At 41.3% G+C, this 246,326-nt stretch overlaps 20 protein-coding genes and 1 long non-coding RNA gene across 37 annotated transcripts; 15 read left to right on the top strand and 6 right to left on the bottom strand.

Moving 5' to 3' along the window:
* The first annotated feature begins 13,572 nt into the window (after nt 1-13,572).
* Nucleotides 13,573-23,725, top strand: LOC311249184 (axin-1-like). The gene is given in 14 exon segments (XM_084340024.1): nt 13,573-13,749; nt 14,684-14,797; nt 14,799-15,371; nt 17,557-17,750; nt 17,938-18,096; nt 19,114-19,248; nt 19,378-19,474; nt 19,932-20,069; nt 21,361-21,751; nt 21,912-22,089; nt 22,203-22,379; nt 22,511-22,810; nt 22,930-23,079; nt 23,205-23,725. Coding segments are annotated over 14 exon segments (2,769 nt in total). The 5' UTR covers nt 13,573-13,713; the 3' UTR covers nt 23,332-23,725.
* A 4,495-nt stretch (nt 23,726-28,220) lies between these two features.
* On the top strand, nt 28,221-44,550 carry gtf3c1 (general transcription factor IIIC subunit 1). Of its 2 annotated transcripts, none has more exons than XM_084345618.1 (40): nt 28,221-28,707; nt 29,619-29,828; nt 30,053-30,229; nt 30,319-30,462; nt 30,560-30,656; nt 30,753-30,876; nt 31,172-31,351; nt 31,520-31,635; nt 32,563-32,615; nt 32,713-33,086; nt 33,211-33,270; nt 34,263-34,396; nt 34,505-34,620; nt 34,714-34,867; nt 35,028-35,131; nt 35,379-35,476; nt 35,589-35,885; nt 35,974-36,119; nt 36,285-36,382; nt 36,467-36,563; nt 37,076-37,259; nt 37,355-37,451; nt 37,976-38,108; nt 38,220-38,307; nt 38,586-38,644; nt 39,058-39,166; nt 39,266-39,408; nt 39,612-39,754; nt 39,833-39,917; nt 40,007-40,119; nt 40,234-40,293; nt 40,386-40,479; nt 40,609-40,781; nt 40,944-41,510; nt 41,672-41,811; nt 42,108-42,212; nt 42,293-42,582; nt 43,173-43,690; nt 43,797-43,983; nt 44,108-44,550. In XM_084345618.1, the coding sequence occupies exons 1-40, from the start codon at nt 28,487-28,489 to the stop codon at nt 44,312-44,314; spliced, it is 6,495 nt and encodes a 2,164-aa protein (XP_084201744.1). In that variant the 5' UTR covers nt 28,221-28,486; the 3' UTR covers nt 44,315-44,550. The 2 variants fall into 2 exon arrangements, with proteins under 2 accessions (XP_084201744.1, XP_084201743.1); XM_084345617.1 differs by having other exon boundaries at nt 42,290-42,582.
* A 2,055-nt stretch (nt 44,551-46,605) lies between these two features.
* Nucleotides 46,606-51,485, top strand: LOC311269447 (cell adhesion molecule 3-like). The gene is made up of 5 exons (XM_084373588.1): nt 46,606-47,069; nt 47,736-47,996; nt 48,107-48,442; nt 49,701-49,958; nt 50,713-51,485. Exons 1-5 carry the CDS (start codon nt 46,994-46,996, stop codon nt 50,913-50,915), a joined length of 1,134 nt encoding a protein of 377 aa, XP_084229714.1. The 5' UTR covers nt 46,606-46,993; the 3' UTR covers nt 50,916-51,485.
* Nucleotides 51,486-56,102: 4,617 nt separating this feature from the next.
* LOC311264335 (cell adhesion molecule 3-like) lies at nt 56,103-60,677 on the top strand. Its single transcript, XM_084365128.1, has 6 exons — nt 56,103-56,121; nt 56,337-56,496; nt 57,039-57,305; nt 57,438-57,773; nt 58,706-58,963; nt 59,189-60,677. The coding sequence occupies exons 2-6, from the start codon at nt 56,418-56,420 to the stop codon at nt 59,359-59,361; spliced, it is 1,113 nt and encodes a 370-aa protein (XP_084221254.1). The 5' UTR covers nt 56,103-56,121; nt 56,337-56,417; the 3' UTR covers nt 59,362-60,677.
* Nucleotides 60,678-62,437: 1,760 nt separating this feature from the next.
* Nucleotides 62,438-73,324, top strand: LOC311264191 (hsp90 co-chaperone Cdc37-like). 4 transcript variants are annotated; one of them, XM_084364854.1, is made up of 10 exons: nt 62,438-62,741; nt 63,768-63,947; nt 64,088-64,203; nt 64,297-64,419; nt 64,536-64,679; nt 65,126-67,267; nt 68,300-68,569; nt 68,701-69,030; nt 71,063-71,317; nt 71,544-73,324. In XM_084364854.1, the coding sequence occupies exons 6-10, from the start codon at nt 67,189-67,191 to the stop codon at nt 71,642-71,644; spliced, it is 1,035 nt and encodes a 344-aa protein (XP_084220980.1). In that variant the 5' UTR covers nt 62,438-62,741; nt 63,768-63,947; nt 64,088-64,203; nt 64,297-64,419; nt 64,536-64,679; nt 65,126-67,188; the 3' UTR covers nt 71,645-73,324. The 4 variants fall into 4 exon arrangements, with proteins under 4 accessions (XP_084220980.1, XP_084220978.1, XP_084220979.1 ...); XM_084364852.1 differs by having other exon boundaries at nt 62,438-62,790; XM_084364853.1 differs by having other exon boundaries at nt 62,438-63,049.
* A 407-nt stretch (nt 73,325-73,731) lies between these two features.
* LOC311268947 (hsp90 co-chaperone Cdc37-like) lies at nt 73,732-78,973 on the top strand. Of its 4 annotated transcripts, none has more exons than XM_084372925.1 (9): nt 73,732-74,035; nt 75,454-75,750; nt 75,836-75,941; nt 76,185-76,300; nt 76,394-76,516; nt 76,628-76,810; nt 77,735-77,797; nt 78,075-78,146; nt 78,370-78,973. In XM_084372925.1, exons 1-9 carry the CDS (start codon nt 73,919-73,921, stop codon nt 78,502-78,504), a joined length of 1,212 nt encoding a protein of 403 aa, XP_084229051.1. In that variant the 5' UTR covers nt 73,732-73,918; the 3' UTR covers nt 78,505-78,973. The 4 variants fall into 4 exon arrangements, with proteins under 4 accessions (XP_084229051.1, XP_084229052.1, XP_084229054.1 ...); XM_084372927.1 differs by having other exon boundaries at nt 73,994-74,084; XM_084372926.1 differs by lacking the exon at nt 77,735-77,797.
* A 4,646-nt stretch (nt 78,974-83,619) lies between these two features.
* Nucleotides 83,620-98,281, top strand: LOC311273191 (3',5'-cyclic-AMP phosphodiesterase 4C-like). The gene is made up of 17 exons (XM_084380123.1): nt 83,620-83,796; nt 84,799-85,609; nt 86,609-86,743; nt 88,192-88,319; nt 88,437-88,619; nt 88,738-88,777; nt 88,905-88,975; nt 89,764-89,926; nt 90,297-90,390; nt 90,497-90,654; nt 92,373-92,471; nt 92,612-92,776; nt 92,981-93,080; nt 93,168-93,322; nt 94,024-94,146; nt 94,241-94,423; nt 96,244-98,281. Exons 2-17 carry the CDS (start codon nt 85,568-85,570, stop codon nt 97,141-97,143), a joined length of 2,739 nt encoding a protein of 912 aa, XP_084236249.1. The 5' UTR covers nt 83,620-83,796; nt 84,799-85,567; the 3' UTR covers nt 97,144-98,281.
* Nucleotides 98,282-99,831: 1,550 nt separating this feature from the next.
* On the bottom strand, nt 99,832-107,585 carry LOC311273230 (ADP-ribosylation factor-binding protein GGA1-like). The gene is made up of 16 exons (XM_084380183.1): nt 107,440-107,585; nt 106,027-106,111; nt 105,482-105,557; nt 104,706-104,804; nt 103,533-103,656; nt 103,329-103,429; nt 103,168-103,248; nt 102,925-103,062; nt 102,347-102,560; nt 102,062-102,238; nt 101,909-101,976; nt 101,712-101,824; nt 101,445-101,605; nt 101,147-101,316; nt 100,781-100,891; nt 99,832-100,441 (listed from the first exon to the last, which is right to left on the bottom strand). The coding sequence occupies exons 1-16, from the start codon at nt 107,489-107,491 to the stop codon at nt 100,322-100,324; spliced, it is 1,890 nt and encodes a 629-aa protein (XP_084236309.1). The 5' UTR covers nt 107,492-107,585; the 3' UTR covers nt 99,832-100,321.
* Nucleotides 107,586-108,751: 1,166 nt separating this feature from the next.
* On the bottom strand, nt 108,752-114,378 carry ears2 (glutamyl-tRNA synthetase 2, mitochondrial). Its single transcript, XM_084380334.1, has 10 exons — nt 114,018-114,378; nt 113,503-113,658; nt 113,142-113,331; nt 112,853-113,003; nt 112,401-112,722; nt 112,123-112,231; nt 111,074-111,227; nt 110,830-110,960; nt 110,601-110,736; nt 108,752-109,029 (listed from the first exon to the last, which is right to left on the bottom strand). The coding sequence occupies exons 1-10, from the start codon at nt 114,160-114,162 to the stop codon at nt 108,934-108,936; spliced, it is 1,590 nt and encodes a 529-aa protein (XP_084236460.1). The 5' UTR covers nt 114,163-114,378; the 3' UTR covers nt 108,752-108,933.
* Nucleotides 114,379-116,398: 2,020 nt separating this feature from the next.
* On the top strand, nt 116,399-147,481 carry LOC311273016 (uncharacterized protein). Its single transcript, XM_084379855.1, has 76 exons — nt 116,399-116,500; nt 119,605-119,702; nt 120,934-120,961; nt 121,121-121,157; nt 122,389-122,511; nt 122,738-122,937; nt 123,009-123,112; nt 123,431-123,543; nt 123,831-124,061; nt 124,215-124,289; nt 124,393-124,634; nt 125,210-125,291; nt 125,401-125,544; nt 125,657-125,859; nt 125,943-126,052; nt 126,400-126,518; nt 126,607-126,783; nt 126,878-126,909; nt 127,132-127,229; nt 127,355-127,377; nt 127,482-127,503; nt 127,602-127,629; nt 127,717-127,795; nt 127,886-128,032; nt 128,138-128,343; nt 128,660-128,754; nt 128,869-128,981; nt 129,069-129,245; nt 129,329-129,360; nt 129,457-129,554; nt 129,767-129,789; nt 129,884-129,905; nt 130,003-130,030; nt 130,121-130,205; nt 130,317-130,463; nt 130,540-130,751; nt 130,862-130,965; nt 131,160-131,272; nt 131,360-131,536; nt 131,621-131,652; nt 131,749-131,846; nt 132,057-132,079; nt 132,166-132,187; nt 132,285-132,312; nt 132,403-132,487; nt 132,606-132,752; nt 132,829-133,040; nt 133,151-133,254; nt 133,717-133,835; nt 133,927-134,082; nt 134,238-134,455; nt 134,553-134,638; nt 134,817-134,953; nt 135,045-135,170; nt 135,257-135,447; nt 135,536-135,624; nt 136,509-136,636; nt 136,747-136,874; nt 137,051-137,168; nt 137,301-137,519; nt 137,625-137,795; nt 138,234-138,383; nt 138,480-138,544; nt 138,687-138,816; nt 138,979-139,064; nt 139,148-139,277; nt 139,476-139,666; nt 139,837-139,927; nt 140,058-140,187; nt 140,275-140,465; nt 140,634-140,795; nt 140,877-141,013; nt 144,504-144,646; nt 144,743-144,837; nt 145,633-146,173; nt 147,072-147,481. Exons 2-76 carry the CDS (start codon nt 119,651-119,653, stop codon nt 147,161-147,163), a joined length of 9,072 nt encoding a protein of 3,023 aa, XP_084235981.1. The 5' UTR covers nt 116,399-116,500; nt 119,605-119,650; the 3' UTR covers nt 147,164-147,481.
* Nucleotides 147,482-148,633: 1,152 nt separating this feature from the next.
* LOC311273341 lies at nt 148,634-149,380 on the bottom strand. Its single transcript, XR_014624661.1, has 3 exons — nt 149,204-149,380; nt 148,878-148,907; nt 148,634-148,766 (listed from the first exon to the last, which is right to left on the bottom strand). It is a non-coding gene; the product is annotated as an uncharacterized lncRNA (long non-coding RNA).
* Nucleotides 149,381-151,576: 2,196 nt separating this feature from the next.
* txndc11 (thioredoxin domain containing 11) lies at nt 151,577-161,003 on the bottom strand. The gene is made up of 13 exons (XM_084380136.1): nt 160,479-161,003; nt 159,216-159,312; nt 158,988-159,107; nt 158,589-158,686; nt 158,096-158,225; nt 157,803-157,896; nt 157,420-157,532; nt 157,100-157,303; nt 156,213-156,921; nt 155,329-155,516; nt 155,012-155,124; nt 154,754-154,834; nt 151,577-153,871 (listed from the first exon to the last, which is right to left on the bottom strand). Exons 1-13 carry the CDS (start codon nt 160,601-160,603, stop codon nt 153,343-153,345), a joined length of 2,601 nt encoding a protein of 866 aa, XP_084236262.1. The 5' UTR covers nt 160,604-161,003; the 3' UTR covers nt 151,577-153,342.
* A 1,240-nt stretch (nt 161,004-162,243) lies between these two features.
* LOC311273253 (bifunctional apoptosis regulator-like) lies at nt 162,244-172,195 on the bottom strand. 2 transcript variants are annotated; one of them, XM_084380206.1, is made up of 9 exons: nt 171,926-172,195; nt 170,244-170,544; nt 169,139-169,237; nt 168,681-168,774; nt 166,473-166,645; nt 166,124-166,268; nt 165,807-165,986; nt 165,302-165,498; nt 162,244-164,686 (listed from the first exon to the last, which is right to left on the bottom strand). In XM_084380206.1, exons 2-9 carry the CDS (start codon nt 170,540-170,542, stop codon nt 164,494-164,496), a joined length of 1,380 nt encoding a protein of 459 aa, XP_084236332.1. In that variant the 5' UTR covers nt 170,543-170,544; nt 171,926-172,195; the 3' UTR covers nt 162,244-164,493. The 2 variants fall into 2 exon arrangements, with proteins under 2 accessions (XP_084236332.1, XP_084236333.1); XM_084380207.1 differs by having other exon boundaries at nt 171,930-172,195.
* A 1,077-nt stretch (nt 172,196-173,272) lies between these two features.
* Nucleotides 173,273-181,992, top strand: LOC311273204 (uncharacterized protein). The gene is made up of 12 exons (XM_084380148.1): nt 173,273-173,413; nt 175,479-175,653; nt 175,762-176,216; nt 177,052-177,250; nt 177,712-177,764; nt 178,199-178,337; nt 178,436-178,528; nt 178,673-178,747; nt 178,843-178,938; nt 179,332-179,409; nt 180,045-180,287; nt 180,842-181,992. The coding sequence occupies exons 1-12, from the start codon at nt 173,405-173,407 to the stop codon at nt 181,624-181,626; spliced, it is 2,400 nt and encodes a 799-aa protein (XP_084236274.1). The 5' UTR covers nt 173,273-173,404; the 3' UTR covers nt 181,627-181,992.
* A 1,405-nt stretch (nt 181,993-183,397) lies between these two features.
* Nucleotides 183,398-186,904, top strand: LOC311273275 (uncharacterized protein). Of its 4 annotated transcripts, none has more exons than XM_084380249.1 (5): nt 183,398-183,444; nt 183,897-184,009; nt 184,719-184,852; nt 185,537-185,809; nt 186,073-186,904. In XM_084380249.1, exons 3-5 carry the CDS (start codon nt 184,735-184,737, stop codon nt 186,687-186,689), a joined length of 1,008 nt encoding a protein of 335 aa, XP_084236375.1. In that variant the 5' UTR covers nt 183,398-183,444; nt 183,897-184,009; nt 184,719-184,734; the 3' UTR covers nt 186,690-186,904. The 4 variants fall into 4 exon arrangements, with proteins under 4 accessions (XP_084236375.1, XP_084236376.1, XP_084236373.1 ...); XM_084380247.1 differs by lacking the exon at nt 183,398-183,444 and adding an exon at nt 183,451-183,627; XM_084380250.1 differs by lacking the exon at nt 183,897-184,009.
* A 1,054-nt stretch (nt 186,905-187,958) lies between these two features.
* LOC311273302 (uncharacterized protein) lies at nt 187,959-191,735 on the top strand. 3 transcript variants are annotated; one of them, XM_084380283.1, is made up of 4 exons: nt 187,959-188,026; nt 189,746-189,879; nt 190,006-190,275; nt 190,908-191,735. In XM_084380283.1, the coding sequence occupies exons 2-4, from the start codon at nt 189,762-189,764 to the stop codon at nt 191,525-191,527; spliced, it is 1,008 nt and encodes a 335-aa protein (XP_084236409.1). In that variant the 5' UTR covers nt 187,959-188,026; nt 189,746-189,761; the 3' UTR covers nt 191,528-191,735. The 3 variants fall into 3 exon arrangements, with proteins under 3 accessions (XP_084236409.1, XP_084236408.1, XP_084236410.1); XM_084380282.1 differs by having other exon boundaries at nt 187,979-188,031; XM_084380284.1 differs by lacking the exon at nt 187,959-188,026 and adding an exon at nt 189,096-189,214.
* Nucleotides 191,736-192,548: 813 nt separating this feature from the next.
* LOC311273318 (uncharacterized protein) lies at nt 192,549-196,634 on the top strand. 2 transcript variants are annotated; one of them, XM_084380315.1, is made up of 4 exons: nt 192,549-192,611; nt 193,822-193,952; nt 194,486-194,749; nt 195,792-196,634. In XM_084380315.1, the coding sequence occupies exons 2-4, from the start codon at nt 193,838-193,840 to the stop codon at nt 196,391-196,393; spliced, it is 981 nt and encodes a 326-aa protein (XP_084236441.1). In that variant the 5' UTR covers nt 192,549-192,611; nt 193,822-193,837; the 3' UTR covers nt 196,394-196,634. The 2 variants fall into 2 exon arrangements, with proteins under 2 accessions (XP_084236441.1, XP_084236440.1); XM_084380314.1 differs by having other exon boundaries at nt 194,483-194,749.
* Nucleotides 196,635-197,300: 666 nt separating this feature from the next.
* On the top strand, nt 197,301-203,356 carry LOC311273223 (uncharacterized protein). The gene is made up of 6 exons (XM_084380171.1): nt 197,301-197,525; nt 198,716-198,845; nt 199,146-200,098; nt 200,218-200,401; nt 200,516-200,644; nt 201,729-203,356. Exons 2-6 carry the CDS (start codon nt 198,728-198,730, stop codon nt 202,424-202,426), a joined length of 2,082 nt encoding a protein of 693 aa, XP_084236297.1. The 5' UTR covers nt 197,301-197,525; nt 198,716-198,727; the 3' UTR covers nt 202,427-203,356.
* Nucleotides 203,357-204,313: 957 nt separating this feature from the next.
* Nucleotides 204,314-216,018, top strand: gaa2 (alpha glucosidase 2). Of its 2 annotated transcripts, XM_084380101.1 has the most exons (21): nt 204,314-204,462; nt 205,268-205,391; nt 205,722-206,297; nt 207,251-207,396; nt 207,520-207,685; nt 208,349-208,445; nt 208,951-209,070; nt 209,438-209,556; nt 209,653-209,784; nt 209,875-209,985; nt 210,087-210,200; nt 210,522-210,606; nt 210,694-210,811; nt 210,919-211,052; nt 211,834-211,985; nt 212,093-212,241; nt 212,328-212,469; nt 212,572-212,670; nt 213,226-213,390; nt 213,587-213,733; nt 214,546-216,018. In XM_084380101.1, the coding sequence occupies exons 2-21, from the start codon at nt 205,299-205,301 to the stop codon at nt 214,606-214,608; spliced, it is 2,928 nt and encodes a 975-aa protein (XP_084236227.1). In that variant the 5' UTR covers nt 204,314-204,462; nt 205,268-205,298; the 3' UTR covers nt 214,609-216,018. The 2 variants fall into 2 exon arrangements, with proteins under 2 accessions (XP_084236227.1, XP_084236226.1); XM_084380100.1 differs by having other exon boundaries at nt 212,328-212,670.
* Nucleotides 216,019-221,819: 5,801 nt separating this feature from the next.
* Nucleotides 221,820-238,671, top strand: LOC311273213 (MICAL-like protein 2). Its single transcript, XM_084380159.1, has 16 exons — nt 221,820-222,177; nt 225,203-225,251; nt 227,261-227,402; nt 227,490-227,677; nt 227,892-228,019; nt 228,241-228,951; nt 230,019-230,224; nt 230,763-230,829; nt 231,626-231,753; nt 231,968-232,032; nt 232,704-232,827; nt 232,942-233,044; nt 234,310-234,383; nt 234,460-234,574; nt 234,961-235,007; nt 236,993-238,671. The coding sequence occupies exons 1-16, from the start codon at nt 222,035-222,037 to the stop codon at nt 237,067-237,069; spliced, it is 2,367 nt and encodes a 788-aa protein (XP_084236285.1). The 5' UTR covers nt 221,820-222,034; the 3' UTR covers nt 237,070-238,671.
* A 2,959-nt stretch (nt 238,672-241,630) lies between these two features.
* Nucleotides 241,631-245,470, bottom strand: LOC311273263 (uncharacterized protein). 2 transcript variants are annotated; one of them, XM_084380226.1, is made up of 2 exons: nt 245,207-245,470; nt 241,631-243,664 (listed from the first exon to the last, which is right to left on the bottom strand). In XM_084380226.1, the coding sequence occupies exons 1-2, from the start codon at nt 245,378-245,380 to the stop codon at nt 242,825-242,827; spliced, it is 1,014 nt and encodes a 337-aa protein (XP_084236352.1). In that variant the 5' UTR covers nt 245,381-245,470; the 3' UTR covers nt 241,631-242,824. The 2 variants fall into 2 exon arrangements, with proteins under 2 accessions (XP_084236352.1, XP_084236353.1); XM_084380227.1 differs by having other exon boundaries at nt 241,631-243,658.
* Between the last annotated feature and the right edge of the window lie 856 nt (nt 245,471-246,326).

Here is a 246,326-nt window from a genome sequence, read left to right as displayed (position 1 = left end):
TGCCTGCAGGTGAAGTCCTTATGTCTTAAAAAAAAAAGTACATAATAAAAGCATAATTACCTCCTAATGCAAAGGTAATTATTTATTATGGTGGAATGTGGAAAGATATTTGTTTTCAGTTTATAAAGAAGCATTCTGTAGAAGCTGAAAGTTTTGAATGTTTAACGAGGAACAGCATAATTAAAATCAAGAGGATATTTACAGCGCTAACCACTTGGTGCTGTCTACAGGAGAAAATAGCCTCTGATGTTTTAATTGCCCCCGAGGCCGTGTCCAACGCTCACTGCTGTCCAGCCGAATAGGCACACAAACACGTACACACTCTCTGCCACACAGGACTGTGCGCTTATTCAGGTTTAAATGTCACAGGCCTGTGAAACAATTGCATCCACGGGCGCATGTGCACACGGTCCCTGGGGTCAGGATTAGCATCAATTGGTGTGGCTCCATATCTGACCTTTATGAGTGGCTAAGTAGTGCTCTCCAGGGTCTCATTTGTCTCACTTTACCCCGAACAATGGCCTCAACCCCCTCACGACTGTAGCCCTCTCGCTCACAGAGCAGAATGAACACGTCTAGGCTCAAATTGTCGAGTTTTTCGAGGACTCCAGGTCTACTTTCACTCACTTAAATCACGATAAAAGTCCCTCAAAACAGGGTCGCAAAACTTAAGCATTGCATTGTAACTGTACATATTTATGACTTAATAAGCAACAATCAGAGTTAAAGTTTGAAAAAAGCTACTTTTGTTATTAATTATTAAGAGTTTATCACTCAGCTAGTCTTCATGAGAAGTGTGGGCGTGGTTTTATTAAATTTGATTGGCAGTGGCCGGACAACATACTGAATAACCCAACATCACACTTTGATTCAAATGTTTATAACTGTGATTGGTGCATGGAGGTACAGTATTACCCCCTTTTCTAACAGAGACCCACCCAGTGCCACCTACAAATTCAGTAATCAGTCATGTAAATTAACCCTAACCCTCCTACTTTGGCAGAAAATAGTCCCCATCGATCATAGTAAGGAGTTGATTATGAAAATCCATGTCCCTTTAAAGGAGTTTTCACAGCAAATTTCCCAAAAATGCTGAAGATTGTGTCATACAATCAAACTGTCCACATTAAGTACTATGTAGCCATCATGAAACTCACTTTTATAAACCATCAAGCGCCTTTCTGGCTGATGAATCCTTTAAAATGAAGCAGCGTCTTCTTGCTCGACCTCACGACAGTGTGAGTTCAAACAAATAGCGATTTTCTCCTCTAAACCCGTCAGATTGTTTTATTTCAACTGTCAGAGTCCAGAAGACATAAAACCTAAAACAAAGATTGGAGATAAAGTCAGAAAATATATTTTTTAAGTCGAAGCAACACTACATTTTTTTTCTCTCTTGTCCCATTAATCATTTTGCAGATTTATCTTGTGGCACCTTACAGCCTTTCCTTACCTTACAAGGAAAATCCCAATCACTTCAGCCCCTTTTTCAGGCTTTCCAGGCTTTTTTTCAAGGAAGACGTTGTGGGAAAAACACAAAGTGTAAAGAATGAAATCAATGATGGCTGAAATCCATTTGGCTGCTTCAGTTTAAGGGTCGTGCTATTGTTCATGCTGCACGCTGTCATGGCTTACTGGATAGTGGATTTCTTTGTGCAGGACTCCCGTCATGTTTTCCACGACGGTCCAAAAGATACAGAAGTTCAACAGAGCCCTTTTAAGGCTGAGGTGCTTGTACATCTGCAGTTGTGTTTTACATTATGCTACATGATTTCTGGTCAGTCACAAGCACTGCAAATGTATGCAGTTTGGTGAAGGGTGAAGTCTCAAAAATCATGAAAACGTGCACCAAACACATGCTACGGTCACTTGCGAAGCTGTCATGAAAAGTCCAGCATCGACCGCTTACTGGATGTGGGTATTTATTTGAATACAAATCACGGCCTCTAAAATGGCCGCTGAGTTGATCCCAAACGTCTGACAGCGACGACAATTTGTATTTACTGCAGAGCTATTGTATAATGAGGCTTTTCTGTTGTTTTGTCCATCCCTAGGTGTCAGTTTGTAGCTTTCCAGATGCTTTTTCTCTTCTGTCACACACATGCATAGTCAATAGATGCACACGCCAATGATTTCTTTATTTATTTATATCTATTGTTACCGTGATGGGAATAGGGTTTGGAGGACATCTATTTCTCTGGGTGATTCTGTGTGTGTGTGTGTGTGTGTGTGTGTGTGTGTGTGTGGCAGCCAGTTATGTGAATGGGGTTCAGTAATGAGAAATGCTTATCAACCCTCTACAGCCTGTCAGCTTGGTGCTATTAGCTGTTACCCCAACAATCCTACAGGTAGACCAAGAGTGCTCGTATTGATTCCTAACATTCCTATTTGTCCGGGCCCAGAGGGAGCAATCAGCAGACGGGTTTAGTTGATTAGGATTATGGGAAAGTAATTTTGCACAGGAAATAATTTTAAGGGGCTCTATTAATGTGGTAAAATTAGTTTTTTCTTAATACCTGGGATGAAGTTGCTGTTTGAATGTTAATCACTGTTTATGTGACGAGAGGAAGAAGAGCCGAGAAACATTTGGTGGAGCTGAAGAGAGGAGAAAAGCATGAGCCACACACACACTCGCTCATTCTCTCGTGAGTGGTATAATCCTTTGCCGAGGGTGTTTTCCATATCACTGGGTGGCTTTTGCTGCAGAGAGACGCATTTTAGCATAATGCTAACAAGAACCTTGACAATTAGTTAGACAGGAGAGGGGACGAGGGGGCAGAGAGGCAGCAGGGCGGCGTGCAGAGTAAAGACGTGAATAAAAAAAGCTGCAGAAAATAGAAGAGCGGGAGGCTGTGGAGAGGAGGTGGGACTGGGACATCAGCTGCGTGACTCTAAAAAGGCTTTAATTACTTTTCTTTCTCTGTGTCACTAATGAGACTTTTATGAATTTGCCCTTAGTCTACCAACAGATGTATGAATGCACGGAAAAGACTTGGCGTACAACTGAACAAGACTCTTAACGTGTAATTGGATTCAATATAGTTGGCTAGAAATTTCCAGAGGCAACGTGCACTCAGTGGCCACTGTGTCAGGCAGACATGTGCAATCTAATGCAGTCCAATACAAAAGCCCTGACATACACTCTACATTTACAAAGTTTATGACTAAACACTATCAACATATTCAATGTAAGCTACCAGATAAAGTGGCCGTCAAGTGTTGTCGCACAAACTCTCTGGTAAACACTGTAGGCTACTTTGCTAGCCATCACATCGTCATCTTCTCATACGTATTTTAGAAACCTGAATTTGAAGTTTTCATAACATCTCTAGCATTACAGGTAATATTTGAGTTTAGTTAAACAGCACGACACTGCTTTAATTCATCTACAGTACTGCATTACTGGTTTGTGTTGAGTTTAGCTGGCTAGCTTCAGTTATATTAGCTTACTGGCTGTTAGGAGAATACAGTATGACAGCCTGTGAAACCTGTGATACAACAATGCAGTTAGAGAGATAGTGTTAATAAAAAAGTAGAGTGTTTGACTGTATACACATTTAATTATAGTTGTTTAGTCCTAAATGTAGGCTGCTATACTGCACCACAAAGACAAAACATCAAGGTAAACTGCATCTTTCTTTAATTGTTTATATCTGTTTTAAAAAACTAGCCTAGCCTGCCGTTAGCCTTAGCTAAACTAAATTACATTTTCCCCATGCTCTCTTTGCAACTGAAAAATATCAAATTTGGTTAACTGACCACTTGGTAATTCAGTTTTTTATCTCACATAACTAAATGTAGCTAGTTTAGCACTAGCTAAATCTAGCCATGATAAAGACAAAAAAATGTGAAGTAGATGGTGGACCCCATGGGACCTTATTTAGGGGGAAAAAATGTAATGTCACGAACAAAGAAAGACAAATCATTTTTTGATCCCGTTTGAATTGTGCCATGAATCACACGAATGGTGATTGCCAATTTAAAAGATATTTTCCCAAGTCAAGAAAGTCGCAGTTTGTCGAAATTAAAGTAAAACACCATCTAGTTTTGTGTTAAAACCCTCAGTGAACACCAACATGGCAGAAAAGGTTAAAAAAAGATGAAAATCACAATAAATCTGTTCATATTTACAACTGCAGTTATGTAAAAGGGAAGTTCGTTCCCTTCACCAACTGTTGACTTTGTAGTCTTTATAATTACGTCTTGTATTTCATTAGTTTTATGACAATCTGTGACTTTATTGACTTGGAAAACTGTCTTTTAAACTCACAGACATCATATGAGTGATTAATGGCACAACTCAGACAGGATCAAAAAAATATTTGTCTTCCCTCATTCACTACCAGACAAAGTTTTTCCGAAACAAGGTCCCATGAGGAAAAACCAAAAGGGCTTTGGCTCTCTATATTCACTATAATTTATTATTATCTGTGTTTTATTTGATAGGGGCAGATACAACATACATACTTAGATAAACTGAAACAACCACCCGATGCAAGTACCTTTGTGTTCATAGCAAGATGCTAATTTGGAACAACCGTCCTTAAAGAAACTACAAGAATGAGATTTTTTTTTTTAAAGACAGCAAATAAAGCACATTTAAAAACATTACACAACTACACATGTGTAAACAATAATGTAATACATCTTTTCTGTGAAAACCTTAAACCCCTTTTCTTCCTCACAGCAGTTATAACTCTGCATTAGTCAGATACAGGAATATTGTTTGTTACTGTTATTTAAATTAAACGTATGCTATATTCTGATAGTGATTAAGAGTTGATTCCCTTTATTCTGTTTGCTGGTACATGAATGTTGGTCAAACGCGACTCATTCTGTTGCTAATTATGTGTGTTTTTCGGGGGGAAAGATCTCATTGGATCGGATAACAGCTGCCGCGGAGGATTGAGAGTGTGACAGTGAAACATGTATATGTGATTTTCAGGCAGATGACAGACAGACAGAAGGGCTCCTCCACAGGACATACAACTTTAACAGGATTGGAAATGGTACCCAGCAGCTGTAAGAGGTAAGAGAGAAAGAGCAGGGGATGAGAGTCAAAGTGGGAGGAAGGAGGGGTGGCGATCGACGCAAAGGAGGAGTGTTGCCGGATCAGTTTGAGAAGGAATTAACTGTCATTCGGCTTCAAAGTTGACTAAAGGACACGTTTGTGGTTTGCTTGCAACAGCTCGGAGAGAGATGGATAAGGAGGATGAAAAAATGGTGGAGAAAAAGGAACAAGCTTTGGTGATGAATGAATCCGTTAAACACATCATCAAACGCTGCCGGCACAGCAGGGGGCCTCGGGATACACCCGTCTGAGAGTTGGGTGGTGTGGGTGTGTGCATGTGTGTGTGTGTGTGCAGCCTATGGTTTTGTATCGGCCTAATAAACCATCCATCTGCAGGGAGAGGAGAACAGTGGATGCGGGGAGCAGGGGGGGGTTACAGCACTCTTTACGCTCCATATTTACACTCCTTTCAAATGCACAGACCGACAGATACACAGTCCTGCCCGGTGGTTTCTTTGATGCTTGTCGATACCGCTGCGTGATGATGTCATACGGCAGAGAGCAAGGGAGGGAGGCATGATCAAAGGAAAGAGGGAGGGATGAAGACGCAGGAGAGGATATCCAAGACAACAACGGGACAAAGATGGCGACTGCTTCTGCTATGGGACGTCCACTGGCGTCCAGACCTCCGAATCACCAGGAGGAACCCTGGATGTGCAGCAAGCGTATTCACTTCCCTTATTCTAACAGGATGACCACCGGCATGACATACTGGAACCACCAAGCCAACCTCAGCCACCACTACCGCCGGGCTAGCACGGTAAGCTCTCCGTCTACCTTAGCCTTTTCCTCCGCTGCCGTTAAACCATCAAACCCTCAACGCCCCGATGTCTGGTTACCATCACTCCATCTCAAGTATTTATCATGAGTTGCCATTCTTTCTAATAACACATTTTCTACCCATTTTCTTTCTTTTTCTCGGCCCTTTCATCATGGTCTTTTGGCTGTTAATATAGGCCTCTCTTTGCCATCAAAGGCAGCACATCAATTGCCTTGACTCCCAAGTGTATGTGAGGGTGAAAGAGAGAAAGGGAGAGAGGAGAAAAAAGAAGAACACCATGTATCAAAGATCAAGGCACGCTTTCATGCCTGATTTTGGCCCTGGTTGGGTTTTTGCTTTCCATCATCTTTCCATCCTCCTTTTTCTCCCCGTTCTAGGGCTTCAGACGCTCTCCGAAACCCATCGATGTTTCCCCCCCCCCCCCCTCCGACCCTCTGCAGTCCAAATTTGCTGAAAAATGAAATGGGATGCTTTTTTGTAGGGGAAATGGAAGCAAAGACATTTTTTTCCGTCTTTTTCTTTGAGAATATTCTGTAGCTTGCAGGCTACTGGGCCCGAGCTCTGCCCCAATGATGACAATACGTGAAACAATATTTGAATAAGCAGCAGGAGGGCAGCCAGCTAATCCACTGTGGCTAATCCAGTATTGGTGCAGGCCATATTGGTAGCTGGAGTATTCAACCCCATCACAATACACATCAGCAGGACGCCATGGCAGATATACTGACACTCTTACTACAGGCATGGCTGGGAAAGGCCAGCAGATGGATGGATGGATGGATGGATGGATAGGTGGGTGGACGGATGGACGGACGGATGATATAGAGATACACAAATAGACAGTTGCGTGGATGGATGGAAACCCCTCTATGTTGATACTGTGGTTTCTTTATTTCAGGTATTGTGTAGTCCTCTTGTGTAACTTAATTAGTGTATTTTAAGAAAAAAAAAAAACTGATTGAGACAAAAATAGAGCCGATGGATCTGAGCTCCATGACAGTGTCTCACTTAATCTTAACAAACAGACCTGAAACATCGATATCCCCGCGCTCGCTCTGTGTCGGACATAATAAAAAGGGTTTCACTGTACAAGATCCTCCTTTTTCCTTTGTTTTGGAGCTTTCAGTGCGGCCAAACAAAATACTTGTCTCCAATTAATTTTCTTTAAGAGCAGAGGTCCGCTTCTCTTTCAAGAGGTATATAATGAAGATTTCACTCTCTGTGAGCATCTAAATGGGCCTTTGTGCTGGGAGGCCCCCAAGAGATAAGCCTGTTTCTGACAGGCCTCCGTACAGACGCCCAAATCTGCTGTGGCAGCTGGAACAAAGGGACCCCTGAGCTGGACCAGCGCGCTGACAAAAAGCTCCGTTTCACCAGTCTACGGAGGCTGCCTCAATTTAGGAATTAATAATCCACTTTTACCTTCGCTGGTTGTTGAGAGAGTAACTCGCAGGGCTCTTTGTCTTTTTACTGAGACTGTGCAAACAGTTCAAACAAGCTAGCGAGGATCATTAGGTGGATGTATAGAGATCGTTCATGCGTCACTGACATTGTAATTAATTACCAGTTGGATTGTCGCTAATGCTGCATAACATTTTCATAATTATCTGTTACACCTTCGTATTAGTCACAGCAGTCTGCTCCTACAAAAAAAAGTAGGTGTACTGATTATCTGGCTGATCATCGGGGCCGATATTCAGCATTTTTCGAGATTATTTGTACCTGTGTATTTGTTTTATGTCTGATTAATAATCAAATAAATTAATTAATTAACAATGTGCTACTTTGGCTGTGAGACAGCATCCTTCCTCTGTCTGTACAGTCACCCATCTGTGATCTCACTCAATATCCCGCCCACAACACTCTCTGATCTGAAGTGTATTTTTCGCCCACAATTGCAGGTTTAAAATAAATACAGCCTCATGTTCTGTCAATCATGCATCCATCAAATCCTTCAGATGGTTGTTTGACTATTCAGAGCCACCACAGTGCGATAAAACAGACTGATCGCAGGTCAACTATCACTATGATCTTAACTGAATGGATCCAGGTGAAGCTAGTGCACATTTTGGATTAATGATGTGACGAGGTGTGTGTGTGTGTGTGTGTGTGTGTGTGTGTGTGTGTGTGTGTGTGTGTGTGTGTGTGTGTGTGTATGTGTGTGTGTGTGTGTCCCTACCTCAGACATAATGCCAGCCGTAGTTCAGGATCAATAGTTGTTCTTCTTTTCATGTGTTGTTCCAGTAAAGCTAGCAGCCATAGGGGTCATTAACACTGGGGACACTGGGGACTTGGTCCTACCACTTTCTTAAAAATGACCAGTGTTGTCCTCGTCACATTTTAAAAGCATAATTAGTTGAAATATGCTTAAAAAATAGCTTGCACTAAGAGATTTTACCTAACAAATGAGACAAAATTAATTTGATGCGCTGTTATGCATTATTTTCCCGCCATAATTATCTACTCTGAACAAAAAAACCCTTGTGTCCCCACCACCTTTCAACACAAAGGGACGCCCTTGCTAGCAGCGTAACAAACTGGACCACTGACATCCTGAAATACACCTGGATAGTTCTGCAGCTCCTTTATCAGCACAGATATAAAAACACAAATGATGGCGTGCAAAGCCCTTAAGACTTTCATTTTTACTGCAAATGTATATCTGCTACCAAACATCAGTTATCAGTATCCTTGATTACTTGGTAGCGTGCCTGAAAAAATCATATTGGTCGATCCCGAACAGAAAGTGAAAAGAAATACTGAGCACAGGTTAAATGATTTTATACGGCAAAATCAATACATTTGTTGTGATATTATACATTCAATGGAAATTAAGGTAAGAAAGTGTTTATAGAATATATATAAAAATGACCGGAAAGATGTTTTTGTTTAATCCAGTAAATTAAATACTTATTACAGAACTGTTAAATTAAAGGAAATCAATGTCATACATAATACAGCACAACATGTGATAATAATAAAATTAATAATGGCTGTATTCCATTTAGCTGCTTCACTTTCAGGCTCCTGGTATTGTTCATCCTGCCTCACCGTCACACTGTCGTGGCTGACTGGGACTCTTGAACAGAACCGAGCCATTGGTTCTGTTATCAGTAACTACTTCTGACTATGACAAGACAAAATGTCTGCTGTGAAAAAGGTTATTAAAGGGCCTCTCACCCATTAAATAAAACAAATACTGTATAATATCACTGGCTTTTAAATTCTTATTAATGCTGAATTCATTTAAAGGTCCAGTACGTAGGATTTAGGGGGATCTATTGGTAGAAAAGTGGAATATAATATTTGTAGTTATGTTTTCATAAGTGATTCGAGGGGTAATCAGATGTTTGTAGTCTGCAACCTCACTGCCAGGTGCAACAAAGTCCGACACACTGGACCTTTAAATCCAACTGATACCAAACATGTGTCTTTTGAATGTGACTGCTGTTCGTGGCAAGAAATATTCAGGCGTGTCTTTCAGCTTCCCTCTTATCAAGTCTTTATGCTAAGCTTAAATAGATGTATGGATGGATGTATGGAAGGAAAGAGGGATATGGAGGGAGGGAGCATGCGGCCAGGTGTATCAGTGCCCCCCTGTGTGATGACCTTTCTTCAACTAACAGCACAGACCTCCACAACACACACACACACACACACACATAGTCGAGATTCATTACAGATTCATAAGTACCAACATGCCCCCAACCCCTCCTCACCAAGACATCATAAAGGTCAAGTTCATCTTCCTCAGTATTCTCTCTTTGTCTCCCCTCACTCTCTCCTCATTGTCTCAGCGGGCACTGCAGCAACCTTAACAACACCAGCCTGTTGCAGCAGGAACCTGTGTCTGCATGTGTGTGTGTGTGTGTGTGTGTGTGTGTGTGTGTGTGTGTGTGTGTGTGTGCTGACTGTTGAGGATATAAGCCAAAGTGATATGAATACATTTCCATAATGAAGCGTGTTTAGCTTGGCTCTAAGGGTCTGCCAGTCAGATGCACTGCGAAACATTTCATCAACAAACAGCCGGGCCTGTCTTCTTCACTGCCCACTGAGCAGTGTCACACAGGGTTAGTCTGTTTTGGGATTAAATTACATATAAAGGATGGGAAATACTGGCCAAATCAAACATTTCTAAATGCTATAAATCACTGATATAACTACTATTTATACGCAGCGTCCTGACTTGATGATCTTTTCAGTCAAGTTTGGTCAAATTTGTCCGGTAACATGCATATCTTGAGCCTGAATTAGCCTGCAAGACCTTGGGAACACAGATTTTAAAGGATAAGTTCACCTGAAAATGAATGTTCAGTCATTTAATACTCAGCCGCATGCTGATGGAAAGTCAAGCTGAAGTTTTGTAGCCCATAAAACGTTGCTGGAGCTTCACAGCAAAACAGTGTTGCAGCATTTTCGACGAGCAGTCAAAGCGTTTAGCTTTTATCTTAGCAGCTACAGTTAGAGTTTTGTTTTGTTGTTCTATGAAACTTTACCAGACTTTCCATCAGCTTTTATTAACTTATCTTTTAAGTTATATAATATTATCCAAAACCAAAATCCCATTTTATCTACTCTTATTTCACCTTATTAATATCACGTTTGTGTTGTTCTTCTATAATTGTACAGTCTTTGAATAATTTTTAATGTTACAGAAACAGGTAACACTTTCTAATAACTATCATTTATAAATGGTAAATTTGTTGTGAAATAAACTTAAGTTAATAGTCACTGTTAGCAAACAATTAAATGCTTTATAAACCATTTATTAAGCAGCTGTAAAGGTTTGTAACCATCAGTTGCAATCTTAAAATGTCCATATTTGTAAATGAACTACACAGTATTTATTAAACGTTTACAAAGTATCATAAAAATCATTAATAAAACATTTTCCCCTGATATGTTATAAAAATGTGATTTGCATCAGAGCTGCCTCAGGGATGAAAAGATGTTCAATGCTCAGTGTTTTTATTTCTTCTATTTCCCAGGTTCAGATTACAATGGAAGAAATGTCCATCCAGGAGTGGACAGACTTGAGGACAGGTGTCTGGACCTCACCTGAGCCACCTGACCCAGCCGCCCCCGCACGGCACAGTTAGCCCCAACGGCCTGCAGGAGGCATGGTACACTGCTTTCTTAACCCCCGAGACTCATGGTTTGATTGGAGATCGTCTTCATTTACATTAGAAAAGAAAGTTAGCTCTAAAATCTTCTTGTAGTTTTAATATTCTGCAGCTCAGCGAGAAGTGAAGTGAAACTGAAGAAGTTAATTATTAGAGCGAACAGCAGAGAGACAATAATGATGTCATTAAGAGACAAATCCTGAAGCTGCTAGATCAAGAGAGTGGTGTTTGTAGTCCCAAAACCCGGAAATCAGTTAGCATTTTTCCCTCGTCTCAAAATCTGTGAGGTTTTTGAATTGGTTTTCCATAATTTAATCAAAACGAGCTTACGTGTCTTAAAACAAATGTCTAAATGAGACTAAAGAAGTTTTCACGGACATTAAACGTCATCACAGCGAACACGGAGACTCGTCTACTCACGAGTCCGTCTTTACAGGCCGACTTTATTTACACACTATTCTGACTCTAACTTAACAACTCGTACATTAATCAGTTTATAGAAAACGTGTACAGTAATTGTGTAGTGAGACTTGTGTTTGCCACAGATTTTCAGCGATATTTCAAATTTCAGTTCAATAATCCTACAGGCTTTATGTCGAGGGGACCAGGGTGATGCTAACTTCCGGGTTAGCCTACAAAAACACGTCATCGCTGCACCGCTCTGTAGATTAAAGTCATAAATTAAACTGTGGTGCTCAGTTTCTCCTGAGTGTTGTCTGCATTTGTTAAGTGAGTTACCGCTCCAAAGTCACTGGAATATAATGTACATTAGCCTGTATTTGACCTTTAACCAAGCTTTTTTATTTATAATTGATTTTTCTATAAAAAGCAGAGTTAAATCAGTTTATTATTAAAACAGAAAATTTGTTTTTTGTGGGTGTGAGATATATTTAGTCTAAAGGTAATATTTAGAGAAATGGCTGTTAACTGTAATCTCTCTCTCTCTCTCTCTCTCTCTCTTTCACACCCTCCCTCTCTCTCTCACACACACACACACGCACGCACACACACGCACGCAGCGGTGGCAGCTCGGTGCTCCTGACTGACTGACTGACTGACTGACAGCCCGGCGGAGGATGCTCAGGTGTCGGCGGCGGTGTGCTCTCTGTGTCCCGTCAGTCAGCCTCCTCAGTGGAGGTGGGCTCCGTTAGCTGAACACCTGGTCCGGAGGTAAGACGATGATCCTTTCTGTATCTTCTCCGTGTTTCTCGCTGACATGTGGGGTTTGTCTCAGATTTGTCTCGCCTGGAGCAAAGTGAGCTCCACCTGGTCTTTGCTGTCTTTCCTTATTGTTTTTGCTGTTTCAATGCATTCTGGAGTTTAACTCGTATTCATGCCAGTGTGTAAATATATACTTATATCATGCAATAAGTAGTAACGAGTGTCTTTTGAGAGGCTAGCGGTTGTATTGCAGTTCACTTTACAGTCTGTAAACGGTGTAATGACCTGTTGGTGCCGGCGGGGGCGCTGTTGTGCGTAGTGTTTGTACCCTGACGTAGAACTGCGACAGATAGAAGCGGAATGATCTATAAACTGGCAGCAGTTTAATTAATGCAGTGACAGTAGTGGAAAGTAATAAAGTACCCTTCTTTATATTATATATGTATTTTCAGTATTTTAATTTGATGTTATCTTATACGTCTACTCTACTATAAACTGTCATTATTGCTCCACTACATTTATCTGACGTCTTCAGGTACTAAATGTACAAATACATCTTATAAAATTATATTTTATTATAAATATGATGGTTTATTTTCATTAATACACAGATTTTAACACACAAAATTATACTGTATGAAGTAGTTTGCTTCTGGACTACAAACAAAAGTTCTACATGCATGTTAATGCATCGGTAATAATCATTATATATAATTTGTATTACACACTATATAATCAAACACTGACAGGGTCCTGGCTCATGGATACTTAAATTTAATGTAGGCTTACATTTCGGGTTTCACTGATATATTATTTCCAAAGTATACTGTGGTATTAAAATGCCGTATACTTTTACTTATCTGTATCTACTGTATACTAGCCTATTGGTGAAATTATAATAAAGTGTTTGTTCAACCAAAAAACACTTTGGTTTTCATCCTATTAAAGGTCATTATGATTGATAATAATACTATTAGTAATTGTGTAATACCATACACTGTGATATTGTTATTTTTTTTATGATTATCACAACATAAAAAATTCATACCTTTACAACCCTACTTACATTTTTCTGTTACAAAAATTGAAATGCTGACCTTGGACTTTTAATGGAGCATTATTAACCTGTTGTATTGCTACTTTTACTTAAGTAGAGGAAATAATGTCCATTTTACTACACTGCATATACTTGACTGTAACTGTAGTTACTTTGCAGATAAAGATTCTTAAAACCTACAACGAGCATTTGAAGTATAATGCTTTGTTACACATTAAACTAGTTTAGATTAAAACATTAAAGTGCTTCTTGCATATAAATCATCAGTATAATGATGATCCTGGGAACTTGGTGATGCTCTATGTTTGCCGCTTCTATTGGTTGCAGCTCTATAAACGTACTACACACCACACGGCGTCGGCGTGCACGCACGTATTCTCTCGCTCTGTATTATTGCTCTGAAACCAGCCACCATGGGGAGTTGAGGGGGTAGTCGACGGGTTATTTTCGTTAATATTTAATATCAGAAAGCTTTCCATATGCTGCGTTTTGGAGCACACAGTTCGCGCCAGTATCCCCAATGCAGCGGATTACGGGGATCGGGCTTTCAGAGACGGTAGGACGGACACTTTTGTGGAAAACACGGGACGTTAACGTACCTAGCTAAGCTAGCCAGCTAACAAGCTAACCAAAACTAGCTAACACACCAAGCTAGCTGGCGTTGCAGCCAGTAGAGTGGAAAACGTGCCCTCGCTTTCTTGTTTTGTTTGATGTTAGATCGGCTGATTTGTTGATGTTAACCGGTAGTAAAGTTGGCGTTACTTCTGTACGAGTTTGCTTGGCACGAATAAATGTACGAAGTGCGCTTGAGTTGAAGTGTTTTTGCATGCAGGCCCGTCTTGTGTGGTTGTAGAGTTTGTTTCTGTACCCATCCCCCACCGTCTTTGCAGGCCAAGATGAATGAGATTCTCACTTCAAAGCACTGGCATTGGTGGTGGCATTGCTACAAGGCTAGCTAGCTGTCTTAGCTCGTTAACATTAGTCGATTATTTAGAAAGGGAGGTCTAGCTGCACGAAGTGTGTGCTTTGTTTTGACAACTGTTAGCGCTAGCTTTTAAGCTAGCTGTTAAACTAACGACAAAAAACTTAATGGTGAACTTCAGATTTAAGATCATAGCATTCATTTGTTTTTGAGCAGACTGGACTCTCAGTTTGTAGCTGCAAGCAACTGCCAGTATTAACAACACATCATATGAACATTTATTTAAACTTACATGCTAAGTTAGCACTCTAGCAATGTGTATTTTTGTGATAAGATCGATACCACAATTGTCTACATCCTGCTCTGTTCTAGTTTATGTATCCGTTCTGCTCATCATCCCATTTAGGTGTTTCTGTAAAGTGCTGTTTACCATATAAAAATAGTCGTATGACACAGCGAGGGAGGTGTGAGATGAGTCAGTCATCTGTATTGTCATAGTGACAATGTTTATTACCTTTGTATTAACTCGTACTCTAACAACTGACTTCCTTTCTTCTCTCTTTCGTAGGGTGAATTGTTTGCCAGCAAAATCATTGCTAGAGGGCAAGATCTGATCTCTGCCTTGTGCAATCAGAGACATGAGTGTTGTCAGAGAATTACATGGGATTGGGTACAGGGGCGGTGGTGGGGTTGTGGCCTCCCTGAGCGGCCCTACCCACTTTACCGAGGATGCTCCGCGACCCCCAGTTCCTGGTGAGGAGGGATCTGATGTGGACCCCCCAGGCCAATCAGCCAGCACCCGTCCAAACACCCTTTTCCAGACCCTCAGCTATCTCCCGTCATCCTCATCTAAAATGGGGGATCCATCAAGCTACACGCCCTCCTCGTCGTCTGCGACCCCGCGTCGCCCTGATCTGGACTTGGGATATGAACCCGAGGGCTCTGCTTCACCAACGCCACCTTACCTGAAGTGGGCAGAGTCGCTTCACTCCCTCCTAGACGACCAGGAAGGCATCCAGCTGTTCCGAAACTTCCTGCTCCAGGAAGGGTGTGCAGACCTCCTCGACTTCTGGCTTGCTTGCTCGGGGTTCAGGAAGACTAGCCAGGAGAAGAGGGCTAAGCTGGCCAAGGCCATCTACAGGAAGTACATTGTGGACGGAAGTGGGATTGTCTCCAGGCAGATCAAAGCAGCCACCAAGAGCTTCATCAGAGACTGTGTGGGAAAGCCGCATCCAGACCCTGCCATGTTTGAACAGGTAATTAAAAAGCAGATTTAATGTTTCCAATAAGAGCAGTGGTTGTTGGATTACACGGGCCAGTGAAAGGTGTTATGGATTTCTCCCTGGCTGTGTTTTGTCCATCTTTGAATGTGTTAGGTCAGCCAAGCTATGAGACAGAAATGTAAGGCTGTTAAGGTGTCAGGTAATGCGAAACAGCATTCCTGTGCAAGCTGGCCGCAACTGAAATAGAGTTTTGCCTATTTAAAAGACAATGTCTGACACCCAGAAGGTACCACGGTTTGCGTCAATGATAGGGCTGTCCGCAGACTGGTGCTGAGGTCTGTTTGTGTCACGACTTTAATCACCTGTCCCCAGTAATGCAGCCGAGGGGTTGGAGGGCAAGTGTTTCTGGCCTGTACTTATAAAGCCATCATATTTCGGTTGTATGTTAATGTTTACCTCTAGATTTGAGGAACGTGGCAGCCATGTCTGCTTCCATCACGACGCAGGTAGTTGGCCTTTGAACAGGACAGAAGTAGCCGGGCGTGATTATAAGTATTGTATTTAAGAACATGCCAAATTTGATTTGTAGCATAGATAGGATGTTTGTGTACGTGTTCATTTTCTGTGGATGATTAATCACATTGATTGGAAGATTAATAAATACCGCACAGCAGTTGTTGTAGCCTTAAAGCTTGTGATGGACCCGTATGTAGCTTTCAGTGGTGCTTCAACTAAGATTGTTTTTTGGGGCCAAGAACTAAAACAAGTCCTGCAGTCGAAATCCATTTATGATACCGAAGTTGCTGAAAATATTCTTGTGGTCATATAGGGCTGTTACACCCCTGTAGTAAAATGTAAATGAAATTTTAAAATACGTGACAAAGAAAGGATGCAACTACAGCTCCAAACAAGTCACATATGAAACGAGGTGGAGAAAAGTCAATCAGGATTTTGAAGATGATCGCCTATAAAAGACGACACTGTTCACGGAAACATAATGGATGTAAGTGTGTGATGTGATAGAATATGTGTCGTGTTCACATTATTGGGCCTAGTCCGCAGGTACACAGGTATTTTGAAAAAACAAAAACAATCTCCAGCCGCACTTACACACCTGAAAACGTATATCACATGACCGCTGGGCATGTGTGTGCTGTTGTAAACAGAATTGTCAGCAGTATTTTCACTGTGATTTATGTCTTTCTAAATAAAGACAATATAAGATCCATTCTGTCAGTGTCCAAACTCAAGTAATTCAATAAAATATGACATAACTCCTTTAAGAAAGACCAAAAAGCATAGATAAAGATTCATTTTTAAGTTACGCCTGTGCAGTGTGGACAGGGCCTGAGCTAGGCTACTTCTTGAGTTTTGGTGAGGACGGCAGAGTTTGAGCAAAGATAATGGAAGCAGATCAATTTGCTTTTTTTGATTATGAATCATTACAAATACGCTGTTTTTTTTGAAAGAATAAACTGTGTCGAAACCCAAAGTTTTGATGAATCCCGATGTATTTATAATCATTTTATAGTCGCATCATAGTCCCCTGAATCAAATCATGAAGTGCTAAGAGATTTCCACCTCTACCGTCAAAGCACTGATTCATGTTTTCTTGTGTTGCAAGTAAACCACAACAAAGAACCAAATCAGGTCAAGTTTCAGTTTAGTTTTCACTGTGTCCTTTTCTGCCCTTGAACTCGTTCACTCTTCCTGTCTTGATTGCTCTTTTTGTGGGTCTGCTGACTGTTTGTTCAGACCGCATACATGTGAAACTGCCATCGCAGGGCTCGTTAACAGAGACAGAATGAGTTGGCATAATAATCACAAATGAAGCTCGTTTCAGTTTTGGATTTCTTTGCAGCCCTCATTTTCTGTTGCTGTCGTCTGCCATAAACGCACCTTTCTGTGTCGGTCTCATTCAAGTATTTGAGCAGCGAGGCGGTCGGTTACATAAATGAAACTTGGACTTTGCAGTAAAACCCCGTAGTCATCGCAGAAATCTGCGTTCACATTTATATTCAAAAGCTAAGCGGTGTTGAAAATGCATTAAGCCTCAATCAAGGGACGAGTTGAGAGCCAAGAGCCAGGTCAAGACCTTTCAGACCGGTAGTGTTGAAATGTATCAGCGCTGAGTGGGTGGACTTAATTAGTGATTAGGAAACATCTTCAGGCGTCATTAAGTTTTGTACCCACTCACTGTTTCGTTTGTCTGTTCCAGGCCCAGATAGAGATCCAGAGCATGATGGAGGAGAACACCTACCCTCTGTTTCTGAAGTCGGATCTGTACCTGGAGTACACGCGGACTGGAGGGGAGAGCCCCAAGCCTAACCCCAGTGATCAGAGCCCTTCATCGGGTCCAGCTAAGCCTGTGCCTGGGTACTTACCCACACTCGCTGAGGATGAGGAGTGGAGGTAAGATGATGCACCAATAATGTTATTGATAGCGCAGGATTCATTGTCTCCGTCTGGAATAATTAAACAAGAGATTACACTAACTTCCCGGAGTAGAAACTAACACAACTTGAAAACATTCCCACAACTTGTGCCGTAATTAATGTTTCATATGTTTGACAAAATATATATTTAAATCTCATTGTAGGTGTGGAGGAGGGGGAGGTGTGAGGCCAGTGGAGGAAGAGAAAGATGAGGAGGAGTGTGGAGACACACCAGCTGGTAGGCTGACTCATAGCCTGCTGATGCAGACGGCACCGCAGAGAGCCTCGTCCAACAGGAGGAGGCAGGACAGCAGGGAGTACAGGTGTGTGTGTGTGTGTGTCTGTCAGCGTTTTTGAATGCCTAAGAGGACTGTGATGTCTTTGAGTTTACATTATTACCTAAAAATATTTTTAAAAATCATGATAATCACCCTGTGTGATTGTTGAAATATGTTTTAATGTCAGTATTGGATCATTTCTCTGGTCACATAGACAACATTGATAATGATGCCAATATTTTTCCTTTCATTATTAAGACTGGCACGTCTAGTGTACACCAGTTGAGTCTAATCATTGTATTTAACATTTTGTTTTACTCAGTAAAAACACTGCCTCATTTGCAAATCTACTATCCATCATGGAGCACGACCAAAACAGGATTTATGGCCAACATACACGCGTTTTTGGAAATTTCTACAAAGATGACAAGATATATATCAGAGGCAGGATATTTGACAGTTTAACAATAAACATTATTGTCCAAAATAACATCAGTGCACTGAAACGTTAAACTTCACTGGGGATGTAATAATGATAAATAACCTCAGGCATCATTTTTTCATCATGATCTCTAAGAAGTTTTCTTATCGGCTCATGGCCGACAACATACAGTATATACCAGTACATTGGTCAAGCTCTAACCCATGGCTTTTTTATTTGTTGAAATAATAATAATGAATTCCATTTCATCATAGGAAACTGTTTATTTAACCCCTAAGCTTAAGCTTTCTGTATAAAATTGAATTGTTCTTGTTGCTTTTTTATTTTAAAATAGTGTGAAAATGCTAAATATTATCTGAATATATATATATATATATATGTGTGTGTATTAACAGTCTTATTAGTTAGTTTAAACAAGCAAGAAACCAAACCTGCTGAGCTGCCAACAACTAAACATGAGATGTCCTGAGACCGAAGTCCTGGTCATAGAAATGTGTGTTTAATGTGATGTGAAAATTCATGGATTACTCCGAGCTTCGTGCCGAGTGTGCATAAACGTGCACGTGTATCATTGTTTCACGTGAGCTCAGTACATAAAATCTCTCCCACTATCTTTTCAGGCCATGGCGAGAGCCGGTAAATCCGTACTACGCTAACATGGGCTATGCTCGCGCTCCAGCAACCAGTGCCAACGACAGTGAGCAGCAGAGCATGTCGAGCGATGCTGACACACTGTCACTGACCGACAGCAGCGTGTAAGTACGCACGGATGAACCCAGAGTTGCTGCATGTGGTTATTAATTCAGCCGTCTGGATTTGAACATGATTAATGACAACAGTGAGTGTTTTAGATCTCTGTTTGATTGTTGTTTTTCTGTGTGCAGAGATGGTATTCCTCCATACAGATATCGGAAGCAGCATCGAAAAGAGATGCATGAAAGTGCCAAAGCCAATGGACGTGTGCCCCTACCTCATATACCTGTGAGTCACACACACACACAACTCATTTAGCCTCCTATCAGCATTCACAGCTGCATGTAGCATTAACGGTAACGTGATCCCTGGTGACCTAATTCAAATATCAGCGGGGATTTGTTTATCAACATGCTGTTGCAGCTTGAATTATTAATGCAGCAGAAAACAATGAGTAGCTCAGGGCGGGTCACACAATTTTGTATTATGTTAATGTTAGCACTCTGAGACAAACGATTATGAGCTTTCACAGTTAGTTCCTTAATTGCGATTAGAGAATCTGTCTCATGTCTTCCTCTTCACAGTGCCCCTCTCCTTTTTGTGTAATTTAAGGGTTATTAATGTTTTGTCCTACCCACATTTGTTAATAATTGTTATGTTAATTGACTAAAATGCATTTAAATTTCAGCGCAGATGTGTATAGGAATTTTTGGCATGTAATTTTTGCCCTTGTGTCTGTATCCAGCGCACGTACCGCATGCCAAAGGACATCCACGTAGAGCCTGAGAGGTTTGCAGCGGAGCTCATCAGCAGGCTGGAGACGGTTCTCAGAGAGAGAGAGGCTCAGGAAAGACTCGAAGAGAGGCTGAAGAGAGTACGACTGGTGAGTCCAGCGATGTTTGTATGCAGTGTGATTCTTACACTGCGGGTCGAGCTGTAATTCATTCCGGTTATTCGCACACTGTTGACGTTGCCTCAGAAATACTTGATCCTTTCAGTAATGAGCAACTGTTTGGTCGTCAAATCGGCTCCGAGCGAGTTCAGCGGCCACACAGGAGAAACACAGATAGTGTGGTTGGAGTTTATACCAGAACTACGGCTGGACGACACATTTATTTGATAGTGTGGAAATCTGAAAGTTTCACATCAGAGATGATGATGAACGACTGGTTTATTGAAAAGGTTCATAGTGTAAATGTGTTTAAATTATGTTTTGCTTTATTCATGTTCGGCTGCCAAAGTGATTTTTGTCAGTACACAAACACAGAGATGACAAAAAGCAAACACAACAGCACAGCATCATCGTTTACAGCATTCTCCCTTGCTCGACCACACACTCCCCTCACGCTCTACTGCTTTCTTTCTCCTACTGACCACACATTTCCTACAGACAGCACACACGTGTGGTTGTTTATTTAAACATGGAAGCAAGCTTTGCTTGACAAAAGGCTACAGGCAGCGAGACAGAAGATGGCTGATTAAAAACGAATCCTCTTCAGAGCACAGGATCAGCCAGATGAACTCTGGTTGTTCCATCTGACCAATCAATGGTCTGCATCTTCCCGTTTCCAAAATGCAGTGTCCACCTTTTAGTATTGGCTCAGTGTGCTAGGAACCTCAACAGAAGGGTAACACAAAACAGGAGGGCACAACTTGACAATAATAATTTCTAATGTGTAGCTGAACTGAGCTTAACCGGTCTGCTCGGTGGAAATGAAGCTTAAGACTCTGTATTACATATCGCTATCTGATGATTCCCACCAATAATAAATGTGAGAAGCTAACCCACATTTCACTTAATTTCGTCACAGAATCTTTCAGTTTGGCCGGCATTAACTCATAAGAGGCTCTGGACGTCATGTGTTCAGTCCAGACCTTTTATAACAATGTGTGCTTGTATTTGTATGTGTAGTATAAGAGCTAACCCAAACTGTGGCCTTTGTGTTCATAATTTCTGCGTAAACAAACTCGGACTACAGTTTCATCTTGATTAGCTTTCATTTGCATCCTGTGTCACCTTACAATCAGCAGGATACACTGGGAACAAAAGCTAAAAGTTAAGCACTTACATGGATGGTTCTGTTTGTCTTAAATTATCCAACACATGCGATTTGTGAACATCCTAATTTTTTTACACTGTGCATAATATATTTGTCGTCTCCTCCTCCCAACAGGAAGAAGAGGGTGATGATGCTGACATCTCGGTGACAACCTCCATGTCTTCTCATAGCATACCACTCCCCCTCCCCTCATCGTTTCCACCTCTCTACGGCGCCCGCTACTCAGAGACCACTGCTAACACGGCAACCGTCGCCACTTACGGCGGCCTGGTTGCCATGGAGGATTCCCAGGACGACGACCCGGAATCTATTTTGGATGAGCATGTGCAACGCGTGATGAAGACGCCGGGCTGCCAGTCGCCAGGGGCAACCAACAGCACCTTAGGAGGAGGGGGTCGGCACACTCCTCCCAAATCATCGCGTTCACCTGACGGGGGGACGGGCCCGCCTCACTACCCTCCACACCGAGGGGGAGGTCACAGTCTGCCTGCTGCTGGGGTCAAAGGTAAGACACTCAGGCAGGGGTGAAAGGGTGAGAGACTAGAGACACTGACAATATAAGATGAGCATCAGAAGACCCTGACAATTCACAGTCGTGGCTTTATAAAGATTATATTAAAAACCTTTCTTGGTGCCACTAACACTCACTGCGCTGTCTGTCTCAGGTGTGCATCACCACAAGCAGCTGTACCACCACCGAGGAAGAGAAGGACAGGAGGAGGCGGGCTCTAGGTCTCAGGCTAACATCATGTGGAACGGAGACCCGGCCAACCAGTACGCAGGGAGAAGTCGTAACTACGCCGACGGTGCAGGAGCCAGCACGATTGAGGGCATGGGTTACAGGTAGGCCAGTGTGGTCGTATGCGCTCACATTTGATTGGTCCACAACAAACTCAATGTGGTGTGTTTCATTCAGATGACCTCAACTGGTTTGTGTGTGTGTGTTCGTTCTGCAGTAGTAAAGGCAGCACGCTGACAAGGCGAGGTTGTAAGAAGGCAGCAGAGACATCAGGCAAAGGTGAAGAGAGTGGGCGGGGCATGGAGGCCCAGGTACCAATGGAGGATCTGGAGAGAAACCAGAAGATCCTGCAATGGATGATGGAAGGAGACCGACAAAGGAAGACCTCACACGGGTGAGTCATTTTGTGTGGAGTTTGATTTTTATCAGGATTTGATTTAATACATTTGCATCAGTGTCTGTAGGGGCAAAACTTAAAAATGCAAAAATCGTTGGTCATTCATCCCTCGCTCCTTGTTTTTTCAGCGGAAGCACCAGTAGCTCCAGGCGGACGGGAGCCAGCAGTGAGTCACCACGTCCAACTTCAGTGGAGCGACCTGGAGCTGTGCACCCCTGGGTCTCCGCCCAGCTGCGTAACAACCCCTCCTCAGTGTCCACCGCCATCCCCGGCTCATCGTCCACCCAGGTCCAGCCCTCGCACCCTTTCATCCAGGACCCAGCTATGCCCCCCAACCCGGCTCCCAACCCCCTCACCCAGCTGGAGGAGGCTAGGAGGAGGCTGGAGGAGGAGAGGAGGAGGAACGCACTACAGCAGGCCAAGCAGAGGTAGGTGTCAAGTATTTGTATCGCCCAAAAATCACTTGTATTTGCCTCAGAGGACTTTAACTTGTGTCCGTGTTTGCATTTCTTCTTCTTTGTTTGAAATGGATCTTGCACTCTTTCAGGCATAAGTCTGGTAAGCGCCAAGTGTGTGAGAACATGACCGTCGCATACTACTTCTGTGGAGAGCCAATCCCATACCGAACATCAGTCAAAGGCCGGGTGGTGACTTTGGGCCAGTTCAAGGAGCTTCTTACCAAAAAGGGCCATTACAGGTGAGAACATCTGATGCTTGTGTTTGAAAATGTATAGCATGGGCGGGAATGTTGCATTTTAAAAGAGTAATTTGTCACATTGTTTGGCTGTGAAGTAATCAAATACCCCTGTGTGTCGCGTACAGGTTCTACTTCAAGAAAGTGAGCGACGAGTTTGACTGCGGGGTCGTGTTCGAGGAGGTGCGTGACGATGACGCCATCTTGCCAATCTTCGAGGAGAAGATCATTGGGAAGGTGGAGAAGGTCGACTGAAATTTTGGAAACGGGAAGCTGACACAGAATTGCAAAAAGATGATTTGGAAAAATAAGGAGATGGGAAGATGAACATTGGGTTCGAAGAGAATTTCACCTGCGAGAAAACGAAAGAAAGTAGAAAGATGGACGGAGCGACGTGTGACCGAAGGAAGATTGCGCTGCATGGTAGAAGCTTGAGTTTTAAGGAGGTGGTTAGTTTTATGGAATATCTGGATATCTGCGTCATGCCTGGATCAAACCCACAATACAGCGAAGAAGCTTGGCCAGATGAAACCTGAGCGGAGAAAAGGAACATAAATTATTTCACCTGTCTTGTCTCCACTGTGGATATCCGAGGAGCGCTGTTAAAATCTGATGTCTGACCAGTCTTCCACTGCTATGGATGGGGAAAGGGGTGTATGTGTGTGTGAGGGGGGGTGGGCGGGGGGTAACTGCTGGAAGGAGGAGAGGATAAAGTAGTCTTCCACTTCTGCTCTGGAGGAGTCTGTCCTCCGCAGACCATTACGATGCTGCTACATTACCACAGAAACTCTTCAATCGGTGCTCGGGACAGTAAACGAAGCAGTTTTGTTCCATTCGGGAGTCTCGCTGCCTTTTGCTGTCTCTGTTCCTCATCAGCTGGTGACAGGGGGGAGAGGACAGAGGATTTGGGGGAGTGGAATTTTTGGCCTGCTTCTCCTCTCGTTGACTTCATAGCCTCAAAACAGAAACTTTCTCACCCTCGATTCCTAGATGTCATGTAGTGATCTCTCACATCAACATGTTCAGACAACAGTTCTCCACACAACTTGTTTACCAAAGCTACATATTTTTGATAAGACAAGTATCCTAGCTACTTGTTTCATTTTATTGAATTGTGTATGTACAAGGCAGGTACTATTACTTATTAATGCAGCCTAATTTCGTTATATCTCAACTTAATGTCGTATTATTGTGTATGTTTTGAAGCTAGATCATTAGTCATTTCAGGGCAGCCATTTTGTTTGTTTTTTCCCCTCTATAACACATCTCTGCACCTCAGTTCTGTTTACCTTTTTGAGTGTGCAGTTATGCTCTCCTGCGCGATGGATTTTAATCATAGGATTGCTTTTCTTTTTTTGTTCCACCTCTCAAAGGTTATCATGAAACACAAGAGCGCACACTACAAATGTGCCATCTATGACCACAGTATCTTTTTTTTTGTTTGTAACAAATCACACTGTCACCTCATTTACGTCATTCTTCTGCTATACTGAGAGCCTGTGTACGTAACTCCGAACTCAGTCTAGGTGCCTGCCTGCCTGGCCAGTGCCATTACTATCTAGAATGCTTATTCTGATGCGTGTCGAGTGTGAAAGCCTGTGTCATGTATGCCTGAACTCAGCCAAAGAGCATATCGTGCGTCCCATATGCCTACATGCGTGTGTCTGACCAGTCCAAGTCCAAGAGTATCTGTCGTATTTTTTCCATAATCAGCAGAAGGGATCAGCAGAATCTTCTTCCTCATGCAGATTCCTAAACTTCACACATCGTAGCGTAACACTGAGTTTTAAATCTGCGGAATTGTTTGATATTTGGGGAAATTATCTTATTTGCTTTCTTGCCGAGAGCTACATGAGAAAGTTGATATCACACTTCAGTTCTGTATGGTGAATATAAAGCTACAGCCAGCAGTTAGCCTTGCAATAAAGACTGAAAAAGGACGAGCACCAGGCCTCCACGTCAGTTTGACACGGTGGCCAAATCGTGCATTTATAACGTAACGTAAAAAAAAAAAAACGGGGGCTGCAACTACTGAATTTTGTTTAGTTGAGACTTTTATAGTTTCTGTCACATAAGACAAAAAAAGCAGCACAGTGAAGAAACTAACCTGAGAATTTCTGCTTCAAAAATGATTTTAATTGTTAACCAAAACAACCACTTTTTTTAGTCAAATAAATTATTTAAGTTTTAGGTCTAAAACGTTCTAGATAGACAGGTTAGCTTTTTCCTTGTTTTGAGTCTTTATGCTAAGCTAAGCTAACTGGCTGCTGGTGTAGCTTATATTTTATGCACAGATGTAAGAAATTGTATCACTTGAACTACTAGCATGAAAGCAAATGAGCATATTTTCCCCAAAAAACTGTCAGACTATTCCTTCACACCTCTCTCATCAGTACAGTACTGCAGTAAGGCCTTGAGGCCAGAATATCGTATAAAGCACCGTGCAGACAATGCACTGATCACACACCAGCTGTGTAAGCTGAATGTAATTTGACTTTTTAAAAACTTGTTCTCAAAGGAAATCCCTTCAGTGGTCACGTCATCATGTCTGTCCTCAGTATTGATGTCAAACTGTTGGCCTGATTAAGTGTTTCGTGTTATCTATGCTGGTAGTTAATTGAATGTGTCCATCAAACAAAGAGGTCCTACTGTTCGTCTAGCAGGAATGTCAAATACAATTTGTCCTGGGTCTCTGCCCAGTAAGGGAAAACGTAGGATTGGAAAACATATTTGTCCTAACTTCAACCCATTATGCCTTCAATATGAAATTTAAAATTTAGATATGTATTTGTTTATAAAAAAAAATGTAATTTTAATAATCACCAAGCATGTTCTTTATAAGGAATGTTTTCCTGATGAGTTGAATTATCTATTTTGTTTTAATGTTTATGTGCGAACTGCTATGGCCCTCTGATATATTTTATCTGTTTTGTTAGAAAGAACGCCCAGGGACAGTTGAATGATACCATTTGTTAAGAGTTGATTCTTGTGATAATGATTCGATGGACAAAACAAACAACTGCGTCTTTTGTGTTGTCAATTTGTGTGAAACACAGTGCCTTTATCATGTTTATCTTTCAAAATATCTTTATTGAACCAATCCTTGCTTTTAATGTAAGTTTTTATCTTCAGTCAGTCCCGTTGTATTTTTAGCTGCAGTCATGCTTGCTCACTTCTGTTCTGATAGATCCTCTGCTGTAAATATGTACATTATCATTTCATATGTGTCTTCAGACCTGCACCACATGTCCATGGTGTTTCTGTTTTTCAAAGGTAAACGCCAAGATGTCACTGTGCTGGTTCCACTTGTACATTTCTTTTAAAAAGGTACTTCATAATAAAGATGTTGAATAAACACTTTTATTGTTCAGGCATCATTCTGTGTTCACCTAATTTTCCTTATTCACATACTTCACTTTAACCCTCTCTTTCTGCCATTAATTAAGACGATGCTTCAGGCAGTTCTAACACCATAGATCTTCTCCGCAGCAGACATTTTGACTTAATGTTAGAAAAGCACACATGTTCACGATTACATTAGCAGTGGCTCTGTTCTACTCAAGTGTGCCATGAAGCTATGACAGTGAGTCAGCATGCACAAACCGAAACTGAATCCTCTCAATGGAGAATTACCATCACTATTACATTTTTCCTGCTGTGACACGACAACATGCTTTCAATGAAATAAGCAAAAGGTAAAAAGTACTTCCCACCAAATTATAAATGCTTGTTTACATGATCGCTGGAGTACATTCACTCAGGTACTGTATTAAAGCTTTATTATTTCTGCATTAAAATGTCTAAAACATTTATATATTTTAAGTAGTGTTCTTTAGTTTATCCCAAATGGAAAAAGGATTACAACAATACAATCAACAGACACATAGTTGCATTGTTGTTAATGAAACCACAGAGTCATAGTGTAGTTCAAATTGGTTAAACACAATTAAATGCCGTGTTAGTATATTTTGCGGTTAACACAAAAGTACTCTTACTTTTCTACAAATTTGAAGGGAGGACTTTTACGTGTCACTTCTTTCACCTTCATATCGTGTTACTGCTGCTTCTACCACAGTAAAGGATCTGAAAACCTTCCACCCTGCTCATAATGCACGCTTATGGATGTGAATTTGAATGTCATTAAACAATAATATAGAAATGTTTACCTATAATGCATTAAAATCAATTTACCTATAAGTGTACTTGGAGAGGGCCTCAAATAGACTTTTCTTCTCCAAGTGACGCAACGTGCACACAGAAAACTAGTGAGCAAATGAAAAGTGTTACTTTGTCTTTTAATGTAAGAATGATAGATGCTGAAGTTTAAAGGGCTGATGGTTTTAACAAAACAATTGAAACTCAGCCCACAAGCCTTTTCTGTAGCTTTTAGCCAAATAACATCTTTATCAGTGAATGGACCACATCAATAATCAGAATCAGAAATACTTTATTGATCCCTGAGGGGAAATTCCTTGCGTTACAGCTGCTCCCATTCAAAAGTCTTAGAAAATATGCAGAAAAATGAAAACTATATAAAAGCTAGAATAATAAAATATAAGACATGTACATTCTACTTGCACATCAATAGGTTTATCTCTGCTGACGTAGACCATATGATACAGTTGAAAGCTTTGGAAAAAGCTATAAAATGGATCTTGAGTTGAGATTTTTATTTATTTATTGGTCCCAATATGACTCTAGAGGGTATTGAAGTGACTCTCAGGCATGACTGATACATGTTTTTATTCCTGAATAATCAAGCTTTAGATAAAGATACAACCTTTTAATTTTAAAGGCTGTTATAATTTATATCCAGTAGTAATTATAAAAAGCATTTAAGAAAAATTAAACCAGAAAAACCCTGTATTTGATTTATTGTAAGATGGTTATTTAGCCTCAAGTGTAGAGTAAGGAAGAAAAGCAGTAGTACTAAGGAGGAATTGTACAGCAAAGCCAATGTTTTTTTTAAAATTATTATCATAATATGTAGGACAATCCGTGTGACAAACATCCAGCTTCTGTGCCTGTTCAAAATAATAAAATAATGTATGTAAATGCATCCATGAAGATAAATCAGAAAAACTGCGCTTGGACGCCATCTTGTGGATTTTGTTAGTTTTGAAAAAGACGTACGACGTGAGGTCAAAGTTGAAACGTGACGTCAGCACGTAAATAGAGTTGTAAAGCGTATTTGGCGAAAGCATTTTGTAAACAAGTATTTCTTTTTAATCCAACGCTATTATCTGACCCTGAAAGAAACTCAGTACGCAGAAAAACTTGTCTTTGACAGCCGGTGAGTTTATGAGAGCGGAAGCACCACACGAGCTGCTAGCCAGCTGGTTGTTGTTGTTGAGCTAGCAGGACTAGCATGTTAGCTCGCCGACAGCGTTAGCCTCGTCGGTGGCATGCCATGGATCCGTTGAGTATAGTTGCGGATGAAGTGGCTCTGGAAGGACTGGACGGAATAACTATCCCCTCTCTGTGGATACGACTCGAAGGTAGACAGCCCGCGTTTCCACTCAAGCTCGACGACTGCACCAAGGAGCTTATCTGGAGGTCACTTATCAACAACACCGACCTGAAGTTGTATCAGCTCCCACAGGAGAGAGAGGATGTTGAGCTGTTTGACAGGTGAGTTCAGACCCGTGTCATGACAGATTGATGACAAAATAAAACAAATAAAATGATTTTCCCACACTTAACCCCGGAATATTTCCTGGTTATTTAAGATAATCCACAGAAACACACCCAGTTGCCAGTTCATGAGGTCCACTTAAAGGACAGTTGCACCAGTTTTACACATTAAAGTTTGTTTACAGGTCTTGCAGAGCACCACTGCATATGTGAAACAAGTAGTGTAAAGCCTTTTGTGGCTCCAAAGGAAGCTGCACAATCTGATAATGTGCCTCCAGTGATGTCACACTTTGTGGCCAAGACTCATTGTGGGTAATGTAGCATTGCACTCCTATAACAATGTTGGACTCATTATGGATGGTTAAAAAAAACAAATAATCAAAGCACAATACAGCAAAACCAAAGATATCACCTCATTTTATTCCGCCTATTCTTCCTCCATTACCCACAATGCAACCTAGAAAACCCACAAAAGGCTTTATTCTACACATTTTCACATATACAGTAGTACTCCCTAAGACCTGTAAACAAACTGTAATGTGTCACTTTAGTCGAGTCAAGTACAAAGTTAAAGGTGCCTTTTATTTTACTTAAAGTAGCTGTTAGCATTGTCATCATTTTACCTAACTTCCTGTCTGTTAGCGATCCCCTCCGTCAGGACCGTCCCTTTATGGAGGTCTCTGTCCTGATTGGATAAAGTGGGCATTGATACAAGAAAATGTCTTCTTTTCTTCTCTTTTACCGCCTGGGTGTGGGGAGGAGAGACATGGGTTACTGACCAACTCAGTGATTACTGTTGGAATAGTTTCCCTTCCATATATAAACATATCACTTTATATATTTTGTGTCTTCTAAGTGCCTCTTTGTACTAGAGTCTAGCCCTGACTTTGATTTGTGTTTGTTTTCAGGTTTAAACACATCGACCCAGAAACAGGCATTGAAACAACACAGAAGTTTTCCGACACAAGGAAAGATGTCTACCCGATCTCAATGGTTCAAGAAAACAAGGAGGGGATACAGGGCTCATGTGCACTCTTCAAACAGAGGACAGACGTCACAAAAACTGTCCGCTCCGAGTCCCTCACCCCATTAGTCAACTTGCAGGAGGCTTTTGAAAGGTGTGTAGACTTTGATTGATTACAAATGCATTCAACTGACTGTTTTACATGCCACCATAAACTTTATTTGGTTAATATAATACAAGCTACACCAGCAAAAATAATAATTTTAGAAGAACCAAAGAAAGCTCTGAAATGTTTTAGTTTTTTTTAAGTCAAGTGCACCTGTACATTTGTCTTGTGTTTCACATTTTCCCCCTCCTTTCTGACACGTTCCTCCTTAGATATGGCCGAAAGCTTGTTGTCGTGGCATCTCAGGCGCTACGATTCAGGACGTTGATTGGTAGCGAGAGCGATCCTGATTTGAAACTCAACGACGACTCCTACTGTGTGTTGGAAAGAGTGGGCCGAGCTCGATGGCAAGGAGAGCTACAGAGAGATCTGCACGGATGCTCCTTCAAGTAGGAGACTCGTACAGTCGTTTAGCACGGTGTTGTTGCTGCTCCGTGTCGATGTTCACTGTGTAACTGCCAGTATTGTGTTTCAACAGGATCGATGCTCGAAAGTTGCACTACATGAGGAAGTCTCTTGTCAAACATGGACTCATCAGCATGCAGTCTCACTGCACACGAGTGAATTCAGGACAGCAGCAGCACTCCATTCTCCTGATGCTCAAACGCTTCCATGTAAACAGGTCTGTTCATGGTCTGGTACTCTCTGTCGGTCCCACTCCCTCCCTTTTTGTCTCTGCTGGAGAAATGTTTCTCAACGTCTTTCTTCTGCTCTTTCAGGAGGAGCAAGTATGACATTCTGATGGAGAAAGTGTCCAACTATCTCCAGCAGTCCCCTGTCCAGATGACCACTTTGATGGTCCTCAGAGAATATCTTGTGAGTATCTCTCTGTCATTGTGTTTCTCTAAGTGTGTCTGTCTTTCCATACGTGGTAATAAGTGTGAGGATGTCGTGTTTTTTTTTGTTTTGCAGAACGTGAATGAGCGTTCTTTCAAACGTGTTCTTCAATACATGCGAGCTGCCAAGTTGGTTGAATATATCCAGTACCCGCTGGAGGAATTGGATCCCAGTGCCGGGCCTTGCACCAACAAAAAAGGTAATATACCACTGAAGCACCAGTACACATAAGCACAGAATAATATAGTATGTGCTAACCTCACCAATCTAAATGATATGCTCAAATAACAATACTTTATTATTGTAGTATACATACAAAAATAAATGTATATGTTCATTTTATTATTACGTTTTAGTGATAGTAAAGACAGATTTAAAAGATGCTAACGTCACCATTACTACTTAAACCGATGTGTTGTACAACTTTGTGGTGATTATATTCTTCTTTGTATTTGCCTGACAAATGCACTGCATTATTTCACTTTGTTTTCCAGGCGATAAAGTGCTCATCCGTTGTGTAAAATTGCTAAAGCCTTACACGGGGAAGAGTGTGGCCGATGATGACGATGATGATGATGATGAGGAAGATTACGACAATGAGGCGAGAAGAAGAGCTGTCCCTTCAGAGGGCAGAATCATGGAGACTGATGTCCTGTCACAGGCCTATCACATTGGTAGGTCTGATCACTTTCACTGTGTGTCAGGCAAATAAGATGATACATTTTTTATGTTTTTGTATGTATGTTAGTTTTTTGGGCTCCATGCTGTATATTTGAACACATTGGCTCTGCTCTAGTTCCTCTAGTTTAAGTCTAATTTGTGTCTGTTTTGTTGTACCGCAGTATTATCCTGTGGTACTAGGGGAATCCCTAAGAGTGCTATCGGGTTGAGGATGAACATCGGTAAGCTGGAGTCTCGTATGCTCTGCCGGCGGCTGGAGAGGGATGGTATAATTAAGGTAAGACCCAGGCTTTAAATAAAAAGTTTCCAATGTACAGATGTTATTTTCTTGCCAAAATAAATTTGCTCCCTTCCTTCCTGTTATAGTTTTGTATGTGCAGTCAGAGCGAATGCAAAAATGTCTTACATAAAGGGATGTTAGTACGTGAATGCAGTCATGTGTGCAGCACACTCTCAATTGGCGGATATGATTATGTGTCCCACCCACATGACCTCTAGCAGAGGTCAGACACCACAAAGAAAACCCTTCCTCTTTAAAATGCTAAGATGTTTGCGAGATCTGATGATGATCTAATATAAATTGTCAAAGGTTGGCTTCAGATAGGCAGCTTATGCATCTGTTTGTTTGAGTTGACAATGGTGTCTGCATTTGTAACTTCTGCCCTTTAATGAATGCTGCTGTCAGTCAGCCGGTCCAGACTCAAATATCTGACCATCCATTAGATGGATTTGATTGAAATTGTTGACATTTTGATGTTCATCGTCTACAGAAGATGAATCCCAATGACTTTGATGACTTGTATACCACTTTACCTCCAAAATTAGCATGTATATGCAGGTTTTTAAAAGCAGGTAGACTCACTAAGAATAGGCAGTTGAGTCACTTGTCTTTATCCTTGTGTGACACATTCATCATCACCAGCGTGCCAGAAAAGTAGTAGGAGAACAGTTGGAAGCAGCAGATCATATACCTCATCAGACTACATTCAGAAGACATTACATGTGTTTATAAGGCTGAGGCACCGGCAAGGTTCAGTTAGTGAAATGAAAGACACTAACAATGGTTACTTTTTTAATATCTTTTACTTCAGTCTCTCTTTTAAACTCTAAACTTTTCGAAATGAACATCAGAATATGTCTATTGAAACATGGCTGCTGTAAACATCTACTCATTTTTATGTGTGTGTTGTCTTTCCTCCTGCAGGGATTCATGGAGGATGTTGGTCGGCAGAGGACCACAAAATATATCAGCCATAAGTGTGTATCTAATGTAGATTTCCAGATTCTTACTTTAACACCATGTCATGTCAAATCCTTGTATACCAACTACTCTTCCGCTCACTGCTGCTTACAGGTGTGTGGGTGTGAGCGATCAACTCCAACTGTTTGCTAAGGAGCAGGAACGGAAGAAGCTTCTGTACTCCTCTGCACCGCAGACTTCAGACGCTGCGCCTGCCGCCCCTAAAACTCCATCAACCTCAAAGAAAACGGCAAAGAAAACTCCTGCAGCGAAGAAGACTCAGAAAGCAGGTGGAGGAGGAAACAAAGATGCGGAGGAGGCTGGCCAGACGTGCGGTGATGGAGATGTGGATCCGGCAGATGAAGGCTTGGATGGAGACGTAGGTAAAGGAAGAAGGTCAGGAGCAAAAAGAAACACAGCAGGGAGGAAAAGTAGATCTAAACAGACCCAACCTGAGACTTCCATTGTACAGCCTACACCAGATGAATGTGAGTACTCATTAAACCTTTGCAGTGATTACTTAAAAAGGACTCGTAAGAGCCAAATTCACACCCAGGCTTGGTATAATAACCTTAATGTGGTCCCACTCTTCTATTTTCTGCCATCACTCAGGTGAAACCACAGCCTGCAGCAAAGCCACGACACCCGATTCAGAGTCAGAATCCAAAGCAGGTAATTTTTTTCATTGAATCATATATTTGACCTTAATTAAATTGTGCTCTCGCCGGACTTTGAGCATTAACAGTCCCTCGAGTGGGTCACATAATGACAATGGGATCAGTTTGATAAGGAAGTTATGTAAAATGTCATGTTGACATGAAGGGCCTTTATAAATAAAAAGAAACCAACACCTGCAGTATCACATCTTTCTGTTGCCCACTCAGTCGTTTCATACAAGATGCAATGATGAGTAGAATAACTGTCAGCAGTGCTGAATCCTCTGGAGGCAGAGGCGTTAACAACTGCGCTATAGCTAACTTTCACCAGCAGTCTGACTTTGAAGAAAACTTTTTATTTTGTTGTCTGTTTTGCAAACACTGCTGCTGAAAATTAACACATCTTAAACCTGTAATTCCTGAGTTTTGGGGCAGCGAGATACGGAGTAACATAATCATTGAGTTGAAGTTGTGTTTTTTTCCATTAGATGACCAACTCCTGTGGAAAATATCTGGCTCCTGAGCTGCTAAAAGCTCCATTATATTGGTCAATGTGGTGCTGCACAGTTATTGTACCTTGTTTGTTTTGTTTAAGCTTTTCTGCTAAATATAGAAACAATACTGAGCAATGCGGTGATACTGTAGCAAACACACTAACGATCCACAGAAGTTAGAGGAACTGCAGAGTCGGCTGACAATTACGCATAAGCATTGAAGCCATTACTTAATGGAGGTACATGTTGATATTAAAATAATGCAGATTTTTTTATTTTTTTTATTAGTCCTTATCTTCTCTCCTACTTATGTCTGAAAAAAAGGCCATATTAGACCTTGTTTATAGAAGACAAAAACTGGCATTTGCTAGGCGTTATTTCACTTAAAACTTCATAGCAGTATTATTAGCAGTAGCAGTATAGATGACGGATACAATATATATTTATACATATTATGTCTGTGTTTTCTTTGTTCTGTGCAATCATATTTGATTCAAAATGTCTCCTCTATCAGAACAAGCTCTCGATGAGGAGAAGAGAGAAGTCACCTCAACTCCTGCCAGCCCTTTGCCTCAGAGAGAGGCACTGAATGCAGATGATAACCCGGCCGAAAACAACGTGGTGGAAGTTAGGGACGACGGTCAGCTGGTCAGTCTGATGAGATGATTTCAGTGTTTTGTTATTGACTGTTTTGTTCCAGCTGTTTGAGACGAGCAGATGAGTGTTGAAAGTAACGGTTCAATCCACCTCCTTCAGACCCCCAGATGTAAAAAGTCTTTGGAGCGGTCTCATGAGACGTACCGCCTGCTGAGGAGGAAGAACCTGATCGTTGAGGCTGTCCGCAACTTCAAAATCATCGAGGGACTATTCCCGTCAGTTTGTCTTAAAGTTATCAGCTAGTTTCAAAGCAGTCTACCATACAGTAAGAGAGCAAACACATATATCAACATGCCATCTTTCTGCAGGCTGCAGAAGATGATCAATGACGAAGAGAAGCAGGATGGATTCAGCTCAAAGTGTTGCAAGAAGACTATTTTACGTCTCGTCCACAGTCTGTCTAGAGAAGGCTTGCTTAAGCTTTACAATACCACTATCATACAAGATGGGATCACCAAGAAGGTAAATACACACATCACACCATGGTTGGTTACATTTTCATCCACTGCCTGTGGTTGAACTTCCCTTGGGGATTAAAAAAGTTCTTCCTCTCCATCTTCTTCTTCTTCTTCTCCTGCTGCTTCTCCTCCATCGTCTTCTGCTCCTCCTCCTTCTTCCCCAGGTCGAGATGGTCGTACATCCGTCCATTCAGCCCAACGATGACATAGTGAATCGAGTCATTGAACAGGTCCGCTTCAAAATCTCCAGCTCGTACACAGCCGTACGGTGAGCACAAAACAAATACTTGAAAATAAGCCTGTGAGAAATGTCGTACTTGTTTGCTTAGTGGTCATCCCAATACTGTGGTAAGCTTTATAGTCAGATTCTCTGTCTGGCTTCTTTAATTTTACTTAATTTAGTCAGTTTCTCGGTGTAAATGTTCTGCCTACATAGTCCTGATTTACTGTAGTATAGATCGAGGACTTGTCTTGTATCTTCGGCTGTTTTTTAATCGTCCCCTTGTTTCCCTCAGTCTGCAGCACGCTGAGGAGAAAGCCAGAGAGCAAGATGACAAGATGACAAAGAACAACAGAAAGAAATCAAAGGACGACGAGTTCAAGCCTGAAACAGGTTCTCTTTGACTGTACAGTAGAGTCTTTCAGGTCCTGCAAGTTAGAGTCCATCTTTGTCCCCTATTAACTGTTTTGATATTTTTCTCCTTTCTCTCTGCCTTTTTTCATAGTTCGCGGACTGGGGAAGACACTTGGCTTCCAGCCTAAGATGCCTCGTCTGCGTGTTATTCATAACTTCCTCTGGTACCTGCTATACGGGCACCCACACAGACAAAACTCTGATGACTCCAACTCGACCAGTCAAACAGCAGCAACTAACCCCAGCAGCTCTGATCCTGGTGACGGCCCCGTGGACCCACAAACAGCAGATTCTACTTTGCCTAACTTGGATGTGACATCATCTGGTGATGAAGAGGAGGAGCTGAAGGATGAATCGATACCTCGTCGCACTGAGTCTAATATGAAAGGTTAGAGAGCAGCATGAGTTAATCAGTGCCAGTGGATCAGTTCTACACGCTGTTATATCAAACTGATTCTTCTAACTGTCTCTGATAGTGTTTGCTGATGAAGACTCGTGGAAGAGATTCATGCCTCCTGTCCGTGTACAGAAGGAGTTTGGCAGCGGCTGGGCGATGATTGGCGACCTGCTCCTCTGCCTGCCTCTCTCCGTCTTCGTTCAGATCACACAGATCAATTATAAGGTGAGCACACGTTGTGTTATGCAGGACGTTATGCAGTCCCTCCCATGATCCTCAGGTACCGTCTCTGACAGCAGCCTGTGTCTGATAGGAGATACTGAGATATACTGTAAATGGTCCACTTCATGTTCAGTTTGTAAAAGCACGTTTGCTGACTTGTGTGCACAGGTGGATGGGATGGAGGAATTTCTCAACGACCCTGTGAAGCAACACTATCTTGTCCGAGCGCTGCCTGCCAAGATGAAGAGACAGCTGCTTTACAGACGGTGACTCACTTTCTCTCTCGCTTTTCTCAATAACTCATCATAACTGTGATTCTAAATTCAGTATTTATGTGTTCTTTAAATCAGGAAATACATCTTCACATTTCATGAGAACCTGCAGAAGTTGGTCTACATGGGTCTGCTGCAGTTTGGTCCTGTGGAGAAGTTCAAGGAGAAAGACCAGGTACGCAGTCACAACATCAAGTCTGCCACAGAAACGCCACACAGAAAGAATAGATCTTCGTCATCTGACTGCTGCTCTGATCCCATCATTTTCTTTGTCTATTATTAATTAATTTTCGTTTAAATACACAAATCTTTGCATGATGTTTGAAAGAGGGACAAACATGCCTGAAGACAAATGTTAGCGGTGTTTTTTCTCTTGATGTTTGGTGTTAAAGTAGCTACAAAACATGCTAAATGTAATATTTGTAAGTATTTACAGTCGAGCTGAACAATAATCGAAATGTTATCAAAATCAGTATTGCGATTTCCATATTGCAGGAAGTGCAATATTTGTTAAAGGCGTATTATGTGTCAAAATCCAATTTTAAATCAAATATCATGGTGCTGTAGATGTCCTGGCCTAAGCCTCATATATTACACATCCCAGCAAAAATCATAACATAACACTTGTGTTTTTTTTAATGAAAATGAGAATAACGATCTTTTTTCTCCATATCTACATTGATCCAGGTGTTTTTGTACCTGAAGCGCAATGCCACCATTGTTGACACCACCCAGGCTGAGCCGCACTACTGGCTGGTCACAGAGTCGCCTGACAAACCGTTTGAGAAGCGCCAGTACACATTCAACACTGCTGAAGATGTGGAAAACTACTGGTTTGACCTGATGTGTGTCTGCCTCAATACACCACTGGGTACATGCGTGCACACAAACATACACACATAAAAGCAGAGTCACTGGCAGCTGGCAAACTGGAAAATTTCCTCTCTTTGTTTCTATTTTTTCCAGGGGTCATCCGCAGCAAGAGAAATGTCACAGAGGAGGAAGCTGATCCTTCCTTCGTTCACGAACGCAACGTGTTCATAGGATTGGCGTACCTGCTCAAGTAGGTGGAGTGAGATTTCTCTGTAAGGCAAAGCATTAAAATATTAAGAAGAAACACAGGGAAATATAAACATAGAAAGACGCACCTAAGTAGAGTTTTAAAAAGAGAAAATTCAAAGAGAATTAAAGAATAAAAAAAGCTGAAAAGACCACGCTCGGTTGATGATCAAGTTGCAGAGAGTTGGAGCAGATTTGATGTTTTCTGGGAGTTTGTTCCAGATATGTGGTGCATAGAAACTGAACACTGCCTCTCCATGTTCAGTTTTGACTCTTGGGACAGAAACAGACCTGATCTCAATCATCTGAGAGGTCGGGACAGTCCGGAAAATAAACCATTCAGGGCTTCTATAAACCAACTGTGTTATTTTAACTCAACTCTTAGACAAACAGGAAGCCAGTGTAAAGATCTGAGTGCTGGACTTTATGTGGCGTCTCCTCAGTCCAGAGTTTAAATTCATGCAAAAGAATAACCAGGTCAAAAATACAGTAGCACTGATGTATATGTGCATCTGTACACACCCTCAGGGGCAGCCGTGAAGTGTCTGACGACGGGTCGATACCCGGAGACAGTAAAGGAGCAGGAGGTCTGGACTCTGAATTCTTTGGTCATCTTAAACGCAACTGGTTTTGGACCAATCACCTCCTGTCTTGCAAAAGAGTATGTACACAAAACACAGGTTGAACATGTGTATATGGTGCATAGACAACATATAATGTGGCCTAATGTCTGTGCTTGTTTTCTTGTTTGTATTTATTTTATTTTTTTTAGATCCCAACCGGTTTAGAGTCGAAGGAGAATAAAATCAGACTGAAGAGCCTGCTGAGTAAAAACGCTCTGAGGATGGCGCTGACAGCTGGTGAGATGCTGCTGAACATATTGAATTTCTCTTCTTAAACACTTTATTCAGCCTCAACGTCAAGATGAAAGGATACAAGTTTAATATATGATTCTCAGTCCTGTTAATGCCGTCATTGTGCTGCTTTTACTGTTTGGGTTTTTTTTCTTTCTAACGAGTTGAGGCAAACTCTTATGTTAGTGCTTTTAGGCTTTTAGGACCATAGTTCTTCTTCAGCGTTAACTGTCACTGTGTTCCTGCTGCTCAGTTACATACTTTTTTATGTCTGTGTGTAACAGGAGGATCCACTACACGTCGTTATCTGACTACCAAGCGACCATTTAAAGAAAATGTGGAGGTATGACTTCCATCAATTTTATTTTACTATGTTTAGTTATCAGTTTATTAGAAAAACGTAGCAAAAGCTTCTGCAATAAATCCCTTTTCATGAGGGTCATAATGTTCAACTGTTTTACACAGGTCTTGATTTAACTGTTTGACCATTACAGAATGTAGTTTGTGTTGAACTGTGTTGCATTATGTTTTGCATTGGTCAAAAACTGTTGTTTTGTTTAAGGAGCATGTACTTAATGAATTGGCGATGAGAGATTCTTACATTGTCATATCTGTTTCTTTAAAGGTCCCATATTATTCTTATTTTCAGTTTCATATTTTTATCTTAGGTGTTTCCTAGAAGATGTTTACATGCTTTAATCTTCAAAAAAAAAAAATCTCAAACAACATGTCCTGTTCTTGTGTGTTGGTAACCAGATGGATGTAGAGCCTGCGACCAGAAACCAGCAGGTGGTCGGAGGAAAGGGACAGAAGAGGAAGAGAAGCAAAAAGGAGGTTGTCAAGGCCCCTCGCAAGAAGAGAAAAGGTAAATTGTGAGCATTTAAATTCATGCATGTGAGTCATGGACTGAAGCTGACAGATTGTGTGCATTTTTTTATTTGTGTGCTTGTTATTTGTCTTCAAGAGCCGAAGAAACGCACCCCTGCCCACGACGAGGCGGACCACAAAGCTCTGAAGATGATGACCAGGCAGAGAGTCTACTGGTCAATTCAGGAGGACTCACTGATGATGCTCTGCAGCGTGGCCTCACACCTGCTCAACAGCAAGGTGCGCACACAAATACATGCAGTAATGTCGTCTAAACTGAGCTTCTCGCCCTTTCCTTCATGCAACCACCATCTCACTCATCACATCGGCCTGTGTCTACTGGTTATGGGCAATTAAACAGAAGAATGTTTTTTAAAATAATAATAATGATAATAATGACTTTTGTATGTTCAGAATTGTTTGTATTGTTTATTGTGTTGCAGTTAAAAAGGCCCTTCATACCTTACTGTGGGGTAAGAGACCTGCTCCACGCAGAGTTTGAGATGTCGGTGGATAAAACATCTGTCGCTGTCGGACGTCGCACCAGATACATCCTCAAAAACCCTCAGACGCTCCTGAACTACAGGTAGGAACAGTCCACATAATAAAAACACACACTTTTACACACAAACCTGCAGTTTTATTCATCACCTATGTGCTTCAGGATCTGTCTGGCTGAGGTGCACCAGGACAAACCTCTGATGAGGGTGTTGGAGGAGAAGAAACCTGCTGATCCAGACAATCCAGAGGTGTGTTGTAGGTTTTGTTGATGTTACTGTTGCTCTTTTTGTTTGTTTCTGAAAGGTTGAAGTTGACAGTTTCATATTTTGTTTTTAAGGATTGTGCGAAGGTGTTCTCTGAGTACGTCCGGCTGCTCAGACAGAAGTTCAGCACCGCTCTGAACCCTGGTGATTTGAAGGTGCCTGACACAAAACAGCAGCTCTTCTCACGGTAAGATGACGAGGTTTGATGTGCTGACTTTAGACGAGCACCGATGGCTGGGACAAGAAGCTACATGCAATTGTAAGTGTAATGCATTGCTGTATGTATGTGTGTGTGTTACAGGTTCAGAGTTGCAGCAATAGACTGTAACAGTCGGATGTCATACAGAGACACCCTCAACTGGTGAGGATTGATTTCTTAATTTGTTTTCCTTCTGATTGAATGTCAGTTTTTATGGAAGCAGTTAATTGTTTGGTTGTGTGTCTCAATTGCAGCACAGAAGACATTCACGCCATAGTGTTAGAAAACTTGATCCAGAGCACGCTGGTCATGACCAACAGCCAGATGAAGTCCTCCAGATCCTTTCAGGTACAGTCACAGACACAAACATCTAGACTAAATGCTAAGGTAAATAAAAATGTGTCCACAGTGTCCACATTGACATTTGCAGCTACAAAACACACACAAACCTCTGATTATTCATTTGTATTCTCTCAGACCTTCCAGTTGTACAGTAAGTACAACCAGGAGCTGCTGTGCCAAGTGTTCATACAGTGCAGGAAGAGAGGTCTGGTCAACCGCCGTCGAGTCCATCAGCCGTTTGGGCCGAAGAAGAACCGAGCGCTCCCCATCCTGCCAATGTCCTACCAGCTATCCCAGTCCTACTACAGGTACACCTGAGGGAATACTGTGAATACTCAGATTACTTGTGTTCAATGTATGTTATCTCCTTGTTCCTGAGTCAAGCGCCTGGAAATATTTGGTTAAAAAGCCATAAGTCTTCTGTTTGTTAGCAGTAGTATTTGAGTCCTTACTTTCCACCTTCCTCGCAGGTGTTTTTCGACACGTTTTCCTCACCTACTGTGCACCGACTCCTTCCGCTTCTTGAGGAGTCTCATCAACAACAGGACCAGAGACGACAAACCTGTCACTGCGTTCCACCAAGAAACGGAGTACAGGTCGGAGAAAGGGGAGGAAGTGACGGAGAGAAGAACGGGGGCAGAAAGAAAAAGAAAACAAAGTGAAGTGAAGGAAGGTGGCAGATCAGTGAGTCAACCAGAGGTACAACCAGAGGAGGGAAATGATGACTCCACAAAGGAAGAAGAGAAGAAAACCCCCCCAGAGGATTGCTCTACAGCCGAGTCTGTTGAAGCTCCATCAAACAGAGAGCAGACAGACGATCAACTGTCCAAAACTGCGACCTCAAACGCAGCACCGCGAGCTTCAGCAGAGCCTCCAGATGTGTCGGACATGCTCGGATTCTCTCTGGACTCTCCAGGTGGAGCCTGTGTGGTGTCTCTCAGCCTGATGACGCTTGGCCTGCTGAGTGTGTACATATCCATTCCCAAACAGATTGTTGTAGTGGACAGCAGCATGGTGAACAATGATGTCGTCAAGAAGTGAGTTATAATCCACGAACCAACATCACGTCATGTTGTTGTTGTGTGACTGTAAATAACTCACTAAATTATTCAATCGTTTCTGCATATTGTGCACCCTTGACAGTAATTTGCAGCAAGTTTATTCTAAAATGTTAACTAGCTAAACTGTGGCTTTTCAGTATGGCAGCACTGGAAGAAGAGGATGACGACGATGATGATGGTGAGGAGTTCGAGGGGAGAAAAGGACTGGAGGTGAAGGCACATCAAGCGTCACACACCAACTACCTGATGATGCGGGGATACTGCTCTCCTGGCATAGGTAGAGTTAACTTACTTTTTGGATAGATGAATGTTTTCTACTCTTGATTTACACAAGTGTGCTCTTTTATGCGTTTTGATTTAGAGCTCAAACAAATAGTCAATGAAGTTATTCGACAATTGATCATTTCTGTCATTTATCAAGCAAAAAGGCCAAACAATGTCTGGTTTAATTTCTTAAGTGTGAAAATTAATGTGATAGATAAAGATAAAAAAAATAAATGGATCAATCTGTAATGAAAATAATTGTTAGTTGCCGCCATATTTAGATTTGTGAAACTTTTGTTTTGCTTCTAGTCAAACGACGTAACCTCAACACCCTCGATAACATCGTGGTGGAGTCGTGTATCATGAGGCTGCAACTGCGCAACAAACCTGCTCACCACCTGTTCAGAATGGAGGGTAAGTATCAACGCATGTAAGACATGAACAGACAGTTTCACCTGCAAAATATAATCCTTCCCTTTTTTCTTCCTTAGTAGACTCTCCACCGTTGGACTTGACTAAGTGTGGTCCATCCCTGCTGCCCTCCAGCCTCACCAACACCACCCCCCCACCCTGCCCTTCTCCATCCAGTGTGAAGCAGTGTGACTGGCGTTTGATCCAGCAAAGAGGATACACTCCTCAGGACATTAAAGCATGTGTGCAGTTCAGGAGGAGCTTAACTGCAGCTGGTGAGAATGGCTTGGATATTCATGACCTCTACGAGACTCATGCACACCTGAAGGAGCCTCAGTCTGGATGCACCAGGAGCCTGCAGGAGTATATGAAGGTATCCTGTTTTACCATATAAATCATCATTATACAACAGAAATATATATTAAAGCTAGCTAGAGAGATAGCCACCGTTAGCCTTAGCTTAAGCCAAACTGAATTTTTCCAAAAGTCAGTTTTGTCATACTACAAATAAAGCAGTAGTTAAATCCAGTCACAATGAATAACTAAGTAAACTTATTTGGCTAAAAGAGCTAGCTTAGCCGTGTAGTAGTCACTGTCATCTTAGCTGTTGGCTCCAGTGGAATAATACTCTGTCATAGTCATGTGTGAATTACAGCTCTGTGCACAGAGCGCCACTGACAGGAAGTTGATATTGATAGTGACTCATGTGTGGAGCTTTCTCAGTTCTCAGAACAACAACGCTGTTTGTGATGTGTGTGAGGACTGTGAGGTACTATGGCAACACCACAAAACGTGTAGGCATCTGAGATTTCACTTGGATTTTATTTGGTATTTGATCAGAAAGGACATCACTGCTAATGATTGTACAGTTGCTCTTTGGGGAGGTCTAGTGAACTATCACTCTTCCAGTTTCCTCTTCCTTTATGTTTCTGCCTGATCTGACTTTCTCCCTTTTTGCCGCAGGAGTTAAAAGAAGAAGGCCAGGTGTTACAAGTCGGGAGTTTGGGAGCCCGTTGGGTGCTCGTGCAGCACGCTGATCCGTGGCTGCTGACCGTCAAGTCCAAACCATGGTCACAGTCTTGTGTCGCATCTGACAAACTCAAGAGTCCGCATAACATCTTCTCCATGCGCAAGAGAAGCAGGCGAGAAGTCCCACAAGAGTCAGAGGAACCGGCAGCAAAGAAATCAGCTGCGGACAAACAAGAAGGAGAGGAGAAAGAGAGGGTGTCGAGAAAGAAACTGGATAAAGAACAGCGGAAAAAGCAACAAGAGAAGACGGATGAGGGAAGTAGAGACAAGCTGGTGAATGTAGAAGAGGAGAGAGGAAAGCAGATGCAACCTGAAGAGGGAGGAGAGAAGAAGGGAGGTCAGGAGAAGGTGGAAGCTGAGAAAGAGAAGGAGCTTAGAGCCCGAGAGGACAGTTTAGATGAAGAAAGAGATGAAGCATCCTCTCCTCCAGCAGGACCAGCTGGTGACGATGAGTAAGTGCAAACTGTGACTCATTATCTTATTGTGGTTAATTGCACCTTTCCTGTGTCTCATCTCTTTATTCTCTCCGTCTCCATCACTTACTTCTTATCCACGCAGCGAAAGTGTGACTTTCATCGGCCGGCCGTGGCGCATGGTTGACGGGAGTGTGAACCGGCCGGTGTGTAAGGGCATGCTGGAGGCCGTCCTTTACTACATCATGTCCCGACCCGGACTCACGGAGCAGACACTGGTGGAAAATTACAAAGATGTGTTGCAGCCGATGGCCATGCTGGACCTGGTGCAGGTAAACAGAAATACTCTCAACTACATTAAGCTCACACGCTTACTCTCATTCTGATTCATAGAAAGGAATAACGCCTTTCTGCAGTGAAAAAGCTTGTATTTTACGCTGCTGGTCTCTTCCACAGGCACTCATAGACATGGGCTGCGTGACGAAGAAAACTGTGGTCAAAGCACCTAAACCCTCGCTGTTCAGCCGCTCCGCTCCCCAGACGAGAAGTGAGACGAAGGTGAAGCTCGAGGAGCCAGTGTACTACGAGCCCACCATCAGCTGCTGCCTGCGGCTCAGTCAGGTGTTGCCCAACGAACGCCACTGGAACTATAATCTACCTTAAGAGTAGTCGTGGATTATTATTATTATTGTTAGCACATTATAAGGCGCTTGAAGTTTAAGCCTCAAATTGAGTTGAGTAAACACAAATCATGTTATTTTACAATGTGTCAGGTTCTTTGACAGATTCACTTCTGGTTTTACAGAACAGGGTTTATTTGTATATTTGTTTCTTTTTGTCTTAAAGTTCAATTCTGTCTGTTTTTGTATTATATGATTAAAATAATTAATTACATTCTACATTCTTGACTTTTCCCTGCAGATTACTTTTTCTAATGCATTAATATTAATGGAAAACTACTAATGATAACATGACTTGCATCCATGTTTGCTAGTGGTCAAAAACTTTCAGACCGTAGGATTTCCTTTTTATTTGTCACCCCTCTGAAGATGGACTTGAGTTCCAAGTACTTTTTTAAGGGTATTTGTACTCGAGTATTTACATTTTCTCTACTATTCATACGGTTAACTTTCACTTTTACCACTTTATCTTTACTTTTACTCAAGAATGACTTTTGGGTACGGTTCTGCAAACATGATAACATTCACCTCCATCGTGTTATTGGGCTCCAGGCTGATATTTCAAAATTAAAACAAAGTCTGCAAAGTAAAAAGGAGTAGGGTCGGCCTGACCGGAAACGGGTCTGAAATTGTGAAACATCCACTTTTAGATAGTTTTCTGGCAGTTAGTTGGCAACTGAGGATGTTTGGTTTCTCGTGTCTGTAGAGCTTGTTTTTGTAGCCGGGTATTTAGTGGTTCAGATTACTTTTTGATCACTAACACACAGTATCCTTCTATCCCCTGAAGTCATAAAATTAGGTGCAGTCAGACACTTTGCCCTGCCGTTCTTTCACCTTTCACTACTAAAATATGTCCAAGATTACTCCCGTTAGTTCTGCCATCCTTTGCCTACAAACACAAGAGTAAGGTTAGAAAAACATGGCGCAGTTAGTACTTTACAAGTATTGGTGTAGAGACCATAAGTTAGAGATTTGTTGAGTTATACTGGAATGTGCCCAGTAATGGAGGGAGGACTCAGGAAACTGAGCGATAAGATCCCCGGGAAGTAACGGAACAATTGCTTTTTACGCTTTACTCTGATCTGTTCCAACACGAATAATGAGCACAAAACTCCCTCTACAAAACTTTTCAGTTTTGTTTCTCGTGTGCAGACCTCCTATAGACCAACAGCTGTTACGTGTGCGTGTTGATACCTCTGAATGTGTGTTGTCACTTGTTTAGTGGGTGAGATAGTGATTGTCCAGAGCTTATTACCAGGCATGGCAAGTGAGGAAAGGTGGGGCAAATTCCTCTTGAGTACACTTCCCAAGTCTTTCATCTTTTATCGGCGTGCATTTCCTTAGATTAAACACTTCCTTAGTCCACAAAACATTTCTGGAGCTTCACAGCAAAACAGTATTGCAGCGTTCTCCTGAACAACTGAAGAAGAGGGGACTTGTCTTAAAACGTAAACTAGAATGAAACTCGGTAGAGCGTATACCTCCGCCAAGGCCCTTCATGTCCCAATTCAACACAATCAAGCCCAAACCGATATCAAATAAAACACATTATCAAGATTTGCATGAAGTTGTTCTCACTTATCTTTAAGAGCCACCAAAATACGCCTGATTTTTTCCTGAGAAGTTTATGCAAAAGTCAGAAATGCCATATCTTGCTATGTTAAAGGAAAGTGAGAAAAAAAAAATCCTGGATCTGTCGCTTTATCTGGATCCACACCAAAAGTTAATGGGGTCTATTCTGGGCCGAGACCCATCCTCCATCTGAGTTTGGAGAAAATCTGTGCAGTCGATTTTGTGTAATCCTGCTGACAAACCAACCAACCAACAGATTTGGGTGAAAACATAACCTCCTCCGCAGATGTGAAAAAATAAATAAACAATTTTACACTCTTTCTTTAAGACTAAATCTTCAGTGTAGCTGTAGCGACCACGTGTTGAGGTTATAAATAATATCTTTTTTAAAAAGCATTTTGGGATCTCTGGGCTTGTAGAGACTTGGATTACACTGGACAAGCTGTATGGAGCCAGTTTGGTGTGTGTGTTTTTTTTTATGCAGTTGTTTTTTGCAAACAAGTCCCCATCTACTTCAGTTGTTTAAGAAAATGCTGCAACGCTGTTTTGCTGTGAAGCTCCAGAAATGTTTTGTTGACTACAAAACTTCACCTGACTTTCTATCAGCATGAGGGTGAGGAGTTAATGGCTGAATTTACATTTTTGGGTGAACTTTTCCTTTAATGGAATTGGTATTTGTATTACACTATCCAGATAGTAACCCAGAGTGTGACTTTAGATGTAATGAGAGCAGAAAAACCTTGGGCTTCAAGGGTCTGTTACCCCAATGAAAAGGTATTTAGAATGAATTTATCTCGCTTTATTTGACCTCAGGTGGTACGTGAGGGAGTATAAACAAGGTGTGCCTGTGGAGATGGGGCTGACCAGCACTGTGGTTCAACAACGCCACACTTTCACTTTCACAACGTTTATGAATTTGAAGACCCGACTGAACAAACACAGAGAGGATGTGGCGTGGGAACAGGCTGCACTGCCAACATTCTTCCACTACAATAGAAAATCATAACAGAGTGTGAGCTCACTCAGTTTCTGACCACCTCTGGGTTTGACGATTTGTGTTTTCTGTCTCACGAGAAGATAACTTGGAATAATGTCCGTCCGCTTCATCCTCCTGGTTGTTTGTTCAGTGAGTTTCCTGCGCAGCTTCCATGTGTCCAGTTGTGGTGGTAAGTGTCCCAAGTTTTCCATCGGTACTTTGTCATGACGGGATTTTCTAGTGTTTTATTATGTTTTTCAACTTTCCATCCTGTGCCTTTATTTTTACGCCACATTTGAGTTTACTGTTGTGAATCTTTTGGGCCTTCATCCGTCTGTAATTAAGTTTTTCATTCATTAAAGTATTGAGAACGTTTGTTCTTGTAAAGTGCTCGACAAATACATTCAAATCGATAACAAGTAGACAAGTAAATATCTTGAATCAATGAAATGAAATCAACTTACAACATCACTGCATTGTCTAAAATGTATTTTAGTTCATTTGTGTGGATATTGTTCATTTACAGTGCCCAGCACACAATTGTGTTACTGCTGTGCATGCAAAAATAATAAGGAAGCATAACATGTACATACACTAAAGCAGGGCAATTGCTTATTTTTGTCAGTATGTCAATTTGTGGTTATATTTCCCCATTGTCTAAAGAATACATAAGATTAATAACGTCTGCCTTCTTCTTCTTCTTCTTCTTATTCTTCTTCGTCTTATTCTTCTTCTGAAGCAAAGCTACAGGCAGCAATCGATCTGATTGTCATTGTGTGGAATGATTTATTTTTTTATCTGATTGCTAACTTTACACAGAGCTGTTTAAAAATCAACATTAATATCTCTGTTACAGATACAGATACCTGTGCAGATAAACCTGTGTTCACTCCATCCAGACTGGTGGTGAGGTATGGTGGCTCGGCCTCTGCCAGCTGCTCTGTATGTGAGCATTGCCAGGGCAGGAAATTTGATTTGGAAAAAGCTGTGGGACACAAAGAAAAAAATGGAAGCATGATTTCATGGATGGTTGATAACCTGACCGAATGGGACACATCTCCCATGTGCTTTTATAGAAGTGACCAGTGTTGTAGCAGCCTGCACATAACTGTCTACCGTAAGTAAATGTGCTGTTGAACAAAATACTGCTGCTGGTGAAGATTTGATAATTTGTGACTTAAAGTTAAGCTGTTTAACAGTGTGTCTCTCCATGTCCTGTCTCCCCAGAACCTCCAGATAATGTGTCCATCCGCCTTGTTAATCACACTGACCCGTTGTTGGAGGGCAGTCAGTACACTCTGCAGTGTTCAGTCCAGAACGTTGCTCCTGTTGGAAACCTCTATGTGACCTTCTACAGAGGACAGACACAACTGGGTCAACCACAGTCCAACAGCAGCAACACAGAGAAGAAACCAAAGTCTGAGATCTTCACTTTTAACTTCATCCCCAGTTATGAAGATGATGAAGGCCAGCTCAGGTGTGAAGCCAAGCTGGAACTGGGACCTGAAGGACCACAGCCCCCTCCAGTGGTGGAGTCACAGAGCATCACTGCCACTGTCCACTGTGAGTCTGACAGCAAAGACACCTCTAAGATGCATTCAGCCAACTACTGAAACCTTGTAGTTGTACAAAAGTAACCAAACAAACGTCTGTAGTGCTGCAGAAATGAGTCCAAAAACCTGGAAATCAGTTAGCGTTTTTGCACATCTGGTTCCCTCATCTCAAAGTCAATGGGTTTTTTTAATGGGTTTTCAGTTAAATGCCTGAAATCAGGTCTGTGGTCACCGCAGGCTTTAGATATTTGGCATGTTTTGTTTTACGACATAAAATATAACCAGTAAATGTCCCAAAATTGAATTATAAAACACCTACATGTCCAAAAAACGGCGGTTGCTAACAAGTGGCTAAATGAGATTACAGAGGTACACGGAGACTCATCTACTCACGAGTCCGTCTTTACAGGCCGACTTTAGTTACAAACTACTCTGACTCTGACTTTACAACTTGAACTTTGATCAGTTTATAGAAAACTTAGTATAGTATATAGTAATAGTATAGTAATTGCGTAGTAAGACCCTTAGTTGTGGTGATGTTTAAAAAAAAAAGTGATCATCTGTGACGATTATTTGCTGAACAAAACGTATGTTATTGTCAAACTACAGTGGCAGAAAGACTTTGCGCTGCATCAGCTAGCATTAACTGCTGTGATAACAGTTAATCAACCACATTATAGCCGGCTTTTTAAATAGAGTTAATGTAAAATATATCATGCTAGTTTTAACATTATATTCTTGTTGTTCGGCAGGATTTAATGGAGGAAAATATATCACTTCTAAAACTATGCAACAGAACATAAAAATACAAACTTGTATATTTGAAAGCTCTAAATAATATCTCAGGTACGTAAGTAGAGAGAAGAATAGTGACATAAATCAGCAGTAAATATGATTTTCATTAATGCGTCCATATTTAGTTGACAATAAACTAACCATATTCATCAAAATACTGTGCTATAACCCAAGAAACATAACATAAATATGTTAATATGACTGTGAATAGTAGATGAATGGAGTTGTGTTTGTGGACTTTAATGCTAAAATTAAAATGCAGCTTTTTGCATTCACCACTAGATGGTACAAAAGAACAAGTACATCAGTTTCACTTGATTAATATTTACTGTGCAGACATAAAAGTGGTATTAATCTCATCAAGTTCTGGGGAAGAAAGAAAATAAGTGTATTTTTTAACAACCCTCTGTTTACTAAGTGTATAGATGTTTACATTTTGCTCTCTTCACTTTTCCTCCTCAATCACGACACAGATAAGCCTCAGCTGGAAGGATCATCACATCCTGATCCAATCACCATCTCAGAAGGAGACTCTCTACAACTGAACTGCTCAGCTGTGGCGAACCCCGGACCCTCATACACCTGGAAAACCCCGTCATCTATTACTCCCTCCTCTGGGGACAGTGCCTTCACTATCAAGTCTGTAACCTCTGCTAATGAAGGGCAGTACACCTGTTCTGTCAGCAACAGTGTGGGGACTACCACTGTGGAGTTTAATGTCACTGTTAAAGGTGAGTTCAAACTTTAACCCTAACCCTATGTCATAGTTCGTGCTTCATTTTTGTTTCATTTATCTTCTTGTGAGCATCATGGAGCGAGGACGGAGGCCCAAAGCTGACAAAAGGCAGCAAAATATGTATGACGAGAGACAAATATCCCACAAAGATCCCGCTTTTATTGTACCATGAATGATGAAAAGATGTTTTTCCATTTTAAGAGATACATTTTCACTAATTCAGTTCAGCTTTCAGTTTGTCATTAAATTAAAAGACTACACAACCAACAGTTGTCTGAGTGACGTCGTCTTGTTGAACAAATGTATTTAAAATTCACAACCATCATATGTGTGATTCGTGGCACAATTCAAACAGGATCTAAACATTTTTTTTGTCTCTCCCCGCTGACTGCTGTACAAATGTTTTATGAAATAAGGTCCCGTGAGGTGACTTCAGCACTCCATGACTAGTTATCTTATTTTTTTGTTTGTCCGGGGCAAGATGTGTAGGATACATCGATGATTAACTGTATGCAAAGACAAAGAAAGGAACATTTAATAGTTGAAACTTTTGGCGTTCATCCCAACTGATTTCAAAAGTCGGATTTATATATTTATTTTCAACTTTCTTTTTGTTAATGTATGCATTTTTGGGGCTTCATATAATGTCACCAACAACATAGACATATATATGATGTTGTACAGAGGCGTCATCATTGTCCTTCATTTGAATTTTAACAAGTCAACTGTGTTTTTGTGCCCAACCACAGTGATGAGCCCAACCACAGTGACGAGCCCGACCACGGTGACGAGCCCGACCACAGTGGCGAACCCGACCACAGTGGCGAACCCGACCACAGTGACGAACACGACCCCAGTGACGAACACGACAGAGCGGAACAGAAGTTCCAGCAGCGTACTGATTCACAGGTTCATCCTGTGTTTTACGCTTTTGTTTTCTGTTCTGGTTTGAGTGAATTCACAGAGAGTGTAAGAGGAGGTTTGTTGCTCAAACAACAACATGTAATGTTTTTGCCGCTAAAGAGAATTAAAAGGTATTTTATCGTATACAATCAGCTCTCTGAATGTATCGAGAAGCAGCCCGTTGTGTGATCGTGCTCACTTTATACGATGAACTGAGATTTAAAGACAATCGACTTGTACGTGAGTAGCTTATACATTACTTTTGTTTTCTGCATATACATTTGCTACAAACTGCTGTAATAACTGTTAAGTTAGAGTGGCTTTACTTTATGGTTAGTTAAAATAAAGTGGATCTGTAGTGCTTTGAGCTAAATGCTAACACCAGCATGCTAATATGTTCACAATGACAATGCTGACACTATTAGATATCATTTTTAGCATGTGTACTTCCCTGGAACGATGTTCAAACCCAGAGAAAACGGTAATTTTTTTTACAGAAGGTGCGTTTCATTCGGTCACCTGTCACAATCACTTCCGGGAGAAAGTCTGTGAATAAAACCGAATGTGAATAAAACTTCGTCTGTGAATATTTCTGGCTGAGTCATGTCTAAATTTAACTTACATTTTTACTCTGGGGAATATAAACGTGTTTGACCTTTTGACCTGAATGCTTTAAAAAAAAGTAAACATGCTTAGAAACTTGTCGAAGCATTCAACACCAACTCACGTATTTCCATTGGCACTTAGGATGCATTGAAGTTTGACACCCTATATTTTGTTATAAGTTAAAGAAACAATCTTTCTCTGTTAGATCATTGCCGTGTTTGTTTTTTCTACCATTTAAAATAAATTGGGGGTCTTATTAAAGTTGAATACCACATTTTCATTCTCCAGGTTTGTGTGTAACAAACATTAATAATAAATAAATGTTGAGCGAATCTCTTCGCAAGATTACAATCAAAGCATTACCAGACTATATAAATCTCCAAGCCCATTTCCTGTCATTGAAAAGCTGAACTACTCCCACAACTCCCAGATGATAAACAGGATTTTGCTTTTGTGCCACAGTTTTTAGGCGTTACCTTACAAAATGTATTATTCACAGCCTCTAGGGCTTCCTCTTTCGTATCAAGAAGTTATTCTCATCAGGCCAAAGATTGTGGCATTTTTAACTGGAAACACAATGTTTTCAATCGGAGAACCACTGGGAGGCGCCATAGTAAATATATCCTGAAGTAAATGATCTGATAATGACATTTTCCTGATTTTGTTGACTGCTATGTTTTCTCAATTTAATTCTAAATTGTATTAAATGTAATTAAACAACAACAACAATCACACCTAAAGTTATCAACAGGGATGTTTCTTCTGATGTCTTTTGTAATGAAGGAAGGAAGGAAGGAAGTGTGTTATCTTGTGACAAGCTATTGAGAAGTCAAATAAACTCATATAAAAGCATTGAGAAATGTGTGACTTGTATTTGAATATCACGGCATTGATGAATACAGTGGAAATCACATTATGGGCATGTTGTGACTCGTAGGAACCTCGCCCCTCCAACCTGTCTGCTTCTAAAGAAAAGTGTGAGTCTGCCGGTGACGCACGGAAAATGTAAACCCACAGTGATTAATGAGATTTGTGTTGATGCCAGATTTTATTTGTTGCAAACACAAGCAGTACATGAAGTTAGATGCAGTGTCTGAGAGGGCACAATCTAAAAACAGAAGCCATGAAGGCAGAACATTTGATGTCCTGGAGGCAGTAATGAGTCACTCATTGTATATTTCTTCATGAAAGCCACATTGATTTACGTTTTCTGGCTGTGGGGCATTAAACAAGTTTAAGATTCAGAACTCAATGTGTGGATCAGAACGTACGAGGATGTGAGAGGAGGCTGACAGTTAAATGGAGTGGTAAAGGTCACGTCGTTTCATCAGAATGAGGGGGTTTAAAGGGAAAATGTGGATGTTTTTTAGTGTCTCAAATGAGCAACTCTCAAACATCAACAAGGAGAATTTCCTGTACAAGACACAAATAAAACCATTAACGGCAGCACCTGGAGACGCAGGCGGAAACATCCACATATTCCCTCCCATAATTAGTGCCCTCATTCTGCTTCTGTGGCAGACTTTTAGGCAACACTTACAACAGACCTACACGGCCCCAGTGTGACAGTCTGGTCACATTGCTGTCATCTCTGACGTCCATGTCTATGAATTTGGCTCATCTGAAGATCTTGCCATTTTCCTGTTTAAGCAAAAATGGGAAATTTAGTAACCTTTCTTATGAATTACGCCCCGAAGGACAAAGCGTCAAGGTCAACTTCCTCTAAATATTAACCTTAGCTCTACGTTTCACTTCTGTTTTTTCGCAGAGCTGGAAAACTTATTCCAAAGACGTCAGAGTGCGTTCCCCATTACGGGGTGTGTGTCATGGTGTGGAAACAGCGAATGATGTCATTTCTTTTAAGTGTAATTTGTACCTTGAGACAGTTATTTTGCCTGGAGGCCTCCATTGATATCAAGCGTATTACTTTCAGTTCAAAAATGGTAAAACAGAAAGGCATCTCGTTTCTGCCACTGCATAAAATATGTGAGGATATAACCTGGCACTCCGAGCTCATACTTCGCTTATCAAGCTGTTGATGTTCCCATGAATCCGGGGGAGATAACGGAGGTGAGTGTCTGCAGCCACCTTGTCTCTGCTTATGTTATCTGTTATGTAACTGCTGTAGCTCAGCCTCCCCTGCTCACTCTGTATCACAGCTGTTAACTGGATCTGACCGCCCAACCTCTTTCAAAGGACAAGATTTTCAAGATCATGCAGAGGCAAGCTTGATGTGGTCAATGAGCAATTCAGTAACTGGCATAGAGATTAACTGCTCACTATTACAAGTCTGTTGAGTCACGCAGCTGATTGTTGGGTTGTTTTCTGTTCTTGGCTATTTACTGTATATTAAAATGGGTATTTCCCAGTTTAATTTGCACTCATGTTGTTTTGTTTTTATGCACGTGTTCAGTTCATGTCTGACTTTAAGCATTAAGTCATAAATAAATGCTTTCACAAGGAACAGTTGGACAGTTAGCTTAGCACACATGCTATAGGGGGAAACATCCAGCCTGGCTCTGGCTAAACCCCCGCCTTTAAACATCAATAAGGTGTTTGTTTAATGCAAACACACTAAAAATGAAGGTACAGCCAACAACCAGTTAGCTTAGCTTAGCATACATGCTTGAATCAGGGAACAGCTAGCCAATGCTGGAAATGAAGCTAAAACCAGCAGCTGCTTAGCTTAGCTTAGCTTAGCTTAGCATGAAGACTGGAATCAGGAGGAAATAGGGGGGGCAACCGCCATTCCGACATGTCGCCATTCCGACATGAGGCCCTAATTGTCAGAATGGCAACACTTATACCTTTAATTAAACGTCCCACCATTCCGACAAATATTTCCTCCTAAGGTCGGAATGGCGGTATTTTTTCATTTTTTAAACGTGTTGCCATTCCCACACATCTTTCAAAAGGGGTTAAGGTTAGGGTTAGGGTTATGGGTTGGGTTAGTATTAGTCTTGTCGTAATGCCGGGACGAAACTTTGTCGGAATGGCGGAACGTTCGTATGTTGGAATAGCGGTATGTCGGAATGGTGACATGTCGGAATGGCGGTATGTCGGAATGGCGGTATGTCAGAATTTTGGGATGTCGGAAATTTGGGATGTCGGAATGCCAGCATGTAACCGAAACATCCAGCCTGGCTCTGGCTAAACTCCCGCCTTTAAACATCAATAAGGTGTTTGTTTAATGCATACACATTTTTACAAACACACTAAAAATGAAGGTACAGCCAAGAACCAGTTAGCTTAGCTTAGCATACATGCTTGAATCAGGGAACAGCTAGCCTTCCTCTGTCCAAATCAGCAAGGTCACTTATTAACACACTGTTTGTTTTATAAAAATAAATACCAAAGTGTAAAAACAATGCTAGAAATGAAGCTAAAACCAGCAGCCGCTTAGCTTAGCTTAGCATGAAGACTGGAATCAGGAGGAAATAGCTAGTTTTGCTCAGTCCAAACCAGCAAGGTCACTAATAAGGCTAACACACCCTGGTTGTTTAAAAAATACAAATACCTCAGTGTAAAAACAAATGCAAAAGATGAAGCTAAAACCAGCAGCTGCTTTGCTTAGCTTAGCATGAAGACTGGAATCAGGGGAACTGGCCGGCCTCTCTCTGTCACAAACATCTTGTTTGTTTACTACATTTAAATACCAAAATGTAGTCTAAATGAAGCCTCAGCCATAAACCAGCTAGCTTATCTCAGCACGAGGACTGGAATCAGGGGGAAACCGCTCGCCTCTCCATTTAACACCTTTGTTTAACATGCAAATACTGAGGTGTAAAAACTGAACTAGAAGTGAAGCTATAGCCTGCACGAGTCTACGCAGAGAGGGGGGAAATGACACACTACAGTTTAACACTTTTTTTTTAAAGGGCTAAACAAGTGAGATATAACATGTTAATTGATGAGCTGTGAATGTGCTTCTTTTTCTTTGTTAGCCTTTGTTTGGATAAAGCCAGATTAGCTGTTTCCCCCCCTGAGCTGTTTCTCCTCTTTACTCAGCATTAAAGCGAATAAGGCATATTTCCCAAAATGTAAAACTATTCTTTTAAAATGTTAATCCTTGCATTGTTGTGTCATTTTACTCACCACTTCTTTCAGCCATCATTAATGGCTGACCTAAGCATTAGTTAAATGTGTTAACTTTTAGTCACTGTATAGTTAACCTTTATTCCACTTATGTGGCTCTGCTGCTCTTTTCCAAACACCACATGCCATTAAAATAACTTGGCTCCTGATATGGAGTCCTGACAGCATGCTGGAGTGGGGGGAGGGAGCAGAGTAGAGGTAAAAAAAAAAAAAGAAACAAGATTTAAAATATGCACCAGAGAAGAGGGAAGAGGGAACATCTGGAGTATGAAGGGAGGGATGGATAGCTTTACTACTGAGGTGAAGGTGACCTATAGATCTTCAGCCTCAGGACTTGAAAGCTGATTCATGTGCATTGCTTTTTCCCTACTAAAGGGAGGAAGTGCACTCAGGAAGGAGATAAGGGAAGTGTGCATCCGGAGAACCGAGATTCCTCCACCAAATTCCTCCACCCAAAAAATAGGCCTACCTTAGATTTAAGGCTGTGCTGAGGCTGGTACGAGCCTTTACTACCTGCATGTGAGATACCCTAAAGTTCACCGGGTGATGAAGAGGTGAGTCAGGGTCATGAGATCAGTCATCCTCCGCGGAATGTACCAGAATTTCCCCCAAACACTTCCTCTAACAGTTTCGATTTCACTTAGTGATGACATCATGACAAGCCCTCATAGTGTGGTGGCTCTGTTCACTGTTCACACAGCCTGCCTGCCTCTCCTTCACCGAAAAAACAAAGAGGGGTTTTCAGACAGATTTTTGCTTTCTATTTCAGTCATCGTCGCCGTCTAACCTCGGGCTCACACGTTTTTCATCCCCAGGCTGCTCGTTTGCTTTTCAAGACCAACTGGCAATAATGTGGATCTCTTACATATTTCTGGGTGTTTCTTTGCTGAACTCTCTTCACGACTTCCATGTGTCGACTGAGGAATGTGGTAAGATTTCCTCTTTTTCTGCTGTGGTCTGAAAGAGCGTTTTAAGGTCCGCCACTGATAGCAGTGTGTGTGGTCACTCATCTCATCGGTAGTCGTGTGCTTCATACAGAGATAACCATCTAACAGCTTTGTGGGGTTTTGTATTTGTTTAATGTTTTAAGCATTGGTATTTAATCAGATACAGTGAAAAGTGACACTTATTGCTCGATTTACATGGTTCAGATTCAAAAACTAAAGGTGCAATATGAAGTTTTAGGGAAGAGATTTTAATCAGAAGAGAAAGATCTTCCTTGACTGATTTGTTTCAGGCCTAAACAAACTAAATAAACAAACTCTTTGTTGTCATGGCTGAATAAACCGACACACTATACATTCTTTGCTTTTTAATTATTTGTTGGCCATATTTAGATTTTCTCCATTATTGTATATATATATATGGTGCTAATATAACTTTTGGTTTCTTGAATGTTACAGTTTAAGATGCTTTTGCTAATTTTACATCCAGCTGCTTAAAATCACAACCTTTAACTTCTGTGTTACAGATGAATGTGGAGATCCACCTGTGTTCACTCCATCCAGACTGGTAGTGAAGCATGGTGACCCAACCAACGCAACTTGCACTGTATGTCAGAATTGCAAGAGCAAGACCTTTAGCTTGGAAAAGAATTTGGGAGAATTTGAAAAAAATGGATATAATATTTCCTGGACGGTGGACAATATGACGGAATGGAGCTCTAATCCTATGTGCTATTATTCTGAGCCGGGTACAGGTCGCCAGTGTTGTAGCATATTAAATATAACTGTCTACAGTAAGTGAACTTGTTGCTCTTGGAGGTTTTATCATTATTTTCAGAATGACTGCTAAGGGAGTGAGAGAGATTTATATTTTTTGTGTGTCTATCTCTGTACACTTCTCTATGTCCTCTTCCCTGTCTCCACAGAGCTTCCAGACAATGTGGTCTTCAACATAAGTAACTCTAGTGGTATGGTGGAGTGGTATGAGGGTCAGAACATCACTCTGGAGTGTTTGGTCCAAAATGTTGCTCCTGTTAAAAACCTCCGTGTGACCTTCTACAGTGGACGTGGGAAGCTAGGTCAAAAAGAGTCCAGCAGCACAGGGTACACGCCAGTGTCTGAGAAGTTTGAACTGGACTACAACACCACTAAAGAAGATGATGGAGGACAGTTCTGGTGTGAAGCCGAGCTACTTCTGGGACCTGAAGGACCACAGCCCCCTCCAGTGGTGAAGTCACGAAACGTCTCTGCAACTGTCTTCTGTGAGTCTGACAGCCAAATCAACACCCCACAACACCTTTTGTTATCATTTTGACCTCTTTTGCGGAGATGGAAGAAGTGTTGTGATCTGTTACTTGAAGCCGCTCCCATCAATATTTGTGTATTAGCAAAGGATCACATGACTACTTGCCAGTGGTTTTACAGCTCACACTTTACTGCTTTGGTTCACTCTCTCAGCTCTCGTTGGCATGTTTCCAGTGATAAAGCTCTAAAAACTCATCATATACTACTTTCTTCTGTACCAAATGGCAGACAGGCAAAGCTAGCTCCTAGTTGGTAAACGTAGTGGAGCATTTAGCAGCTGACGCTTTAGATATTTACCTCAGGAATCTGTTCAGAACATAATCAGAGCAACAAGATGATGACTGGTTGATTGATTTTTATATTCGTGTCATGCACATAGAGTGCCCAACCCCCATGGGTTTACAAGACACCAAAAATACAGTTGCAACAGTTAATTACACTTCATTACAAAAGTTTTTCACATTCATCCAGCCAGAAGAAAACAGAATAAATGGAGGACATTTTAGTCCTCCATTTATTCAAATGGATATGTTAGCATACTAACACTGTCACTGTGAGCATATTTTATATATTGACATTAGCATTAGGCTCAAGCCCCACTGTGGCTAAATGAAGCCTCAGTGACTCATAAATAACATACAAGTAACTCTTAACATGTCACTTCCAGTTTGTGATCTGAAGTTTTTGAGAGGAATGTTTAGAAATACACAGTAGCAGAAGTACATCAGCCTGTTGGGGACAGTGCTGTGGCTTTAGGTACTTTCCATCCGCTGCTGTTTTACAATGTTTTGTTTATCTGCATCAATCTATAATCTGATCAGATTTCAAAATTTTTCCCATTTTGCTGTAATAACGTGCTGTATCTCTTCCTGACTCAATCAACACACAGATAAGCCTCGTTCCACGGGGGCGTCACATCCAAATCCAATTGTTGTCACAGAGGGAAACCCTGTACGACTGGATTGCTCAGCTGTGGGAAACCCCAGCCCCAGATACACTTGGACGGTCCCATCAGGTGTGCCTTCTTCCTTCAGTGGCAGCGTTCTCATTATCAACTCTACAACTACCGAGGATAAAGGGTGGTACACCTGCGTCGTCAGCAACAGCAAGGGGACTGTCACTGCGAGTTTTGACGTGGACGTTAAACGTGAGTCTTAAGTTTTGTCATGCCCAGTCTTTTACTGTTACTGGAAAGAGAGTCACGTAACCACAATATTGCTTTCAGTAGTGCTTTCTCACTTCAGTTAATAATTTATTCTAACACACAGGAAGGAAGTTCATCATGACTGTTTCAGTGTTTGATATCGGTCACATCTAAATTATTCTCTGTTCCTTTTTTCTTTACCCATACCCCTCACCCAACCTTCTGCAGGCGACTACACCATATACTACATAGTTGGGGGAGTAATAGGTGCTCTTCTGTTTCTCTCACTGGTGGGATATATAATCTACAAATGCTACAAAAAAAACCGAAAGGGACAGTACAAGCTGAAGGACGTTTTCCATTTTCGCAAACAACACTCTCTTGTGCCCACTGCATCGTGAGTCTGCTGGAAGGTGTGAAATGTGTATGAACACTTTTGAGCTGTTGCTTTGTCACAAGCTGCAGCTAAGGGTCGGCCCTGTGGTTCAGGGGTTAAGACGTCAACCATGAACCACAACATCCTTGGTTTGAGTCTGTTTTGTGCATCTCTCTCCCTCATCGCTCTACTGATGCTTTCTATTTACATGAAACAGCCAAAATACAATATGTAATAAAATAGTTAGTCACATTTCAATAAGTACAGAATGGACCAAGATTTACTTTCTTACACCTGAATACTGTTGTAAAAAATGTTTAGTTTAGCACAGCTGTATTAAGACAAACTCCGGCTGCTGTAGAAATCACTAGAAGACATTCCTGCATATCATACGGTTAAACTAAGGTTTGAGGCCATAAATTACTTTTTTTTTTTTCATTTACAAGTTTAACTGCTGGACACAAGCATGATCTGCTCTTGCCATGTTGGTGTGGTGCTGACACCTGGGGTCTTCAGGCTCTCTGAGGGTCTGGGGACCTGCCAGCTTTGCCTGGTTGGTAATCTAACGTTAAGTAGGATCAGCTCGTTGTCCGATTTTATCTCTCATTTGAGCTGAAAAAGAGAAAGAAGAACATGTGAATATGAAATAATAAACATTTCCATCCTTAGCCTCAAACTGATGCACGCCCTTGGGTTTGGTACATACATACAGGGTCTCTGTTTTTTGGTTTTCTGTTTTGTGTCGCTATTATTGTCATATCAGCATCTATCTCACTTCTTTGCATTTCTTAAACTGTCACCTCACTGGTTTCAGAACATCTTGTCGGGGGACTGAAGTTGAAAAATAGCTTGCTGGCTAACTTTGTCACAAAGCATATTTGAAACAGTGCATATCGTTTGATAATAGATATTCATGTGTATTACACTAGCACAGGGTATAAATGTTAATATATGTGAGACTGAAATGTGAAGGTAGTTTATAAATGAAGACGTCTGTATATTTAACTACTTTCTGACTTTATATTTAGAGAGGTGTTTTGTATATATTTATGTATGTGTATATAAAGCTGAGTGAACATTCTCCCACTGAACAGCTGTATGTCAAACCACTGAAAGCTTGAGCCTGAACTCATTCTAACCTACAGCTACTGATAGAGTGACGGTTATTGTGTGTATGTTTATGTGTGAACTGTAACGATGCGTAGCTGAGTTACAATGAAAAAGAGGAATTCATACAAGCAGAAACTGTATGATAATGAACTTCACACTGGGACTACAATAACAAGATATAAGCTTGACTGTCCTTTTTTATATTTTTTATTTGAATAAATATTCACTTTGAACATACATTCTGTTGTATTGTTGTAAGTATTTCCAAGTAAAGGGAACAAGGTACTTTACATTATCAGCTTGTTATTTCTGAATGATCTCAACTAAGATGCCAGTTTTCCAGTGTAAGAGTCTGACCTTGACTCACAGTATATGTGAAAGATGTGTTTGACAGTGTGACAACATGGCAAGAACAATAATCCCCAAAAGTACCATTGGATCCAGATGATGTAACTGTAGATTTCCTGTTTATGAGATTCTTTATTGCTTGATGGGAAAGTCCATCATCCATGGGTGGAGTGAGTAATTCCATCCCAGAAATGTGTAACTCCTTCTTTCTTCCCTCCCTCACCTCTCGTCTCGTACCAGGAAGAAACTAATTTTCTCATTTTCCCTCAAGGATTGCAGTGGGCACAAGATTAACTGTTATCCAGCTAATGTTCATGTAGGCTACATAGTATGTCTATCTATTTGTGGGTGGTTTTCTCATTGTAAGGAATGAATTTGCCCGACAGGTCTAAAACAATTTGATTGTTGTGAGACTGGAATTAAAGCAGCTTTCTCTCCTACCACTGTGCCGATAACAACACGTGGTTCAATGGAAAAGGAAGTGTGATCAGCAACACAAAAAGTGAGAACAATTTTTGTGCTGTCACCGCTCACTTCCAGAGGAAACACCTGTGCTTCCTCAACTTCTTACCCAGTGCCTTAATGTTAATGGTGGCACAAGTTCATGTTAACAGTCTGCAGATTTTATGACAGAAACTGGGGGGTTACTGGGAATTCAAAAGTCTTATTGCAGTGGGGCAGAAGCTTTTGCAGAACCTGGATGCCACTTTGAGAGATTTGCATTACAGCAGATGGCAAACTTGAGCACCAACATACTGTAGCTCAAAGAAGCCACAGCAGCTACAGTCAACAACAGCAAGGAAAGAGAGAGGGAGAGAAATTCCCCAGACTTCCTCACGAAACAGCTCAATTTTGAGCGTTGTTGAGATAGATAGAAACGTCATAACTTTGTGAAACGCCACAAATTCTTAATTTTGGGCCTTCTTGTAAATTTGGCATGTGTTGTACATTAATTTATTTCTTTTTTTGGGTAAAAATGTATGTGTTCATTTGCATGTAGAGTGGGAAAGTAAGATCCAATGACACATACATTTTATAGGGAGTGCCACAGCCCCCTCAGCACCCCCTACTTCCTGATAAAATGACTACAAACAAAAGAAAAGGGACAGGTTACATTTTAAACTATCTTACATTATTTTGTGCTGTTTTAAGTACTGTACATTGGCTGCGTGCATGGGTGTAGATGCTTGCTTGTGTTGTAGCCTACTGTGTGATATTATATGTTAAAAAAGGACAATAAATCAGGTTTAAATAAATTAGTGAGTTACTTGAGTAAATGTACTTAGTTACATTCATCCACTGGTTAGCCCCAAATTAAAGCATGCAGTTTAAAAAGCAGCGTTTGGGTCCTCAATTGATAAGTAATACTGAAATACTAGCAAGTCAGCTCATAAAATTGTATTTTTATTATTACTGTTGTTGTTGTTGTTGTTTTGTTTGGGCTATTTCCAAACATAAACCAACAAATAAATACACGATCATTCGCTGTTCATATTGTACTGGTACTGGTAAGTCACCCCATCTTATTTAGTAAAAAATTGCCTTGTGCAAAATAAAAATAAACACAACACGACGCGACCCGCGCTTCTTGATGACGTATATTGATTGGATTCCAGTGGTGCGCGGCGCGGCGCGGCGCAGCCGTTAGTACAGTAAGTGGATTTGTGTAAACGGCTTGTGGCAGCATCCCTCTCTTCTCTAAGAGGATTGGGAAACTATCAGTTTCTGGCTTGTTTGCTGTCGCTTTGTTGGTGTTGCAGTGTCCCAGCAGTTTGCATTTCCTGTTAGTGGCTGAAAACAAGAGGAGAGAGGGCAGAAAAGAGCAGGAAGATGAGCACCGGAGCGGGCATCGACTACAGCGGCTGGGATCACATCTATGTGTCAGACGATGAAGATGTGACCAGTCCGTACGTCGACACACCGAGCCTGTTCAGAATGAGACACCGGGTCAGCAGTGAGACTTGTAGTAGCCGTGAAGTGTGGAGTCTTAAACCTGGTTAGTTTTACTAGTAGAAGTGATTTAGAGGCAGACTGACATCCATAGGGGGGGTCGTTACAGACAGAGCGGGCCAACAGGTGTTACACAGAAATCTGTGACCCGGCAGATTCTCTGCCGCTGAAGGATCTAGTAGCTTAGACAGCTAACTTTATTTGTGTAGCGCTGTAAGTTATACAAGAAGAAGGAAATGGAAGAGACAGAGAGCACATTTTATGAAACCAGGCAGAGTTATGTGTGCAACTGACAACCTGTAAAGGCAAGTATAAGAACAAGTTGTAAGATCAGAAAATTACACCACTTTGCTGTTATGCAGCCTTTAAAACCCAGTAAAAATACCATTATGCCAAATCTAAGACATTATATAGTCCCATACCTTGACAGCGATATAATATCTTTATATTTCCCAGCCCTGACATTAGGTTAAGGACCATTCACTAGCTCCCTCCAGAACTTAAAGCCACATGTCACAATATACTTGCTTGACTTTCCTCCTGTATCTTAAGGGCAGCATTGATTGTGTGACCGTGAGATGCAGTTGAAAGTTCTGAAAAAAGCAGATAATTCGACCTTAAGTTAGGATTAATTAATCAGAATGTTTGCGGACATTTAGAAGCAATGTTCCCATTGTAGTTTGTCCATCAGACTGTACTGACAAGTTTATTTTGCCCAGTAAAATCTTCCACACAGTGATTTCCAACTTTTATGACCGTTTAAAGTTTATATCTGTCTGAACTATTGTCAACAGTCGTGTCTGTGGGTTCTGACCAAGTCAAAGTAATAATCTAATATTTGGAGGCCTGAAGAGATTTAATTCTCCAATCATTTATAAAAACCACTGGAACCAGTTTTTCTTTACATCACGCCCACATTTGTTTCCAATGTGTGTGTTCTATCCTATTCATCCTCTCCTCAATCCCAACCGTCTCTTGTCTTATATTTCTTTTTAATACATCTACTCTGGCCTGCCCTAACAGGCGCGTCTGGAGAGTATGGCCGAGTTTCAGCAGAGAGGGGAAGACATGGAGAATAACTCTGCAGAATGCAAGAGGCTATTAGAAGAAGCTCAGGGACAGCTGAAGGAGCTGGAAGAAGGGAGGAACGAGGGAGAGGAGGATGAGGAGAGAGAAGCTGAGCTGAAGAAAGTCCAGGCCGAGGTGAGAAAACTGAAGAGGGATGAAAAGTCGTTTGAGAAAATGATCGAAGAACACCGTTTTCTCTTTTTTTTGAATATATAATGGTAGTTGGCTCTCAGTTGACTGTATCATGATGCTGGATGTGCTTGTGTGTGCACCAGGTATGTTGCGGCGCTGGGACGACAGTCAGAAGTATCTGTCAGACAACCAACATCTGGTGTGCGAAGAGACGGCTAATTGCCTTGTTGTCATCTGTATTGACTTTGAGATCGATGAGGTGAGTGCTGTGAGAAGTGGATATGCATGTTCTGGGTAAAAAAACAAAACCCTGATTCTACCAAAGCTTTGTAAATCCTCTTTGTACTCATAGAAACATGCACTGATGGAGCAGGTGGCCCATCAGGCCATCGTCGTTCAGTTCATCTTGGACTTCGCCCGGACACTTGAGGTCGACCCAAGAGGCTGCTTCAGACAGTTCTTCTGAAAGATCAAGGTGTGTAGTTGGCAAAACATGCTCCTGTACCTTTATCTGTGTAGTCACCTCCCATGGGGAAAGTTACTTTTGTTGGTGTGTTTTGGGAATTTTAACTTTATTCATGGCCATGTCAGACTGCAGACAAGCCGTACCTCGACAACTGCTGTGCTCAGATCCGTATGGAGAGCGCTATGGAGGAGCTCGAGGAAGAAGAGAGGCAGAACAGACTGGGCTCCGGTGGTTTGGACCCTGTAGAGGTCTATGAATCTCTGCCGAAGGTAAATCATTCACACACACACATGCAAGCGTATTGCAGTGGGAGGTTTGCCACAATGGTCAGCAGATGGTGTAAGTAGGTAACGGGGACAAACTGATGAATGATACTTTTGTTTAATGCTGAATTTACAAGAAGACACAAACAATAACGATAATGAACAACCAGTTTGGTGACTTCTTACTCTTTGAGACCATGTTCAAGAAAAGATACGTTGACGCAGAGGGAAGGCAATTTAATGAGAGATTGGAACAAGAATACATGTTTGTGCTTAATGGAGACAAGCCAGTATGATTATACTGCGACTGTGTGATTGTCTCAGTTTACATCCCTAGAGCATTGTTTATTTTGAATATCCATGCAACTGCAGTTTTCAATCTCCTCCAATCAGAGTGATACAGATGAGCTGACTGGTTGCACTACTGTGCTGTACACTTATTGCATTTGCAGAGATCTCCTTCTCGACCTCTGGATCACTGTCATCAATAGTGGACTCTACCTCACAGTGTATCCATGTTTCTTTTGCTATCCGCAAGAAATCTGGACCCGTTACTAATGTCTTGTTGTTCAGAAACTTGTGGACTGTCAGTGCTGTCAGCAGACTCCTTTTTCCTTTAAGAAGTCATTTTTTTCCCGATGTTTGTTTTTGGCAAATTGTTGACATTCATCCAAAGAGTGACTTTGTGGACAGAATAAACAATTGATGTTGCTCCTTGTGTTACTCAGTTTGGTTTCCTAGTCTCCTTGTGTTGTAGTTTGTTGGTAGCACATTTTCAGCCTTAACAGCAGGCCAGTTGAGAACTTTATCCATGTAAGCTGCCGTGATCTTTGTTTCATTGCCAAACTGCTCTCTCTCTCAGGACTCATATGGAAACAACTTGTACAATGTCTCGTGGACGCCCTCTGGTGTATCTTTCCAGAAAATACATGCAGTCCCCTTTAGTTGCTCTTTTCTCCTCCACACAGTGTTTAAAGGCTTGCATGAAAACTCTGAATTTTAAAGGGTCACCTTCAAAAACAGGTCTATCTCTTGGTGGAAGTTGGCTTGCTCTTTGTTGTTGTATCAGCAATTCAGCCTTTTCTTTTTGCCTTTGGAGAGTTTGTAGTGTAGAATTATCACAAATTGCAGGTGTAGCATTTTCAGTCCTTTCCACTTTTGTGACAGGTACGTTTTTATTTTCCCTCGATGTTATGGACTCTCTGAGCTTTGCATCAGGAATGACAACAGTTATTTCTTTTGGCCTTTGCTTCTCAAAATAGGAATCCGTTCCATCTTGATCTGAAAAAGCTTGCAATTATGTTAGTTCTCCACCTGCAGCTTCAATCTCAGCATCAATTTCCATTTGTTTCCGTAATGATTGCTCCTTTTTTTCCACTGCGTGTTTCTTTTTCAGCGATGCTGCACGTGACAGGAGCGCGGCTCTCTTGGCTTCAGCTTGTGCACATGCAATTTCCAAAGAGGATTTGTTTGATCGACTTGATCTTGCATTGCTACAGCTTACTGTAGAGTCCAATCTCCGTCCACACCGCGTCCAGCCGACCACACTGGGTCTCTGGTTCTGTATTCTGGTCCCTAGCTTAGCTTAGCATAATCCCTCAATTCAGGGGAAACAACTAGCCAGGCTTTGTCCAACCCATAAGGTCCCCAGTTAATACACCTTGTTTAATTTACAAATACCAAAGTGTAAAAACTGAACTACAAATAACGCTGCACCCAGAAACTGGTTAGTTTAGCTTAGCATCAAGACTGCAATCGGGGGAAATTGCTAGCCTCTCTGTCCAAACCAGATCACTAATTAAACATCTTTTTTGCTTAATATATTTAGATACCATCATGTAGTCTAAAAACAAAATAGAAATGAAGCTTCAGCCATAAACCGGCCAGTCTAGCGTAGCAAATGGACTAGAATCAGGGGAAAACAGCTAGCCTCACCATTTAACACCTTTGTTTAAAATGCAAATACTGAAGTGTAAAAACTGAACTAGAAACGAAGCTGTAGCCTGCAGCCAGTTATCTTAGCCACACTAATCTACGCAGAAACATGGAAAAATGACACACTACACTTTTTTGGTTATGCTAAGCTAGCTGCTGTCTGCTAGTGGAAGCTTCATTTTTAGCAGGCATACAGATGAAAGGGAATCCTCTTTACTCAGCATTAAAGCAAATAAGGCATATTTCCCAAAATACACAAAACTATTATTTTAAAATGTCAATTCATTTATTGTTGTGTTTCCTAGATCTTAAATAGGCTAAATAAGTAAAAAAGTCTATGTAATTTTACTCACAATTTCTTTTTATTATTAATGGCTGACCTTCCCCTGAATTTCTCTGAACTCTTGAGCGCTTCCTCTAACTTGTTGCTCTGCTCACACAGCTCTGTCTTCCTCTCCTTTCTTAGAAAAACAGAGGATGTGGACTTTTACTTCCTATTTCAGTCGTCGTTGCCATCTAACCTCACTCACACGTTTTTATCCCCGGGTTGCCTGTTTGCTTTCAAGAACAACTGGCAATAATGTTGATCTCTTACATATTTCTGGGTGTTTCTTTGCTGAACTCTCTTCACAACTCCCATGTGTCGACTCAGGAATGTGGTAAGATTTCCTCTTTTTCTGCTGTGGTCTGAAAGAGCATTTAAGGTCCGCCATTAATAGCAGCGCGTGCGGTCACTCATCGGTAGTTGTGTGCTTCGTACAGAGATAACCATCTAACACAGCTTTGTGGGGTTTTGTATTTGTTTAATGTTTTTAGCATTGGTATTTAATCAGATGCAGTGAAAAGTGGCGCTTATTGCTCGATTTACATGGTTCAGGTTCAATAATTAAAGGTGCAATATGAAGTTTTAGGGAAGGGATTTTAATCAGAAGAGAAAGATCTTCATTGACTGATTTGTTTTAGGCCTAAACAAACGAGATAAACAAACTCTTTCTGTTTTAAATGGCTGAATAAACTGAATAAACAAACTGAAACGGACAACACAGATTAACTGTTTTACTTTGTTTATATGTGGCGGACCCTGCCACCTCTAGCTTCAAACCGTTCTGGGGACCTTATTTTCCTCTGCGAACAGCTTGTTTATTCAGTTATGGAAACAATACATGTTTCTGAGTTTGTATTATTTCCTCATTAATATTGTAAATATTGTTTCTTCAAAACTACACAGAGCCCCTTTCAAATATATCTCCTATTTCCAAACGCTATACATTCTTTGCTTTTTAATGATTTGTTGGCCATATATAGTTTTTCTCCGTTATTGTTTACCATGTACTGTAATTTAATAACATTGATATGTGTCATATCCTCTGTTAAAGTGTTATTAGTGTAGAAATAAACACAGTAGTTGTTATTTTCTCACGTTTTGGATGATACTTAACATTTTAAACTCTGTAAAAAATAAGTCCAGTAATTAAGGAAGAGCTATAAAGCTATTTGTTTTGCCCTTTCTTAGTGTCTGAAAAGTTTCTATGTAGGAAAAAAACATTGCATAAACAAACAAAAACACTGTTATGATAACAATGTATGGTGCTAATATAACTTTTGGTTTCTTGAATGTTACAGTTTAAGATGCTTCTGCTAATTTTACATCCAGCTGCTTAAAATCACAACCTTTAACTTCTGTGTTACAGGTGAACGCTGTGAAGATCCACCTGTGTTCACTCCATCCAAACTGGTAGTGAAGCATGGTGACCCAACCAATGCAACTTGCACTGTATGTCAGAATTGCAAGAGCAAGACCTTTAGCTTGGAAAAGAATTTGGGACGCGTCGAAAAAAATGGATTTAATATTTCCTGGACGGTGGACAATATGACGGAATGGAGCTCTGATCCTATGTGCTTTTATTCTGAGCCGGGTACAGGTCGCCAGTGTTGTAGCATACTACCTGTAACTGTCTACAGTAAGTAAACTTGTTGCTCATGGAGGTTTTATCATTATTTTCAGAATGACTGCTAAGGCAGTGAGAGAGATTTATATTCTTTGTGTGTCTATCTCTTTACACTTCTCTATGTCCCCTCCCTGTCTCCACAGAGCTTCCAGACAAATTGGGCTTAAACATTACAGGTCACTCTCGGGAGTGGTATGAGGGTCAGAACATCACTCTGAAGTGTTTGGTCCAAGATGTTGCTCCTGTTGAAAACCTCCGTGTGACCTTCTACAGTGGACGTGGGAAGCTAGGTCAAAAAGAGTCCAGCAGCACAAAGTACGAGCCAGTGTCTGAGAAGTTTGAACTGGACTTCAGCCCCACTAAAGAAGATGATGGAGTACAGTTCTGGTGTGAAGCCGAGCTACTTCTGGGACCTGAAGGACCACAGCCCCCTCCAGTGGTGAAGTCACGAAACGTCTTTGCAACTGTCTTCTGTGAGTCTGACAGCCAAATCAACACCCCACAACACCTTTTGTTATCGTTTTGACCTATTTTGCAGAGATGGAAGAAGTGTTTTGATCTGTTACTTAAAGCTGCTCTAATCAATATTTGTGTATTAGCAAAGGATCACATGACGACCTGCTAGTGAAAGTAGTGATGAACCCACAGATCATCATCCCCTGACTCCTGCAGACCTTTATATTGTTTTCATGTCATTGTGGTTTTACAGCTTACACTTTACTGCTTTGGTTCACTCGCTCAGCTCTCGTTGGCATGTTTCCAGTGATAAAGCTCTAAAAACTCATCATATACTACTTTCTTCTGTACCAAATGGCAGACAGGCAAAGCTAGCTCCTAGTTGGTAAACGTAGTGGAGCATTTAGCAGCTGAAGCTTTAGATATTTACCTCAGGAATCTGTTCAGAACAAAGAGCAAAAAGATGATGACTTGTTGATTGATTTTTATATTCGTGTCCTGCACATAGAGTGCCCAACCCCCAAGACACCAAAAATACAGTTGCAAATATTCTCAGTTCCTTTTTTCTTTACCCATACCCCTCACCCAACCTTCTGCAGGCGACTACACAAAGTTCATTACACAATTACAAATTAATTGCAGCCCGGTCTTAAACAGAACATTTTGACAAAGACAATCTGCTACAAAAAAGGTCCCTTCCTGAAGCACAGCTCAAGATTTTCATGATCATCCAGCCAGAAGAAATCAGCACAAATGAAGGGCATTTTAGTAAAAAGTCAAAAGAAGAGTTAAATGGATTTATTAGGTTTTTTTTTTTAAATCTGAGTGAATGTTAATGTTTCTCCACGTCTGTTGGATGTGTAGATAGGCAATTTTACGTTAACACATTTGCCATATCTACTTGCAGGGTGATAATGTGTCAGTTTTTTGTTTATACCTTGTTCCTGCTGCTCCCAAGTAGCCAACAAGTATTGCAGGTTTAAATGTAGCAATATTAAACTGTAAAATATACTCCATTACAAGTCAAAGTTTTTCTTTAAGAGTGTTAAATTACCCTTGTAATGTATAAGGATAACAATGATTATAACTACTTCGATTTATATTTTCATTGCTATGTTTGCTGTCAGTTGCTGCTACTGTTAGCTGCTGATAGTTAAGTAGATAATAATGCATTATTTTGGGGAGCCTCTCAAGAACCTCACAACGAGACATGACATGGCCTTGCTGATTTATTTGTGAATAGTACATTGTAATAACTTTGGTGAGCGTTAACAAAGTTTCTCATAGCGCCGTCATGAGATCAAAATTTAAAGATCCCCTCCAGACATGTTCTAATATGTATATAAAACACTGCACTTTAACTAATAATGTTTTTGGGGTAATTTTTCCACAGAAAATGTTCTATTACCTTGTTAAAAGGCTCAAAATTCCACCTAATCCTAATTAATTAAAAAAACAAAACGATTATGATTCTGCAAATGTGTCAGTACAAAAGTTTAACTACTTCACAGGGGTGCCTCAGTGAAAAATGCATTTATAGTGTATTTTCACGGGAGGCTTCAAGTTTCCATATCACATTTGTGTAATCTGAATATTGAACCAGAGTTGGCTTACAAACCATTTGTGATGTCACAAATCACGCCAGTAAGATCAAATTTTAAGTGAAAACAGAAAAAGAAATGAGAAAACAGCTGTTCAGTGCTAATTAGCAAATGTTAGCATACTAGTATATTGACATTAGCATTAGCCTCAAGCCCCACTGTGGCTAAATGAAGCCTCAGTGACTCATAAATAACATACTAGTAACTCTTAACATGTCACTACCAGTTTGTGATCTGAAGTTTTTGAGAGGAATGTTTAGAAATATACAGTAGCAGAAGTACATCAGCCTGTTGGGGACAGTGCTGTGGCTTTAGGTACTTTCCATCCACTGCTGTTTTACAATGTTTTGTTTATCTGCATCAATCTATAATCTGATCAGATTTCAACATTTTTCCCATTTTGCTGTAACAACGTGCTGTATCTCTTCCTCACTCAATCAACACACAGATAAGCCTCGTTCCACGGGGGCGTCACATCCAAATCCAATTGTTGTCACAGAGGGAAACCCTGTACGACTGAATTGCTCAGCTGTGGGAAACCCCAGCCCCAGATACACTTGGACGGTCCCATCAGGTGTGTCCTCCACCAATAGCAGCGTTCTCATTATCAACTCTACAACTACCAAGGATAAAGGGCAGTACACCTGCGTTGTCAGCAACAGTGAGGGGAATGTCACTGCGAGTTTTGACGTGGACGTTAAATGTGAGTCTTAAGTTTTGTCATGCCCAAGTCTTTTACTGTTACTTGAAAGAGAGTCACGTAACCACAATATTGCTTTCACTAGTGCTTTCTCACTTCAGTTAATAATTTATTCTAACACACAGGAAGGAAGTTCATCATGACTGTTTCAGTGTTTGATATCGGTCACATCTAAAATATTCTCTGTTCCTTTTTTCTTTACCCATACCCCTCACCCAACCTTCTGCAGGTGACTACACCAAGTACTACATAGTTGGGGGAGTAATAGTTTCTTTTCTGTTACTCCCACCGGTGGGATATATAATCTTCACATACTACAAAAAAAAATGAATGGGACAATACAACCTGAAGGACGTTCTCCATTTTCACAAACAACACTCTCCTGTGCCCACTGCATCGTGAGTCTGCTGGAAGGTGTGAAATGTGTATGAACACTTTTGAGCTGTTGCTTTGTCACAAGCTGCAGCTAAGGGTCGGCCCTGTGGTTCAGGGGTTAAGACGTCAACCATGAACCACAACATCCTTGGTTTGAGTCTGTTTTGTGCATCTCTCTCCCTCATCGCTCAACTGATGCTTTCTATTTACATGAAACAGCCAAAATACAATATGTAATAAAATAGTTAGTCACATTCCAATAATTACTGAATGGACCAAGATTTACTCTCTAACACCTAAATACTGTTGTAAAAAATGTTTAGTTTAGCACAGCTGTATTAAGACAAACTCCGGCTGCTGTAGAAATCACCAGAAGTCTCTGTATCAAAAGTTTAAGCAATTTTATCTCATTTGAGCTGAAAGAGAAACAAGACTTTGTGAATATAAAATAATCAACATTTCCATCCTTATTCTCAAACTGATGCATGACCTTGGGTGTGGTACATACAAACAGGGTCTCTGTTTTTTGGTGATATTATTGTCATATCATCTAGCATCTATCTCACTTCCCCTCCTTGCATTTCTTAAACTGTCTTCTCACTGGTTTCAGAACATGCAGACTGCAGTTGAAACAGCTTGCTGGCTAACTGTCATTTTAAAGCTGCAGAATATTTTTTTCTTTAAATAAATGAGAAATACACACAAATATAAATATAACATTCATATCTCTCTATTTCAAATATGCTGTATACCGGTTCCAGCTTCAGGATGATGATGACCGACAACATTTTAAGTTCTATTAGTATATTTGATGAGACCAGGCTTCTGTGTATATGCTTATGTGTGAAATGTAATGATGCGTAGCTGAGTTATAATGAAAAAGAGGAATTCATACAAGCAAAACCTGTATAATGAACTTCACACTGGGACTACAATAACAAGATAAAAGCTTTGTGTTTTTTATTTTTATTTGAATAAATATTAACTTTAAACATACAGTAAAGTGCATCCCAGTCTCCTCCATTCATATTCTGTTGTATTTAAAAGTATTTACAAGTAAAGGGAACAAGGTACTTTACATTATCAGCTTGTTATTTCTCAATGATCCCAACTAAAATGCCAGTTTTCTAATTTTTTTTTTTACATTAATTCATTTGTCTTTTTTTGTATGAATTGTGTTTATCTGCATATAGAGTGGGAAAGTTTTTTTTATCAATTGATGGTGTTAATAATGCCAATTTTTAGGGGGTGCCTTGTACAGGAAGCTGCCGGCCCCCCCCCCCCACACACACACACTTCCTGTAAAAAACACCTATTTCCCTCCAAAGAGAGAAGTATGAAATAGCAGAAAATGTAATACTAAAGTATTTTGTAACTTCACATTGCATATGCCTTACATGCTCTCGGCATATGAAAAATGATGGACAACTGCAAACAAACAGTTACCGAGAAGGGGCAGTGGAAATTGAAAACAATGAAATACTATTGTTTGTTTTTTTTAATACTATCTTACATTACTTTGTGCTCTTTTAAGTACTGTACATATGTGTGTGCATGTATGGGTGTGGGTGCTTGCTTGTGTTGTGCTGTGTGATTTTGTTTGTTTAAAAAAGACAATAAATGAGGTTTAAATAACTTGTAAGTAAGTTACTTGAGTAAATGCACTTAGTTACATTCATCCACTGGTAAGCCACAAATTTAAGCATGCAGTTTAAGCATGCAGTTTAAATAAGTTTTTCAAGCAGCCTATCCATCTGGGTCCTCAAATGATAAGTAATACTGAAATACTAACAAGTCAGTTCATAAAATTGTATTTTTATTATTACTGTTGTTGTTGTTGTTGTTGTGTTGTTTGGGCTATTTCCAAACATAAACCAACAAATAAATACACGATCATTCGCTGTTCATATTGTACTGGTACTGGTAAGTCACCCCATTTTGTTTAGTAAAAATTGCCTTGTGCAAAATAAAAATAAACACAAACATAACGCGACCCGCGCTTCTTGATGACGTATATTGATTGGATTCCAGCGGCGCGCGGCGCAGCCGTTAGTAAGTGGATTTGTGTAAACGGCTTGTGGCAGCATCCCTCTCTTCTCTAAGAGGATTGGGAAACTATCAGTTTCTGGCTTGTTTGCTGTCGCTTTGTTGGTGTTGCAGTGGCCCAGCAGTTTGCATTTCCTGTTACTGGCTGAAAACAAGAGGAGAGAGGGCAGAAAGAGCAGGAAGATGAGCACCGGAGCGGGCATCGACTACAGCGGCTGGGATCACATCTATGTGTCAGACGATGAAGATGTGACCAGTCCGTACGTCGACACACCGAGCCTGTTCAGAATGAGACACCGGGTCAGCAGTGAGACTTGTAGTAGCCGTGAAGTGTGGAGTCTTAAACCTGGTTAGTTTTACTAGTAGAAGTGATTTAGAGGCAGACTGACATCCATAGGGGGGGTCGTTACAGACAGAGCGGGCCAACAGGTGTTACACAGAAATCTGTGACCCGGCAGATTCTCTGCCGCTGAAGTGATGTACTTTTCTGAGCTTACAACTTTACCCACTTAGCCATTATATCCAAATTTTTTAAAATATTTATCAACGATCTCACTGTGTAAATGTTACACAGAGAGTTACATATCATGTTATTTTGTCCAATTTCATTTCCCAGGTCAAGAGTGGACCTTTACCCTCGACCTCACATTACTTCTTGCACTGCTTTTCCTTGTTGCTTGTCATATATCTGTCCCCATCTAGCTACAACCAACTGACAAACTTTCAGTCTTCTTCTAGTGTTTTATTTGGACTTCATCTGATTTTAAACCTTTACAGGTTGTCAGTTGCACACATAACTGCGTGGTTTCATAAAATGTGCTCTCTGTCTCTTCCATTTCCTTCTTCTTGTATAACTTACAGCGCTACACAAATAAAGTTAGCTTGCTAGTCTAAGCTACTAGATCCTTTACTGTAATGCAGCCTTTAAAACCAGGAAAAACACCATTTATGCCTTATCACTATATAATGAAATACCAATCCCAATTCTAAGATATATATAGGCCCATACTTGACAACAATATAATATCTTTATATTACCCAGCCCTGATAATAAAGGTTTTTTTTATCCACGTTAAAATTCACACAGCCCTTTAAATGTTACCACAGATCAGTGATTCCCAACCTTTATGACCGTTTAAAGTTTATATCCGTCTGAACTATTGTCAACAGTCGTGTCTGTGGGTTCTGACCAAGTCAATGTAATAATCTAATATTTGGAGGCCTGAAGAGATTTAATTCTCCAGTCATTTACAAGATACAAACCACTGACTTCATCAGCTAAACATCAAATCATGAGGCGTAAAATCACTTGAAACTGGAATGATTGCTAGCTGAATTGGTCAAACTCAGTCTGTATGGCTCTGGTTCTGTGTGAGTAATGAGCTTAGCTCGTGCCTAGCTGTCACATGACTAGTTAAGTGAAAGGTCTAGAGTGACTTGTAGTCTCCAGCAGTCCCTGTCTACCCTTGTTTTCATTTCAGTCTTTCTTAAATCTGATATCTGTAGAGAATCAAAGCTTGTTGAGATGTGGGAAAGTTGAAAGAATGTCACTTGTTGGTGTCTTTGAAATGTCGTGCACTATATCATGAGGTTCAGTACCATTGCTCATTTTAGCTGGTGAATGTATAAATGTATGTGTTCTTCCTTTAAGATAACCATTCATGCCCTTAATGTATTCATATTTTTTTTAATCCGTCCTCTCTGGCCTGCCCTAACAGGCGCGTCTGGAGTGTATGGCCGAGTTTCAGCAGAGAGGGGAAGACATGGAGAATAACTCTGCAGAATGCAAGAGGCTGTTAGAAGAAGCTCAGGGACGGCTGAAGGAGCTGGAAGAAGGGAGGAACGAGGAAGAGGAGGATGAGGAGAGAGAAGCTGAGCTGAAGAAAGTCCAGGCCGAGGTGAGAAAACTGAAGAGGGATGAAAAGTCGTTTGAGAAAATGCTGGAAGAACACCGGCGAGAAGAAAAGAAGCTGCCCTGGAATGTTGACACCATCAGCCAAGAAGGTTTCAACAAGGTAAGGCATGGCATCAAACATACAAGATGTAAAAGATGGAGAGTGACTTGTCAGCATCCTGCTTTATCTTAAAATTGTTTTCTAGAGTGTACTCAACCTCAAGCCTGTCCCAAAGGAGGAAACGGTGCAGGAAAAGGTGGAGAAGCATAAGACCTTTGCGGAGAAGTACATAAAGGAAATCAAACACTTTGGTATGCTTTAGTCTGGCTGTGACTGATGTTTCTTGTCTTGCTGTCCAGCTCCCTCATATTGTCCCTTTCTTTCAAATGTACTTGTACTGTATATCTGACAATGCTCAACCTTACAGACACTCAATATTCAGAGTAAACTTCTTTATTTTAAGTGTAGTCAATGTCCAAAGATTCAAAAGGACACCAAATATTGGCTCTCAATTGAATGTATCATGATGCTGGATGTGCTTGCGTGTGCACCAGGTATGTTGCGGCGCTGGGACGACAGTCAGAAGTACCTTTCAGACAACCCACATCTGGTGTGCGAAGAGACGGCTAATTGCCTTGTTGTCATCTGTATTGACTTTGAGATAGATGAGGTGAGTGCTGTGAGAAGTGGATATGGATGTTCTGGGTAAAAAAACAAAACCCTGATTCTACCAAAGCTTTGTAAATCCTCTTTGTACTCATAGAAACATGCACTGATGGAGCAGGTGGCCCATCAGGCCATCGTCGTTCAGTTCATCTTGGATTTTGCCCGGGCACTTGAGGTCGACCCAAGAGGCTGCTTCAGACAGTTCTTCTCAAAGATCAAGGTGTGTAGTTGGCAAAACATGCTCTCCTGTACCTTTATCTGTGTAGTCACCTGCTGTGGGGAATGTTACTTTTGTTGGTGGGAATTTTAACTTTATTCATGGCCATGTCAGACTGCAGACAAGCCGTACCTCGACGCGTTCGACCATGAGCTGGATTTGCTGAAAGAGCGGGTCCGCAGCTGTGCTCAGATCCGTATGGAGAGCGCTATGGAGGAGCTCGAGGAAGAAGAGAGGCAGAACAGACTGGGCCCCGGTGGTTTGGACCCTGTAGAGGTCTATGAATCTCTGCCAAAGGTAAATCATTCACACACAAATGCAAGCCTATTGCAGCGGGAGGTTTGCCACAATGGTCAGCAGATGTTGTTTGTTGAAATTGAATTATTGAAAAGTAGGTAACCGGGACAAACTGATGTTCAACAAACTGGAGGTGAACAAGAGTAATTGTCAAACAGTAGTTCTGAAAGTGGAAAAAAACAACATGCTTTTGTTTAATGCTGAATTTAGAAGAAGATACAAACAATAACGATAATGAACGACCAGTTTGGTGACTTCTTACTCTTTGAGACCATGTTCAAGAAAAGATACGTTGACGCAGAGGAAAGGAAATAGAAAAGAATACATGTTTGTGCTTAATGGAGACAAGCCAGTATGATTACACTGCAACTAAAAAGTGTGATTGTCTCAGTTTACATACCTCGAGGCTGTGAGAGCAAACAGCCGGCCTGTACAGTGAATCCCATTTCATCCAGTTTGCACGCCACATCAATGGCTACCTGGTTTTGCTGTACTGGCTGAAGCTGCAAGCCAGAGCCATCAATACAGCAGATCAACCTATACAAGCTAGCATTATCCATCTGATTACAAGTTATTGTGTTGTCCATGTCTTGTTTAATCGCTTGTGTACTGTAAAAGTATGTTTTTTTATAATAAGCAGGAGAATGAAGGAATTGAGATTCTTGCCAATCTTTGTACTTACCCACTATTGTTTTCCTGATTTGCTTTCGTTTTCTTTCTGTTCCTGTTTGAAAAAATGTTTGTCTCCATCTGGAGTTCACATCCTGTTAGTGGCTCCTGACATGAGCCATTTAAAAAGATCTTCTACAGTCATGTCTCGTACATGACATTTTTTCACAGGTTTCAAAATCGTTGTTCGTAGATTTTGATGTCAGTGTTTGCGCAGTCTATTGATATGAACCGTGTTGCCATTTGGATAATCAGAGAAGTCAGTACACAGCTCAGCAGAATGGACTCCACCAGTCAGGCATGAGCTTTCTGTGCAAGGTAAATGGCATTATCTACTTTCCTTGAGCTTTCACATAAGCTTGAATACAGTTGTTGGGAAATTCAATTGAATAAAAAAGTTAAAAATGTGTAATGAAAATTGTTAAATTATCGACCCAGGTGTCCACGGCGCATGTTAAAGTATTTGTATGTTGACATTTTAGACATGACCACGAAAGCTTTTTTCCCTCCACTCAGATTCAGTGCTGACAAACCAGAAGCAGTACTCCGTTCACTAGTTTCACTGCATCTCAATTTGACAATTTTTGTTTCACAGGAAATGCAGAGGAGCTTTGATGAGAAGAATATTCAGATGCTGCATGAAGCTATCGACAAACTGGACCTTGAGGTTTGTAACTGAGCCTAAAATAGTCATTTCTAGTCATTAAAAGTAACCTAACAAGGACCAGGTGTTGTACTGGCTCAAAGTGAGTCGAAGGCAACATGCACACCACTTGTTTTTCAGATGAAAAAAATGTGTAAGAGTAATAATTGATTCATTGGTATTGTCACAAAATACCACCCAATTGTATTTGTTTGTCCATTCAGCCATTCTGTTTTTCTTTCCACAGGAGGGAAAGTACCACCTAAGGAGGTGTATTGACTCTGGACTGTGGGTCCCTGAATCAGGAGAGGCTGATGATGAAAAGGAAGAAGAGGACGAAGAGGAAGAAGAGGACGAAGAAGAAGATAAAGGAAAAAATTAATAACAGAAGGAAGTATCTAAATTAATGGCAAAAATCACTGGGATCTGATAAGAAGTCTAAAAGAATGGGTTCAGATACCTAGGGATAATTATAACTTCTGAAACTTCACAATTGTTTAAGGCTAATTATGGAAAACTGATGGGCGAGATAAGAAATTAACTTAGTAGGTAGGAAGTCCCCCCCTCTTCCCTAATAGGGCGAGTGGAAACAATAGGAATGAACATATTGCCAAGGCTGCTTTTCCTGTTCCAATCAACCCACCTCTACATGTAAAACAGCTTGAGTTGTTTGTTTTTTTTCTTTACTGTGTATTTTCCCCTGAGAAGGAACTAAAAACGAAAAAGACATTGAAAAATGCTAAAATCTGTAGACTTACAGGACATACAGGTGTGAACTGTCTGTGAACATTGTGACTGCATTGTATGATTACATTTAACTTGATGATAGAAAATAAAAAAGTTAAAAACTGGGATAATGTTTGGTGGCATCAGTTGAACAGATACATCTGTTGTGTTCTTTGCCTCCATTTTGACCCTAAGTTTTAGTTACATGAGAGTGAATAGTGAAGTCCAACAGTGTGCAAACAATGGGCCTCATGCAAGAAGCGACATACTAACACATTTTCTCTTATTTTTCTTAGTACTCATTGATTTCTGGGATTCACCAATGTTTTCTTTTTTTTGCTCTTTGGTAAAAGAAAATTGTAAGAGTGGTTGAGAGCACTCTTACCAAGAAAGGACTGTTTACACAGTCCACAATTTGTTTGTCCACGGAAACATGTTTTGAATTATACCTACTAATTACCTACTGCTACTAGATGCTTTGGCAAACCAGGCCCTTACTCAGAGAACGCCTTTTTAGAGATCGCACAGATCTGTTTGATGAGACGGATGAATGGCTGCTGAGTCGTTTCAGATTGCCACGAGCACCGCTTATGAATTTGTGAATTTAAGAATACCTCGAGTTCAGTGCTGCTGATGTTCTCCTTCTTCTTAATAAACTTTTTTGGCTGGCATCTCCAATCGCTGTGCCAGTGTCGGCTATTTGCACATGGCACAACACCTGCCCTTATATGATGTTTAGTGGGCATTACCTATGCTAATTACAATCAACCACACGCCTCCAATTTACGATCATTCAACACTGAGCACACCTTGGTTAGAGCAGATACGGATAGGAAGGACGTTTGGTGCATCTGGAGTTGACTTCGTATTTTTTCTCTTGACAAAAAAGTAATAGAAAATACAAGAGAAATGAGGCCCAATGACTCATACATGAGACATAATATACATATTTAATGTACTAAACCATCATGTGATGTTAAAAAATCACATGATGACATGATTTTTTTATTATGTCTTTCACACACCATCACATGTGCCACTGACATCACCAGATGATCTGATTCTCATCAACACGGGACGAGAATGATTCTGAGATATTAGCCTAAAGCTCAGACACATCTAAAAGAAAATCATCCAATTGTCATATGTTTTTATTTAAAAGAAAAGATTTGCATGCCATCACACGAATGTACCCTGTCAATATCGTCAGTCAACAGCGCCACCTCAAGTCTGTTTGATGACACAGCACATAAAATACATCAGAAGCCTGTATAGTGAACACTAAACCATCTAGTTCCCTCGCTTGTCATTTTTTTTTTTTTGATTGTGAGAATGTTTCTCGTTGCTGTTTTGAGGGTTTAACAGTAGCATGGTAGGAACTACAGTGAGTCTGACGAACCGGCGGGGCAAATATATCAGCCGATATTTGCTCACCGCAGGTATGTACAGACGGGTGACAAATTAAATCAAAAACCTGACTAAATGAGGGCAGGGTCACTGCAAATCACTACAAAATGTCTTCCTTTATCCTATGCTGAAACATTTCTACCCCGAGTGGTCTCTTCCCTGATGACAATGCCACCATCCACAGGGCACGAGGGGCCACTGGGTTTGATGAGTATGAAAATTATCTGAATCATGTGCTATGGCCTTCACAGTCACCAGATCTTCACCTAATTAAATACATGTGGGAGATTTTGGGGCCAACATGTCAGACAGTGCACTCCATCAGCATCATTAACACACTAAGTGAGGGAAAATCCTCTGGAAGACCAGTGTTCATCCCTCCAGTAGAGTCTCGAGGGCTTGTAGAATCAATGCCAAGGTGCACTGAGGCTGTTCTGGCAGCATGTGATGGCCCAATACCTTACTGAGAGAGTTTTGGATGGATTTTCCTTTAAATGTTTCAGCCGTCTGTACCTCTCAACGTGTACATCAGCCAATAGGTACAATATCAAAAAACTTTATTAAATACAATATAGTAACAAGAAATTGCAGTACAGAAATGCCAAAGACAAGTTCGAGATCATTTAGAAACTTAAAAATCTTTAAGCTGATGCATCTTTTCAGGTTTTTGTACTTCTTAAATAGCAAAATTGATAATTACCTAAAAAAAAAAAATCCAGGATTTGGACTCCAGGCATCTCAGAGTTAAACCCGTCAAGAGTTAAACTGGATGTATCTGTGGGGACAAAGCTCAGCCTAGCTTGTGTATAATGTGATCAGGGTTTGCAGCGAATGAATGTTTTCATCGTAAATTAATCTGCTGATTATTTTCATGATTCATTATTTAAGTTGGAAGGTCAGTAATATAGAAAAGCAGCAAGTTTTCTGAAAAGCGTAAACTGGAGAACTTTTTGACATTTTCGCATGAAAAATGACAAAAATAATTAACCGTATATCTTGTGTTGAATCACTAATCAATTATGATTAATTTCATCTCCGGGGCTCCACTGTCCACACTCTTAAGATGGACTCATGCTCTGTTGAAAATAGCCAAGCTTGGAAAAAAGTAGTGTCGTCGTATTGAATATTTTTAGTGTGAACTTTAAGTAGCAATACGTTTTATTTTGCATTCACCTTTAAAGCAGTGAGACTCTGTTTCTAAGTTGTGTTGTAGCACACTGACAGTAAATCAGGTTTGATTTGTTTATGTTTCGTTTGTTAACTTTTTCACCAGTTGCTGTTGAAAAAGTTGCTGTCCCATTGTGCTGATATGAATCCTGACTCATTTTTGCCATTCTTCTCCCTCTCCACATCTCTCTCTCACTTGCATAATTAATTGCTGGGTCATTCTCTCCCCCCTCCTCTCTCTCTCTCTCTCTCTCTCTCTCTCTCTCCCTCTCTCTCCTTCATAATTAATTGGTGGGTTTGATTTAGTGGTCTGTGCAGGATTTTTGAGGCAAAGCTTCTTTGTGCAGTCACTTTTGTAAATAGAAAACAATCAGCGTAGGCTGGGGGCATAAATCAAATCTAGATAATGCCTATAAAAGCTGATGGGAGAGTAACAGAATAGCGTCACAGCTTCATGCAGAACTGCTGTGTTTATTCGTCTGTCCGTATCGATGCAGTCGTGTCCTCTCTCGACGTGTGAATGTTTAACTGTAGAGCGGCAATGTTTAATCGATTAGTTGTCAACCAATTTGATGATTGATTGATTAATCAATCCAAAATCCTCTGATTGCATTCTTAAATGTGATTATTTTCTAAATAGCTGTGGGTTGAGGCTAAAACAAGACATCTGAGGACGTCATCTTGATCATTGAGAAACATCGATTGACCCTTTATATATAGCAACTAATCGATTAATCGAGAAAACAGTCGATAGGTTAATGGACAATGACAATAGTAGTGCATTGCAGCTCTATAATACTGATTTTTAAAAAGGAAAAAAGCTAGCACAAGTTTCTAAATGTCAACTGTGATCATCAGAGATTGTTCTTACAGACTATCGATATGAGTGTCTGTCGTGTAGAGCTGAATTTTTCAAGCAAAAATATTCTCCAGGTCTCAGATGTGAGGATTGGCTGTCTTCCCTTGTCTTATATTGTAGTCAGCTGAATATCTTTGGGTTTAGGACTGCTGGTCAGACCGAACAAGCAATTTGAGGATGTCATCTTGGGCTGTGTGAGCATTTTTCACACCAAACGAGGAATCAGTTTACGGAGGAAAAAGAAGTCGAAATCTCTGTTTCCAGCTTTGAAAATGTGAAAATGATCTGGTTCCTTTACTCCTCTGTGACAGTAAGCTGAATATCTTTGGGTTGTTGATTAAAAAAAGACATTTGGGGACGACACCTTGGGCTTTGATCAAATTCTTTCACCTTTTTCTCATGTTTTATAGACCGTACAACTAAACGATGAATCGAGAAAAAGCAAAAGGTTGGCACAGGTTCAGTTTCTGACAGTTTGATCTATTTACATTTTGTGCGCTATCGGTGTTTACAGTATCTTGTAGAGCTGAAACGTTTCTTTTTTTCAAATATTCTCCGGTTCTGGCTTCAACAAATATGAGGATTTGCTGCTTTAACTTGTGTCGCATTATAGTAAACTGAATATCTTCGGGTTTGGGACTGTTGGTCAGACAAAACAAGAAATTTGGAGACGTCATCTTGGGCTCTGGGAACATTTCTCACCATGTTTTGACACCAAAGGAGGAACCACTCAATAGATAAAATGATCATTGACTGTCTCGTTGGTTATCAGTAGAGTAAATTGATAAAGTGTAGCTTAAATACAACATGTTCCTCACTGCTCCTCATTTTTGGGAGGCTTCGTGTCCGCATGTGTTGTTAAAGGCGCCAGATCAAAACAATAAGGGTACCATGATTCCTGTTTTAGGGCTTAAAATGGACTGCATGTCCTTGAATGACTGTAAAAGGACATGAGATGGAAAAAGGAGAGTGAGTAATAGGAAACATGAATCCTTATTGTGATGTTTTTAATATGAGCGGTGTGTGGGTGAGTATAATGAAGAGAAATGACAGCTGACTACTGAGGCAGGGAATCGGCGTGTGGCTGCTAATAAGAGGAGAAAAAAGGCAGGGGTACCGATGGAGAGAGGAGGAGCGGAGGCTGTTGTATGGGATTAATGGACACAGTGTGTGTCTGTGCGGGAGGAGGGAGGGGAGGGGAGGGGAGATGGGCTTCTCCACGGAGGATGTGGTGGTGGTGGAGGAGGTGGTGGTGGTGGTGGTGGTGGTGGGGGGTAGGCTGGGGGAGACCACTGTGGCAGGGGAGAGGGAGAGGGAGAGACAGGGAGGGAGGGAGCACTGGTGAAGCCGCGGATATTCATGAAGACGCCAAGTGTTTTTTCTCCTGCCGTGGTGACACACTGCTAGTCTGCAGAGAGACGGAGGGAGAGCGGGGAAGAGACAAGAAGGGGACGGAGACGGGTGAAAGCAAGACGAGGCCCAGCCCATCTTTCCATTGATCTTGAGGCGATCAAGGTGAGTGTGTTTTTATTCTTACATGCTGCAGCCTGACTGTGTGTGTGTGTGTGTGTGTGTGTGTGTACATGTGTGTCTGTCTGACACATATCTCTTGCTGTGCGTGTGCAGACAGGCATGATGGCAGGGCTGTCCTCATGTATGCATGCTCTCTGTGTCTGTTTTTTCTATATATTTGGGTGTTTTGTAACAGAAGAGCGGGCTGGTAGTTGAGCTGCATATTGATGCATTGCTGCTTGGTTTTATAAGCTGCTTTATCTGTAGTGGAGGTGGTACTGGTGGCAGCCATGGTGTGTGTGTGTGTGTGTGTGTGTGTGTGTGTATGTGCCCAAATTTCTCATTGTCTGTGTATATATATGTCACTGTGTCACCATGCATTTGTTGATTTCTCCACACAGAGCATGTTTTTTTTTTTAAAAGCTGTGCAGACTCCGATGTGAGTGCTCTCATTGAGTGGGTGTGTTCCTGATGACCCCTGGTAAAAGTCGTCTCCAGCACTATCTTGTCTGTTTAGCAGCTCAATCAAAAACACTCTGATATGCTGAATCTGTCCTATCCAATGGAATTAGGTCATCTCGGACTGCTCAGAGTAATTATATAACATCACAGAGCTTTGGTGTTGCAGTATCTGCTCAGAATTAGCCACACTGTAGGTACAGCTCCTGCAATGCCACGACAGCCAAAATATTTTGTCAGGGCTGCCCCCTTTATTAGTTGACCAACCATTTGTTTGGATATTAGTCATCAAATTTTGATTTTTATTCATATTTCATTAAATTTTTGTTTGTATTTTTCATGCACAAGCTTCGTATTTGTGGAAAAACAATAGGAATTTGTTTTCAAATGTACCTCCAAGCTGGCTAACGTTACTAAAAGATTTAAGATGAATCAAAAGGATTCATCACACGGAGGCAGGACAGAGAGTTCTCAAAGAGGGAAGGACATATGACTCAAGAAGAGAAAATTAGCTCGTATTAACTCATCATTTCTGTTTTCTCTCAGGGAATCTACGCCGAGGAGGACCCGCTGAGACAGATTCAAGGATGAATCCTGGCAGATCAAACCTGGAATTTTGACTTCACGCCTCTCCCGATGCAGAATTTGGATCCGACTGACCGACCAGACTATGGAAATCTGATCTGACACAGGAAACACTTGATGCAACTTCTCCCACAAGCTGGATCTGGATTATTAATCGATGGAAAACTGCATTCATGTGGGATCAGGTTTACAACTGGGAACTGTCATGCGAACAATACTCCAAGTTGGATAAACATATTAAAAAACTTGAGAAAAGGTTTTCTTCAGCGGTGGCATCATGAACTCTCAACGGGATACCCCACCGGCTCGTCTGGCCGAAGCAAGACGACATGCAGACGGATTTATTTTTGCCCAGCAGCTCGTAGCGTACACTAAAATGGAGTGAGAATTTGCTTTTTAATTTTTCAATTTGTGAACAAACAACAGATCCAAACAAAGGTCACCCATCAGCGACTGCACCTGGAGCCTCCGAGGGCCACATAAATGCACCTTTAGCGCTTAACGGCAGGTTGGACGCCCAGTTTCAGCCACCTGAACACTGAGGTGTGGACAGAGCGCGAGCGAGGCGGTTGGCTGGCTGAGTCAGCTCCAATGGGGGCCGGTTGTGACCCGGTCTGACCCCGGTTTGACCTTGCAGTGACCTTTGACCTCTCCGGTCCTGGCTCTCCACCTGCTCTGCTGCCTGGGTTCCGGAACGCTCCGCCCTGGGGCCCAGAACGAGCCAATCAGGATGAAGAAGAGCCGCAGCGTGCTGTCTGTGACTGGAGAAGAGGTGAGAAGGAGAATATAAACAACCAGAGACGTGCGGCAGACAATCAGCTAACTTTCCCTCCTGTTTGCATGAGTTTCCATGTATTTCCACGTATATACCAGGCAGAGCAGACTGTGCGTGTGTGGGTTTTCTTGAATGCTTACGATGGCATACAAACCTTTTGTCTGATGACTTTCACGCAAACCGAGGCTCCCTTTGTTCTTGTCGTCGAAGGTATTTGGACGCACTCAGAAGTCAGAGTGGACAGTCTGTCTCCTCCGTCCTCCACTCACACACTGTGAACAGTTCAGTCAGTCACAGTCCTCTATGTAAATGAGCCCCAGCTAAATGAGTGCTCGATGTAAATGAGCTATTTTCTTTTAGCGGTAACATGCTGGCTGAAGGACATAATAGCCTTCATTATTCAAACGCTCTTTTATCGATTATGCTGAGCAGGTGCCTGATACATATGTGTATGTCTGTGTGTACTGTATGTGTGTGTGTTTGTGTGTGTGTGTGTGTGTGGATGTGAGCATCTTTCCACATCTGGGTCTGGACGACATCAAACGCAGCATGGAAGCAACACGGCACTGTTGCCTAGCAACTGCTACCATTCCCCTAGTGTTTTGTTGCTACGGTACTGCAGTGCAGATCAGCCTCTAAGAGCTCGGTCTGTGGAGGCCTCATCCCAGACACACACTCTCTCACACACACACACACGCGCGCATGTAGCCGAACACACGCACGGTCGCACATGCATGCAAACACACACACATTGATAATTTATTGTGTGTGTTTCTGTGGAAGTTTCTTCACTCGTCAGAATTTGAATATGGCAAATCAATATGGTTTAGTAAATGTGCCAAAATGACAATCATATGCGGCGATTTCCTTCATTTTAATTACTGACTCTGAGTTTTTATTTTTATACACACACATACAGCAAGAAAAAAAAAAGTGTTTTATATCTCTCTCGCTCTCGCTCCTTGTCTCTCACCTGCACTCCTCCCTGTCTCCCAGGGCAATGACACAGATATAACAGGTGCTGGGGAGAAGGCGGAGTCATCTCGCTACAGCCGATCTTATACATCTGGGGCCACTCTGGGGGCTGAGCTACGCAGAGGGAGGAGCAGAAGACTCTCGTCTAGTCTCCAGGTAATGAAAGAAAGCATGGGTGCATTAACCTGCTTGTGGTTCTGGGGTAGAAATGAGCTGTTGTCCCCATAAACCCCCCTTCCTCAGGTAAACAAAATATTAAATGTTCGCAATGTATGCAGAATTGATGTTCATTCTGATAGATTAAAGCTCAATAATCAGTATTTTTTATTAACAAGAGATCGAATGACTGTGTGTAATGTAGAAGGAGTCTCGTAGTGACCAACCTGCAGAGAATGATCTCCCCACTCCTCAGCTCATTGTTTTGGTTTGATGGCCTGCAGCTTTACTGTTGAGTTTAAGCAGCTGTTTTAAGGGAAATAATCTGCCTGCCTGTAAACAGACAACGTTTGCCACAAGCTGGGGAAGAAAGTGGTGGATTCATTTATTTTTCTCAGGAGTTGGGGAGCAGAGCTAAAAGATAAAATATTGGACATACATTCATCATTCACCAAATAAATGACACTCTAGTTGCGACAGACAACTTTCCCCCCCTAGCGTTTCTAAGTGGTATTATTGTTGGCACTTCTGTTGCAAAGATAACTGGATCATTTCCATTTTCCTCAGAGTCACAAATAACAACAACACAAGACAAAACGTGAGTTTATTCAATCATTTAGTCTCTAATAGAAGTAGATCGCCAGTAAACCTTCCTTTTCCAGGGTGCCCGGTGGCAGACAAGTGATACTGAGGTTTATAGGTAACCGATGTAAACGCTGATGTTTGCATTATTCTATATCTGTTACATTGTGCAATCAACATTTACTTCATAATGATACACTGGAGCAGAAAACTTACACAGAAGTATTATCAGGAAAATGTACGTGAGGTATCAAAAGTAATAGTACTTATTATGCAGAATGGCTCCTGTCACAGTGTTACATTATTAAAGCACAATGTTATAACAAATAAATGAGCATTTTAATATTGTAGTTTTAGGTACTACTTTTAGGTACATTTGTAATATATTACTGCATTATATCATATAAGCATATCATGTATTTTAATGTAAAGAATAGCCTAAAATGTATACAGTATACTCCGGTAAAGAAATTGGAAAAATGCTGAATATCAGCCCGATAATCAGTCCAGCCCTCGTGTTTACATCATGAAGGTCTGCTGCTGCCAAATGACAAAAAAAATCACTTATCTCAGAAATCTGCTAATTGAAGGAAATATTGGGATCATTTCCTAATTTCAACTCCATATTGCACCTGACAGGAAAAAAGCACACAAATACAAAATAAAACCGTACCGCATACACTTAAAAATGGTCAACGCAATTTGAAAGTATGTGATCAAGTAATCAAGAAATGATTTACGACCACAAAGCTAAATGTTAAACACACTACATGCACAAATATGCATTCAGACCAGTCGAAAGTGAATTGTGCTGCAAAGCAACTGGTCATTTGTATCATCTACAAATCCTTCTTCTGACTCTGCAGGTTCCCTGCTGGCTCCGCCCTCGGGACCGCACTCGATCACCAGAGGTCCTCAACAATGTGTCACGTCCAACAACTCTTCCCCTCCGCATCCCACCACGCATCTCCATCACACAGGCAGACACTGAGAGGTTCACGCAGCTTTATTTGAAACCACTGGTTATTTCACCTCGCAGGGAGCTTTGCTGGATGTTTCATTTCTTTCCTCTCTAACCATCATACTTTTTCCGTCCCTCCTCGTGCTCTAGTTATGAAGCAGAAAATGGCGTGTCACCAGGTCACACCCCGCTTGGCTCGCAGAGTCCAGGCCTCACCCTGCACACCTCCTTTCCCCAGGGCCAGAGAAGAGAGTCCTTCCTCTACCGTTCTGACTCGGACTACGACATGTCGCCCAAGACGGTTTCACGTAACTCCTCCCTCGCCAGTGAAGGGTGAGACTCGGGAAGAAAGTCAAAACGAATGAGTGAGAGGGGGAGAGTGCATTTATGTTTTCAAGAGAAATATCACCCTCATTTCTTAATTTCAACTCTCTGTCCTTGTCTCTCTCAGGCACACAGGAGAGGACTTCATTGTCACACCTTTTGCTCAAGTGAGTTTTGCATCATAGATACATTATGGATCTACTGTTATTCATTGTTATACTATGTATTCTCTAAAATGTTTCATAATGTTCCCCATTTTCTCTATATATCATGTTATGCGGTGTGATTGTTTAGGTACTGGCCAGTCTACGATCAGTACGGAGCAACTTCACCATTCTTGCCAACGTCTCAACCCCAACAGTCAAGTCAGTATAACTTCATTGTCCTGATGTAGATAGTATGTTGTCATTTGTGTAACCAGTCACAGAGGTATTTAGACGACAGTTTACTTTACTACAGCATATGAGACCTTAAAAAATGCCTCTACTTACCATTATTAGCATGCATGTCATATCACACTCTGGTCATTCTTTACAGTCCAATTTGATTTAGTAATTTAAAGAGAGCTAACAAAAGCTAAAAGCTAAATCACTGTCAGAGAACAGCTGATCAAGCTGGTCAATGCAATCCACCTCTTTTGGTCTTTATACAGGTAATATTGTTTTTCCCTGATATTCTTAGCCTAACCCAAATCAATCATCACTCTTCATGCCTAACCTAACCAACCCAATGAACAAAGGCAAAAAGTTCTTGCCGGTCAGAGGCAGAGAAGGGCTGATCATTCCTTTGCCATCCTAGGAAGAGAAAATTGGCTCGACGCAAAGTGTTTACCTGCATGCAAACGAAGCCTACGCAAACATGAGTGGAAACCAGAACGCTTCCAACTCCATCAATCTGTCTCTTGCCCACAGATTCTGCATTTGTATCCAGATATCTGTTTATAGAGATTACGCTCTCACAGCACATTTACAGTGTTGTATCTTTTATGCTCCCAATGTTGAATTCAATACACTTTAATACAGCTTTATTTATCCCTTTAAAGGCAATTGTATGCAACAGCTCAATCTAAAAAGATACACCGCTGCTAACTTGTTGTTGCTACATAGGTCAGTCTGCAGTTTGTGCTTGGTCTAACTAATATCTCTGTCTTCAGGAGGTCTCCTCTGGGTGGAGTGTGCGTCAGTCCCAGGGCCACACTATCAGACCAGCAGTACCAGCAGCTCGCACTGGACACACTGGAGGAGCTGGACTGGTGCTTGGACCAGCTGGAGACCATCCAGACACACCGCTCTGTCAGCGAAATGGCCTCGAACAAGGTAGGCAACCATCACTGAACCAACCAGTTCAAACAATATATCAGCAGGCTCATATTAGTGCACAGTTGAGGTTAAGAATATAAATAACAGTCCATTTTAATTGATTTTAACAGATTTTTTCTTGATGTAATTTCAAAATATTCTGTTACTCCAACCTGTTAATCGATTATCAAAACAGTTGGCAGTTAATTTAATAGTTGGCAGCTAATCGATAAATCGTTGCAGCTCTAATATCTACTGTCTTTGGTGTCTGTGCTGAGCGTTGAACAGAGAAGGAAAAAGAGCACTTTCCAACTTAGATAGGGAGTCACGTCTAAAACTTAGAGAAACGGCACATCTCTGACTCTGCTTTGCTCTCATTCTGCCACAGTTTAAGAGGATGCTGAACAGAGAGCTGTCCCACCTGTCAGAGATGAGTCGCTCTGGTAACCAGGTGTCTGAATACATCTCCAGCACCTTCATGGGTGAGTGGGACCACAATCAGATTTCTGTCCACATCACATTTCTGACCTTTACCAAACAAAAACAATGAACCTGTCTGTGTGTGTGTGTTTGTCCTCCAACCTGTAGACAAGCAGAACGAGGTGGAAATCCCGTCTCCTACTCTGAAAGACAAACCTATGAGTCACATCAGCGGAGTGAGGAAACTGTCTCACAGCTCCAGCCTCTCCAGCACTTCAATGCCTCGCTTCGGTGTCAACACAGACCACGAGGATGAGCTCGCCAAGGTCTCGCTGTCTCTCTGTTTTTCTCTGACTCACATAAAATAAGTCGCACGGATCAATCGCTGCTCAGACTCTGACTGTGCTCTCTGAACACTGAAAATATGCTTTTTATCTTGATCACACAAGATAGGAAATATCATCTTTCAGGTTTACGGGGGTACGTAAAGTTGAGTCATTTCTTGTGCACAGTTTTATTTAAATGTTTCCTTCAAGCGGTGTTGAGGAAGTGTGTTTGTGCCCTGTGCTTTCCTTGTTTTAGTGATTAACTGCTGAGGCTCTTTCAGTGTCACAATTAGACTGAAGTGGGATGTTTCCTGTGGGACATGCATTTGATAAAACATTATAAAGTTAATGATATGCTCAATTATTAAATTTTTTATCGAAAAAGAAATCAAACAAGAGTTTTAGACTTACTACTAATATCAAGCCACTCCAGGTTGTTGAGCACATAGCATTAAAACAATGTCCACAAGACATAAAGATGGAAACTTTGGTGATTCCTTCGTCTGCTTTTTTGTGCTCGGCGCCTCAGTGTTTAATTCCATCCAGTCTGTAGCACCAAACGTTTGGAAAGCCCACAGTAGGATGGAAACGGTCCCTGGTTCTGCATCTTCATTTCGCAGATCATAAATCAGATGCAACTATGCTACTTATAAATAACAAGACGGAGAGCCTACAGCCATGCTGCCAGTTCTGCAAGGCTGTAGGCACAGCAATGCTTTGAGCTAAATGCTAATATCAACAGGCTACTTAAGATTAGTTAATAGTATGTGGCTAAAGAGAAATTAAGCGATCACCGAAGTGATTATTCATCCTGACCTGAGCATGAATGTTCCATGGCAATCCAGCAATATTGTGATCCATACAACCACGCCTTTAAAAAATGTCTTTATTATTAAGAACTGGACTTTGTTAAAGACGTCCCTGACACTTATATCGAAGGTTATTTTGACTGTCATTTGAGTGACGTCTGCTGTGTGATACATTTTCAGTAGGAGCCAGACTTCAACTGACAGAAGCCTGAAACATGCACTTGCAACAATGAGACATGTGTCTAATACATTTCTCAGATTTTGCCTTGAAAAACAAACAGTGTTTTAATATTTCTTTTTTTGTGTGTTGGACAATCTCTGATGTTGTTCCTAAGTAATTTAGGGCCGTATTTTCACTTTTGAATTCTCTCACAATTGTTTTCTTGATAAATTGATACATTTTTTTTGGTCTACAAAATGTCGGAAAATGCTGAAAAGAGCACAAAACCGTTTTCTAAATCCCAAGGTCAGATATACTCAGATTACCAACACGCAAGACCAAGACATCGAGTGAATATTCATATTTAGAAGGCTGGAACCAGTGATTTGTTTTTCTCTGTCTGTCAAGCAATTGTTTGAGCATCATGGTCAGTATTGATTGATTGGTTCAGTTTGTGGATTGATGTCACTGGTTGGCATTGATTTTCTCCTTTGAATAATTTCTACTAAAAGTAAATTAAGTTTGATAAGTGAAGCGTGATAATTTGGTTCATTGCCTAGCCCATGTTAAATTCTGCGATTTTGTTTAAAATGTTGACTGACTGACTCATATTATGTTTGTGTGTGTGTGTGTGTGTGTGTGTGTGTGTGTGTGTGTGTGTGTATGTGTGTGTGTGTGTGTGTGTGTGTGTGTGTGTGTGTGTGTGTGTGTGCGTGTGCGTGTGTGTGTGTGTGTGTGTGTTGGAGCAGGAGTTGGAGGACCTGGACAAGTGGAGTTTCAACATATTCAGAGTCGCAGAATTCTCCAACAACAGACCTCTCAGCTGCATCATGTATGCCATCTTCCAGGTAAACAAAGCAAGTGCGACTGTGTGGGAGTGTGTGTTTTCTGTTCTCACCTGAAGTGTTTGTGTGTTAGCTGAGCTACATGACGCTCTCCCGTCGGAGTGTGTGTGTGTGAAGTTGTGTCTCCTCTCCTCCCTCCTCAGGAGCGAGAGCTGTTGAAGACGTTTCGTATCCCAGTCGACACCTTTGTCACTTATGTGATGACCCTGGAGGACCATTACCATGGAAACGTAGCGTACCACAACAGCCTCCATGCTGCAGATGTCACCCAGTCCACACATGTCCTCCTCTCCACACCTGCTCTTGACGTATGTGGATGTACACACTCAAACACACACACACACACACACACACACACACACACTCGTACTTTTTGCTTGGAGGTGTACAGATGGCACACGATTCACCTACGCAGTGATTGTGTTGTAAATTATATTTTTAACAACAGTGTGACTGAGTTCTGTTTCCTGCCTCTTCTTCTCTGATCTCGTCTTTCTTCTCGTCTCTTTCAGGCCGTCTTCACCGACCTGGAGGTCCTCGCCGCTCTGTTCGCTGCAGCTATCCACGATGTAGACCACCCCGGAGTTTCCAATCAGTTCCTCATCAACACCAGTGAGTGCACACACACTCGCAACAAACGGTATAATATGTTTATATGTTTGCACAAGCCATGTTTACACCCTCCTCCTCTGTGCTCAGACTCGGAGCTGGCCCTCATGTATAACGATGAGTCAGTGTTGGAGAACCACCACCTCGCCGTCGGCTTCAAGCTGCTGCACCAAGAAAACTGTGACATCTTTCAGAATCTCACCAAGCGACAGCGCCAGAGCCTTCGCAAGCTCGTCATCGATATGGTGAGGACAATGTCTACCACATCTCACACCACAGCAGATCGATCATAAACAAATACGCAAAATGTTGTTCAACTTCTTCAGCTTGTTTATTTGTTGTGGTTACTCACCTCCTTCTCTTCTGGCTGCTGATGCTGAGGATTCAGATTTTTTTTATTGTGATGGTTTTAGATTTGACCCCTCTCTCACATTGTCTTTAAGGTTGTTGTCATTTTATATGATCCTTGTTTTTGATGCTTTTTTGGCAAATGTATTTAATCAAAACATTACAAGTTCATTTTGTTTATTTCTGATTTTTCTTTGCTTTTATCCGGTAACTTTTTGCTGCCTGTCTTGACTTGGACCTTCTTAAAAATAAGGTTTTTGATCTCATTGAGATTTAAAAATCAAGCCGATCTAATCTGTTTTTTCAAATCTAGTTTTTTCAAATAGTTGCAGCATCACAATGCCCCTCTACATGCTTGATCTGGCTTCCTCAGGACTTCCAGTTAAACACCTGGATTTCTTCCAAAACATACCGTCTATTGTTTGTTATACCTGCTTCACTTAACAGTTACTGTTTTAAACTAAAAGTTAACCTAAAGCCTGTTTTGTCTATACTTCTACTCAATTTATACATCTTTAGTTTTATATTTGACGGATGAGGACAAAAACTAGTCTGGATCTTCTTTTCTAGTTTTGTCTTGCTGTCTTCATGTCTCCAGGTGTTGGCCACAGACATGTCCAAACACATGACCCTACTGGCTGATTTGAAGACCATGGTGGAGACCAAGAAGGTGACCAGCTCCGGCGTGCTGCTCTTGGATCACTATACAGAACGGATACAGGTAACTTGTCCTCCGCTCAAACAGACCATGAAATCTGTCTACTGCACTGTATGAATGTATCGTTTCATACACTGTTCAATGTGTGCCTGTTTAGGTGCTGAGGAACATGGTGCACTGTGCAGACCTGAGCAACCCCACCAAGACGTTGCCGTTGTACCAACAGTGGACGGAGAGGATCATGGAGGAGTTCTTCCGACAGGGCGACAAAGAGCGAGAGAGGGGGATGGAGATCAGCGCCATGTGTGACAAACACACTGCGTCAGTGGAGAAGAGTCAGGTAACGCTCGATCTCTGTCACACACACACGTTACATCATACCCACATGTATACAGATATATATATTTCTAAATGGATATTTTTGTCTTGTCTTAAAATATCTCAGTACACACCAAAGTACAGTCAGATTATGTGTGTATTGAGCTTATTCTATTTAAATAAAGTTATCTGAAACCTTTGAGTTGTAAACCTAACAGTGTCAACAAAACAATGACATTGGTGCAAAGGTTGTTATTTCATGTGCATTTTAAAAAATCCCTGTTTTAGTGATCTAAAATGCTTATTGCTTGTGAATGAGCGGCCTTAACACAGGATTGTTATGCAAAATATCTGTATATGTGTGGATGAGGTCTTAACGTGTCATTGTTAATACACCGAATCCAAATTGATGAATTGGAAACTGTAAGATGTTACTTGGGTTCTCTTACAGTACACAAAATAGGTCATCAACAAGCAACTTTGGAAGACAAAATAACACCAGAGTATTATGGAGCTCTGCTGAAACTGTACCAGCACCAAGACACATTTTAGCAATGACAAAATTGTTGAAAGCATAGCGTGCACTTAAGCGGAAATATATATTTTATGTAGGACTTATTTTAGGTTTATGGTGAGACTGTCAGAGGTGCAAACAGACATTTTTGAAGCCATTGTTGGTGTCATTCACAAACACTACAAAGTTTTGTTACGTGGCACTGTGCTGACATGAAACCACACAGGAAGACTGCATTGGCAAAGAGAAACAGTGGGGACACAAAGATCCTCTCCAACACCAAGTCAAAGAACCAACATAATTATGAAACCTCACTCTGAGAAGGACTAAATGTCTGTACTCTATGCAATAGTTGTGTTGACAATTCACACAAAACCACAATTGTGAACCTGCTGCTGGTGCAAGAGGAAAAGTCAGGAGATCACCAAAGGCTGTCTGTCCAAAATTTCATGACAATCCATCCTATAGTTGTTGAGATATTTTAGTCAGGACCAAAGAGGTGGGCCACCCAATGGTTTTGAATTGTGTGTGACTTCCGCTCACTGTCTCCCAACATGAAAAATTATTCTTTTCATAAATCCTCCAATATGTAATGAAGCCTGGAATAACTTCAGATAAACTCTGGCAGTCATTAAATCTTTTGTCATAGTATTTTGGATGCATGTATGAAGAACACACTCTGTTTCAATGTCCAACTGGCAGCGGCTCCAGTCTTATGCCTCTTTTAATATCCATTATGTTAAAGAGTGACATTTTTCCATGTCAGTTTTACGATCACACTCACGGTCAGTACTTTCTTTTCATTTAGATATTCTGCCAGTTGGATTTATCTTTACTATAAGGGAGTTGTTCAGTTGGGAAAGTTGTTTCAGATGCTTTCTTGCCAAGAGTTGGAGAAGAGGATAAATACCACTCTCAGTGCCATAGATTTAAAGCCAGCAGCCAGTTAGCTTAGCATAAAGAGTTGAAACAAGTGGAAACAGCTTAGCCTGGTTCTGTCCAATTGTGAAAACAACAATTTGGGATTAGGGTAATAGGTGCAAGATTATCTCATGGTTGATAGCAGTGACTTCCTTGATATCATAATTTTTTACACTTGGATTAAATAAACAAGATAAATTAGTGCGCTTTAGGGGTTCCCTTTAGCCAGAGCCAGGCTAGCTGTTTCCCTCAGTTTCCTGTCTTTATGCTAAGCTAAGCTAACTGACTGTAGCTTCACATTTACTGCACGTACATGAGTATGGTATCAATCTTCCTGTCCATCTCAACCATTTCCTAAAAAGTCAAATCATTTCTTTCACACCACCTATCATCTTTTTCTTTTGTAGGTGGGTTTCATCGACTACATCGTCCATCCGCTGTGGGAGACGTGGGCCGACCTCGTTCATCCAGACGCTCAGGAGCTGCTGGACACGCTGGAGGAGAACAGGGAGTGGTATCTGAACACCATGCCCCAGTCTCCCTCACCTCCCCCGGACAGACACCTACAACACGACCGCTTCCAGTTCGAACTCACCCTGGAGGACCTGGAGCACAACAATCACAACCACATCAACCTGAGGAACAGCGACCAGGAAGCCATCTGCGATAACGGCGCCGACGACCAGGACGACCAGGAGGACCAGGGTGACCAGGCGGAGCTGAAAGGTGACGAACAGAACCACGTGGAAACCGAGAATGAAGACGAGGAGAATCACAATAGCGAACACAACGGAGTCCAAGAGGAAGAGGAGGAGGAGAATGGAGAAGAAGAGGAAGAGGTGAAGGAGAACGCAGAGGAGGGGGAGGAACATGAAGAGGACCAAGTAGAAGAAGAGGGAGGGCAGACAGATGAAATAGAAGAGGAAGCGAACGATGCAGCAGAGGATGAAGATGCCAAAGAAGATGAGGAAGGAGATCAAGAGCAGGTAGAGGGTGACGAGGATGGGGAAGGTGAGGAAACTGTGGTGGGGGAAATGGAAAATGAGGAGGCAGACGCGGAGGAAAATGTGGAAAAAGAGGAGGAAGAGACAGAAGAGAAAGAAGACGAGGAGGCAGCAGAGATGGAGGAAAATGTAGAACAAGAAGAGGATGGCGAGACAGAGGAGAAAGAGGAGGAGGAGGAGGAGGAGGTAGGAGAAACAGAAATAGCTGGAGAGGAAGAGGAAGCAGAAGAAGAGGAGGAGGCGCCTGTTGAGGATGTAGAGGAGGAAGAAGAAGAAGAAGTGAACGAGGAAGAAGAGAGTTAGTTGGTGTAAAAACGTGAATTAAAGGGTCGGTGAGGAAAGGTAAGGGCTTTCGACAGTTTGCAGGATGACTGTCACGGAAGAGAATAAAGAGCCGAGGACGCCTTCCTTGATCATGTGACCCTCTCAGCTGGAGGCCAGTGAACGCTCAACTACAGACGTCTTAAACAAACTTTACAGCTCACAGAGAAACACTGAAGACGGACAGTACAGAATCGGACACAAGCCTGGCCCGAACGCCTTCCCGAACAGCCAGATTGTTGCAACGTGTCGATCAACTGGTAGTGATAGAAAGACCAGAGTCTTCATCACCGAGTATCTGTACATCCATCACTGCCGTAGGGAATAAACTGGGGAATAATAAAAAGGGGGGGTAACCTGTTTTATCGACCTTTTGTAGCTCCCGAGAATCTTAAAAAAAAAACCTGTACATGCAAATAAGTGCTACCCATCATCTCTCTGTCACTGTCTCGTTTATGAGGAAGGTACCACCACTCACACCGACCAATAACTGTTAAAAGAATGTCAACTTCCTCTGTCAGAAAAGAGAAAAAAAAAGTCTGGAAAGTGTAGTCTGTCGTCTTATATTTACTGCAAAAACTTTCCACTTGTGAACAAGGACGCTGAGAACAACCTTTGGGCTCTGGTCTAGAACAGTTTAACCTCCTCACATACTAACCTTAAAGCAACGATGCTGGATTTCTGAGTAATATCTGGTGGTGCAGTCCAGCTCGAAAAAAGGCTGACCTGTCGTACGTGTCGATGTCGGTTCATGTTTGAAAAAAAATAAATACAAATAAATATAAACACCCAGTATTCATCCCATCACGACAGTTTCACATCTCTCCCAGACTGTGAGTTTGATTCCCGGGTGAATCGTGCCAAACTGTCCCACGACCAGCACTGAGCAATTCAGCCTTCCTCCAGACATGTTGGGCTACTCGTCCGTGAAGCAATGAACTGTGGGACCAGGGTAACGGGTGTGATGGTCTTCCACTAATCCCATTTTTTTGTTTTTGTTTTTGTAAAAATGGTATTTGGCACTTTATCTAACACCCCTGTTACATATATGTACATAATAAACATGTATTTTAATCTGCTGATGTCATATAATAAATATGATCAATGAAGTTGAAGTTGATTGGTGTTTTCAAGTTGCAGATCATTTTTCTACCCTGGAGAATGCTATAAAGGATTTATCCACCATCATACATGTACAGTAAGTAGAGCTGATTGTAACGCTTTATTTTACTATTTATTCTTTTAAAGTAGAGCTGAAATATTTCGTTTAATCAAATGACAGAAAATTAATTATAATCTGTTAGTCTTTTAGTCGATTATCGAACAAAATGACAGAATTTGATGCTCAAAAATAAGAACTTTCAGTTTTGCTCTCATGTCTGTTATTTTGTCGTATCAGTTTCCTTTAAATATATTTCAATTGAATTAAGCAATTTAAAGACTGTCTGGTAAATTGTGACAAGTCTATTTCACTTTTTTCTAATGTTTTATAGACTTGACTATGGATGGACCATGGATTTCTTTTTTAAAAATTAATAGGTTAAGCGATAATTAAAGATAATCACTAATTGCAATGCTACTGTAAAGGACTGCAATTTCATACTATAGATAGTGCAAACAGACGGTGTTCAATAGATACACTTGGAATTATTTGTTGCTGTTATCTAGTGTCACTTTTTGCACATTACATGCAAACGTGCAATTTGTCTACAGGCAAGATAATATTTGACATGCATGAAAAGATAAAATTACAAGTAATCAATCTGTACTCTTCTGGAGCATTTGTTCCAGGAAATGTATATTTTCTATTTGGGTAGTGCAAAGTAATATCCAAGAAAACTTCCAAGAAATTAAAAGGAAATTTCAAACCCATAGAAGTAGACGAACAATAATCGGCACTTATTTGGACGATCATATAGATAGATGTAGATTTAATGATTAATCAAGAAAATAATCTGCATATTAAAAGTTGTATTGAACTGTTTGCTTCTTTGACTCCCTCTGTAGTGCTTCACTCTTTAGTCTCTAGTCAGAGACGTATCACTGACCGTCATCGTCTCTTTAAACAGAAAGTTGTGAGCTGACTAGAACGATAGCTGAAGCTTGTTTTACTCCCCGCTGCAGGATGATCACTGGGGGGGGATTTAATCGTTCCTAAATGTGCATCTTCATTTAATGGTTTGAGAAAAGTCTATTAATAATAAATGATAGTTGCAGCCCTTCTTGTCTTAATCATCATAATCTCTTCTAATAATAAGGGTCATTATATTACCATAAAACCTTTAGTTGTTTTTGAGGTGAGACAGAGAATTTGAGCTTTGTTGTGATACAGATTGCATTTGTATTTATTGATGACACATGGCAGATCAACACACTGTTGGACTGACAGACGATAGGCAGACAAGCATTCAAAGAAAAACACTAAAATTGGCTTGAAGACGTCCTGTTTTGACCTTTGTGTAAATCTGAAGATGAGTTGAGATGAAAGATGATTAAGCAGGTTAAGTTGCACTGGATTTGTTTCTCTGGGCTCAAATTATAAAGCTTCAAAGTAAAAAAACTGCTAATCAGTAAACGCTGATCTGGAAAATAAAGTTTCTCACATGCACACATAAATTACTTAAGGCAGCCTCATTCTCAAAATAAATACGTATTAAAACATCTTCCATATTAAGGCACTTTGGGAATTTTTAATGTCACAAGAGTAAATAAATACCACATTTCATATGCAGACATGTAACCAGCTACATGTCAGCATACACATGGGTACAGTGCACAGTTTTATCAAACGACAGACAGGAAGCAGCAATTACAAAAACAGCACATTGAGACAACAGCAGAATACTGAATACCTGAATCAGGTACATTCATGGAGGTACCAAACCCACCTGAACTGTTATAGAAATAGAGTTTATCCTTTTAAGAGTAATATCAATCTTTCTGAGATCATTTCTTGGTTTGCATCAAACCTGCTACTGCGTTCTAATATTCAGAAAAGGATCTTTCAGATATGAAGACTCGATATGTTTGTCGTGGTGTTTGTTTACCTCATGAGGATCGACTGCAAGTTTTTCTTTCTCACTGGGTTCACTCTATTCTCAGGTCATGAGCAGACCAGGTCCAGAGTTTTCGTTATTTTTAAAATAACACAAAAATGTCTTTAAATTCTTTGGTGGCCAATCAAAGAGTTCCAGTCAGGAAAGTTGTCGATCTCTCCGGTTTCGTCCAGCTGTTGGTCTCCATGCGTCAGTGTCAACTTGAAGCGTAGACGCACCTTCCGCTAAAAGAAAGAGGGAAATATGTCAGATTCTTCAGGGAAGATGGGGAAAGTGAATAAATAATAAAATGCAAATTAATATTCGCCACATGCTGCTCCGGGTACCAGCAGCAAAAATACAGCTAAAACACATTATTCATAACTTATACATAACTAACGAAGGTCTCTACATTGAGGTATTGCTACTTTAACTTAAGTAAAATATCCGAGTATTTCTTCCACCAAGTCAAAAGTAAATTAAGACGAAACTGTACCACAATAAATTAAGATAAAATACAACAAACACGCTGAAATGTAATGAGTAACATGATAATGTAAATTAACCACACTACCCCAACTCACCTGCTGAGGATTAGCCAATATGAGGACCTGGGAGACGGCAGGTGGAGGCAGGAGAGGGTTGTAAGGAGGTAGGTTTGTCCCTGAGGCTGGCTGAAGTTTCACTAACATGGTCTGTAGGAGAGGAAATAAACTCAATGTTCAACTCATTAACGGAAAACACAGAAATGTGAAGTGGACGCCTGGTTCCAGGAGGGGGGCGCCAGTAACATGATGCTCTTAAAAAATATAACTGATGTGAAAGAGCGCAACAAACTAAATTTACAAGACCACAAACAGACAAACTATTTGCATGATTGATATCTGTTAATTATTCAATCTAGGAGACGTCGAAGTCGTGATCCTGAAGATGTGTTTGGAATAACTCACCTTTGGAACAGCAGCTTGAAACGTTAAGTCTTTCACACAAAGGGCAGACGTGTTCACAGTTGAGATGACGACTACAGCAACACCTGGATGACCCGGCGGAGAGTCTTTTGCAAAATGAAGAGAGACGTGGATCCCGCCCTGATCGAACACAGTGATCGGCTCAAGGTTACCTACGAACAAACAAGAAAATAACAGACCTTCAGACAGGATATCCAGGAGGCAGCGAACACATAACAGAGGAAAGCAGAAAAGTACCAACTAAAAGTAACAACTTTATTTCCAGCCTTTGGACACATACTGGGTTTGATGGTCTCCATTGGAACGAAGATGTTTTTCAGGACTTGAGGGGAGAATGAGCTCTCCTCTAATTTCACTGGAGAGCCCGACACTTCACTTAGCTGTTTCTGTGCTTTGAACGTTGATTCAGACCCGGTAAACTGTTGATCGTGAGGGAGTGACCTGACGGGGGAAAAGTCATTCAGTCAAAGTCATCTTCAAAGCAGTGTATACAACAGGATCTGATGTACTGAATGTCATTAAGGATTTTAAGAGTCTCCATCCTTACCAAATGTTTGTCCCATTTGATGTAGTACTGCTCCCACCACATCCACGAGCTCTCAACACCAGGCCATTCCCTCCGTTCTGCTCAGGAGTCTTCATCTGAATGTCTCCATTAAGCTGAAAAGGAATGGATAAACTCTTTTAAACACTCTTCAAAATAAAAATCTCGTTTAAACCTTTAACTTCCTGTCTGAGCCTCACCTGCAGCAGTTCCTCATAATACGACCTCGACGTCTCTTGAGTCTGTTTTGAGATCCCATTATCCAACTCTGTAATTACATGACACCATCATTACATAATGAAAACATCATTATCAGAGAGAACAAACTGGAAAAAGGTACAATGCAGGCACACCTAATTCAATGAAGTCCTGGTCAGCTACGGGGCCAAAACTTTCCAAAAGAGAGGAAAACATGGGCGAAGAGGATTCGAAGGACGGTGGTGAATCAGTTTTTCTGTGCGTCTGTGGAGGGTCCAGTGCTGACAGGTCGATGAGGTGGTAGCTTTTAATCTCTCTGGGGCTCCTCGGAGCTGGAGGAACAAGAAGAAACGGGATCAAATACAAGCAGAACAGAGCAGAGCCAAACACGAGGTTAAGGTGTTCTCCACAGGGACTGCTAGCAGAGAAAAAAGGCCAACCTTTGTTTTTGCCCTCCATTTCTTCCTCACTTCTGCTTCTTTCTCTTCCACCGTTACACTCTTTGCTCCCCACTTTTTCTTTGTAGGCATTCACTACGAGGGTTAGCTCGTCGTTAGCGGCCAGGATCTGTTGCAGAGCTGCGTCGTCGTCCATCGTGTCACTTGCCAGGCGGAACAAGGTGGGCCTCAGTCGGTCACAGCGCTCGTACACGGTCTGCAGCGAAAGAGGGAAACTTCAGTTATCAGCGCTGGAAAAAAACTATGTTTCTAATCCAGGATATTATTGATAAAGACTTTTTAAAACAAGTTTAACTTCTTCTGGTGACATTTATGATCTGCTGCTTTTTACTGTTCCCAGTTTTTCCACCACACATGGGGAGAAAACACAGAAAGGCAAACTCGTCCACTGGCAATGCGAAAGGATTGCAAATTATAAGCAGGTTTACTGAGAGGATGGACAGTGAATGAAGCCTCAACACGTTTGCGGTAGGCCAGCAGAGGGCGACAGAAGGAAAACAATGACAGGACTTCCACACAAGCCTCTAAAACCATGAATGACTGTATAGTGTCCAACATACCTTCACATCACCATTCGGCTGTAACGAGGTCCCAGTGATTGTGTGCTGCTCCAGTAGATGTCTGAGCTGTTTGGTGCTGCTCTCCACCTCCTGCAGAGTTGATTCACGCTTTGACACTTTCTCTGCCTTCTCCTGCTCCTGAAACATAAAAAAAACACACACACACGAAAATGAATACAAAATTCAAAGAATTACAAATGCAAGCATTGCAAAGATGACCTTTCCCTCCACAGCCCTCCTCACCTCTTTGATTGTGCTTTTAATGAGTCTGTTGGCAGTTTCCAGGTCTTCAGGTCGGGCACTTTTCAATAATCTGGCTAACAGCTGATGACACAGAGACACGTTTTAGCAGGATGAAACTTGACGTTATTTTAAAAGATGTCCTGTTAAACACAAATACACACCGTGGCCTTGTCCTCCTGGTCAAAAACAGAGTCTGCTGTTCTTTGTGGTGGTGGCGCCATTATTACCGTTTCTGGTAGTTTGGGATCTTTCTTCACGATACCTACAACAACAAAAAGAAGAAGATGGTTTTATTCTTCTGACAATATAATCATCTGAGCACAGAATGAAGAAGGTTTGCTGTCGTGTGCGTGTTGCACCCAGACCTTGTTTCTTCAGCATGCGGTAGGCTTCCTGAATCTTTGGTTCTTCTTTTAGCCAAAGAGTCCAGCCGTAGAGGACCTCCGTCACTCTGTCTTTAACTTTCTGTGGAGTCCAGGCGCCAAAATACTGCTCAGAAAAAGATCAATCAGATCAGTGTCACTACTCACAGAGAAACTTTTAGATTTTTTAAAGTTGCTGATATTATAAAAGGTTTTGTTTTGTCTTTATTCATCAAATTCAAACACTTGAAGTAATGCTGGCAGTATGTACAGTAAAATTAGATTATTCTACTTTTCAAAATAAGATTCTTAGACGGCATTAGCCTAACTTCACTGTTTTTAACCTATAATTTTATTAACTATTTTCACATTATAAATCTTTTTGCAATTTGCTATTGTAGGACATGTAAACATCCTTTGACATATGTGTTCCTATTGTGTGATGCAAACACATTTAATTGTTTGATCTGTATTTTTCTGATATACTTGGCTCAATTTTATTTAGCTATGTATATGTATTGGTATGATACATATCCACGTACATTATCTTTGATCATTTGCTAATGTATTTTTGAGGTTTGGAGCTTTAGCTTTGTGGTTATCGTTGCCATTTTGTTCCTTTTCTCAACACTTAACATTTTTCCAGAGATTAAATTTTTCACTTGCAATTTCACTTGAATTGTCTTCTTTTATCTAATTCTGTCTGATATTATTGGGAGAAATTTGCTCTATTTTATTACACAATCTAATATATTTGATTAGATTTTATAATTGACTTCACAATCTGCTGATTTTAGTAGCTGCCTGGTGTGAAGCACTTTGTTATTTGGGTCTCTATCATACAAAAACTACGCACGCACACACACACACACACAAATATAAAAACACACAAAGTGAGATCATTTAGACAAGTAGGACCTAATGAAACCTAATCAGTCAAAGCGTTGCTGGTGAAGTCAAGTGTAAGGAGAAAAGATTTCTATTTTGTAAGACATGCGCTATCACTTACTTTAAGTGTAAGTACTCAGGCTCACACAATTCATTACTTTGATTTTATATTTTATACTAAGTGCAATAAAATGGGATTGGTATATGCACAAATGCAAACTTTAAAATAAATAAATAAAGATAAAAAAGGGAGTTTAAAAGGACACCTCTGTCTATGATTGGTCGTACCTTTGGTGTTAAGACCTTGATGAGCTCATTGAGAAAACGAAACTTGGCAGCCTCGCTGTGAAACCTTTTTCCACAGTTGTTCATACATGCCTCAAGGACCTGGAAAGCACCAAATTATAAAAAATCATAACCAACAGAAACTTTTTCAACTGAAAATGAAAGAAAGGAGGTCTTGTCTTCTCAAGCAACACAAAGCAGAGAGAGAACAGATTTGTCACTACGTGGTCGTGGTTAACCTCTTTTAAATGTCACATGATATGAGGCACATGAACCTCCAGAAGCTTCTTTGAGTTTCATTTAATTGTGAAACACTGCAGCTCTTTTATGTAAGGATGACAAACACTGTGTCTTCACAGCAGATTTGAATGCAGATTAACTTGGGCCATGTGATAAAAGTTAGTCACAGATATTCACAGAACCACCCACACCCAGGGTGAAAACAAAGACATTTGTTTTTTAAAGAATGGTCTGTACCTTTAAAGATAAACTGATAAATACCGAGTATAACACATGATAACTGCCTTTAAATTAAAACAAATGAGTACTACTACATGTCCACATAGACACCAAATGAGAGAGACTTGGCTTCTTCTTTAACAACTAACTTGTTAAAGAATGAACAAAACACCATTTTAAATATGAAAATAGGGTATAATTAGTAACTTCTTACTTCTGGGAACTTCACAAATGAATGTACTGTATATTCAACAACAAATAGAAATAAACTGTGTATAATCTGTGTATTATGTGTAGAGATGAAGAAGCTGATGTCTTACAGTCAGAGCCTGCAGAGCCTCTTTCTCCTGTGGCGACTGGATTTTATGGGAAAGAAGACGAATGGCTACCTGTGGGCTGAAAGCAGAAAATTAAGTTTTAAATCACATTAAAATGCCTGAGGAGACTAAACTTGAAGAGAAGTAAAAGAAGTATTATTCACAAAGCTTCCACACATTGCCATGCTTGAGTAAAACTAAGAGAAATTGATGCCAATGCCAACCCAAGCTGGCTTTGAATTTACATTAAATTACATTTAGAAACTGCTATTATATTAATATTGATAAAGCTCAAAAGGGGGAAAGGTGTAGCAGAGTCTCTCCTCCGTCTTACACCATGGTGTAACTGTGAGGCTGTGACTGCAACATGGATGTGAAGCAACTCTTTCTCAAATGCCACATCTGCGCTGAAGAAACTTCTGAAGAAAATTGAAAACTTCAGCTCAGGTTCAGACCCAGAAGATGATCTGAGAATCCATGCAGGGTTGTGTGCGAGCTCTTAATGTAGATAAAAATAAAGGAGGTGCAAAGATTGTGTTCAGCTTTACCCATCGGTCTCTTGGTTGACAAGCTCGTAAAAGCCCTGGATGCAGTCCCATCTGTCCTCCTGGTTATTTGGGTCTGTGGCCTGGCCTGAAAGAAACACACCAGAGAAACATCCAGAAACTATTTTAATAATGTGCCACAATTAGATCAAATATATGCAAGACATTTCACAACTTAATAAGAAAGTGAAAATAAAGGACAGATATGCACAAAACAGAGAAACACTGCCGATGTTGTACTAAGTATTATTTTAAGGTGTGGAGAGTAACTACTGTATATTCAAGTACTACATACATTATGTCTGTATGGGTTTTTATTATAGAGCCAGACTGATATACAGTTTCTTGGGCCGATGCCGAAACCCATATTCTCGATTACGACAACATATACACTGCTATTCTGAGATAATAGGCCTGTTTTGGCTGACTGTTGAATCGTGGAGTTACTATTGACTTTGAAGATACAGATGATGCATTGAACATGATAAACTCACTACAGATTGCAGTTTTGGGAGATAAAAACGCATTTCTAATGGTGAGCCATCTTGAAAACAAGCACTTCGACATTATCTTTAGAGTTTTTAAAAAGTAAAGAGGATGTGAGACTATGAAACTTGAACTCATATGAAGGAAACAAGCCAACATTTTGAGGTTTTCACAGCAGTTACGTTACTCATAGACTAGTTTTAATTCCTTTAAGGAGAAAGATCTTCACTGACTGATTTTAAAACCAAGTAAGTGGACTCCTTGTTGTCATGACTGAACAAACTGAGTAAACAAACTGACATTAAAAGACAGCACAATTCATATTGTTTACTTTGTTTATATTTGGTGGACCCTGCCACTTCTTCTCTCCAAATAGTCTTGTCCAAAAACTACACAGTGCCCCTTTAACTGAACAGAAAAGTATTTATAACACACCTAGCTGTCATATTTAACTATAGAAGTACATTTTACTGCTTACTTGTTTAGTTTCCAGTGTATTTTCCAATCCATCCTTCGTGTTTTTTCTATTTTTACTCAGATAAACTCCCAAAAACAACCGACAACTGTTGATTTTAAGCTAGCCGTTAAAAAACCGTTGGTATCATTTTATGCCTCGGTGCGCGCGCACCCTAGGAGCGCGCACATAACACGGCGCTCGTGGGGCACGCGCTCGGTCCCACTAACTTCCTGTTCAACTTTCTGCACAATGACAAAACTCAGGTATTAAAAGTTAATGAATAAATACACACATGCAGGATTAAACTCGCAAATATGACGTCTGAAAAGTCCGACTGACGCTACGAGCCGACGGCTGATGTGACGCTAGCAAACAAAGCAGCGACGGTAAGTTCAGATGTGGAGTGATGAGACGTTAGCTAGCGGGGTCTGAACACAACAACAATAACAACAACAACACTATAATATACATACTGAGCAACGACTCCAAAGTTGGCTGGCTGTCCCCGGTCGCCATTGCTGCCATTCGCCTGCAGTTTCCAGATGTGCAGTCGCTGGTCTGAGTGCGTGTTTCTGAAGGGAAGCGTAGGTGTCAAACTGTCGCTGCCAGAGCCGACATGTGACACTCACGCCCCGTCAGTCACACTGCTGACACACCAGCCCACCGCTGACCGACACACCCCCTCCGCATCAGCACAAAGAGCAGAGAGACACTGAGCTTATCATTAAAGGGGCACTGTGGAGTTTTTACATTTCAATGAATTCAAATTTACAATATTAATGAGGTAATAATACAAACTCATCCATGACTGAATATACAAGCTGTCCTTAGAGGAAAATAAGGTCCCCAGAATACTGTTTGAAACTAGAAAGGTGGCAGGGTCCGCCAAATGTAAACAAAGTAAAACAGTATGTAATTGTGTTTTTTTCCGTTTATTCAGTCATAAAAATTAAGTTTAGTTTGTTAAGTCAATGAAGATCTTTGTCTTCTGATTAAAATGTCTACATAGTGCACCTTTAATTTTTAAATTGCTAAAAATACTTGTATTCTTTCAGTTTTACGTACTTCTTAAGGAGTATTTCTACAGTTTGGTGTTGCTATTTTTAAGCAAAGGACTTGAGTACTTTTCTTTGTCACTGCAAAGTACAATTTAAGCAAAATCACTGGTTGCGTTACCATTGCGTTTGCATTTTATGCCTTTATAAGCCAAGAGTGGTAAATTATACTTTACTTAAGTAAAAACTATATTTTGGAGTAGTTTCACACACTAAAAATACTCTCAACACTACAGTAAAAGTACCACTGTAATGCTCCAAGAGTACTCCATTACATGTAAAAGAAAAGCATATGATCCTATGAGTGTTGCATTATATGTTATTGAATTCTTAGTATTGATGCATTCATGTGAAAGAAGCATTTTACTATTGTAGCTGGTCGAACATTAAAGCTTCCCATCCTCATGAAAATGACTGAATTAAAAAGAGCTAGTCATCAATCAAAATAATTGATTAGCAACACTTATCTCAAATGTATTGAACGCTACTTAGTGTAATGCTTTTGTATCTCTTTCAGCATGACTGACGTTGAAGGAAAAGTGTTTGTCACACATGACTACTTCATGTTTTTCTTGTGAATGAAAAAAACATCTGTCTGTTGATGTTCGTTAAGAGCAATTTTCTTAAGAACATTTGCATAAAAATACCGAGGTACTTCCCATCCTCACCCTGTTTGAGTCAGCTGCTCCTGTGAAGTCTATCAGTGATAGACTTGTGAAGAAAACAAACATGAGGTTTCATCTCTTTTATAAAACATTCATAATAATTCAAGTATTGTTTAACTGGTATCACTGGGGTGCAGTTCATTTTAAATGTGTCCCAGGTAGCTTTGACTCCAGCATCGCCAGGGGGTTGCTCGGATCTCCCAACATACAGCAGCTCCTGTCCCCATCCGTCTGGTCTGTCCGGTCGTTAACTAGTCTCTGAGAGCTGAACAAGTTTCTGGAATCGATGGTTGATCTCTGCAGGCCCCAAACACACCATCATCTCAGCAACACTGGGCCCTTGCTGCAGGTCAGAGGAGAAGAGAGGGTCAGTGCGGTAATGCAATCAAACTAGACAGCAAGAAAATAGACCTCTGGGAAAAGCAATCAGACTCTACTTCCTCTTTTCATATTTGCAGGGTAACTGTGGTGAATGACACACTGTAGGTTTTAGTCATTACTATCATTTTAAATGTGCTATTTAAGAGTTTTAGCCTAATCATGCTGCGATAGGGAACACGTGCAATCATATCAGCCCAGCACGGGTCTTTTTTGATGACTACTGACAAAAGTGATGGCATTTGCTGAGGTGGCGTTTTAAAAGATACAATTTCAATAATAAAATTGCAGAAATGAAAATTACAAGTAAAAATAGTACGAGTACTAGTTCCTCTGAAAGTCAAAATGGTCTTAAAATATTATAGTGCAGGTGGTGTTCTTGAGGTCAGAAAAACATATTAATATTAGTCTGATTTCCTTCTATCTTATGCTGGGAAAGTATGATGAGCGACTAAATTCACAAGCGTTCTTTTATCTTTGATCATGATAAGAGGATGTTGTGGGTCAGTGGACAAAACTGCAATCTCTTGTGATCAATATAGCTGAATTTAAAAGAAAATATCATAAAAATACAGTTAAGGAAGGGTTTCCTGCAGCGGTTTTATGCAAAAGCAATGAACACTAAACTAAAGACCACCTCTGCAAAAACCCAGTGCAGACTACATGACCTTTACTATGACTAGCATCTACCAAAGAAGATTTTTTTTAGTCACAACAAGCAGGGAGCTCTGGGTGCAGGCAACACAGCTGGAAATTGCCATTCGTCATTTACTACCCACATTGTTTGTTTGTTACAATTCTGGTTGAAAATCGGCAAAAGTGTGCCTACATTACCCACAATGCAATTTTAACACAGACACTTCTGTTGCATATTTAGCTGAGTAATGCTAGTAGCATCTAACTGTGCCTTCATGTGCTGAAAAATGCTAGAAAAATCTGAAGTCCGAACAACTCAGAAAGTCGAAGATTTTTTGGTACACAAATTTATGTCATATGTCGCTGAAACATGGCGGACGAAAGTCATGTATTGTTTCCTTTGCTCTTCCTTGTTCCTTCCTTGTATACTCGTATAATCAATACTGGAAACAGCTGTCAACATGTTGTTTAGGCACTCTGAGTGATGCCATCCGAAGAGCACGTGAACAAAGCATAATCTAGACTTGAGCTGCCAGCCTCAAGCGAAGATGAGGAGCAGGCTACAGAAGTCTGGTTCACTCACTTCTTTTTGACTCAACACACCAGATAGTTTTTCATTTTGAAACCTGTGGTCTTCAGCCCCAACGTGACATCACTTCACACAGCTCCCTCTTTTAAACCACAAAAAGCTGTATACTATAACTTTTTTTTTAACCTATGCAGCACTACTCCGAACATCCTTTGTGATCAGTCACCTCAGCTGATGTGTGAGGAACGACTTAACACACAAACAGCTGCTGGTGAAGCTCTGGGTTAAAGTTAGTTTGAAGTTACCACATCTCTTAGACCAATATCAGGCAGGAAACTGTGAAGTGTTTGCAACACGATGTCTTTAGGTACCTGCAGACCACTGAGAGCCAGCCGTAACAGCTTCATCACTTCTCTGTATTTCGTGGCTTTAGTCTGCTTGGCCAGAGCCTTCAGATCTTTATTGAGGTGATCCACTGCCAGCTCCTCACCTCGCTCAGCTACTAATCTATAATAAAACAGACACAGAAACGTTCGTAATGCCGCTAAAACAGTGTAGCTGAAATGTACAGCGAAACATGCAGTTGTTAATACTACATACTTCAGCACTAATGAAGCTATGTGCTGGGCGTCTGCAGTGAGCGCTGCCACCTGCTGGTTAGAGAGGGAAGGTCGCACCCACAAGTAAGAGTAAGCAGGACTTACAAGCTCCTTAAGGGAAGATATGTGACCCTGTAGAGAAGAGGAGAGTTTCAGTATTACTCAAGAGGGCTTGTTGAAAATAGGGTATGACTACGTGGTAACATGATCTGAATGCATATTAGAAAGTGTGCCGTTATGGTTACCTTACGAAACTGAAGCACCCGCCTGATATAATCCTCATGCAGTACTTCTGTATCCTGGATCTCTGCTGCGAAGGCCTGCTTGATCTGTTCCTGCAGATCTTTGATGAGCAAACGACACTGCTCTTCATCTTCAATACGGTGCATCAGGTGGATTCTGAAACAATAATAGACATTACAGATATATGAACCATGATCTTGTAACAAAGAGTTGTGATACTAGCACTCCTATGAGGTTGCTGAGATAGCAGAATAAAAAAACATGTCGTCTGTCTGGTGAATATGAAGCTACAAGAGCCAGCTACCAGACACAGCTAATGCGAGTCTCACAAACCAAACTGTAAAAATTATATTTTGTGGTTTGGGGGGGGGTATGTTTTAGCTGCCACAGTGACTTCCTGTAGTCTCTGCTGGTAGCCTGGCAACCTCATGAAGCTGGTAAGACAAGAAGAAGTCGCTGGCAAAAATACGTCAAGCACATAACCTCCTGTAAATCCACAACATGATGTTTTTACACTTTGGTTTTTGCATGGATTAAACAACTGGCATGTAACATGTAAAACAGTCATCTTCTAAAAAGGTGCAGATGACAGATTTTGTTGCTTTTGAAGAGAGTAAGGCTAGCTTTTTCCTCCTGTTTCCATTCTTTGTGCTAAGCTAAGCTAACTGTCTGCTGAATGTAGCTTCATATTTAATGTATACATATAAGACTGGTATTGATCTCCTCATCCAACTCTCTGCAAGTACATAACACAATTTCCTTAAATATCAAACTCTTTCTTTAAGTTCAATGTAGAGCTGGGATTTGTTTTTACCTCCATGGGATATTTCACTCTAAAACAAAGTATTGGACCAACACACTGAAAAACCAAAAATCATCAGACATCATCATTTCCACTGAGCAACACTGTAAGTGTGGCTAACAATTCAACATATCCATTAAATACCACTGATGTGTTCAGAAAAAGGGAGCAGATGGAAGCTTCCATGTCCTGTTATTAAGAGAAAACATGACAATACAGTACAAAAGAGAGAGAGAAACAGAGACTTACCTGTTGACCTCTGGTAGTTTTTCCAGGTCTAACAGAGCAGAATGTGTCGTGATCTTTGACGGATTAAACTCAGAGATCAGTTCATCTATCCTCCTCCCAACTCGAGTGGCTGTAAAGAAACATAAATGATTTATTAAAGAATGCGGTCGTTCCCCCCGTCAATCCTTCAGACATCCTTTTCTTCAATTTGGAAATCACTGTTTCAAGATGTAAATTACTGTGCAATTACATGCAGTTTCTTCCCATCACATGGTTTTATTCCCTCCCCGATCACTCACTGTTGAATCCAGATCCACAGTGGGTTGTGATATCCAGCAGAGCCTCTGGCAGGACTCCGTCTGTCTGGAAGCTCTGGATGAATATGTCCCCCTGCCTTTTGGACAGTTTGCTGCCGTCCTTGTTCATCAGAAGCGGCAAATGCCCGAAGGTCGGCGGCTGCCATCCAAGAGCACGGTACATGAGTAGATGTTTAGAGGTTGAGATGAGCCACTCGGACCCCCGCAGTACATGACTGATCCTCATGTAATGATCATCCACTACGTTAGCGAGGTGATAGGTGGGAAAACCGTCTGCTTTCATGATTACAGGGTCCCCCTCTACCTAAACAAAGAGGGCAGAGGCAATGAAAGGAAGATGTTACTCTGTTAATCCTCTCAGACATCGTGCTCTAACCTACATCATTAAGCGTGAACCTCAGTGAAACGGATTGTGAAATCACTACAAATCTGACCTGGGCCACCTCATGATGATTCAATCCAAAGATGAGATCCTGAAAAGGCTCGGCACCTTCTTCCAGACGAAACCTGATCACATGTGGCACTCCCTTAGCTAGTTTCTCCTGGGCCTGCTCGGCCCGAAGGTGACTACACCTGTTATCATACCTGGAGAGAGAGATACACCGCTGAATGCTTTAAATCTGACAAAAACATCCTGAAGCCTGGTTGTAAATCATCTTAAAGTCTTTGAGTATATGATAAGGTGAAACTGTAAGCCCTATGTACATGATGTTATCTAGCTACCTAGGAGTCTGTCCGGTCCTTAAGGCCTCTTTTTTGAGCAGTTCAAGTCTCTGAGAGCTGCAGAAACAGTAGTAGGCGTGATTACTCTCCACAAGCTGCTGGGCTATCCGACTGTAGAGGTCGAGTCTCTGGGACTGCATGTAGGGACCCACCGAGCCACCTCGACGAGGACTCTCATCTGGAGGAATACCTGGAGGTGAAAATGAGCTGCGATTCTCAGAAAGTGGAAACTTAATAAACCATTACAACTTAACATTTTATTAATTTTCATTCCTATCAAAACTCAATACTTTCATTCATATCAAACTCAATAGCCCAATAACTGTGACAAACCACATGACTTTAGTCCAGTGTTTCTTACCGGCCCACTCCAGCATGTCCTCTATGGACTCTGCAGCTCCTGGTACCACCCGGCTCTGATCAGTGTCCTCCAGTCTCAGGATGAACGAGCCTCCGTACTTCTTGGCAAAGATGTAATTGTAGAGAGCAGTTCGGAGGCCTCCGAGGTGTAGGAAGCCTGTAGCACAGAACAATATAATGTCCTAACATCAGACTACAGAATAAGCCAAAACATTTCATACATAGGACACACATTTATTTTTATTGGATTTTTTACACATAGTAAGATGTTATCAAATGAGGTGTGTCTTATTTGTCCCATAATACAATTCGTCATTGGTTTGGAGTCAATATTTTCATCAGGCATTTTAATGATTATTGATCAAAACATGACTCCAAAATGTAAATGAGGTGTTTTTGATTTGTTGATCCCTCGTGGTGTGGTAAAGAGAGGAGACTCTGTAAACAGTTCCTTGTTATGCCTCTGTATAACCTTACAGGACATTTTAACACTATGTATTTTAGTGAGGACCTTACCTGTCGGACTGGGTCCAAACCTGACCCTCACTTCGCCCTGAACCGTGGAGCAGCATCTCATGAGGTGGATGTTCAGGTTGATGTTAACCCGTCTGTATCTGACCGCTGTCAGACACTGGAAACATCTCTGGGTTAACAGCTTCATATCAAGTTTTACAGCCGCCTAGCTAGCAAGCTAGCTAGCTCGGCACCACTCAGGCTTCGTAACGGTTACGGCGGTTAATTAAACTGCATTTTAACAGACGACAGCATGACAGTAACACGAAAAGATATAATAAAAGTCATCCCTGACATGTGAGTGTGGCGCTTGTTTGGGTCACCGTTCAGAAGCGCTCTTCTTCGTCGAAACACAGCCGGAAGTCCAACTTAGCATTCTCAAAGCGCACACTGCCCCCAAGCGGCGGAGCTCATAACTTCTTCTTCCTCCACTGTGAGGTCTGAGAGGGAACTGAAGCGACTTTACTCGTAAAAATCCGGTGTTTTTTTTTAAGCTACACACATACGTGAGGCTGAAAGTCAGGATATATTGCCTTGTCAAGTTAAATTAAAAATTTTAATTAAATAAATAAAAAACACGCATAATTTATGTCCATTTTAATCCTTTGAGAGCGCCAACGTCATGGAAATACACTGGAGGTAAATTACTGGAGAACCACTTGAAGCCTAAATGTATTTAACTTCAGAGTGTGGATCAGAGAAAGTCGTGTTTTGGTTTTGAAATGAAAAAACTCACATCATCATCATAACCACTGTGTATGTAGTTTTTTATTGCTCTAATGATGTAATACTGTGTTGTAGTCAGTTTTCTATAAAAACAATTGAAATAAAATGTGTGGAAGTAATAGTAAGACAATAAGACAAATCAAGGTATTTCATCACATTGATGCAAAAAATGCATCTTGCCATTAAACAGTCTTGCTTATTGCTGCAATGTCCATAATAGTCTAATACGGCCAGACATATTAAAGGGACTAATGACAAATTTATCTCACCGCACTGTATATGTTGTCCTACTGCCCTCTCGCAATATTAAAGCAAAATCCTTAATTCCAGCATTTTGAAATTTAATTTGCTTTACTGACAATAGGTGGCAGCAAGAGACACCACCTTGACTAGACCCACTGTGTTATGGAAAAATAATTTCCTTTTGCAAACAAACTAAACAAACTCTGTTTGTTTTCATGATTGAATAAAACTGAATAAACAAACCGACCTTAAAGGACAACACAGTTTCATGCTGTTTCACTTTGTTTATATGTGGCGGACCCTGCCACCTTTCTAGCTACCTGCCACCTACAGTACAGCTTGTTTATTCAGTTGTGGAAAAGATACACATTTCTGAGTTTGTATTATTACCTCATTGATATCATGAATAGTAAAATTCTGAGCCTTTTTAAAGAGTCATAATAAATCAGATCGTCTCTGACTGAAATACTGAATATCATGACGGTGCCAAAACCTGAGTTATGACAGTATGACATGTCTGTGGTGGTTGTGAACATAGTAGGATTTATACTTCCCCTTCATCAAATTATGAATAAACCTGAATATCTTGTTACCAATTTCCTTTTTTAAAGTCTATTTCTGCAGCTGTGCTTGTACTGTTACCCTTTATACAGAATGAATCACTTCCTATAACACTGATAACTTGAAGTCTCATGAGATTTTCAAACCAGATTAACCGGTTCATCTGTGTGTGCATGTCATGCTCTGTGAATGTGTGTGCCCGTGTGTGTGTGTGTTATGTCCATGTGTGTACACAGTTCACAGAGTAGCTTGTGTTCACTTTTTACAGTCCACATTTGGATTTTACAGAAACGTCCCGCTCATTTGCTTCTCTTCTCTTATTTTAGTCATTTTAAGCAAACAAACAGGCGATCCTGAAATAAATTGTGTGATTTTTTATGAAAATTTAAAACATTTAAAGCCTTGACAAAGATCTCTTGTTGGGGTTTACACATGACTAGTTTGGGTGTGGTATAACTTGTTTTCTGTTTTGTTTCCTTGCTCCTATTGATGCAACTTCTATGTTAATAATGTATCTGCACATTCTTGGACCTGCATGTCTTCTCTCCAGGTTGAACTCTATGTAACCGGTACAGAGTCTAAATTACTTTATTGTAGACAAAGCTAGAAGCTTATTTATACAAACACAAATACAAGGGAGGGGTAACCTGCTGAACATGATTTAGACGTAACTTTATACTTCTGTCTCTTCTATTTTCTGTCCTTTTTTTACACACACACACACACACACACACGCACAGATGTTCACATACATGAACAGGACACCCTTGAAGCAGAAGAGCCATTCTTGTCCTGCCCCTTTGGGTGTCAGCCATCGTCACCTGCGTTGTCGTCACGAGACAGTAGGTGACTTCAGCAGTTTGCTGGTGCACCTGTCTCTGCTGTCAGGAGAGAGTGAGAGTCAAACATTGGCACGTTACTGCACCTGAAGGACTCCAGCCACAAAACAATATCTGGTAAGAGATTCAGCTTTGATTTCAGGTCATGTCATTTCTATTATGCTGACACTCTCGCAGCTAACAGATCTCAGTTCGTCCTGATTGATTCTTATGTAAGAGAAAGAAAAAAGAGCGGTAGGACCTTGATAAATGTATTGTGTTTACTGGCATGTCAAGCAGTGATAGATGTATTCAGATAAGGTTGAGAATAAGTGAAGTTACATATCTGGATACCATAATCTGGTCTGTTTTGTTGTGTGAGTGTGTACCTCTGGCAACAACATGCTGTTTGGGGATTTGAGCTGTGGGAATAATGAACTGTGCCTCGTTAAACTGGTGCGTTCAAGCACGTATCGGTTAAGAAGAGGCATTCTCCATACAGAGTAACATCATCATCTCATAACTAGAGGGAATCCTGCGATGGGATGTCAGTTGTTATACCAAATCGTTGTGTATCGAGCACGTGTCATGAGAGAAGAGTTTGGTGAAACAGGTGAACTGTTGAAATATTCCCGTGTTTGACTTTAAACGTGGTCGAGTTCACCTGTTTCACCAAACTCACATCTGTCGTGTCAGATGTTCATGTGCACCGTACACACTGATGTGGTGTCACAAGTGACATGAGCTGATCACGAGATGGTCTCTGGTTTTACCTGAGGTCTGCTGTACAGTTTTGTGACAGTGTAGTCACAGCTGTAGTTCATCATTGTGAAGTTGATGTTCATTGTGTCATCGTTTATAAGATGACGATATGTTTTTCATAATTGCAAATTACGATTTTGACATCCATACGGGAAAAAACTGTTTTATTCACAATCATATCACTCATAAGTAAATTAACAATTACGATAAAATGAAACAACACTTTTCTTTTTTATATTTTTCATTTTATTTGTCAAAACTCTTTCAGTAAATGTTCTGCTTCTTCATTTAAAACTAAAAGGTAAATGAGCAGAGGGAATGTGTTTATTTTGTGTGTGTGGATATGTGACCTCATTCGACCAACCTTGTTGGACAAACAGTTTCAAGTGTTTTCACAGCATCTCTGTTGAGCTCAACCTTTGAAAATGGCAAATTAATCACAAAGAATATAAATAGTGTTTGTATTTCACCTGGCAGAGCGACCGGTGTGTGAGAGGAGGAGGACCGAGCCTGAACAAACACTTCCCCTTCAACAAATGACTTGTTGTAAACCATGAATGCATGTTGGAATATATGGCTGTGTGTGTCTGTGTGTGTGTGTGTGTGTGTGTGTGTGTTAAACAATTCACAGCTTTGCTAGCTATCAACCTATCAGGCATATCTATCCTCAGCCACCTACACTGCCTGATTTATGTCAGATCATAGATGTTTTATAGGAGTAGATCTTGGACCCAAAGACGGTGCCTTTTCAGTCCTGACGATTGCTCGCCTAAATAGTTTGTAGCTTCCAGGTTTACTTCCTGATTATGCCGCCCACCGAACATATGCAGAAGTGTTTGGTCCCACGAGTTCCTGCTTTGTTCATAGACGTCACATTTTCATGAATTTCTCTGCTTGAGGGTGTTTTTCAAATATGAAACCTCAATGGATCAAAATATCACAAATAACCTTGTTTGCAATGCATATTCTTTAAAAACTTTTAAAAGGTGGTCTGTAGGCTGCTGCATTACCTCGAGTATTATAAAAATAAGTTTATATATAAAAATGGAAGCTAGGCTAGCTTCGTATCCAGGTCATAGGTTACTTTCATGGTACAAACACTGTTACACTGATGTTGCTGGATGTCTGCAGGCTGTCTGAATAGGTAACTGCATACTGGAATTTTCCATTATGTTTACAAGTCGTTGCCAAGAAAAAAACATTAAGTGCCAAAGTCGCACCCCTTCCTGTTTCCCTCATGGGACCTCATTTAGGAAAACTTTGCATCGTCGTGAATGGAGAAAAACAAAACATTTCCTCTGATCCTGCTTGATTTGTGCCATGAACTACAAATATGATGTTTGTGAATTCAAAAGATATTTTTTCAAGTCAATAAAGTCGCAGTGTGTCGTGATTAAAGTGAAATATCATCTAGTTTTGTGTTAAAGCGCTCAGTGAACTACTGTACATCGTCTCACTCAACACCAACATGGCCGTCAAGTCGGCACAGAAAAGGTGCTACAAAAGATGAAAATCACAGTTAATCTGCTCATATTGACGACTGCAGTCATGTGAAAGGAGAGTTCATCAGTTCTGTGAGCTGCTAATATACGAGACGATGTCACTAACAAGACTGTTGGCTGTGTAGTCTTTATAATAATAATAAACCAGAAGGATTAATGCAGCTTTACATGTAAGGTTTGAGTCTTGGATAAGGTTAGGGCGATCCTAACGTTAACCAAGACCAAGAGGGTGATGAAACTTTGCAGTGTCATCTTACAGTAAGAGACACAAACAAGTGTGGGTGTGTGTGTCATCACATTACCACCACAGAAGATGAGAGATATGACAAATATCTAACCACACATCTTGAATTCCTGGGTTTGACTGATTTGCCTGCACAACAACTGGTGTACAATGAGATGCGTTCTTGACTTTTAAAACCAGAAACTTTACACACAATTTGTCAAAAGTCACGTACAGCGAAGAAATCAGCCACATATGAAGGCATTACCATAACTGTAAAACGTGGTACACTCTTTGCTACGGTGGCATTTTACAGAATATATGTTGAAACCAGGTTCGTGTGCTCGTTTTTCTTTGTTGTCATTGTCCGGAGTTGAATGGTGTAGAGTTTCAGCATTCTTTCCACAGAAGCCTCCATTGTTTCATCTTTGTACCATTAAGTTAAAGGTCTCTTTAGTCACAGACTGTACAATATCTAACCGCCACTCCCTGATTCCTATCTTCCACCAAACCCACGGGGATCAACCCTGCATTAGCTTTAGCAGCGGACAACAATGCTCGGACACAAACATTGGCCTGGTTCATTGACATTGATTAAGTAGTCATCACTTATCATGCTGTACTTGTAGTTGTACTCGTTCTCAAACCGAGATGATTGTTGATATAATGTCTGTGTTTTTTTTTAATGTGTCATTGAGTCCTTGTGATTTTTCCAAGTCACACTCATCACCTGCTTTCTCTGATTCCCTCCCCAGAGATTTTCATCACTGAGCCTCCTCCTCCCATGAGATCAATCACATCATGAGGTCACGCAACCTGTTCCTGCTGGTTTACCTACTGGGGAGCTGCTATGGTACGAGCAGAAACTGTCTTTTCTCTCTTTTTTAGGAAGCGCTTTAATCCTTCATTCTGTCTAATGGCAAGAAGGCGGGTGACTTCAGTGGTTGCAAAGAGAAGTTAGATAAGCTCATGAGTCTAGGTGCTGTATCGTAGTCAACTGGACTTGTTTCAGTTTCTTGAAGACGTCTCACCTCTCATCCAAGAGGCTTCTTCAGTTCTAACTAACTGGAGGGGAGTTGTGAGGCTTTCAAACTCTGTGTGGGAGTGTCCTTACAGAGGCGTTAGGGCCAGGGTTGCTGAGCCCAGGTGTGAATGGTGGTTAAGCTGTCTGGGGAGATAACTCAGTACAGTATTGTAGGTGGGTGATAAGTAACGTCTTAGGCCGCCTCCTCTGTTCAAAGACTGTTGTAACAGTTTGACATAGATGGATTCCTTTACTCCTCTTTCCTCATCTGGCTCCAAAAAACCAAGATGGTAAAGGCCATGGTGTCAAACTCGAGGCTTCAAAACACTTGTGGGTGTATTCGTCTGTGTCGTAGAGCTCCGTCATTGTCGAAAAACTATACACTGAAACACCAAATGCATAATAATCCACTGCCGAAAACAGTTCTCATATTAACTCCTGTTTGAGCAGCATTTGCAAAAAAATATATATATATTTGCTAACTTTATATTTTTGGTCCTAAAATGTAGATCTTCAGTAGGATAACGTTAGAAAGTATATAGAGAAAAAATATCGGGTGTTTGGTTCTTCTCACTAGTGAAGTACAAAAGACAGCAGCCTTATTTTTTAAAGGATAAAGATGGTATTATTCTAATGTATCTGTCTTCCCTACCCTGTCTGTAGTACTAGAAATAGTAATAGACTGTTTTTGAGGTACTTTTTTCTGCTGTGGATTCTGTGCAATGGTGGGATTGACTCAAAATAAATTATAGTGAAGGAACACATCACCCAGTCCAACATGGCGACATTCATGTGCCTCAATGTTTTCATTTGTTTTTTGGACAGGGGATATATTCATTGCAGATACAATTGAACTTTAAAGCTAAGAAGTCTCAATGACACCACAATCTTTCTCAAATTTAACGATTTGAACACCCAACAATCTTACAAAGTGTAATCCGTTGTAAAGGAGAGAAAAGATATCTCAAAATAAAATGTCTCGTGATAAAAAATGACCTTAATGTGTCCATATCTTCTGAACCCGTCAGCTCTGACTGTCGTCCTCTTCTTTTCCTCACAGGGGCATCAAATGAAACAACGAAAGATCCGTAAGTTGAAGTAACTCAGTGATAAAGGGCGCAAACATGCTTTTATTACAAATCCAGTGGAGCATATTTGTCATTTTCCACTTCACCCATTGTCATCGTAATGAACCGTGTTGTCTTTTGTCTCTCAAAACTTGTTTTGTTGCGTCACTGATGGAACAGAAATGTGCTCTGCACTACAAAAGAAAACTGTAATCAGGTGAGTGAAGCTGCCACACACATACTGTACCTGTGCACGTTTGAAAAAGACAACAACAAAAAAACTCTTTTTAAATTCAAGTTTTTTATGATAATGTTGATGAATTTGGATTCATAATCGTAATCAAATCCCTCAAATGCCATTGGAACAAACATTAAATCCTGATTTTATCTGGTCTGAAGACAATTTCTCAATTATTCAAGAAGACCAGGGGTGATATTTGTCGTTGTGAGTCGGCAGCATAACTACTGACTCGCCTTGACACCTTTGAAGTCACCGTCTCCTCGTGACTTCACCGTCTCAGGACTCTCGAATGACTCAAATGTACGATAGCAAAACTGCCAACATCACATACCAGCGGGATCAAGATTTCACATTGTTATCAGTTATATGAAACTGATAAAACCCTGAAAAACACGTCAGAGTTTATCACAACGTCTGGTAGTCCACAGCCACGGACTGCAAAATAAAAACACTGAATAATACATTTGCCTGCGGTGATTACAGATGTGGTGAAGCCCCTCACGGGTTACACTTTAATAGGTAGTGAGGCTCTTATAGGTTCTTATAAGATGCTTATTAACATTATTATGCATTTATAAAACTACTTAAGTGCTAATAATCGCACTTATAAGAGCCTAAGTACCTATTAACCAATGCTAATTACAAGGACATTAATATAATTACCTATTCATGTAAGGGATAATGCCCGACGAGGTGTCCATTATCAGGAAACGATGGACAACTTATTAATCAATAAGACGTGTGTCAGCTTTAAAAAGCATGGACTTCAAGACAACATCATGTACTTCTGTGTGAGCTTACAGAGGAACGAAGACACTGAACACTTGCTGAAATAGTAGACAGGTCTTCGTGATAGCTGACGTGTTTACCTGTCAAAGCAGGGAAAGCACAGGTGTGTTAAGTAACACTGAGATGACTCTGTGTCTGCCAAAAACAAACAAAAATATCTAGATGGCATTTGTTGTGTATCGGCCAGAGAAAATCCACGTTACATGCTGGGACACAGCCGAGTCAGACAGTCAGACAGTCAGCCACAGTTAGCCTTGGCTTCGTGAGAATTAACTATACATTACATTCCTGATGTCATGAACTCATCGCATCAAACCAGTTTGATCTGATAAAGAAAATTCAGCATGTCTTTGAAGTGAATCTTGCTGGTTGTCTCAAAACCATTTCACCAACTTTTCCATGTGTCGTTCGTTCCAAGGTGCCAGATTCAACCTCAGGCTTCCTCCGGTGTGTGGGATTGCCATCGACGGACACAGGGAAAGATCACATGCGGAGGCTGAAAGGCATGCTTGAAGCGACGATGGATGTGTACACCTTCATGGTACGGATGAGAGCTTAACAGCACATCGGGAATGTCCTCCAGCAGACAAGAAGGAATGTTGTCACAGATTCCAACCTGACCAGTTGGTGTTGTAATGTCTGTCGTGGAGTGACGCTCAGACGTTGACAAATCAGTGTTGTGGTGACTGTGTGAAGCTTTCTATCAAGCCTCTCTCATCCACCCCCTTTGTTTTTCCTTTTACACCCCTCCATCACTACAACCACAGAGGTCCAGCATGACAGGCGTGCCGCTTCTCAGCCTGCAGGGAGCGCTGGAATTAAACCCGGGAGCAGACCCTCTCCAGAACGAAGCTCTGGTCCACATGTGGATGGAGGTCAAGATGAAACCGCTGCTGAAATCTATCACCAAGCGCTTCCTGTCCTGCCTCAGCACCAAGAACTTCAGCTGCTCCACCTACCAGACTGTGTACGTCTCCGTCTGCCTGTCTCTGTTTCCTCTGTTGCGACAACTTCTCACCATCTGACCTCTTCCTGCAGGGTGAAGGAGCTCAGTCACCATTTCTCTGAGATGGATCCAGTCAGACAGAAGTGGATCTACACTTTCTTCATGTACCCCTTTCTGTCTGGAGTCAGAGTAGAAGGTAAAGCTTCCATGTGTTTAATTTGACTTTTTTAATTTACTGCTCCAGTGAAAAGAGTTGGGTCAGACGACGTCCACACATACTGACTTAGATCTTTAACTGGCGCAATAAAGTTTATTTTTGAGTCTCATTCCCAACCTGACGCTTTGGGGTTGTAGGAATTGGCGGCCACCATCCCAAACCGCCGGTATTTGACGAGTTGGGAATGAAAAATCTGTTTTTCTTACAAAAACGACCTTTAAGATTTTCAGATTTGTTAACATACAAGATTATTTCTCTACAGACTGAGTGTTTATGTGTTGTATTATCTCTGTACAGGCTGTGTGGAAAGGAACAAGACCAGTGAGGAGTGGCTGATGAAAAATTTTGGTGCCTTCAGAGCCATGGCCCGAATGAAGGACTTTTCAACGCTCAACATGGTCTTCAGTGGAGTGAGTTAACTTGAGCTTTTATTCAAAATGTATGAAGATTTAAAGGAATGGTTCACACAAAAAGTGTTTTTTTCCCTCTTACCTGTTGGGCTGTTGAAGGGTTTTAGAGATATCACCAGTAGAGATGTTTGCCGGGGTGCAGAAAGTGCCTCTGCAACAAAATATTTATTTTTGATTTTGGGGTGAACTGTCTCTTTACAACACAGTCCACCTCAGCGTGGGGATATTTTGTATTTAGTTTGAGTGACTCGGTGGTCGGCTGAGCTCCTCCTGCTCTTGGTCCACAGCTGGAGGTTCTCCACCTGCTGTCTCCGGCGCAGAAGGCCGAGCTGCTGATGAGGCCCGAGGTCGCAGGTTTAGACAACGGCACCCTGAACCTGGTCTTCCACAGTTTGTTGACGGGAGGCACTGGCCCTCCGCCTACAACAGGAGGCCCTGGATGGGGCCACAACTGGACGACCACCGAAAACCCTCTTAGCGTTCGCCCACCACAGCCCCCACACAACAGCTTCAAAGAGGTACTGTGATGTAGCATGGATGCAAAGTGTCTACTGTATATACGCCTTTAAGTTTGTCTTTGTCTTCATGGTTTCACAAACATATCCATTTTTTTTAGCAACATACTTGTGAGCGCTTGTTTGCAAACCTCATCTCCTTTGTCGCACTTACAGATTGCAAATGGTTTCATGATGGCTTTCAAACCTGTTGGGAGCTTCGTCCACGACTTTGTGTCGTTCACACGTGAGGTACAACATCATCTCAATCTCAGATACATAAACCGTCGTGCCGATGTGCGCACACAGTCCACCTGCCAGGAGAAATGACTCCTGACCCGCTCTGTTTCCCCAGAGGGACATTTCACAAATACGAAGCACCACTCTGACCCAGTTCCTGCTCAACTGGACTCTGGCTGAGCTGGCAGACATGTACCGACCGAACAACACGTCTGTGGTTCCAGAGGAGCAGGAGTTCGATGTGACGGATGTGGAGGATTGGTACAAGCAGGTGGTGATGCCGCTGTTACGGAGGTTCCTGCCGAATGAAGGGGCCATGCTGGATGAAAACATCAAACTCGCCTTCCACGAAGTGTTGTATGTAACGATAACGGTTTTTGAATTCAGATGAGTCAAGGACAAAGATCTATATGTTAAACTTCAAACTTAACGATGACTCAGTTCCAGCAAATACTTTGTCACCCAACTGCAGCTTAGTGTTGTTTTTTCAGCCTCTTCAAAGTCTCTGATAAAGTTACTGAGGCTACCAGTCCAGCACCAAACTACTAGCTAGTGAAGAAAGTAGACCATCTAACAGCTGAAGACCCTGATATTTCTCCAAAGAGCTGGTGGAGACCAAATGTAATGCAAATATATGAATATGTTTGCCTTCTAGTCTTTTTCAAAGTAGTCTAACAATATTTCTAGCCTTATAATTACATATTACACTGATATGAAGAGTTGTCAGGATACAAGATGCTGTATGAAATACTCTATAAAGCAGAAATGTGTTGCGTTGGGCGTCTGTCAGCTAGTTGTGCATCTATTTCCATTAGTGTTTAAAAATAAATGAATGCAGCTTTGGACAGTCTCACTCACTCTAACCCAAATCAGTGTGTTTGTTTCTATTCTAAAATAAGGTATTATAATGTCTTTGTCTTGTTTGTGTGCAGCTACCTGGACCACCGTATGGACAACGACACCTCTGAAGACATGGACGTCTGCAGCATCACTCTTGACAAGCGTCCTTGTGGGGTGAGGCTTCATTTAATGTTTGCAACTGAACTTCTCTCAACTTCTCCGTGTTGCCAAAAGTCTGGTTTCAACTCCTGCACACATCTTTTTTTTTTTTACCCCCTTCCAGCTCACAGACGCAGTGGAAAATGTGGCTAACGTCTTGCACTGCGCTGCTCGTACCAACCTGACAGTGTCTGAGGAGACGATCATGAGATTGATTGTAGAGCTGACGGGACGTCTGAACTCGCTGATGAAAGAGTTGTCCACAGCGGTGAGGATGTTAACGACTCCATCCATCCATCTTTCTATTTATCTATTCATCTTAAAACACTGAGACTTAGACACTTTTATTGAGTAAAACATTTTTCCTTTTCCTCCTGTAGAACTTCACCGAGGTGGCGTCTGACTTTAAGCAGATCTTCAGCGAGGCGGACTCTTCGCCTATGACCAAGGAGCACCTGAACGACCCGGACTTCATCAAACTCTGGTTTAAGGTCAAACTGATGCCCCTCCTGCCCGACGTACCCACAGGCCTCCTGTCCTGCCTCAGCACCAAGAACTTCACCTGCCCAGTTTACCAAACCATGTGAGTCCATGAGCAGATGTTATTTTCATCACACACACACTTCAAGGTGCATTTAATGTATTGTCTTTCTTTTCCTCGTGCAGCGTGGCAGACCTCAGTAGACACATGAGTTTCATGGATGTTGACCCGATGTACAGTCACAACATCTATGAGCACTTTATCTTTTCCTTCCTGCTGCATCACAACACATCTGGTACGTAAACTGTCAGCAGAAGTCGCAGCTTTTAAACAGAAATCAAAAGGACTGTGTCTTTTTCAGTTAAAGTGGCAATAGACAAGTTTCTTTATCTTATCATTATGAAGTAAACGTTGATTGCACAGTGTAACGGCCAAAGAATAATGACATCATTGGAGTTTAGATTGAATCATGAGTTGTGTATATAAAATTTAAATGTACTCGGGTGAGGTACAAGTACCTTAAATCTGCAGCTGAGTACATTTCCTTTGCTGCTTTACATCTTCAGATTCCTTTTACCACAATGTCAAGACAAAGGTTTAATACTTAATTTATTAAATCTACATTAAATGTTCATGTTTCAGATCCCGGCTGCGTGTCCTCAGCCAATCACAGCACAGAATGGCTGAAAGACAACTTTGGTTTCTTCTCAAGCTTTGCCTCCATCACCGACTTCTACATGCTCAACTCAAACTTCTCTGGAGTAAGTCCAGACAACCTGAAAAACTTCTGTCTGCACTGAAGCCTTGACTTGTTGTTAATCATCTCTTCTCTGTTGTTTTCCTGTGCAGCTGGAGGCTCTTCACCTCCTGACTCCCGACCAGACAGCAGAGATGCTGCTGCTGCCTCTTCCAGCTCCTCCTGAGAAAGACGTCGTCATCGACCGAGTGTTTGACTTCCTGCTGGAGGCACCTGAGGAGAGGAAGTTTGTGGCGGTCCTGCACTCTCTGGTCAAACTCGCGGAAAAGGTCATAGATTTTATTTAAGATTCAGTAACTTTAATGCTTTTGGAAAACTTTTAACTGTTCTGGGTGATTAATTGTTAATTATTCACATTTTCAGGTTGATCCACCGTGTGGTGACTACAAACAAATGTGAGTACTTTAGGGAGGTTTTATAACCACTGCATTGCTCATTAGTCCCATTGATTTATTTTGCTATTTTCTTTATATTAGGGCAGTTGACCTTTTTCACGGGAGACGTTTAAGCCCTTAAACGAAAGATGCTTTCATGTGGAGCAAGCGAACGAATCACTCTGCTGATGATATATTTGAATGTCTTACACTGCTAGGGTTCTCATATGTGTCTCTTTCCAGATTTGAGAGACTGTACGGAGCCGTGCCGTCTCTGCCACCAGACCTGGAACCGGTCATCTGGGCCGGCATAGACAACCTCAGTAACATCGCACCAGAGGGTCAGTCTCTGTCTCACACACACATGCAAACATACGGGATCACTACCTCCCTCATACCTAGTTTTTTATTATATGCACGCAGTAGTTAACTGAATATTTTTTATGTTTCTGTTCTATTTGTACAGAGTGTGTGCCAGAGAGCATCACGGTGAGATTTCTTTCTTCCAATTATTCTATTTTACCTGCATTTTGTAGCTTTCGTTTCAATTTTACTGACAAATTATTTTAATCTTCCCCTTAAAATGTTTACAGTGCCCAGTCACCTTGTACAATGGTAAGATCTCTTTGAAACATCGACGTGAAGTCTCATGTTATTTCTCATTACATTACTGTAAAAATCATCTGAGATTTTCTTCCTCTGCTGTTTGACAGGCACCAAAGTCTGCGGAGGAGTTAACAGGTATCTCATTTGTTATGATTTGTATCCAGATTTCCCAATAAATGTGTCAATACTCTCTGTACTGACATGCTTCATGTGTATTCACAGCTCTGCCCTGCACTACGACCTGAACACATCTACAGACGTTTCCTGCAACTTTACCTTGGAGACATATGCTTGTGCACAGGTTAATATCTAATTCAAAAGAGCCAAAGTCCAGTTGGAAATACAAAGATTTATTTTTCTACATGAACCACTTGCTGTCTCTCACATACAGCTGGAGAACTTCACAGCCAATCAGCTGGTGTCTCTCCTGAAGTGTAATCTGCCTGGAAACAGCAGCCAGTCCAAAATGCTGTGGAAGATGCTGCTGACCAAGTTATCCTTTGTCCTGGATCCAGCTCTGGACATCTTGGCTAACATGGTCACTAATTCCTCAACTTCTTTTCAGGATTATTAAAAGGAATAAATCAGAAAATCTCCTATTATTATAATCTCTAATGACTCAATCAACTGATCTGTCCTACAGTCCGTGGTTGTTCCTTCAGCCATGGAGGTTCTGGATGTGATCGGAGAGATCAGAGTGTCGCTGCTGACTGACGAGCAGTTCATGAACAGCAGTGTCATCATGAAGTGGTTCTCCGGACGTCTGAGCGGCTTGCTGCCGTCGGCTTCAGGAAGGTTTCTGCACTGTCTGATCCGCAGGAACCTCAGCTGTCACTCGTACCAGCAGATGTAAGTGATTGTCCACAGGTGCCCAACCTGACACGAGAGATCCTCTTTTCACAGCAACATGCATAGTTACGGCATGTCACAGTTTATATCCAGTCCATTGAACCCTGCTGTTGGTGGGACTGGAGGCATTTCTTCATCAGAAGTCATACGACGTAGATATGTTGGGGTTTAGTGTGTTCATCCATGCATCTCCCATAGACTTCAATACAGCTGTCGCCACAGTCTGGCACCAAAGCTACATGTAGATACAGTGTCATTTATCTTTCCTCTCATTACATACGAATATGTCTCATGCTTTCCTTCACTTTATTGTCAGACTGAAGGTTTTCAGCCACCGGTTTGACAGCATGACCTTAAAACAACAGCACGTGGTCCTCAAGGATTTTGTCCTCCGCTTCCTGTCGCACTCAGGTACTCGCTGCACCGTCCGATCGTCTTTTTCTCATATCTGTTTCATATTTTTGAACAAGGATGGACGTGAATAAGCATTTACATATATCTCTTTATCTTCATGACTTGGTCCAGGTCCAGACTGTGTGTCCAACAACAGTGCAGAGTGGCTGATGAAGAATCTGGGTCCGTTCTCGCAGTTCTTCTCCCTCAAAGAGCTGCTTCACCTCAACCCACAGTTTAACCCTGTAAGGTTTCAGTCCTGCTAACATCAAGGCTTTAGAAAAACAGTACCTTTAATTTTCACTTGTTTTTGTTCCTGTTCTTCCATTTAGCTGGAGGTCCTACGACTCCTGACTCCAAATCAGACTGCAGAGCTGCTGGTGTCGACTCTTCCTACTCTCCCAGACAAAGACATCCTCATAGATAAGATCTTTGATCACCTGACTGAGTCTCCTGACCAGAGGAAATTCCCAGAGTTCCTGTCCAGCCTCACCATGTTGCCCCAGCTGGTAAAAAGAGAAACACGATTCCTCTTAATAAAAATTCACACTTTGCACTGTTTGTTGATCATCTGTGTTTTCTGTATTTGAAGGGAAACCTCTCCTGTGCAACATTCAGAACACTGTAAGTTCATGTTTACTTTACATTATATATAAATATGTTTTTATAAGTATACGAAAGACAAATTTGTGATATTAATCCCACATGTTGCTGTTCTAGGTTTAACAGACTGGACTTGGCCATGACGAATGTTTCTCTTGATGTAGTGTCATCCATCACATACAGCAAGATGGCTTTATCCAGGCACATACCACCGGGTGAGGAGAACAGGCTATAAGATACTAATGACATTTATAATATTAAAATAATATATTTACTCTTTTTGTGTAAGACTTTTATCTTAAGGAGCTTCAAGGTTGAAAAAAAAAACCCCAAGATGTTGTTGATGTTGCAGCTGCACCTTCAACGTTTTAATGTGTATTTTCCACAATATAACAAAAACTAACCATATCTTTTACTTTTGTTATAGGTTGCATCATTTACAGCGGAGAGGTAATTAAATGTGATTTTTACATTTGTTCTTCTGATTAGTTTCATAATTAGTTTAATGACAGATGACTCATAACTCTCTTTATCTCCCCCTCAGTGCACTGTTACCATGACAAACGGTAAGTTGTCTCACTGCTCCAACAGGTTCATTTTGAAATAATTCAATATTTGAACGCCAATAATCACCACAAATTCATTCATTCCTATTTTACACAGAAACAGACATTTGTATTGGAGTGAACAGGTAAGATTTATAAACCACGCTCTGTTAAAAATGTTTGTGATTAACTGTGGATAAATGTTTGATGTTTCCTGTTTTATTTTGAAACGACAGCACGATGCTGCAGCTCCACCTGGACAGCAGACGGATGAGCGGAAGTTTCTGTAACTTTTCTGTTGAGGAATTCGCTTGTGCCTCGGTGAGACACCAAAACATCTACAGCTGTCCTAAAACTGCTGACTTGTGAGACTGTTTCTCAGGAACATTTTCTGATCTCACCCTGTTGTCTGTCTGCTCTGTCATCACTCAGCTGTCCGGGCTGAAAGCAGAGGATCTGGCTGTGTTGTTGACATGTAATCGCACCTCCAACTCCAACAGCTCCAGACCCGTTTGGAAGCTTCTCCTCTCCAAAGCCTCACGTGTGCTGGATGAAGCTCTGGATCTTCTTACCAACAAGGTGTGAATCAGCAGCACTCCTCACTTTTCTCATTCCTGATCAGATCTAGACACTGTGGGTGTTTTTTTCCTTGCAGACTCTGGACCCCAGAAATCCTGCAGCGATGATGATTTTGGACGCTATACGAGAAATCCGATTGGATACATTCGGCACGGCCAGCCTCAATAATCCCGCCCTCATCCAGCTGTGGTTCAACCGACGGCTTCTTCCATTCCTGCCCGCTGTTTCTCCTGACTTCCTGTCATGTCTCACCACGAAGGGTTTGAACTGCAGGACCTACCAGCAGATGTACGCTCAGTTATTCACTGTCACCTCAGTGCATATTTAAGTCTGTCTCTGGTTGTTGTCGTATTGTATTGTGCATATAACACAACCCTTTGTTTTGTTTCTGAGCTCAGTGTGCAGGTTTTGAGCCGTGTCCAGCCGCACATGACGCTCTCCAGGCAGATGTTTGTCTACACACACTTCATAAAGGCTTTCCTGACCAGGCAAAACACCACAGGTACGAATGTCGACATCAGTGAGTACAATTATTTTTTGGCAGAAGGGAGAAAAGGCTGAAAACAAAACCAGAGACCTACAAAGAAATAAAGTACAACCAAAAGCAAAGTACTCAAATCTGTTTCATATTTTTGAACATGGATGGACGTGAATAAGCGTTTACATCTATCTCTTTATCTTCATGACTTGGTGCAGGTCCAGACTGTGTGTCCAACAACAGTGCAGAGTGGCTGATGAAGAATCTGGGTCCGTTCTCGCAGTTCTTCTCCCTCAAAGAGCTGCTTCACCTCAACCCACAATTTAACCCTGTAAGGTTTCAGTCCTGCTAACATCAAGGCTTTAGAAAACCAGTACCTTTAATTTTCACTTGTTTTTGTTCCTGCTCTTCCATTTAGCTGGAGGTCCTACGACTCCTGACTCCAAATCAGACAGCAGAGCTGCTGGTGTCGACTCTTCCTACTCTCCCAGACAAAGACATCCTCATAGATAAGATCTTTGATCACCTGACTGAGTCTCCTGACCAGAGGAAATTCACAGAGTTCCTGTCCAGCCTCACCATGTTGCCCCAGCTGGTAAAAAGAGAAACACGATTCCTCTTTATTAAAAATTCACACTTTGCACTGTTTGTTGATCATCTGTGTTTTCTGTATTTGAAGGGAAACCTCTCCTGTGCAACATTCAGAACACTGTAAGTTCATGTTTACTTTAGATTATCTATAAATATGTTTTAATAAGTATACGACAGACAAATTTGTGATATTAATCCCACATGTTGCTGTTCCAGGTTTAACAGACTGGACTTGGCCATGACGAATGTTTCTCTTGATGTAGTGTCATCCATCACATACAGCAAGATGGCTTTATCCAGGCACATACCACCGGGTGAGGAGAACAGGCTATAAGATACTAATGACATTTATAATATTAAAATAATATATTTACTCTTTTTGTGTAAGACTTTTATCTTAAGGAGCTTCAAGGTTGAAAAAAAAAAACAAGATGTTGTCGATGTTGCAGCTGCACCTTCAACGTTTTAATGTGCATTTTCCAAAATGTAACAAAAACTAATCATATCTTTTACTTTTATTATAGGTTGCATCATTTACAGCGGAGAGGTAATTAAATGTGATTTGTTCTTCTGATTAGTTTCATAATTAGTTTTATGACAGACGACTCATAACTCTCTTTATCTCCCCCTCAGTGCACTGTTACCATGACAAACGGTAAGTTGTCTCACTGCTCCAACAGGTTCATTTTGAAATAATTCAATATTTGAACGCCAATAATCACCACAAATTCATTCATTCCTATTTTACACAGAAACAGACATTTGTATTGGAGTGAACAGGTAAGATTTATAAACCACGCTCTGCTAAATTTATTTGTGATTAACTGTGGATAAATGTTTGATGTTTCCTGTTTTATTTTGAAACTACAGCACGATGCTGCAGCTCCACCTGGACAGCAGACGGATGAGCGGAAGTTTCTGTAACTTTTCTGTTGAGGAATTTGCTTGTGCCTCGGTGAGACACCAAAACATCTCTGATCTACAGCTGTCCTAAAACTGCTGACTTGTGAAGCTGTTTCTCAGGATCATTTTCTGACCTCACCCTGTTGTCGTTCTGCTCTGTCATCACTCAGCTGTCCGGGCTGAAAGCAGAGGATCTGGCTGTGTTGTTGACATGTAATCGCACCTCCAACTCCAACAGCTCCAGACCCGTCTGGAAGCTTCTCCTCTCCAAAGCCTCACGTGTGCTGGATGAAGCTCTGGATCTTCTTACCAACAAGGTGTGAATCAGCAACACTCCTCTCTTTACTCATTCCTGATCAGATCTAGACACGGTGGTTGTTTTTTTCCTTGCAGACTCTGGACCCCAGAAATCCTGCAACGATGATGATTTTGGATGCTATACGAGAAATCCGATTGGATACATTCGGCACGGCCAGCCTCAATAATCCCGCCCTCATCCAGCTGTGGTTCAACCGACGGCTTCTTCCATTCCTGCCTGCTGTTTCTCCTGACTTCCTGTCATGTCTCACCACGAAGGGTTTGAACTGCAGGACCTACCAGCAGATGTACGCTCAGTTATTCACTGTCACCTCAGTGCATATTTAAGTCTGTCTCTGGTTGTTGTCGTATTGTATTGTGCATATAACACAACCCTTTATTTTATTTCTGAGCTCAGTGTGCAGGTTTTGAGCCGTGTCCAGCCGCACATGACGCTCTCCAGGCAGATGTTTGTCTACACACACTTCATAAAGGCTTTCCTGACCAGGCAGAACACCACAGGTACGAATGTCGACAGCAGTGAGTACATTTATTTTTTGGCAGAAGGGAGAAAAGGCTGAAAACAAAACCAGAGACCTACAAAGAAATAAAGTACAACCAAAAGCAAAGTACAAATAAAAAGCTAAGTTCAAACCAGGATTGACATGGGTAATAAAAACCAGAGAGACACGACGCAGGAGCAGGACGGGACGGGAAACCGAACAAACAAACTGACAAAGACAGCAGGGGAACACAGGGAATCACACAAAGGGAGGACATGGAAAGCAAAATATGAAACATGAGGGAAAAACTTCAAAATAAAACAGGAAATAGCAAAACCACAAATCCAAACTATAACGACCTCCCACCTCTGCATCCTTACAGATATGTAGTCTTTGCAGTAATGAAGGGTGAATGCATTGAGCAGGATGGAAATTCACATTTCTTTATGGTTACCAAGCTATTGTGTTTGTTGTGGTTCAGACATCAGCTGCAGCTCGAACACAACCAACAGTGGAGACTGGCTGCAGAAGAACTTGGGAGGTTTCTCCGCCCTCGTGTCCTTCCGGGACCTGCGGATGCTCTACTCCAACTTCTCCGGGGTACTTCCTGTTACATCCTCTCCTCGTTTATTATGTTTGTTTGTTTGCTTGTTTCTGTTGTTTTGTCTCATCTGTGTTGTCGTACTCGCAGATCGAAGCCTTACCACAGCTGACAGTCAGACAGCTGGCAGAGATGTCCGCCACGCCTGGACAGCTCAAATCTCCTGCCCAGGTTGACATGGTGATGAAACACGTCCCCAACGAACACCTCTCAGCCTTCTTCGATGACTTCTCACCTGCTATAATCGTGAGCGGTCATTAAACACCTGTTTTTTAAATCATATCTTGTGAAACAGTATTTTATTCAGCGCAGATATCATTTATCTACTTTTATGGGGTAGAAGGTATCAAAATTCAGAGGTTCACCGTGAATCTATCCTTATCCTTTCTCTTTTTCCGCAGGATCATCAAAACACGTTCCCCTCTGTGGTGAGGTCGGCCATGTTGCAAGTCGTGTTTAATCGCGCAAACCTCTCAGACACCTCGACAGTAGGTGATTCAGACGCGTTGCTGTGGCTCCACAACCGGCTGCGCCCCCTGCTGGTCGACCTGTCACCAGACCACGTTACGCCGTTCTTCGGCATTCTGGCAGGAAGAAACTGCAGCATCGGGCTGCAGGGGTAAGGGAGTCCTGGAAAATGTAGTAACTTTTTGTTAATCTTTGCCGCGTACGGCATTCCTCACAAATGTCACACGTCGATTTATTTTCTGTTTCAGAGTCGATGACCTGAATTCAACAATCTCCTCGCTCAGTGAAGTCACACAGAAAGAAATCCACAGTCACATCGTTCAGTCTCTCAGAGGTAAAGAAAAGCGTGTGACAAAATAAAACTACTGTAATCACATCACTTTTTCTTGTAATCATTTAAAAATAAGTCACCAGGATGCAGAAATCTTTGAAATCTCAACTGTGGCCTTCACTTTAACTCAGCAGATCAAAGTTTGATTGACAGGTGATCTCTTACTCTCCTTTTTTTCCAGGACCGGTCCCTCTCAAGTGCTACGGTGACAACGACAACCGCAGTTTCTACGCCTTCATGGAGAGCTCATTCCTGGGATTCCAGTTCCCCAACCTGACCACCTTCATCTCCCTCATGCCTCACAACAGGACGCATCAGGTAAAAGAGAGGGTTGAAAGAAAGTTAGCGAGGGTTCGTTTGGATGAGAGGAGGTAGAGGATGACTTACTGAATGTTTGCTGTTCCTCTAGCTGGTGAACTCCATGCCCCTGTCACATCTCGGGGATTTTCTTCGGCGTCCCGACGTTGTCGACAACGATGCAGAGCTCTGCGTGATCTTCAACGACTACATCCAGACACCTGTGTTCCTCGAGACTGTATGTACTACCACTCGCAAAAACACACACTAAAAAATGCGAGCACGTCGATGATGTAAAAACATTTCTGTGTATATTCACTACAGGAGTCTCTCCCGGCGGTGGTGCGGCGGCCCACACTGCCTTGCGTCTGGCCCATGGCTCTCAGCAGCTCCAGCAGGTCAGAGGTCAACGCCTGGTTTGACCGACGCCTTCAGGGCTACTTGGTGTTCCTCAGTAAGACGCTGATCGGCTCCAATGTGACACAAAACGCCTCCTGCCTGGCCTTCCAGAAGCTGTATGTATGGTTTACACGACATGATATGCTCATTTTGTGAGAAATAATAATTATATTATAATAATTCTGGTTTAATTTTGTTTTTCAGCGTTTCAGTTCTTGGTGAATACAACTACACCGCTGCAGACTTTACGAGGCAAGACTTCTTCAACACCATCAGGGCCTACCTTACCTCAGGTCAGTCCTCTGAGTAACACACACCCAGTCGCGGATTTAAGAAATTTGGGGCCCAAGGCAAAGGCAGGCATGGGGCCCTCTGAAATGAGAAGACAACACACAAAACAACAGGTCAATTATACAGATACAGTACATACATTTTAACAGAATACACATGTATTATTTGTTTTACCTTATTCTGAAAACAAACACACACAAAACACAGTATAAGGCTCTGACCCAGTGGTGAAGTGTAAGTATATTTACTCAAGTGCTGAGTAGACATATTAAGATTTCATGCAACTTCAATTTTGTCTGCTCCGCTGTATCTCAGAGGCAAATACTGCACTTTCTACTCCACTACTGTACATCATTTACGTTGCTGGTTACATATTTCAAACCCTTCCTGCCCAGTGAAAACCACGTACCCTCAAAATGATGATTTAATGCTAATATTTGTGATAAACTGAAAGAGTCTTCCTTTGTGGGGTGACTTCTTAAGCCAAAACGCTTTAAAACATCGTCTTGGGCCAGCTGGAAAATACATCATGACAAGACTTCAGTGAAGTTAGTTTTAAGTTGGATATTCGACATTCGCAAGCCACTCCAACATTTCAAGTGCACCCGTATTGCAGACTTTACGGTAAACACATGGAGAAGACGGCGTATCTCATGCAGCCAGTGTAGTTACATGATCCCCCACTGATTTTGAGTCAATTGATCACATGACCTGGAAGCTATTGAGCTAGAATGCTAGTATTTACATACAAAAGTTAATAAAAAGGGATGATATCAAGTGAGGCTCAAAGGGCTAGTATAGGGCTCTCTGTTGATTTGTTCCCCTTTCTTTCTTTATCTTCTCTTCCTCAATCCTCTATGTAAATATGTGTAATTTGTCGTTGTAGCGACCGTGCCGAGGTGTTACAGCCAGTCCGACCCAGACCTGAACTCCACAGCCTGGTTTGCTGAGTACATCGGCCTTTTCGTGCCTTTCCTCACTCTGGAGGACCTTCAGACATTTGGCTCTGCACAGGTACTGAACATTATTTGGGGAATCACGAGATACAGGTTTCGCTCACTAAGATTTAAACAGTTAAAGATATATAAGGATTGATAATGTAACACCCACCGTTTCTTCTGCAGGATATCCAGGTGTTCACAGTGAACCCTCTCAACATCGCCCTCCTCAACCACTCCTTCTTACCTGCCAACCTCACCAACTACTACACTGAGCTCATTTATCAGCAGGACAGCAACTTCAATCCCTTACTGTGAGTCTAAACCTTTAAAATGTCTTCTACCTTTCAGTGAGTACTATAACTTTTCATACATTTTGCAGATAACTTTTTCTTAAGGATCTGAATACTTCTCCCACCACCACGTACGTGAACGATACTGCACTATTTGTGTGTAACCGATTCTTCTCTCTCTCTCTTTTTCTCTGCAGTATTCCTCTGTTGTGGCGGTGTGTCGTTCCCGGTCCAGCTTACCTCCAGCTGAATGCAGAACAAAGTGAAATAGTTCTGTACAACCTGACCACTCTGTGTACAGACCTGGACCCACAGGTAATCAAAACACACACTTATACACACTTTCGGTTGATGTCTACATTTTTTCACAAGCAGACAGATCTGTCAATCAGAAAAAAAAAATGTAATTACAACTGACAAAGTTTATTTGACCTTTTTCCTCTGTAGGTTTCTGCAGCTCTGGCGAGTAACTTTGGTAACAGCATTGACGCCACGGTCATTTCTGCCCTCGGCAGCCAAAGCACCGGCATATCCACCGGCCAGATCGGGATGATAAGGCCTCAGGACCTGCTCGCTGCCATCGGCACTCTCAGCAGTGTGAGTGGCTGGAGCGAAGGTCAGGCCAGGGCCATCGTCCAGTCTCTGATGTCTTCAGGGCTAATGCAGGTAGCTGCTGTCTGTCGGTTGAGCCATAAGATTTGATTTGAGATGCCGTGGTTGTGTCTGTGAGTCCAAAGCGGTCTCACAGTTGCTCTGCTTCCGTTCCACCAGATCAACAACGCGTCAGCGTTGCTCATGCTGGGCTCTCTGGTCACGGGAGTTTCTGCAACGACGTTCAGCAGCATCAGCGGCTCCCAGCTGATTACTGCATCCCGAAATCCTTCATTTGTGACGCACATGATATCCGCTCCTCAGATCGTCCAGCAGACCTTCGTTACTCAGGTAAAACAGCTTTATTTGTCTATTTATTAAGATTTTATTGTAACACTATTATTTTATTTGGACATTATAAAGTTGCAGTTCATAATCTCTCTACTCACATCAGACAACCGCTTTTTAATCACAGCTGAAAACTTTCCAGTAACCAGTAATGGCTAAAAATGAAATCCTCTTAGCTTGGCTGTGAAATTGCCTTTATTAATTTTTTTATGTTTTAAGTTATTTAATATATAATAAATGATTTAAATGTTATTTATCTGTGCACCAAAATATTGGAGTATGTAGGACATCTCACCTGTGCTTCTGAATTGTAAACCCTTTCTGTTTTGCTGTATTTTTACCCTCTAAAGCAAATTGAATTGCATTAATGTTTGCTTGCCACCGTACGTCAGTGATACTCAGTGTGACTCATTTAACATACTTTTCCACATCCTCACTCAGATCACATCAGTGAACAGCAACAGTGAGACGATCATCGAGAACGTTCCAGATGAACTGGCCACTGCGATCCCTCGCGCTCTGCTGCTGGGCTTCTCAAGTAGCAGCACTGTCATCACCAGACTCAACAAGAAGAGATGGAGACGGCAGCAGGTGAGAGGATGCAGCACTGAAACACACACTCTTTGTCCTGAACACAGCCTCTGGACTGTACGTCGTTACACTCGATGTATTCATTTTTTTTTTTAGGTTGAGTTGTTCTTCGATGTGGTGGCAGTGGAAACTGCAACTGCAGCACTGGGAAGTCCAAACAAGTGAGTTCTGGAGGATGTTTCAATAAAGCAAAGAGTTTAAACGTAACCAGTCAGGTGGGTCTCAATATGTACAGAAGATAAAGTGTGTTTCTGTGTGTGTGTGTGTGTGTGTGTGTGTGTGTGTGTGTGTGTGTGTGTGTAGTTTGTCATCATCAGTGCTGCAAGGGTTCACATGCACCAGAGTGAGGACCATTAAAAGGGTTCAGATCAAGAGGCTGATCAGAGCCTGTCGGAGGAGAGGCAGCAACAGGGTCAAACTGGTGGAGACACAGGTGAGGAAGCATTTTACTGAGTGTGGCCTAGACAAAAAAAATGCTTACTTTTTTGACATTTGTCCAACTCAACATCTTCTCACCTGAACATCACTGCTGAGTGGAGCAATAACAGAAGTGTACGCAGAACTGACAACGGTTTTATGCTCGTCTCACCGACAGCTGACCTGCATGTACAACTACATCAGAGTAGAAGCAGATGCCACCAGCTTCGGACTTTATCCTCCTGACATGCTGCTGTACTACGAGTGAGTTTTGAGTTATTTGCGTTGGACTGAAGTTAGAAACTATCAGAGCAGTTTTTCTAAGTCAAGTCTCTCCGTCCCTCCAGTTACTCCCTGGTGCCACAGGCCAGCTGCAGGTCCTATTTTGAACAGCTGGCGGATGCGGACTTCTCCGTCTTCTCCTCCGCCCTCAGCTACAGACGGGACGATCTGTTTACTAATTGCAGGAGCTGCCTGGTGAGTCAAACAACCATACATGCATCTCAAACTGACATTTATACAACTGTTCTATCCTGGGGAGGTCATTGATATATGATGCAATAAGACTGAACTTGATTTAACTATTAAAAGTAAATGTCAGATGCTTACGTCTTCTGTTCTCGTGATATTCTGATCTGTAATTAATTTCTGCTCGTACTTGTTTTATTCACTAAGGGTATAACAAACACAAGTTTGACTGAGGATAACGTATCAGTGATGGGAAACATGTGCTGCACTCTGGACGGGTCGTACATCGAGGACTCCCACCCCTCCATCTTGGAAAAACTCATGAACTGCCCAGACCTCACCAACGCTCAAGCAGCTGCTGTTGAAGTTCTACTGCAGAGCGGGAAAACACAATACGGGTACTGTATGTCGTCGTAGTATCGGCAGAATAATTTCTTTCCTTTAAGGTATTCCCCTATTCTTCTGTTTTTTCCCCAAGAAATAAAATTGTAGTGACCAGTCAAACTTTGGATTTTTTGTTTCCATTTCAGTTTCACTTCTTTTACACTCATTGTTTTTCAATAACCAGAGCTCCATCGACGTGGAATGAACAGACTCTGGAGGACCTCGGCATGTTACCGCTGTATCTGACTTCAACCTTCTATGATAACTTTGACAAAGTGAGTAACAAATGAATGCGTTAATTATTTCCATTCATCTGTGCCACTACCTCACCTGTCTGCTGTTGTATCGAGGTTGGTTGATTTTTGTTTGTTTAATCATCTGTGTCTGCTTTATTCCTGCGAGCAGAGAACGAAGAGACGTTTCCTGAGGAACTTCCTGAGGTACTTACGGGGGAACAGAGTGCCCAGAGGGAAGAAGAGGACGCTGAAGAGGGAAATAAGAAGGTCTATTAAAAAGAAGTCAAAGCGATCTCTAGGTGAGTCTCCCTCCGTCGTCTGCTCTGCTCATTTATCCTCCTGAATTTATAACTTCAACCTTGTGTGTGTTTGTGTGTGTGTTTCAGCAAGCGAGTGCACTGTAGGAAACATCACCATGGTGACCATCAGCGATGAGACGTTCCCCTTCGACTATGACGACATCAACCAGTTTGACTGCTGCCTCAGCGCCACCACTGTGAGGGACAACTTGGATGCAATCACTCAGAAGGTGGACCAGGAGGAATACCTCGCCATTGTTCTCAGGAAGCTGGGAGAGGTAGGACCCGGTGAAACAGAGTGATTTGAGACAACTGTTACAGTCGCTAAAGTCACAGTGAAGATCAATAAAGCCAACAGAGTGTGAGCTGTCACGTCTTCATGATGACCATAGGGGTTAAAACACCACAGATAACGTTTGTGTCTTCTGGTTCTCACATATTTCTAGGCTTACGCTGCCAACACCTCCATCCCAGAAAGTCAGGTTCAGCTCCTAGGCCCAGCGTCCCGTGTGGCCAGTAATGATGACATCAACAAGTGGAGCATCACTCAGATCGACACGCTCTCTGCTTTGATGGACTCGACGAACGGCCCGTGGGACCCGAGCCTGGTGGGCAAGCCAGTAAACAAGTAAAGCATATTGTGTATGTGTGCATTACAGCACATGAATGACTTGTGTCTTCTCATCTAGGCGAAGGCCATCATCTCTAAGTATCTGAGTAAGGAAGGGAACCAACTGGGCAGCGCTGAGCTCAACGCCATCGGAGGAGCCAACCTGTGCTCTCTGGACGCTGACGTTTTGAGGAACATTTCCCAACAAAGCCTCAAGTAAGAAGTCAGGGCAGTGTGTGTGTGTGTGTGGAGTGTGTGGAGTTTAGCAGAGTTTACCATTGTTGCTTGTGAAACCATGAGTGCAAAGTCAAATGTGATAGTTGGAGGTTAAAATAAAGTCAGGGATCTCAAAAGCTGGAGACACACGTCGGTAAGATGGGACAGGGAGACACAGAACAGACGAACTGACCAAGAGAGGCTGCATCCAAATATCCGGACCTTCACCTGCACTTGCAGACTCGTGGACTTTGCAGGTGCGTTCGCGGGAAGTCTGCGAGTCTTGAAGGCTGTCCAAACTCACATTTCATCCAGTCCTTAAGGGCCCTCAGGAGGACTTTCTGCAGACTTCCAGAGAGTCCGCTTGGGCTGCAGACTTCACCGGACTTCACTGATTGAATTACCCACAATTCACTGCAATACGATCGTGACATTGTAGAACTTTTTATGAACGAGTAAAACAATTACTTTATTATAACGTTACTCGAATCACGTAGGCTAGAAATAATACTCAACCGCACTCCAAACGTAACGTGATGACAGTGAACATGTCACGGTACATATTTATTTATTTATTTATTTATTTATTTATTTATTTATTTATTTCGGCATGTTATTAGACAGTCATCATCACACATCATCTTAGTTAAAAATCAGGTAGTACACATGGCCGAAAGGGAAAGCGGGAGAAGCAGATGCTTATCTAGTCCCGCCCCCGTTGCCCACAGAATACATTATTTCCACAAGTTATATTTCTTTTGTATTTTGACGTACATGTTACAGCAGCATGCAGTGAACAGAGCTGCAGTCCAGCTCTAGACAGTCAACAGACTACGTGTGTGTCTGCACAGTGTCTATATTGGTCCATCATGAGTGAACAACAGTCTCTACTTGTTGCCTGGAGTGTAACACAGTCATAAGGTGATCCAATCGATATAGGTTAGTTTCAGTTATTTGGTTGTTAACTGGGATGGTGTGAGAGCCAGTATTGCCGTCTTTATTCATCCATCTCTTCTGTAGCTTTCGCCGCGCTTAGCTTCACCAAGACCTCTTGGTTAGAAGCCACGTCTGCTCGCATCTTTCCCATGTACTCGCACATTGTGGAGATGCCAGATCGCATCTCCACCACAGCACTCCGAGTTTTGGCGTTGTCAGCCCTGACACTGGTCTGCTCGGCAGCGATCTTTCTCAGCTTCCGAAGTAGCATGAACATTCCATATCCCAGGGAGAGCATTCCGATTGTCATGAACGTGAATATGTACACGTCCTCAACGTCCTCTATATCCATTACGGCAAGGCACAAGACTCTCCATTTTCCCCATCCATCCATTGTGTAGCCGGCCATGAAGGTCCCGTCCGGGCATGTAGGCTCACCAGAACCAGTACGCCTTGTTGAGAACACTCTGTCGATTGCATTCAGTGACCAGTTTAGCAACTCCATCATGGACCAATTGATTCTCCTTTGTGTCTCGATTAACAGAGTCAGTTGAATTCTTCACAAAAGTGGATATTTGTACTTTTCAGTGTCAGCTATTGTTTGGGTACAGTTGGTACTTGTTTAGTCTTCCCTGTAGTCTCAACATAGCGTTTGCTGATTCCTGCCTCTGACCTTTACCAGACTCTCTTGTTGGTTCAGTTTATAACGATCAATAATCATATTTACATACTTTTTTTTGAAAACACTCAGATTTGCAGATTTTTTGAGTTCCTCATCAAGATTATTCCATTGTCTGACACCCATGACCGACATGGTAAAAGACTTTAATGTAGTTCGTACCTTTCTCTTTCTGAAAACAAAGTTCCCTCTCAGATTGTGTCCCTCCTGTCTATGTAGGAATAGTGTTTGTAAGTTGTGAGGGAGGCTTTTGTTGGCAGCCTTGTACATCATTTGTACTGTGCGGTAGTTTATTAAATCAGGTAATTTGAGTAATTTTGATTTGATATATAATTGATTGGTGTGTTCCCTGTAGTTGGCAAAATGTAGAATTCTCAAAGCCTTTTTTTGAAGCATTAGCAGGGGATGTGTGTTACCTTTATACGTGTGTCCCCAGACCTCTGCACAGTATTGTAGGTGTGGAGAGACTAGTGCACAGTACAACAGATATAGTGCTTTTTGATTAAGTAGTTTTTGCGCTTTCCAAAGTATGGACACACTCCTGGCAAGTTTGCTTTTTAAGTGTTTAATGTGGGTTTTCCAATTTAACCTGTCATCGATAGTCACCCCCAACACTTTGTATTCATTGACCCTTTCGATATTCACTCCATTGACTTGAATGTTAATACTCTTGTTGTGGCCCTTCTTCCCATATAGCATGTATTTAGTTTTCTCTAGATTTAGTGATAGTTTATTTATATTGAACCACAAGTGGAGCTTGGCCATTTCATTATTGACTGTTTCCACTAATTGGTTCAAATCGTTCCCCGAACAAAAAATATTTGTATCATCTGCGAATAATATTAATTTCAAAATATTGGTTACTTTGTATATATCATTTATATATAGTATAAACAGCTTTGGACCCAGTACCGACCCCTGCGGGACCCCACAGACTATCTCCAAACAAGTTGATGAGTTCTCTCCCATTTTAACATATTGGGATCTCTTGTGTAGGTAGCTCTTGACCCACGTCAACACTATGCCTCTAACACCATATCTTTCCAGTTTAGCTACCAAAATATCATGGTTAATTGTGTCAAATGCCTTTTTTAGATCTATAAAGATTCCTATTGAGTGTAATTTTTGGTCAATAGCATCAGTGATGAATTCCACAGATTCCGTTAGAGCTAGAGCAGTTGAGTGTTTCGTTCTGAATCCATATTGGCTATCGTATAATAGATTATGTTTGTTGATAAAGCTATCTAGTCTATTGTTAAATAATTTCTCTAGGATTTTAGACAGTTGCGGCAGTATTGAGACTGGTCTGTAATTTGTAAATTCATGTATATCACCTTTCTTGTACAGTGGGACCACTTTTGCAACTTTCATTTTGGTAGGAAATACTCCAGTTTGGAATGACAGGTTGCAGATATATGTGAGAGGTGAAATGATTCCATCTAAAACTGTCTTTATTAGCTTCATGTCGAGGTCATTGACATCAGTGGATGTTTTGGATACGCATTTGTTTACAGCTGAAGTCCAGGAGGGCTCGGTCCGCAAGTCCAGAGGCTGGAGCTTTGGATTCATTCTTAAATGCACAAGGGCTGATTAACTACTAGAACACAGGTGAGAAGTCAAAGGGAGGAAATGTAAAACAAAACATGACACATGAGGGCAGAACTTCAAAATAAAACAGGAAATAACAAAACCAAAACTCAACCTGTGACATATATCCACCTAACAAACAACAAATTAAGATGAATTGATTTTTGTGCTTTCATAATAATGGCTCTATGATTCCAGTGTGTGTAGGAACTATATTTTGGTATTACCTCCTGTACCCAATGTTTACTATTCCTCCTCTCATACCCACTGTGTTTGTGTTTCCTGCAGGGACGCCGACGCCCTGGACGTGTCCAACTGCACCACAGAGAAAAAGACCGTATTGTTCGACATCGCCAGTCGAGCGTTTGCCACGAGCACACGCTCTGAAACTGTCTCGCTTTCCACCTATCAGCTCACAAGAGCTTACCTCGGTAGGCAAACAGACCCAAAACACACGTCACACTGCATCAAGAAAAACTTGCTTTGAACAAAGTTAACTCACTGTTTGTTTATTTCCTGACCTGCAGGGGGCGCAAATGTAAGCTACGTCCGAAGTTTGTCGGCCTCCAACATCAGCATGGACATGGATACCTTCACCGGTCTGGATGAGAACGTTGTACTGGTCAGTTGTGTGTTTGTGTTCGTGTGTTTGTTTAGCTGTCTCTAACTGTAATTTATTAGATTTTAGCAGCGTTCTTGAGCAGCAGGAGTCTTAAAGTACATTGATTGTTTATGGGAGGTTTTAAGATGGCAACAATGCCAAAGACAGAAGACTGAAGTACTTCTGTTCTGTGTTTGTCAATGGACCTGCACGTGTAGTTGTTTAACATACCTGGTGTTAATTATATTTAATGTAATCGTTCCCTCCGTTCTTACTGCTCACTAAGAGATTCCTTCCCAACATGCTGCCGATGTAAGTGATGGTGGCGAAAACCCACAGACCTCACTCAATATGAGGATTCATATGGCATCAGCAGTGCGACACGTCAAGCTGCTGTCTTTCGATCCTCAAACTTACAAGCCCCGACTCAAGGACAGTTCAGGATTTTTCTTAAAATCAGAGTTTACTTGCAGATCGGGGTCGGTACGCAGGAAATCCAAACAGATCGGGCAAACAATTCACAAGGATGAGTGGTCCAAAAACACGTAAACGTGGAAGAGGATGTGTGTCGTGAACTGCGGTAAAAACCCCAACTGAGAGGCGTATTACTAACTCCCTGTAGACATCTCCAAAGAAGGCTCCGAAAACCTGACATATCCCACATGTCCTAATTGAGCTGTGACCATTCCCCTATCACTGACATTCAAAGCATATTAGAAAGAGATCTATTGGCTGTTATGGACAGGCGAAGACAGACTTGAAAATTGTGAATCATTTGCACCCACATATAACATTTCTCTGCTCTGCTCTCCCTAGGAGCTGTCTGTTGGTGAAGTTCAAGGTCTTCTAGGACCAAATGTGCCAGAATTGAAGTCCTATGAAAACGAAACACTGGTACTTAGTTGGATCAGGACGCAGCCTCAGTCACAGCTTGACACACTCGAAGTGGGGCTTACGGGAGGCAGGGCTGAGACAACCGCTGCTCCAACCACCTCCAACCCTGCAGGCTCTACTAGCACTGCCACCACAGGCTCTCCAACCACCGCCAACCCTGCAGGCTCTACTAGCACTGCGACCACCGGCTCTCCAACCACCGCCAACCCTGCAGGCTCTACTAGCACTGCGACCACCGGCTCTCCAACCACCGCCAACCCTGCAGGCTCTACTAGCACTGCCACCACCGGCTCTCCAACCACCGCCAACCCTGCAGGCTCTACTAGCACTGCCACCACCGGCTCTCCAACCACCTCCAACCCATCTGCAACCGCCGCCACAGGCAGCGCATCATCCACTTGGTCGACAACTACTGCTGGGTCTGGATCCACCAGCACCACAGCAGGATCGACTGCCACAACCGGTGAGTCCTGAAAATTGTGGTTGCAAGATTTAAATAAGAGTAGAGATGTGAGGTAGATTGGAAGCTTTGACAGTCGATCTTTATAGATGAATATCACGAGATGATTATAACTTCTCTTTGGTTGAGGAAGTCCATCCAACTTTTTGATACAAAGAGCAGTGATGAGTCCGAAATGTTTCTTTTAGTGCGTAAAGCGTGATGCACTATGCGGCGTTCCCTATATGTTTGCTTGGGCCTCTGTTCCCAGGGTATGTCGTACCCATTGCAAGAGTTTGCTATCTGTACAGTTAAGATTGCAAAATAAAGACAGGAGAGGTGTTAATACAATATATATGATGTAATGTACAGCACCGAAAGGCATCCATGTTTTCACCGTTGTAATAGGTCAACCGGATAAAGGTCCAGTAGCAACTAGCTGAAACGGTGCATGTCGCCACCTACCGTGGTGGAGTCGGACATACTTCCGTCAATAAGTCGATTCTTCCCTGGTGCTTGTATACTGGGACAATGGCAGGCAGTCTTCTAATTAAATGGCCTAAACAAGCTCTGACCGGACTGTAACTATGGGAGGTGGGACTCTTCTCCCTCATGCGACCTTATTTCAGAAAAATATGGACAGTGGTTAATGGAGACAAATCATGTTTTGAACCCATTGTACAAATATCACCAATTCATGGCACAATTCAATTTAAAAGATCATTTTTCAACTTGAAAGGTGCAACAGGTGCAACTTTGCCTCTCCAGCAGCAGCAGGCATTAACTGAGGCAGTTTTATAAAGTTTTATAATGCAGCTTCAGAAAAACCTCTTTCATATAGTCAGGGTATCTTAACGTGGTGAAGAGTTGGCTGTGCAGTGTTACTGATCTCTGATGTGAGTCTGTGTTTGTGTGTTTTCAGGGAGCAGTGGTGTCCGCATCCGTGCCGACGCCGGCTTCTCCGTCCTCGTTCTCCTCGTGCTCCTCATCACTTCTCAGCACATTTTTGTATGAGGACACACATGGCTGATTAATGTAATAAATAACTGTACTGTATATTCACTAGTAGGAGGAAATGCTGTCAGAGAGATGGTGCAGACAGCCAGCGTTACCTCAAAACATAAGTGACATAAAATGGCATTTACTACATGCTATAATACAGGTGACTAATGTATTCTTGATTAATGAATCCTTCAGTATGCGCTGACACATTTAACTTTTTGTCCTGGTGGTTCAGTTGTTTTATTCGGTAAAATGAAGGCTTTATAGACAAATGAAGGTGATTGTTTCTGCTGTATTTGTGTTGTTGTGATCCTGCGTTTCCCTTTTTTTGAGAACAACATTGAAAATGAACAACATGCCTGGAGCTGTAGGGAATTATTAATAAATTCAGATTGTATGTGATTGCAAAATCATCGGAGCTCATCAAGTGCATGGTCAGAGTTTATTAATATTCAGGGGTTTGACATCGTTTCATCTGCGAATCAAACACCAACAACAAATTTAGTGACAAAATTAATATATGAATATATAAAATAAGTCTGAGCTGTAAGTAAGAAAATATCGCCCGTTTCTCCAGTCTAATTTTGTAAAACCTTTAAGGTAGCAACAACCGAGTTAGAGGCACGAGAAGACATGTCACAGTGTCAGAGGCATCTTTCATTACAGTCAGATCCACTGTAATTACATCTCAACAGTGGTTCATTCATGAAGACAACTGCTGCCTGTAGTGTGGTGGACTGATTCACATGTTGGATGTTTAACCCTTGAGGACACCATATCAGTTAGTGCCGCAGTTAACGCTCATTTACATTATCGATTAACCTGCACATTATTCTCTCGAGTCATCATTTTGTCAGTAAAATATCAGAAAATAGTGGAAAAACTGTGCTAGGTCGAGATGAAGCGACAGGATGACGAGTCCCAAAATCCAAAACCTTTTAGTTCAGTCGTGTGTGGCAAACATACATGAAGCAGAAACAAACAGACGTTTGGCCTAAAGCCTTTTAAAAAGACAAAATATAATTTATAAGCGTTTATACACGCCAAGTTCAGTCTTGCAGGTCGGGCAGGTGTGCCTTGCGTTTCTCAGCCGGTCCACGCAGAACGGGATGAGACAGCAACCTAGAACAAAGCTGGAGAGGACGGCAGCAGACGTCAGGATCCTTCAGCCCATTCATGCAATATATTGTATATATGCAGAGTTTTAAACATTGTTTGGTCATTTATCTTATTATTTTTAAAATAAAATAAAAGATGGGTGGTGGTTTAATTCATTTTACAAGTCAGTTTCTTATTGTCACATCTACCTCTGCCACTACACTGTGTAATTAATCACATAGCTTAAGTTGTGTTCTCGCTTTTGGGGAAATAACCCCGAGTTAGACGAGAAGATTGAGATCACTGGGGTCATGCCCACCCACCCCCAGACTTTTAGACTTCATATATATTATAATGGAGCAGCTGATGCTCACTCCCTCTTACCCACAGAGGAAGAGTCCTCCACAGAAAAGGTAGGTGAGCAAACCAGCGGAGTAGTCCACCTTGGAGAGAACTGTCTGATGGCACTTAGGACAGGCAACCTGAACTGGACTGTCTCCCAACGGGCCGACCGGCACTAGATGAAATGAGGATGGAGAGGACCGTAAAAAGTGAGGACATCACTGGTCTACAAGTAATCTGCTGTAACTGGGCTTCTTCGTATCACAAACACACGGTGCAGACTCACCAACAGGCATTTGTGCGTTTGCCATTGTTCCTGTAAACAATTCAAACCAAAGATTTTGGTAAATACAGGCGACAACATGAGCATATTAAAAGACAAAATACAGGAAACACAAATTAAACTAGATTTAAAACAAGAAAATAAAGAATTGTTCTTCCTTTACCTACAGTATTGAGACTTACAGTTATACACTATATCACTGCGCAGTAGTGCGGACAAGTTCACAACCTAACAAGGATAATTTCCTGCTCAAATACCTCAATGTTAAATAAATTCCTGTAGTTTAGCACATCAACCATGACTTTTTAAAATAAAGGCAGAGTACTCACAGTTTGTGTAGAGGAGTGTTGGACTGCAGCGAGCACAGTCCTCTCAGTGTGAGCTACACCTTCCCTGCCAGCCTTATTTTCGTCCAGGAGTCATAAGATTGATGGAATTGCCTGTGTGAATGTCTCTGACCCAGCCCTGTTACCGACCGGACGAGCCAGGAAATATACAACCCAAGATTTCCAATTTCCCAGATCAGTGCATGAGAGCAGCTCTCAGCTGGGTTGTCTCCTCGATGCAATCTAACTTTACCACAGTTTGTTTTTTATCATCATTTGTGCACAGATATAGATTTAAATAGATGTGATGACAGTAAACTTAAAACTTTAATATGCTTTTTGTAAGCAGCTCTGGAGAGAGACAGCTGATAATTGACAATCAACTGTCTTTCTTCAGGATGTTGACGCCGAGAAACAAACAAAAATAAGAAGGAAGTAAGAAAATAAAGACAGAGGGCAGCGTCTCTGCAGATACAGACACCACAACACACCTAAACAGGGTCATAACTGATGATTGAGGGGGATTATTTTTGTCCTTACATTGATTTTAAGGAATATCTTTAATAGACCCCCCCAAAAAAATGCCATAAAGGATGACAAACAGGCTACTGCAGCAAAAATGTAATGGAAATACTGGAAAACATATAAACGTGGTTGACAGAGCTGCAGTGCATGAAACTAACAGAAGACAAAAAACCTTCCATTCAGACTGAAATGAACAGCACATGCTCCTGCTGCTGCAAATTAGATCTGGTATTTAACTCTTTTACAGATCAGCAGTAAGGTTCATGGGTTCGACTGTGTCCCATCAGTATGAACATCCTTGAAGGAGAAGGTTTGCATTTGTCTGTTTTACTCAAAGATTACATGAAAGGACAACAAGTAGCAGGTCGATTTTCCTTTTGAGAGTGAAATAAACAACGCTTATTATTATTATTATTATTATTATTATTAGGTCAATGTTACTGTCTTCTGCAATTTTCTTTAACCACCCTAACTGTCATATGGCTTCAAGTATTAAAAAAAACATTTATTGAGGTGTCATGGTCGTCCAAGTCAAGTCAAATTTATTTATTCAGCCAAAACTCACACCTCACAATGTCTCAGGGGTCTTACAATATTGTGTCAGATTACTGGCTACATACGCAAAAAACATATATTTACAGGGAATCCCAGATACTTAGATAGTAATCAAAAAACACCTCTTCAGAGAGCAGAATGAGTTTCTCCTGCCACGTCCCCCACGTGACGTCTCTTAAGCCTTCACAGACAGGTGTCGTCACACCCTGACTGGCTGCTTTCACTCATTAATCAGGAGCCAGTCTCCCCACAGGTGATCTGAATCCTGCTGCAGTCAGTCCAAATTCAGCCCAAACACAAATGATAGCAAGTGCCACACAATGAGACTGCTACAATATGTTCAGTGACACAGAGGGGGAACCACAAAACCACAAAGTCCCTGGTCTTAATATAGAGATATTACAAAATCTCAAAAAATACTCTAAATAATTGCAGCTTTATGTGTTTAATTTATGAATAAATACATCGATCTTGTTCCCTTTCGCACAGAATAGTGACCACAGATGTGAAGAATCATTGACAAAAGCAAAAAATAAGGACTTTCTCTTCACTGCTTGTTTGCTGATTTGTAATCAGAATCACCTGAAGTTTAATAACAACTGAGGATGAACTGCGTCTAACAGGTGCTGCCATCTTCTGGTGAATTAAACAGGGTGTGTTGTGTGCTGGATGAAGTGCAGCCGCTCATACTGTATAAATGTATTTATATAAAACAACACATTTTACATTGTTTTCTACCAGAAGAGAATCAGATTAATCAGCCACATACTGTTAGTTAGTTACCTGTATTATTGCCACTTCATATTTCTACTCCACTACATATTAGAAGCCACTATTGTCACTACTTTATTCTCCACTACATTTATTTATCTACAGTTAGATGATGTTATTACCCCTACATAAAGTAATATAAAAATAGTTTCACTGTACCTTTACTAGAAATGAAGAACACATGAATGCATCACTAGTTATAATCTGGTAATTTCATTTATTTGACTCCAAAATAAAAAAAACAAATAGAAGGAATGAATTTGATGGAGATGACTGATAAGTTGTGTTGAAAACTTTTGCTTTTCCCCCCTGAATTCATTTCCCTTTCCAAAACTCAGATATTACAATGATCTTTACACGCTTAGAAAGTTTTAATACTACGTGTGGGGTCAGTAAAAAAAGGAGCAATTGTCAGAAAGAAAAAATATAAGGTTGATTCTGTATTTCTGACACAGAACTAATGTTTTTAATCCACAACCAATTCCAACAATCAGACAGCGACCCCAATAAAACGCAGGACGACAATAAGATGAAAGATTTTTAATCAGTAAAAACAGGTGCAATATTTCACATGTAAACAATTGCAGCATCTCATTCTTAATACCTGAATAGTAACAAAGAAATAATATTTTAGAGACTCAATGATTCCTGTAAAAATAGATCCGTTTAACAAAAGCATTATATCCCCTTCAGAAAAACAAAAACAAAAAAGAAACAGAAAAATCTTGCTAATTATTTCAAGTGCTCTGAGGCTCGCCTGCCGATCAGCGAGCAGGTGACACGTCTTCAGTATTAAATAAGTCTCAGCTTCATTAGTAGCCCTCTCCCCCCCTGCAGCCAGATTCCTCCTCACTCACCTGAAGTCATGCATTTACCTGCAGCTCAACATCAGTGTAAAAGAAAGTGTTATCATGGTCTCTCAGCTTGTAGGGCAGCGTGAGTGCATACTGTAAAATCTCAAATAGTGGCCGAGAACCAGGCTTTTATTTCTTATCTTTCCTAAAAAAAAGTCCTTCGTGAATTTAGTTTAACGTTTACTTTCCACAGTAAGTGCGTCAAGAGTCATGTCAAGTGCTCCGCTGTGATTTTTTTCCTCACAAATAAGCGGCCGTGAATGAAACTCAACACCTCCTTCAGCATCCTTCCCGTTATAGCTGGGTTTGTGTTGAGTTTTGTTGCCGTAGCTTCACATTGTTCAGAAGTACAGCAAAGAGGGAACAACTGGAATTAACTAGAGTATGAAAACATTGTTTCTGCTACTGATGGAAGCTGTCGATTATCGTTTTAGTCAACAAGGTGTCAAAAAAAAAAAAGTATGAAAAATGCTCCTCAAAATCTCCCAGAGCCCAAAATGACATCTTCAAATAGCTTTTATTGTCCAACCATCAGTCCAAAACCCAAAGACTCTTCATTTACTGTCATGAATGACAAGGAAAAGCAGCAAAAATCCTGACATTTCAGCAAATGTTTGACATTTCTGCTCAAAAAAATATCTAAAACAATTAATCTAGCATCCAAAATGGTGGCGATTCATTTTCTTTCTATTGACTAATACATGAACCAACTAATCATTGCAGCTGATTTAATTTGTCTTGTGTTAAAGAAGGCTTAAAATTTCCAGGTTTTAAACTGTTGATCTGACGAAACAAACAATTTGAGGACATCACTTTGGGTTTCAGGAAAAAGTGGCCTTATCGGGCCTTTATTTGTTCATGCTGGCCGCGTTTGCTGGCTATCATCTGAGACTTGGCCATTATTTGAATACCAGCTTTTGCATAAGCACTGACGGTGACTCGGGGAGGGTCGGGAATTTGGCTGCAGGGCTCTGTGTAGCACGATTAACTCCGGTTACGTCTTCACACTTCAACAGACATTACATTTCTGCAAGCACAGCGTCAGGACTGAGTAGTTTTTGAATTGGACAGTTGGCACTTAGTTCCCATACTAGTGTGTTCCTAAGAGTGGATAATCCCACAATCATCACAGCACTTTGATGTGGTATTCTGTCTCTGACCAACACTGATCTTTTCCTCACTACTTTTCCACCTTCTTTTAAGTGTTTCCTCACATCTATCCTGACTTAGCAGCAGTCTTAGATGTTCTCCTGACAGATCAAAACTGTCACTTCATCCTCATTTTCTCTTTCAGGTCTTTTGCCCTGCGGGTTTCCAATGACCTCCTCATCTCAGCTTCATTTAGCTCAGAAATCCCTCCTGTTTCACCTCTTTTGTCTTCATCTCCTGGCCCTCTTTTCTCTTCTCTCGCTCTCAAGATCCCCTGCGGACTTGTAGTCATGAGGCCATATGGCTTCTTTTCTGTTCTGCCTCTTTTCTCTCCACCTCCACCTGCTCTTTAGCCTCCGTCCTGTCTTTCAGCGCCCTCAGCAGGACCCTGAGCAGTGTGTTCTCGTTCAGCAGGTTTTCAGAGGCGTCTGCCAGCTCCTGCAGCCGTCTCACCGCCTCCCCGAGCTGCCTGCTTTTCTCCCGGTGCTGCTCCTCTAAGTTCAGTCTTTCCTGCTGCAGCTCTGAGTTCTCGGCCTCTAAGGTGCGAGTGTCAAATGTCAGCCGCCTGTTGTCGCGCCACAGCTGCGCCAGCTGTTGGGAGAGACGTTCGCGGGCGTGACGCAGCGTTTCAACCTCGTGCTGGAGTGCCAGAAACTCGGCACGGAAGATGGCCCCTGGCCCCTCACCCTCCGCCTGGCTAGAAGACGTCGCTGGTTTGTCTGCATATTGTACGGAGCCGGAGTGCTGCAGGATGAAGCGGAGGAGGTTGGGTAGTGTGATGGGCAGGTCGTCAGGAAACTTCACACTAAAGTGTTTTCTTGTAGAAAAAACAAGAACAGAGAAAACAAGAGTGAAAACAACTCTGATAATATTGTGGTGAAATCCCTCCATCCTAAGTGATCTGATCACAGGCGGACAGCTTCAGGCCCGTCACTTCACAGCTGGCATTAATGTGCATCTTGACGTGTGTCTCGAGTGACCACTTGTGACTGGATCTCACAAAGAAAGAAATATCTTTACGTATAATGTTTGCTGAATTAATTAGCACTCAAGAAGGACGATGACAGCAGGTCTGAACAGGGCCTGTGTTGTGTTGGGTTGATCTAAAGTTGCAACTAATGATTCACTTATCATAAGTTAATCAAGAAAATAATTTTCTGATTAACTGTTTGGTCCATAACATGTTAAAGAAAAGAGGGAAAATGCCCAACACAAAATCCAGAAGTCCAAAATCCACCTTCAAATTGTTTGCGTTGTCTAATCAACAGTGTAAAACTGTACTTTCACATAAGTCAAAATAAATAAATAAATCAGCAAATCCTCACGTGTCAATCGAAGGAAAATTCCTCACCAACTATTTGCATAAACATTTGTTGGTTCCAGCTCCTGAAATTTAAGGATTTGCTGCTTTTCTTCCTCATTTATGATGTAAAGGCAGAGACTTTGGGTTTTGAACTGTTGGTTGGACACAAGAAGTAGTTTGAAGACGTCACTTTGGGCTCTGGGAGATTGTGATTGTGACATTTTCCATCTTTTTTGACATCGTCAAATCGTGAAAATAATCGTTATTAATATCATCAGTTATCAAACAGTTTCCAGATTCAGCTCTGACCAGCACTCTGATCATTGCCAGTCCACTATCCAGGGATTATTGGGAAATGCAAATGTCAGTCAGTGCATTTGCTTGTGTCTCTCTTACCTGTATTTAGGAAAGAGAAGAATAGAGGGAACGTGATCCACCATGAACTCCCATGGAAGGTCGTTACGTGCAACATTCACCCTACACAAACAAAATTAGGATGTATTATTTACACATTTCTCTTATAAATGTTAATGTCAACATTAAATCCTTAAATTAAATTAAATTTCCTTAACTTACATTTTTACTTTCTTAATTAAAACACACTGTACTGACACAAAAACCTGTACTAACAGTCAAAGATAAAACATACTGTACCTGGCGACAGTGATGGTGCTGTTTCCCTGTAGTAATCGGGCCAGCTGGATGAGGACGTGGTTGAGAACAGAACAAAATCCACACCACTGAGTGTAGTAGAACAGCAGAACGTCCTACAGGAGAACACACGCGCACATATTTTTAATGTTTTAGTCCATGAACTCATCAGGGTTCACCTTCAGACACTATACAAGCATGCACAGCATAAACACTGTTAGATGGGTACATAGAAGTAAACTGGCTTTTGGCTCCCATTCAACGTCAGCTGGTTTGTGCCTGAAATGCTGATGGGTGACAGTATTTGAGTCTTGTCTCACCTTCTGGACGTCCATGACAGAAGGCAGGAAGGAGGAAGTGGTCAGTTCTGTGATGAGGGGACGAGGCGACGAGTGCTGGTGTTTGTCTGGATGCCTGGTTTCCCCCTCACCTTCTTTCCTGTCTTCCTCTCCCACCAAGTGTCTCTGGAGGAGGCTGTATGGAGCACTGAAGTTCCTGATGAAGGCCTCTTTAATTAGACGATGAAAGCAGAGAATTACTTCTACAATCATATTCAACCGTGACACAGTTTTTATCAGCTGGGGTCAGCTTGTAATAAGGCACCTCCCCACCCCCACCCCTTAGTTATTTTTTTTTAGTTTTGCTTAATTATTGGATGCTAATGTGATCATGGTTATGTTATTTGATCCCATAGACACTCAACAATCGTACAGAGGTAGCCCTTGACATAGCGATCATATAAAAGGTTTGTCCTACAGCACTTTTTCTGACACTGCCTGGTGTTTGCAGATAACAGTGGATCAAGAAGCACATGCACTCTGTTACAATGCCAAGTTTATCATTTCTGTTCATTATACAAACTCTAGGAGCCAAAAAGACTTTGTAAAAAGTTTAAAGATAAAAAACGTTGGTCTCATATAGGACTTCAAAGGCCGCAACATCAGTTCTTTGTGGTCTATGCAAACAACTGTGAAACTGAGACATCTCAAATAATTTGCATAATATGCAAACCTGTTGTACCACCAAACCTTGTCCACAGAATCAGGGGATTAAAACAGACACGGTAACCACACACTGAATAGACTCTGTAACTTTCCATTCACATATAGACTGTAACTGTGCTAACCGAGGTACACCCAAACCCACCCAACAGAACCAGAATATGAATGATTGACCATGCGATATGAATGAAATACTGTCTTACCCAGAGACTCTGTCAGTGTAGTTTCTGGATTGCGGTGAAGAACATAATGAACCTCATCCTTCAGGTTCACGATAGCTGCAAACGACCCGTCACCGCTCCCGCCACCAGCCTCCTGGTGTGGAGAAGCACTTTTGTTGCCTGTTGCTCCGAGCCTCACCGCCAGAGGCCAGTTCAGAGCAACGTCCAGCACATAAAACCTGAGCGTCCTGTTGGTCTGACACCAGAGCCCTGTGATCCCGTCTCCTTCCTGCTGAGGGCCAGAGGGCGGAGGTATGGACGAAGATGGGGGCGTGAGGGGAACTCTTTGCATGTCTGGCTCCTCTTTGGCTTGTGAATCATTGAGTTGAGGTTTAACTTTCCGACAGCAGGCACTGTATTGACTGAAGGGGCTGTAGCCGTTCAGAAAGTTGCTACAGCCCAATGAGGTTGTGGGTTTTATGGACGCGGGGTCCGATTCTTGGTGCAGGCAGCAGTGTCTGAGATAAGACTGCAACACGTCTCCTCCCTGAGCCGTGGAGGAGAAGGCGCAGCATACAGAGGAGCTGGCCAGGAGCGATCGTGACAAGCTGAGGCACACCTCACACACACTTGTACTGGACTCTGGGAGAAGAACTGACTGGCAGCACTGCGAGTGGGAGGTGAAACCTTTGTCCAAGCTGGAGTGGTTTTTGTTGTCACAGGAATGATAACGCACAGCAATGTCTGCAACCTGAAAGACAAAAGACCCTTTAGTAATAATATTTGGAGGAAGGAGGACATGAGCATCAAAACTGATGTCACTGTCGAACAAGACGTGACTTGTGTATTTGAACGATGTCGATCTGTCCCGACAAATCTATCTCCAGAGATCAAGGACAGGAAGTAACTGTTGTTCCATCCCTGCTCACCTGCTGTAGTAGGGAATTGGGGCTGGACCCGAGTGGATTGTGTGGCAGGAACAGCAGCAGCGCCGGACCTTTGGTCAGCTCACGCTCCAGGAGGCGGGACTTTGTTCCTGGAGGCTGCAGCCAGTGGAGGACGGTCTCGTGGTGTTCAAACACCCAGCTACAGATGGCCTCGGATGTGAAGTTGCGCTCGCTTCGAGGGAAAATCTGACAGAAGAAAACAATCCCAATCCCTAAGCTACAGTAAACGTATTCAGAATTTGCTCACATTTTCTAAAACATCTTTTCATGTACACCATCATGACCTGCTGACTTTTACTTACCAAAGAGGAGTTTAATCTTCTGTAAAGGTAAACTGTTTCATCTTCCTGTAGTGCGATGGCCTCTGCCACCTGTTTGTTGGTCACAACCCCGAAACGTACAGCACCACGGAAATCTGCACCAGGAAAACAAGAGGCACTCAGAAGACTGAAAACTTCAGTGCTTTAGATACTCACTTCCAGCACATTTGATGAAGCAAATGCAGACACAAGACTGCATCTTACCCACATCGAACATTTCCTATTTAAAGCCCGCTCACTCTTATCTTCAATGTTAAAATGACCACGTTTCACAAACAAGGCCATTTCTAATCCAATACTTGACTTGATATCATAAAAGCCTTTCACAAATGAACCGGCTTCAGTGCCATATGATGTCTTCTTACCCCTTTTTAGAGCCTGCAGAGCAGAGGACAGATATGTGATGTACCCCGGGGGCTGAGGAGAGGAGTTGAACTGGAAGAAACCCACCACTCGAGGCTAGAAATACACAAGAGACAGCCAGTTACATTCTGAAGTAGAGTCTTATTCAAAGAAGACGCCTGTAATAAACACAGGTTATGTAATACAACTCAACAACAGTAAAACCTTCAGGTCTTTCCGTAAAGAGAGTTAAAATTAGCGACTTGACATGTTTTTCTGCCAACTCTCAATCAAACGATCTGAAGACAACCAATACCTCGTGATAGGAGAGGAACTCTTTCAGTGTTGCTCTGGATGGGAGGTAAGTGAGGGGTGTGATGACTCTGAGGATAAAACTTTCCACATATGGAGCAGAAAATGGACCCTTGTACTCAATAGGCCCAAACCTGCAGCACAGAAACGTAAAGATTAAATAAGTAGATAAGATGACACACAGGAATGAAACATTAAAGTTCAAGTGAAAGGAGCGGCGGCACTATCTCATACAGGAAATGCTCGAGACAAGACCAGATGGATTTTAATGTGTTAAAACCTCCACTAAACAACGTCCTGAGGGAAAACTGTTACAAACCAAAGCCACTAATGCAATGATCATTGAGTAAAGACTTCCAGCAGCCAGAATCAGGGCTCGTTAAACCGCAGCAATCTTATTAATTGAGGCAGGAATGTTAAAGTCACGGTCGTGCTCTTCTGTTACATTTTTCATGTGTCCAAAATAACTTTGAGAGGGTGAGCGTTCTCCGTCTTACCTTCTGTAAAACAAATGGATGATCGGGTACTGATAGAAACGGTTTTGCTTCCTGCACTTCCCCTGACTCCACCAGCAGTTAACGGCCACAAACTGCACCTGTGTTTGTGTGAGAAACAAGAGTTGAAGCAAGTATTTCCAGACTACAGACATGGTACGATGTGTTTTCATTGTCAGGGTCAGAGCTTGATGAATTACATCCCAACAGTCAGACAAGTACAAGTTAATAACTTCATGAGCTGTATTTACTCTTCTAGTTGTCCTTGTAAGTTGACATGCATGTTACCATAACATCAAGCCCTTGTTTGTTGCTACCTTATCAGTGGTCATCAGTTAAGGTTGTTATTTGATATCGAAACAATCCCACAGACTGTTTGTTGTGTCGTCAGGTGTTCTGTACCTGTTTGGCCAGCTTCTTAGCGACCTGCTGCACTTCCTGCCGCCCAGCCATCGAGTGAGCACACCACGGTGCATAGAAGAAGATGAGCGATACCTCCGCCATGCTCCTGAGACGCTCCACCTGGAGAGAAAATGTTATAGACATGTCACAGACTCTACGACTGTGTAAGATTTTTAATTCAGTGTGATCATTGATTTACCATCAGGTGTCTGTATCTTTGAAACTCACCTGGTCTAGCTGACCCATGTAGAGGTCCACTACCGGGGCCTCGGCAGAGAAGAACCGCACCGGAGGCCGAGCCGCTGCCACCACATTCTTGGCACGGCTACAGAAAGAGAATTTAAAAAAAAGACTTCAGTGAATCAAAATCAGCTGCATTAACATCATGGTTTACAGCTGGAACTATTGATCACTCTGCCATTATTATTTTTGGTTTATCATTAATTTGTAGAAAGTCCAAAAATAGCCCATTACAGTTTCCAAAACTCCAAGGTGATGTCTTCAAAACACATATTAACCATGAACTAGTTTCTTATTAGCTTATTCTTATTAAGTGGTTTACAACAACTCCTTGACTCACTACCAATAAGCAGTGATTAGGAAGTAATTGAGGGAAAACTCTCACAGTAGTTAATGGCCTAGTAGTCGCAGGATAAGGCATTAGTAAGTGATTTATAATGGCTTAAAAACAGCCAATATGCTACTAATGTGCATGCTAATAAGAAACTAGTTCATGGTTAATATGTGTTCCCTAATGATTAACCGATAATCGATTGATAAGGGAGCCGACTATCAACTTTGAAAACTGCTTAAAATTTGGATTCCCTAATAAAACACTCAAATTATTGATTGTTAAATCAAAGGTACTGTATACTGCCTGTAACTGACTACTAAATCAATTGTGATCAGGTCTACAGATTTTTGCTGGTTGTACCTTTGTACTTCTACTTGTAATGGAGTACTTTTCTTACAACAATATTACTACTTTTACTCAATTAAACACTTTGAACACTTGCTCCAGCACTGATGCACATGAAACAGGATGTGTCTGAGATCATTTGTCTACAGTTTGCTTCAAGTTTCAGTCCTCACAGCTGTGACCCTCCACAGCTGGGCTCACTGGAGGATCAACGTGTTGTTGCCTACAACAGACTGCTGTCTTCTGGGTGACTTTCAAACACACCTTCAGGATATCCTGGAGGAATGACAGACAGTCATACACACTGTCTGTTTAATAAGATTTAAAGCAGAGTTAATCCTCTTGTCCTACAGCACGCGTCAGGCTGCACAACATATGAAGACCCCCACCTGGTTTTAAGTAACTAGCTCATTATAAAGGTTAGCTAATTAACTGTTTGCTAATGCTACAACAACATTTATCTCCACGTATGTCCAGTCATGATGTCCAGGAGGTCGGTTAGCCTGGAAACTAGCTCACACTTGACGGGATAAGGAGAGAAAGCTGCTCTGATTGACGCTGCTGACAGTTACCTGCATGTGAATTTGACGGCCAGGACGAGCAGGACGCCGAGCACGATAGCCCCGCAGAGTAGACCCGGTCTCCGGGCCATCAGAAACAGCACCTGCCGGAGAGACTGCCGCACCCGGCGCAGCATTACAGGCTGTCGTCGGCTCTCCGTCCCATTTATACGCCCCGGGTGCTGCTCAACGAGTCCATTAGCCCAACGGGGGCGGGGAGGAAGACTGGTTAGACGGGGGACACAGCTATCCTGGATTGGACATCGGTGCTGTTGGTGTGTACGGTATTCAAACGCGGTCAGACCAACCTTTCTTCCCCACGTAGACTTTTCACTTCCGCAACAATGACGTAAGGGAGAGACGGTAAAGTGCTGTCGGCGGGTAAACGCGAGATTTGTGTCGGTGACATAAAGGGGAAAACATATTTAAATTCAGATAGGCTTACGTTCAGGTGAATGTAACTGCTCTGTGCAACTATCATGTTTGAATTCGACCGCAATGAGTGTCTTTGTGATTGTTTTTGCGTTTTGAGTCCTACGTGCTCTTTTGAGATAGTCCCTACGTTGTTATGGCGACAGCCGTTGCTGCAATGGCGGCTGGCGAACGCTAGAGGGCGGGGTTTCCAAAGATTTCTATCAACTAAACTTTATTTAAATAGCCTACTTTACAGGCGACACACAAGCTATTGATTACATTTATTTTTCTTTTTTTTCCCTCTGAAAAACATAAATGGCAAATGTACATTGTGTAAATCATTCTATGCATATTCTATGTACATATAATTCAACCTGAACAGTAAATTACTGAACTCACTGTACATGAGTACACATTAGATCTAATATTATGGCCTTACCTGGTCTCTAATCAAAGTTTTTTTTGGTTTTTTTTATCTGACTTGTTGTTTAGTCTGTTTTTGTCTTTTCTTGTACAATTTGGCTATTTAATTGCATTTGTAAATAAAATAAAATAATGGTTATAAAACATATTAATCAAAAGAAAGGCTAAAAATGTAGTTCTTTTAAGTTTTAGTCAGGCCTTTGCCCAAATTCTAGTTATGAGTTTATTGATGTGTATGGGACGACATATCCATACAGTGAAGTTCTTCTCTCAACTTCAAAACAAAAAACAAAACAAAATCTTACATTAAAAATACACACTGGGGGATATATAAACATAAAGCTGTACTATATATATAAAAATATACTTATTAAAAGATAACTTAAAAGATATTATTGGCATATGGCTGACGGTGTACATAACACTGAGCCTGTGGAACCCAGTCAGTATATTTATAGATTCATTCAACCAGATCTTATGTAGGATTATTTGTAAAGGTCAAGAGATGTAGTGAGTTAAATATAGTTAGGAAAACATATCTTTGTCAAGTTAAGTGTTGCTTTGCAGATACAACTAGTAGATGGAGGAAAAATACAGGAGTGTTATTTCAGATATGTTCAGATACTGTTTATAATGTACACACTGTCATTTCTTAGTTTATTTCATCTGAATTATTTTAAATGGCTCTTTTTGTGACCACTCTTGCACGTTACTTGTCCTGACGTGACCTGAATCCCCCCCATAAAAATCAATTCAATCTCATCATACATGATCGTGAAGTAGAGTGGTCCTGCACACGTGTGCGAGCAGACGGGCATTTGTTCAAAAAGTGGCGTTTCTATTTCTGAAGCTCAGGCCATCACATCCCCGGAGTGTGGATTCAAACTGTTCTTATAAACATAATAATCCTCATTACATTTAGAAACAAATCGGCACAACATTATGTAAAAATCTTTATTTTTTCATTAGAGAACATTGAAGAACAAAATCACAGTGTAAAACTTTTAAGTGCAAATAAACTATGTAAAAAATAAAGTCTTTGATTAGCTCTACCCTCCCATCACATGAAAACGTATGATGCAAACAATGTTTTTGAACGATAAAAAAAAAAAAAGTGCAAAGCAATATTTGTCAGCAGAGCCAGCAAATAAAATCTGCTATGAACAGTTTCTGTTAAAAATCATAAAAATTGGACCTCGGGTTGAGCAGCCATGAGGTAGGCAGCACAATAACAGAGCTCCCCCATCATCAAGAATATTTTTTCAAAAGATTGTTCCACATTAACAGAAGAAGTTAAAGAGGCGTTTATAATATGCCCAAACCAAAAAAGAAAAACATTTCACAGACGAAGGAAAGGGCGCAAACAGCCGAGGAAGAGTCCGTCGAGGACGATACAGCTGGCAACCCTGTCACGGGGGAGCTACAGGTGGATGCGGACATGGCTAACCTGCAAATTATATTGCAAGAGCTGAGAGAGTTTCGACGTGAAAATGCAGAGACTCTCCGAGAAATACGAGAGGACATTAAGGCAACTAACAGCAGAGTTGACGAAGCCGAAACGCGAATTTCAGGGACTGAGGAAAGAGTGCAGGGGCTGGAGGAGGGGTCTGAAAACAAATATATGTATAATATCCTATTACTAGCGAGTAAGGAAGCGATCACAAGGAAATGGTTGGTAAAAGATTCTCCTACAGTCAGGACTGGATCAAAGTGGTTCAGGATGTTTTCATAATGGAGAAGCTAACATTCATTCTCAGGCTTGAACAAGATAAGTTACTGGAAAATCTGGATAAACTTTATAACAACTTTTAGGCAAGATACTGGGTAATGTGATAAAACCCCCTATTTTTTTACTCCACTCATCTGGTTGCAGCAAACTATCTTTATTTAATCTATAATTATTATTATTTGTGTTGTTGATTTTGCCATCGCAGTTGTTATGACCCCACTATAAGATCTTGTTTGCAGGAGAAGTTATGAATAAAGAAAGGTGCATATGGGGCAGACACATTTATTAATTTTACAGCTGTTAGTCTATTTTTATTTACTGCTTTATATTTATTTATTTTATTTATTCTATTTTTTATTACTTATTTTTTGGATTCTTAAGTTCCCTACCAGTTCAGAACCTGTGTAGGAGTACTGTGGGTGCTTTTGTAATGATGTGAATTTTTTTTTTTATTAATGAATTTTTTTTTTAAAATTATGCATCTATTTTTCTTTCATTATCTACTTGGATGATAAGACTTGTGGCATGTATACAGACTTAAGAGCAACATGTTTAACTTATTTTTCTTCAAATAAAAAGTTTAATAACAAAATAAAAAATCATAAAAATTAGAAAAAGATGTTTCAGAATCTCAGAAAAATGAAGAACACATATTCGAAGTGCCACATGTATTGTGAGATGTTTTCCCTTGAATCAACTGTAAAGCCTGACGTTCCCATCAGGCTGCAGAACGACAAACTTCAACATTTGACACATTTCACGATCATGTTGCCAAACCTCGCCGCACTCTACAGTTCAGACAGCTCTGTAGTACCAAGATCACAGTCAAACCGCCCTGAAGACCCGAAGAACATCGTCGAAATTATGAAGAATACGAATTTGTTACTTACTATAAATCGGTTTCATTCACAGATACTTTTAAAGCTGCAGTTGTTCATTTAACTGGCTGTGGCTTACATTATTAAGTTATTTTGAACGATTCATGTTTTGTTCTACCTGTCGCCGGGTCACAGACATCTCAGTGCTACGAAGCTATCAGGAAACTCCTTTACGAGGCCGTCCTTACTACCACCGGTGCTGGAACATGACTAATCATTTGCATAACTGCCCTCTGGACCTTTTTAGGCAATGTGGTTTGTGAATGCACTGTGCACGCAGAGAGAGCGATCACTGCAGTAATCTCTCCTTATCAGTCACACCACAGATATCTCAGCCTTTCTCATCTTGTTGGCTTTGTTTCTCCTACAATAGCTCAATGCCTCTTTTGTTCCACGTGGCAACCATCCAGCAGAGAGACGAGACAGGAAGCGAGAAAACTTCCCTTCCAACAGCAAATAAGCCAGTCTCATGTGAGTTTACTGCCAAAAATAAGCACTCGTCCTCTTCAGCAACTGGATTTCTGGCTCTTTTGTTTGCTGTGATGTGTACGGCGTTAACTGGGCACTGACTGCATGCAGTTTGTTACAGCGCCTGTGTCTCTGGGTGCATCAGTTGCTGCACCACCAGGTCTATGTTAATAATGGGACTGAAGTAGAGAGCCCAGTAGAAGAGGCAGTTGCACACAAACTGCGGGACAAAAGGCCACAGGAGGGCGAATGCAAACCCCTGAGATAACATCTTCCACAAGTGGCTCCACATCTTGTCCGGCAGAGACCTGAGGAAAGATGAAACATCTAAGTTAGTGTATGTAGCCAACCTGTAACTGAACAATTACACAGGCCTGCAATGTTCATGTAGTGAAAAACACATCCAACAAAAATAAATGCTTGAGAAATGAAAAGATGTTTCATTAATGTTCTCCACCAGATTATTGAAAAATGTTGGTCGGTGTTTCCAAAAGTTCAAGATCACGTCTTAAAAGGTCTTGTTTTGTTCCACGATACTCAGTTTACTGTCAACGAGGAATAAAGAACCAGAAAATACTCACATTTAAAGGGGCTATTTGTAAGAACTGAGTATGAATTGCACCTTTAAGAAGCTGGAATCTGAGACTTTATCCTTAAAAAAATTAGTCAAACCGATTAATTGATTACCAAAATAGTTGGCGATTCATTTTATAGTTGACAACTAATCAATTACTCAATCGTTGCAGCTCTAGTCCTGTACTGTCTGCCTCTGGGAACTTTGTAAAGACAACAATGGAAAATTAAATGAAGTTTAAAGTGTTTACTGCATTCGTTTTAGATAGTCTATGTTTGACTGTGTATCAAAAAGAAAGAAACAGAAACAGAAACAGAAACAGAAAGCTCAGTCTTCCCTCTGCATCTACCTGATCGTGGCTCTTGTCCAGAGTCTCCACAGTGCGCAGCCTTCCAGCACAGACAGCAACATGGTGTTGACAATAATGAAGCGAGATGTCCAGTAGTGGACGGCCAGCCAGTCCCAAGCAAACTCTGCTATCAGCTGGTACGGAAGCAGGAGGTACTTTACAAGAAACTCTGCCCACTGTCGCCAACTGGGCTCCAACTAACACACAGAAAACAAAAAAAGTAAAAGAAGAAGTCATTTAAGTTATTTTTTACTGTAAGAGATCAAGAGAATCTGCATCCTCAATAAGTACATTATAATTTCACTGACAGGGAAGAGAAGTTGGAAAATACTGAGAAACAAACTAAATATTTGTCTGTTTTAGTTTTTTAATTGGTCTTGTTGACTAAAAGGTGGTGGTGAATCGATGTAATCGTCCCCCATAAAAGTATAAATATGTACCGACCTATTCTACCTGTTACAGTATATGAGTGATAGTGTCTATCTGGCAGATCGCAAACTGTCACCTGTGTGTTGAGGAAGCTGCCCTCCACCGAGTGGTCGATGTTTGCGATGGCCGGACAGCAGGTGTGCAGGAAGGGCAGGAAGGTTTCCGAGTAGTCGAATAAATACAAATAGAAGAGTGTGAGACGAGGGGAGCGCTTCAGTGCGTACAGCAGGAACAGAGACTTCCCTGCATTAGCAGCCTGGAGGAAGGTGGTGGAAGTACGTGAGTACAGAGAAGGTGGACAGGTCATTAGGTTGTACATGGAAGAAATTAAACAAACACTAACAGGAGACTGATGGTCGGCAGTGTATTCTGGGGCAGCCCAGACCTCGTTACCTTGTATTCCCAGAGGTTCTGCGGAGGTTTGACCCCCAGGGTTTTAACTCTGTCCAGTTCAGCCAGAACCGCCCGTCGGTGAGCCTGATTTTCGATGCTGTAAGGAGGTTTTAACAACTCTTCATCCCCCAGCATCAACAGCAGCCTAACGCGAAGAAATAAACACCACATGGCATGAACATAATGATCTACAGCATGAGCTGCAACACTCGTTACACACTTGGATAAATGTTGAATAAATATGGCTAAACTTTCTGTTTGGGGGGAGATAATGTGTCTGCATGTTGAAATCTGGTCAAGAAAGTAAACAAAGACTGTAGTGAAATAATATTCGGTGTAATTTATCTACCTCCCATTGACGTTCTCCTGCTGGAAGGGTTCCCTGTAAAGCTGGGCCCAGGGACCCAGGTGATCGAGCCAGGACACGACTTCCTCCGGCGTCCAGCGAGACACAGGTTTACTGATCAGCGGGTCATGCTGGTCGACCGCACCACTGCTCCAGTGATACACCAGCACCATCACCTGGAAACACACACAGATATTAACAAACACAGTACAGTCTCCAGTAAATGATGGTTACTGTGTCGTGCATGAATCAGCCACTGCCAGCAGAGGCCACTGTATGTGTCTGACAAAAATATAAACCTGCTCTTAACTATAAGAGTAATAGTAAATAAATATGATTTAATTTATTTAATTTCACTTCTGTTTTAAGCCAAACTCCACAAGTGTCCATTTGGCTATATGTGTTTGTTGTGTAACACCACCATCAAATATCAGTACTGTGCAAAATAAATGGATCATAATAATGATGGATAAAGGGAACGAAATCACCAATAAAGTGAGCACATGGAAAACCAAGAGGTTGTTTGTGGTGAAAAAACAAAACAAAACTGTGAAAAAGGATCCTAAACATCTTTAGTTTTGGAAATAAAATGACAAGAGGACGTCTTAATTTGAGTTATATACTGATTAAGTTGAAGTTTTATGTCCACTTGACACGATTTTTGGCCAAGCATGACAGATTTTGATAAATTATCTGTCATCAGTTACTTATAAATAAAACTAAACATGTCTCAGGCTGCTGAGGATAAATGCATGTGAAAGAAACTGATGATTGTGGCTCAGGCCACTTGATTCAATCATGATATTCCTTTATGAACTGTGGTCAAAATCAAGACCATGCTGTCCTGTTTTTACGCTCTTACCCAACAGCACACACACACACACACACAGATGTACTGCCACGCGGCAAAACACACAGTGATGTTGCTCCCGGGTGCCACATGGACAAAATAAACATGGTCTGTCTACATGATATGAACCGACCTCTTCATTCACTGCTGTGGTGACCTCAACAGGTGCATTTTACAACACCATGGAGTAAAAAAGTGGGCACATGCAAAGACAACTCTTTAGATATTATGTATTACGAAATATCATTGATTTTGCTGAATATTTGGTTTGTTTAACTTCGTAGGTATTTACAACTATTTCCTCCACAACAGCTTACAACCAGTCACAGAAAAACAGGGTAACACTTTATAATAACGATCATTAGTAAGTCCTTTATAAGACATTAGTTAATGATGAACAAAACATTAATAAACCTTTGTAAATGATTAGTTAATACTAAATTAACATATCACAACTATGTTGTAAGTCATCTGCAAATGACTTGTTAAGCATCGAATATTCATGAACAAATCATTAGTAAATGATTACTTAATGATTTGTTGATATATTATGAATGACTTGCGAGTGATTATAAGAAATTATTATTAATGAATGCTGTTAACAGATCACAAATATGTTGCAAGTCATCTACAACTGATTAGTTAATTATGAAATATTCATGAAATAATCATTAGTAAATGTTTACCTAATGATTTGTTATGTAATGAAAGAGGCCTGTTCTTCTAAGAGTTATCGTAGTTTAGATTTTTTTTAATTTAATATTAGCGGATATATGTTATATAGTATACTCACGCTGGCGTAAGTATGATACGATAGTCGAGTGGTTAACTTTAACTTTTAACTTTATTTTTATTTGTATGGCACTTTTCATACATACAGCAACACAAAGTGCCTCACAGAGGATAAAAACATAAAAGAAAAACTGAGAACCACAAAGAATAACCTTAAATACCCAACCCTCCCACCCCCACAAATAAGTACGCCGCCAGCCATTGCATTTTAAACCACGGGACGCTGGTTTGCATCCTGGCCGCCGCACTAGCCCTTTTCAAACCGCCGTTTGCATGTGGGGATCCTGCACCAATTCTCTGCATCCGCCTGTGTGTGTGAAAGTTCAGATGTGGCGAGGGGTGTTTACACTTTAGATTAGGGGGATGCAAAAGCACTTGTAAATGACTTATGGATGATTCAGTAATACATTTACACATGAGTTATAAAAGATGAAGAACAGGCCTCTTTCATTACATAACAAATCATTAGGTAAACATTTACACTACTAATGATCGTTATTATAAGGTGTTACCAAACAGATTTACATACAAAACTTCGAGGGGAGTTTTAACTGCTGTCGAATACTTACAGCCACACACGAGAGTGCAGTGAGGACGCCAGAGAAGAAGAAGCCCGCTCCTTTGTGCTGGTTTGTCCTGGATCTACCCAAGTTGTCACCATACCTTAAAAACATGTAGATGTTTAATGGATCTCAGCTCTTTTGCTTCAGACTACCAAAGGTATCAAATACAGGTGAACAGATCAGACACAGGGCAAGTTCACGGGGATGTCACTATCATTGTCAGACTATACATCGAAGTCTGTCTCTGTTGCCGACCTGATGTAGGCACCAGATTCAAAAGAAAGAAAGAAGACATCTCTGGTTCTGCTGCCTCAATTTTGATCCTTTATGGCTTAAACTGTTCATCGTGAGTCTGACAATGTTTTAAGAGTGCAATGCTAAATCAGTAGAGTACTTTTTCGGTGTGCACTATGCCCACACTCTTTACACAAAATCGGCTCGTATCACAGATTATATTGTGCTACCTCTGGAAGGCCAGCAAGCTGCGGGAGATTTTGGGGTTTGCCTGGATCTCTGCTCTCCTCCGCTGAACGACATCACTGAACAGCTTGTCGGTTGCATCCCTGGAGAGAAGAGCATTAAGTGAAATTAGTAGATTAAATGCAAATGATCTCGAGAAAACAAACAAAAGAGGTGGTGAAAGTCTGATTTTGGTTGAAACGAGTCCTTCAACAGACAGGTTGAGGAAGGTTTGTGGTAATTCGACTGTCAATCACACTTTGCTTCCTCTATCCTATTCCTCTAGTAAACAGTCAGCAGGTGTCTTTATGTGTGATACATCACCATGTCAGGTTTAACTGCAGACAACGTAATGATTTATGTGTTGAATTTGACCCGACTGTGTCCATTCAAATTTCACCACCTTGGTACAACATGTGAAATCACCTTTAATCATTTCCTTTTCACACTACACCTCTGTGCACTGACTGTGAGACACTCTGCACCACTTCCTGATTCATTTGGTGTTACAGTAAATGTGTCTGATGGCCACAGCTCGCTTCCTCTCAATACTCACAGCAAAAAAGGAAATCAATATGAAGACATTCGAAAGTTATTGTTTCCTGCTTCGTTAACAGACTTAGTGGTGGCTCGTTGTTTTTAACACCAACTCCATAACTCTTAGCTCATATGTCCACAGGTTTCTCATCGTCCTTTTACCCACTACATTCTTGACTAATGATTAAAAGACATTAGTAAGTATGTGACTTCACAAAGTTGTTTTGGAGTAGCGTGAAAATCTGGAGCTGATATAGCACATGGGGCTGAATAACCAGGTTTCTCTGTGTTTAGTGTAAACATCATACTCTGAATGTGACGAGACTAGTGTGCATGTAAACATGATCAAAATGTCACTGTCCCAGGAGAAAGTATTGAAAGACAGAGACAGACAGTCAGATATTTTATAAGCACTACTACCACAAAATTCGAATGATATCCACTCGCATACTTTGTGTCTTTCGAGGTCGACAGTAGGTCTCTGTTCTCTACTGTACATGAGAGAAATGTGAATTCTGTGGTCAGAAAATCAAACATTCGTTCCCTGATATGGTCTAGTTGTGAAGAGCATACCTCAGCAGTATGTTGATTTTAGGAAAGCCTTCCCACTTCTCCCGGCACTCCGGGCACTCATTTTTGTGAGAGGACTCCCACCACAGAGCCAGACAGTGGCGGCAAAAGTTATGGCCGCAGGTCAGGGTGGTGGGGTTCACCAAGATGTCGTAGCAACAGTGACATGACAATTCATGCTCGGAGATGTTGGTGGTAGAGGGCTCTGACTGGTTCGGTCCAGGTGCGTGAGGGGGGTCGTCCATTAATGCTCCCAGGCTGTCCTCTGATGAATCCCACTCCATCTGGTGCAACATATCCATGTCTGGATAAGAGGAGAAACAAGGTTACAAAAGAAAAACTCAATGGAGAAAGTGATATTAGGTTTAAGATTACAATACGGGGACAATCTCAGAGACAAGTGGCAATTTCAACGACCATATTAGAGCTTTTCTCTGTCCCGTTCACGACTTTATCACTCAATTTAGGCAGTAAACAGGAATCACAAATCTTTTATTTCTGACAGACATTGCGATTGTGATACGATTCACAATAAGAGTGAATGCTTGTTTTTGTATCACAAAATATCACAATTAATCTCAAGAGGATCTGACTGTCATTTGATTGACGTGTGTTAATGTCTGTACCATGTTTTCTTCCATCAGCGTGTTTGCTGTTCGTCTCTGTTTGTTGGCTGCACTTGTTAAGTCAACAAAAGCAATTTGGCTTTGTATTATCGGCTACATTTATCAGCTATAATCTATTTATCAGCGATAGCCAATAATGTAAATTTTCCATTATTGGGCCGATGATTTATCTGTCCGATATATCGTGCATCCCGAATACAAACCCAGGTTACGGTGTTATAAAACACAGAAAATCTTTACAGTCCACATAGATAATGTGACTTTGATGATAATTAATGAGTTGATTTTCCAAAAATGTGAAATATGACTACAGAAATACATAGAAAACACATCTAATGATATAACACTACCCAGAAGGTATTTAAAAGTGGTCAGCAGCATAAATGTAAAGTATGGGTACATCAGTTGTGGATAAGGAGGTATGCTAGCTAAAAATAAAAAAAAAATTAAAAAAAACAGACTTGCTCCTTTAACAGGCGTAATGTTGTCTGGTACTGGATGTCATTGAGTACATATACACATGAATAAACATATTTATGGGTGAGGAAAGGGCATAAGAATCATTTTAGCACTTAGCTAGCTAATGACGTTACTGTCAGCTACATTTGGTTCAGGTATTTTGTTTACAATGAGCTGGTGTCGTGTTAGCACTGGGTCAAACACGTAGCTAATGTACAGATAACGTTACTAAACAACAAACAACGAGCCTGTCAGCACCCCGAAGCAGAAAACGTAACAGTAATTCAGACGCTGACAGCTTGTTAAGTCTAATTAGCTAGCCACTTTGCTAGCAGGTAACGTTAACTTATCACATCCTGCTTCGGACGTTAGCCGTTACTACTGTAACAGTCTAGCTCGATAGCTACCAACGTTAGCTAGCTTAGCTTTGTGAGGCAGAGCGATAGTTTACTAATAATACACATACCGAGATGTCCGGTCGATAGCTTGTAGGACTGATATGTTAGCTGGAGAGGACGCGAAAGCTAACTAGCAGTAGTGTTACCTGTGCTAAGTTAGTAACTGCTAATAGTCAACGTCATCCATTAAACCTCAGTTTACCTGCCTCAGGAGTGGCCTCTGACCGCTGACCCGCTGGAGGATGACACAACCATCTGGTTTAATAACTTCTCGTAGCTTCTCGTAAGTCAACCCTGAATTAAACGATCTATGGAGCAAAGGAGGATTTCTGCTTCAGTGGTTGTCACCATGGCTCCCCGCACTGCTGCCACCGCCGCCGCTGCTGCTACTGTGGAAAGCCCCACGCACACACCCACGCGCACGTCAGCGTGTCATGCGGGTGCCTGATTGCGGTTGAACGACACCGTCACTGGTCTCACTCACCTGTGAGCCCGCAGCTGCAGCTGCAGCAGAGGAGGAGGAGGAGGAGGACACAGGAGCTCTTCCTCGGTGATGTTGTAATGCCTGTGAGGCACAGCTGATTTCTGACATGTGGCTTTTAAACGCTGCTGCAGCTCAAAGTTCAGACCTGATTCTGACAGTAACCTATTAACTTACACGTCAGGGGGTGAACACGTTGTGTTAATGGTGAGTTATGTCTCAGTGTTTCTTAAAAATAGTCCTGAGTCACCATCAGAGCACACAACTGGTAAAGAAATTGTACTCAGGCCATACAAATACTATATATTAATATTATTTTCAACTCTCACTGAACTGCATTTTTCAACCAACATCAGCCCTGACTCCCAAATATTCATTTATTCTCAGGATTTAAACCCTTTAAATACCAGTTTGTTTACATGATGCCATTCTGTCTTTAAATTAAATAAACACGACACATTGTTATTTTCCATATACTTACAAAATATCAAACACCTTTACCAACACGTATGCAATGTGCATTAATACAGCCAAAATGATCCAAAAATGTTATTTAAAAAAACAGTTGCATGAGGATTAATTATAGTTTTCTTAAATCAAATCCAGCAGTTCTCAAATGAAGGTGTTGCAACATGATTCGAGATACACAAAACATTATTTAAGTGATTAAATAATTTCTTATTTGAAGTTTATCTGATGTAGTTTTGAAAACAAAAATGTTAATATAGTGGGTACAGGTGATTGCTTGTGTTTTGGGATTCTCACAATGAAGTGCTTTTATTGTGAAACAGGCCAAATGGGTCTCTAAAAATCCTTCATTCATATGAAACTAAGAGGGAAAAATCTATTTTTTGGTTGAACACCTCGGTCACAAACCTGTGAAGTAGACCCTGCTTCAATATAAGAGGTCACAAGGTTCAGAAGACGCCCATTAATCCCAAACTGGTGGCTTCATCTCTCATCTCCACCAGCATTTACATGACGTACTCCGTTTTGTCCAGCAGGGGGCGGTGTGCGCCCTCCAGCCTGCGAGCTGCCATTACAGACAGACACCGCTGCAAAAAAAACACACGAAGAAGAAGTGGTGGCGCAACACAGTTTTTAGCTAGACAGCAGCCCTCATCCAGAATAACGACACAACTTAGCTTCATTTACTGTCCACCCTGGTTTTCTTATGACATCCTTCAAACCCGGCGCACTATGTTTGAGGTAACGTAGATAATTTAGCTGCTATTCGGGCTGCTGTTGCACTGCGAGCTGTCGTTTGCTGGTTTTTTTTTTTTTGGATGTAGCTTAACTGTTTTAGTTAACTAGCTAGCAGACACAGTTCGGTAACCTGGTATGCAGATTTAAAAAAAAAAAGAGAAGTACCTTGCTTAGGTGTGGGTCGACTGGGGTGACGTTTGTTTGCAAACAATAACCATCTTTCATTCCGACATTTAACAACTGCTCTGGTTGATATCAGCAGGATAGCTGGGCTAGCTCGTTAGCTAGTGACGTTTTTGTGTTAAAACTACCAGCGATGCATTCAGTGACATTAAGTTATCCGGGGAAATGATTGATTGACTCCAGACTGTAAGGAAGTAATAGGGCCTCTGTCGTGTGCTAGTGATAGTAAAGAAAATATCAAGACATATAGACACACATAGTGTCAATGATAATGATAGCCAGCGTAACAAAACACAAGTTTATTTAAGCCAGCACCCTCCTGTAACTTTATTGGTTTCATGCATTTAAGATTGCTGTTCCTAGTATGTCAGAATCTCTGTCACTTCCGCCATCTATCACTGGCTGCACAAAAACCGACTGTTTCTTTTAAATATGTTTTGTTTTTGTTAGTTTTTTTTGTTGTTGCATTGATTAATTGTACTGTAAATCCATGCACAATTAATTGAACTGTAATCAACATCGCAGTATGGCAAAGTGCAACATCCAGGTCGCAAGAAGCTGCAAGTTTCTGATAAAGGTCAAATATGCAGCATCATAATAAAGTAGTGTGTTGCTGCAGAGATGTCCTGGCTCACAAACCTTGTTCTCCAGATGTAGGAGAACATGTTTGTGTGGTGCGGACCCCGACAAATGTCACATCATCTTGATTTTAATTGGTTTTTAAGAGAAAATGAAAATTATGATGCAAAAATGATCATTGTCATTAAGTGTGAATGGTATCACAATCAAAATAAATGCATTGTGATTTTATTTACCATCATAATCCATAGCAGCGATGATAAATACTGATATTTGTGGCCTATTGTGCACTTGTCTTGGCCATCATTTCCTTGAAAAGCTGATATGTAATCTAAGAGAAGAGATACACTTGATTGAGTTAATTAAAATCGAGTTAGCTTCGAAGCCACTGCAGTCTTTGTTAGGGTTGTTTATTTCTGCTTGAAATATGCAACACAAATAACTTTTACATTTGTTTTGTGTACAAGGCGAGAGTGAACCCTTGCACATTGTACACATTGCACTAAGTTTATTGAAAAGACAAGACCTTTGGAAGGGAGTCAAATCACCAAAAACTCAGACAATTACACAATCAATAATTGATCAGATATGTCAATAAAATGAGACAAGCAATAGATGTCAACATCAGTGGAATACAATAGAAACCTGGAAATAGAAAATACAAGATGGGCACAAACAAGTCATTTTTCTGCCCATGAGTTTGAATAGGTGCTGAATTTTCAGCTCTTTCACTTGATTTGTTTCGACTGCTTTATTGATTTATTATCACAGCAGCCTGCGGCTTGAGTTTAAAGATGTTGTTGCTTCATATTTTGAGTTGAATTCCTCGTGAAGGTCTATGAAAACATTGCCTAATAATAAATACAGTGTCGACAACGTGTCGGAACGAGTTTGCAACCTTTTCTCATTATTTCAGTGTCCTACGCACCTGGCTGTAAGGTGTGAAGTAGGCTATGTTAAATTTAATGTGAGGCTACAGGAGAGGAATTGCAGGACACATTCTTGGAACAATATATAATGGGACATTTGTAATAATCTGCTATGATGAATGTAGCAATACTTGTCTATCCTCACCATTTTTATTTTATCCTTAGGTACGTATGAAGCCATATTTTTTGCATATACAGAATTTTGAAAGTGTTTTCTCAGGATTATTTCTGGCAGATTAAGCTTGTGTTATTATGTATAATGTCTTTTGTTTTATTGCAGCTACCATGAACTTGTTGTGGTTTCTGAGGATTGTTACTGAAAGCCTTAAAGATGGTGGTTACTGAGTATGAGTGTCTCTGTCTTTATTTCTCATCAGGATCCTGAACTCCAAGATCCATTGTCACTGAGCTTAAATGAAAACTATGATGACCAGAATTTGCCACATCATGATTCAAAAAAAGCACCAGCGAGCCCTGACTATAATTGTGAGACACCAGAGATTCAAGTGATCATCAAAGAGGAAGAGGAAGGCTGGACTGTGAGTGAAAATCGTGAGTGGAAAATCTTACATATCAACAAACTCTTACCAGATGTCATGCGCACTGTTACTCGATCGTGACTTTCCATGTTTTTGTTTTGTCTTGTCTTGTTAAACACAGATGAGAGCTTTAGCTCAGAGGAAGAGAAAGAGGATACCTCCACACCTACTTGCTATCCCCACCTCAAAGCGTACGGGAAGGACAGCTCCATTTCACACGGAGTAAAGAGACATGACAGAGTATGCTTAGAGGAGTCTGGTGGTCCGACTCTCTATGGGCAGAGCTCCTCTGCCAGAGAGGGGCGGCAGAGACACATGATCATGGACTCCGATGAGAAACCTAAGATTTCCTTTATATGTGGAAAAACACCGGGAAATGTGACTGTGTATCAGTGCAATAACACAGTACGTGAGATGACCACCCCCAGTCACACCAAGAACACGAAGTCCCATCAGAGTACACATGCAGCGGATGAGTGTTATGCTCAAGACCAGAGCATTGACGTCAAACAAAGCACATCTTTGCCAACAGAAGCAGAACTACACGAGACCAAAAGACCAGCACCTTGCCAAACAGTATGTAGAAATACTTGTTGTTGAAACTCTCTCTTTCTTTCCTCCTAATTTGTTTTCTAGTCATTTAGTAGTTGTTTCATGTGGTCAAACAACAATGTGGTCTTCTAAAGCCACCACTGATGTGTGTGTCGTTGCGTTTGCTGGACAGCACTTGAAGCTCTGTCCGAAACTTGTACACAAACGGAGCGAAGCATGGCATTTTTAAGGGTGTAGATTATGTTAATCATCTCATATTGCAAGCGTCCACCTCCTCATGAAGAGTTGACATTAGTCTGACTGAAAGGAGCGATTTAGGACAAGTTTCGACTCGGAACACTCGCATGAACAAGGGATTAGGGATGGAAAGATTATACATTTTCACAGTACAATTAGAGTCTAAGGAAATGTCCTGGGTTTGCAGTTTCACAGTTATAATGTATCACTTTATTACTCAACCACGGATGTATAAGATCACATGAGCATTTTTATTTAGATGTTTTATTGTATTCTTCTCTCCGCAACTTTTCTTTTTGTGGCTGTTTGTTGCTGTTGATGCCTTTTTTAAAATAGAAATCAACAGTAGACTACTATAAAAATAATAATAACAATAATAAAATAGTGAAATTGTTGCTGCATCTGTATTTGGGATCAGAATATGAAAATGTTTCTGCATGAGGCCCAATGATTTTTTAAAAAAACAATAAATCGTTATCGTGTCATACACACTTTTTGGGACGATGCAAAATATCCAAATCTGGTCTTATAACTTCCAATAAGATTTGCTGTGTGAGCAAATAAATAAAAAAAAAAACAGTGCATAAAATGAATGCTTTTTCACACTGCGTTCTGTATTTAGGATTCTCCTGAACGTAAGCCCCTGATGCCACATGGACTAAAGATGGCATCTGCAAACTTAGAGGATCAAACGCTCCATTTGACTGTCAGATTGCAGGCAGGGGAGGAGGAGGAACAGGAGGAGGAGCCGGAGGAGGAACAAGATGAAGAAATTGGTGGTTTAATCAACTCTGATGGAGAAGTGGTTGAGTGGGATGCCAGTAAGTGATTCATAACAGCACATTTACGGCAGAGACACGACTTGTGCAAACGGTTCAGTTTATTTACTCAGGACCAATTTTGATTCAGTTTCCCAAATTTGTTTATTTGGTGAGAATATTTTAAGTAGCGGTAAAAAATATAAGACATTTTCTCTGATTTGGTAACCAAATATATGTAAGTATTTCAAAACAAGACTTTTTGAATGCATGAAAACTATTACAGTTACATTCTTTTAGTTTTTGCTTTGTTTTGTCCATATTCACAGTTCAATTGGTGGTCATAGCACACAGCATTAATAAAATACAGTATGCATTGAGTTTATCCTTACATTAGCTTTATTTTTCATCTAAAATGCAGCCATTTATTTAAACTTCAGTTTTAAAATACTGTTGTAAATGTTGAATATCAGTTGTCATGTCAGGTATCTCTGAAACTGAGTCAACTATCCTGATTTTTATAGGAGACAGTCCCGACCGAGGCTCTGGTTGCACAGAAAGCCCTCAGCCTAGCAAGGTAACTTGTCTTTTCGACACAGCTCAACAATTTTGATAGAAGCACATCGAAATGGGCTGTCGCCTTCACGTCTCTTGACACCTCTAATTGCATAGCATAAAATGGCAATGCATAGAATACTATTCAACAACAGCGCATGCTTTATACAACCTGCAGAATGAAAGAAGAGATGAGACAATGCTTTTATTGTTCACCATTAATTTATCATAGGTCTCCCTCAGGACCCTTCCAAAATTTGATTTTTGACTGGTTTCCCCACAGCGAGTGTCTGCGAAAGTTACTGCTTTGTGTAGGGTTGAAGGAGAGTTGAAATTACACATAGCATCTGTCTAAGTCTTGAGATACTTGCTTACTTTACTGTCCTTAACTTTTAAGTACTGTTACCCAGGTTTGGGGGGTATGTTTCTGATGGTTTTTAATGATTATGTTCACAGGTTGTCATCCTGTCCGACTCTCAGCTGCAAGGCCAAAACCAGAGAGGAAGCAGCAGTCCAACACTCATCATGGAAGTTGAAGATGAAGAAAGGGACGAAGGCGAGGAAAAAGAGAGAGTAGCAAAGATGTCATATCGTGGTAAACAAAAAGTCAAAAGAATTATTAAAACTGTTTATGTTGTACGTAATAGTTTTGTCTCAGTTCTGAGAAAATCTTTCTGCACACAATGTAATCAGGAAAGAGACACAGGCGAAAGAAAAAGGCTCCAGATATTAAGGTGGTGTCGGTGGACGTCTCGGACACAGAGAAAGAAGTCCCTGCACGTCCTGGTGAGTGAAGAGATGGAAAGATTGAAAAGAAGATTTTCATTGTAATACATGTTTACTATGTTGTGCCTCATCATAGCATCAATATAAGAACTGTGTTTCTTTTCATTTGTTAACTTTTTTCTGTTGTTTGTCTTTGTCACAAAGTAAAACGAAGGGGCAGAAGAAGGAAATCAGAAGTTCCACTGTTGTCCAGTGAAGAATTAGAGGCAGAGCCAGGAAGTGAGTGTTCCTCTCGATTTTTATGGTAATAATAATAATAATAATAATAGTAATGCACTAAATGTGTGGATTTGTCTAACCTTTTCATCTTATAGTATCAAGGCGTACCCGAAGAAAGACAAATTTCCCTACCATAGTGGAATCAGAAGAAGTCAACTTAAAAACTGCCCGCCGTGTTGCTCCTAAGGCTGGTAAGAAGTCTAATTCTGCCTATTGATGCTGGTTCATTTCACATTATATGAGCTACAAACAATGTACACAGAGATGTGGACTTGGGATTTAAGTTTTAAATATTGCACAATGTAGTGGTAAATGAACTCATTCAGAAAATTCATCAACAAATTTCCATATGTTTTCTGTTGTATGGAAAACCACTTGTGTCGTGAAGTTTCAGACACTGTTTTAAAAGTCCAAACTGCACTTTCAGGGAGTGATGAGCAGAACTAAAAAGACTTTTCCTAACAAATCACTGGTTCGCAAACATTTTAAATCTAATTTTGAATCATACCCAACCCTGATACATATTACGGTTTAATTATCAGTTTTCTGACTAAAGCAGCACTTTTTTTTTTTTCTTTCACCAGCAAAGCGACCTTACAGAAGGAGGAAAGATATCAAACCATCTGCTGAAGGAGATGGAGAAAACACAGGTGTTTCTGCTGGTAAGTGCAGATAAAATGGTCCACAAGAGTGTATCAACAGCTTGGTAGTGCAGATGCAGCTAATACCATGTTATCCAGTGGTAAGTGCAGTGTGTATTGACTGCTAATGTGCGGGTTAGTAAAAAGCACTGCTTCTTTAGTATGTCTGCCTGCAGTTAAATACACATAGATTGCTAGAATCATTCACAACAGTGAATACATTGTTGACAGGAACTCTGTTTTTATTGTAAACCTGTGTTGGACCTTTTCTTGTGTTATCTAAAGCGCTCATTAAAACGGAGAAGACACATTACAGAAACATCATCATCTTTCATAGTCATCCAAATGCAGAGCAGCACCAGACAAAACCTGTTGACTGGCAGCAGTTTAGAGGTCAACATGCTGATGTGTACCACCTACGGGCAAAAAAGTGATTAATAGTGGCCATAGATGTTTCAAAAAATAGTAAATATGTTTTGTTTTTTAAAAAGGGAAGAGCTTCTATGTTCTTATAAGTTGACAAAAACAAAAAAAAACGAACACTATCCACAGACAATCTAATTGGCATCTGACTGGATTTTAATCTGCAAGCTCATTTTGTAAGCATTACGCTAACAGCCTAACCTTGTGGTTTCACGTTCTCCCTCCCCACATAGGGAAGAAGCGCCCTGGCAGAAAAATGGTTCGTGTTCCTATAGAAATCCCTCCGGAGCTCCTGAAGACGCCCAAAGAGAAGATCGAGTACCACTGCGCAGTGTGTGGCAAAGAATTCCCTCACGCCTACAAATTGGAGAGGCACCAGCTGATCCACACGGGAGAGAAACCGTACTGCTGCTCCATCTGTGGTCGCGGTTTCAACCAGAAGGGAAATCTCAAAACACATTACAAAGTCCATTTTGGTGAGACTGGGTTATACTTTACTTATAATATATTTACATTTACAGTTACATCCTGGAATATTTGTTGTTTCTTGTAATCTACATATAAATACATATGCCTAGAATTTGTTCCAAAAAACCCAGACCTGTTTCCTGCTGCATTGTGCTACAAATGCCCCTTTTCCACCAACATGGAACCAGTGCTTTTCTGGTTTGCGCACCTAATATCGAACCATTCTGAGCATTTCAAGCAAAAATCTCAGAGCAGGTACAACGCACTCTGTTGATGACTCGTCCTAGATTACAATGGTTCTTTTGAAAAATGGTGGAAATTCAAAAATCTTGAACAGAACTGGTTCAAGAACCAAAGCTTATTTGGTTGAAATGGGGTAATGGAGCAAAACAGGAAAACCAGCATGGTGGTCTGCAAAGGTTTTCAAACCAAACCTTGTAACTGTAATGTGGATGACAGAGAACAAAACATTTAATGTACAGTAATATATTTGAAGAATAAGTCAAAAACTGGGAACTTAGAGCCACATGACTGACACATGATTTGTCTCTCCTTTGTGAAGGTCGTAAAAGCACTGTGGAGTTTGAGGATGAGGTTGATCCCATCGCGTCAGAACTCTGCGAATACTTGAAGTCTCTGCCGGGGGAGTCCAGGATCAGATCATCCCTCCATTGCCTGGAATGTGGAAAAAAATGTGACAGTCAGTCAGCTTTACAAGCACACCACATTACTACACACTCGGAAGCAGCTGGTGAATCAGACGCAGTCGAGCAGAGCTCATCACAGCTTCTGTTCTGCCGCCGCTGCGGCATTCAGTTCAACGAAAAAGAAAAGCTGGAAGAGCACATGAAAACCCACGTTAAGGAGAAGCCCTACTCATGTCCCGACTGTGGCAAGAAGTTCATCAATGAGAGCTACATACAAGTTCACCAGCGCATCCATACTGGGGAGAAACCGTTCCTCTGCTCCCAGTGCGGCAGAGGTTTCCACACGGCTTCCTCTCTCAAGCTGCATGAGATGCAACACTCCGGGGAGAGACCGTTCGCATGCTCTATCTGCGGGAAGACGTTTCGGATAAACTCGTACCTGACAGCACATTACCAGACCCACATTAAAGACAGACCTTTCATCTGTAGCGTCTGTGGGAAAGGCTACTCTAGAGCAGAGGAGCTGAAGGTACACCACAGGCTTCACACCGGAGAGAGACCCTACGAGTGCGGAGTGTGTGGGAAGAGCTTCATTTACCGCCAGGGTCTGCGGCAGCATCAGCGCACACATGCTGGAAGACGCATTGGGCCAACCAGACAACTCGGTAGACCGAAGCAGGAGGGCAGGCTGGACATGTAACAGTTAATCTATTGATGCATTTTTTTGGTTGTTAACTGTGTCTGAAGATATTACAGTAAAAAGCGCTTCTTTCCTGATCTTCTTCCTTCCATTCCTACACCAGAGACGATTACTGTGTCTGAAAATATGCGCTACAGAGTCGGTGTGGATTTCCAAGAAAAATTTGGAAGCTTACTGTGTTGTCCTTCTTGTATTCATGTTTTGTACCCATGTTTTTATGTTTACTCTTCTCTAGTAGCCCATCTGTACAATTGGAGTGCCTTTGTATCCTGCATGCCAAATACTAATATTTAATGTTAAAAAATATGCACAATATCCTTGTTATTTTAAAATCCATGACGATGGAATACAGACATTTTTCAGAAACATGTCTTGTTTCTTTTCTACATTTGAAATAATGAATCTGAACATTATGAAATTTGTAGCGAGATCTGATCTGCCAGGTCGACTGTGACCCTCCTTTGAAAGCTGGTATTTTGGTAGCATTCTAGTATAGCACCAGTCAATCATCATCCTCAATCCTCAAGACTCAGGTAGCTGTGTGTGCAGTACATATTTGCCATTTTGCAATTTAAATAATTTATGGTATTAATTATATGCAAATTTAAAATGACCCATAGTTTTTACACTTTACCCAGAAGAATAACCATTTAAGATGAAAGTCTGTGTGATTAAGATTTCCTGACCTCAAAGGGACTCGAGATCACACAGGGGAGAAACCTTTCCCATGTATTATATGTGGAAAAAGGTTCAAGCAGGAATCTACTGTGAGAGCGCACCATGTGACCCACTCTGGAGAGAGGCCTCATTTCTGCTCCATCAGTGGTAAACGGTAAAAGTTCACCTCAGAGTTCATACAGGAGAGAAGCTGTGACGAGTGTGGGAAGAGTTTGTACTACAGAGAGGGCTTCAACAATCATAAGAGGACTCACAGTGCCAAACCCATAGGGCCCACCAGGCAGCTGGGGGGGAACCAGACAGTAGGAGAGTACCAGGAACTTTGAGCAGGCCAGGGAGAGCTCTGCCAGATTCAGATGGTGTGGACCTGAACTGGGATCCTTCTGACCTCGGTAGGTGTTTTGATCACTCTCAAGGATATGGTGCACATCTGAAGATTCATGAAGCCAAAACCAATGTGGAGATCAAAGTAGTGGTAAATATGTCCTATAATGTTCTACTTTGTTTATATGTGGCGGACCCTGCCACCTTTCTAGCGTCAAACAGTGTTCTGCGGACCTCATTTTCCTCTGAGAACAGCTTGAGGTTTTTACAGTTATGTAAAAAATATTTTTTTATGAGTTTGTATTATTGCCTCGTTAATATTTTAAATGAATTTCTTCTCCAAAACTACATAGAGCCCCTTTAATACATGAATATAAGCTGCTTTATGCATTGGATTATCAAGAACATGCAGCAGTCTAAACATTCCTTCTATAAGTGTTGGGAATTTAAGATTGAATTAAAATTACGTTGCCCTTATTTGGATGTATGTCTGTTTGCAAAACGCTGTCAAAAACCAGACTACAATGTAAAAGTGGGGCTTTTATTGTGATAAGGGACAACCGGAAGTCCCGACACCACTGAAGAACGGGTGCTTGTTGAGTATTTTAATTAATTAATGCAAGCATTATGTCATGTGATGTATGCGTGTGTGTGTGCTTTTGTGTGTCTGTCTGTTTGTGTTTGTGTTTACAAAAAACCATGCAGAACACGAGGATACAATATAATGTTATATCAGTTGTGCTTTTATTGTGATGTTTTACATGCTAACCGGAAGTCCTGACACTACTGTACGTCGCAGCGGCTGCAGCTCGACAGGTAACCATCAGATCCAAAAGCTTATTGAACTTAACTCATTAGTTAGTTGGCATCAATATGACACGTTGTTTGAATACGGCGAGCGTGAAAATGAGAGAGAGCTGAAAACTATATATCAAGGTCGTTTTAATAAACTTCTCCCGAGCGACTACTTCTTACATGAGGTGGAAAATCTATGCTGAGGTTGGTCAAAAATGTCTATTGTCTTGTTTAAACGTTAGCTAGCTAAGTCGGCGAGGGTCGTACGAGCGGGGGTGACATTTACAGCAGAGATGACGCATTTTTCTCACGCTTGGATTAAGTGGATGTATCGTAGCCGTTATTTGTTATTGTTTGTTAGCATCTGTAGATTTGGAGGGAGGGGGGGGCTACTCGCTCGCGTTAGCTAATTGCCAAGATCAGCAGTGAACGCTATGTCAGTGGCTAGCCGGCTAATAACAGTTTGTCTGAAGGCAGAGGTGGTCGTGGTCACCGCTGAGACATCTCAATCAGAGGTCAAACCCTGGTGTCTGGGCTGCAGGGTGCGTCTGCTCCTGGTGACACAGATGTTATGAGACACCAACAGGTTAGTCAGTCAGGTTGCTGCTCTACTCACATTACAGTTAATGTTAGATTTAGGTGAATGGAGCAAAAATGTGTCCCATCAAACTAATGCTGGAATGATAAAAACATCCCCTGAATGAACCCTGGACTACTGTCATAACTGATCACAACAATATGAGGTGAATCACTTACCTCTATATTGAATTCTTGCAATTATCTTATCTTTGTAGTGATTTACCATTAGATTTAGTCTTTTTCCAACTCCTAAGAAACTAAAGTTGATTTAAATCACTGTCTATCTACAAGCTGGAATATGTTTTTGAGACCACAGCCCTTTTAGCAAAATATTGCAGCATTAAATACATCAAACTGTTGCCACAGACGCTCAATAAATATGGGACCAGAACAGTTAAATTGATTTGATGGTCCCTTATAGTCTTATTCAATAACATTGTTTGTAATGTATTTCATTAATAGATAGAAAGTAAAGCTGGATGACCTCTTTTGAATTAATTATCATATTATTTTAAGCACATCCAATGTTCATTATCGTTAGCCCCCCTCTAATGTACCATTGGTCCACAGAGCAACAGTGGTTGTTGCTGCTTAGTTGTCTGCCACAGCTGTGAAGCTTTTGGCCATGTTTTACTTCATATACTGTATGTTCAGTCACTAAGCTGTAACTTGTAAGTTGTCTGTATACTGACTCTTTGATTGTCTGCCTATCCAAGGCTGTACATTTGAGGGATGGACTCCGAAAACTCAGACGACTATGGACCAGATGTGATCCTCATTGAGGATGATGAGCAAGAAATTGGATGCCTGATCAACTCTGATGGAGAAGAAGTGGATTACCCAGATCTCAGTAAGCATATAGATTGTAATGACAAAGTCTAGTGAGTGACTGGAAATATAGAGCCCCATTTATGTCATTCAATCCAATATAACAGTCGTGTAATAAATGCTCTATGCATTCCCAGCAAAGCTTGACAGGTCAGTCTTATATGTGAGTTTGAATACATGAAGGTACCTGAATTCATCATGTCTGACTTGCAAACAGAGCAGAGATTTCTACCACTTAGTTATTGACACAACACAGAATTTGTTCTTTAAGTTTTTAACTAAAATCTTGATTTTTTTAAAACCTGCACCAATCAGTTATTTGGAATAACTGTAGATGGATGTTGCTTGTTGTGATGAAAACGCAGAGAAGCAGCCGTCAGCTCGTTGTTTTTGTTTTACTGTCTGCAGCTTTAATGTTATGGTGCCCCCATCGGCGTTTTTTTAACACGCAACAGCAGACTGTTTCAACGAAAAATCTCTGTAGCAACCAATTTAATTGAGATTTCTAGAAACACAACACAAAATGAATGCTGGATGTGTAAATTGGCAACCATGTGCTACCAGATGTGTTCGGCATATTGACTTTATTAATGTATAATATGTCAATATTGTGTTCACAGCTTGTTTCTGCAGACCCATAATGACAAATCAGACCCACTACTATTGGAGTTGCTTAATAAAATGTTACCGTATGCTTTCCTTTTAGAGGAAACTGGAAGAGAGCCAGAACCTGAACACAGCAGCTCTTATGAAGAGCCTCATTCAGAGCCTGAGCCTGAGGAGCCGAAACAAGAGCAGGCCCCTCACAGACCCAAGAAGAAATATGAATGTCTGGCCTGTGGAAAGGTGTTCTCTCACAACACCCATCTGCGACGGCACCTTGTGATTCATTCTGGGAAAAAACCTTACAAATGCTTCATATGTGGAAGAGGATTCACCCAGAGTGGAAACCTCAAAACACACATGAAAGTTCACAGAGGTCAGCGGCAACAAGAAGCTCCTTTGTCTTCACTTAGATGCTTATCAAAAGAGTTTAAAGAGACATGTTCTCAACTGGTTATATCACCTTAATACCTTGTTGCTTAATAGTTTTTTATCTGATTAAATGACAGATGAGTTATGTAGATCTTATCTTGTACTTTCACTACAGTTTCATTATGCCAATAACTGTTTTTCTTTTTAGATATACAGTAGGATCAAAGAGTCAAAAACTGAAAACGAATGTCTTTGTTTTTCTCACAGGAGAGCTACCAAAGTGGACATTAGTTAAAGAGAAGAGTCCTCCTGAAGAAACTCCTGTAGTTCATCTGTGTGGAGAGTGTGGGATGGACTTCCCTCAGAAACAACAGCTGGAGGAACACCGCAAGAGTCACAAAAAGCCTTTCGAGTGTCCTGACTGTGACAAGACATTTAAAAACGAATATTATTTTAAACTGCATAAACGTGTTCACACGGGAGAGTCATCTTTCATCTGTTCACAGTGTGGAAAGAGTTGTGTCACAGCAGATTCCCTTAAAAAACACGAGTTGAGACACACTGGACAAAAGAACTTTCACTGTGATCAGTGCGGGAGGTCGTTTTCACAATCCTACAACCTGAATGTGCATCTCAAGACTCACACTGGAGAGCGGCCTCACCTCTGCTCGATCTGCGGTAAAAGTTACTCCCAAGCTCGTGTTCTGAAAGTTCATCTGCGAGTTCACACTGGAGAGAAACCGTATACTTGTGAGAAATGTGGAAAGTGCTTCTATTACTCGCAAGGGTATCGAGCGCATCTGAAGATTCACGACAAGAAGCCAAAACCTCCAACAAAACAGCTGGGGAGACCAAAACAACAGCTGTTATTGGTAAATGATTAATAATGTCACCTGGGAATTGACAGTATTCTAGTATTATATAAAGGGGAAAGTAAATATATCACAGATTGCTTCTCTATTAACATATGAAATAAACATCTTTCAGGTGAAAAGCTAAGTGACTGGCTAAGCAATATTATAAGGTGTACAGTCAGCTCCATTATTGCATACATGTAGTGGACTACAGTATTTAAGAAAATAAATCATAATATTGTGAATTGTGGTTAATTGTACTTTTTTGTTTATGTGTTTCTATTTGTGATTGAATATAAGTTTGGTACAAAGGAAAAAGCTTTTGCTGCGTTCTTGATGAAGGAACTAAACAAAAGGTTGTAACACAATAAGTTATAACTACGTACATTCTTGTTATTTTAGTCAGAAGTTTTATTATATATATAAGATTTATTTTTGTGCTTGATATTTAAAATATAAGCTGCTGTATGCATTGGGTTATAATAAGCGTACAGCTGTGTAATAGAGTTTACATTACTTATACCTTTGTTGGGACTATCCAAAATATGGTTGTCGAACTTTTTCTGTCACGCCCCTATTTGAAAGCTAAAAATGCAGATGTGGGGAAAAAAATGAATTTTAAAGAATAGTAACAACAAAAGTTTGAATATTATTGATAATAACATTATCTAGAACATGCACATGTTTTCTTCACACCATCTTGTTAGCCAGCCTTGTTAATATCAAAGCATTATTGTTTGTCTTTACATTGTTGTATTGTCATAGCAAAAAGAGTACAAATAGATGTAATGAAATTCATTTTGGCTCTGGTCCAACAATTCCTCTAACAAAATGCAACAGATAATGCAATTTTGTTCCACCAGTATTTCAAAAACTCAAAATGTCTGCTGTGTAAAAGGTCAGATTTTCAGTTTGGTAACCAGTGAGTCTTTCAACATAATCCACCAGTCCATCAATGCTCAGTACTTTATTTGGTCTCAGTAAGCAGAACAGCCCAGATGTTGTTTATTCTTCAGCCATATTTCAGGATGAAGCTGAAGCCAGCGCTGGCTGAAAGGCTGTACCATTCCTGAAGGTAAATCCAATGCCTTACAGGTAAAACAGGTAAGTGATACGGTTAGCCTCTCACTAATAACCGAGTAGAAACCCTATCACACATCTTACAATATAACATACATTTACAATCCTACCACAACAGATGACACTGCTCTCAAGAACTTACTTAATCTTACTTAGTCCCCCCCCCCCCCCCCGCCCCCCATACTTGGTCTAGCCCAGTGATTTCACTGGTGATGTCACCCAGTGTATAACTGCCGGAAGTAGTCGGGTACCTCAGGTCGGATACGCCACAAACGAACGTATAGCGGGTATGGTAAGGAGCAAAGACAGAAACTTACAGATGTAGAAACTGAACCTATGAACAATAAGTAAAGTTAATGTGGCAGCGTGGACATTAAAAGCGGCGTGAATGAACTGTGATGTGCAGACCATCACTTTTTCAAGTGGCAGTGGGCAAATCCATCGCAAATCTTTCCGTCTCTGTGATTGGATGTAGGCAACGCCAACATTCCATTGCTAATCCTTCCGCCTCTGCGATTGGCTGTAGGCAGCGCGAGCGTTCCATTGCGTATCCGTCCTCCTCTGTCATTGGCTAGTTAGATGCTAGCTACGTTCACACAATAAGGCAAGTTTATTTGTATAGCACAGTTCAGACACAAGGCAACTACAAAGTGCTTTACAAAGGGCATCAAATTACAATAAAGGACATTAAAAATGGCATTTTACAAACAAAAAATGGCACACACACTTTTCAAAATTAAAATTAAATATTGTCTGTGACATACACTGCTCAATTTTCTTTTATTTCAACCATAATAATCACCCAACCAGGTGACCCGTTAACGTTCAAACCCATGACTGCCCAGCAGCCATTACTACATTACGAACTACTTGAGTACTTGAGACCACACCCATCTTCGAACTCTGTCTTCATTATGACTAATAACCTGTAAAGTAGCCGCTGGTGATTAATATTGCCTACTGCAGGAAGAATTGTCCATGTTTTACCCAGAAATGTTGATATGCGAACTGTAAGGGTAATGCAAAACTAGAGACTATTTTGTGATGGGATCACATCAGCCACGACGTCCGTCAGCATGTTGACATTCCAACCCAGACTACTCCATAGTCATTTCTCCATCACTCCATTATTGGATTAGTACTCAGGGGTGGGACCAAACCCATCTTCGAAATCAGCCTTAATTTTGATCTGATCTCCACACCTGTAAAGTTTGACTCCATCAAAACAAACTTGACCCAGGGCCAGGGCTGTAATATAGGGGGGCCCACACCCCTACTTTCCAGCCCCCTTGCTCAGACCGTGCCCATCTTCGACCTTGACTACACACCTTTTAAGTTTCGTTACTGTTACTTGCACAGTTGTGATGCTCTTGTGATGACATAAATCTATCCGCGGACAGAGACATATGAAAACCTACCAAAGCACTCAAAACGGCTTCTTTTGCCTTGATGAAACACCCATACAGGCTCAAAAGGTGAAAACAATACCAGCCGACGCTGTCGTGGCTGGAAATAACTGTCTGCAATTTACAGATCATTGATGCAACTAAAGCTAAAACAAACAATTAACAGGCATGGTTAAATATACAGTATGAGTAATACTGCACTGATGGTAAAAATGGCTTGTTTTCAACACACATGTTGATAACCTCTCATGGTCACATAACCGGACATGCCAGATGGTTTGTTTTCACATGATCACGTGATATATATAGCCAAGTGGGCAAGTAATGTAAAAACAGCGTTGTAATGAACTACTGTAGTACTGCAGAGGTGTCCTGGCCTACAAATCTTGTTATCCTGATGTAAGATAACATGATTGTTCTTCGTACAGACCCCAACAAATCTCACATTATAATGATTTTAATATTTTTTTAGTGAAAATGAAAATTGTATTGCAATATTTTTCTCTTCCTCACCTGCCATGTTTTGCTTTATGTATTCCGTCATTAGCAATAACTTGTAAGTTTGTTGTTTACTGACTCTTGATTGTTTACCTCTACAAGGTTTTATATTTGAGATATGGACCCTGAAAACTCAGAGGACTTTGGACCAGATGTGATCCTCATCGAGGATGATGAACAAGAAATTGGAGGCCTGATCAACTCTGATGGAGAAGAAGTGGATTTCCCAGATTTCAGTAAGTAAATGTCAGTGTTGTACTTACAGTTTGTTTCTGCTGAAGGGACACATCCGAACTGCTACTGTTTGAGTTGCATACTACACGTTCCTTAAAAAAACATTACCATGTGTGTTTTCTTTGTAGAAGAACCTGTCAGTGAGCCAGAACCTGAACAGAGCAGCTCCCATGAAGAGCCTCAGCAAAAGCCGCCTGAGGAGCCAAAACAAGACAGGGGGCCTCGCAGACCCAAAAAGAAATACGAATGTCCGACCTGTGGAAGATTTTTCCCTCACAACACCGCTCTGCAGCGACACCTCGTGGTTCACTCGGGAAAAAGACCTTTCAAGTGTTTCATATGTGGGAGAGGGTTCACCCAGAGTGGAAACCTCAAAACACACATGAAAGTTCACAGAGGTCAGTTTTTTTTCTGAAATTGTTTGCTTTTCTATAATTGAATACCAGCTAGGTTATGTAGATCCAACTTGTATTTTTACTGCAGTCTTGTTATGCTAAAAACTACTTTTGTTTAATGCCTCTGCAACGGTGATAGCCACTTCTATCTGCCTGTGCCATTCTTGTGAACTTGATATCGCAAGAACACCTGGAGAGATTGCATTATATCTGGCATAAACGTCCACCTGGACTCAAGGCTGAAGTGATCCGATTTTTGTTTTCAAAGGTCAGGGTCACTGTGACCTCAAAAAACACAGTTTTGGCCTCAAATGAAGAGTTCCATTGCTAATTATAACAACATTTTATAAAAATCGATGAAGTGATGACATTTTTTTTCCAAAATGTCAAAGGTCAGTTTCCCTGTGGCATAATCTTAAAAACACTTTTCTGGCCCATATTTAACACCGTAACTTTGGTCAGATACTGATTTATGACACTTGTCTTGGCTGCCTTCCTTAAAATTGTGGTGATGGGTTAGATTTTCTGTGCTGCTGGGTTGGAGATGTGTTCTATGTAAACCATAGACAGCTTAAATACTGGACGAATACTTTTTGTGACTCTGCTTTGACAACTGTGTTTGTTTACTCTCACAGGAGAGCTACCGAAGTGGACATTAGTTCAAGAGAAGCGCCCTCCTGAAGAAACTCCTGTAGTTCACGTGTGTGGAGATTGTGGGATGGACTTCCCTCAGAAACAACAGCTGGAGGAACATCGCAAGAGTCACAAGAAGCCTTTTGCATGCCCTGACTGCGACAAAAGATTCAAAAATGAATATTATTTTCAACTGCATAAGCGAGTTCACTCAGGAGAGTCGCTGTTCATCTGTTCGGAGTGCGGAAAGAGTTTTGTCACAGTAGGTTCACTTAAAACACACGAGTTGACGCACACTGGAGAGAAGAATTTCCACTGTGATCAGTGTGGGAAGTCGTTTTCACAGTCCGCCCACCTCCGCTTGCACCTTGAGACTCACACCAGAGCACGGCCTCACCTCTGCTCGATCTGCGGTAAAAGTTACTCCAGAGCATTTGTTCTAAAAGTTCACCTGCGAGTTCACACTGGAGAGAAACCGTATACTTGTGAGAAATGTGGAAAGTGCTTCTATTACTGTCAGGGGTATCGAGCGCATCTGAAGATTCACGACAAGAAGCCAAAACCTCCAACAAAACCGCGAGGTAGACCAAAACAACTGATGTTAGTGGTAAATGATCAGTAATGGTGAAGTGTGAGAATATATAAAGGGTAAAAGTACATTGAGAACAGTTTGCTTCTCTATTACTATGTGAATTAAACATCTTCCATATGACTGAAGTGATTGGCAGAGCAATATATATATGTATAACATGGTGTATAGTTAGCGCCATTATTACAAAGTTGTATTGGACGTCAGTATTTAAGGAAATAAATCAGTATATTGTGAATCATTTTTAGTTGTATTGGTGTCTGTATTTGTGATCACTGTATAAATTGATGTTTTACAAAGGAAGAAGCTTTTACTGCATTGATGGTGAAAGAACTGAACCCAAAAAATCCAATAACTTAATATATTCATTAGGAAGCTAAAGAGTTTTATTTTTTTTTTAAATAACAATGTCAAGAACAAAACTTCATATTTGTGTCTTTTGTCTTTATAGAAGGCAGTTTGTTATGTAAAAACAGGAAAAGCACAGGTAGCTGTAATAACAGATATTATGGTTGCATCCATTCATGAATGCTCAGTATCATGGTTGTGTCTAAGCAGAGTAGCCCAGATGTTTTATACATCATCCATCTCCTTCAGATCCTCCAGAATGATCCTGAGGCATCTCCTAGTCTGCTCTGCCCCTGAGCGTCTCACCAGTCCAACATGCCTGGAAAACTTTCAGATGGAGGGAGCTATGATCACTAATAAAATAAAAAGTTTAGAATAAACCTGTTTCTCTTACTGTTTTACTTACTGTTTAAGTTGTCAGTTCAGATTTTCCCCATCAGGGGAGTGGCTCTTACTCCCAACACTCCCATCAGCAGGAGTCCCTTCAGGCTGTACCACTCCTGCAGGTGAGTCCAATACCTTTTCTGAAAACAGTTAAGTGATACATTCAGTCATTCTTACCAGCATCCAAGTATAAACCACTTTAATATAGGCTATCATATGACATACATTTGCAATAATACATAAACAGATAACAACGCACATCAATTAATTGCCAAATAAATTTTATCTCCCCCCCCATACTTGGTCTAACCCAGTGAGTTCGCTGATGATGCCGGAAGTAGTCGGATACCTCCCTGCCGGACTCGGACGGCGTATAACGGGTATGGTAAGTATCAAATAAAGAAACCTGGGGAACTGAACCGATAAACATTAAGTTGACTTAAAGTGGCAGAAAGCAACATGAACATTACAAACTGTGTGTATGAAGTGTGACGTATGGGCAACGTAAACACATCGCAAATCCTCGCATCTCTGATGGCTAGTTAGACGCTAGCTAACTAGCTATTGGATTGTTTTGATTCAGATAGTTTAAAAAAAGCAATAATACAAAAGGTGCAGGCGCTCACAGATAGCAAACAGGCACATATGTGACCACACATTTATTTATTTATTTTTAAATATTGTCTGGCAGTGGTAATTTTTAATTTCCACCCAAATTATAATGAATAGATCATATTGCGAGCCCTTCACGTTCCGACCCATGACTTATCAGTAGTCCTTACTATGTTATTATATGAGTGCTTAGTCTCTACTACGTTATTACATGATCACGTTGATAAAAATCTGTCCACAGACAGATGTACAGCCTCTTCTGTAGTACTTCGATACAATAGGCATCTCCAGGACTATGAATGTTGGCCAGGGGTGTAAAGAAGAGGAGGTCACCATGTCCCCACTTCAGGCCCCTTTCCTCAGACTTAACTAATCACCTGTAAAGTCATAGCTGGTGACTAATATTGCCTACTGCAAGAATACTTTAACCAGTTGAAGTCATGTTAACTGTAAGCAAACATGATGCAAAACTAGAGACCATCATGAAATGGGATCACACCAGCTGCAATGTCAACATGTTGACGTTCTCACACATGACAGCTGTAGTCATTGCTACATTATTACGTGAGCACTCAGTACTTGGGGGTCAAACCACACCCATCTTCGAAATCAGCCTTCATTTTGATCTCAACTTCACTTGTTAAGTTTTGCAACAAACAAACGTGGACCAGGCTGGGGGAGCCATACCCCTACTTAATGTCCTCCTTGCTCGGACTGTGGCCTTCTTCGAACTCAGCTTTCATTTTGATCTCAACTACACACCTGTACTATACAAACGCATATTTGTCTGCAAGTTACAGATTAATGATGCATCTATAGCTAAAACAAACAATTAACAAGCATGGATAAAGTAATATTGTGCTGATGGTAAAAATGGGGACACATGGCATGTTCTCACACACATCGTCACATAGCCACATAATAATCTCTTATGGTCACATAAGATTTCCGGTTACTGACTCTTGATTGTTTACCTCCACAAGGTTGTTTATTTGAGAGATGGACCCTGAAAACTCAGAGGACTCTGGATCAGATGTGATCCCTGAGGAGGAAGAAACGCATGAGATTGGAGGCTTGATCAACTCTGATGGAGAAGTGGATTTCCCAGATCTCAGTAAGCAAATAAATTGGAACAGAGTAAACAAAAAAAGCAAGACACACAGAAAAGATACAGCCCTGTTTATGTTGTCATGTAATCTAATCTTGTAATAAATTCTAATGTTGTGGAACTGAATATAGAAAAACAAGACATCTAGTCTGAGCTACTTCTGTAGTTTTTTTATTAAATAGAATTATTATACAAAGTCAGCATAAACATCCAGCTTTATGCATTACCAGCATAGCTCAACAGGTCTTATATGAGGATGAGGGCAGAGTTAAAGTCAGAGTGCCAGAAACATGATTCAGAACAAACACTGCTGTTTCTCTCGTCACTGCTGCATGTGTAAATAAGCAACTTTATGTCCACAACTTGTCTGCCATATTTACTTTATGAGGTCATAATATGCCAATGTTGTGCTTACAGCTTGTTTCTGCCCCCCAGAAGTGACAAAGCGGCCCTGCTAATATTTGAGTTGCTTACTAAATTTTCCTTAGAAAACATCACCATGTGTACACTACCCAATGTTTTTCATTTCTTTCTAGAAGAAACTGTAAGTAAGCCAGTACCTGAACACTGCATCCCTTATGAAGAGCCCCAGGAAGAGTCTGCGGAGCGAAAACAAGACCAGGGACCTCGCAGACCCAAAAAGAAATACGAATGTGCGACCTGTGGAAGATTTTTCCCTAACAACGCCTCTCTGCAGCGACACCTTGTGATTCACTCAGGGAAAAAACCTTTCAAGTGCTTCATATGTGGAAGAGGATTCACCCAGAGTGGAAACCTCAAAACACACATGAAAGTTCACAGAGGTCAGAGGCAACAAGAAGCTCCTTTGTCTTTAATTCTGTGTTGTTGTTGTTTTTTTAGTCAGATGCTTGTGGAAAGTGTTTGGTGAAACTAATCTTGGCTGCCCGCCTTAAAACTGTGGTGATTATATAGATCTTCTGTGCTTGAAGCTGTCTATCAGTCCTCTGTACTCCCCCTGTATAAAATAGTCTAAGTAAAGACAGCATGTTACCCACCAGAAATGATTCACTGGAATCAAACTTCTATTTCACCAAAAAGGACCCTCACATACATTTTTTATTAATTTCACTACATATGAGTCTGGACAGACATGGATATAAACCATAGATAGTATAAATAGTTAATGGAGCCTCCAGGTCTTGGCCAGCAGAGGGCGACTCTACTGGTTTCAGAAAAGAAGTCCATTGTATGTAAGCCTATGAGATAATGACCATACTTCTCACTTGATTTCCTCATGAGTTTCTTGTCTATTTAAATACAATATGATGTCGCTACAACAGCGTGTCCTTGGATTCTCTGTCAGGTCCCCAGCTCCACCAACTCATCCTTAGATGGTCACTTTTTTCTCAAAAAAAAAAAAAAGCAATCTACTATTTACTGTTAAATATTTCTCTGTCCTATTAAGTAAAGGCACGAAAAGTCCTTTCAAATTAAAAATGTGGTTGTCAAAGCTTGGTGACGTAGTGACTACTGTCAGGGCTACTTGATAAACTACCGCATCAGGGGAGCGAGCTGTTAATGTGCTAGTTAGACAATAATTGGTCACAGCAAAAGAGACATTTGTACTATCAACTCCTTTCTCTTAATAATGTGTCAATCATGTCACTTTTGTGGAGCAGTTTACATGAGGACAGTAGTGGTTTAACACAGCCTAGAAGCAAAGTTTGTGGTAATGTATTTTGCCCTCGCAAGCCAATCCACTAATTGCAGTGATTCCATTCATCTGTTCGATTTTGCTGTGAAATTCAATGCTTCAGATGCTTGTGTGACTGTGCTTTAAAATGCAAAACTGTCTGAGAGCAACTGTCTTTGTTTTTCTCACAGGAGAGCTAACAAATTGGACACTGGTTCAAGAGAAGAGTCCTCCTAAAGAAACTCCTGTAGTTCATGTGTGTGGAGAGTGCGGGATGGACTTCCCACAGAAACAACAGCTGGAGGAACACCGGCAGACTCACATAAAGCCTTTTGCATGCCCTGACTGTGACAAAAGATTCAAAAACGAATACTCTTTCAAACAACATAAGCGAGTTCACTCAGGAGAGTCGCTGTTCATCTGTTCGGAGTGCGGAAAGAGTTTTGGTTCAGTAGGTTCATTTAAAAAACACCAGTTGACGCACACCGGAGAGAGGAATTTCCACTGTGATCAGTGTGGGAAGACGTTTGCACATTCCTACAACCTGAACCTACACCTCGAGACTCACACCGGAGCACGGCCTCACCTCTGCTCAATCTGTGGAAAAAGTTACTCCAGAGCATTTGTTCTGAAAGCTCACCTGCGAGTTCACACTGGAGAGAAACCGTATACTTGTGAGAAATGTGGAAAGGGCTTCTCTTACTGTCAAGGGTATCAAGCGCATCTGAAGATTCACGACAAGAAGCCAAAACCTCCAACAAAACCACTGGGGAGACCAAAACAACAGCTGTAGTGGTGAATAATCAATAATGTCACCTGGGAACTCACAGTAGTCTGAGAATATATGAAGGTTGAAAGTAAATATACTACAGCTGCGCCTCCATTTCCATGTGAAATAAAACATCTTTCATATGAGTGAATTGATTGACCAAGCAATATGATAGTAGTCACATAATATGATGTACAGTCAGCACTGTTATTACATACCTGTTTTAGATGCCAGTATTTAAGAAATTAAATCAGGATATTGTGAATCATTGTTTGCATTTTTTCTGTTCGTGTTTGTGATCACTGGATAAATGACCGTGTTACAAAGGAAGTGCATTTAGCGAAATAACTAAACGTAAACAAATGGCTGCAACATGACTTCAGAAGATACACATGTGACTTTAGTCAGAAATTGTATTTGTATATCTTCATACATATATATAAGCTGCTTCATGCATTGGATTATCTTGAGAACGCAGCATAATAAACAATGCAACAGATAATAATGCCATGAGTTACACCTGTATTTGATTACTCTGCCATGTTTTCTTGTACCTCTTTCCCCTCAGTTTGGTAACTAATGATTTATTGTTATCAATCCATCACTGCTCAGGACTTGTTCAGTCTCAGTAAGGCTGCCTTTTACTATGACGACAACAGAGTATAATCCCGGACACTCAGTCATAAAAATAATAATGTAAACGCACACCAGTTAATCTTTTTATTGACAAGCAGTATTGGTATAATATAGCTGGATTATTATATATTTTTGTATGTTTTAAGGGATGAGTGTTTGCTGAGTAGTTTTAATTAATGTGAGCATTATTTTATGTGATCTGTATGTGTTTACAAGAAGATGTAGAAAACGGAAGTGCAGTGCGAGAGGTTAAATACGTGGGGCTTTTATTTTGAATATAAAAGCAGACCGGAAGTCCCGACGCTGGTGTGTGTTGCTAGCAGCTAAAGCTAGAAAGGTTACCATCAGATCCAAACGCTTATTTAACTTAACTCACTAGTTAGTCGGCATTAATTCAACACATTGTTTGAACATATTGAGCATGAAAATGAGAGAGAAGTAGAAATATTGCCAAGTCGTTTCAATAAACTTCTCCCGAGCGACTACTTTTTACCTGAGGGGGAAATCTATGCCGAGGTTGGTCAAAATGTCTATTGTCTTGTTAAACGTTAGCTAGCTAAGTTAGCGGGGGTCTGTGCGAGCGGAGGTGACATTTGCAGCAGAGATAACGTGTTGTTTTTTCACGTGGGGGGGGCTCGGTGGTGAAATCTTTCGCAACTGTTATTTGTTATTGTTGACCAGCGGCGGTAGCTTCGGGGGGCTAATGTCAGCTAATTTCTAGCGTGTAAACGCCATGTCAGTGGCTAGCTGGCTAATAACAGTTTGTCTGAAGGCAGAGGTGGTCGCTGACCGAGGAGCTGGTCACCGCCGCCGCCGCGTCACGACTGAGAGACATCTCAATCAGAGGTCAAACACTGTGTGTCTGTGCTGCAGGGTGCGTTTGCTCCTGGTGAAAGTGATTTCGTGACACTATAGATACCAACAGGTTAGTCAGTTAGGTTGCTGCTCAACTCAAATTGCAAATATGGTTAAGACTGAAGTGGTTGGAGCAAAAAAAAAAAGGAGTCTCATCAAGCTAATGCTACTGAGCTAACCGGGCTCCTCAGTGCAGATGCACAGCTGCAGGTTTCCCCTGAGTGCTTCCCTTGACATTCAGATCACTCGAAAGAGCAGTCATTCATATGACAGCAAACACTATAACCAGTTAAAAGCAGCTTATTTGTCCTTATAAGAAAATAGTATGGACAAGGTAGATGGTACATCAGGCCCAGCCAGGTTCAAGTCCCCCCCATCACAACAAAGCATCACCCTGCTGAAGTGTCCTTGAGCAGGACAATGGATGTCTTCCAGGGTTGAGGCAACGTTATGTTGCTCATCCTCCCTGTAGAGGGGGACATGTGACAAGAAATACTTTCCCACAGAGAGCTGGTGCCGGTGGTTGAAAATACAAAGATGGAACAGGATGAAATTAAAAGACTGAATTAGTAAGTTGGGTGTCGTTGGGACTTTTATATTGAAATCTCGTGATTTATTCACCTTTGTGGTGATTTGCCATTTTCTCAGGTCCCCTCAGGAGCTAAGAAACCAAATCTAGAGCAATGAAGTGAAGAAGTTCAATTGGTTTGATTGAAATCATTGTCTGTCTACAAGCTGGTATATATTTTTTGAGACCACAGCCCTATATTTTATATATACTGTATATAAATTCAGTATTTTGCTATAAATTAATATTTTTTTCTTGACTCTTGATCGTTCACCTCTACAGGGTTGCATATCTGAGAGATGGGCTCTGAAAACCCAGAGGACTTTGGACCAGCAGTGATCCTCGCTGAGGAAGATCAGCAAGAAATCGGAGGCTTGATCAACTCTGATGGAGAAGAAGTGGATTTCTCAGATCTCAGTGAGTGAATAAATTGTAAAAACAAATTCTACACTGAGAGACAGGAAAGATAAAGCCCCATGTATGCTGTAATGAAATCCAAAATAGCAGTTGTGTAATAAATACTAACGTGAAACTTAATCTTTTGAGTTGTTGACACCGAGAAATTTAAGTATGTGTTGGTGCTCTGTTTATGTAAATGTCATTTCCAGTATTCTAGGATTACCTTCCAGTATAGTGTTACCTTCTGTTGTTTTTGCTCAGGGATGAACTGTTTTGTTTTCCTAAATAAAATCCTTTCTCTTCTCTCTGTTCACACAGGAGAGAGTGCTATCCCTGGCATCGTACCTGCAGTCGTTCCCTCCAAGACATTTCATCAAGCCGAGAATGAAAAGCCACCGTCTCTACACAGCTGCTCGGTGTGTGGGAAAGACTTCCCCTACGCCTCTAAACTTCAGCGCCACTTACGTACTCACTCAGGAGAGAGGCCTTTCCCCTGCTCGATGTGTGAGAAGAGATTTCCAGAAAAGGGGCTGCTCATGATCCACGAAAGGGTCCATACTGGGGAGAAGCCATTCCCATGCACTTTCTGTGAAAAGAGATTTGCTAGTCAGGGGGAGCTCAGGCTGCACAGGCGGACACACACTGGCGAGAGGCCGTATCACTGCTCCATCTGTCTGAAGAGCTTTTCCCGACACTGGCATCTGAAAACTCACTTGGAGGCTATGCACTCTGAGGTTGTTGCGGGCTTTACGAGGAAGAAGTTTCCGTGTTCGGACTGTGAAAAGAGCTGTAACTCAGCAGCTGAGCTCAGAGATCATCAGAGGACTCACACCGGAGAGAGGCCGTACCAGTGCTCTTTCTGTGACAAGCGATTTGCCTTGTCGGGTACACTTGTGAGACACGAGCGTCTCCATACTGGCATTACACCCTATCACTGCTCCGACTGCGGGAAGACATTTGCACAGCAGTGGACGCTGACGACACACATGCGGACTCACACGGGAGAAAAACCGTACAGCTGCACACAGTGTGATAAGTCTTTCGTGGCTCCAGGAGAGCTGCGGAGGCACACCAGGATCCACACAGGAGAAAAGCCGTACACATGCGCAGACTGTGGGAGGCACTTCTCACTGGCAGGAACTCTGAGAAACCACAAAAGGTCATGTACACAGAACAAGAATGGATCAGTTACAGGTGTCGTCTCAGACCCGGTTCAAGCTGCAGTCGGTGAATCATCTCAGCAAGACGTGGTCAACAATGTCAGCTCTGAGGTAGTGACAATATACAGCAATTTCACAATAGAATCCTTGGGTTGATTTTTTTCTTCTGTTCGTTACAGCCGACTAACAGTATTGTTGCCTCCACTTGTTTTGTATTGACTGTTTTATAGGTGTCTGACAGTCGGAGTTTGCAGAGTGCGGTTGAGCCTCGTTCCTCAGAAGGTCTCAACTGTGACAAAGCAGCTCAGTGTGAAAATAAAGAGAAAGAAGCAGATGACCAACCAGAGGTCGTCGCTTCCAGTCCGCAAATGAATGTAATAGTGAAAGAGGAGGAAGAGGAGGAACCTTTGTGTGGTACGTAAACATGAGATTCCAGATTGTTTTTGTTATACTGTTTATTAAAATGAGCATAAATACCTTTGATGATGATTTTTGCATTTTTTGTAACACTTGTGTTTCTCCCACTAGAGGAAGCGCCTGACCAGCTGTCTGGTAGTGAGGATTGTACCACACCAGAGGAAACTGAAAAGCAGCAGCAGGAAAGCAACACAGAAATTAGGATTACAGTAAAGGAAGAAGAAGATGATCTTGTCAATAGTAAGCAGAATGCTGTTATAAAACATTACTGGATTACTAGAGTAAATTTCAAGGTTTCCTGAACTAATAGGATTGTTTTTCCTCATGACTCATCTATCTTTGTTCACTCTTTCATTGTTTTACTCTCCGCTGTTTCTCTTGTGTGCAGTTTTATTTCTGACTGCAGCTATCATTAGTTATGGCCGGGCAGACACTGTATGGACAAAGCTAGATTTTAGTCACAAGTTGGTGACCCTCAACTAACTTTAGGATGAATTTCTGCTAGATAGGGCGCCATTCGACGTGCAGTTTGTGTTTGGTTGGCAGTCTTGCACTTTGAGCAGTTCCATTTTTAATGTGCTCATTTTTCTACTGTGTTTTGTCTGACAATCAAAGGTGGTTTATTATTATTTTGATATTTGAAATGATAGAAGGTGGACTGTCTTTTTCAGTTCACTCTGACTGACTCTTGGTGTCTCTGACTGACTGGTTTGAAAATGAGAACCCTGCACCTGTGGTCAGTGTTGATTTTGTGTTTCTTCTAAAGGCTCCTCAGAATTTTAAATGAATCATAGATTCCTTTAGAAACTCAGAAGTAAACTGTTTAACATTGCTTCTGTCAAGGACCTGTGATGTATTTATTTCGATTCGGTCTGAACAGTCCTACGAATAAAAGGCAACATTTTACTTAATCACTTTCTTCTAGTGTCAGGCCCATGCTTTAAAGAGAACAATACATTATTACATATAGAGATCGCTCATCAAGATGTGACTGAAATGATTATTACTACCGTAGATATTTCTTCAGTTGTGGCAGCTGCCTGTCCTTAATGAGTTGAGATATTTAATGCAGCTTTTATTGTACGAGGTTAACCCAAATTCACATGTGCTTCACTGCTGGACTGCACAACGCTTTTTACAGCACACAAATGAATTGATGGTTGATAATTGGATTGTTTTTTTTCTGTCTTTCTCCTTTTATCACCTTTCAATCTTATATCATGTTGGATCCCACAATGAGCTGTCTTTAAAAAATCAGATGGTTGATTGATATAATTGTATTGTCTAAAGAGAGTGTTTGAACTTGTCGTGTATTTTTCCACAGTGTCTGAAGAGGATCACGATCATGTGTCCGACAGTGAAAAAGACAGCCCTCTGGATTCACCGGTGCAGGACCAGCTTAATGACAATCTGACAAAGAGCTCTTACTGCTGTGGGCTCTGTGGAAGAGACTGTCACAAGATGTCTGCGCTTCAGATTCACATGCGAATTCACTCGGGAGAGAAACCTTACCAATGCACTCTGTGTGGGAAGCAGTTCACCCAGAAAGGTCAACTCAAAGGTCACTTGAAAGTCCACACGGGGGAGAAACCGTTCTCCTGCCCGGACTGCGGGAAGAGCTTCGCCCACTCGGGGGCCATGAACAGACACCGGCTCACGCACACAGGAGAGCGGCCCTACCACTGCTCTCTGTGCAACAGGAGCTTCAACCAGTCCGGACGCTTGAGGGAACACGAAAAAATCCATTTTGGAGAGAAGTATGACTGTCCAGAGTGCGACAAGAGTTTCACACGAGCTTCAAGCCTCAAGAACCATTTCAGGCTTCACACAGGAGAGAGGCCGTACGGCTGCGACATCTGCGGGAGAGGCTTCAGCCGCTCACAAAGCCTGAGGCTCCACAGACGGAAACATGAGCAGATTCAGACCGAGGACGAGTCTGCTTTCAGTGTGAGGAACGATGATTTATCTCATAGTGACGACAACTCTCCAATTAATATGTGTATAACAGACAAAAATGACTGATAATGTATTTATATAAATGATAGAGATATGTACCAGTAGTAGTATTACAATTCAAGATGTAAGGCAGTAAAACATGAATTGTAAGAGGGAAAAGTAAGAGACTACCTCTGTGAATAAACCGTCATTAAACCTTTACGTGGTGGTTCACAAAAATGTATAAAAGCTACAATATTTAACACCCAGAGCGGTGCTGACAAATTAATAAACAGACGCGTCAGGTGATGTTCAGCAACTAACAACACATTCTCAGACAAAATGACCCAACAAATATTTACAACAAACACAACTTTTGTAAAATCTTGGAAAAATGCTTAGATGATAAATTTTAGTGGTCATATTTATTCGCGTTTATCACTCTTACCTGTGTTAGTTGCATCGAAAGTATCGCGCTCACGTTAGTATTTATGGTAGTACAAATGAATCATTAAAGGTCTGTGATTTCACTTTTTCCATGCAGTATTTATCATTGAAACTAATTGTGTATGTGGAAATTGGACTGAAGAAATTAATGTTTTTGTATCAGACGTTATGAGGGCCAATGAGCAGTCTGGGAATCAGGTGAAACTAATTCATTCGTTGGGTATGAACTACTGAAATGTCAAACGTTTAGCTGGTAATGAAGCAGTGGGATCATCATGATATTTATCAGGTTCTTGCCAAAACCATTTTGCCTTCGTGGGGATTTTTTTTCTTTTTTAAATCTCTTATTTTGAACAGCAGTTATTCAACAACCAAATAATGAATCAGACTCACCTGGTTGAGAAAACTCTTTAAGGCCAAGTAACCATTTTGAGTAAAGGTGTTATTCTCTAAGGCTGTGATAGAAAAGGTGATAACTTGAAACCGTGTAGATGGTAATATTTGCCCAGTGCTGCCTCTGTCTTATTGTATGGGACATGTTATACTGAACAATAAAAGTACTAAAGACTATTTTGCTTGGGTATTTGTGACTGCAGGACGAGAAATGGACGAGATATATGAATATATGTTTGAAAAGTCAAATATTTAAGATATACATTGTATATACAATATCTTTTACACTTAATAATACCAGAAATAACTCTGACCAAATGAGTTCTGACATTAAAAATCAAGAGTGCATTAACAGAGAGCCAAACACAGTATATTTAAAGAAGGCTTCTAGATAAAGTGATGCATCAAAAGTATATTTTCAAATTTTCTCCATCAGTATAAACCAATTCTTCCTCAGTTACCCAGGCATGCATGACAAAATGTTTTTGAAGAAGACAGTCATCTATCTTCAGGTAGCCTATACTTTTGACTACCATCACACTTGCAGTATGATTGCCCAAACTTGTTCAAAGGTGGGTGGAAAATGATACTAAAACATAATGTGGCAGAGGTAGATTATTGTTGTCAAAACACATACACTGTACACTTGTGTTTGAGCATTAATGATTTACCTCCTGGAGCCAGTGAGCTATTGGAGCTGCACACTTAAATGTTAACATGTGGGAAATATCTATGAAAATAGACTATTGAATATTCCCAGGAAATAAAATGTGACTTGTTTATATTTTATACAGTTATACTACGTTATACTAATGGTTATGTGTTCAACCATTGTACCATTTAAAGCACGTTTTACAGGTGTTGAGTGTTCGTGTGCAGGTTTTACATAACCCAAAGCTGCACCTGAAGGCAGCACAGCAGCAAGAAAACAAACTCTGCCCCCTAAAATTAAAAGAAATGAAGAAATTAAAGAAATTAAAAGGAATTAGCGTAATCTTTAATTAAATATCACTGTATCTTTAGTCTGATGTTTCATCGCATAACGCTGTTTACATTTGGAGTTTAGTTTTCGGACCTAGGATTCGTGGATGTGCTCTGAACCGGAAGTTTTCGGAATTACGAGGTGAACGTGAATGTGTCATGAGGATAAACAAACGCGCAACATGCACACGGTTGAGGTCATCGGCGTCACGGATAACTTAGCCGACACAACATTCACTTGAAGGAAAACTTGTTCCTTATGCTGTATTTTATTCAGTCTCGGGAGAACTCGGGATATTTCGGTGAGTACTGGTGACGCTAGCGCTGTTGTCAGCTAACGTTAGCTCACGTTAGCTAAAGTTACTGCACTCTGCTGGTAAAGTTTACGCTAGCTAATGCTAATAAACGTATTTCTACAATATACTCAGTCAGTCTCGGGCGAATAGTTACGTTTCTATAATTACCCGGGTGCAATCAAAACTGCAGTTCATCGAGTGGTCAAACGGCTCCCTGGTGAACTTTGACATTCACATGATTCTCTATGCATGGCTAGCTAAAGTTAGCAACAACATAGTGTCCTTTGGACAAAATGTGCAGCACTTCACGTCAGTGTGGGTGTCCACAGTACCTCAGGTTCAGTGAATTATAACGTGAGATGTCACTGGAGTGTTGTGTTTGAGACATTCACCAAGTCAAGATTAGCTTATATTTAAAAGTATAATGACTAAGATGCATGTGACCTCGAGTTGAAGGCTAGACGTGCCACAGTTAAAGACACAGCATGATACTTATAATCTGATTATGAGCATTAAACTTGCACCTCCATGATAAGTTAATGTGTCCTGAAATGTGTGTGGTCTTCTTTACTGTCCAGCTGTTAAAATGACAATTCATCATCATCACAGTTCCCATAATCTATACACAAAATCTGCTTCCTCTTATGATGAAACCCTTCAACTCAGCTGTCAAATCAAAGAAACCGTCATTTTCACTTCATCAGATCTAATACACGCTTCTCTAAACAACTCCACACGGCAGGAAATTAGATTTTCCATTGCGCTGAACTTTGCTCTGCTGTCTCTGTCTCTCTTTCCCTCTTGTGTTCAGTCACACACTTTGACAAACACACACTATCAGGATGGTGTCGTACAAGCGGTTGAACCCTGAAGATGTTCAGTTTTCCAGTGCAGTTTTGTCAGAAGAGCCTCGTCCTGTCCGCGAAGAAGTCCCAGTGAGTTCATGATGTATATTCATATATCATTTATATATACTGCTTCCTCTGACTCAACCCGTATACTGTCAGATTTAGAAGTGTAAAGGATTGGCTTCTTAAACAATAACTGCAGAAATGTGGTTGTTTTAAGGTGTCTTTTTTCTATGTTTTTAGTCTTGAGCCCTCAATAAGGCATCCCTGGTGAAATAAAAATAAAACCTCTCATTGTTTTCTTTGTTGGTTACCCATACTGGAAAGCATCAGCAGTTTTTTTTAACAGTGTAGAGTGAAAGTCTGATTCCTCCTGATTGAATGCTTGCTGATGGGATTTCCTTGTTGTGTTTTAAGGTGCCAGAGCCGGAGGAAGCCTCTTTGCTTCCACGGAGGCCGTCATGCTCTGTCACCACAGGCGTTTTGGTGGTCGGCTGCCTGCTGCTGCTCCTCTGTGGAGGCTGGCTGCTTGGCACCATGTTCTGGCTGCACAGGCCGTCCAAAGAACAGCCACATAGACCTCCGCCGCCGGCACCCGCACAAATGCCAGACTCTGGTGCAAAAACAGGACTAAACGAAACTGCAGCCGCTGCCCGCCGGGAGGCTTGCAGTTTAATCCCTGAGGCGTGGAGGTTTGATTGCTACCCTGAAAGAGGGGTGGTTGTGACCAAAGAGCTGTGTGAGGCGAGGAACTGTTGCTTTATGCGTGCATCCTCTCCGTCCTCCTCTGCCACCCGCCCATCAGGGAGGAATGGTATCCCTTGGTGTTTCTATCCTCCGGATTTTCCTTCCTACTCGCTCGTGTCTATAAACGACACATCCCTGGGGCAGAAAGCTAAGCTCGTGAGGGAGGTGAAGACCTACTACCCAGCAGACATCCTCACTCTAGAGGCAGAGATACGTCATGAGACAGATGCGCGGCTACGTGTCAGGGTAAGTAACCATTATATCCTTATATTGAATAGGTCACACAGATAATGTTTTTGTGTTGGAAGTTTAGACTTTATACAGATGCAGATGACTTGTAGCATCTATATATTTAATAATGTAGTCATCTGACGTTATTGTGAACAAAAAGCTTTTGTTGCAGCTGCTTGTCAACGTCATAACAAAGGGCTTCCTGGGCAAAACTATTAAAGTTAAAGCTGCACTAAGTCAGTATTTTTATATTAAAATGAATCAAATGTCGATGTGTAATGCAAACAGGATCAGTCTTAGGAAGGAGAAGCCTACAAGTCATTATCACCTGGCAGTTCCCCTCAGCTCTGTGGAGTGTTTTAGCACCTTTCAACACAATGATTTGGTCTTTCAGCCCTCAGCTTTACTGTTTTGGTTCAGTGTCACCGCTCTTATCTACAACACATAGGCACTGATAAACTACTTACCCTGCTCCAGAGTGCAGACAGACTTCTCGACTAGCGGGGGAAGGAAGCAGAGCAATCTAGCTAAGACCCACTTATATTGTACAAGAAGTGGTAGAAACCAAAATACAGGTGTTAATCCAAACCCAATTTTAAAAAAAAAGTCTAAACTTTGTGTAAATATAACAAAAAGTAATGATTAGCATATACCTGTTGACCTATCTTCAATTTAGTACAGTGCAAAGACAAGATATTTAATGTTCAAACTGATAAACGTAAATGTTTTTTGTAGATAAACATGCATGTTCATGAAAAAGGGTTAAGAGAAATCTCATCAAACCAGTTCACATTCACAGCTCTATCCCTGTGGACTGATGTGTCGCTGAGATATGTGCCAATCTTTATTTAAATTAGGTCGGTCCAAAGGTTTCCATCATAATCTTTATAGGTCAGTTGATATAGTTTTTATTACATTTTCTCTGGTCTGTAACTTGATAATTGTGTTTCTCTTGTTTCTCGATCTAGATCACTGACCCGTCTAACTCACGCTTTGAAGTCCCAATATCTGTTCCCACCGCCACCAAGAAGGCAGAAAGTCCAGACTACATCATAGAGATTTCCAAGCAGCCGTTTGGTCTCGTAGTGAAGAGGAAGTCAACAGGAGCAGTGCTGTAAGTTTAACAGGCTACATTAGGTGGTTTCTCAAGGAACATTAACTTATATAACCCACCGTGTGTTGTAATAAACTAATTCACAATACAAAACTGTGTCCCCTTTCAACGGTTTCCTGTTAGTCTGAACACCACAGTGGCTCCTCTCTTCTACGCGGATCAGTTTCTCCAGATCTCCACGTCCCTGCCGAGTCAGTTCATTTACGGCCTGGGCGAGCATCGCTCCACCTTTCTGCACGATGTCCACTGGAACACACTCACCATGTGGGCCAGAGATGTGCCTCCCACGGTATGGAAATCCCTCTTATTGTCATTGCTCTGTTTCTAGTTAAACCCAGTGGCCGATTTGAGCGGGGGGGGGGGGTGACATCCCTGTTGTTAGACTGCAGTTCTCCTCTTCGTCCTGTAGTAGTAGAGAGGGTGCAGAGGCAGAGGGGTTGTTTTGTTGAATGTTAATCTAGTCTGCCCGACTCATTGGTCCTTTATCTGGTTTGTGCAGGTTAGAACCTCTGGTCCCGATCACGGCTCTGAAATATCAGTAGTGTGTCTTTGCTGTGTATCGACAAATCCATGGTGCTGTCCGTGGTGCTGAAGCAGCAGACAGCTTTGTAGTCACAGTCTTGCCCTCCTCTGTTAAAAACTAAGAAATAACTAACTAGTTATTACATTTTAGCAACAGAAACAAAATGTAACTTTAAAGTGAACAGCAGCAGACTTTTGACTTTTAGTACCACTGTTTTAACTAATAACATTAAAGGATAAGTTCACCTATAAATGAAACTTCAGTCATTATCTACTCGTCCTCATCTAACGTCAATCAATCAGGGCTGTATTCTTCTTCGGACAAGTCAGGACTTTTCTGCTCTTGATTATTGCTCGATTGAATGTGCAGTTCATTTGTATAAATGAGGTGAAAGTTTTTAAAATATCCTTGTTTCTCTCCATATTATAGGAACAGACAAACCTATACGGAGCCCATCCGTTTTACCTGGCTATGGAGGACGGAGGGAACGCACATGGCTTCTTCCTGCTGAACAGCAACGCAATGGGTCAGTCTGCAAGTCGCCCTGATACTTTCACTTCAGGTTTCACTGTGTGCAATAATACACATTAGTACCAGATTTTGTGGATTGAAGAGGTGGGAAAGAATTTCTACAGTGTCCCATGACAACATTAAGCAATTTCCTCAAAACAGAGGTCCCACATGACCGTTTATCATCATGACTGTCTGCAGTGTCAGAGCGGTGTGACTGCAGAGTCAGTAATTATCAAGTGCTTTATAAAGGGGTCGCTCGGAGGTTATGTTGTAGTTCGACAGAGCATTGCAAACTGAAAGACTGGATTGGATCATAAACTAAAGTTCATCTTTGCCATCATCATAAAGAATGTTGTAAATGCTTTTAATGTTATGATGCAGATCTTTTAATCAGCTGATACTGTACAGTCATTGCACCCTAAGTACTTTCTTCACTTCTTTGCTGTCTAGCTTCATAGTTGTGCATATCTCAGTGGTCCTAATTGTATCTTACAACAGAAGTCTTTCTGTTTCATCAGATGTGATCCTGCAGCCCGCCCCTGCCCTCACCTGGCGTACTATCGGTGGAATCCTTGACTTTTACGTTTTCCTCGGCCCTGATCCGGCTTCAGTGATTGAACAGTATGTGGAAGTCATAGGTCAGTAAGTGTTGTCTTTGATGTGGCCATGCAGGAATGTTGAGATAATAGATATGAACAAACTTATCTTCTTCCTCCTCCTCTTCTCTTATCCTAAACAGAGATTATTCATCATGACACACAACCACAACACCGAGATAAATGCTGAACAAGAAATTAATTTGCTGACATGAACAGAAAAGATTCAACACATCTTTCAGAAGATTTGTGGTGTCAAGAGTGAAAAATATGTGTACAGCCTGTTTCTGTGATCAAACACTGTACTGGATGTGATTCTGTTAGCCCGAGAGTTTGTTGAAAGTATTAGCGGTAATGTCCTCCTGTCTTATTTACTCTCCTCTCTCTTCATCCCTCCTTGTGTTCACAGGCTACCCAGCGATGCCCATCTACTGGGCTTTAGGTTACCATCTCTGTCGCTGGGGCTACAACACTAGTGATTCTACCTGGGAGACCGTGAAGAGCATGAGAAACTATGGGATACCCCAGGTGAAGTTGCCCCAGCAGACCGTTTATTTGTTCGACTGTCGGTGTGGCTCGTTGAGCTCTTTATAAAACGTATAATGTGTGTTGATTTGCTCGCAGGACGTCCAGTGGAATGATATCGACTACATGGAGCATTTTCTGGACTTCACTTTCGACTCAACAAAGTTCGCCACGCTGCCTGATCTGGTCAAGGACCTTCACGCACATGATCAGCGCTACGTCATGATCCTGGTACATGGGAGATTATATTTGCTTTCATATGTGTGTGTGTGTTGTGTCTGATACGGCGTGTTTGTGTGACAGCTGTTTCTCAACCCGCAGGATCCAGGTATCAGCAGCTCACAGCCTGAGGGCTCATACTGGCCGTTCGATGAAGGGCTGAGGAGAGACATTTTTATTAAAGACGCTGAAGGAAAAACACTTATTGGGACAGTGAGACAATTGATCCTGCACTACTCTCCCCTCTGTCCTCTGCTGTCAAAAGGAAACGTTCAGGGTGTTTTAGTATTGAAATTCTCCATCTCTCCCTTCAGGTGTGGCCTGGTCTGACAGCATATCCTGATTTCTCCAATGATGTGACGCATGAATGGTGGTACGACAACCTGAAGAGGTTCCACGACAAGGTGCCATTTGATGGAGTCTGGATTGTAAGTATGGGAATGGGAGATGCTTTTCAAACTTTTCACCAACTATTTTGATAATCAATTAATCGGTTTGAGCAATTTTTTTTGAGGAAAAAAGTCTGATTCCAGCTGTTTAAATGTGAATATTTTCTGGTTTCTTTATTCCGTTGTGACGGTAAACTGAAAATCTTTTGGTTGTGGACAAAACAAGACATTTGAGGACGTCGTCTCGTGCTTTAAGAAGGACTTCTTGCTTAATTGAGAAAATAATTAACAGATTAATTGACGATCAAAGCTCTCTCCATTCCATATCTACGACTTAAACTTTGCCTTCTTCGTTTTTAGGACATGAACGAGCCGTCAAATTTCCTGGATGGGTCGACCAAAGGCTGTCCATCGAACAGTCTTGAAAATCCTCCTTACACACCCGGTGGGAGATCTCACACTACAAACAATAACATGAACACAATTACAGAGCGGATACGATGATTGAAATGTTTTGTCTTTTACCTCTCAGGTATACTCGGAGGTTTGCTGAGAGCCAAAACTGTGTGCGCCACCGCACAGCAAAAGCTGTCCATACACTATAACATGCACAGCCTCTACGGACTCATGGAAGCAAAGGCATCTGCAAGGTCAACACCTATAACACTCACACACACACACACAGATGCAAAACAAAGATGAAATGCTGAACACATGAACAATCTTCTGTCTCTCCACTGTGTCCACTCCTGTGCAGCGCTCTGAAGCGGATCGTGGCAAAGAAACCGTTTGTCATCTCTCGTTCCACCTTCCCCAGTCAGGGGATGTACTCTGGTCACTGGCTGGGAGACAACAGGAGCCAGTGGAAAGACCTGTACACGTCTATAGCAGGTTAGATCATTCAGTAGTATTCAAATTCTGTTGTTAACATGTTATTTTTCTGACCTGTAATCAGGCATTTAAAATTTGTTTTACCTAAATCAACAAAAGAGCTACTTCATCCCCTTCATCGCAACTTTGAAAGCTCAATTTGTCATGTTTGTATGTCAACAATGAAGTCGTTTGTAATGTGAAAGCGGTCGCTTGTGGCGATAAACCCACAACGTATTTTCACCAACTCTTTCAGCCTCTTTAGAAATGTTTCGTCTCCTCATTTCACCGCAGGCAGATAATGTTGTTAGATAACTTTATTAGCTGATAATGTGTCCGCTTTGTGTCCGTAAGCTCGTTGTGTCTTCTGCTCCCCAAGTAGCCAAAATAAATTAATACAGCTTTTAGTGACAGTTACTTTATTGCCACGTTGCCTGCGTATTTACAGGATTAATGACACACTTATGTTGTTGTACGACTGCTAATTTGAGGGTTGTGCTATTCTAAAGATCTTCATTATAGTTTCAAGTGGCAGCTACACATGTTTTATTGCACACTGCTCTGTAATCAGTCTGTCAGCTACAGTAGAGTAAGGAGGAGCAGTAACACCCAGGCTGATGGGTTGTTATTAGACTTCCTAGAATTGTGTCTGAAACTGTCTGTTACTAGTTTAATAATGTTTCTCTGTCTCAGATTCTCAACTTGTTGTCACTTTAGTCTCTCTTAATTTCTTAACCTTGATCATGTTTTTCTCATCAACATTTCATCCTGGTGTTGCCCACCTCTCTTTTGTCTCCTTCAGGTATCTTGACCTTTAACCTTCTGGGCATCCCGTTGGTGGGAGCAGACATCTGTGGCTTCAGCGAGGAGCCGCAGGAGGAACTCTGTGTCCGCTGGACGCAGCTGGGAGCTTTTTATCCCTTCACACGCAACCACAACACCATCGACATGAGGGTGAGAGCTCGATATCACTGCTCCAGCGTCACCAATGAGTAAAAAATACTCTCAGCATCGTAGTACCAACTGAAGTTATACCATATTTATTATGTTTAAATTTACAGCCTCAAGACCCGACGGCTTTCAGCCCTCTGGCTCGTACAGCCATGAAACAGGCTCTGCTGCTGCGCTACTCTCTCTTCCCTCTCCTCTACACTCTCTTCCATCACGCACACGTACACGGACACACTGTTGCACGGCCGATTATGTTTGAGTGAGTAATCCTGCTCGTTTTATCTCGATCTCATTTGTTGTTTTGGCTGCACTGGGGAGGATCTTTGACACGTATCCTGTATGTAGGTTCCCAAAAGATATCAAAACCTATGGGATCGACAAACAGTTCCTGTGGGGGAAGAGTTTACTGGTGACACCAGTATTGGATCCTGGAGTGGACTATGTGGAAGGTTACTTCCCAGAGGGTCTGTGGTACGACTACTACACGGTGAGACTTACTACCAACATTCAGCCCAGGACACACAGAGATGACAGAGTTTTAAACAGTTTAATAACAGTCTGTGGTCACATGTGTTCATCTGCCTCTCAGGGCGACTCTGTGCGCAGTAAGGGTGAAGAACTTCGACTCGATGCACCTCTGGATAAGATCAACCTGCATTTGCGTGAGGGCTCTGTTACACCAACACAGGTAAACTTTGTGTCCTCACCTACAGGCCCATTTACACTGAACAACTTTGGGCCAGTGTCATGGCCAAAGCTTCTGTATCATCTTGTGACACTTTCAAAGCCTGAGACGGTGAAACAAGATGATGATGTGTTTCCTTATATTTTATAGTTTTTCTTAAAATCTTAAAAATTTTACTATGATCCACCTGGCATTCATCAAAACATCTGACAAGCCTCAAAAACAGCAGTAACTTGACCAGAGAGAGGAGCGTTGGATGTATTTAAGGTCTTCAGTTAAAGTGTCAGTTCCCCTAAATTACAAACATTTTCTTTCATTCCCTTCTAAGTATTTAGCAATGCATCGACTGTAGTTTTGGTCCCATGAGCTGAAGTTTTGAGGTGCATCTTAAACTCCAATTTCCTCAAAAAAAAAAACCAGTGAAGGACAATGTCTGTACCATGGGAAATTGATGATGATGTTTCTTGGGATAGCTCAATCTTTGTTGCACCTGACATTTAATTGACACGTTACAGTCAGCAGTCAAGAATTGTTCACTCTTTATGTCTGTCTGTACAGGCGCCCAACCTGACGCTGTGGGTAAGCAGCGGCCAGCCGCTTCATCTGGTTTCGGCTCTCTCCGATGATGGTTCAGCCAGTGGAGATCTGTTCTGGGACGACGGAGAGAGCATCGACACCTACGAGAACAACCAGTACGCCTACATCGTCTTCAATGTCTCACAGGTGCTGATTTTCAACTAGTTTTGCCTCGAAAGAAACCCTCAGTATCTGCCTCAATCTGATTCTGATTCAGTTTGTGATTACCCACATTTCAAACAAACCTCTTACTCGACCACAACAGCAGTGCATCCTGTCGCATGTCTTGTTTTGAAGATGTGCTGTGATGTAACTTACACTCATCCATCTGCCTGTTATGTAGAGCGTGATGACATCAGAGGTGCTCCGTACCCACGAGGAGGCCACGTACATCACGGTTGAGACGGCCTCCTTCTATGGCGTGAAACAGAAGCCGAGCAGAGTGCTGGTGAACTCCCAAGATGCAACGTTCACCTACAGAGACAACCAGGTGAGGTCAGGGGTCAGAGGTGAACAGACAGACACAGAGAAACTACTGTTGTTTACACTGAGTCGCTTGGGCTTGATAAAGGGGGAGTTAGCCATTAAAAATAAAGTGGTAAACAACTGGTGACCGATCACATGCACCAAAACAACCAGAGACATGCTGAAGTTAATTAAAGGCCTGTCGCTGTGACTTCCAGGACTGTCAGAGAGTCAAAGTAGCAGTAAGAAACTAAAAAAATTACTCTTGTAACAAGTAAAAGTCCTGCGTTCCAGTGTTGAGTATGAGTACAGAAGGATAAAATTCGAAGTAGAAAGTAGAAGTACTCATACAGAAAGGTCCATGTCAGATATTATCACCGGATCATTATTATTCACACATTAACATGTAAGCAGTACTACTTTATATACTTTTTGGTAGTTTAATCTTAAACAATGCAACATTTTCATATGTTTTTGTAGCTGGTAAGTCAAAGCAGTGATGTTATAAGTATAATATTTTAATCTGGAATATGGAGGTATAGTAGAGGTATAAAGAAGCATAAAATGGGAACACAAAAAGTAAAGTACAAGTACTTCAGAATTGTACTCAAGTACAGTTCTTGGATGTGACAGCAGTTTTGATACATACTTCCGAATCCACTTAGCTACAGTGTCTCAGTTTCAAGAAATGTGTACTTTGTTCAAATTAAAAGCAGATCCAGTGTAACTTAAAGGTGTTAAAAAGCCTCTTGATAATTCACATGTGGTACAGAAGTTTTATAGTTTTCATGTTAAAGTGTTTTAATTGTATCACAATGTTTTCTTTCCTCTCTGCAGGTGTTAACAGTTGCAGATCTCGGCCTCAGCCTCAGTCAGAACTTCACCATCAGCTGGATGTGATGAATCAGATGTTTGTTTGTTTTTAATTGGTGGTTTTATTTGCTGTTAGCTTTTTTAAATCACAAGCTGGCGTGCGGTGCAGTTTATAAGTATCAGGACAGTGATGTTTCCTCGTGTTGTGGCTCTGTGCTCCAGAACATTGTAGGTTAGAGAGAAGAATAACTGAGGTTAGAGTATTTTTATTAGGTGGACAGTGAAGACGTTTTAACCTTTTGGGAACTCTCTCATAAAAAGGGCCGTGATTTCAAACTGTTCATCTGATGTGGCTGCAAAAAAACATCAAATTAAAGCTGAGACTCAGCGCTGTAACCTCAAAGTCTTTGCTTCATGTCATAGCTAATGTTCTGGAGTACAGAGAGCGATAAACAGAGAAGAATAAGTGCAGGTATTGTGGATTTACTGAGGTCAAAGGTCAAGTTTGTGTTAATCATATTTATAGTACGATGTTAAAAAAAAATGGACTTGAGCATTTCTGTGTAAGTAAACAACAATATGCAGCCGATGACCTACAGCTTTAAATATCTACAGTGTAATTTAATGTCCAGTAACTTATAGCTGAACTGTGACGAAAACAAAAAGCTTGTCTCAGCCTTTTTTTAGAGCAGTTCACAGATCAAACCCCCATTTTTTAAGAAATTCTCATCAGCAGAACGACGAAGTGCAATAAGTGAAAGAGATGATGATCTGCCTTCCTTAAAAAATGCGTCCAAATATAGTTCAAGATGTAAAATATCGTGCTTGAATGCTGTTTACAGCCTATTTTTGCACTAAACTGAAGTATTGTAAAGGTAGATACAGGTGCCTTATGATTCCTGTTTGTGTGTTTTTGAGCGTCTCTGGGTTTGTTCCAGATGATCCTTTGTTGAGCTTTAAGCCTGTTTTCAACGCTGAAGACCAGAGCGCTGCTATGCACGAGGACTACTTGCATAACTAGAGTATAAAAGACCAGCCGTAAGCGCTCTGCAAACATTTTACTGTGAAGTTTCTCAGCACTGGTTTTCTGACACGTCTGATGGCAGAATTAAAACGAACTACAGATTCATTTCATGAGCTGGTTGAGTGACGATTTCAATTAAAAGTTCGACCTGTATTTCTGCTTATATGTGCTTAAATAATATGACCGTGATGCTGTGAAAATCTGACTAGAATTTATTGTTTTGCACCTTTTTGAAGCAGATTAACAAGACCAGTGTAATTTGTTGAAGAAGCCGTCGATGCATGTGTGCTGTAAAGCGAACTTCGCCAAACCCCCGAAATATTTTTGAGCTTTTAAAGACATCGGTACAGACTATATATTTTACTGTTGTTTGTGTTCGGGTCACTGAAATTGTGCAGTACTTTATGATGAATTGTTGTGTCTATTTTTTGTGTAATTGCTTAAATTTAATTAAATGAACAGTATGAAAACTACTGGAGTTGTACTGGATATTTTCTTTTTTATGATAAGCATCTTTTTGGGCATCAACAGGTAAAGAAAATGGAAAACTGATGTGTTGACCCCAATATACTGTCACTGGCAAAGTTTATGACAAAGAAAATGCATGTTTTGTTTTTGTTTCTTTTTGTTTTTCTTCTTTTTTGAGTCCTTTTATGATCCACTGGTTTTATTTGTATACATTATATTCTGATGTGAGGTGCTGGAGCACGTGTGCCACTAGAGGACACACTTTCTCAATGCTGTAAGGATTGTTGTGGCTGAAAAGATGTGATGCTTTAATTGTTGAAAATCAGTGTTTTTTTCCAGGTCTGAGCTCCAAATTAGAAAGATTTGATAGAAATGTGAATAACAGATTATTTTCCCTGCCACCACAACTCTGATCAAAGTATCCCTGAACAACATATTTGATCAGCAACAGGTCTAAACTACTCAGTAACCAAGAATTATCAGCAACCAGGTTAAACTACAGACAGTTTTACTGTTATATTCAAACATGGCCACCTTATCTCTTAATACCTGTTGTTCTAGAGTGAATTACAACCTTTGTAGATTAAGAAACGGCAAAGTGTGGTAATGTTTACTTACTTTACTACAGTTACTCTCAGAGTTGACGTATGGAAAATGTGTTTCTCTTCTTGTCCCTGCAGCTGACTGTTTGAGCTTCACTGTATAGTATGGCTGCAACGGTATGACATTTTCACGACACAAAACCAATTTAGAAACATTTTTTACGGCATTACAGGATTTTTTTTTTTAGTAACGCTTACATGATACTCCAATGTACACGTTATGAAAACCATCAGTTTTCATACCACTGTTAATATGACTATCCTGCTGCAACCTGACTGTGTAGGATGATGAATGAGCAGAGTTTGATACCAGAAGGCTGCTTTTACATTCATTGCTGAGTGTTACCCCCTTGAATACCCAGTCTGCTCTGATTGGTCTGCTCACACACGTCTGAGCCAGCACAGCTCACAGTGTCTCTGGTGTTTTCAGCCTCCAGTTAGCTTCACTTCAACTGTGCATAGAGGCGTATATTATGCAAATGTGTGACGTGGTGACAGAGTGTGATGTCACAAAGTCACAGGATTAAAGGCGGGACTACTGACGAGGAGCTTCGGGAGGTTCAGGAGCTTCAGGAGCTTCAGGAGCAGTGTTTTTCTGTGGGAGAGAGGAACAGACTTTGAGCTTTTTAATTTGCAAGACCTTTTACATGCACAAGAACCGACTGTATATAACAAACTGAAGGAAAGGAACAAAATATCTCTCCTTTAATGTGAAAATTATACTTTCTTGCAGAAAAGAAAACGTATCAGACACACATTGTTCCTAACAGACTATTTGTAGCCTATTTATGTCTTTATTGATGTCATGAGGGCATCTTTAAAACTTATTTTTTATCGCCTCTCCTTTCTCTTCTCTGAGTGTTTTCCTGTAATCACCTCTCCCTTCCTCTGCAGCCTCTCTGTCTTTCTCTTTGTGTATTACTGTCCACCATTTTAAACCCAGTGGTCACATTGATAAAGGAGTCTCAGGATGTCTGTCATTAAGATACGAGGTGGGGGTCATCTGAGGACTGTGGAGATAAACATTGCTTGCGTCTATAAAAAATAAAAATACGCTTCTTAGTATGTGCTGCTCTCCTTAGAAACTAACCAGAAAACAAGCTGTAAACTGAAAGAAGCAGAAACTTCAGCCAGAAACTTTGACTGGATCTCATGAGTCATGACAGCAAACAAGTATTTGATTGTCCCCCAACACACACACACACACACACACACACACACACACACACACACACACTCCAGAAAGTGAAAGCAACCATAGCTTGTCCTATATTCCCCCTCTGATATCACGGTTGAATTACCCTCCTCTACCGATGGACTCTATAGATAGACGTGTTTTTCTTGGCTCTGTGCGAACGTTCACAGGCTAACTGTTTCCAGATGGCAAGTTTTGTGGAGGGCACATATATCATTCAGCGGAGGGGGGAGGAGAGAGCAGAGAGGGGGAGAAAGAGCAGCGGGGGTCTGTCAAAAGCATTCTGCTCTACTGACGAGGGCATTTCCTGTCTGGATTTGGGAGGATTAAGTATTTGTGCGTGGGGGGTGGGGGTGGTGTTTGTATGGTCGGCATGTGGAGAGAGGGGGGGGACAGAGTGCAGGACTTCAGGGGACTTTTTGATGGGGGATTCTGGTTCATGTTTGATTTGAATAAACGCGCTCCAGTTGAATAGAAACAGGCGTATTAAAAGCAAAAAAAAAAAAAAAGTGATTTATTCTCAGGGTTTACGTGTTCTTCTTGAGAAAAACCTGCCGTTGCCAGAAAGTGTTTCAGTCTGGGTTTTTCTGAGGTTGCTTGTTTTGTAAAGTTGAGTCATTATTTTTGAAGCTTACTTCATACTTAAAGACTCATGTTGTGCTTCACAGAGCAAAAACAAAAAAAAAAAAATGAAATGTGTTGAATCATTTTTAACAGATGGTTGTTGTGCATGAGCGTCTCGGGGGTCATATAAAGTTAAAAGCAGCTTCTTTGTTCCTTTGTCTTTCTTTTTCTGTCTGGGTGTTTTAAAAAAAATGAGTTTACGGTCTCAAGTCGATAAAAACACAACACGAACTGCAGCTCCTCCTCAAGAGTGTGTGTTTGTGTGTGCTCCTTATTCATGATTTTGATGATTTATGAGGCATTTTTTGGCGATTTCTCACATCTGTTGGATTTTGGTAATGATTACATAAAGAAATTCATTATCAAAAGGGAAAAACAGTCATCTTGAATAACAAGACTAAAGTACAGCCAGGCCGGCAACTTTGACGCTGTATTCAAGCACAGTGGCACTTCGAGCTACACACTAACGCTAACCTGCTAACATGCTCACAGTCGCTATTTTTTATCTAGAGGCTACCTCTGGGGCTGAAAAGAGAAGCCAACGTGGAAGTGCCAAAAACTGCAGCTCCTCAAACAGCCGCTTGAGGCCGGCCTCCCAAAAAACCCCACCAGGCCCTGGAGGGTGCTGCTGCTCAGCCCTGCCTCCAATCAGGCACGGTGGCCACTAGTAGTATTGCAGCGAAACTCTACAGCGCATATTCAATGGACGCATAAACAGGAAGTAAACACAGGCGCCAGAAAACTTTGTTGGTGTATGCCAAGCCCTCAGGAAGAGCGCCAGGCTTTGAAGCCGTCTTTCCTAGTGGCCAAACCGTGTAATTACATCGTCACGTGATGCACTGGGGCCCAACAAGACATTGTGAAAGAAGCGTCTCTAAAACGGTGGATACATTTCTTGGAGCGGGGCTCCGTCTCCACGGCTGTGTCCAGGTTTTAATGTAACGTCCTCGGCGTATGCGTTTCAACGGGCGCCATCTTTCCATCTGGTATCTAGTTCTTCTATATAAATCCATGATCCCCGCTGACGGCCATCTTAAAATGCCAAACTTCACAGCAGAAGTAAACATGTTTACAGCCTTGTGCAAAATAAGGGTTTAAATTATTTTAAGGCTTCTGGTTATGTATAATTTAGGGCGTGGGCGCTTTATGTGACAGCTGGCCACTTGCTGCCTGGCTAGCTGTAACCAGCACCACGCTCCATCTCTGCCAATTCTGGATACACCGGTAGTTTGGCGGTATTATATGCAAAGTCAGGCACTGTCGACTCTGATGTTGTTGGTTTGTTCTGACTCTGAGCTTCCTCGGGGAGACGACATCCATGTTTCATGCAGTCTGTGACTCATCCTCAGGGGGATGTGATTATTTTAACCTCATTATTATAATAATATAATATAATATTGAGACCTGACGGCAGCTAGAGGAAAAGTCGGGATCAATTCATCTGCACCTTCTCTCTCTTATCTTGCAAAGATAAATCTCTTCTAAGTATTGTGCAGGTTGTTTTGTTTCAGACTCACTGGTCCATATTTACTCTCCACACCTACAGTTGTTTGACGGTTGTCCTCGAAAGGTGTGGTGACATCTGCTGCTCCCTGACACGGCCGGTTAAATATTTACCCAGTTATCAGATTTTCTTTTCTCACTTTCCCCTTTTTTATCTTTCTTCTCCTTCACATCAGCTTTAGTGTATGTGACCGTTGATCCAACTCTGGCTTTAAAAGTCGAGTAGATTTCCACTCGAGTGACAGATTCTCATGATGGTTTTAAGTTGTGTCCGTCTGTGATTCAACGATGACCGTGTGACCAGTGTAAATATAGAAAAAAGCAGTTTGACCCCTGACACAGAGAGGAACATGACGGTTCAAAACATGTGGAGTAACGTGTGACTTTAAATAAAACGGCACTGTCACTGTCTAAAGAGGAAGTTCATGCAAAGGGACAACACATGACACAATCATGTTAACTAAACCCAGAGAGCTTACATCTCCACCAAGAACAGGACATCTACAGAAAGTATATTAAAGTTTACACATACATGATAAACAGGTTTTGAATCGCAGTAGTGACTTTATGGGACTTTATGTGTACTACCTGACTTTAACTAAGATGATGTGTGATGATGACTGTCTAATAACATGCCGAAATAAATAAATAAATAAAAATAAATGTCATGACTCTGCTCCTTGTCGTAGCTTCGACTTCGCTGGTCAAAGGTCACCAAAGTTGAACTCCAAGATGTTAATTTGCTTCGCTGCTGGATGTGTATGTTTTATTTGCCCCGTTGTGTGCACAGAATGGAAGTGAACGGTTGGATTTCACGCATTTGGCTGGACAGGTTGGTAAAATGATAAGAAATAAGAAGAGGTGCGCCCTGCTCGCTCAGTTGGTAGAGCTCGTCCCATGTACAGAGGCTTTGTCCTGGCTGCAGCGACCCACCAGGGTTCGAGTCCGACCTGTGGCCTTTTGCTGCGTGTCATCCCCCCGTCATCTCTCCAAGCTGTCCTATGAATTAAGTAATATAAAATATTTTGTTGGTGACGTCTGTGTGACAGATACATGTTTGTGGCCTTCTATATAAAGATCACACGATGGCGTTAGAAGCACCAGAAACTAAAACTTTCTATTCTCGTCCCCACAAGGCCTCATTTTCCACCTAATTGACTTCAAATCTGCAGATTATTCTGCCAACACACTGACATGAAACAGGCCCGGAGAAAAACCAGAGCGTGAGCCAGTAAAACAGTCTTTCTTGTCTCTGCTGTCGGCTCCATGAACAGAGCATGTGTGCAGGTGTCAGGTAGCTCGGTGAACAGAGACACCGCCCCAGCCTCCTTCAACACAACCTGCGGGACAGGACGGGACAGGCTGACTTACACAAGGAGCAACACCACACCTGGTTAACTGGTTTCACAGTTTATCCTCCATTAGCTCCTGAAATAGCTCCTGAACATTACATATCGCACATCGGCTGCAACATACGACACATGCTCGCCTTTAGGGGGTGACTCAGGACATACCTTCAGTTTCGCTTGTATGTTTGGGTTTCTGAGGGGGAGTTTGTGACGACATGGTCGCACACAAATTACACATGTTGGGGTTTTTTTTTGTGTTTTGTGATTTGAGTGTCTCAAATCCGGCAAAAGGAAAAAGTACAATGCAATCCCAGGAGGAGCTATAATTAAAAGTTTGGACTTGGATCTGACAGATCTTATCTCTGGTGGCACACACACACACACACACACACACACACACACACACACACACACAGAGGGTTAACAGAAACACAAAGGCAAACTGAGCTCCACCCATGCAGCGTCACTGTCGACCTTTCACAGGTGTCACATCCTCAAGAAGAGGTGATTCCCACGGACACACACACACAGACACACACACACACTCCTGCTGTCTGCCTGTCTGTCACTTCCTGGATACAACGTGTGTCCAAGCTGCTGTGGAAACTTTTCACAAGTGTGTTGTTGCTGTTGGAGGAAGGAGGGACACACACAGAGAGAGGAGGAGGAGGAGGGGGGGAGCTCTCAGTGAGGCTACAGCCGCTCAGCCGCACTCACGCTCGGATCAGTCCGGGATCAGAGCTCCGGGATGTCGGCCGTGAAGGCGCTGCAGCAGTGGTGCCGGCTCCGGTGCGAGGGCTACCGGGACGTGTCCATCACCAACATGACCACGTCGTTCAGGGACGGCCTGGCTTTCTGCGCCCTCATACACCACCACAGACCCGAGCTCATGTGAGTATGGAGACGCGACGAGACTGAATGAAGTTGTTGTCAGTCAGAGCTGCCTGTTTCCTGACTGTTTCCCGGCTGTTTATGGAAGAAGTAGTCCGGTGGTTTGTTCCCGCAGCTCGGTGGCTGGTTTCAGCAGTTGTTTGATGAAAGGGAACAAACTTCAGCCTCATGGGTCTGCAGGAAAACCAGGAGCAGGAGCTCAGCTGAGGACTGTGGAGCTCAGAGACTGAAACATGAGCCCTCAGCACAGCTTACCTGACAAATGTGATGTTTGTCCTAATGTCTGTCAGCCCTGTTGCTCTGTGTTTATATTATCAAGTGCAGAGATGTAGAAAAATATATATGAGAACAAGGACACAACTAGTTAGAGCCTGATAATACATCAGTTGGATGATATAATATGTTGCAGTCATGAAAACTTGTCTTTTAATTGAAAATAAAGCAGAAAAAGACACTTAAAATAATTTATGAATGTTTAATTCGCAGTATGCACCACTGTTATTCGAATCAACAGCCCCCTCGAGCGGTTGTCAGTTGTCGCCCTAGCTAATGTTGCTAACGCCAGCTAGCAAACTCTAACGTCTTTTCGCTGTCGTTTCAACTTCAAATTGTAGTAATGATGTTGATAATTTGTTCATTTGTAGGTTTATATAAAATGTCATTAATATGGAGCCATACAGGCTGTGAGCTGCTAATAAAAACCTTCTGAGACTTGTGCGGCAAACTTAACGTTGCTAATGCCAACGCTAAAGCTAGCTAGCAAACGTTAGCGTCTTTTCAACTGTCTAAAATGCGGTTACAACATCAGCGTGTCACAAAACACAAATTGTAGTAATTATTTTGATAATTTTGTTCATTTGTAGGTTAATATAAAATATTATTAATATGGAACCTGACAATAAAACGCTTCCAGGACATCGTAATGGAAACTCTTCTGCAGATTAATGAAAAATAAGACTTGGCGTTTTGTGCTATAAAGTGCAAGGACTTTGAGCGTTACAGTTTTGACTCCGCACCATGACCTGTGCGGCAAACGTAACATTGCTAACGCTAGCTAGCTAGTCCTGGAGGGCAGTGCAGTATCCTGGGCTCATATTGTAAGTAGAAATGAGCCGTTTTTACGCCTTTTCCACGATTCTTGATCGCTGACGAAACTCAGATACCACCTGATGCCAACGGTGTTATACTTTTGGCCCATAAAGTTTGTTAGAAGCTGGAACCAACCAGAGTTCATACACAGAAACAAACATTGCGAAAATGTAAATTCACAATCATAACAATGTTTTTTAATGAAAAAAGATACTTCTATTCTGCACCTTTCTACAAGCTCTGTTGATGTATTATTTTTGGATATGATTCGTCTAAATTGTTATCAATATGCCCATTAAGTTTATTGTAAAGCTTTAAAATATTACAAGTGTTAGATGTTCACATTTGAGGGATCGTTGCAAAAAAGAAAAATGTGTATTATTGCAATATTTGTACCAGCATCGGCCCCAAAAATCAGTCGGACTCTTTAATTTATCGCCATTAAGATGTTAAACTTCTAAATATTGGATACTTAGTTGTCAAAATGAATCACTTCTGAAAACTCAGTGTTAAAATGTAGATACTACTTGTATATTTATAAGTGTGACGACCTGCTCTTCAGATAGATGAAGAAATGTCTACCTGTATGTGGTCCGACCTGCTCCGTCACACTAAAATTCATGTTAGGAAGTAACAAGTTGTACATCTGTTCATCTGGATACGTGGCTAAGCGGTCGAGCTGAATGGAATCAATCATCAATTTTTTGCTTCCAGAACAACCACATATTTTGCATACTTCAGTAATAGGTTTCTACATTGAAAGCGATCGGCCTCAGGCAAAGAAAGAGCACTTCACGTTACCCCAGAAGACTTTAAAGAAGTGCTCTTTAAGTGTGTTTATTCTTGTAGTCGTAAATCAAAGTTGCACAAACCTTAGCTGTTCGTAAGACCTCATCCTGTTTAGGGCTGCAACTAGTGATGTTTATCATTACTGAAGAATCTCTTGTAAGGAAAAATACTCAACACATGTTCCCAGAATCCACAGTGATGTCTTCACATCGCTTGTTTTGTCTTACGAAACCCAAAGAAATTTAATTTACAACGATATGAAAAGGAGAATTGCAGCAAATCCTCACATTTAAGGAGCAGGAACTGGTGTATGTCTGTAATCTTTGCTTGATAAACATCTAAAAGGAGTTATTAATGATCAAAATTCAGTATATTGACAAATCAATTAATCAGCTAATCATCTGAGCTCTTCCAATCTCTGTGCCCCCTGTTAGTTATTATCAGGATTGAAGTGTGTGTTCGTCTCCGGTGCCTTGATCAAGTGTTTGTTACTCAGCGTTTTACAGGAAACTAAAGAGGACGTGCCTTTTGTTTTTTTCTGTGCCAGGACATTTTGATAACTCCTGGGGAATTTCCACCAGGGAATAAGGGTTAATATTTTGTACTTGACAGCTGCAAAAGTGGCGCAAGATGGTCTGATTAAGACCCGTCAGCGTCAGACTTTGGTTTAATTTCTTTAAATGTTCCAAAGAACTGACTCATCCTCTCGAGTTGAACATTGGCCAGATTCACACAGAGACACCTGGTTTTGTTCCAGAGGCACATTGTGGCACGTAGTTTCAGTTTAAGAGGAGACGCAGCTGTTCCAGTCATTCCCATTCCAGTTTTTACCTGCAGCCATATTTCATGTTTAGCGGCTGAAGCACTAAATAAAGGTTAAAGGCCTCAGTTCACTAAATATAAACACTTGTGGTGAATGCAGGCTGATTTTTCTGTAAAGGTTTCATTGTTGTGACGCGCTGACTGCAGACATGTGACACTGTGTGTAATGAATTTGACAAGTCATGCCGTCGCTGTCACGATATACGTTGGTGTGCATGACTAAATGACACATGTCGGGCCTAGACTGTCTGTAAACAAACGGATGAGGAAGGGAAGTTGGATGTTCACGTGTTGAGTTACTCATTTTTTATCTCTTCTGTTGCAGCGACTTCGACTCACTGAAGAAGGAAAATGTCTATGACAACAACAAACTGGTAAAACATGTTTATATTCTGCATTTTGACCTCGTCCTGACTCAAACTCCTGTTTCCTGTCTACACAAAGGATTTCAGTATAACAGATTTCTTAATACTGATCATTAATCTTCCAGTTATCAAACCTTGCCAAAACTAAAATATTTCAACAGCAACAGGCTGGTTTTTCTTAGAAGACATTCAGGTTCCCCAGAGGATGATCCTCATGATAAAAGGTTCCTGGTGCTGTTCTAGACGTCGCTATCCCACCGATCAACAGGTGGCGCTAACATTTTATGTATTTAACCTTTATTTAAATCTCGAGGGGATCATTGAGGGCAAGATATGCTGCAGTGTGCCAGCATAGGAAGGGAAGAAGAAAACTACAAGCTAGCGAACATTGAAGTGAACCATGCTGAATCTAAAGACGTTTGCAAATGTTTTATGAGAAAAGAAATGCGTTCAACACATTTGTTCGACCTGAAGAAAACACATAACGTGTGTGCGTTTAGCTGAAAGCACCACTGTGCCACCAGCATGACTGTAGAAGTCTTGTGTGGATAATCTAAATTGAAAATTACATTAGAGCTTATACTGCGCTTGACATCAGGATTAGTTGCTAACTATGAAGAAGAAATATCAGGTATTGTCAGGTACTTTTCTTTTTTACAAAGCAGAACATTTCTTGACACAGGACCTCGTACCTAAAAAAATTTGATTTTTTTGTAAATATCTGAACAATACCTTGGTTTGGACACATAAACATGTCTTAACCCTTCTTTAATAACCAAAATACACCGAACTGCTCAGTGTTAAAGAACTTGTTTGATAAAATGTCCAAAGTTAGTAAAGTTTGCAGAACTCAAAACAAAACTCAACGCATGAACGTTCATTCTTGACCTGAGAGGTATTTTGATGAACTCTGGGAGGTTTTTACAGACATGTTTAGCTATTCTGACATTTTAAAGACCGATTGATAAATCAGTCCAAACAAATAACCGATCTGATCTAATCGATGATGAAAGCAGCTGTTACCTGCTGCAGCTTGCAGCGGCTTCAACGTGTCTGTTGGCTCTGGATATTGCTTCAGCAGCACAATGTTGGGTAACAGGGAATTTGCAACATCCTAAAGCGTCACTGTTTGGACGTAAGTCTTTGCCAAAGACGGAGTGTTTAAAATCTGGGCACTTTGACGTTGGCTGGTTTGTTGCATTCTTCACTTTCATTTTCTCCCGGGAGCTTTCGTTATTGGACTCTGAGCTCCGGGACTCACAAAAAGCTCAACATCACAAACTTTTTTCAAGTAGAATAAAAACCTACATTAGCCGTGATTATGTGACACTATTCATGTTCTTCACCGAAACAAAGCTGAAACCACAGGCTGTTAAATATATCAATCTGTAAGAGATTAAAGGGCCGTAGGGCACAGCAGAGTAAACAGTGTTTTTATGGCTCCGTTCATCGTCTGATTACTGATTAAGTTCTGCCTCTGGTGCTCGTTGGCCTGTCTCTGCTTGTTTTGTTTCTTTCTGCTTCCATGGAATCGCTGAATGGGAATCTGGTTAGGAAATTCCTGACAGCCAAACTACTCTTTAATCACACGAGGTGCAGATTCAATCTGTGCTCAGAAATATGAAAGTGCGAGCTCTTCAAAAGCAAGAGATGCAGGGATCAACATCTGTCGACACTCTTGTCTTCCTCAGCGTCAAAACATGCTGACTTTGGCTTAAACTCTCTCGAGAAATGTAACCTCGACTCTGGTAAAGTAAATAAAGAAAACGCAACAGAAAACTTTCTCCGGGACACTCACTGTTTCAAACATGCACTTGAGTACTAACATCGAGCAGCAGAGTTGTTGTATAAAGCGTGCTTTAATGCAGAATGTTTTTCATTTGGGTCTCACAAAGTCAGACGGTGCTTGTAATGTGATTTCATTGGTCCATTTCCTTCTTTGGCCGCTCGGGCCTAGATTCTCAAAATCCACCCCGAGTTTCTCCTGTTCTGTTGGATAAAGTCGATGTTATTTGCAGGCCTTCAACGTTGCAGAGGAGCAGTTGGGTATCCCAGCTCTGTTGGATGCAGAAGACATGGTGGCTCTCAGGGTTCCCGACCGCCTCAGTATCCTGACATACGTCTCGCAGTATTACAACTACTTCCACGGACGCAACCCGAGTGAGTATCAGCGTGTCCCTGGCGTCTCCTTTGCCTTTGTTCCTCTTCTCCCTGTCGAACCTGTCTAAACATTTATCTGTGCTGCAGTTGGTGGTATGGCAGGTATAAAGCGCCCGGCTGACGAGCCGACAGGGGAACCGTCTGGGAAGAAGAACCAGCCGGTGACGGCCAAGGTGTTTCCCTCGTCCAAACCTGCCAGAGAGAACAGTCCTCCCCCATCATCCAACATCACAAGGCCCGCTCCTTCCCCAAAACAAACCAGAAATGTCAAGCAGGTAACCTTTGCTGCTTGAATACTTTACACAAGCGTTATAAATCACATTTAAGAGTCCAGAAAGTGTAGAAAAGGCTTGATTTTGGCTGTAAAGGTCTGTTGTTTCTGTACCAAACTGCTTTTACAAAACAAACCAATATAACCAACATTGTCTCAGATCAGTGACGACAAGTAGTTGATGATGCCTCTCTCCTCCTCTCCTCCCCTTCTTCTAGGACGTTCTGGTTGAGAGGCCCAAACAGACGGGCACCTTAAGCAGCAAATGTGCGTCCTGTAACAAGCACGTTCACCTGGTGCAGCGACACATGGTGGACGGGAAGCTCTATCACAGGAGCTGCGCCAAGTAAGGACCCACGAAAATTAATTTAATCACAGCTGATCCACATAATCTATATGGAGTCGAGAGTGTGCCACCAGAGTGATTATAGCCGTTTTTAGTTTTTAATTAAATCAGTGAATGGATTGATAAATCTGAAAAAGCAATTATGACTTGATTTAATTAAATTTACTTTTAAATTATGCATTAAAGTGTACTCGGCACTCAGTTGTGCTTCTGTCTTTCAGGTTGCTGTCGCCTACAAACACATCTGCACCTTTCAGAGATCTACCCACAAACACTCCAGTTCCCAGATTCACTTCTCCACCAGACTCCACAAAAACCAGCACCAGTACTTCCACAAGTACTCCCTCCAGACTGGGACCATCATGGCTGACAGAGAAACCCAGCACCCCTCCCAGCTTCTCCAGCACCTTTTCTACTCCCTCCCGGCCTGCTTCGAGTCTCTCTTCCTCTGCTAAAGACACTCCGACATCTTTAGTCTCCAAACCCACTCCTTCACCTTCACGGACTGCTGCTGAATCCAGCTTCACCACAACCACTACTGTCACCCCCAGGCCCACCCCTGCTCCTCGGTCCTCAGCCACAGCGGCGAAGACGATGCAGACCAAGTTCAAGTTCTTCAAGTCAGAAAACAACGCTAACGATGGAGAGAAAAAGACCACGACCGCCAACATCGACGTAAATAAAGGGAGTGGGAGCGGTCAGCAGGCCACAGCAGGTCAGGCTGTGACTGTGGTGGTGAATGTTGGTGGCAGAAAGGAAGCGAATGTGAGCTCGAACACAGGTGGTGCAGGTGGAGATTCAGGAAAGGTGGGCGACGGCAGCAAGTCAAAGGCATCAGCAGCAGCCTTCATCTCCAAGAAACTGACTGAGGAGAACAACAATAACAACAGTAAGCCATCGTGGACAAATGTGGTGCTGAAGAAAACTGACAAGTAAGTAATCCAACTACACACAGACACTCAGGTAGACTTTATAAGAGCGGCTCTGCTGCCCTCTGCTGGTGAGCAGTAGCATTTCAGTACACAACAGAAAGAAGGTTCATGGTCTGCTGGAATTGATTGCCACTGCATATTGTTCAAGAGAATATGAAAGATTAGTTAAAAATGTTTTTAAAACAGTATGTTTAAATATTTTAGGAGCTATAATTCAAATGTGCTCGTTAAACTTCAACAATTATATAAGAAATAAAAATGTTAATCTGGGTGAAGGTACAAATCCCACTTGGCAGAGGATGTGAAATGTATTTTATTACTCTATTTTCTTGGAATTAAATTTAATGAAAGTGTAGAATAGATACTTGGGAACAAGTACTCAGGTCTCCTGTGTAGAAATACTCGTTACTTGAGCAAGTCCTGCATTTAATTTAGTACAAAGGTATTAGCATTAACATATACTCAAAGTACCAAAAGTAAAAGTACTCATTATGTTTAACTGCATATTTCAGAATAATGTATATTATATTATTGGATTATAATAATACTTTAATGTTGAAGCTGGTAAAGGTGTTTTAACTACTCTTTGGTGTATTTGCTGGGTAGCTTGTGAATTTCCTCTTGGAGGTGAATACATTTTTATGTTAATCTATGAAATTACTTCATGATTTATTTGTCAATTATATGTGTTAATATTAAACTAAATGTTTAAAGTAACATGAAACTAAAGTACCAATTTGCCTTTGAATTGTAGTGTGCTAGAAATATAAAGTAGCAGATAATGGAAATATTAAAGTAAAGTAAAACTTTGTACTTTAGTATAATATAGTACTTTGGTAAGTGTACTTAGTTGCCTTCATCACTGTACATTTAAGTACAGTTTATATGTACATTTTAGAATGAAGATGACAATTATGTTTTTCTTCTGAAACCGTGATTTCGATGGTTAATTCAGATGAGCTTGTTTTGTTTGTTGTGTTTATGTGGCTGTCGTGTGTGTAAAGGAGCTTGTGCTGGTGCTAATGGAGATCGTAATAAAGAAATAACATGACTTCTCCTCCAATCAGACCTTCTGTAGTCGAGACTCCAAAGAGGGAGCCGGAGGCAGTCAGAGGGAGAGTGAAGCTGAAAGTGGACCCGTCGCTCCGCTCTGACCTGAACACTCCCGACACCAGGAAATCTTCTCCGAGCCCGGCCGGCAGGAGCGGACTGAGAGCCAGAACTCCAGAGAGAGGAGCCTCAAAGCCCGGCGCTGCTTCACCCAACACCTCAGGTAGAACTCAGCCACGACATTAAAACTACTGATGGCTACAGTGAAAAACATTGATTATCTTATCAGAATGCATGTTGGGAAACCTCCTGGTATTCATGTGGATGCCAACTGACACGCACCACCCATGTCAACGGCACTCCCCAACAGCAGGAAGTCACGCTCAGAGCTGGCCTCCAAACTTCCCACATCACAATGTCCTGGACCAAGTGTGATCAATGGAGGCCCAGCAGCACATTACAAAGCCTTTGTAGATCAATAAAGTCGTATTTAATTGAACTAAATTGAACTGAATTTAATTTAATAGAAGTAATGTACGTGTAGAGGAGCTCCTTGTTCCTCTGGTGATTATTTTCCGGCTCCTCTGTGAGATTTACTGTTGGAATCAGAACACACAGCAGGATGAGGCCAACGTGAACCTTTATGTTCGACCTGCAAATCTCTGTATAGCAAAACAATAAAATAGGAACAGACATCGCTGGTCGATGGGACGTTGAAAGTGAAAAACGCTAAAGTTTAATTTGATTTCTTTTTTTCTCAGCAGCATCAGAAAATCAGTCTCCTGCAGGCTGGAGATCGAATCTGAAGCCCATCGGCAAAGACGCCAAGTAAGACCTGATTTATTGTGATTTTACTGACACTGACTTTTTCTGTTTCGTCTAATATTCTGTTTCCTGTTAAAGAAATAATCTATTGTCAGCTGAAACTAGGACCCCTTGGGTGTTCGTTACCTCAGAAGAAGTCTTTCTACAGCAGCCTAGAGCGGACAAACCAAACACTCAAACGGGCCTTCACGTTTTTTTGTTTTTTCTTAGCGTGGGGGAGTGTTAGACGAGGGGTGTTCAGCTCGTTACAATCTGCCGCTTCTCCACTAGATGCCACTAAATCCTTCACGCTGGACTCTTATTCTTTACTGGCTCACTTCCTGGTTTCAAACCTCCAGCAGGGATAATCTGAACGTGGGCGAGCTCACAGCGCATCAACATCATCAAGCGTTAACTGTATGAGCGTTTTTTTTTTTTCCTTCTCCCCGTCGTCCTGTCCATCCATCCATCCTTTGATCTTTCATCCATCTATCCAACCTCTCGTCCCGCAGGAAGCCTGTACCTGCTGCTCCTCCAAATGGCCCGGCCATCATTTGTAGTCGGAGCGTTCGGTCTCTCCTCTTCCGCCACATGCATGCAAAGCCCCAAATGGTGTCAAGACGGAGTGGAGTCCTCCGCGGTGCAACATATGCTCCCTGCTCAGAGTTGCTTTCCCCAGATGACCTTCCCCTCCCGCTCTCATGAATCAGAACTGTAGCGAGACAGAAAAAGGGACGACTCGTAGGAGCAGATAAATCGGCATTAATTAAATTCTGCCTCTGTTTTTTCTCTTTCCTGCTCGTCCTCCATCCGTCTACAGACCGGCTGCTCCTTCACCCTGGGCTAATGGAGCTGGAAAGTCACAGACCTCAGAGCTTTCTGTCGGGCCTTCTCCCTCCCCTGGTCGCCCCAGCTCGAGCATTTCTGTCACTCCACCAGCACCAAAGGGTAAAATGGTCACCTGTGTTGTAATGTTGGTCTGTTTAAATACGGTTTAAACAATAATTCCTGTGTACGGCTACCTTGTTCCTTATTCATGAATATGTTTCTACAAGAAATGGTCTAAATATAGTTACATAAATATTAACGACACCTCTCAGGGTTTCTTCCATCTTTTGTCTTTGTTTTGAACACTATTTATGTTTATCTCTTTCTATTTCAGGATTCCTGAATGGTCAGGAAGACCTAACTGCGAATGGTACCAAGTCGGAGTCAAAGATTTCCAAGGTAATAAACCTCAGATGGAAAATAAGTTTGCTTTAGCTTCTGTCACATCATTTTAAATTGAATCCTTTGAGGACGAAGTCATAATAATCATTTAGAAGATGACAGCTTGAGCCAGTGGATGTCAATCATCCATATACTGTGTTGTACAGTTTTACTGTGTAAACTCTTTAAACAGTAGCTAAAGCATTTTAGCCATCAAGAAGGTCGAGTGTGAGGGATTTAGTCACATCAAGCAAAAAGGTTGCAGACTGCAAACAACTGAAGACTCCTCGTCTCACCCTCCCTACAGTCTCTCTGTTGCCAGTGTTTAGTTTGTCCATTCTGGGCTACTGTAGAAACATGGCCAAGTACTTTTCTGCCTAAAAGTAAAAAGTACTTTGTCAGGTTTAACCAAACTGGGACCATACATGGTCTGGTCACTGGCAATCGACCTAGTAAGAACATTAAAACCAACACATTTACCAAGTATACACTAATTAAACATAATGAATATTGTATTACATTTCTTCCAATAAAGTTTTCTATTTCTGCCTCTAAATCCCTCTAAATCCTTCCCACTGGATCTTTTATTAAAGCATTTATTCATTAATGTAATCACGTCATATTTGGGTCTCTGAGATCACTCAGTAATGTGCATCCGTGTTCTTGATCCGTTTGTGTTGCGTGTTCAGACTAAACCAGACTACATTCACAAAGACGAGATCATGAAGGAACTGCAGGACATCGAAGACAATTTGAACGAGTTGGAGAAGAGAGGAGTCGAGATGGAGATGAGGCTCCGCAGCTGTGAAGAAGGTGAGATTAAAAACACACAGATATGAGCCTCATCGTTAATAAACAGGGAAAAACCGGCAGGTTTTAGAAGATGGCGCGTGTACAGGACTGACTGTGCGTGTGTTTGTGTGTCAGAGGGTGAAGATGACTCTCTCATGGACGGCCTCATGGTCGAGTGGTTCAACTTGATCAGGAACAAGCAGGTGGCCATGCGCCGGGAGTCTGAACTGGTCTACATGTGAGTACACACACACACATACTTAGAGAAGGGGCATGCCACTATTTAGCGATTAGTGAAACAGACTTGTGGCCAGAAGGTTGACAGTTTGAATTCCCAGTGTCCTCCCACCTCCGTCCCACAGCAGGACGTCCTGGAACGAGACAGACTCCCCCCCCCCTGCAGGCTGCAGTGGACAGAGAAGTGTGAAGCAGGATGCTGCTTAACGGCTCAAATGCAATTATTCTTTTAAATAAATGAAATGTTCAACTCCTTCAACTAAGCCCATCACGATAATCACATCACGGACTTATCGATGTATCTACGTGACTTTGAACATTGGTGCTGACCTCGATATCGCCCGTTGTGTTCACGATGTGGTCGCCAACATTTTTGCCAACACGATGCCAGAATAACTCGCAGGGTTTTCCCCACCATTATAGGACTTGAGAGCAGCACTTAACGGCTCCTTTTGCATTTTATTTAGTGATTTGGTTGTAAGGTTAATTTTATTTATGTTTTATTTATGTTTTTTAAAGTCCACTGCTCTTTAAAAGGATATACATGAATTATTAGACTATTAATGATTATTAATGACAATATTAATGGCAATAATACTGTTTATCGCAGTTGTTTATGGGATATATACAGTATATCGTCCCACAAAATGTAGTTATCATGACAGGCCTAATCTCAACCAAGGCAGAAGAAGAAAAATCTCTTTTAATAAAAATAATTTGAATCCAGATCTACATTAAAATACACACATTGTGGGATTTATGGAGAATAAGTTAACAGCAGAAGTGAGTCAGACGCTGAGCTCCCTCCACTGAGTTATGGGCTTTTTAAAGCTGCTCTAATTAATATTTTTTTAATGTTAACAATGAATCAAACCCACAAAGAATTATCATCCACCTCACATCAAACTGTTTTAGCGTCTTTCAGCTTATTGTTTTGGTTCACAGGAGTGAGGAATGAGTCCCAGAGTCTGGAGATGAGTTGAGCATTACTGCAGTGCTGCAAGGAAAAATCCCATTGGCCTTTTCTTTTTCTTTTCTTTTAACCTCCGGGTCAGCCTCATACGATAAATCATCTCTGCAGCTTATTTATTATGGCAAGGCTGAACATCTGTTAATATTTGATGAACCTTTATTTTTGTATTATTCACTTAATTTGCCAGAGCTTTTAACTTTATCTCATGGAAAATGTGTTCAGGCAGTAATGAGTATAGCCCAAATAAAACTGCGGCAAAATAAAAATTGTCAATATGTTGTTTGTATGTGTAGCGGGAGGACCCAGGACCTGGAGGAACAGCAGCCCAGCGTGGAGCAGGAGCTCAGGAGACTGATGGACAAACCAGGTGAGGATTTGAGGGGTGAGAGCACGTTCAACAAAACATGAATCAATCAACTAAAGATGTGTTTGTGTTTGAGCAGATCGTCTGAAAACAAGCTGGGACCGCAAGAGAGAAGAGGAGCTGATGGCCAAACTGATGGAGATCGTCAACGACAGGAACGCTATCGTGGAGGGTCTGGATGAAGACAGGCTCAGGTGTGACTTGTTGTTTTTAACAGGATTCTGCTCGCACGAGCTCGACCGCACGTCGAGGGTATAAATATCATTTTTTCAAATGGATTTGGGATTGAGATCCGGCAAATTTAATGTGATTTTCCTCGGCCCGTGATCCGCCCCTCCACGTAGTTTTCGTGGAAATCGGGGCATTAGTTTCATCTGTAATCCTGCTGACAAACAGACAAAACAAACCACTTGAAAACGTAACGCCTTCGGTGTCGGTTAAAAATTATTCGTGTCAGAGTGAAGAGCCAGCACCAAAATGTGTCACTGCCCCGGTACTTACAGACTGATCTACCGTCGGTGTAAATACAGTAAATGTACGAACCGCTGTTAATCTGTGTTCACTTTCTGTGTGTTCTCAGGGAGGAAGAGGAGGACGAGGAGCTAAACAAGATGATGAAGACTTTCAGTGAGTGTCTCCACCACCTCCACAGGCCGTCTGACCCTCCCGCCGCTCTGTTCATTAGTTATCTCAACCCCGGTGTCACTGCAACTTAGTTGGCTTATAAATTATCCAATTGAGGATTTCCATCATGGACGCCTCTAATTGAAGTAGATAGAATTCTCATTGTGGTTTATGCGAGTGTGTGTGTGTGTGTGTGTGTGTGTGTGTGTGTGTGTGTGTGTGTGTGTTTGTATGTGTGTGTGTGTGAATGTGCTGCATTTTTAAGGGTGCCACTGGGCTGATGTTTTCATCTCATTTGATCTAATGACTGCTAATGGAAAAAGCATCAAACAAAATGCTCCCCCCTCTTTCTGTCAGCAGCGTTTCCTATTAGACAAATGGATAATGTAGCTGGTTAATTTGACCCTCTGATAGAATAGAGTTAAAGCCGGCTTCATTTGCAATTCATGACCGCGAAAGCAGGGCTGAAATTGAGGAGATTTATTGAACTTCAGCGAAAAGGTCGTTATGCTACAGCGAACGAATGCCGACCGTGGGCTAAAGACTAGCCATTTCAATTTAATGTATTCATAAAGTTAATGCCAAAGTTTCACAGTTCATTTCCCGCTCCGAGTCATGCAACACGCGTGTTGTATCACATGAGACAGACGCTACGCAAGGAACACAACTTTTGGATTTGCTGGCAGCAATAACTCAGTCGTAGCTCCAGTCAACAGGTAAACTGACTCTGAATCAGTCCATTAATAACTTAAACTGCATTAAACTGTCAAGGCAGCAGAGCTTCAGCTTTGTGAACTCCCACAGGTGAAACAGACCTAGCTCACGAGCTAAACCGGCTACAAACAAACTTTTGTTCAGGCCTCTCTTTTTGCTTGTGATAAATAACTTTCATATAAATACAATAATACATGCAGAAGTGCACCACGGATATAAAAGGTGATCATTTTGAGAGAAAATGCATTTGGCTAGAACTGAAATGTTGACTGTTCGTGAAGCGCCAACTTCTCTGCGCGAGTGACTTTTTTAAGAAAACACCCTTAGCTCCGATGTGTAGCGCTCCTGCAGTGATGTCATTGCCTCATAATTAAAGCTGCATTCATTTTTTTTTGGGTCATTTTGGGTCAGAACTCCTCTACAAACTATAAATCATACACGTTTTGAATATTATGGGCTAATAAAGATGACACAGCTAACATTTTTAGCAACCACCTGCATGCCTTTTTAGCTAGGCTACATATCCGATAGACACATTAACAAGCAACATTAGGTCATATCTGTCGCACAATGTGATTGGGTAGTAGCAGCGGGTAGCATCTGGTTACCATGGAGATGACTGAAACCTTCTGGCGAGGCATATATTGATAATGTTGCGCTGCTCTATACCATAAATCAGGCTTAACGCATTCAACAGAGCTGAGTGGAGCTGCAGAATTGAATGATAATTAGATCCATTGTTGATATAAAAACATTGATTAGCTTTTCATTTTTTATTACTTTTGCAAGAGGTAACGAGGCCCTCTTGTGACGTCGTAGCTCAGAAAATATTTCTGATTATATAAAGTGGAGAAACACGGGGAAAAAACACTGTATCGAACCCAACGTGTCAGGCACTTAGGCTCCCATAATATTTACATATATATATTTCTTTTGTTTTCTTTTTTACTGGAAATACTGCACTGTTTACTGCTAAGGAAAATGCACGCTCACAGCGGAGTCACCTGATCGACTGAACTGTCCAGGATCTATCAGAAAGCCGTCCACGAGTATCTCTGGAAATTAAAGTCAAACTAGATCAACACAAACGTATGAAGCTTTTAGCGTTTGTGCTTTTAAATTGATCCGAATATCTTGTTTTTTAATGAATCGAAAATGAAAAGATGTTATACACCTGTTATGTTTACCTGTGTGTCACCTTTTGACTAACCTGTCCTCCTACTTCCCCTCTCTCTCTGCCTGTCTCTCTGCCTGTCTGTCTGTCCGTCTCTCAGACATAAAGAAAGACAAACCGAAGAAAAAGTCTCCGATGTCCAAACTGTTCGGCTGGGGGAACAAGAAGGAGGGATGATGCTCGGCGAAACACGCAGCGCCGCCGCTCGCTTTGATGTTTTCTGCTGCTCTTGTTGTAGTCTTAATGTCAGTGTACTCAGCCTTGTGATTCATGGGATAACATGGATGTGTGTGTGTGTGTATGTGTGTTTGTGTATACAGTATGTGTGAGTGAGTGTGTGTGATCTGTCATTTTAAGCGCTTATAGAAAAATGCCCTTCCCTCTGTCGACTGCATCACTCAAGATCTGACGTTACCCCTGCCACACACACACACACACACACACACACACACACACACACACACACACACACACACAAACACACAGACGATGCTGAGGGGTTAATGACTCACCAGCCGTGATGTGATTGGGTTCAGTGCTCCAGTTGTTAGTTTTAATACCCTTCTAGTTTTAATCTGTCTACTTAATGCTGTCAAACACACACACACACACACACACACACACACACACACACACACACACACACACACACACACTCACACTTCCTCTCCTTACACAGCAATGCTAAGATGCTAATATGAGTTAAAGTTCAAAGGTCAGACAGCTGTTTTCTGCTCTCTGCTTCTGTTTAAGTGCAGACTACATGTGTCTGGTGACTGAGGGTCGCTCTCTGACCCTGTTGTCGTGGATTACATGTTGAATGCATTTCTCTTTTAGTCTTAAAGGTCTCGCTCTGTAGTTTTCTGTCAAACACGGGGCTCATTTTTCTCAAGACAACAGCAAGTTTACTCAGAGCGCTGCCCTTTGATAAGGTGACACGTATTGTTTTTCTTTACTTTTTAGACCAGTGGTTTCCAACCTGCGGTTCAGGAGGAAAAAAAAACATTTTCTCTCATGAATTACAGGATAATTTAATATCTCCAGGCCTCAAATTAAGAGTCTGAGAGGGAATAATCCCTCTTAAGCTGAACTTGTCACAGCCTGCAGGTAAATACAACCTGCGATGAGTGTCGTAAGTACCGTAGGCAAAGCTTTGTAGTAGGAGCGCTGTGAGCCAAACAAGATTGGAAAACACTGTTGTAGACACACACTCATATGTGCATAGAGCGTCTGAGACCGTTGGGAACAGCAGAGCACGCTCAGAGGTTCACTTATTAATGATTTAGAGCTTTAAACAACACATGGAGGTCATTCAGAGAAGATGATCCTCTGGTTTAAAGCTCCAAATCATTAGTAAGTGCACCGGTACCACTTAAAAATAACCTTTTTTTTTAACATTAGACACTCACACAGGATGAATCTTGTGTGTGTCGTTAGCTGGTCCATATTGGATCTGTATTTCTACATGTTTTAAATGCTTCCTCTTTAATTTGTGTGACACAATCTATTACTTTTTAAGTTTTAGTAATTTTTCACAGGCACTGAAGCAAACTTTAAAATCTCTGTGTTGGGACCAAACACAACTAATTGGTACAGCACATAATTTAACATTGTATATATGTTGATGTCATTGTCCCCTTTTATTCCCTCATATCTCAGCTGTATATATTGTATAAAGTTTACAACCGTGTGATCGTTAAACGGAGAAACAGGACTGGATTTTAACACAATAACTGTAATAAATGTACTCACATTTTAATAAAAAGGTGACATCCTTAATTGATCATGGTCCTCTATATTTACTCATATGGAAATAGAATAGTACATAACTTTAATGGCGAGTTAAATTATTGCTAACCTTAATTTAACGCACCTCACCTGCAGCAGCTCGCTCAGGAGGAGGGTTTGTTCTTTTATTTTGCCTTCCAGAAACTTAAATGAAACGTAAACTTGTGTTGTGATGGTTTTTATTCAGGAACGGCGATGTTTTGATCATCTTCAGGATATATGCAGGATTTATCTTAAAACAAAACAGGGATGATGCATTTTCTCGGTGCCACCACCAGGAGGCAGCATGAGACTTTCCATGTCACTGGAGCTCCAGGTACTTAGCCTACAACACTCAGCTGCTTCAGTATGTTTGAAATGTAGAAGTGACAAACACACTAAAAGGTTTAAACCCTGGTGTTGAACAAAAGACGCAGATTTTTTTTCAGTTTTAAATTTGTATTCTAGTTTTCAGCCTCTGATTTTTCTTTTATTCTGAAAACTGCAGACAGACTTCACAAGTCTCTACAACTAAGTCTGTTTTGACCTCTCTAGTGAAAAAATTACATAATACATGTTGTCATGTATAATTCTTCTCTCAGAGTTTTTACGGCTGCAGATGCTGTTGAAACTCTTCATTCAACAAAGTGAGGACAATTACGCCAGTTTCACAGCCAGGTTTCATAAATCCTACCAGGACAGTTTTTATTTTTTATTTGTGAAGCTGAAAATTACAAATCACAAAATTGCCTCAAAGTGCTTTACAATGTGTGCAGCATGCAACACCTCTGTGATGTGTTTTAGTCCCTCAAGTTATGCTACAATGACAAGAAAAAGGTTAATATTTACTATAGAGCCGGGACTAACAATTATTTTCATTGTCAGTTAATCTGCTGATATTTTTCTCGAGTAAGTAATCCTTTATTCTATAAATTGTCAAAAAAACTGTTAAAAAAATGCTCATCACGAGTGAAGACGTCCTCAAATTGCTTCTTTTGTCCAAAGACTCTTCATTTACCGTCACAAATGACAAAAGAAAAATAGTATATTCTTATATTTAAGAAACTGGAACCAGCAAATGAATGATGAATTTCCTTTTGATCAACTAACGGATTGATGGACTAACTGCTGCGGCTTTAATTTGTTAGAAGAATAAAGAGGTTATGATGCTAATTGCTCATGTAAGTAAAAAAGTAAGTATGCACACTGACAAGAAGCGTTTTTGTCTTTTTAGTATGTTTGTTTTCTCACCTTTTACTGTTGTTCCCTTTTTTTCCTTCTGCAGCTGCAGGTCCCTACAATCACCACAACCCTTCACCTTACTAATGAGGGAATTGTAGATTGGTTATTTAATGAGAATAAAATCATAGGCCTTATTATTTTTAATGTTTGAGCTTTCAAAGCAACAAAATGTAACTTCCTGGAGAAATATAGTTGATTGTTGAGTCTCATGCGGTCGTCATGGGTCAGATGTCAGTATTTAACGACCTGGGGATGAGGCGAGACAATCAGCTGTGTCTTTATAGGAAAGGTTACATTGTGTTGCTTTAACACACAGAGAAAATAACTATTTTATCTGCATCGTTTTCTTTTTGTTGTCATGTGGAATATGTACACGTGCAGAAAAAGACAGTTTGGCTGCTAAAACAGCTGTTTCATTTATTGCAACAAGACCACGAGCACACGAAGCTTCGAGAGACGAGGTCAAACACACACGATCGTACGAACACGAGAACAATTTCTCTCTGCTACAGTTAAAATATCCAGTTGAGAAGAGGAGAAAGAAAATAATACAATCAAAGAAGAAAAAGAGTCGGGAAATTGACTTTTAGCTCAAAGTTGTTGTTTTTTTTTTATATATCTGTTGGTGTGAAAATACAAAACTGTAATCTTTCCCTCTCTAAAGCCGACATTTGTTCCTGTTGTTATGTGTGAAAGTGTTTGTTGATTCCTCCTTTAAAGCATGATAAAATGTTCCACCGCCGCGCCGCTGTGTGTCTGAATCAATCACGTCTCCGCTTGACTTTGGAACATGTTTATCTTTGGGGGTGAAAATGTGCCTTTACGTCGACTCAGCGAGGCTCATTTATAATGTGGGAGACCGGAGGTTTCAGCACAAGACTGGAAATATACCTTTGAGGTGGTTCATTTACATAACACAGTGGGGCCCTCGCACATCCTTCACACGGACTTTTAAACAGTTTAGTGAGTTTGGGCTCCGTTCTGACGGCTCGTATCTGTTTAATCCATGTCAAAATAGTGTAAAGTCCACATTAGCATACACTCAACCTGTTGGTATTGTTGTCTCACGCGCCTTTGTGTTTCTTTTTCCTCGCTCTTTTTAAAGGTTTAAAAGGAAGCTGTGTTCATAATTTGACACACTGCACACTTCTCACTGTTTCCTCTTCATCCCTTTACCGGCTGTGTTCAGCTCGGTCTTTTCACACCTCCAAGATTTTATGGTGTCTTCAAGTCAACTCAAGTGAACTTCCTCTTTTTTTTTGATGAATTTAGATGGTTAACAGCTTCTCCTTCCTCTTAGGGGTGGGTGAGTTGGCCAAAAAATCATGTAAATCTAATATCTATTACATCGCAATCACAATCCACTGTCTATGGATGAACTGAGACTATAGCCAGATTTAAAATGGCCTATGAATTTCTCCATTTGCGCCATTAGGACACGATATTACATTAAAGATTGAGATTAAGTTCCTCAACTGCTCTGCTGCTAGCTGAAAGTCACATTGCATTATTTATGTCACCCAAAGAGGAGCCACAGGAAGCATTGCCATCTAGTTGGCAACGTCACTCGATTAGTTTGTTCATGCAGCGTGGATCTACTTGTCCACGAGGTTATCAGATTATCAATCAGTCGTATATCTGAAAGTTGCAAATTCCGATTACATTGACCTCCATCTTTGTTATAAAGGAAAACACACGTACGACGACTTACTTCATGATATTTATTAAACTACTGAGGGACATGGATGAATAAGGACCACCAAGTTTATACACACACACAAATATAAGAATGGATGACTGAATTAATGCATAAATTAAATTATAAATAAGTTACTGCTGACAGAATTAATTAATTAAAAAATGAACATTTGATAAAATCACTTTCGGATCATGGCGGCTGCTGAAGGTTCAGAGAAGCAGCTGGATGATGAATCCAGGCTCAGACTATCTGAGGCCACAGAGGAGACACACAGCGTGTGTTCTTTGGTCTTATTGTGTTCAAAGATGATACATGGGGCCAAAAAGTCTTCAAAGTAAAAATGTTAACTACATAACTACAAACTTCATACTGGTGATCTTGTGGCCCAATGCATGGACCTGAGCTATATGCTCTAACCTCAGAATAGCATTGTCTTTATCATGGCCTTACTATGATTCACACTATTTGAAAACTTAATTTTTCGTTGTTAAGAACAACAAAGTGGAGCACGTCTAAAACAATACATGATAATATCTGTCAGATCAGAACTGAATACTTCTGCTAGTTAATATCAAATACAATTATGTTGAATTGGCATTTTCTTACATCATTGTGTACAAATTCTTTACTAAAACTCATTAGATCTGAAGGATCAAATATCCACATTTTAGTCGACAATTCTGACAATGTTCCGACAACAAAAGTAGAGGAGCAGGGAGCACAAACCTCTGAGAGGATGCTAACAAAAGCAGTCTGTATCTGAAGAGAAAACAAAGTGGCTATTCCTCAGTGGGTGATAGGACGAGGGTGGATTTCTTAATACTGTTCCATGTCTTTCCTCACGTTCTTCCCGTCTCTGATAGTATTTAGTTACTTTTTATATTCCCCTAAATGTCCCCCCTTCAGATCAATGTAGCAGCTAAAAGAACATAGGGCCGATGAGGTGAACACTAGTGGGACACCATTTAGAGTTTCTGTTAACAGATACAAAGAGATTAGATAAAATACGTAGAAAAAAAAACAACAACCTTCTTCCAGGACCCTCCCACCAGCAGAGTGGTGGGTATACGCAGGGTCTGGGCAGCATAGTGTGTGATCTGGCAGGACTTTGCGCTGTGTGGGGGAAGATGAGTACGTAGCTGTAGCTATAAAAACATAGCGGTATACATGGTGTTAAAGGTGCAATATGTAAGAATTGGCCACCTCTGAGAATTCATACTCCAATCAAATAGTGGACGACGTGTCATCCAGAGTAACCACTAGTTGCTTCTGTGAAATGTTCAGTGATTTAGTGTGAGTGCATTTGTGAACTTTAAGCGAATAAAGATGAACGAACGTTCTCTCACACTGGTCACATCGGTACGGTCTCTCTCCAGTGTGAATACGCCGGTGCTTTTTTAGATCACCTGAAGACGTGAAAGTTTTCTGACAGTAGTCACAACAGAAGGGTCTCTCTCCGGTATGGATACGTTGGTGAACAGTTAGCGCGTCGCCGTTAGCGAAAGCTTTCCCACACTGGTCGCACCAGTATGGTTTCTCTCCAGTGTGACCACGCTGATGGCTGATTAATGAAGATAACTGAGTGAAAACTTTGTCACAGCGGTCACAGCTGTAGGGTTTCTCTCCGGTGTGGACGCGGCGGTGGACTTTCAGTATGCCCGATGTCGTGAAAGCTTTCTCACAAAAGTCACAAATGTATGGTTTCTCTCCTGTGTGAGCGCGTCGGTGGACTTTCAGTTCACTTGATGATGTAAAGGCTCTGTCACATTGTTCACACAAATGCGGTTTCTCTCCAGTGTGAACACGTCGATGGCTGCATAAACGAGTTGAAGTGGTGAAAGCTTTCCCACACAGCTCACACCGGTACGGTTTCTCTCCAGTGTGAACACGTCTGTGGTTTCCTAGCTCGCCTGATGAAGTGAAAGCTTTCTCACAATGATCACAGCTGTACGGCCTCTCTCCAGTGTGAAGTCTCTGATGGATCTTTAAAGATCCCGATGATGCGAGGGATTTGTCACAGAACTGACAGTGGTGGAGTTTAGGCTCCGGTCTTCTTCTCTGTTTCTTGACAAAAGACAGACACACACAGAGAAAGAGAGAGTGAGTGAGGTATCTATCTAACCATAAATTACATTTAGAGCATATATGTTGAATATAATGTGGAACATAATGTGGATCGTGTCCACACAGCATTTTTTTCAGCCAGAAAACCTCTGGCTGTGCGCTCAGAAGCTCTATGAAAACAATATCTTGACAACATCCTCTGTATGATCGACACTGCCTCTATGTGGTTCACTATCCATTTGTTTTTTATTTGACATCGGGGCATCAGAACAAGGAGGATGTGGGTGCATGACATGATCTACAGGAGACGAAACTATGGTGAATTATCGCTTAGGCCAGGAAAAAGGAAAAGAGTGACGGTGATATCACCAGCAGCATGCTAACCAGCCACCCCAGTTCAAAGCTCCTGTGCTAGCAGTGTAAAAAACACCAGCACTCCCCCACCTGCCACCTGAGCTAACTAGCTAACAGCAGCTACAGTTAGCAGCAGGTAGTGTTACTCTAATGATACGCCGCCCCCTATTTGTTTGGAGTATGAATTTGACAGCTGGCCAATTGTTACATATTGCACCTTTAACATGCTAATGGAGGTTAGCATCGCGACCACAATAAAAGTATATCCAATTTTAGTTATATTTAAGTTTATTTAAACGACACGTTTTTATTCACATGTGTAATGTAAACAACATGTGTGCTCATATTTACAGGCATATACAGTATTTAAAATGCTCTTAATTTAGGTTTGGGTGATGTCTGCCAAATTGGCATACGACGATGTCTACAGTGAAACAACCTGATGGACGATGACAGCGTTGTTTATGAATCTGAGGCAGTGTGTCCCCTCAGTGTTGTCGTAAGGCAGCAGTTGCTTATTAGCTCACCGCTGTAGCACTGAAATGAATATCCAACTGTCTCACCCTGCAGAGGAAGCTATCTTCCATTACCACCGACATACATCCTTGTGGCAGGTTGTTTGAAATTTTGACACAAAGAGCTTCATTTTTACTGCAAATATATATCGATCCCAAATATCAGTTTTAAGTCTACTTGATATCTAATAATCGGTAACACACATGCATACACCTTGATGTGAGAGCACTGAAAAGGCTATTGGATATGAAGTGTCATCACTTCATTTTATCCTATTAGACATTAATCAGCTAGTGTGCAGTAAGATGCTTAGTGGTGGTGACGTTTAAATCATGCGACCGGATTGTAGTCTGTTTATAACCTAACGATAGCTTTTTACTTCTAGCGATTTAATGTAAGCTTCGAGAATCACAAAAGTGGTGTACATCTGTGAATATTATCTCGTCGAACAAAACATGTAGGTATCATTAGCCTGTGTTTGCCACAGATTTTATTTTTCGCCGATATTCCCAAATCCAATGGAGAAATCCCACAGGCTTGTTGACGTGGGAACGAGGGCGATGCTAACTTCCGGGTTGGCCTACGACAATACGTCACGGCTGCACCACTCTATATCCAACCTAAAACTAACTTCACCGCGGTTATTCAGTCAAACAGACTTCAAGCAGTTACCTTTTCTGGAGAAGTCATCCTGTTTTTCCCCACTCGGCCGTCTCGCAGGCACAAAATGGAGGCCGACTGTTCTCCTTCTCCTTCTTCCCACACCGCTGGTGTGGAGGGACGGTGCTCCGCCAAGGACGTTGCACTAAAACCTGGACACGGTGTTGGAGAGGGAGCCCCATTCATGACGAAGAAGGCTGCACAGTGGCGACTTCACGGCTATAAAATCACCCGGAGCTTCCGTGTTGTGGGCACTTCCGCCCGACGAGCCGGCTAACTTCCGGTTTAGCGCCCGGCTAACTTGAATCGAGATCAAATGATTTAATCGTAAGGCTCTTTTAGACTTTTAAAAATTTCCAAATAATGATGTAAAACGAGTGATTTCACGGGTTGTGACGCTCAAAAATAATAATAAAAAAAAATTAACAGCCGTTAAAAAAAGTTGGGCCCCAGTGCTTCACGTGACGATGTAATTACACCGTTTGGCCACTACGACGTTGGCTTCAAAAGCGTGGCGCTGTTGAGCACCCAGACTCCAAAACCCAACCACTGGGGCCCCATCCTGTCTTTTCTTTCAATTAATTGAGTGTGTGTGTTGACATAACTTTATTTCCAAAAAAGAAAACATTACGTTAGCAGAAACATACAAACACATAACATGACTGGCCTATGCGCTCGGCTCTCTGTCGAAGAGCCACAGCTGTCCACCAGGATGAGGAGCTCCTGAGCCTGACCGAAGAGGATGACGGAGACCCGCTGGCAGGTAGGCTACCTGTTTGTGTCTTTTACTTTTTTTACCCCTATTTCAAACACACTTTTAGCTAACTATTTCAACCCTTTAGGCCAATTACAGGACTAATTGCTCGTTTTGGTTCAACCAGAAAAACTCAATTGACACGGCCAGTTAAATAAATTATAACCTGTCTCCTGAAATTTCACACCTAACACGGTGAATTAAGAGTTTAGTTCGACCAAATCAGACTCAATCAGAGATTGTTGGAACAGTGAAAACAAATTAAGGTGTTTTTGTCAGGTGTGAATGAAGTCAGTTTCACCATAATAAAATGACTGTTTCTGCAAATGGAGTCTGGTGCATTTGGCTGTTATGTGTTGGCTGTTATTCTTCATAAAA

Source organism: Pagrus pagrus (assembly GCF_965226575.1).
Source record: "Pagrus pagrus genome assembly, chromosome: 2".
Taxonomy (NCBI): domain Eukaryota; kingdom Metazoa; phylum Chordata; class Actinopteri; order Spariformes; family Sparidae; genus Pagrus; species Pagrus pagrus.
The sequence above is the reverse complement of the archived record's forward strand: the minus strand, read 5'-3'. Positions and strand labels throughout refer to the sequence as shown.

Bases quoted from the DNA above. Each gene is read 5' to 3' on its own strand.
- ears2 (XM_084380334.1), bottom strand. From the start codon at position 114,162: ATGAAGCTGTTAACCCAGAGATGTTTCCAGTGTCTGACAGCGGTCAGA. The intron at 110,961-111,073 runs GTAACCATAACG...TCTTCTCTACAG, and splicing joins GGGTGCTTCAGTTTCGTAAG to GGTCACATATCTTCCCTTAA. The intron at 109,030-110,600 runs GTACCTAAAGAC...TCTGACCTGCAG, and splicing joins TGGCTCTCAGTGGTCTGCAG to CAAGGGCCCAGTGTTGCTGA.
- LOC311273223 (XM_084380171.1), top strand. From the start codon at position 198,728: ATGGGCTCTGAAAACCCAGAGGACTTTGGACCAGCAGTGATCCTCGCT. The intron at 198,846-199,145 runs GTGAGTGAATAA...CTGTTCACACAG, and splicing joins AGTGGATTTCTCAGATCTCA to GAGAGAGTGCTATCCCTGGC. The intron at 200,645-201,728 runs GTAAGCAGAATG...ATTTTTCCACAG, and splicing joins AGAAGATGATCTTGTCAATA to TGTCTGAAGAGGATCACGAT.
- LOC311273230 (XM_084380183.1), bottom strand. From the start codon at position 107,491: ATGGCAGCAATGGCGACCGGGGACAGCCAGCCAACTTTGGAGTCGTTG. The intron at 103,430-103,532 runs GTCTGGGTGCAA...TTGTTGTTGTAG, and splicing joins CCGCATGCTGAAGAAACAAG to GTATCGTGAAGAAAGATCCC. The intron at 100,892-101,146 runs GTGAGTTATTCC...CCTCTCCTACAG, and splicing joins TTCAAGCTGCTGTTCCAAAG to ACCATGTTAGTGAAACTTCA.
- LOC311273191 (XM_084380123.1), top strand. From the start codon at position 85,568: ATGAAGAAGAGCCGCAGCGTGCTGTCTGTGACTGGAGAAGAG. The intron at 88,320-88,436 runs GTTCACGCAGCT...CTCGTGCTCTAG, and splicing joins ACACAGGCAGACACTGAGAG to TTATGAAGCAGAAAATGGCG. The intron at 93,081-93,167 runs GTGAGTGCACAC...CTCTGTGCTCAG, and splicing joins TCAGTTCCTCATCAACACCA to ACTCGGAGCTGGCCCTCATG.
- LOC311273263 (XM_084380226.1), bottom strand. From the start codon at position 245,380: ATGAATGGGGCTCCCTCTCCAACACCGTGTCCAGGTTTTAGTGCAACG. The intron at 243,665-245,206 runs GTAACTGCTTGA...TCTTTTGTCAAG, and splicing joins GGATGACTTCTCCAGAAAAG to AAACAGAGAAGAAGACCGGA.
- LOC311273253 (XM_084380206.1), bottom strand. From the start codon at position 170,542: ATGGATATGTTGCACCAGATGGAGTGGGATTCATCAGAGGACAGCCTG. The intron at 169,238-170,243 runs GTATGCTCTTCA...TCTTCTCTCCAG, and splicing joins AAAATCAACATACTGCTGAG to GGATGCAACCGACAAGCTGT. The intron at 166,269-166,472 runs GTAGATAAATTA...TCTTCGCGTTAG, and splicing joins CAGGAGAACGTCAATGGGAG to GCTGCTGTTGATGCTGGGGG.
- gaa2 (XM_084380100.1), top strand. From the start codon at position 205,299: ATGGTGTCGTACAAGCGGTTGAACCCTGAAGATGTTCAGTTTTCCAGT. The intron at 209,071-209,437 runs GTCAGTAAGTGT...TTGTGTTCACAG, and splicing joins ACAGTATGTGGAAGTCATAG to GCTACCCAGCGATGCCCATC. The intron at 212,671-213,225 runs GTAAACTTTGTG...CTGTCTGTACAG, and splicing joins GCTCTGTTACACCAACACAG to GCGCCCAACCTGACGCTGTG.
- LOC311273275 (XM_084380250.1), top strand. From the start codon at position 184,735: ATGGACTCCGAAAACTCAGACGACTATGGACCAGATGTGATCCTCATT. The intron at 184,853-185,536 runs GTAAGCATATAG...CTTTCCTTTTAG, and splicing joins AGTGGATTACCCAGATCTCA to AGGAAACTGGAAGAGAGCCA. The intron at 185,810-186,072 runs GTCAGCGGCAAC...TTTTTCTCACAG, and splicing joins ACACATGAAAGTTCACAGAG to GAGAGCTACCAAAGTGGACA.
- LOC311273302 (XM_084380283.1), top strand. From the start codon at position 189,762: ATGGACCCTGAAAACTCAGAGGACTTTGGACCAGATGTGATCCTCATC. The intron at 189,880-190,005 runs GTAAGTAAATGT...TTTTCTTTGTAG, and splicing joins AGTGGATTTCCCAGATTTCA to AAGAACCTGTCAGTGAGCCA. The intron at 190,276-190,907 runs GTCAGTTTTTTT...TTACTCTCACAG, and splicing joins ACACATGAAAGTTCACAGAG to GAGAGCTACCGAAGTGGACA.
- LOC311273318 (XM_084380314.1), top strand. From the start codon at position 193,838: ATGGACCCTGAAAACTCAGAGGACTCTGGATCAGATGTGATCCCTGAG. The intron at 193,953-194,482 runs GTAAGCAAATAA...ATTTCTTTCTAG, and splicing joins AGTGGATTTCCCAGATCTCA to AAGAAACTGTAAGTAAGCCA. The intron at 194,750-195,791 runs GTCAGAGGCAAC...TTTTTCTCACAG, and splicing joins ACACATGAAAGTTCACAGAG to GAGAGCTAACAAATTGGACA.
- LOC311273213 (XM_084380159.1), top strand. From the start codon at position 222,035: ATGTCGGCCGTGAAGGCGCTGCAGCAGTGGTGCCGGCTCCGGTGCGAG. The intron at 225,252-227,260 runs GTAAAACATGTT...TGTTATTTGCAG, and splicing joins TCTATGACAACAACAAACTG to GCCTTCAACGTTGCAGAGGA. The intron at 228,020-228,240 runs GTAAGGACCCAC...TCTGTCTTTCAG, and splicing joins TATCACAGGAGCTGCGCCAA to GTTGCTGTCGCCTACAAACA.
- LOC311264335 (XM_084365128.1), top strand. From the start codon at position 56,418: ATGTGGATCTCTTACATATTTCTGGGTGTTTCTTTGCTGAACTCTCTT. The intron at 57,306-57,437 runs GTAAGTGAACTT...CTGTCTCCACAG, and splicing joins ATTAAATATAACTGTCTACA to AGCTTCCAGACAATGTGGTC. The intron at 58,964-59,188 runs GTGAGTCTTAAG...AACCTTCTGCAG, and splicing joins TTTTGACGTGGACGTTAAAC to GCGACTACACCATATACTAC.
- LOC311268947 (XM_084372925.1), top strand. From the start codon at position 73,919: ATGAGCACCGGAGCGGGCATCGACTACAGCGGCTGGGATCACATCTAT. The intron at 75,751-75,835 runs GTAAGGCATGGC...ATTGTTTTCTAG, and splicing joins GCCAAGAAGGTTTCAACAAG to AGTGTACTCAACCTCAAGCC. The intron at 77,798-78,074 runs GTAAATGGCATT...TTTGTTTCACAG, and splicing joins GCATGAGCTTTCTGTGCAAG to GAAATGCAGAGGAGCTTTGA.
- LOC311273016 (XM_084379855.1), top strand. From the start codon at position 119,651: ATGAGGTCACGCAACCTGTTCCTGCTGGTTTACCTACTGGGGAGCTGC. The intron at 124,062-124,214 runs GTACTGTGATGT...TCGCACTTACAG, and splicing joins CACACAACAGCTTCAAAGAG to ATTGCAAATGGTTTCATGAT. The intron at 129,555-129,766 runs GTGAGGAGAACA...CTTTTGTTATAG, and splicing joins ATCCAGGCACATACCACCGG to GTTGCATCATTTACAGCGGA.
- txndc11 (XM_084380136.1), bottom strand. From the start codon at position 160,603: ATGCTGCGCCGGGTGCGGCAGTCTCTCCGGCAGGTGCTGTTTCTGATG. The intron at 157,533-157,802 runs GTAAGAAGACAT...TTCCTGGTGCAG, and splicing joins TCTGCAGGCTCTAAAAAGGG to ATTTCCGTGGTGCTGTACGT. The intron at 155,125-155,328 runs GTGAGACAAGAC...GTTCTCCTGTAG, and splicing joins CTGTCATGGACGTCCAGAAG to GACGTTCTGCTGTTCTACTA.
- LOC311269447 (XM_084373588.1), top strand. From the start codon at position 46,994: ATGTCCGTCCGCTTCATCCTCCTGGTTGTTTGTTCAGTGAGTTTCCTG. The intron at 47,997-48,106 runs GTAAGTAAATGT...CTGTCTCCCCAG, and splicing joins CCTGCACATAACTGTCTACC to AACCTCCAGATAATGTGTCC. The intron at 48,443-49,700 runs GTGAGTCTGACA...ATCACGACACAG, and splicing joins CATCACTGCCACTGTCCACT to ATAAGCCTCAGCTGGAAGGA.
- LOC311264191 (XM_084364854.1), top strand. From the start codon at position 67,189: ATGTTGATCTCTTACATATTTCTGGGTGTTTCTTTGCTGAACTCTCTT. The intron at 67,268-68,299 runs GTAAGATTTCCT...TCTGTGTTACAG, and splicing joins TGTGTCGACTCAGGAATGTG to GTGAACGCTGTGAAGATCCA. The intron at 68,570-68,700 runs GTAAGTAAACTT...CTGTCTCCACAG, and splicing joins ACTACCTGTAACTGTCTACA to AGCTTCCAGACAAATTGGGC.
- LOC311273204 (XM_084380148.1), top strand. The intron at 178,529-178,672 runs GTGAGTGAAGAG...TTTGTCACAAAG, and splicing joins AGAAGTCCCTGCACGTCCTG to TAAAACGAAGGGGCAGAAGA. The intron at 178,748-178,842 runs GTGAGTGTTCCT...TTCATCTTATAG, and splicing joins ATTAGAGGCAGAGCCAGGAA to TATCAAGGCGTACCCGAAGA.
- gtf3c1 (XM_084345617.1), top strand. From the start codon at position 28,487: ATGGATCCGTTGAGTATAGTTGCGGATGAAGTGGCTCTGGAAGGACTG. The intron at 35,132-35,378 runs GTGAGCACAAAA...TGTTTCCCTCAG, and splicing joins AGCTCGTACACAGCCGTACG to TCTGCAGCACGCTGAGGAGA. The intron at 38,109-38,219 runs GTATGTACACAA...TATTTTTTTTAG, and splicing joins ACCTCCTGTCTTGCAAAAGA to ATCCCAACCGGTTTAGAGTC.